Consider the following 246657-nt stretch of genomic DNA (forward strand, 5'->3'; position numbering starts at 1 on the left):
TGATTTTTCCCATTAGATTTCTGCAAGACAGTTGGAATGGCAACATCTTATGTTCTTATGCTTTAGTACATTTTTAGGAAGGGGAAAGGAGAAGCGAGGAGTGCTTTCCAGCTCCCCTTCTCACCACGAGACTCCGTGTGGCTGCTCTGCCCTCTGCCGGGGCTGCTCAGGAGGGAGACGCTCAGGAGAATGACGCTGGAGAAACCCCTGGAATCTGGGGACGACAGAAACCTCTGGAATTGTCAGTCGCGGTGCTTGGGCAGCGCGCTCGGCTGCCGGGGCTCCGCGGGATGAGCCCACCGCCCTTAGAGCCGCGTCCTGGGCGCCCACAGGGATGGCAGCCACGTCCTGCTAACGTCCACAAACAACTGCAGAACCACAGAATCGTCAGGGTGACCTCTGGAGATCAGCCTGTCCAACCCTCTGCCCAGGCAGGGTCACCTGGAGCAGGTGACACAGGAGCATGTCCAGGTGGGGTTGGAATGTGGAGAGGGATACTCCACAACTTCCCTGGGCAGCTGCTCCACGGCTCTGCCACCCTCCGTGTACAGAAGTTCTTCCTCATGCAGTGCTCCTTGTGTTTAGTTTATGGCCATTGCTCCTCGTCCTATCACTGGAAAGAGCCTGGCACCATCCTCTTGGCACCCTTTGAGATATTTACGTGCATTAATGAGATTCCCTCTCAGTCTTCTCTAGACTAAAGAGATACACACCGCTGAGGTCCGGCCATCCGTGAAAGCAGGCAGACAGGGCTTTGCGGGGCACCTTGTCCCCAAGGAGCACCCTCTCCTCACCAAAGGGCAGACGATCCCCCGAAACCCCCCTCAAGCCCCCCAAACCGCGGGTCCCTCGGTGTCCCCCGGTGTCTCTCCGACGCGCTCCCAACACGCATGCGCGGCAGCGCAGGACTACATTTCCCGGCATGCCCCCGCGGGGCGGTCCGTGCGCGTGGCAGGGCGCGGCGAGAGGGGAGCAGGACAGGAACAGGGACACGGACACGGACACGGACACGGCCATGGATGCGGGCGAGGGGCGGCCGCAGCCCCACCTGGCCGCTCTGGTGCTGGCGCGGGGCGGCAGCAAGGGGATCCCGCTGAAGAACATCAAGCTGCTGGCGGGGGTGCCGCTTATCGGCTGGGTGCTGCGCGCCGCCATCGACGCCGGCGTTTTCCACAGGTGCGCACGCGCTGCATCCCCCTCCGCCTCCCCTTCCTCTGGAGGGTCCTGGTTGGGGATGGGGGTGCCGGGGGGTTCTGGTTCGGGACGGAGGTGCCGAGGGACCCCGGCGTAGGGAGGGGCTGGGGGAAGCCGCCGCTTCGTCAAGAGGGTTTTAGAGGTGTCTGTCAGCGTCTGCAGGGAGGGCTCAGAGCAGGGACCAGGCTCTGCTCCGGGGAGCCCAACAGTGGGACAGGGGAAACGTCAGGAACGGGGCACGAACTGATGCCCGGGAAGTTCCACCTGGACATGAGGAAGAACTTCTTTACTGGAATAGGCTGCCCTGAGAGGGTGTGGAGTCTCCCTCGGTGGAGATACTCAAAAGCTGCCTGGATGGAATCCTGTGCAACCTGCTCCAGGTGACCCTGCTGGAGCAGGGAGGTGGGACCAGATGACCCGCTGTGGTCCCTTCCAGCCTGACCCATGCTGTGACTCTGCCAATGAGTGTTGGAGGAGATCCTCACTTAAGACAAAGGGGTGCAGTTAGTGTGGCACCAGGTTAAGGGTCAGGCAAGGCAAGCACCCTGTCAAGAGCTCAGCTGTCCCTTCCTGCTGAGGGTGAGCAGCAGAGGAATGAAGGAATCAAAGTCTTTTAACACAGTAGTTTGACATTAAAGTTGTTCTGATGCGTGGTTGGGTGGCCACTAGCTGGTGATGTTTACCAGCAAACATTGATGGTTTTACTTTATTAAGACATCTGCATTAAATGGAACTGCCAGGCTGGCGATGATCTGCTGAAGCACAGGATGACTTTGGTTCGTGGCCATCTTGCTGCTCAGGACTGTGTGCACTGGGTTTGGGATCTCTGAGGATGGAGACCCCACAGCCCTTCTGTTGCTTTTACTGTATTCACCCAGAAAAAGCTTCCTTGTTTTCTCTCTACCTGCCCAGCACGGAAGACAGCAGTGAAGTCGCCTCCTTGCTGAGATGTCTCTTTCAGCATCTCCTGGCATATGTCTGCTCCCAGGCCCAGTCATCGTGCTGGCTCCTGCTGGGCTTGCTGCCATTTTCCTATCTGGTATCAGGGAGCCCACAGCTGGACACAGCACATCAGAAGCATTCTCACTCAAATGTCAAGTGGAAGGAAATAATCTTGTGTGCTCATGTGACTCAGAAGAGAAGCTCAGTTTGTGGGCAAGTGCCTGAAACTTCTGTAGCAATAATTAGAGCTAGATAGAAGCAAGGGTGTTGTTGGTGTTGAGAATATGGGCATTACAGATTTTTCTGCAGGAGCAAGACTGAGGATTTTCTACACATTTGCTGATAGTTAAAACCATGGTTAGGATGTGCTTAGTGTGTAGCACACTTAGGGGCAGGTTCCCAGTGCAAACCTGCTGCATAATGCTCAGAGCAAGTCAAGTGGAAATGCAGCCCAGCTAGATGCAGAGCAGTCTGTATCTCATAGCTGCTGTATCGTTATCTAGCCTGGAAAACCTTTCTTGCTGTATCTGAAAAGTAGAGGATGCAGCATTCTGTTTTATTTTTAGTAAAGCAGCAGACAAGAACACTTCTGACTGAGGTCACTGGTAATTTCTTAATGATGGTGAATCTGTATTGCTTAATGGCCTGCTGTGGCTTCTGTTTGGCATCTGAATTTTCGCAACAGGAAGCCAGTCAGGGTTGTACAAGCTGACTTTGAGGCATGGCAGGTGCCTGGTCACCTTTGGAAAGGTGTGCAGGGTACCTGTTACACAACAAAACTCTGTTAGCTGAATGGGGAGTGTGTATTTAAGTTCACCATCCCAAAGCAGTTTATAGAAAACACCTCTTGTGTGTTTGTTCTCGTGGGTGTGACTTGACATTGCTGTCGCTGTCGCACATATTTTACTTCTGATGATCCCACGGTGTCTTTGGGGGAAGAAATGTAACTGCAGCACCATTTGCTGTGGACAGTGCATTGCTGAGAGAGGAAGGGTGACTTTTCATAGCTTTTGTTTTTACACCTTACATGCTTTTTTGTCACAACGATGCCAGCAGTGGCTTCACAGTTGCTCAGTGTTTGTCATCACATGATGCTCAGAATTAGCCCTTCCTTTTGTAAATGTTTGTTTTCCCTGAACGATCGCAATCTTGCTTTACCAGTACAGGAAGTTTTCTGTGCTAAACATAATGAACTTGAACAGCTCCTTCTCTGGGATTGTATGGAGCCCAATTAACACATTTTAACACACTTGCAGCATAAGCTAATCTTTAAACTTCGTGGCAGTTTTACTTGTTGTAAACTAAGCTCTTACATGATTCTGAATGCCACATCCAACCCATTCACTGTTCATTGACCTGTTAACGTGCCTGACAAATTCTGTGTGCTGACACTGGCTTTTTCTGAGAACACTTTCAAATTTTATGTTGCTTAAGCTTCCAGTATGGAATGCAATTTAAGATTCAGATTTTAGTGAATGTCCATGTTTTATCTCCATTGTTCCAAGCTGCTTGTTGGACTGACTGGGGTAGTTTTATTAACACAAATACAAGAACTAGTTGCTTTCATTGCAAGGTGTAATACATACATAAATAAGCTGGGGTTTTATTCAGGTTAAATTACAACAGGCAAGTCAACAATGATGGGATTTATTCTTTATATTAATTGCTGTCACTGTTTGCCAACAGCATATGGGTTTCCACAGACCATGATGAGATCGAGAAGGTTGCAAAGCAGTTTGGGGCTCAGGTCCATCGCAGGAGCCCTGAAGTCTCTCAAGACTCCTCAACTTCTCTAGAAGCCATCACAGAGTTTCTCAATCATCATCATGGTAAATCAGGGGTGAAGTATGCTGAGCTTTTATATTGTAGCCCCAGAGGGATGATGCTCTTAGTATTTAGAAAAATAAGTAAAGCATTGAGTAAATAAAAGCTAGAAAGATTCTCCTTTTTTGGGTTTTTTATTTTTTGGTGTGTGGTACCTACTCATACCACACTTTGCTGTTGTGTTACTGAAAATATGAATTGTTTCATAAATGTCTCTTGGTTTTTCTTTAGAGGTTGATATTGTAGGAAATATTCAAGCAACATCTCCCTGTTTACATCCCAGTGACCTTATAAAAGTGGCAGATCTGATCCAGAAGGAGGGGTTTGATTCTGTCTTCTCTGTTGTGAGGCGGCATCAATTCAGATGGAGTGAGGTAAAGAAAGGAGGTAATATTTAGGTGTTTCTGGTTACAGTTGTACTTAACTTTTTATTTTTTTCAAATGCTTGCTTTTCCTACCCTTGGTATTTGAGGAAGTGATGTCTGAGGCATGGACTGAGTTCTCTGAGAGGTGTGAGATGGCTTAGAAATTCCTGCCAAGCACAGCTGTCTTGATAATACCAAGCATTGCTCAGCCCTTCTGTAACTGTTTTGTAGAAATTAAAATATTTTAACTTGTCTAGGCTGAAAATACAGCTCCAAAAAACCTGACATTTTAACTTCTTTCTAATGGGTATTCATGCATATTCAGTCATGACACTGAGGTCCTAACTAGAAAATTGTTTGTTCTTGCTATGCAGTAGCTAACAAATGACCAACAATGTGGGGTAAAATCTTGGTGAGGATGGGATGACAACCTCTTGGCCTGGGGACTTAGGCTTTGTTTCGTCCTGATAATTTGGCTGCTGACTTATGTCACACTGCAGACTGCCTGTGAGTCATGAGGGCTGAACTCATGTTGGTTAGCTCATCCAGAAGAATATGATTGGTTTTTCCCAGAGAAAATACGCCTCTCAGCTACAGTGGCCAAGATGACCAGAGACCGTAATTTTACAAATAAAGATTCTACCTTGGTTTAGCTATAAAGCACCTTTTGTCCTTGTACAAAGAACTATTCCACACATTATGTATATTGGTTTTGTTTCTGTGGTTAAAGCAAAAATGTTTTCTTCTTTTTTTAAAAATTATTATTTCAGGTACTGTCACAGTGGGGTTTTGTTGGGTTTTTTTTTTAATGAAAGTTACTCAGACATTGCAGTAACTGCTTCAGATGAATTTTAGGTGAGTTTAGAAAGCATCATGCTGTAAAAGAGCACATGTAATAAATGAGGCTTGATCCGAGAGATAAGTTGGAATAAAAGTTAAGCCTTTGTTTGGAATAAACACTTGAACATTGTCGTTGTTCCTCATAAGAGGAGAAATAAATGACACTGTGCAGTATAAGAGGGATATCAAAAGCATGGGTGGCAATTTCAGGATTCTGTGGATTGCAGTTTAGGAAGCCACATGCACATCTTGAGATGCTGGAAGGGACAAACGTGAAAGAAAAAATCTCACGTGGATGTGTCATGTGGCTTCCTGAAGTTATTGGTGCCATAGGCAGATTGTTAAATAAGAAAGCCTTGAGGCCTACCTAAACGAGCAAGTAATTCTCCAGCATAAAACGACATCCAAAAGTTTTTAATGTGGTGAGAGATAAGGAATCATTCAGCTGCAAGGACTGAGGAGAACATTGTGCCAACATGAGCAGCTTAAGGATAAATGCAAATGGCCTTTCAGGAGTGTGGTGTTTCAGGGGAAATTCACAGCAGCATTGTACAATGGTTTTTCTTCTTTTTATTTTTCCATACAGCTTCAGAAAACTGATTAAATTAAAAGAATTTCATGGGGTTTTTTTTACTGTGTAGATCTGGTGCTCCTTCTGCATTAAGGTTTAATACTGATAGATCCTGAAAGAGAAAGGTCTCTCTCTGACTGGAAATGTTCACTTCAGTGAGCACAAAGCTTTAGTTGGTTATGAAACACAAGGTGTGTTTATATCTACCAAAGCCTCAGGACGTTTTGGGTATTTGAGAATGCCCTCTAACTTTCTTGTGGTTACTGGGTCATGAGACCTGGTGAATTTTGGCTGCTTTGTGCATCTGGATTGAAGGGGCTTAAGGACAAAAGCCTCTGGTCCCTGGTTTGGTTTCTGCTGCATGTACAACTGTCATTGGTAGTAATATGGGATCTTTTGGGATGGTATTTGTGCAGACAGCTCTTTGTTTATTTGTGGACACTGATTAAACCATATATGAAGAGTTAACATAATATCCTTAAATAGGATGTATTCTGGGGAAGTGCCAAGATGTTTTCACAGGCAAAAATTATTCACATATGCTCTTTTTTCACCTTGCAGATTTCAGGCCGGTCCTTTCAGGTATCAGAGTGCATTCAGGCATTCCTGTGTGCACTAGGAGATGGAGTACAGGAATAGTATTTCTTTCACATTGGCAAGGACAGTCTGCAAGAATGTCCCTCCTATTCCTTATAGTAACCAGTTTTAGAGCCAATAACCTCTTGGATTTTTGTTGTTGATTTTTTGGGGGGTTTTTTTTCCAAAGTTGCAATGAAAAATTCCCTTTTCCTCTGCTATACAGAGTAGTCCTGCAGTTTATCCACAGTTCCAAGAGAGAGAAGCAATTCAGTGATTCCCCAGAGAAGCTGTGGATTCTGCATCCCTGGAAGCGTTCCAGGCCAGATTGGATGGAGCTCTGACCAGCCTGGGATAGTGGAAGGTGTCCCTGCCTGTGGCAAGAGGTTGGAACTGGATCATCTTTAAGGTCCCTTCCAACCCAAACCAGTCTGGGGTTTTTTATAAAGTTGAGCAACAAGAGCAATAATGAGAGAAGTTGGTGACTGAATTACGCCCTTATTTTTTGAACAGAAATTATTTAGGAAGTTGAGTGACTCTGAGCAGGAATTCTGTAAAGCTTATTTTATCTTTTTTTTCCCTCTGTTAACAGAAAACAAGATGACAGAACCCCAAAACCTGAATCCAGCAAAGCGGTACCGGAGGCAAGACTGGCCTGGGGAGCTCTATGAAAATGGCTCATTTTATTTTGCCAAGAGACATCTGATTGAGAAAGGCTACTTGCAGGTTAGTACTTCTGGTTTTTCGTGCTCTTCAGAATAATACATCTTCTACTCTTGCTGTAGAAGGTTCTGAATTCAATATTCTATTTTGATTTCTACTACAGTCAGTGTGAAATAACAGCACTTTGACCTCAGAACAGTTTGCTAATTATTTGTAATTTAGCAGGGCTAGTTATAGCTAGAGCAGTTCCAGTAACATCATCCTCCATAGCAAATAAATTTATGCAAATAAATGTATTATATAGCTATAACCCTAAGCCAATACAATACTGAGTTGAGTTTTGCATTTCACTGGTGTATCTTAGAATTCACATTAATGCCACTAAGGGTGTGAAACTGAGCTTCATGCAGTGTCAGAGCCTTGTCATAATCTGTAAATTTGTATTTTCAGCCAGTTTAATTTTATGCCAATTTTGTACGGTAACTTTAAAAGTCTTTTTCCATTTCCTGATGTTTACATCCCAGTGTAGTGATGCAGAACAACACTGAGGTGTGGTGGATATTTTTCCATTGGTGATTAAGTAACAGTAAGCAAATAATAATCATAGCCTTCCTTAGCAAATGCTGAAGGTATTACTATTTTGCTGATTAGAAGATTTAGTGAAATTAGTGTGATGTAATTGCTATAACATCTTGCACACTTTCTCTAGTTGTAAAGTGGAAATAGTTATTAACCTGAAGGTTCCTTCAAATGGTTCTGTGTCACCGGCAAAAACATAATTGATGGTTCACTTTTATATAAGCCATGGTGGCCACTGTGTAACCAGACACCTGGCTTTCATTGCATGGTGCTAAATTGTAGAGTTTTGTGTTTGGGTTGACCCAAGCAGAAAATTTCAATGGTTTGTTTTCCTTCAGGGTGGTAAAATGGCCTACTATGAAATGCGTGCAGAGCACAGTGTGGATATTGATATAGACATTGATTGGCCTATTGCAGAGCAGAGAGTGTTGAGGTAAAAGTACTTTTTATTCCCTTATTTCTTTGATGTTGCTTGTTTCAAAGTGTGGTCATGTGAATTCATAATGTATGAAATGGAAGCAATGGAGATCAAAGATAATTGGGCAGCTTTATTTCTGCCCATCATTTTTTCCTATCTCTGTTGAAATCACCTGAATTACCTTTGTTATATGGCAGGGTTTTGGTAGTTTGGTGTTTTCTTTAAAGTTCAGCTTGGTGAAAAGTGTGAGCCCCACTATACCAGAGTAATGTGTTAGCATCATCTCTGGCTTTCCCAGCTGAGGTGCCCCAGATCACCGTGCTCCACACCACAGTAACTGATCCACAGGAATGGGAGTGTTTGTGTAGAGGGCCTGAGCTGATTCCATCTCAGCAGCTGCCTTTTCTTTGCAGCTACTCTAAGGAAATAATGGGTGGGAATGGAGTATAATTTCTGTGCCTTTGTCATCCTAGTTGTTAAATGGATAACATAACTGAGCTGTCCTTTGGATCGTTCTGTTTGTTTCTTTGAAGAGGGAAAATACAGTTGGAGAGTGATGGTGATGAGAAAAAACATTAGAAAAGAAGAATTTCAAAGCTGTTTCTTCTGTCTGAAGATTACAGCTGTATGGGAAATATTTGGGGTTTTGAAGTGTGCAAAAACTTCCATCCTAAAAAGATAATTTCTTTGTCTAGCTTTGGCTATTTTGGCAAAGAGCCACTAAAAGAGGTGAAGCTCTTGGTTTGCAGTATTGATGGATGCCTGACCAATGGTCGCATTTATGTGACAGAAGATCACAAGGAAATGGTCTCCTATGATTACAGAGATATTGTTGGCATTGATCTGCTGAAGAAAAGAGGAATCCAGGTAAGTGCTGTTCTGAAGTGTGAGCCTTCATGTCTCATGTAACCTGCACATTAAAAGATTCTAAAAAATTGTATTCTGGCAGCATAGAAGTTGAAGTTTCTTCGCAGTACTTGTGATCAAGCAGCATAATATATTGGTGGGGACAAATGTTATCCTCAGAACTCTTAGAGGAAGTTAAGAGTTTTGAGAAAGTTCTCAATCACAGTAGTTACAGCATCTTTCTCCATTTCACAGAACCATAGAATGGCCTGGGTTGGACCTTAAAAATCATCTTGTTCCAACCCCCTGCCAGAGCAGGGACACCTTCCACTATCCCAGCTTGCTCAGAGCCCCATCCAAACTGGCCTGGAATACTTCCAGGGATCCAGGGGCAGGCACAGCTTCTCTGGGCAACCTGTGCCAGGGCCCCACCACCCTCACAGGGAACAATTTCTTCCTGATATCCAGTCTAAACCTGCTCTCTGGCAGTGTGAAGCCATTCCCCCTTGTCCTGTCACTCCAGGCCCTTGTCTCTGTCTTTGCTGTGGGCTCCCTTCAGGCACTGAAAGGCTGCACTTGGGTCACCCCAGAGCCTACTCCTGTGAAATGGAGTAGATGGTTTTTCAGCAGTCCCTCAGCTTCATTTTCTGTGAAGCCCAAGGGGTGGGAAGCTTGTAGTCATTGTTTTGTTGCCTGTGGGAGCTCATTTCCATACCTTCTTTGACTTGGAATGTTTCATTAAAAACCCCTAGGTCTTTGTGCTGCACTTCATTCATTTCTAGTGTATGTTGCTGATACAGTCCTACCTTGTGCTCCACTTCTCTTCATTCTGTACTTAAAATCAGTGCCGAGCATTTGGTAGCATTTAAAAGCAATTAGGGAAGATAAGCTTGTCTACATCTTGGACAGAAAACCTGAAGAAGTTGCATCTGAGATTTCTAAAAACCCTGCTGCAATTATCTTCTGGTTTTAGCCTACCTTGTACATCATTCCTGAAACTTCAAATTTGGAATGAACTTCCAGAGATAAATGTGCTGTGCTGCTTCAGTCTGTTTAGTGTTGGTTTGGTGCTATGAAATGCTGCTGTAAATAAAATTATGTTATTAAGTAGAGGGGCCAAGTTAAAAACTTCATGTTCTATAAATACTACAGAAATCTTTCTTGGGAATTCTCTCATTCCATACCATGACTTAATTAGATGATACTGCACTAGATAGTCACCACACCACCATACTGTGATATTTAGTATTTTATTTGTATATGTTGTATTTAAAAAGACAAATGTTAATTTTGTTCTGAGCATCAGGGAGTGCTGCAGAACGGTATTTCACTTTCCTAAAGGAGCCTCAAGACTGTCTGTGGTTTTGGATGCTAATCACTTCTGCTCTGAGTTGTGAAAACCAATTATTCAATGCTTTTCTGATGCCTGGGAGAGCTTCTATTAGCAAAACTACTTTTTTTGCAATAGTAATGTTGTATTTCTTGGGATGTAGAACTTACTCTAATTTTATTTCAATAGGTTCGACTCATCTCTGACAGAGATTGTTCAAAAACACTGTCAGCTATGCAACTGGGATGTGTAGCAAAAGTTAATGCAACAAATAAACTACAGGTTCTGAAGGACTGGCAGGAAGACATGGGTTTGAGCTGGAAAGAGGTGGCTTACTTAGGTCAGTTCCTTTTCTTTTGGTATATTTTATATTGGTCTATCTTTTATTTTGGTAGATTTAAATAGTGTAGACAAAGAGAAATTTCATAGTGCTGCTGAGCTTCAAACAGCTTTTCTCTTTGAAAATACACTGAATTTAATGGGATTGCTGTGCAAATTGCAGCACACAATCACCAAAAGCAGGTACTTTAAGGTTTGATAGGGTACAATCTAAATGATGAATCAGTGTTTCATTTGGTAAGGGAAGTCTTCACTGTTTTTCCAGTGGGATATAGGAAAGCTTTTGCTTTTAGGAAACATTTTGATAACAAAATGTTGATAAGCATACACTTAGAGCTGACAATTTTGAACTGATTCTAGTTTGTTTCAGAGGGATATTGTATAGATTATGTTCTGAAATGGTAATCACAAATGGACAGAATCAGAACTGAAAGCCATGTGGTTCTGTGCTGAGCTGTATTTCAGTGTCAGGTTAAGTGTGGGGTCCTGCCAATGCTTATTCAGCTGCTCACATCATTTTACTGCTCTTAAAAGTACTCTTCTCTTGCCTGAAGATTGTGAAGTGTGATCACCATTTACATGGATCACCACGATTTTCCAACAACTGACTTGCATGTGCAAAGGGCTTTTGAGCTGCTGAGATGAAGATTGTGATAAAAACCCCCAAATTTCAAAAATCAGATTGATGCGTACATAGAAAAACACTGAGAAAAGTACTGATTCTTTCCCCTCTGTGATCTTTTGCCTTGTCTGTCATCTTCCTCCCTAGGAAATGAGGAGTCTGACGTGGAGTGCCTGAAGCAGGCAGGCATGAGTGGTGTGCCTGCTGATGCCTGTGCAGCTGCTCAGAAGGCTGCTGGGTACATCTGTAAGAGCAGAGGTGGCTGTGGAGCTGTGCGGGAGTTTACGGAACACATATTCCTGCTCTTAGAGAAAGTGAACTCTGCAAGGAAGCAACTGGAAGAAATCAGTTCAGCAGGGAAGGAAAGGGGCAGGAATGAGAACAGCAGGAAAGGAAATAAGGAGCTGATGGAAAAAGAGTAACGCCGTTGGTCAGTCCTGCTTTTCTTCCGCAGTAAATCCGTATCCCAAAGGAATGCTTACCTTTTAAATTTTACAGCACAGTGGAGTTTAAAAGGTGTCTCCCTCTAATTCCAGGTCCCACATTCATGATTATATGCTGAAAATAGGAACATATCCACGATGATTTTAAAAGCCATTTAAGTTCAATGGGAGGAATGCTACAAAAGAGCATGCCCTGTAAATCTACTCTTAATCATCACACCTGTCCTACAGGAATGGTGCACCTTTATTTCATAATCTGACTGTTTTCAGGGATCAATGATTTTGCATGACTTGAAGATTTGTAATTCAGGCTTAAAAAAACCAAACAAAACTTCTGTCAGTTTTGCTCATGTGGTTTGCATTTCTGTTACCAAATGCATGGTGTTGTGGTTGTGTGATTGCGTTTTACAGGCTTTGTCCTTAGCAAGGAAGTGTTTTAACATATGCTGAGGAGGTCAGGTGTAAAATCCTATTAATAAAACTTCTTCCTCTGTTTTTAAACTACAACATCATTACTGTAAAACAAGTTAATATTAGTTAAAGAAAGCACTTTAGCATGTGTTCAGTTTTAAGCTCATAAGTAATTAAATCGCATTTGGAGTTGTGCCTCTTGGAATCTGTTTATTTTGGGTTTTATTGAAGTGCTTAAATTAATATTTTGCCAATTTTGGAGTTAAATTTCCCATTGGCTTTGAGATCTCTGCAGAAACTCAGTTTCTTTGTATGAAGACTCTATTGCAACCACAAATGAGTTAAAGCCAAATAAAAGTCCTAAGTTTATTGTATAGAAAAGTAGCTGCTGTTTAAAAAAAACCCAACAAAATCCAAACCATAGTTAATGTGGGTTTATATAAAATATATATACAGACCACTTTAACATGTTAAAGCTGGTTTACATGCTTTATTTATGGAAAATAGGATTTGTATTGTACATTACAACTACCATAGTATTTATCAGAGTCAAGTTTTGTTTTGGATTATGCTAAAAAATAAAAATACCCGTGGTACACTGGCAATTACAAGTGAGGTGAATTTTAATGGCTTGTCATTTTATTTTCTCTGCTAAATAGACACTCCCAGAATAATATCATCTGATATATTGGCCTCTGATTGATTTTGTGTTTACTTCCTTTCACAAAGCAAAATGTTGAACTGAAGTTATTTACTGCCTATCTACAGTTAACAGATTAATTGTTTGCTGTACTAATCAGTTCTTAAATCACCTAAACTGAAATGTCTCCTTTCAGTCACATTTTAGGGTTCTGTGCTGGATAAATCCATGGACTTTGACAAGAGGAGAGCCACATTTTGGACGTCAGTGTTTTCACTTTGATGAATTCTTGTTTAGAAGAACGTGGTATAATCTTACATTGGGAGGAATATGAAAGATAAGAGAGCTGTAGAGACCGTTTACCAAAAAAAAATGGGATATGCATGATCTACTGCCTGAAAGGTTCAGATTTGGATTGCCCACACTGCTGTGGAAAGCCTAATTATAGAGTAGGATGAGGGATGTCTTAATTACTCCTCTTGATTTTATAGAAGAGCCTCAATCATATGAAGGATTTAGGGGTCAGAGAGGCAGAGACAATGAGGGTAACTTTGTCCCCTTAGAGGTGAAATCCCAAGTCCTGGGAAAGCTTCAAATGTGTAAATATTTTTCCAATGCCTGTTCCAGTACATGTGACACCATGACTGCCTTTGATTAGAGGGGTGTTACTCATTCAGACTGGTCATTTTAGTTATACTGGGCTTATTTTGAAATCATCTTTTGGTCACATGAGTACTTGTTTTTTACTTTAAAAGGCCTAGTGTATTCCAAAGAAGACCTTAGGTAATGTGGGCTGTTCTATCATGATTATGTGAAATGGAAAAAAAGGAAATTATGTAAATATTTGTTATAAGCTGTTATGAAAAAATAGCTGATTACGTCAAATTTTAAATAAACAGCTTTCTCTAGTCTTTTGAGTAGAGAATGGTTATGGGCTGGCTTGTGGTGAGTTTCTGTACTGCAAATCATACACTCCCAAGTTCATGTGCCACACGTGAATGGCTTATGATGGTGGAGGTGGACAGATTTAATACCCAAACTAATCACCTGCACACCTTCACCTACTTCTGACTCCGTTCATTTATTTTTATCTGCTCTTTCTTCTATTCAGTTTATCTTCCTCTCCAGTTCCTGTAAGGTAATGCAATGAGTTCTGACCTTAATTTTAATTCAAGTCAATATGAATCACATATATCTCAGCCTTTGAAGTCAGAGATATTTATTAATACTTGCTGATTTCAAGTTTTTAAGATTTTTAAACCTTGAGCACACATTAGTTACCTAGTTTTTCCAGAGTCCATGTGGGAAGGTTTTTGGTTTTAATTTTTTTTTTCTGGTAGTATGTTCTTAAAACACTATCTCCTTTTTCTAGAAATAGCTCTAAATTAATCTAGTTCCACCCAGCAGGAAAAATCCTCCTAATTGTCACCATTATAAGAGCAATAATGCTGTACAGAAGAAAATCACTATTATGTGTGAAACTGATGCATAAATGAGTTAGAAAAACTTACCAGTAATGCACGTGTCTGAAAAATCTTTGGATGGTGGGTTTGTTTCTCTCTCATGTTCTGGGACAGGTTGGTGTATCCCCATTTCTGATCCTAGATACATTTCTGGATGTGGCTCTGGTTTATTAGAGCATTCCCCGTGCTCTGGGGGAGGCATTAAAGAGAATGAGCAGTGAGCAATGTGAAGGCAATGATACCAAATTATTCAGGTTAGTAAAGAAGAGGGGCTGGTGAAACTGAGGAGTTATATATAAAATGAGCTTGATTGAGAAACAACCCTAATGTCATATGTATTAAAATATCCATTTTCACTGAGCAGTTATAATTCAGAAGAATATGTACTGGTCTGAAGTGTGTGGTAGCAGTTAAAAAACCAGGAATTATTAGAAAAAGAATATATAGCAAATAGGATAAAAAGAATTAATCCAGTGTATAATTCAGTGGTTTGTATCTTGAATACTGCTTGTTTTGTTTCTTTTGTGTTGAAAAGGCTGTAGCATTCCAAAGGTTTGTGGGAGGATAAAATGGATGATGGAAGAAAGGAATCAGGTTCAGTGGCAGCAGTAACCAAGTCAGAATTCTTCACTTTGGAAGAAGGATGACTGAAGGGAGTTGTGTTAAAATATCTGTAAAATTAAGGATGGGAAGCCATGGAAAGGCCACTGAAGAAGCTAGCAGTGGCCAAAATCAGGTGCCTGAGGAATATAAATTTATCATGTTCTATGGTGCTTTCCATTTTTTCTGTGGCCTCAGCACAATTGCAGCTTGGGGATTTCCAGAGTTGGGCATGGGTTACAGACATTTAATGAACCTCAGAACACTTAAAGAGGCTTTGGCCACATGTTTCAGGAGTCTGATACCTGATACAGTTCTGGTTCTGAACCTTGGATTCTTCCTCCTATTTCTTGTGTAGGAAATACGCAACTGCATTTTATTTTCATTTCACAATGTGTGTTAGTGGTTCATTCCATGTCAACATGTGGCTCTGACACGGTGAGAAGCAGGACATGGCATTACTATTATCAATAGGAGTAATCTAATCTTAAAAACGCATGGAAAATAGGGCAAAAATGCATGCAGAATTATGTAAGAGTACAGGGACTCTTACCTAATCAGTGGTCATTAATATCTGTAGTCAGAGATACTCACAGTAAATTGCTGGGAAAGTTCTTGGCCAAAATGTACTCAGAGATTGAGAGAATATTCTGGAAAATAGCACATGTTCTTCCTGATTTTTCACATGCTTTGCAGACAAGTTTCTGGCCTAAATTGAAGTATACCTGGACTAGTTAGGGCTACTCTTGTATTAAACATGGAGATAGTCCATGTATGTCCATCTCCTGGGATGTAGCTTTTAACTGAGGGTATAGTTGCACACCTGTTCATGGCTAGTACAGTCCATGTTGGATTTTGTTTTTACTGTCCCACCTTTTCTTTCCTGGTTACACTGTCCACAGCAGTTCAGGCTCAAGCTGGGGTCAGTCACCACTCACTGATCCTTCTGAGCAGTGAGGCCCAGCAGAAGCGTTTCTATTCATTAGATAAAGCTTGGTCTAAGAAGCTTGAAAATGGGATGAAGTATCACAGAATCACAGAATAAGCTGAGTTAGAAGGGACCCATTGGAATCAGGAGTCCAACTCCTGGCCTTGCACAGACACTCCAACAATCCCACCCTGTGCATCCCTGAGAGCATTGTCCAAAAGCTCCTGGAGCTCTGGCAGCCTTGGGGCTGTGCCCATTCCCTGGGGAGCCTGTTCAGTGCCCCAGCACCCTCTGGGGAAGAACCTTTTCCTGATATCCAACCTAAATCTCCCTGACACAGCTCCAGCTGTTCCCTGAGTCCCGTCCCTGGTCACCACAGAACAGAGATCAGTGCCTCCCCCTCCTCTTCCTCTTCGTGAGGAAGTTGTGGACTGCAGTGAGTCTCTCTCCTCCAGCTGAACAGACCCAAGTGCCCTCAGCCACTCCTCATTCACCTCATAGCCTTTTACCCAATTTAGACAAATATAAAACACTCCCATTCATTTCACTTAATGAACTTTAAGTTTTCCTGAATATATTTATCATGATCTACCTTTGAATTAATTCCGTTCTCTGAATGCTGCCTCTTAAAGGACCTGGAGCTACACTTGTCTGCTCCTGGAGTCTGAACAGATCTTATGGGCAGTAGTTCTGATAACTTGCAAACAAGCCCTAGTCCTGACTCGCCACATGAGTATATCAACTCTTGGAGCACTTTGTTCAAAGAAAGCACACATTTGATTTATAATGGAAGTCAAGAGGTTTCAGGGGATTTGGGGATAAAGCTGCAGGCAGTGCACGGCAATGTGGAGAACAAACTGGATCTGTGCCTTGCAGTGCCTCTGTACTGCTGCCCCTGCTGAGGAGCAAGGGAACTCAAGTTTGGGCTGCTTCAATTAGGCTGCTGTCATTGGTGTCAGAGCTTGGACAGCACAGAGACACATGGCCTAGCTCTGTTTCATTCACCTGCTGATTAAGTCCTGCTGTACCTTTTTTTTTTTAATTGTAATCTAGGTAAATCCTTAATTCAGCCAGTAGGCAATGCTGTAAACTGATTAATTCCTCATCTCCCCGAAGTAGCTAGGGAACTAACTGCTTTTTGAGCAACACACTGTTACCTCCCTGGCTGATGGGTAGGTTTAAATAATTTACCAAGCTTACCTTGATCCACAAGACAAGTCCTCATCCTGTCCCTTCACACACAGTTCCACGTTGTGAATATGATGTTGATGTAAATGGTGCTTTATGTGTGTGCATACAATGTGTGATGCAAAAGCTGCTTACAGCAGTCTTAGTGCAGCTATACTCCCTTGCAAACCTCATTTCCCCAAGGACCCTCTGGCTTTTTTTCCATACTCAAAGGGCCAGAAGACAATAAGTCTCTAAGTAAAATGTTCAAGCATTTTCATTAGCTGATCTCTTGGCACTTATTAATAGTGGAAGAATGACACCTGAAAGGAGGGCAGCAGTGGCATTCTGGGGGGAGAGTGAGTGATTTTAATGTCAGAAGAACAAAGTCACACATCAAATGGGTCATTTGCATAGACCAGGGCATCATCTCCCTCCAGCCGTGTTGAATTGGTAAATGACAAAGGACTGCACACAGGCTTTTCTCTCACTCTTCTCAGCACCATAACTTCTGTGTGGTTTGTGCAGGTGCAAAATCAGTACATGTTGATGCCAGCTTGCACAAACCAGGTATGAAATGAAAGGGCTGCCTGGCAAGTGTGAAGTGTGTGGCTGGAAAGAGATCAGTGTTGATGAAACAAGGCCCTACCTCAGCTATTCAGAAACAACCCACCCAGAGGAGGAGCATCCCTCACACACAGGAGTCAAAGCAGAGTCATGGTGCTTGTCTGCACGAGTTTCTTTTCAGTCAGCTTTTGTTATGATTGTTCTGCCTTGGAATGGTGTAGTTGGGTGGAACAGTCCCTGGGATGTGGACACAGACAGCTGATTCTTGGAAAATCTGTCTTACCAGGGCAGAGGGAATAAATAAGTGGTGTTCAGATTAAGCTGTCTCTGAGTCGTGGTTTGGTTCTGTTGCACAAGGAGTGGGAAGTAAAATAGGTCTCATCAAAACACTGGGAACAGACATTTTTCAGGAAGAAAATCAAATGGAAAGGAAACACATTTATGGTTGCCCAACATGTGGTGCTGAAATTTATTTGAATTTTTATCAGTTGCATTTAAAACACAAAGACTCTCTGGTACCTAACCCAGAAATAAGTTACATCAGAGAACTACATACTGTTAAAAAAAGAAAAGAAAACAAAAGAAACATTTTTGTAAACAGACTTCAGATCTTCAAATGCTGCAGTTTTCAACTTAATTATCAATCACAATGTCCAATAAGATAGGCACTTCCAAATCATGGTGTATCACAGAAGGAGCAAGTCTGGGGTCAAATTTTTGATAATTTTCTTATTATGTGTTTTTAGATTTCTTATATATTCAGTTTCTTAGAAGTTTGTTTTTTGCTCTTCTCTTCATATTATCTTGAGTAAAATTCCTAATTCAGGTCTACTGAGTCTGTTCATATCCCCTTGGAGCAAAAACAATAAATAAATGATGAAGTAGATTTGGTTGTCAAACAGCTGACTCTGTGAAACCATCTACAACTGCCCTTTGAGAACTGAGTTAGTTCTGCATTGTGTCAGAACTTTCCTGTTCTCAGAAACTCCATGTTTACAATCCTTCCTATTGGAAGCATTATAAAGTGAATGGAGCACCCATTCAGAGCTTCCCCCCAACTGGTCTGTGTATATTTGTTGATAACTTGATATGGTTCTTCACGTGGACTCAAAATTCATAGATGAAACTGTCTGCCATCTTGCTGAGTTTCATTTTCTCATTAAATATCTCCTGAAACCTAATATTCTGCTTTGGAGTGAAGTAGTTCTTCCAATCACCAACAGCACCTAGGAAAGCAGGAACAGAAGTGAACAATATGTGGAGCAGAAAGTGATTTAAAAACAGCCTGATTTTGTTAATGTTGCAGTTGGCACAGATATTAATATATTCTTAACCACAGTCACTGTGGTAGGTCAAGATCACAATTGTTCTGGTGAAACTCTGGTAGAAGGATCTGGATCATCATCCATACAGGCTGATAAACCCCCATCCTCAGAATTGATTAGTGCCAGCAACACAAGTGGTGGAAGAGCAGCAGCTTTCCAAGGTGGAATTAGAGCTCCTGGTCATCTGGGCAGAGGGACATCTTGCCATGCCTTAGTTGAATGTAGGTAAAGGTCTCTGCCTGGGTTTTTTCACAGCCAGTAGAGGAATTATAGAATTACAGAATGGTTTGGGTTGGAAAGGACCTCATGGATCACCCAGTTCCGTCCCCCTGCCATGGGCAGGGACACCTTCCACTATCCCAGCTTGCTCAGAGCCCCATCCAGCCTGGCCTTGGACACTGCCAGGGATGGGGCAGTCACAGCTTCTCTGGGCAACCTGTGCCAGGGCCTCACCACCCTCACAGGGAACCATTTCTGCCTCATATCCAATCTAAACCTGCTCTCTGTCAGTGTGAAGCCATTGCCCCTTGCCCTGTCACTCCAGGCTCTTGTCGAGAGTCTCTTTACTACATGGTCTTGTAAATAGTCTAAAAAATCATAGATTCATAAACCAGTTTGGGTTGGATGGGACCTTTACAGGTGATCGTAGTCACCATCTAAACTTATTAAATGAGTGGAAGCTGAAAAGCCACTGGCAAAAGAAGATTCCTAGAAAAGGAGCCCAGAATGGCCTGATGGATAAATCCCACCCTCACACCTGCTCCTAATCTCTAGGAATTTTTATGGATGAGATGTCCAGCTACTTAAGAGGGCAGTTAAGTACTTCTGGGTGGCCATGGACACTGGTGATCAGAAGAGTGTTTCAATGTTACCCAGTTCAAGCAAAAAGGAAATTGTTATTTAAACTGACACATTTTTATGAGACAATGCTTACAGTTTCCCCTCATGTGGATGCTCTAAACACCCTGCATCCCAAACCTGACTAAAATAGTCATCCCATTTTCTGACTAAAATAGCAATCAGACAGAAAGGACAGGAAAAGAGAGCCTGAAGCATAATATATTCATATAAATCTTCTGCAAAGTGGCTGAAACTAGCTAAATGTCTGGGATTTGCATAGGAACTACTTGTAAGTGAAACTGTTGGGATTTTTCAAAATTTTCATCATATCTTTGTCAAAGTTCACTGACTTAGAAAAATGCATCTCATTTTTTTGTTTCTTTTTTATTGGCAGACTGTATGCTGTCATTTGTTTCTGCCGACTGGTAAAACCATCGTGAATTAACAGAAGCTACCATTTCTCTGTTTATTAATTGAAACAACTCTTAGTTTTAAACTGCCAATTATTGTTCAAAAATTAACTAAATCAAGATAATCAAAATCCATGTGAAAACAAGGGGTTTGATTTGCTTGTTATCCAAAACTGTGGAAGCTTCTGAAATGCCAGAAGCAAGAAAACAGCTCCTGCGGGTATTTTAAAATCACATCTGAGCTAAGCACTGTGGAAGATTTTCCAGGGTCCGGAAGTTACCTATGACCATTCTTTTGTTGTTGTTGTCAGCATATTCCTTCCCCAGGAATATTTCAGTAAGATAAGGGGTGATAAGAGCAGTCTCATTCAGAAGGAATGTGTCTGGCTCTTTTTTATTCTAGTCAAGTAAGTGACCTTGGTGGGTGATATCAGAGAGACATGTTGTAAAACACTGAGGTGGTCAACTTTTAGATGAAAAAAAGACAGATAAAGAGTAATGCTGGGTGAACCTTTCGTTTTGGCTCAGCAGCTCCCACGGAGCAATATGAGTCAGGCTGTAGTTCAGACCCCTCTGTGCTTCTCTAGTACAAGTCTGAATTTGCAGCCAGTGAACTTAGGAAGTGATTTTTAAGAGGGCTTCAGATTGAAGAATCCTGTCATCGCTTCCCAGAGCTGACCCCAAGACTCCAGGAAAGACCTGCATTGCAGCCTCTGTCTGCATTCCCACTCCTTCTGCTGGGTTAGGCACACAGGAATTTACCTTTTCGGAAGATCAGCTTCCTGTTGGATGTCAGAGCACACACGGTGTGAGTGGGATCACTGTTCTCCTTTTCTGTGTCATTCTTCATCTCTGAGAATGAAGACTTCTTGCAGATGTCTTGGATGTCGCTGTCACTGACGTTTAAACTCAGGAACAAAGTGATTTTCTTTACAACCTTAGGGAGATCCTGAGGTGTAAGAAAAAGACAGTGTTTATGTTTCTGGGTGGATTATCAGACTTCTAGCTGATTTGAAAAGGATCCCTTTTATTACATAATGAGCTTGTCACACGTTTATTTGCTTTCAGGCAAAGCTAAATATGTCATTGGAGTGTGCAGATGACAGGTGCAGTAAACCTGCTTCCCCTCTTAGCTGTACTCACAGAAATTAATAAATACAGAATATGTCATATCACATACAGTCACATTGTCAATTTTACCTCCCAGTTCAGGTAAAATGTTCTCCTGTCTCTCAGAATTACTTCACTGGAAATAGAGGAATACTCGAAGCCCAGGTTCCTGTGTAAGTAGTTTATTTCACTGGAGGTTCTATATCTAGAGATCTCACAAGGGACTCAGCATCCAAAATGGCTTGGTTTTATTCCTAGTAGTGGAATTTTTTTCCCCCAAAAAATGAAAATACCTATTTTCATGGAGACACTAGAAAGTGTTTTCTATTCACCTAAAATTCATTCTCTGAAAGCTAAGGTATGTTGATATTTTACTTTTTCTTTTTTAAGAATAGCAAATTGTCTGCATGATATTTTTCTTCCATCAAAATTGCTTCCCTACCCCTCCAGCCTCTGATTTTCTTTTTTATTGGGAACACAAGACCCAAACATGAGTAGTTCAGTTGTCTTACATCACTTTTGGAAAATTTCACCTGAAATGTCAGGCATGGCAATTAATGTGTGGCCCTCAGTGGATGTCCTTGGTTGGTCTTTCCATAGGACAAAAAAAGAAGAACTTGAAGTTCTTCCTAAGCCTGAGGAAAATTGTGTGAGTCCCATTCCTGCATCTAAGAAATGCAACTCTCACAGGATTTAATATTTCTGTAAGTTGTGCCATCAGAATTATTTCACTAATATAGAATTCTATGCAAATATAAAATATGTCCAAAGATATATATTCTCTTTTTCCTTCTTTCTCCTTTTTCATTATAACTTCCTCTTTGATGTTTTAAGGATGCTAATTTACAAGTAATGCCTCCTGAGAGCATATTTACCTTCTTCATGTCTTCATAGAACAAAAAGAGGATGTTTTTTTCATCTTCATGTTCTTCCCAGCTTAGGAAATGATCAAACCAGGATCCACAGACAACTGAAAGGAAAACCCATGTAAAAGAGATTCAGATAAACTTCAGTCATAAGTAACTGTGATGGTATCTCACTCATTTGGTGAATGATCCTTTTGTAATATGTACCATGTATTCCTCTAAAACAGAGACAGTTCTTTGTGTCAAGTGACTCAAACTTATAAAAGTAACATCCAAAGAGGTTTCCATTCTTCTTGGAATTTGTTTTCATACCAGATACTATGCTGAGATATGATTCTGTAGTGGAAAGAGGCTCCAGATCTAAGGAAAGGCCAATAATGAAGGAAAATGCACTGGCCTAACAAGATCTGAACATCTCACAGATGACTGCATGTCTGAGACGTGTCCCAGAGATAGGATCACCTCAGCAGGAGGTGAAATGAGCAGTCTGGTAAACGGAGCACACTGTTGTTACCTCTCTTTCATCCCAGCAGAAGGCAATCTGTATAATTTTTAAATGCTGAAGAAGAATTACATAAAGAACTTATGCAAAAGCCTCATCCAGCCAGTGACACAGATAAAGGGGTTTGTAGCTGATCTGTTTTGTCTGAACGTACCATTTGCTGAACCATGGGAACACAGCTGGATTTCAGCTTTCTTTTAAAAACCAAAATTCTGACCTCTCCATCTCAAAGGCAAGATGAAAACCTCTTGCAGGGCAATGAGAAGAGGCCTGAGCAGAGCAAGCTCAGCCAGCATTCTCCAAAGCTGTGACTTTGCTTTATAACCACCACCACCAGCATATTACTATCTTGTAATGGGCATCATTTTGGTCACAAACTGTGAGTTATAATTAAGTATGAATTATAATTAATAGCTATAATTAAGCTGGATGCTCCAGTCTGTAGCCCTCTCCAGCACATAAAGCAGTTTCTAAGTGCAAGGCATGTGTAAGGCTCCACAGTGTGCAATTAAACCCTGCTCCCCTGGCCAGCTACTCTGGGGATGTGGCCAGTGGTAGGACAGTCCTGGTGACTTCAGGAAAGCCTTGGAGACTCCAGGGAATTCATTACAGTTGTCCCTGTGTGTCCTGGCCCTTGTTTTGGACTGATATTAACTCTGCAAGAGTACTGCAGGATTTGGATCAAGCAGCACAACCTTGAAATGTTTCTACCAGGAGTAAAATTTACCACCTTTCCCTCCACATCACCTCTTACCTACATTTCTGTTGTAACCTACATGGTTATCTATTCATGCCACACATAAGCACTTGGAAAATAGAAGGTGGCTAATAATTTACGGGTAAATAGGAGATGCTTTTAAAATTTAATCATTGAAACACAGAATGGTTCAGAGTGGAAGGGACCTTAAAGATCATTTAGTTCCAACAGAGCCCCATCCAACCTGGCCTTGAACAGAATCCTCTTTCCTTTTTTTCACTACTGTATGTTCAGAGTTGGTACAAAACAAGCCAAGATCCTGCAAATCACTGGAGCATGTGCCAGGGCTGCTCTGAACTCAGAACACCAGACGTGAGCCAAAGCTTGGAGGAAGCAGTAAACAAATCGACTTCTGGAGCTCTGCTGTGAGCCCATGATGACTGCAGTAGCACTTTTCTTTCGGTTTTCAAGCTGATCAGTCATTATTGCTGTTATCATCACTGTGGTGACACATGTCCTCAAAGGAGTAATAAAACACTAAAAATGGGAGTGCCCAACATGAACAAGGTCCTGTTGCCAGCTGCCATCCCACCACTCCTAAAAAATCTCCCTCTTGTCCTCGGTCTTTGGACCCCATTTCTGAGACAACACGTCAGGGAGAGTGTGGCTTCAGGAACGTGTCCAGGCTCCTTTGTTGGGCTGCCCAGGGCTGTCTCCCAGCCTGGAGAAGACACCAGACCTGCAGTCACAGCTGTCCCTGCAGCCTGGTGACAGTCACCTCACATGCCCTGTCACCAACCACCGCTCTGCTTGCCCAGGGCAGCAAAGAGCAGCAAAATCTGTGAAGAGCTGTTGTGCTGGAGTGATGCAGCTGCTTCTCAGAATGACTCCTTGCCGGGCTGAAGAGAGCATCCTGTTATTTGCTCTTGTTTAGCTTGGCATTAGAATTTATCCCCTCCAACCCCATATGGATAAAGAGTGCAATAAGGAGTTTTCACACAGTTCAAATTTCTTAACTCTTTCTGTGCACAATAAACTAACATGAACTGCAAGGAGAAAACATTTATCCTTACCATTGCCTTTTAAGAACAAGTCAAAGAAAGCAGGCCAGGTGTCTACAGTGGGAAGGTTTGGGTTATCTCTGTAGTAATGAAACATGGAAACTGCAGTGTCTTTTGGATTTCTGCTGATGTAGATCATCTGTAAACAGAGAAAATGTAGTTATTAATGATAATATCCTCCCTTTATTTTAGAGAAGCTCTGTGTGTAAATAGAGCATTGTCATAGGCAGTTTGCAGTGTCAAAACCTTTTCCTTTATGATTCCTCCTTCAGTGACCATGCCATTAAATTAGAAATGTTATTTATCTCTACTTAGTGAGGAGTCCATAGTGATTAGTAAACAATTCCATGTGGGCAGGTCTGTGTTTGACCCAGCTGGGTAATGTTTATGTTTTATGAAAGAGTCTGTGTTAACTTTAACCTTGAGTCAGTATATTATCTCATATATCTCACATATGAAAGCATTAAGTAATTAACATTCAAAGGACAGCTGTAAAACATAAATATTGGCCTTTCATTCAAATTAGCTTTGTCCCAAAAGTCTGGATCTGAGTGATCCTGAAATTTTTGACTTTTAATATAAAATCTGAGACCCAGAGCTTATTTTTTAAAGATCTCCCACATTAGCATGGGAGGAACTGGTCTAGTAAGTGTCCCTGCCCATGGCATGGGGGTTGGAATATGATGATCTTTATGGTCTCTTCCAATCTGGGTGATTCTGTGATTCTATGAACTCAAAACTGTGATCTGAATCTGCATCCCACATTTCATTTCTCCTCTGTTTGCCCAATACCTTTATGGGCTCTTCCCAAAGCTCCAGCAGGAGGGGCAGAGTACTTTTAATCCCAGAATAGCCTATATGTACCCAAGATTTTCTAAGACAGTAGGAAATGGGGTCATGAGGACACCCCCATTCCTAATGGGAGATTTCTGATTGAAAGATGTTGATGTTCTGTGTGGTGCCTGGTGTAGAAATCACCCATGGGAGCAGTGGGGCAGGAGAAGAACCCAGTCCCTAGTCCGTCTCTGTTCCTGCTGCCTTCAACAGCTGGTCAGCTGTGTCTCCAAAATTCACAGCAAAACACTTCTAAAAACTGCAAATCATTCAAAGATTACTAAGGATAAAGAGGACAAAATAGATTCCTAGTAGACTTTCTACGAATTTTACTGCTTTGAGATCATTTTTGCCTTACCTTGCATTTCTTATTCTTAAAATTTGGAGGCAACATGTTGTAGTCTAAGTGTGTTGGGATGATTCTCTTTGATGAGAGTTTATTCAGCTCCTCCAGTTGGGAAATGTCTCCAAATTCAATGGGAGATGTTATTGTAACTTGAGTATTGTAAAGTTTTGTTATAACTCCTGCAAGCCAGTGGGTCCCTACAGAAATGTAATTTTAAGAAAACCAAACAAACAACCAAACAAAAAAGGATTAATATTTATTACTGTGAAACATGCATTGCTCACATGGAAACATCTTGCTAGTGAACAAGGTATATTTCTAATCCTCCAGATTCAAGAAACTACGTGACTAAATAATCCCATCGGCTCCAAATATATACACATTTAAAAAAATTCGGGCTGTAGATGAATTACAGTGTAACTCTGAGAGAAGTGTTAATATTGGTACCAAAACCATCTCATTAGACAAACTGCTGTCAGCTGAGAGGTGGCTACATTGTTTTTATAATTTATTTTAGAATAACCTGTTTGTTTGGGGTTTTCTTTCCTTACAGTAACTTGAGTCTGTATATTTGGAAAGTACTGATTGAGCTCCCCCTTGCTGTGTGCTCCTCTGTGCAAGAGAGGTGGGTGGAGAGAGGATAAGAAACTAATAAATGTACAGCCAAGAGCCACACAAATATCTTCATACAATTCTTGACTAATTGAATGTAGAAAGTCCTTGAGAAAATCTTGCAAGTGCAGATTTTGCTTACAGGTAAGGAATATTTATTTGCTTTCCAACATGAAAACACCTGAGATTATTTTCAGTTACAGAATCAAAATGTAAATGACCCATCTCTCTTGTAATCTGAACACTTACTGACAGAATAATATATTCACACACTCAAACATCCTTTCCTATTTCTTTCACACAGACATTTCCCAAGTAGTTTAAGCAGAGAACATGAAACACACACATGAGACTTCATGCAATTAACATTTAAAACTAGAACTTACCAGATTTGGGATAGGAAACCAGAAGGACATCATCTTCTCTAGCATCAAAAGTATCCAAGGATTTTAAAAGTTCTGGAGAAGACCTGGTGGTAAAGGGAATCCCCTTAAATGTGTGCAGGAGCTCTGCCTCGCTGGAGTTGGACATGGTTGCTTAAGTCTTGGGTTCCTGCAAATCAGATAACAGGGATATGAGGGGGATTTAAGAGTCACTTCTCAGTCAGATGGTTCAAAGTGACAAATTGAGACTGAGCAGCACAAACCTCATGCTTATATACTTTGCTACACACCACGATGCCTTATCAGATATTGTTTTTTTTTTTCAGGTAGTTGATAAAGGCAACTGAAATATTAGAGCTAACTTAATAAATAACTGAAATGCTGAGTCATGAAAAATGCATCCCATTTGTCATTTATTGGCTCTCCAGATAAAGAAATGAGGTAATGGTCAGAATGTAATTTTAAAAAAAATAGCGAGCATGAACATTACATGGTGCCTTAAAGTACGCTTAATAAGATTATTCTGTAAATTATACTTTGTTGGAAACTATTCTTACCTTCCAGGGGAAAAGCTGCATCTTAAAATAATTTTGATTATTAGAAAAACAGTGTCTTATTTTATGCGAATTAATTTTTTTGTTTGTTTCATTTTATCAAATATACAACAGCTTGACAATTCAAAAGTGCAAATTGATTCCAAGTGCTTGAGTCTTGTGATGTTAAGGAACCAGTGTTTTGAAGATTTTCTGATTTCAGCCTGAGGAATCTTGAAAACAGAGGCACTTAGAAGCACAATCATTTTTTAAGATGTTATATGTCTCTATAAGAAGAGTATAGGCAAAAAAAAGTCACAAACTGAAAACAGATATTTAAATAGATGTACTATATAGATATTTAACATGGGCTTTAATCCTGCGTGTTTCATGACCAGAAGTGGTTGAAGACTTTGAAATCTTTCTACAGAATATGCAGATTTATCAAAATAAAAGTCATTTGCAGGAAAGAGGCAGTTCTCCATTAATAAGGTGGTTTCAAATGTATTTTTTGGAAAAAAAAATTGAATCTGTGGAAATTATCATTAATACTTTTCAGACAGAAAGCTCCACTTTTGTTTAATGTGACCTGAAGCAATGCGAATGTATCACAGTAAAATAAATAGTTATGAACCAAAACATTTTAGACTGTTTAGTATTTTCAATTTTCCTTTCAATGGCCACAAAGTAATTCACTCTTTTTTTACATTCTTTTCTTCAAAAATCCAGTAGCTTCACCCTTCCTGTTGAAAGACTCCCTCAATTTATTCAGCCAAGGCCCTTCAGTACCTTCAACTCAAGAACCTCCATGCAGATCTTGGTTTAAAATGAAGCAGTTCTTTGGGGATTTTCCAGCCTTACCAATGTTCTTTTTTTATCAAAAATAACAACTTGGGTTTGGTCAGAGGAGCTGATTCCCAGATGTACTCCCATGAGCCCTGGTGAGAAGTTAATAAATAGACATATCCTTCCAAGAAACACCTGAGCAGCCAGGATTGATCACAAGGAGTAAGGACACTTACCAGCTTCTAATCCAATCTCAAGGAAAGTCAGCAATGTAAAATTGATTTTTTTTTCCCCCTTTTCCTTTCTCAGCCTCGAAGAGAAGTGATCTTCTCACCTATAAAATTGCCCTTAAAGAGTTATTGCCTGCAGAATGTGCCCTGTGCCATCAGCAAACTCTGAATTCCACTCATGCAGGTCCAAGTGGCATTGAAAATCATGGAAAACATGCTCTGGAAGGATGTTTCCTGTCACTAAGGATGAGAGGTGATGGGGAATCTTTCCGGGGGGGGTACAAGAAACACTTGGATCCTGGTGCTCAGGTAGGAATTAGGGGATCTCTCAGAGGAGCTCAACATTTTCCTCTGCCTCCCAGGCTGAACACCTAAGCCACTGCTTCCTACCTTAAGGTGTAAATACTCAAAATCTATCCTCTGTCAGCAGATTTCACCATGGTTACTTCAGGTATACAAAGTATGTCCAAAGGCTTAAAAAACCCCTGTTCCTGTGTTACTCTGAATGTCTGTATTCATTTGAATACAGGGATTTCCACGGTTTATTTTGCAAGTCATAATTCCAGTTATATGCATGTAGCACAAGCTAGTAAAACTTTATTTCCTTGGCCTGGCAGAAGTAATCTCATTGTAAAATGTTTTGCATATTTACCATGCTTATTCTCTTTCGTTTCCTCCTGCATTCCTGTTATGTTTTGAATCAGCACATTTGCCTCATCTAATAACTTAGACCTGAATTAATCATTCACAACAGAAATTGCTAACGTGTAGAACAGAAGCAATACAGTAGCAGAAAAATCCCAGTTCTCTGAGCTCATTTCAGTTGCTTTTTTTTTAGTAGCTTGTCTTTTCAGTGTGCATAATGGCAATCCAGGGGAAATGAAGCTGAAATTTGTACTCCCCAAATGATGCCTATACTTGGAAAATAAGGCCTATCCCTGTGAGGGAACAGTATCCTGAATTGCAGTAACTTAAGGGACAAGAGAATATTCAGCAGCTTGCAGGAAAAAGCTGTTATTAAAACTATGCTAACTACATTGCCATAAAAAAGTACATTATTATAGCTACATTATACAAAGAGAGCACAGGTGTAAAGACTGTGCCAAACCCACCATCCAACTTTGATTTTCTTCTTTATCAATACGTATATGTCTATGTATATATGTGAACATGTATATACAGACACACCAGGACTGCAGTACCTATTGCCTGATCTCTGCACCAGGCTCTGAGGAGCTTTTCCCAGCATCAAGTTCTCCTTGTCCTGGTCCCTGCCATCCATACTGATGGAGTGCACAGGTTACCAGCAGGTTTCACAGGTATTTGCTTGCCAGGGAGCAGCACAAAACTTGGATTTTGGGGGTTCTTTATGATTTGAGCAAATACAGCTGGGCAGTTGGACACTGCTTCAGTCCAGCTCTGCCTGTCTCCATGTCTGACTTACCTTCTCCCATCTATATCCTTGTCGGGTGAGCAATTTCTTTCTTTTTTAATGGCTTTCAAATTTCAACTGTTCTGTTCTTGCCTCTGCCCTGCAAGCTTCAATTCACCCTCCTCTTCTCTGCTTGATAAAAGGCAGTACCATGTATATCTCCTTCAGCTGAAGATTTCCCAGCTGAGGCCAGTCTGTTCCCCTCCAAACCCCTCTCAAGGCAGCACATGCTAAAAAGATATTGTGATATTGTGGAAATACGCAGGCAAAGCCACGTGGGTTGGTTGCACAAATGAAAATTTGCGTGTACATCCACGGGGTTTGGAGTGGTTTTAGCTAGAACTTTCAAGCATCAGGTTCCTCAATTTTTAAATGTCCTAAAGTTGTGAAATATTTCAGTGTTGTCTTAATGAATGGAGTGGTAAAACTGACATGGCCAAGAACTGAAATGCCTCCACTTCATCATTGTTTCAGGTCTGATGAACCCACATGTCCCTAAATGACAAAGGATTTATCTTCACCTGATGCACCTGGGAGAAGAATTTCACTTGAAGGGCTTCAATGAAATCCCTATTTATTTTAATGTTACAATTGAAGTGTCTTGTCTAAGTTTATGGCCAATGGCTGTTTAGTAGAGACAGCCTGCAAAATATTGGATGTGAGTCGACGACGAGTGCTCGGACTGTTTGGGAAGTTAGGGCACCTCAGTGTCTGGACGCTGAGAATTTAGGAACCTAACCAGGGGCTTCTGTGTAGTTCTAAAGAAACTCAGTTGCAGGATGGGTGTAGGGCTGCCCAACACATCAAGACTCCTGTAACTCTCCCTCTGTGTACTCTGAGCTGGTCCCAGCTATCAGGGAGTGTGACTTAGCCAAGGCTGCTTTACTGGAACGGGCTGTACTGGATCCCTGCACACTTCCAACAGCAGTTCTCTTCCTGGCAGGGCTTCCCTGCAGTGTCAGAGTGCTTTCAGAGAAGCCTCCCTTCATTAACCTGTAGGTCAGCACTAATCAAGAGCCATGAGTTGACAACTCGGAGTTCAGAAGTCTCTGACTCCACAGGCACTGCTGTGTGAGGCAGCTCCGCCTGCGCTTAGGTAACGCTCCAAAGGAAGCCAGCCCTCTGTGCAGAGTCATGTTGCGTTTATGGCACGGCAGATTACGAAGTTCCCTGATCTTCCTCCATCCCTCTTAGCACAAGTCATTGCCCGAGGATGCTTTGTGCCACACGCACAGTTGATAGAGCTAATCAGAACAGTGCCACTGCTGCCAGCAGGGCACTGCCCTGGCACCGCAGGCAGGCAGTGCCACCGCTCAGGTCACCTCTATCTCTCCTGCCCTGCAGCTGCACATGACAACACCTCCGGGGCATAAACACACACGGAATGAGGACATGAAGGGATGGCAGGGGGACAAGTGGGCAGAAAAGAAAATCAAATGAGGATTTTAACTTCCACTGGTCCAAAAAAAGATGATGCTGTGTGCATGCAGGTGGGCTCAGCCAGGTAAGCCCTCTCCCTTTTTTGTCAGGGTGGAGTGGCCTAGGGGCATTCCTGGGAATCCAGGGAGAGAGGACAGGCCACAGAGGCCTGATTTATTTTCTGCTTAGCTTTATTGGCTTATTGGCGTAGGAATTAATTACAAAAACTAATGAGTCACCCTGTTATTGCTGGTGCACAAGCACTTCAAGTGGAGCTAGGAGCTTCATTGGTGGCTTGGAATGGTTTCAGATTGTTTTGATTTGTCAGCATAACTGGACAGTAATATTTTGAAGCACATATACAATAATATGCCAAAGTATTGCATGTGGAACCAGAAAAATTCCAGAAAAAAAGCCTTTTGATGTGTGTGTTTTTCAGAGACCTACACCATGTGGAGCATCACTGCACACAGCAAAAAGGTCTGATGGCAAATGCTATCCTGTTGGTCCACACACTGCCTTTAAATCCAGCATGTAGCTGGCCACAACTACGTCTTAAGATTATCCCTGATTTCAAGGTTCTTTGAGGTCTCTCAGTCCCAAGTTATTAGACATGAGCTGTAAAATGCTACAGGAAACTCAGGAGATGATAGAGAGGAGCTGGGAAGCACCGGGAAGAAAGCTGACTCCTTCCCAGCCAGCACCAGTAGAGCTCGATCTTGCCCAAAACTGTTAGTCACTCCTGGACATATAAATTAATTCCAGAGTCCAAAGGGAAGTTATTGGGCTGGTATTTGTAACAGCTTTCTGTGATTTGTGATGGGAACAGCAGTCAAAACACAGATCCAGACTGGATAAGTGAAACACGACTTTCGTGCCAGTTCTTTGCCTTTGTGTCATTCAGTGGCTGGGTAACATTCTGCAAAGTTTATATTTCTTCTCTCTTGGTATGAGTTGGGGTTTCTTTAATATGTTCTTGTGTTCCATGAGCTCTTTAAGCACAGATGTCTCATACAGGAAAGAGAATTCCTACTGCACACTTGTCCTCTCTGGCAGAGTCAGGATGTAGCTCAGAACAAGGGAAGAACAAATCAGAATTCTCTGCCACACAGCATTTTAGTCTTAATATTGGACATAGTTTAAAAAAACACAGATTTTTGTGGTTCTAAAGGAAGCTTTCAAAACAGATGTTTTACAGCTGCCCAGACCTTTTCCTGGGATGGAGCACAGCTCATAACTCTTCCCATTCTTGGAGATATCATTTTGGTTTAGACTAAAAGGTACAAATGGCTCCATAGCCCCTGTAGTCTCACCACAAGTCTAACACACCATGTAATTTTATCCACTTGCACCTGATCAGATGCCAACAGCCTGTTGCACACAGCTGTATTTTCCATCTAGTCATGTTGGAAGTCTTCATTCAAAAGGACAGGGAAGTCACTTCAGTCATGCCTCTCCTGGGAGATAATCATTGTCAGTTATATCCAGTGTCTCACTGCTAACGTAGGAAAGGGATTTTTCCAAGTGGCAACAACCATGAATCACCTCACCTTGGGGTTTTTTACACCTTTCTGGGAAGTGCTGAAATAAAAATGGCTTAAAATCCATCATTCATCTTACCTGGATTTTCCATGCACACCATCATCCTAAGAGAAAGTATTACAACCAAGATTTACAACATACAGTGCAGGAGACTCGATGGGTCCCAGTCTCTTTGGGATTTATTTCCACCATAACTCTTGAACCAAGCAGGGACAAAGGGGGAGGATGTCTGTGGGTTTGGGCAGCAGAATGCCATGAGGAGTGCTGGCTGCCCAGCTCCAGGGGCTAAACACCTGCTGCACTCAGAGACCCCAGGTGTGATCAGGATCCTGCTGGGCTAACAGAACACACAAACCAGGACTGGCACAGTCTGCCTGTGCACTGTCTGTGACAGAATTACCCTGGGAACTGCTGCCAGTGTGTCCAAAGAGGCTGGAACATGTCCAAAGAAGGACAATGAAGCTGGTGAAGAGCACAAATCCCACGAGGAGCAGGGAGTAGCCTTTTCTCTTTTAGCCTGGATAAAAGGAGGCTCAGGGGGGACCTTGGTGCTCTGTAAACCCCCCTGAAAGGAGGTTGTAGCCAGGTGGGGGTCAGTCTCTTCTCCCAGGTAAGAAGTGGCAGGACAAGAGGAAGTGGCCTCAAGTTGCAGCAGGGGTGATTTAGATTAGATAATAGGAAATTTTTTTCATGGCACAGCTTGTCAAGTACTAGAATAGGCTGCCCAAGGAGGTGGTGGAGTCAGCATCCCTGGAATGCTCAAAAAACACATGGATGTGACACTATAAGACATGGTTTAGTGACAAACATGGTGGTGGTGCTGGGTTGAAGGTTGGTGATGAATGGTCCTTTCCATGAACCTAGAAACCAGGCTGATTTTAGGCCAGGTCATCTCCTCTCTGAGCTGACGTGATCATGGTTGTAATCTGCAGGTTTAACAGCCCTTTTTCTCTATCAGATGCCTGAAATTGGGAAGGAGCATTAAGTTGAGTCAAACCAATAAACCCCTTCTCTCTGGTTATTAGATACTGCTCCCATTTATTAATCTATATTTATAGAATATATACATTCATGCAAACACCAATTCCAGTAGCTCTTTTGTGCATTCAAGTTACTGCAACTTTTTCCCTCAAAAGAGACATCCCAACAATCCCACCCTGTGTCTGAGAGCATTGCCCAAACATTCCTGGAGCTCTGGCAGCCTTGGGGCTGTGACAATTCCCTGGGGAGCCTGTTCAGTGCACAGCCCCAGCACCCTCTGGGGGAAGAAAACTTCCTAAAATCCAACCTAACCCCTCCCCTGGCACAGCTCCAGCCGTTCCCTCAGGTCCTGTCCCTGGTCACACAGAGCAGAGATCAGTGCCAACTTCAGTAAAATAAATGAAGTTAAAACATTGGTGGGGTAACTGCCACTGCCAGATCTTTCTGAGAGGGTGTTAAGTACAAAATTTCCACGTAAATAAGCAATTAAAGAACAGCCACCCCAAATCCAACCATGGTTCTACCTAGGTCAGTTTTTGTTTTCATTAGCAATTACTTTTTTTTCTGCAGAGTATACCAGCAAATCCCCAAAGTTCACTGATGCAGAGTGGAGGTGTCTTCCCCATCACCACTAATGAAAGATCCCTTTCAGCCCTAAAAGCCTTGGGTAAGGCCTCCAACACCTTTGTAACTTTTAGAATGTACTTAAGGAGTAATGTATTATATGCAACCACATCACAAAAACCACAACGTAACTTAGCTGAAATAATGATCCTTATTTACATGATTGAGAAATCAGGATCCAATCCAGATTAGCAAAGCTAAAAACCTTTAAAGACTGCTGGGCCAGCCAACATCCACATCAATCCTTAAATTCATGGATCCATATTAAGACCTCCTAGATGTCATCCAAGTCCAAGGATTAATATTTCACATTGTCTGTCTCTCTTTTTCTTATCTTGCCATAATAAATTATGTGATTAAGGTGTAATACGGGGTTATCTGTGAGTACTTATTTTTATTATTCTGCTTGTTAACTCACTGGCTTCCACACAGCCAGCCAGCTCCAGAAACTTCCATTCACAACAGAAACACCTCAATTACCTGCCTGAGTGCATAATATCTTCAGATGCACTTTAATCAACAGAATTTTTCGAAATTCTCTCCTTCTGTCATCTTAATAACAATGTCATGAGTTATTTTATTTTTCTCTGAAGAAAAGAAAATGCTTCTGAAGGCCAACAGGTTAAATGCAAAATTGAGCAAATTAATGCCACCATTTACAGATCTGGAATTCCAGCTGCTTTTCACAAAATTGCTCTCAGTTTCCTGCATTTTCAGATCATTATTTCTTATACTTGTACCATTCTGTTATCATTATTATACAAAGAGAAGAAAATGGAGCTGTCTGAGGAATAAAAAGAAAAGCTAATGGAAGAGAAAGGACATGCAGTTTATTTCTACATTTTGGATTGCAGTCAAATTCCTAAAATTATCCATAAAATAAATGAAATTAAATGAAGTGAAATTAAATTAAATTAAATTAAATACAGACAGTAAGTATAAATATCAAAATACAGCCTCATATATCTTCATGGTTTCAAGTGTATCCACCATTTTCCCTCAAACCCTTATACCTCATCAAAAAATATTTGTTCCTTTCTTGCATGAATGTAACTCTAGGTTAAGCCCTGTGTTTTGTCCTTAAAAAATCAGAAATAATATTGGCTTTGTTTGGAGCAGCATGTTTATGCATGGATGCCAGGATTTTTCATTACTAGGTCTGACTGATGGCAAAATAGGTGACTTTTAGGCTAGAAATAAAGATATTAAATGTTACCAGCTGCAATAATGTCACTTTGCAACAATTGTTGATGGCTGAATATAAAATGAAATAATTATGTGCAAGACTTCTTTAAATGTGTATGAAGAATTCACACACATATACGAAAGACGACTTTAGAATGTGGAAATGAATATATGAATATATTAAAAGCAATATATGTAAATATAATCTGGATTGTCTTTTATTCTTAAAATCAGAGAGATGGTCAGATAAATATTTATGATTTGTGCAAACATCTTACAGAGTTATTAGGTCTATTTCTTTTATTTAAGCTTGTAAAGTGATTTGTCTGGATGACAAGAAAGATTTGGCATCGCAGGTCTGCCCTCATTATCTGGCAGCGCAACAAGAAGTGGCTACATCACTCTCAGCTGATGAAGATGGCTTCAAATCTCCAAGCTACTTTTCCATTTCTTTGGTTGCTTTTTTGATGGAACGTGAAAGAGAAGTGCAGCAGAAAAATGGTGCAGCCAGCCAGTATCAGCACCTTAATGCAAAAAGAATGCTTACTGATTTTTGAGACATAAATCTAGAGGTGTACCTTTTGTGCTGGGCATTTTGCCACTGTTTGGCTTTAAGTGAGTAGATAACACTTTGATTGGTTTGAATTAATTTATAAATAGCCCCTAAGTTATATTTATAATATTTATAGTGAACAGAAACCGGTTCTATTATAAAGGCATATTTCTTCTGACCAGCAACAAATAGTATAATAGACATTCATTCTTTAATAAATGTATAAAATCAGCTGTGGCAAACATTAGGGCTTGAATGCAGTTCCTAATCTCTCCATTTCAAGCTCTGGAATGTGATAATCCTGGTTTTAGATAACAACAGAAATACCTAATCATATGAATAAGAAGGTCAATTTAAAATTCATAAACATGTGTTTGTCTTCTGAAGCTGAGGAAGTGAAGTTCTCCCTCTGACTGACTTCTTGCTGCTGTAGAGGCAGACCAGAGCCAGAGGGTTGTTAGAGGATGTAAAATCAGGCACTTTATAGCTGCTACATCTCTCCTGCTGTGTGCCTTCACTCATCACCTCTGAAAGTCCTTGTGCTCCTTCTCATGTGAGGGCGGGAAGGAGAGGTGCAAGACCCAGAGATGTACTAGACAATTATAACTTGTCTGGAGCTCTTGGAAAGGTGTCCAAGACCCCAGGGCTAAGTCCCTTTGTCTCTTTATGCATGAGCAGGTCCAGAGTCAGTGGAGGTCTCCCCAAACATCCACAGCACACGCAGGCTGTGGGTTTCTGCAGAGAGCAGCTCGTGTGCTGTGGGCAGTGAAAGTGGATCAGCCCATCCTTTTTCTAGCCAGGAGACCTCCAGATTCCTGATCAGCAGAGAAATGGAGAAGGTTGGTTAAGCTATGCCCCTACCTTGGAGAGATGCTTCCCCTGCCTTTCTTACACCTGAGACCCTCCCCACCAGCACACGCAGAATCTCCCTTTCAGATCCACCAGCAGCCTTCCCCTGTCACTCTCCTGTCCACACCAACCTCAGCCACACCTCTGCTCTTTTCCCCCTCTTTCTGGTTAGCTGCAGTCCTCATAATCCCCAGCTCTTCTCTTCCTGAATCATTTGCTAATAAAAGTACACCAGTACCAATTTTATTATTTAAAACATACTTCAAGATTTGCATAATTGAAGGTGTCTGAACCCGACAGCATTTATGACCCTCTCAAACAATACTGACAGAAGCAGCTTGTGGCTTCCTTTATCTGGTTTCTACCTATCACTTCAGTGTTACCCAAGTGCAATTTAGATTTGATAAAACAACATAGCCCTTTGGACTATTGAAATCATATGAAAAACAGCATTACTGAAACCACCCTAAAAAGTCTTCCTGCACATATGCACTGGGGGCATTTTGCACAGATGGATCCAGACAGCTTCAGTCTTTTTGTGTGTCACTGCCTTAATACTGCCCTAGATGTGTAGGGTTAGCTCTGCAGCAAATGAGAAAATTGTGTCTTACATTTGGGGATCATTATTAAAACTCTGGAGAATGAGTAACATTGACAAGTGCTTTGTTTCATTTTTCAACCAAGAAAAAACCCTAATTCAAATGACCCCATTTTTAGGCTTTACTCTACAAGACATTAATATGCAAGCAAACTTAAGAGAATGAAGGACTTCAAACACTTAGAATTGATCTTTAAATTGTCTCTTTATGATACACTGATAATATAAATGATGGTGCCCTGTAATACAGGGTCATAGGCAGGATGATTTTGTGCTTGAAAAGAACAAGATGCTTTTAGGACCTGTGTCTCATACAGAGCCTAAGTCCTGTATTATCTTCTGGAGGATGCTGCAGCTGCTAGCTAGAAGAACAATCACTTGACTTGCATTAGATTTGACAGCTATGAATGCATTTGGTATCCTTAAAAGTGAAACATCACACATCAGTGTAAGCTTAGGATAATTTCCTGAGCTGGAATTTACAGGGGACTAAGAGAAAAATGTTTTTCTTAGTATTGGGTAACTGGGTTTATCTGAAAAAGAAGGAAAAAAACAAAGTTAAATATTGAAAAGCAAAAATGCAAATATCTGACTTAATACTTCTCCCATAGTAGAGCAAAGGCACAACAGTGAGATCAGACTCAGCAATCCAGATTCCTTGCTCTAGAGGGCTGTTTTGCTATTAATTTTTGTTTGTTTGTTTGTTTTGTTTTCAGGGGGCTCCATTTGATTTCTTGCTTTTCTGAAATGCAATAAAAGCTTTTTTAAAAGCTGACTGATGAACTGTAGTAGGCAGATTTCCAAAGCAGAGGCATCTTCCAAAGCCTATTGAAATGAAACAAAGGCCCTCACGTGTTCATTTGATCCAACAGAAATATAGATCTGTTGCTCCTTTATTTGGAGACCATCCCCTATAAAGCACTGACTCAGGCTGACCAGTCCTTTAAGTGCTCAGTCCAAATGAGCTTAATTCTCTTCCCACATAACCTGAATAGTGGTCTCCCTTCATCCATCCAGGGCAGGCCTATCTCTGCCTCCAGAAAAAGGATAAATCTCCTTTTCATTGACATCAGGCACCAAGAGATGACCAGCCAGGCATCAGAGTAACTGTGACAGCTGTCTGACAGATCAGTGACAAAACATACATTTTAGTCATCAATTATCTTGAATTATTTCTACCTGAATGTCTAATTTCAGCCCTGTCTTGTGCAAAGCTTCCTTCTGAACTAACTTGCATTGGGCTGATGGCATTGATTGATGTCACTGATTAGCAAATGAGCCAAATGAGCACCAGGCCAGCTGAATTATTCAGTCTGGCATCCAAAGGCATAAACATGCATAAAACAGGCTGCTGACTGCCCAACACTCTGCATGGCATCATAGTTTCCCGAGGTACCTGTCTCTGAGAAGTGCTTCTCAGAACGCAGGAGCTCAGCTAAGGGGATTAGGTGTGACTGACAATCAGTTTTCCCCCACTTGAGCCCATCCGGAGAAATCCTGAAGGCTGAGCCTTTGCAAACACTTTGTTTGCCATGGTTACTCCCTACACTAAAGCTTATTGATTTTCTGAGATATCTGCTTTACCCCTTAGAAATATTCCCTGGCTGCCCACACAGCAGATTGTGCTTTGAGGCATGCAGTGAGTGTCAGAGAAGCTGAGGGAATTTCTATTTCACATCTGTCCTTCTCCTGCAGCGACAAACGTTTCAGCAGGAAAATGACTCAGCTTTTAAAGAATCAATTCAGATTCTCTCCTGTGTGAGCCTGAAGCATTTTGCAGGCTGTGGATTTTATACTGGACTCATGTTCAGGGCTCTCAGGTTCAGTCCTTGACTCAGCAGAAACTGAGTGCCTGTGGCCTTTCCCCTGTTTGCACAGCAGAGGTGACGTGGGGATATCGGCACAGAAGTTCTCTGTCAAAAGATCTAAAGTCAGAAGGATCAGGTGTTACTCACTTCAAAGCAGTTGCTCATGTCACCTTGTTATGTCTTTTCACAGACAAAGTGGAATTTGGGGAGTTAATTTGGGAGGATGTTTATTTCCATAATACCAAGGTGAGAGCTTTGCAGTCCTAGCTCTCTTCCCTTTCCCCTACTCCTACTTTTAGAAGGCTGTGCATATTTTAACTAGAGGCAGTACTGATCTGGTAAGACACAGAATAAAACCCAAACAAAATAATCAAGTGAAGAGAAGAAAAAGGAAAAGAGAAGTGGCCTGAAATTTTCCTGTAAGTGCTTGTAGTATTTCTAACACTTTACCGAGATCAGCCTTCAGTAACCCAAAGGATAATTTTGTCCTTTGCTCTCTTGCAAATTTTTTCAATGTGCAGGACAGGATGCATGTATTTGACATAAATCAGTTACCTAAATACAAATAATATCATTTAATACAAATAAATATAATTTTTAGCTACAGCCAGGCCAAGTTGAGAAGAAGCCAAAGCATTAATGAAAAGCAAACAAGGCAGTTTGCAAACACTTCTGAAAACAGGAACAAGCAGCCAGACACACTGAGGTTCATCTCGCCCAACTTTAGTGTCCACCAAGGGGACACTAAAGCTCCCTCTGAGATAACTGGGAGCAGCTTACAAGGTGTGTACAGAGGACATCCAGCGTGGTCACTCTCAGCTGACTTTGCCCAGGAAAGACAAAGGAATTTAAGGACGCAGCTCACTTAATTTAGAAATCGACAATAGACTGAGATAAATTGAGCCCTAGAAATGCTAATTTCTCTTTGCTGACCAGAATGGAAACTTGGGGAACAGTTCAGATAAGGACTAGGTTTAGATTAGATACTGGAAAGAAATTATTCCGTTTGAAGAGTGCTGAGGCCCTGGCACAGGTTGCCCAGAGAAGCTGTGGCTGCCTCATCCCTGGAAGTGTCCACGGCCAGGCTGGATGGGGTTCTGAGCATTCCCCAGTCCATCTGCTCCACATGTTTAGTAAAACAGGGCATATCTCTCATCCTAAAGACAGGTGAGTCCTGTACTCCATAGTCTCTCATTCCCCATCCGGCAACATATTTGTATACACAGATTTTCAGGACATCAGACTTGTTGCACATCCTTGTTCCCAGAAGGGATGGGACTACTTGTGTAGCCTAGGAGACAAATTATTTCAATCTATAGGTGTAAATACAAAGGGAAAGTCTGCAGTTTGTGCTGTCCAAGAGTCTCAGCTATTATTTGCTAAAAGCTCCAAGCCCTCCCCCTATGAGGTCACATAGGACGCTAGCTCTCCACCTCCTGCTCTTCTCCTGCAGAGGTGGGAGGGATAAATTCAAATCTGCATCTATATGAAATCATGGGAAACTCTGGAGTCTGGTTTTAGATGTTACAGAAGTTCCAGACAGGGTAGTCACCTCAGACTAGAAAGTTGCTCATTTTCCTCTGTGCTGAGAAATCTCTGGGAGCAGTTTCTCTGAAGAAGCGAGGTCAGCTTCCTGCTATCAGCAAAGGGGACCTTGACCACTCTGCATGAAAAAACCACATCACAACCCAGATAGGAAAGATAGCATATTTTCAATCAATTCCTTTCCTTCAGGAGGCCCTTTACTTTTTGTGCTGTACTCCTTGTACAAATAGAATGAAGTAAAACCCTGTGTCATAAATAGGAGTGGACTGCAGAGGCATTAAGTTTATTGAGAGACAGAACAAGGGATCACAAGTCAAGGGGGGCCATGCTGACCTGTGGGTGCTCTACAGTTACGAAAGCATGGTCCTTGTATCAACAGAGAAATAAACTGTGCTTTTACCAGTTGCAATCTCACACATACAGTTCAATCATAAATAACTAGCTGATGCACCCACTGGACTTTTTATTTTCAGGTCGGAGTTTCTTTCTGTGCTCCCAGGAAAAGCAACATCAGCATCATTTCCCAGGCTCATGGAGAAAGTGAATCGACCGTGTCCTGTAGCTGTTTTCCTGTATCTTTATTTCTTCATTTCATTAGGTGTGTGGCCCTCCTTGAAGTGTAAGAAAGTCTGAATTGCAATAGAAAGCACAGGAGTGACACCACTGAAGTCTGTAACATGAGCCTGGATATGTATAGCATATATTTCCCCTTGTGATGGCCTTCAGAGGTGAGCTAGCAGTGAATTTGTATGATCCTGTGCTCTGACTTTTCAGGATTCTTGGACACTGGCATATGCAGTCATTTCAAATTGGCTGGTGGGCTTAAAGCTCAGCTCATTAATAAAACTGCACTTGTTTTCATCATTTTGCACTAGCTGCTGTCTTGCTTTTTTGGGACTATGCCAGGCAACTCTAGTACTTGCTTTCCTTTGTGTTGTGTGGCTGAATCAAGGGAATTAGCACAACATGTGGCATTGCTTCAGTATCAGTCACTGAAGGAAAAAGCTTCATTTCTTCAACAGACTGTTTTCTGCAGATTTTAGGAGGAACATTTACAAACAGGGTTTGCCAAAGCCTTTCTGGTCTCACTCCACAGAATAATTTCATATACTATTTGTCTGCAAAGTTGGCTGGGGGACAATGTTATTAAAAAGTTCAAGCTAAAGCAGTAGAGAAAGGGAAAGAAGGCAGAAAGCAAGGGACTTCCCTTACCCTGACGCATGGAAAAACCTAAAAATAATTTGGTGAAGTCAGAGTGGAATGAACTGTCCAGGGAGATGGTGGAGTCACAGTCCCAGGAGGTGTTTAAAGAAAGACTGGGCATGGCACTTATTGCCATGGTCTGGTTGACAAGGTGGTGATCAGTCACAGGTTGGACTGGATGGTCTCAGAGGCCTTTTCCAACCTAAATGATTCTGTGATTCTGTGACTACTAAACCAGGGCTATCTCAAACATCTGGAATTACACCAGGAACCATAACTAGGACTCAGGACCCTGACTGGAATGATATACAAGTCATGATATACTAGTTAACATCATTGGTTAGTACAGAAAAACAGATGGTGTAGACTGTGGGCAGAAGCAGGTGGAGGGGGCACATGCTCATGGAGACTTAGAAGGAACTGTAGATCAGAATTTTCCTTCAACAGACCCAAGGTGGGACCCTAATTTACCTGGGCTGGAGATCATTTAACAAGGTACCAGAGATGGGTATTATTTGGTGTAGAGCATGCTACACTGAAAGCCTTGAACTGGTCAAAACTGTACAAGGTAAAGCAGGACAGGATTGCAACTTTCATTGAATGATTGAAGGTGACTGCCAGAAAATACACTAATCTGGACCCTGATAATCCAGAGGAGGCTGTACAGTTAACAACTATCTTTATAGGGCAGTCGGCCCAGATATTAGAAGGAAACTCCAAAAAATGGAAGGACTGGAGTGGCGTGACTCAGGAAAATTGTTAGATGAAGCTTGGACAGCATATCACAACAGGGATAGAGAAAAGGGAATGTGACAGGCTGGAAGGGAAAACAAGATACACGAGAACCTACTTGCAACTCTAGAGGGTGCTAAGGGACTGTCCAACAGGGGAGGGGAAAGAGGAAGGCAAGACAGAACAAGGAGAAGGGGAGACGGGAGGCTCCCATCGTTTCCCCGACAAAGATTAGAGGGAGACCAGAGCGCACTTGGTAAGGAAAAGGAGCATTGGAAGCGGGAAGACCTGCAGGCTGGGAAGCTGGACCCTACCTCACGGCTGTTATATGAGAAGATGAAGATTGAAGGGAAACGGGGGATTCTACCCCAGCTGAGCCCCTGAGGCTGGGGAAAGAAGTCGAAGTTTTGGTAAGCACAGGAGCAAATTACTCTGTATTGAATACGTGTAAAGGAAAGCTTAGTAAGGATGTGGTAACTGTAAATTGGTAAATTGTAAATTGTAAACTGTAGATTGTAAGTTGTTACATGTAAATTGGTACATGTGATAAATGTACACAATGTGGTAAATGTAACTGGGGCTACAGGGAAAAGTGAAACTCAGTCCTTTTTACAGCCCATGAAATTTAAATTAGGAAAGAACTGTGCTACCCATCAGTTTCTATATATGCCTGAATGTCCAAAGCCCTCGTTGGGGAGAGATTTATTGGGAAAATTGTATGCCCAGATAACTGGAGGGGAGCTGGGAGTCCTGATGTAGAAACTGGGAACCTGGAGGAGACCTGTGGGCTATTTCTCCAAAGTGCTGGATAATGTGAGCAGAGGATGGCCAGGATGCTTGCAAGCAATTGCTGCAGCTGTTCTACTGATCCAAGAGGCCAGGAAGGTCAGGACTGGACAGCACATCACTGGTTTTGTCCCTCACATGGTGACATCCATATTAGAGCAAAAGGAGGGGCATTGGCTGTCCCCCAGCAGGATGCTCAAATACCAAGTAGTGCTCTTGGAGCAGGTTGATGTGGAATTAAAGACGACAGCAGCCACGAATCCAGCTGTGTTCCTCCATCCAAAGGCAGTGGATGAGGGAGCCTTGTCACAGGATTGTCTCCAAACCATGGACCAGGTATTCCAGCAGAAATGATTTACAGGATGAACCAGTAGAGAATCCTGATTTAGAATTATTTTACAGATGGTAGCAGTTTCATGAAAGATGGAAATAGATGGCAAGATGTGCAGTGGTGACTGCCACTGAGGTATTAGAAGCTCAGCCTTTACCAATTAATACATCAGCCAAAAAAGCAGAGATAATAGCCCTAAAACAAGCATTGAACTTGGCAGTGGGCAAAAGAGTGAATGTTTGGACTGATCCTAGATATGCATTTGTTGTGATTCATGCCCATGGAGCCATACGGAAGGAAAGAGGACTGCTATCAACTCAAGGATCATCTAATCAACACAAAGAAGAAATTTTACAACTTTTGAAGTTAAAAAACCAAAGGAGGTGGCAGTGGTGCACTGCAAAGCACATCAATCTGGACAAACTAATGTTAGAGTGGGAAACCGACTGGCAGACAAAGCAGATCGAGGAGTAGCTGAAAAAGGCATCCCAGAGTTAGTGCCACCAAAAAAAAATTGACATATCTGAATTTAAGGCTAATTCTGACTGTGAGGATCAATATTTAGAAAATATATTAAAAGCCACTAAGAATCAAGAGGGATGAGGGGCAACAAACAGACAACAGGTTATAGTTCCACTTCCCGTAAGGAGGAAAGTAATGGGAAAAGAACACAACAAAACCCATGGGGGAATTGAGTCCCTGACACCTAGTCTCCAAAACTCTGTACTTAGTGTGGGAACAACTGAAATAGACAAAGCAGTAACAGTGAAATGTCCAATTTGTTTAAAAAACACACCCCTAAGCAGGAAAAGGCCACCTCCTGGAACAGCTGAAGACAAGCTTCCCAAGCCTTAAAGGAGGGAATGTTGCCAGATGAAGAATTGTTTGCACCTGGTCAGTTAACACAATGATCATTCTTGAAAAACCACTGGCCCATGGAACTGCACAATGCTTATTCTGTAGGAAGAAGAACTGGAGAGTAAGCAGCCCAGTTGTGCCAACTTTTACCAGTTCACCAGGCAGTCAGGTTTGACTTTGGGGTCACCAACCACCAGGGACCACCAAAGAGACCCCCAGGACAGAAAAACATATCTGCAGAGAGGAGGGAAAAATATGTTAATGATTTTGGGGAAATGATTATCAAATGTATATTCATTCCAGGAAAATCAAGGAATATATGTGTAAAAGAAAGCCTCTAAATAGGAGCTTTTACTGTACTCAGCATCTTTTTCTGTACTCAGCATGCACAGTATTTCAAAGGATATCCCCTCGTGCATCCAGCCAAATAAAGAATGCCTACTTCTTAATGCTACACTGGTGTTAAGGACTTTGTATTTTTACCTATTTTTGGTAACACTGGAAACACAGTGTTAATAGCAATGCCATAGAAATTGAAGAAAAGTAATCAATAAGTTTCAGTAAGAATTAATTACATTGTGCTTTTGGAGAGGTCACTGTTTCATGTCACACTGCTGCTTTTGCTTTAGGGAATTTTTTTTGTCACTTTATATGATATTTCTCCAGTTGGATCCTTGTAGAATTTGAGATTATCGTATGACTGAATTTCAGCTAAAATCAACTGATGATCTATTGAATTATCATGCTGATAATAAAAAGCCCCAAAAAACATTGGTAAATTTGTACTTCTTTTCCACATTTAATCCCACCAGTTTCAAAAGCCGTGTACACATATTTTACAGTTCTGCTGGGTCTTTCCTTCTAAGACTTCTATAATACACCATAGAATTTAGGAGAAGGAGACAAAAAGAATATTGGTCAATTCCTATGTAAATACAATGTCAGGTAGACCATGTTTCTTTCTTTCTTATTTGTCCATCAGGACTCAGAAACCTCCTTCCAGCAGACATGGATGGATGGATGGATGGATGGATGGATGGATGGATGGATGGATGGATGGATAAACTACTGCTAAGGCATGTTTATACTTCACCACTACTTTTATAATTAGAGAATGGCAAATGGGTTTTAGCCTGCCTTGGGAGAATACATTATGTTCATGAATCCATTGGTTCTGCTCTGCAACTCTAAAATGCACCACCAGGGCTAATGATTCACCAGTTTAATGTGAAGGGGCTGTGATTGCAACAAAGGGCAACAAGTCTCACCAGCTGCTATCCTGCCTTTAACAAACATTTATGCACCAGTCCCAGGTGGTTCCCAAACACAAATAGTTACACATTACTGCAGAGCAGTTTTTTCTGTCTCAGCTATTCAAAAGAGAAAGATTAGGAGAACACAATTACATGCCTGTAATAACACTTTGGACAGCCATGAGCACTAACAGAAATTTGAAGCAATTCTACAAGACAGAGAAAATTAATGGGTCGTTGCATGGCACCTGTGAATATAACCAGCTGTAGGACTAATAGTATGGAGAACAGGATAATCAACACAAATTCTCTCTGCTGCAAGGAATTTAGGGGGACTTGGCTGGCCACGCAGGAAGTTTGGGAGTGGGACCTGTGAGTGAACAGACTCTCAGCTGCAGGACTGACATAGCAGGACATGACCATGATGCCTTAAGAGGCCTCCTAGACACAGAGACTGGACAGGAGTAAGGGAATAAAAGTAGGAATTTATTTGAAAGGCCTTCAAAGGTACCCCCTGGAGGCCAGAGGCTACTGCCAAGACGGATCCCAAGGTGGATGACAGGTCACGAGTTCTTCGCACTTTTATAGGTTTGGTTCATTTGCATATCAGGGCTAATTCTCCAATTAAAGCTTCAGTTAATGATGTAATTCCCCTCAGCTTACTCCTCCTTTAGAAGCTCTTTGGTTCATACTTTTTGGCCTAGGATAGTATTGATGTCCTTGGAGAGCAGGCCTGGAGAGGCTTTGTTATGTCTACCTAGCACGAGAGAGCAGAAGTTAACAGGCTACAAGAAACTTCAGAGTTACACACTAAGCAGTACAGAATTTGAAAACCATAAAAGTTAAAACCTAAGGCATCAGCCAGGTAAGAGGGATAATGGCAGATCCTTAAAACAGGAGGTACAAGAGTTGCTGCATATGAGTATATATATATACACATATATATATATGCATACATATATGTTGCATATGTATACACGTTTATATCTACATACACACATATACCTGCACATATATACATATATATATATATATATATATATAAAATGCTGGATATAGTTATTATATGGCAAAAACTTTCACTTCTAAGTCAGTAGATTGGATTGTCAGAGGTAGGACAATGTGAGTGCAGGGGCAGAAAAGGTACTGGAGGATGGAGAGGAATCTGAACTCCATTTAAACAGGTCAGTAACATGACCTTCAACCCACTCCCCTCAGGGTAGAGGCGGGGAGAGAAATAATTGGGAATGAACAAACTCTGAGACCCTTTCTGCTCACAGAATGGAAGGGTCAGGCCTGCAGAGATCTCATGATGCCCTTCACTGAACTAGTTAAACATCTAAAGTAAGAACCTGTAGCCACTGCTGTTCTCCTGATCTGACTGGAAGGCTTTAGAAATCCCTTCAAAAGGGGAAGAGAACCAGGCCAATAGAATAACAAAAAGAGACAGGCAGAAACAATCAGGAATTGCCAGTGACAAAAAGGGGAAGAGGAAAAGCAAAAACCTGAAGGGCAGAAAGAGGTAGAGTAGGAGGAAGAGATTGGATTCAACATACAGCATAGAAGCTGCTCCTTCTCCTGGCCACTGGACTGGTGAGGATGAACTGAAAATAGAAAGGACAAGAAGACTCCGAGCAGCTTGAGACACCAAGAGGCCACAGAACCACCTAACAGGGATGCGTAACTCCGACATGCTCTGCTTTGTCGTAGGGAGTTTCTTATGGGTAAGTCATCTTTGACATTGCTCTTTATGGGTCTCTGCTCAGATTGGAGTTACCTTGGAAAGATGGAGGGCCATTAGCAATAATAATTTCCCTGATATTAGAAAGAACTGGCCACATAAGAGGCACACACGGACAAGATAATATTTGCCGGTATTCCAGGGATGGTAACTCAGACATCAGGGTACCCAAGGAAAAGGAATGACAAGGGTAGGAGTGCTGGAGGGACAGAGCAGTTTTCAAGCCAGAGAGGGTATAATGTAAAGCAGGGTATTTAAATATTCTTAATATTTGAGAGTGGAGAAGTATCTAAATGGCTTATGGTGGAGAAAGGGAAAGTTGTGGTGAGGATGAAGGTAAGAACAGTACTAAATAGGATTTTAGTGACTACAGGGAGTTAATATATGAAACAATGCTGTTGGTAGGCGAGTAACTTCAAATCTACAGCAGAACATATGATGAAAAAAATGGAAGATAGATAACAGCAAGTCTTTACCATAGGAGATCCAGACTCATAATATAAAAGATAAAAAAGATGCATATGACAAAGATTCAATTCACTCTAGCTGTGTGTTTTCTGGTTTTCCCCTTCTAGTTCCCCCAGGTGAGAGGTGAGGAAGGCTGCCTCAACCCTGAACTGTAAGTATTTGCCAGTCTTGTTCTTCTTTTGAGAGACAATGAACACCAAAGGCAATACTGGACATGGGTGTTATGACCTGATGGTTGACATTTTCCAGAAAAGCTTATTTAATTGTATTAGCAACACATGCAAAACCAGCATTACTTTGAATGTGAAGTGTATTAATTACTATTTTTATTGATCAACATACTGATCATGTGGTACTGTTCCTGCTGCCTATTTGCATTACTGCAATAGTTAAGAGCTTTCTGGTGTAATTTTAATTAATTGGTATTATGAATTTAGAAACAAAATTTCCTTGAATAAATGGTTTGAAATATACTGCTTTGGTGAATATTACTATCAGTGATGTAATTTGTAAGAATAACTGAAATGGTATACTGACAAAAAAGAAAAAAACAAACGTGAACACAGACCTCTAACATTTGCACTTGCAATTGGGCAAGAATAAATATCAGGAAAACAATAAAGAGATAAAGCCAACAGAAGGGAAATTCACCTAACAGGGATATTGATGAGGTTGGACAACTGTGTCCTCCACAAAGCACAACGAGTTTCTCGTCATTGTGCCGTTTGGAATCTGCACAATAAGTGAGGAGCATGAGGGGAGATGCAGGAGGGTACCACAGGGATCTTCCCATTTATTTGGTATTCTGTGGATAACTATTTCTTGTACCCTCTTCTCTTCAGCTGTTCAGGTACAGAATGGGACCGTTTGTGGTATATCTGGTAAGATAACATGTTTATTCTAAATATCTGCATCTCTAGACAATTCCAGTACCAAAGGGTGGGATTAAATGTGACTTGCTCAAGAGTGATGCCACCCCCTCCTTTTCCCTGGAATTCTGTAAAGCTCTACAAGAGCAAGGCAACCCCTCAGCTGTCTCATCAACAAAAGCTGACCTACCAGCCTCCTTTTTTATTCCACATGTTTAGTCATATGAACAATATTAATAAAGCATTCATGGTACAATATGCCTTTGAAAAGACTGATTTTTAGAGTAAGTTCTGTCTGATTTCTTAATCATTCCCACCAGGATGAGATCAAAATGGATGGTAGCTGTTGAACATCTAGAAGGCTGAATTAATAAGGGTATGCTAGAAGATTGTGAGATCCAATTTTTCCTCTCTGCTCATCACTCATGACAAGATGTCTGGAATACCTAGTTTTGGTCCCCTAGTACAAAATAGATGTTGAGGACCTGAAGCCAGTCCCCTGGAGAGCCAATAAAGATAACCAGGTTTCTTGAGACTGGAGGAAGCTAAGGGGACAAGGTAATTATAGTTTTCCACTACCTAAGGGGGATCTTGAGAGAGCATAAAGACAGAGACTTCTCAGAGGTGCTCAGTAGAAGCACATAAGGTGGGTGACCAAGCTGCAGACAGGAAAATTCTGATTAGACATGAGAAAAAATGCTTCCCCTGAGGATGGTGCAGCACTTGAACAGGTGCCTGGAGTGGACAAGGGATCTGCATCCCTGGAGACTGTCCAAACTCAGCTGGGCAAGGCCCCAGGTGACTTTGTTTAGTTTTGAGGTTAACCATGCTGTAAGCAGTCAGAGACATTAAGAGGTGTCCTACAAACAAAATCTTTCTGTCCTGTGTCCTCTCCCGCTCCAGGCTGGTGCTGGTGATCGGGGGGCTCCTGCTCCTGTGTGGCCTGGTCTCTGTCTGCGTGAGGTGCTGCTTCCACTGCCATCAGAGAGGGGATGAGTCGGGCCCCCAGCCCTACGAGGTCACCGTCATTGCATTTGACCACGACAGCACCCTCCAGAGCACCATCACTTGTGAGTTGGCCTTGCCAGATCCTGGGGACTTCAACAGCCTGTGAAGTGTGGGGGCTGCACTGTAAAGCCCAGCTGGTGACACCCCAAGGCTGACAGAGGGAAGTTCATGGCAGGATGGAGGGAAAGCGACCTCTGTACATGCTACAAACTAAGGTGCTCAGCTGTGAGACATGTTTGGGTGGAATAAGGGCAGCTACAGGTTTCAGTGGCATTTCAGGAGAGTGTAATTGTGGGATGTTGCTAGCAGGATTTCACATCCAGTCCTTTTAGGGAAGACTGAAGGGGCAGGAAAAGGAAATCATCCTGGCTGTGGGAAAAGAAAACCCTGTGGATATCCTCTAATCACATGATACTTTCAGGATGAGGCAAACAGCTTTGGTCTCCTCTCTTCCAGCTCTCCACTCGGTGTTTGGACCTGCTGCCAGGAGGATATTAGCAGTGGCACACTCCCACAACACTGCCCAGGGAACACCTCCCCTGTCCACATCAGACACCCCTCCAGTGTATGAAGAAGCTCTGCACATGAGCAGGTTCACAGTTGCCAAGGCAGGGCAGAAGGTGCCAGACCTGGATCCGGTGCCGGAGGAAAAGCCGCAGGCATCTGCCGAGGGCAAGGATGCCCAGCCAGCCCTGCCAGGACACTAATGTCTGGTTTTACTAACAGCAAACAGTACAGGATAGTTACAACCAGAGAGTAATTCAGCTGGGCAGGTTTTTAAGAATTTCAGATTAATTTCCTTAGTCAATTGAGAAAAGAGGGGGAAAAAAGTAACTGAAATTCCAAATATTTTCAGATCTAGCAGAGCCTAATGGCTCTGACATCTCCTTGAGATAATTTGCATTCTCCAAGCCTATTTATTACATTCACACAACACTAGAATCACACTTTGCAGAAATAAGCAGGCAGCAGGATCAAGGTGCTGAGCCATTTTGTAGGTTAGTGATCTACAGGGTGACTGCAGATGCAGTCTCATTCCTCTTGCCTTAAGCCTAAGTTTCCTCGGGATGGCAAAGAGATCTTCAAAACAGAAGAAAAAAAAAAAGAAAGACGTTTGCAAAGGTCTATTACGACCCAATAATAACACCAAACTTCTGGAAAGTGCCAACCATTTATAGTAAATTTAAAAAAAATAAAATAAAATAAAAGTAAATCATCTGCATGTAAACAAAAGACAGCATACATACAGACAGTCTGCCCTAAATGCCCTGCGGGATACAGAGAATGTATTTGGTTCTGAATAGGATATATAGCAATTCTGAAATAGTAGTCACAAGCTCTTATAGTTGAATTAAAAAATATTATATATGCACAGGTCAAACAAGGGAAGGAGCAAGAACACTACCTCTGAAATAAAGCTCAACCATATTTTCAATGCTTTCATATAGTATCATTTATTAATTCCTAATGTTGCTGTTAAAACCAGATCAATTGTAAGTAAGACCATTTAAAACATGCAAGCCATTTCTCAGATAGAATAATTTGTGAGTCCCTCCTGGTCAATACAAATATATTGAACCATCCAGAAATATTAATGAAACTGGATGAACATAGGTATGGCCCATCTGTAAAATCTTGGACTAGGCAATCAGGAGAAGGTGAGTGTTAAATTACATCAGTGTTGTCTCTACCTTGGGCTCAGCATCTGAAAACATTAGAGCAGAACAACGTTAAATATCACATGATGATTCATTCAGCCATGAATGAATGGCATGTATATGTTCATGTTGATATGAATGCACAGGTCACACCTTTTTGAAATGCCTGCATTGGCCCTTCCTGCTGAAGTACCCAAATTCCCACTTTAGTTAATATGCTGGTCTTCTTTCCTGTGAAATACAGAAAATACAGTTATTTTGTAGATAAGACCAAGGACAATGTTGGACAAGGTCCAACAAGGACAAGGTCCCAAACATGTTTAGGAACCTAACTGATGATGAGATTACAACCACAGAAAATTTTAGAGAAGATTGATAAGATAGCTTCAGGGATAGAATAAAACTAAATTGAACAACTGCGGAGGACGAGGGAAGATGCGGACAATCAATATGATTGTTAAGCAAGCTTCGGTTATTAGTGATTCTGCAATTACATTTATAGCCGGCTTTATTAGCTAATCATAGTTGTCCTTAGTTGATTGGATAATTCTTAAAAGTTACATTTTCTTAGCTCTGCCCAGCTGTGGTTAGGGCTGTAACTCACATCCTTGTCTAGCTTGACCACAAGATCCTATCTTTGTCTAGCAGGCAGGCTCACGATCATGTTGACCTTGCTCATTCTTGTGGTTAGCTGCTGAGCTTTAAGTTTTATGTCCTCTTTCTTGCAGCCATCCTTCCACAACCAACCATCATCTCTGATGATGCCCCAGGCCTTGCCCAGCCACAGGAATTTTGTATCTAAAGGAATTTAATGAGGGTCTTGATTTTGAGGCCACAAATATCTTCCTAAATTGTCTAGTCATTATTAACTGTATCATTAGCAAGTGATAAACTGGAATGCAATAAGTAAAGAAGTGACACACAAGTTTATGTCCCTTCTGCTATTACACCTTTCTTCAATCTTAGAATTGTAGAATGGTTTAGGTTGGAGAGGACCTTCAAGATCATTGAGTCCAAACCTCCCTGCCATGGGCAGGGACACCTTACACTAGACCAGGCTGCCCAGAGCCCCATCCAACCCGGCCTTGAAGAAATAATAATAATAATAACAACAACAACAACAACAACAACTGTTTATGGAACACCTGTTAGAGTGACCTGTTTTATCAGCTGCTCTCTGAAGTGCTGTTCAGGCCTGACTTCACCAAGCTGTAGAACATTTCCTGGAAGGCTCTTGTTCACTCCACAGTAAAAGCCTGAAGCAAGCAGAGACATTTGAGTCTGCTGAACATGTGTCAAGCACTGTCAAGCCCAGAAACTCCCTGGAAGTCTTCACAGTGGTTTCCAGGGAGAACATCCAGCTCCTCCTGCCTGCGAATCCTGAGCTGTGCTGGCATTTAACACGTGATGGTCACTCTGCTCCACAGGGCAGCAATTCTGCCTGGAAAGCTCAGTAGTCCCAGAGCAGGAGCAGTCATAAAAGCATCTTTCAATTCTGAAAGTCTTTCCTGCAGCCAGGCTCAGCTCCCTCTTAGAAAGGGGCTCAGGACTGGACAGACAGCCTCTTTTCCTTCCTGACCTGAACTCCTTTGTCCTTGTGAGACAGTAAATATCCTAAAGCAGAAGTCCATTTCCGAGGTAAAGCCTTCCCACATGACATTCCCCGAGCAGCCCCAGTGCTGAGCTGCACCAGTCCCTCAGCCTCAGGACAAACTTGCCCAGCTCGATGTGCCACAGGAGCCCGCAGCCACATGCTTGGCACTGGGGATGGAGCCTAGACTGCAGCCAGAGCAGCACCTTTTGAGTGGTTTCTCATCCCTTCTGTTCTAATGCTAACACCATCGGATCTCTAGGCACATGCATATATTCCTTCCACTAATCAGGATTACTCCTCAAAAGAAAAAATTATATCAGCATACGGCGGGTGTCTGTTCCATTCCTTCTACAAAACAGCGTTAATTGCAAAATGGTATTGTAATTTTCAGTCCCATTAACAGGCCACTTTTCACCACCATTAAGTTTATATATCAGCCACCAATGATCACAATACTCAACAAGTTGTTTTTGTGTCGGGGGTCACCCCTTCCAAACCCCTGACCTTTCCCAGTTCCTTAGGACACAACACAAAGGGGAACCCTTCAGGATCCCTTCTCCTGGGAGCTATGAAGATAGCCCCCCTCCTATATTTACCATCTTAGAAAAAAAACCTCTTAGCATTTTTAAAACCTTTTACAAGCTTTCTATAACCTCTTACAGTATTTTACAACTTTTTACAACCTTTCACAAAACCCAAGCCAGTGAACATTTAAAAAACCTCTGAGCCTCACACTGTAAGCTTTCTATTAGTGCATCTTATGTGCAGGGAAAATACCTTCAAATAAAGTACCTTGAGTAATATTGTATTCTTTTTCCCAGAAGGGGCAGAGTGCTCTGCTCACCAGACCAGAGAATGGGAAGATCTCCCTGAAAATACTTCAGTGTGCACTGGAGTGCTGACAATTCCTCTGGTCTGTGGAGTTGCCACCTCTTTGTCCCATCTAGGGTACCAGAAACTGCCACCAAAAGCTGGGAAATAAACTCTTTAACCAGCTGGTCAGGGTAGAAAGTTAGCATACTTCTATTCAGTGTTGGGGTACATGGGGATAGCTCCACAGAACACGTATGCCAGTTAGCAAAACCTTTAACTATTTATACATTTGAGCAAACAAAGGAATTAAGTGTTCATTGGCTTGTAAGTTACATAGTTCTCTTCATTAATTAGTATTCTATCATCTACTGTTATTTATTTATTGCTTCTAATGCTAATTACTCCACATTTTTAGTCTTTTTATTATCTTTTTCCCAGACAGAGAGAATCTCATTAATTGTCTTTGTTAGCTTCTCCTTCATCTTCAGTTTCTGTAAGTGTCTTTGTGGTTTATAAATTCTGCATTGTGTCCAGTTCTCAACAACAAATTTCTCTCTCAGGTCTAAGAGCACTGAAGCATATCAGTCCCTAAATTTGTAATTTGTTTTTCTAACACATGGTCATCACCTGGATCTTGCCTGTCATCCGTTATCCATTTCATGGATTAAAACTCCTTAAAGCAATTTCCCTCCCCGAATCGCTCTACAAGCTCCTTTTTAAAGAGATATTGTCTGGTAACAGTGCCACCCTTAGGTTTCCCTAAAACACGGAGTACTTGAGAAAAACCGGTTTTCAGAAACACCCCACTGGCCCCACTGTTGTTGTTGTTCCCTTGTTTTCACAGGAACAGTGATGCGTCTCCCCAACAGGCCACTCCCAGTCGTTGGCTGGAACAAAGGGATCTCAAACTCTACTTTTCAGGTCTGAGGGTTTGTCCTTTACTGCTGCTTTTGATCACGCAGCAAGGTGTGCTCCTTAATCTCCTCATGACATCATTTGTATGCATTTAAGGAACTTGAGCTGAGGCTGGGCCATACAAGAAGTACGGGAAGAAAGAGCAGCTTTTTTTTTTTTTTTTTTTTTTTTTTTTTTTTTTTTTGGTGAAAAAAAAAAAAGAAATTGTAGAAAATAGAGCAGCGAGACAGCAATCCAGCGCGGACAATACAGAGTCCTTTCCTAGAGGAAAGGAAAACATTTACACAATTAGACATTGTTTACTGGGAGTGACTAACCCTGTGCTCTCATCCAAGACCAATGTGCCCATACTGGCTCTGGAGGTACTACAGATCCAGCGCCAAGAGAAACTGGTGACCAGTCACGAGGGACATAGGAGAGACACCAGGCAAGGACTGTGCCATGGATGGCAGCAAGCAGATCAGGTATGCCATCTGTGGTTTAATCACCATTCAGACCACAAAGCACAGATTTTCTGACAAAAGAGACTTTGGTATGCAGAGTCCACACTAAAGATTTTAAAAATGAATAAAGTCTGTCTGTAGAGGCATAAATAAAGTACCCAAGGGGAGGTAATAATGCAAGAAATATCCAAGGGAGTCCAGAGCTATAAGTAGGAGGACTGGATAGTACAGCACAGGCTGCAAACCCTGCCCCCAGATTCTGTGCAAATATTTTTGTCTCCTGCTCCTATGGCTGCAGCATTGGCAACGCCTGGGAAATCCCTTTTAGAATGTACCCACATGACCTGCAGACAGCAGTACAGTACGTGCTCAGAGCTATTCTGGCACTCTGGGTTAAGAAAAAATACATTGTTTTGCCAGTCTGTGAAGGACCACTTTGTGCTGGCAGTCCTGGGTAGGAAAATTAGCTGACACCATTTCCAGTTCCTCCCTCTAGCAAACAAATCCAGAACATGGGGTTTGTCACATGCCCATGGGCTGACATTTTAACAACCCTAAGTCAGATGTTTAGGTGTTTGTCACTGCTTCTGCATGTATCATCTTCCTGCCTGTTTTGCCAGTGACGTTATTGGTATTATTGAAGCTCAAGGAGAGAGCTGGGAATTCAGTGCCTGATGAAGAAGTGGGGAAGCAGGAGGAGCGAGTCTTGGGGCTGCACATCCAGGGCTGCACCATCAGGGCAGGGAGAGTTCAGTCAGGGGATTTGTTGAGGAGAAGTCACCTAGCAATCTGCTCACAGGGCCATGGGTTTGCACCAGAACAGGAAAAACCCTGTCACCTCTCTCTGATTTGTCATGAGAAATTCAAACCAGGTGTTATCTTAGCTGCCTTGGGAGCAGTTCTGGGGATGAAAACAGCAATTCACAGGACAAAAGGAGTTTGAGATCAGTCTGTTAAAATTGCCAGAATATGTTGGTGGCTTGGGTGAAACAGGCTAGAAAAGTTCCTCTCTTTTGTCCTTGAGGAAGAGACACCCACATCACTACAGACCTTCAGTACACCTCAGCAACTGCTATGCTGCAGGCAGTTAGGAAGCAAGGATGCCAAACATAGGCTTTATTAAAAAGGTTTATTGCCATGAAACCAGAATTTTCCTTGAGTCTAAACACTGGGGTTCCTTCAATTCAGGCTGTTTGCTATGGGACTGCAAAAAATAATGCCTTCCTTCTGACTCACCCCTCTGAGCTCCTCTGACACTACCTGGCAACTATGGGAGAATGTTTATATGTCCTAGGACAGACAGAAACATGTTGATGTTGCTTCTGGGACACACTGGCTGGTGACATTCCCAATGTGGGCTGCTTTATCCATAGGAGATTTGGTCATGCACCTGCTGGAACTGACCATCAGCAGGAGGTCACACTACCCCACACTAAATAAAAGTATTTGCTATAAAAAAAGTACTAGTAATAAAAGCTTAGAAAGTAAAGGACCTGCCAGAGTTTTTGCAGACACACTTCGGCCATCCAAAAGTAGATGTCACGATTCAGGTGAGAAAATTCACACCCCAACACACCTTTTCCTACCCTTGTTCAAGACACAGGGTTGAATTAGGAAACCTGGGCCCTCTCACCTCTGCCTTTGGTGTGCCCATGGAGAATCACCTTATGCATCTGGGTGTTCCACTCATATTCTACTACAACTAAAACACCTGCACAGATAGAAGATCAGTCTTGGCAAAATTCTGCTTCCTCTGAGTAAAGTATGCAAAGAGAAAATAATTTAATCCAATCCAATTCATTGTCCCTAGGGTAGCAGCAATTGATTTTTGTGCTGATTTGAGCATGCTGAGCCGTTCATTAGTACCTGCTCGTCTGCTGATCAGTGAATAATTGCAAGTCAATCTACTCCTAGGGGGAAAAAAACTTAGATATTGTTTGTGTCAGTTGAGTAACTGGGCCAAAATTGGCTCGCTGTTTTGGCTTGTTTGCAGACAGTTACCTCGAACTGCCTGCTGTGTGCAACACGCAGCTTGTGTGACACATCACATGGCATGCTTTCTGCCACTGAGATGCTACAAACAAGGCAAAAATCCAGATCCAACAGCCACGGCGACGGTCCGAGAACAAACAATTTTGGTTTTGTTTTTTTTTTTGGGGGGGGGGGGTGGTTTTATTTTTGGTGTTACATCTGGCAGCCACTGAGAGCACAGGTCACATTCATAAACCCGCATTTGGACAAGGGGGGCGTTCAGGCCTCACCCGGGGAACCCCGAGCCGTGTCCCCACGCGGTGCTGGGCACGAAGGGTGCAGGAGCGCGGGTGTTTGGGGTGCCTCGATACAGCGGTGCCGTGTTTACAACCCCTGAGTCACGCTGCGGGGGGCGGGCGGCGTTTTGCTGCCTGTAAACTGAAAAAAAAGGGAATATTATTTTTACATATTCATTTATTTATTTATGTGCTTACGTATTGCCGGGCAATAAATCGGTGCACGAACAGAAGGCGCCGGGCGGGCAGGTGACACAGCCTTCCTTGTGCCCCCGCCCTGTGCCCATCCCGGGCAGCGCGGCGCCTCCCCCTGACGTCACTGCGCGGCTCGGGATGGGGGGGGCGCCTCCGCGTGACGTCACGGCTCGGCTCGGTGGCGGGGGGCGCCCCCGCGTGACGTCACAGCGCTCGCGGCCCGGCCCGGCGGTGGGGGCCTCTCCGCGTGACGTCACACCGCCGCGGTGTCGGGGCGGTGCCTCCCCGTGACGTCACGGCTCGGCTCGGTGTCGGGGCGGCTCCCGTGACGGGGGCGCGGCCGCAGCTCGGCGGGCGGCGGGGCCGGGCGGAGCTCTTTGCGCAGCGCCGGCCGGGGCGGAGGCGGCGGCGGGAGCAGCAGCAACCGGGGCAGCTGCGAGCGGAGTGACAGCTCGTCGCCATGAAGTTCCAGTACAAGGAAGACCACCCGTTCGAGTACAGGAAAAAAGAAGGGGAGAAGATCCGGAAGAAATACCCCGACAGAGTCCCCGTGAGTGCGCGCTGCCAGGGCGGCCATGGCTGCGTGCCCCTGCTCGGCCGCCTTTGTTTTCCGTGCCGGCCGTCGGCTGCTGCTCGCTTTATTTTGAAGGCGAATGAAATTAGTTTAGTACCGATGATCGTGGTCTCGCTGATCTGATTCAAATCCCAGGCTGCTTTTCTCCTTAATGCAAAGCTGAGACTATTTGTGATGCGGGAAGGGCTGCAGTGTGGGTGGGTGGGTGCGGGGTGGAATACACCTTTTTCCCTGGGATCTACAGTATCTCGACAGTGGGAACACTGCTGATCTTTTCCTGGCATGCGTGGGGATGAGTGGGGAAGGAGCTCACCCTTGTCTCTGTGAAAATGGAGATCAGTGAGTGGGTTAACCGGGTACTCTTCACAGAAAACATGGTCTGCATCCGGGTCATCTCAATACGTCCCTTTTATTTTTGTTTTACTTCAGCTTGGCTTGTCTTTTCGATAAAGCCTTGCTCTTTTCCTTTGCATCAGCAAAAAAAGGATACTTCTCGATCATTTTTCCCTCCTGTTTAATCATTCTGTGCATAAAATATCCCTTGGAATGCAAGGTCATCCAGCTAAATTTTGCTTCCTCATTCTTAGGCCCCTTTGGAGTGCCTATGGAAAAATTCTGGCTTCATAATTCCGAATAATTATTGGGGGGGAAGAAAAGATGACAAATCTAATCAAGCGTGGAGTGATTTTTCCTTTTTAATAAACATTTTTCAAGTATTCTTTCTGTCCATCCCCACTGGAGACATCTGCCCTAGATTTACTGCTCAAAGGTACTGCATGCAAAAAAAACCTTGGACTCCCCTGTAAAACTAATGACAGGGGCAGAACAGTTACACCCCATATTTTCCCTGCGGGCTAACACCATTTTTTGTCTTGGGAGTGACCCTCAAATGGACTTGAAAAAGTTTTTGGAAGTCAGAGCTTGGGTGCCTTTGTTCTCTCAGTTTTTGGGAGGGCTGGCATAGCATAGGTTGAGCATGCAGCAGGTCAGCTTGCAGTGTATGGGGTCGGGTATTTATGATGAGGGCTTGCAGGTCTGGAGTAAGACGAGGTGTAAATTGAGGATTAGCGTGGCAGATTGCACAGCAGGCTGTGACAAATGTGTGGGGAGCCCAGGATGAGGCCCAGTCTGGCAGGAGGTAAAGGAGGTCAAGATGGGGTGGGGGGGCATCAGCAGAACTTTGTAAAGAAAACCAGGACCAGAATAAGGTGTGCTGGAGTTAGGGATAAATGGAAGTGATGCACGGGAAAGCCCAGATGTGAATTATTAGGGATTGCCTCTTGTCAGAGCTGCATACAAAGAAGTGAATGCAGCACTCTGTTCTTTACATCACTTGTGTGTCTGCCCTTCCTGACAGCAGGATCCTTGAAGATGTCATCCGTTTGGCTGCCTACACTGCAGTGCTGTGATACATCTCAGCATTTTGATGAGATTTTACTGCCCTGCATTATCGCAGTCACCACTGAGCAACAAAGCAAGTGTAGATAGTCTGTGTTCTACCCTTAGGATTTTCCTGGTAGGTTTTTTAATGTATGTGAAGGGTTTAGTGCTTCAGAAGAGAAAACCTGCGTTGTCCAGCAAACTGACTACAGTTGCCAGTCAGATTAGCAGAGCACCTCCATTCCTTCCCTGCATCTTCAGGAGGGAGATCTCTCTTAAGATCTCTTAAATCAGTGGCGATCTGATTTAAGTCTTTCCTAAATCTTTACCAACACTCACCTCGTTCTCATCGGCATGACTTCTTCTCCTTTATAATCTAACGACCAATCTACACCCCCCCCCCCCCAGTCAGGGTAGTCACAGCAAGCAGTTTGGCTTGTCAGTAGTTTTTTTAATTGGAGGCAAGAACTAAAGGTTTCTCCCCACTGCAATTTGCTGTGTTAGGTCGTTGGCTGTGCTTGTGAAAAATGTGATTGTTGCTGTTCAGCCTGCACCTGTTCAGTGGGATTGTGGTACTGCCCTTCCCTCACAGCATTTACCAACTGCACCTCATACAGAAATGCATGTCCTGCCACAAACTGCCTCAAAGAGCTTGAGTGCCTTGTACTAACTTAGGTACTTGGAAATACTGAAGTAGCTGAGGCAACTGTGTTTCTATTTTAAAATCAAACCTGGGAAATTTCAGGGGGTTTGGCTGTGTTGGCCACATTCAAATGGAGCACAGGGAAGAGATGTCCTAGTTGATACCTCTCTGGTGAGAGATATTTTGCAGACACTCACTTGGCTCTAGAAGGATTCAGGTTAGCATGGCACCATGTCCAGGCTAAATACACCAAGCTCATGATAACATTTTGTTCTGGCACAGTGTCTCACTGATAGGGCAGCATCATTTTTCTTCCAAAGAAGGCTTAGTCCACAGTAGTTCAACCTTTTCTCTTACACAACAGCTGTATTTGCTGATTTGGGTTGCCAAAGAGCTATGGGAGCATGGAACCCTTAGAAATTAGTCCCACAGTGTCTCAGATGGAGTATTTACAATTATGGGGTCTAATGAAATTAAAAAGTTACGGAAGTTCAAAAAATCCAGCTTTGGATTTAGTTTAGATGGCCAAAATGGCTTCTGCAGAACAGCAAGCCACATAGATTGAAATGTGATATATCTTTTACCAGTTCAAAAATATATATCACCAAAAAAAGCCTGCAGTTCTCTTCTGAACAAACCCAGTAGTTCCAAAGGTTCCAGTGGAAAAGGAGATCAGGTCACTTTGGAATACTTCCTGTTTCTGAGGTAAACATTTTGCCTAGCTCTGCTAACAAAAATTATCTTTTAGCAGAAGATTTCTTGGTCTATTTGATCTTAAAGCTGCTGAGCTTCCTATTTTTCTATGTAAGGAAATCAGTATTTTGTGTCAGAGGTCTCTGTGGGTCCAGTTGCCCAGATGGTAGGCTGGTTTTAATTATTGTATATTTATATGATTAGGAAATGTCCATAGCTATATGAAATATGGATAATAAACTTTAAGGATATGAATTTCAGAGTAGAAAATAACTACTGAAAAACTGGAGGTCTAAAAAATAACCCCTAGTGAGGTGTAGTTTCTCTTTAATTCTGTGCTTCATTCTAGAGCACTTGGCAGTGGTGAAAGTAGAAATTAGGATGTGGGACTACTGGGAGTAGGGCTGATTTTGTGCAAGGCAGTTTGGAACTGTAACCTGGAAAGAGTTTAACTTACTTGTGTTCGTGTATTAGCCTCCTGACAGCTTCTTCACACAAAATTAACCTGAATTGGGAACATCAAGGTGTCCTAATTTTTAATTTTCTTTTTTCTCAGCCAAACCTATTTTTATGTCTGTTCTGGACCCTTTTTTTCACTCACCATGCTTACTGCTGCAACCCTGGGCTCCCAGCACAGCTATTGCGAGTGATTTTAAGTTGTCTGCTGTTCTTCTTTTAAGTCATCTCACCTATCTGTTCTTTAATGTTGTGTATTTGTTACAGATTAAATAGATACCTAAAGGCCTGCTAGCACCATCAGAGGGTAATATCCTTATGCACTGATGCTTTTTGGACCATTTTGGTTTATGATACTCATGATTTGTTTCTTGCTCTCTGTCTCTTTCCAGGTAATTGTGGAAAAAGCACCCAAAGCCAGAGTACCTGACTTAGACAAAAGAAAGTATCTCGTGCCTTCTGACCTCACAGGTAACAATGTCTACCTCCTTTATTCCTGATTTTCAATCAGATGGTCTCAGAAGTGCTTTTTACTCTGTGATCAGCACAAAGAAAATACCCAGACAGGTTCTACATCTCATTTATCTACTGTCCTTCTTGTGTTTATACCTTATAGCCTGGATTACAACATGCAGAATTCTCTGAGATCTTTTGAGGTATCTCACTGGCTTAGCTAGCATGTCACAGCTGAGCTCTAACCACAATGACAGTGACTAAATTGTGTATTATGGGCAGTGTCATCATCACCAGTCAGTGATGACCTAGCTGCAGAGTTGCCAGAGGCTGTACTCTTGTTGCAGGAAGAGACAAGTTCTTGCAATAGTCCCATTCTTTTCCACCCCTGTGGCTGGAGTCAGAGCTGCAAAGTTCCATTTCTGAATGGTCATGGTGATTTTGAGTGTGATTACATCTGTTTTTATTTAAGAACATGACTGAGTTAAAGGAACAGCATTTCTTTTTTTTGCGGTATTTAATAGACTGTGAAAAAATCTCTCGTGCAACACAGTTCAAGCAAATAGTAAGGGTTTTTTTCAGGAATGGTGCAACCATTTATACCAAGGCTAAATTCTCTAAGGTGTCTTTGATCTATAGGATTTAAAGGTTAAGCTAGTTAAAGGTCTTCCCACCAATCCCCTCAGTAGAGCATTTCGTACCATAGTAGGAGGAGTGTGGATTTAGAGAGTACATGTCACGAGGTACCTGAGGAACTGCCAGCTCTGAGTGGATTGGCTGCTCATATGGTTAGTCATGAAGTTACTGCTTTTTTATTGGTTTTTTCCCTGCATTGTTCATTTTTCCCTACTTTTTATATACAGCGTGTGACTTCCACCACCAAAAGAAAACAGCCATGGTTAGGGTTACAATACAAAACTAAACAGCAACAACAAAAAACACCCCTCCAACATTCCTTCTGCATCTAAGGCATTCTCTGTTCCTCTTCAGTTGGTCAATTCTACTTCTTAATCCGAAAGCGGATCCACCTGAGGCCGGAAGATGCCCTGTTCTTCTTTGTCAATAATACCATCCCTCCCACCAGTGCTACCATGGGCCAGCTGTATGAGGTAAGCCTGGCCCTTCCCTCTTGCCTTTTGTTGGCAAGAACAATGTCCAGGAGTGGCAGCAGGCCCAGCTTGGTGACAGATGCCTGAACACAGGACCCTCTTGCCCTGAGCTTAATGCCATCACCTGTTCGGGGGAGTTCCATCCCATAGTTAGGAGCCTGGGGAGCCTTAGCAATTCAACTAATTGTTTGTTAGTTGAAAGGGTTGTGGCAAATAGTTGCCCCAGCAGTCATATGTTGGTCCTACTACTTAACAAAATATTGAAATAAAGAACTTTATGTTTCAGAGGAAGGGTTGGGGCTGGGGCTGGAGAGGGCAGAGAACATAGGTTTTGCTATGTATACAAAAGAGATTTCCTTTTAGCCAGTAAAAGTAAGCAAAAAGCCAGTAAAAGGGACAGTATCACTGGGCATCCATCTGTCTATAAATACTTTCTTAGGGAACACTTATCCTTTGTCTAGAATTACTTTTCCATGGCTCGTACTGTATAAATGAGGATTAGGTAGGATGCTGTGAACATTGCTGCCCATTATTTCTACTCAGCAGTGTTAATTTGATCAACCTTAAAGGCATATTGGACACCCATATTTCTCAGTTCTATAGCCATGGGTGGTTTGCAGCCTGGATTGATTTCTCCTTGATTTCTCCTTCTGCTGGGTGTTTTAATAAAAGAGCTCTGGCGTGGTGCTGTAAGCCTTGTTTAGTCTGTCACTTTTTGACAATAACTGGACACTTACATCAGTGTGTGTACTGATGAAGATAATAAAAGACAACACAGGCAGGGTGCTTTCCAAATCTGAGCACATCGAAGGAAAAGTGTCTGACTGTCCAGAGCTGAGGTCAGGTCTCTGTTGTTGGCACTCTGCAGAATTTTTGTGTCAGTGTAATCATTTAGTATCTCAGCTCTACTGCCCTTATGTAAACAGGACTTAGAAATCCAGCCACTTGTCACAGTGTTCTGAAAAATTAAAAATACCTTCTAGAGGTGATTTTTGACTTGTTAAAGCCTTCCAAGTCTCTCCTCTCAATCTTAAGACCCTACCACTGCTGAGATACTGGTGAACAGTCACAGCTGTTTTTGTTTCATGCTTGCAGCACAGTCTGGCTGTGGCTCTTCAAGTAAATTCCCTGTGTACAGAAATGTGTCCTGCCTGTATTTAGAAGCAGAGCTGTGGCCAGAGTTCTCTTTGGTGTAAACAGTGAAAGGGAAGTTATCTGTTCATGTTACAGTCATCTCTGGGTTGGGCTTTCTCACGTGCAGTGAGATTCCAGCTTTGGCTCCTCACTTTGTCACTTTCTCCCCTGGCAGGATAACCACGAGGAGGACTATTTTCTCTATGTGGCCTACAGCGATGAGAGCGTCTATGGCAAGTGAGCAGCAGCCCCCCAGGCATGCAGGCTGGATGGACTGATGGAATGGATTGCCGGGGAGGGGGTTGCTGGAGAGGCAGGAGGAGGATGCATGAGAAGAGAAAAAAGAGAACTGGAAGTGAACCACATGCACAATGTCATCAGCTTCCACGCATTAATTATAATCATTATTTTCTAAATTGAGGGGAGTGGGGGTAGGGGGACGGGGTGAACTGAAAGACTACTGAGAGGTTCCACACTGGGGGATGGGGAAACTCCACTGTTCACAATTCTTCTCTTGCCACAGCTGGAAGTAGTTAGTGCTGGAGGCTGACAGACAAGCCAGTGTAGTGAAGCTCCAGGAGAGTGACTGGGCAGGATGGCCATTTTCATGTAATCGTTTCATTGGATGAAGAAGGCATGCCATGTATTGTACACTGACCTTGTCCTGTCTTGCCCATGGCTCCCATTCAGTGAGCTATGAAGTACTTCAGTCTGCCCACACAAGGCTGTCCTGTGCTGACAGTCCTCACTCCAGCTGCTACCTGCGAATTGTCCCAAGGGTATTGTGTTTCCCATCATTTCCATCAGTATTAGAAGGGCTGGTAGCTCTGTCCATCAGTATTAGAAGGGCTTACCCTGAGGGCTGGGAACTCCTCAGCTGTGACACATGAAGGTTGGGAAAAGGAAGGAAAGATTCTGCAATTTTTTTTCCTTTGTTGCTTTAATTGCAACTGCTGGACAGAAAAATCAGAGATTACCCTTTTGTTCTTTTCAGTGAAGTCAACTGATAAACTCATAAGCACAGGGCTAGAAAGGACCTCAAGAGCCCACACCAGCTCTGAGACAGGACTGAGTATCCCAAACATGTCCACCATGGCTGCTCATCAAACTTGTTCTTACTGAACTTCACTGAGGAAGATCCTGGAGGCTGCTGAGATTGTCTGTTCAGTTCCTAGTTAGCCTACAAGTGAGATTGCTTTTCCTGATACCTAACTTTAGTCACCCTTGCTGTGCATTAAGGCAACTAACTACTAGTGGTCTTGTTATTGGTGAACACAGAAAATTATCTATCAGTATTGTCCTTGTACCAGTCTTCTGCAGATTTGAGGATGGCAGAATTCCTGTGGGTTTAGCCTTCCCTTCCATGTCTCATCCCTGTACAGCCCTTGCACCACGTGCACAAGCGTAGGAAATCAGTCACTGCCACGTGTGTTTTGCTGGCTTTTTGTGATTGGGTAACAGTGCCTCTCTATGCCACAAGAGAGGTTCTTCTAGACTTGAAGGGAAAAGGGAATAGATTATCTGTAGATTTTTTTCTTAAATTATTTGATTTTAAACCAGTGTTGTTCTTAGAAGGGTGTCAGATGGGTGCTGTCTTGTGCAAGCCTTATGCTGTCATGCCAGAGCAGTTTCTTCCCAGTGGCACAAACAGCAGATTTTCCCATTATTGCCGTAACTATGACAAAGGAATGGGTCTTGGAGAGCAAGCTGACTTTCAGGAAAATTCTGGGGTCATACCTAAAAATCAGAGAACTAGGCCTGAATTACTGTAAACATTCCTACATTTAAGAGAGGGACCAAGAGGGAGGAAAAGACTGGAAGGATGGAGAACACAGGCGAATTCCAAACTAAGTTAAAAGTGTTTGCTCAATTCACTTATCTGTAGAGTTAGATCACCGTCTGCTGTGTTCCTCAGGAATGAGAAGTCAAGATGAGCGCTCCTCTGAGTGTGGGGAACAGGAAATCAGGTTTCAGCCTTCTCTGTTGTTACGTGGAGGTGCATGAGGCAGGAGAGCTCATGGGAGTGTCAAGTGGGAGTTACTGGCAAAACTGTGTGAAGGTCGGGGAAGGCAGTGTGGTGGGGCAGGAGGATTACTGCCTGTGTGGGGTGGGAAGTACCAGAAGAATGGGAGAGAAGAGAGGAACCACAAAGGATGCAGACGGAGTAGTCAGAACAGGCAGACAGAAAATGAGGGAGCAAAGGATGAAGTGGGTTGGCGTAATGTCCCCAGTATTACATCCTGAACTTCAGGTTTGCTGTTCCATCCTGGAATAAATGTGTTTGGATGAGGTGTACCTACTGCCAACTTAGACAACTTCAGTTTCTGCCTGCATTGCTCAGTCCTCTCTTTTAGACTCTCCTTCAACTACCAGGCTCTCTTCACATCCTTTGGGTGCAAATCTGCATCAATCTCTTGTTTTAGGAAGCTCTGAATGTTCTGAAGCAGAGAACAGACCCAGGAGGCTTTCTAGGATAAAAGAGAAGACACAGGCAGATGGTGTGCGTCTCTCTGCTGCTGTCCCACTTGTTCATGCCAAGCACGTGGTTAAGCATACTCAGGGGAGAAAGAGTTGGCATCTGGGGTGCTTGGTTTTGTCCTCAGTCCTCCCCTCCCGCTGCTGGGTTTATAAATGACATGTGGGACTAATCACAACTGTTTGTTAACATGTAGAGTTTACAGTTTAAATTTAGTTCTTTTACAGTTTTTTCAACCAAATTGTGGCATTTCTGTTTTTGTGCTAGTGTTGTACAAGGTAATGATGGTAATTTTTTTGTGTTGGTTAGCTGCAGGTTCTTGTAAAATAAAGTTCAGACTAGAGCTTAATCAACTTATCAATAAAGATGCATTTGAAAATCATAGGTTGGTCCAAAGTGGGTGAGTAGCATTTCTTCCCGATGTGGGCTTGTAAATAAAGGAACAGCTTTGCCAGAACTTTTGCTGCTACTTTTTCCCACAACCGCAGTTTTACTGTGTGCTGTCTACCAGGACAAGTCCCTTCTCTCCTATTTTGGGTGGTATTGTCACATACACACCTAGCTGTGTCTTGCCATGCCACCAATGGGAAATTCAGTTAGACCTGATGATGTGAGAAAGTCTTAAGATGAGTACACTGATGCATTTTCTGCCACTTTAAGGCCCTGAACAGTGATGGGGCCTCGGGGGCATCGCCAGCCCTGCCTGGCTGTGCCAGGCCCCTTGGGCCACCCATCCTGATGCCCGTGGCCCAGGACTGTTGGAATCTGTCCTGGCAGTGTCCCTGTCAGCCCCTCAGGACTGTGGGCGCCTGTGCTGGTGCTGCTGCAGCTTGGCTGGCCTGCAGCTGCCCACAGCCATGAGCCCGCTGAGGCCCTGCCCTCAGCCCTGCCTTCGCCAGGCCCTGGCCTGCCGGAGGGATTCCTGCCTCGTCACCTATGGATGGGGCTTGGCACCACCTCTGGCTGTGCCCCACTGCCTCTGGTGGGTGCAGTAGGACAGGTCCCATGTGCTGTGCCAGCCATATCCCTCACAGAGCCACTCATTCTTCCTGTGTCACCACAGCCCAGGCTGAGGTGGAAATCCCCATGGGAAGAAGTGGGAGAGGCCCAGGGGGTCCGCCATGCCACAAGGCCCTCTAAAGGTAGGAAGAGCAAAGATAAGGAAAGCTGGGATTCCTTGAAAAGGAAACCTGCAGTAGTGACAAATTAGGCTGCTTTTTCTTACGGATATTTGTGGATTGAGAGGGAAGGAGTCCTGCTGGGAGCTGGCAAAACCAGAGGGTGCTGTTTGTTCAGCACCATGATTCCAAGCCAGGCTCCGGCAGTGTGTGAAGAGGAAAGGGATGCATGCTGTCACCTGGAGAAGCAGTGACAGACATGCCACTTCCTCTCCATCTCTCCCTCCTTCCATGGCACCTGTGGTTTGTGTGGGTCCCTCTGGCTGAGGGGGCAGGAATGCTGCAGAGGGACCACTGGCTCCAGCCCGAACCCCTGAGCACTGAGCAAGAGAGTTGCTTGGAGTGAGAAAGTCAAGAATTACAGCACTGAGATTCACAGGAATAAAACTTGGTATGCTTAATAGGCCCTTTTCTTCCTGCTGCATACAGAGTGGAACCACTGTGAGAGCTTCTGTTGCTGCTACTGAGGGAGAAGCAGTAATTCATCCTACATTGGAGCCTGCCCGTAGCAGCAATTTCTATGCTCATATCCACTACTGTGACTGAAACAAGCTGCCCCTGTATGGCAGAAGGGTGCTGTGACTACAGCCAGGTGGACAGAGATGCAGCTAAAAACATACACTATTAGCTGAAATAATTGAATTTCAGTTTCAAATGCAATGAAGATTTTTCTGTGTGGGTTGTGGTATTGTCTGCTGGCTCAAGTAGAAAACCACTATTATCTAAGTAGTCTTATCTCTCACTCTCCATCTCACCCCTTTCCTAGGAAAAGGGTGCCACAGGGCTGTTTGTACCTGCCATGCTTGTTTGTGTCAGTGCATTTGCTGAGAGGCACTAACACAAGATGTGCAGGGCAGGACATTGCTGAATGTAATTCGCCTGGTCCAAATGTGAAACATCAGCTTGTGCTCCATGGCTGTTTTATTTATAACCTTGTTCTGTGGGTTATAGAAATTGTATTAAAGCAAGGCCTGGGGGAAATTATGAGCTCAGCTGGTTTAGAATGGTTAAATAATTAATACTCTGCCCTGGTCACTATCACTGCACCTGGGATCCTTTCTCCATCCTGATGCTTTCTTTTGAGGAAAATATTCCCCTGGAAAATATTCCCCTGAGAGTACCCAAGTTAAGAGATCACTTAACTTAGGGCCTTACAACATCACTGTGAAGGACATATATGGACTAACATAAGAAGTCCCAAATCATGCTAAACACTGATGTTTTCACTTCCTGAGATGAAAGAAACACTGATTAAAACAGAAATAAGATTTCCAGAGGGAGAAAGTCCAGCTCATTGTTGTCACTCAGTCTCAGATAAATGCTTCCCCCAGGGTGAGGCACAGAGAGTGACTGGAGAGCTCATTGCTCTTGCAGGACTGACTCAAGCAGAGCACAGCTGACCATGAACTACAGCTGCTCCAGCTTGTGTTGCCAAGCTTTAGGAGGTCTTTTTGTTCCTGGAAGCTTGCAGGTGTCCCAAAGCACAGCTCAGGCCTGGATATAGCTGCGTTATAGGAATTAGTTAATATTCTACTGAAAAAGCTGGATCTTGCAGCACCTTTCTGTAAAGGAAGGGTCTGAATTCTCCCTGATTTTGCACTCTGGCCAATGCCATCTGCATGTTGTATTGTTCTTTGGGAATTAAAAGATTGTTAATAAATGCTAAAAATAGTGATACATGGAAGCAGGAGGAGAATATAAAGGTCCTAACTTTCAAGTTACTGAAAGGGCAATTATTCAAGTTATTATTCAGGGGCATTGCTAGAACTTCATTAAGATTGAATGTACTGAATTATTATTAGCTGAAGGAAAAACTGATTAGATTCATCTCCTGTCCACTCTTCATTCCCCCCATATTTGGGAGGAGTCTTTGTCAGAGCTCAGGACCCTGTTTTGGCTTTTTGTCACAACCCTCTCTTATCACTTGAGCTGCCTCTTACGGTTTCCACACACCGTTCAGAAACCTAGAGAGCTTTCAGGAGCTAGCAGTCCTTGTGCCTTACCATCCTTGAGCCAACTGATATCACCTTTTCAGGTTGATAAAACCTTGGGTTTGCTAGCTTGCTACTTGACCCCTTTCCAGTTTTCCATGTAGCAGCAGGCCTTTAGGTCAGTGAATGTAAATCCCTACATTAATAAATCCTTATTGTTTGCAGAGGATGTAACTCTTTGCTGTTGACTGGGGCAAAAGCATTCCCATTCAGTGTTCCCAGCACATGTGGCAAGTCACACAGCTGCCACCAAATCCACAGACTGTTTCCTTGCTGCTGAAAATCCGGCTTTGCTCTCCCAGATACGATCCCTTCTGCTAGTGCTCAGCATTATGGATGCTGTTCCCAAGGGACTGATGGAGCACGGGGCGACAAGAGGGTGGGAACTGCCTGCAGAACTTGAGAGTGTTTCCTGATGTATCAGGGAGACCAGAAGTTCATGGTGTATTTACTTGTACAGAGTTCTCCTCCTTGGAGTAAACCCTTTATGTTTTCTTCGCCTCTTGCGTCCTGCAGTACCCTACTATTCCTCCAGTAGCACCTGCACTTTTCCCAGCAAGATTAGCATGAACAGAAAGCTTTCCTTACTCCTTGATGTCCAGCTGCGTTCTCTCTCAGAGATGACAGAAGGCTGAGATGTTTTCTCTTGCAGCAGCCATCCCCTATCTCCATGACCTGGGGTTCAAAGAGATTTTGCAGCCAGTGAGCAGGGCTGAAAATGCCTCCCATCTCACATAATTCCCACATCATTCCCACAATGAGTACACACCTGTGAGCACACCACCTTGGCCACACACCCAAAAGTGTGGTTACTTCCTGTACCTTATGCTGGAAACACCACACCATGCTCATCCCAAACACACCTGTAACACAAACATGTGCACCTTTTCTGCCACACGTCCCACCACAGAGTGGAAATCAATAGTGAAACACAGGATGGAAAAAATGCATGGAGTAATACACAGTCACAGGCTTCAGGTGATGACAGAAACACTTGCAATTGTAAAAGGAGGGGAAAAAGAACCTGAAGCCCTCAGAAAAGTCTACAGCCACTAAAGTGCCTCTCATCTATGGAGTGCAAAGGATGCCAAGAAAGCATCATGTCATAAGAAATCTTGGAAAAAAGGTAGCCTGCTACATACAGGCATTTTTCAGAGGTGAAGAACCCTGAAATGTCTCTCTTTCTCTACCCTTTCCACTGAAGGTGAAGATTAGAGTCTGAAAAAGAAAGATCCTCCTGGCTAGGACTGGATTGTCCTGGGATGAAAAAGAGGGAGGCAAAGCTGGTGTATTTTCAGTTTGTGGAGTGCAGATGGAGGTAGTAGCATGGTGGAACAAGATGTGGGAGGGGAGTAAGGACAGACAAGTGAGGAGACTGCAGAATATAGATGAACCTGGCAGAATTGCATGGGAGGCCCAGCACTGAAATAACACATTGGTTGCCAAGGTGATGCCTGAAATGGCCACCTAAAAAGAGGAGACTAGACAAGAATAAGGGAATAAAGGTAGGTATTTATTTGAAGGGCCTTCAAGGTACACCCCGGGCAGACCAAAGGCTACACCCAAGATGGACCCTGGGTCATGAGTTCTTCACACTTTTATAAGTTTGGTTCATTTGCATATCAGGGTTAATTCTCCAATTATAACTTCAGTTCTTGTTGTAATTACCCCAAGTTTGTCTCCCTCTCAGAGGCTTTTAGTTTACACATTTTGGGACCTGGTGTCCTTGAGGTGGAAACCTAGAGAGGCTTTGTTATGTCTAACCAGCATGAGAGAACAGAAGTTAACAGGCCACAGGAAACTTCAGAGTTACACACTAGGCAGTACAGAACTTGAAAAATACAGAAGTTAAAACCTGAGGCATCCAAGGCAGGACTGACAAGGACTTAAACTAATGCCAAAGGTATTGCAGAAAAAACTCCTCCAGATTAGGTGGGTGGTTGCTCCAACAGGCATTCAGGCTGCAGGTACAGGACATCCTAAATGCTTTTGCCTGGTATCACATAGGAAATTCGTGGCAGAGCAAGAAGGGAACAGTTCACACAGAGATAATCCTTCTTTTTCTTTAGAGAGATACTGAGCTCAAGAGCAAAATGAACATATAATTGAAGGAGTGGTATCACAATGCAGATATGCTGGCAATTGAATAAAGTATTTAGGAAAGAAAAAGTAGAAAACAATGGGCAAAACAAGACTTTTAGAATGAGAGCCGAGAAAGGCAGGAGTGAAGCTGCAATGTACTGTGCAAAAATGTATATAAAAATGATGGAGAAGGTGGTAATGCAGATTAGAATCTGAAATAAGTATTGTTCCACTTTCCAGTGGTTGTTCAGATGTAACATTGGAATATTTCAGATTTCACTTGGTGCATTTTTTCCAAGGGGCACACGGCAGGAAATGAGCAGTGACAGGTCTGATCATATTTCATTAGTTTGCATTTCATTACTTCACACTTATATAATAAGTTCTATATGCCAGTCTCAGTTCTTTCAGAAATGATTTGTTCATACTCACAGTGGCCCCATGGGGTAGCTCTTATTGTCTCCAGCCTGCTGCTGGGGAAATGGAGGTGCAGACATGTGGACTGGCTTGCCTCAAGGCCATTCAATGAAACAGTCAGAAAAAAAAAAAAAAAGCCTTGTCTCCCTGATCTCTAGAACTTCTAATAACAAGTTTCTGCTCTCTACACAGCACAATCTGAAATGTGGATTCTGTACATCCATTTATCTTTCATTAATGAAAGAACCCCCTCATTAGCTCTAGGAACACAGCGTTGTAACGTTTTGATGTTCTGCCATTTGTGGACTGGGAAAGCTCTGATTTCTTTGCCAGAAGCAGCAACAATAAGGTAGTTCCTCCTCTTGACATACTGCCAAGGAAACACTGCTGAATTGTCTTTGAGCAACAGCTCTCTTCAAAGCTCATTGATACATTTATCTGTGCCTTCTTTCTCTGGAACAAAATAGAAATCACAGTGCAGGCCTGGGAAAAAAAACCCCAACATTTTCTTGTCATTGGCATTTTGTTGGATTTTTGGCAACTTAAAAGTATTTAGTATCTGGTGTCCTATTTTAGTATGAACATGTTTCATAAAATTTGCAAATTTTGACTATTCCAGAAGGCAGAATGAAGTGGGTATTTGGACCAATTTCTGAGCTCTTGAAAAATCACAAAGCGCTAAGGCAGGTTCATATTTCAGCATATTCTTTTATTGTAATATTCTCATATTTTTCCAAAAAACAGAAAACACAAGTAGGACATCTCATTCATTGTAGAATGAGCTGTAATTTGATGTGGTGCACTCACACTTCTCTTGACTCAGCCATTACAGGTCAGTTGCTCCCACAGCTTGGACATTTTCTCCCCTTTGTGCAGTTGGTTTTGGGTTGTCCAAACTACAAAACTACAAAAATTTCATTTGCAAAGGATTTTTTGTCAGATCTTGCTCCCCAGGGAGGATCTGAACATGCCACCTGGTCTAGCAGCATATTCTTGAACAAGATAATAAAGAAACAATTCTAAAAGGAAAGTAAGCTGTGCAAAGGAAAGTAAGCTGGGCAATTCAGAGTAAGGTAGCAACAAGAAAAGAACACCACTCAGTGACTTAAAATCTAAGCTTTGCTTGCTAAGGGAGGTGGTATTAGTGGGTGGCTGGCAATTTCTAGCTGTGAAACACACACACATGCACAAATAATCCAACTGAAAACTCCATTTGTGTCTGTCAGTGGTACAAGAGGCAACAAGTCCATACTGAGCAGGGTTTCTGTAGCAAGACTGCCAGGCTGCCATGTGCTGGAGCAGCCAGGGAGCTGCCTCACAGCAACTTCCAGCTAACTTTGATATGGATGTGAACAGCCCAGGATGCTCCAGAAACCTCAGCCTGTCAAAGCCAGTCAGAAGACCCACGACAGAGAGCATGACACCCCTGCTGAAACAAATTTTAAAAAGAGCAACACCCACAAAAGGGAGATACATGAGGAGACACATGGAAGAATTCATTGCTGGGGACATGGTTGGAGATGCACCCTTGGAAGGAGAGGCCCCATGCCAGAACAAGGACACACCTGAGGAACTGTGGCTTGTGGAAAACCCATATCAGAGCAGAGGAAAATGAGCCAAATGCATGGATTGGCAGAGAGAAACTGCTGCATTCCAACCTCAGCCTCCTGCACTGCCCATCACATCCTTGAAGGGACTGGGAGAGACTGAGTGTAATGCATGGCAAAACCAAGGTAAGTTGGGACCCAGAAGGATGGGAGAGGTATTGGACTGACATTGATTTGGGAGGAAGAGGAAGAAAAAAGGTGTTTACCTAAATATTTGTTTAATTGTTTAGTTTTTCTTTTTTTTCTCAATAGACGAGTCAGTAATCAAAATTTTGCTCTATAGGCTGTTGATAAGTTAAATTAAATAAAATTCCCCAAGTCAAGATTGCTTTGGCCATGACAAGGGCCCTTACTCCACCTGGTAAAAGTATCCAAGAGCAGCCTGGTGGCACAGCTTGTTCATGTACCATTTCCAACTCAAGTTTAGTCTTCTGTGTGATGGGGGTCCTGCCCTCAGCAACAATTGTTTTGCTACCTAATGGAGATGGGCAGAAAGTCACCAATTTCTTCATTTTCAGGTCAGGCAAGGCTGCTTTAGCTTTCTCTAAATGTTAATTAATGGTCATTTCTGGTGTCACTAGTAGACTACAAGGATGTAAGGTTGTTATGAGTTCCTCTGTGTTTCTTTCTGATCTGTACCTGAATTATCTGGAGCAGCAAGGATGTAGTTCAGAGCCTTGGCTGAGTTTTCCCCCTAACAGCTGTTTGTGCTTTCCTTGTTTTCCCTAGGACTTACCAGATTCAGGTCTCATTTTGTCTGAGTGAGAGTTCTGGGCAAGTTGCATCACATGACAATCCTAACTTCCATTTTCAAAGAATCTCAAAGCAATCTACAGAGATTGATACTAAAATGATCATCCTGCTTATAGAAAGGCAGCCGTTCTTTGAGCTGCAGAAAACAATCATGGATCACCTACCTGCAGGGTAGAAAAAGCATTAAAACATCATGGCTCTGAAGCAGGAGAGGGGGAATACTCTCTGCTGGAACTGGATCAATATTTGCAGAAATACTGAAGATAATTCACTCATAAGCATAGTTTGAAAATTTTATTCTGTTTCCAAATGGCATGGTTTTGATTGGAAAAATGAAAGATGTAAGCCATGCCTAATGTGGGAGTTTTGAAAGCAGTAAAAATGAAAGACATATTTAGATAAGGAAAGAGCAGAGAAAAAATCTCTAGGATGGCTACAATTGGGGGATAGTGTGTTTTCTGTGGAGTTTTGCATTGCCTCTTAAAAAGTACAGAAACAGAGATGGGTTGAACTAGTCTAACCTAGTGTGAGACAGAAAACCCCCAGTTATTCTCGTTTTCCACTTTCAACAACTGCCATAAGCATTTTCTATTAAAAAACTCCTGTCTTAGTAAAAGGACTCAAATAACCACTGCTTACGTAAGATATTTATTTGTCTGCCTGATGAGGTGTGGGAGCTATGAATCTCTGAAGTGTGGAACAGAGATTATAAAGTCACCAGATGGGACAGATTCAATAATGTTAGTGCAAGACCCAAGACCACAACATGAAGTAGGATTCCCTGCTATGAAGTTTAACCAAAAACTTGACAATCCTGTGAAAGTATTTGCAGTGGCAATGAGAACAACCATATCCTTCCAGCTGTATAACAATGACAAAGTAACTCATACACTTCTCTGGACCAAGGAGTCTTTAAAGGTTAGGAAAGAGCATCAAAGGAACCTTAAGAATTTACGCTGGAAGAAAAATCTTAGCTGCTTGTTTCTGCTTTCACTGGCACTACAGAAAAGCTTCAGTTTGGCTTCTATCAGAGCGTACTCTGTTCTAAAATCTGAGACAAGGTTCTGCTCTAGGCTACATTCATGGCACTGAGATTGGTAGAGTTGCACAGTAACATCTTGCCTTGTCTGTAAGCACCAGCTTAAAATCTCTCTCCTTCTCTGGCATCAAAACAAGTAATTTTATAAAATCAGGTTTCCTTTAAGCAATTTTATTTCCTGGAGGATGTAACACTAATCAAATGCATTTCATCAAAATACTTGGGAATTTGGAAAAAAACCCCAAACAACAAACAGAACAACAAAATTAATTAGCAGGTCTGACTCACCCACATGCTTTATTTGATGACAACTGACAAGACTACAGTCAAGAAGTAATGAAAAATATTTTAAAGGAATTTAAATGTATTAAAAATATCAAAATGCAAGTCTGCAGAAATATTACATTTAATTGGAAGTTTATTTCAAACATATTACTTGCTGCTAGCTAATTACTGTTGCAAAGCATATTTTAAAGGTTCAAAGTGCTAAGAACTGCCAGATCTGGAAGCATCTGCTCCTGTAGGAAGTTGATAAGCCAGGTTTTTTTTACACACATGATATTTTCTTCTGCTTTCCAAACTAGCTGGTTAAAATAACATCTATTCTCAGAAGTTCTCATATGAAAATCAGTTGAAAGTTCCACCCCAAACCAGAATAGTGGAATTACTGAATATTTCACCCTTCTAATACCCAAAATGCTGGCAATACAAAAGAAGTCAGATCACAGTGAAAAATTCCCTTCTGCCTCTGTGATTAATATTATTAAACAAAATAGACTAGAGATACAAATTCTTTAAAAAATGCTGATTATCTAACTTGTTTTTTCCCCATTTTTTTTCCTGACACTGTGTACACAGCAGAACTGCCTTCAAATTGTATAAGATACCCTAAGAAAAAGCTTAGTCATTATCCCTGAAGGCACCATAGAACAGAAAGCTAACAGGGTTTTCACCAAGACAAAAAGCAAAGCAGATATATTTAATATTCTCCCTCTGTTTTTCTGGTGAGCACCTTAGCAATGTACAGTGCCTTTAAAAGAAAGCTGTGCTACATATATATATATATTTTTTTTTTTAATGTGTGAACACTGGTTTCACTCCATAGCCCAAATAATCTTCCACATCTCCAGTGTTGTCAGTATAGTTTATAAACCTAATAGTTGATTATGGAAATGTCACAAACTTGCAGAAGTAACACAATCCTATTTCTTTCGTGCCTCAGACTCTAAAGGGAGAACAGGACACAAATTTCATGTGCAGAGAAAAGACTTGTATATTCATGAGGAGCCATCACACATATTAAACAGGACAGTGCTCCTCAGAGGCTAAAACAACACCCCAGGTGAGAGAAATTTAAAAGCCAAGAATCCTGCCTGATTTGCTTTACATTCTGCTAGGAAGAAATACAGAAAACAACAGAATTTACTGAAGTATTTGGAGCACCTCTGCTGTTTTTCTCACATGCTGTGTTGGGTTTTGTAATTCGAAGTGAATAGCTCTTAAAGAAAACTAATGAACACAAACAAGTAACTTTGCAACGTTAATTAATTGCTTCTGAATGGGTTACAATTTTATAATAAACTAATGTATTATGAGAACTAAACATTCTTTAAGGTATCAATGAAGAATGCAGGAAAATAATAATCTATTACTCTTGCATAATTTTAATTAACCTTACATTTTTTTGAATACTAAAGGGGTTCTAAAGATGAGATTTTCAGAAATATTCTTTAGGCAACAACTGTTTTGTCATCTCAAACCTCCTGGGTGTTACGCTAGCATCTCAATTTTACTGGTAAAAAACAGCTTTATTGCTGTAACAAATATACTTCTCCCAGCTAATTCTAATAACTTATTATGTCACTGCTTAGGGCAATGAACCTAACAAAATAATCATTGGTATTTTAAGAAATACTGTCATAAAATAACACCAGTTTATCCCTAAAAAGTTATCACAGTCATCCTGTCAGGTAGTCAAGGTGTTGTTGCACAGCACAGGACTTTGTGTAACTGTGGCCTGCTTGTCACAAAAATGGGAACTATATTTATCTGTCCACTGAATCCCATGGGAAGAAGTGCTGGATGAAGGGTCTGGCAGGACTTCTTTCGGGAGAGAGCTGTTCTGGAAGAAACTCTGAGCAGGGGGCAAACAGACCATTTAGGGGTGGTGCAGGGCACTTGAACCATGGCCAAGGTGGGTCTTAGGACAAAGGGACTGGAAGACAAAGGGCTGCACTCATTTGGTTACAGAAAAAAGTAAATTTGTCAGTCTTGAATCCCTTGGGCAGAGCTGGGGTAGGAAACTTCAGTGGCTGTAGCTGAACTTCTGCTGCAGTGTTATTGCAAAGTATTTCACCCCCTGCTCTCCCGACTCTGTTCCTGGCAGCAGCTTCCTTTTGCCCATTTATTAACTACCTAATGCATTAAGCAATAATATTGGAGCGGAAAACAGAAAAAGTGACTACTGAAGAAATTGTTAGAAGCAATTCATGTTTATTTGCATCTCAGCAGGGTAGCAGGTTTACTCCTTCGCAGCTATTTACACAGCAATGAAACACTAGAAGCCTTGCTCCAGTTTTCTCCAGGTACAAACATAAACCACAGAAGAATTTAGGTTAGAATGGTCCTGTGGGTATCATCTGATCACTTGCAAAAACAGGCCAACTTCAAACTTCAGGCTAGCTTTCAGTTTTGGTGCACGTCACCATGGTTCACGAGAGAGAAATAAACTCAGAGCTTGTGTGAGCTCACAGATTACAAGCTCATGTCTCCCTAGGATTTCAAAACAGCAGTGACAATGCTCAAGTACCTCTGAAAATGACTGAGAGACTCAGAGAAATCTATCCTCCCCCTTCTCTACTACTTTGAAGACTCTGTCACTAGGTGAGGGCTATGAATGTGAACATCACCAGAGTGATCCTGAATGGAGCCAGGATCCAGCAGCACTCAGACCTCCTGTGGCAGCTGCATTCATTCCTTGCACTGTGGCATGTGGCACAGGAGCCAGGAGCTCTCAGGAGCTTTCTCTGAGCTCCTCTCACAGAAACTTCACAGGAATCAGGCCTTAGCACAGCTCTCCAAAGAATATCTCCTAAGGCAAGGTCCACAGAGGTGATTGAACAGATTTCTCACAGATCCATGGGGTAGGGACTTCACAGCTGGAAGCATGGATGGCACCACCCAGCAGAACAGCGCAGTTCTGCACACGGCTGTTGGACTTAACCCTGTGGGAGACAGAGCACACAAGCAGAGGCACATTAGAGAGGGATCTCCACTTTGGCAGACGGAAGAACATCTCACAGCTTTGGAGGGAAGAGATCTGCTGCAGTTAGACTTCATGAGCTGATGTCAGGGAGGATCCATCCTGGGACACGGGAGGTCTGGCAGTGGGACCTGTCTGGAGACTTGCAGATTGCCAGTCTTTCCAGTCTCTTACTGGGCTCTCCATTTCCCATCGCTAAAGAGCAAAATGTTCTGTTCCACAAGGGATTTTCTGCTGTTCTACTAAACACATTTGGGACAGAAAGTATAAAATATCCCAGTTAAAGTATCCCGTTAAAATCATCTTTATGGGTATGTGAAAGGTGGAAGCCTCTGCCTCATTAAGGTTATCCAACCAAGGACTCCTTCAGTGCAAAAGAGCATAATGAGGACAAAGTGATAAAACAGAAATCCGCAGACACAAACATTCAAGAAATAACAGACAAAACTGTTCGGGTCCCTCCCCCCTGCCATGGAGCCCTGGGAGAGGGGCCCTGAGGGGAGGCACGGGGTTTCCCTGCCCCTGGTCAGCCTCGTTCCCCATTGGTTGTTTTGTGTTCCCTGCGCGGGCAAGGACCCTCAGGTCCCGTGATTGAGCAGTTCCTCGGCAGATCCCGTCCATGCGGCTGGAGAAATAAACATCTCTGAAACATCTATCAAGAATCAGCCTATATATATTTCTTTTCCACGGGCTGCCTTGTTTGATACGCATGTTACAGTAATGCCCACTGTAACAAATGGTAGAGAATGCGGGCAAGACACCGATCCCTAAGGACAGAAAATTCGTGAGTAAAAGCCACTCTAGATCTCTCTCTTCTCATCTTGGTTTGGATATTCTCTCTGGACTATGGAAGAATCGTGGGAAATGTGGCTCTGAGTCACAGAAAGAAATGTATCTAGAAGTTGAAGGAATCCTTGAACAACAAAACAAGAAAGTACTTGTTCCGAGAGATCTAGAACATTTTTTTAACTGACTTTTCAAAAATTTTTTCTATATTTCTCGAGACTTACTTTTTGATATTAATCCTCCTGGAACTAGTCTTGAGTGTTTTTGGTACGAGATCTGGGATAAGATAAGGGATCAAACAAAACATGGACTAGCGACAGAACCTCTCCATGGATCAATTGCAATCAGTGAAGCTCTTCAGGAGCATTTGTATGGTCCCATTACCCCTAGAGCAGAGGATGGCCATAATCCCATGGCCGAGGCCGCGCGGCCGCCATCCCTGTGGCGCGTGACTGCAGCCGTGCTGGCGGAGGTGCCTGTGCTGGATGCGCCCGGCCCCCTCGGGAGCGCGCGCCTTATCGCGGACCCCATCCCTGTCTCGGGGTCCCCGGCCACGCGGCCGCGAGTGAGGGAGCGATGCCGCAGGCGCCGTGGGTGCCGTGGGCCACGAGCAGCCAGGAACCGGGCATCGGCGTGGCAGCCGGCTCTGAGCACACGGCTCGGAGAGCCCTGTGGAGGGAGAAGCGGCGGTTTCCACAGCGACACGAGAAGCCGCTCAGCGCCGAGCCAAAACGGGGCTGCTCTCAAAGCAGTGTGGAGCTGGTGGAGCAGAACCGCTCACAGGGCACAGAGCCGGCGGCGATGGCGACGTGGGGCCACGCAGAGCCCAGACACGCGCCGGAGCAGCAGTGCTCGGAGGGCGCGGAGCAGCCGCAATGCGGGGGCCCGGCCGAGACATCGGAGTCGGCGAGGCGGCGGCCACGCGGGACAAGCAGCCACGACGAACACGCAAGCACGTGATAGGAGGCGTTATAGCAACGAAAATCACAGGAACTGTGAAACAGTACAATGTAAAAAAACAACTATGGATTTATAACACGAGATGATACAGGGGAAGATCTATTCATCCATAGAACTGCCATTAAAAGGAATAACCCTAAAAATTACCTGCAAAGTGTAGGAGATGGGGAAGTTGTACAATTTGATATAGTGCAAGGAAAGAAGGGTTTACAAGCAGCAAATGTCACTGGGCCTGGAGGTATTCCAGTCAAAGGCAGCCATTATGCACAAAATTATAAACAATATCCATCCCAGCAACTTCCCTACCCACAGCCTACTTCCCCCTTTTATCCTATACCCAATATGAACCCCTTCCTAAATTTACCCCATCCCCGGTTTATTCCTAATCCGTTTTTCACCCCATGGCTTCCCTATACAATTCCATTTCCCTACAATTCCTCTCCAATGCCGAGGAGGGGATGAAACGGGGGAGGGAAGAAATTAAACCCTCTCCTGCCTCAGTTTCCCCACAAAGCATGCCCAGAGAGTCCTGTCTCCCTTCTGTCAGCCTTAAGATGTTCCAGAGAATCTGTCTGGACATTTAAAGGCTCAGGAGGGTGGCTTGTTTTGTTTTAAAACTGTTCTTGTTATGTTTATCCAGTTGTTTTCAATGTAAAGTTTTAAATCTCCTTTTATTAAAATAAACGGGTGAAATGTTGGGGCCCTTCCCCCTGCCATGTGGTCCTGGGAGAGGGGCCCTGGGGGGAGGCACGGGGTTTCCCTGCCCCTGGTCAGCCTCGTTCCCCATTGTTGTTTTGTGTTCCCCTGCACGGGCAAGGACCCTCGGGTCCCGTGATTGCCGCAGTTCCTTGGCAGATCCCAGCCATGAGGCTGGAGAAATAAACATCTCTGAAACATCTACCAAGAATCTGTCCATATATATTTCTTTTCCACAGGCCACCTTGTCTGATACGTGTGTTACAGTAATCCCCACTGTAACACAAAATTGCAAAGACTAAAAGTCTTCAGCTACTAATTGATGGGCAGTCAAAAACCTCCAGGCACAGCTTTGGACAGGGGCACCCTGGGCTTTGTAACTGACAAGAAAGGTGGGGTGAAAGCGGAGCAGGAGGATTTGACTACATTCAAGGTGGGCCTGTGTGCCTGTGCAAAACTTGTTGAGGAACTTTCAGAGGACAGGGAGCAAAGAGAGGGGATCGGGTAAAGCAAGGGATGGGTCTGAGCCTCTGGGAGCAGCTGATGATTGCAGGCAGCTGTGTCACAGTCCTTTGCTTCCATGTGTGCCTGTAACTGTGTTTATGTTTCTGGGACAGAAAACTGGTGGGACCTACAGACGGGAATGTAGCAGCTGTGTCCATTAGCCTGGGATAGAGACTCCCAGGTCTACATGCACCCAGCTGGGATCTGGCAGCTGGGCAGGAGGAAGCCCTTATCTGCTAGCGCCTATGGCTACTCTGAACATCCCTTAGCAGCTGTGTTCATTGCTGGCTGACTTCTGTCAAATACCGATGGGACTTTTCATGTAAGAGGGGGGAAGGATCTCAAACCTTTTATCTAAAAGTACAAAGGAAACACCATACTCACTTTTTGTCACTCAGTTTTGAGCCGTCTTCCCAGGCCCAGTCACCATCAGTGCTCCTCTGCAAACCAATCCAGTGGGATGTGGTGTGTTCTATCAGGAAGAAGTCCTAGGAGGGATGCAAAGGCAGAGAGATCAGTAGACTCGGAGAAACTGATCCTAAAACGGAGAAACCCAGCCAAGTCCTGGGTTCTGAAGGGCAAAGAAAGGAGTGCTGTGTGAGAGAGGAAGTTTTGGGGCCGTCTCTCAATGTGAACACCTACTGCCTTCCTTCCTACAGGGACCTGCTTTGTGAGACTCAGCATTTCAGAGAGCCAGGCAGCTTCCTCAGCTCTGGGTTCTGAGGGCTGAACTCATGACAAACGAAGCTCAGCTGCGGCAGGCAGAGAGAAGCAAGTCCCTCTTGCAAAGTGTCTAAGGGAAAGCCTTGTCTTGCCAATGCAGGAAGGTGGTGGGGGGGTCCCAGGAGCCTTTTACACTCTCCCTTCCTCCCAGAGGGGAGGAACTGGCCCTAACTGCCTGGGACTTGCTCCCACTTCATGCTGCCCTTGCCCCTGCAAAGGCACCCACCATTTCATTGGTATTGCTGATCACCAGGAGATGAGCCCCCTGTGCCCGGCAGGATTCCTGGCTGGAATTCCAGTCCTTCTTCTCCTTGGAGAAGGAGTAACACTTGTCTCTGTAGGTGACCCACTGCTCAGGGCAGCATGGACATGGACAGCCTGAAAAAGAATCATACATGTCTCTTCCCATTCATAGTCATAGCCTAGTTCCTTACAAACACTTTTCACAAATATGTTCTTTCGGAAGATTATTCTCCCCAGTTACAGTAAAGCCATCCCCAAAGCTCTTCTGAGACAGGCAAAGAATCAGTCTCTGAAGGAATCTGTGAATGGCATCCATTTTCCAGACGGAAATAAGTGAGAGAGCAAGTCTTCTTTTAAAAAGAAGAGGTTCATGTTCTTCTTGGACCAATGAGCAGATTTCAAGAACTCTACTGTGCTCCCTGACAAAGTTCTAAATTCAAATGAAGTATTTTCAGTGAAGGAGATTTATTTACCCTTGGTAATAAAACCCACTGTTGTTCCCAGCAATGCCAAGAAGAGGATCCCTAGAATCACTGCAATAATCCAGCAGGTAGTAGAGGAAACAGGAGAACCTAACAAGAAGAAAAAGAATATAAATGTGAGAAAGGTGAGGTTTTCTCAATGGGATCAGCTCTAAAGCTATAATTCATGTCAAACTGCAGTGTCAGTTTACCTCAGCCTGCACTCATGTCAGAGTCCAGCAATGTCTGACAGGGTTCTTTTCAATATTCCACACATTGGTAATTTAACATTTAATAACAAATTTGCTTATTTGAAGACATGTGATGTTTCATCAGATTCTGATTTAGCAGAATCAACCACAGCTATGTGTTGGAAGCACAAGTGCAAATTAGCAGAATGTAGCCATTTCAATACACAGATGAATCACAATACAAATGTGATTCTCAGTGGCAGAATTTATGATTTGCTCACCATTGCAACGCTGGCTGGCACCAGGAAGAAATATGTATTAGGCTGAGCAATATATACACTGCCCCCATGCTGGTCTGGCTAACTTAGACATTCACATTCTTTTGATTAACTCATGGACAAAAATTTACACAACGAGCTGATGTGATCAGCTGATCCACCCAACTGATACAAACGTTAATCAACAAAGTGGTATCTCTCTGGTCCCGTTTTTTTTCCTGCCAGCCATATTCAGTCACTGCATACTTCATGAGTACATTGCACTTTCCTCTGAGACTCCCTCCCTTGAGACTTACCCCACTGTAGGGGCTTATTGATCAGTCACAACTCAGGTTTACATCTGAAGGGAAGTCCAAATACAATGAGTGTTTTGATACAGCATCAACAGAAGTTCTTAGATCACTCTGTTGGAGCTGCAAGTCTCCAATTTTAACCTACCTTGAACTGCCCATCCTTCCCAATCTCAAACAGCAGGACAGAAAGGAAAACTTTTTAGTACACAAATGCAAATCTCTGATTCAGACATGAAATCTTCTAGACTGCTTATTTACTAACGTGTGTATCTTTTCCATTAATAACAGACTTTACCTTTGTTCTTGGTGTCCTCGTCCTTCTCTGTTCTTTGTCTCCTTTGTTTCTCAGCAGTTCTGCATTTCACATTCAGATAGATGTGCTCCTTTTTATTCCTGACACATGCTTTTAAGTGTTGCTTTTCTTTACTTTGCTTTACTTGGAATTCAGAAGTCCCATCCACCACAAAGCCTGGGCCTGGGTCACTAGAGCTTTCCTCACAGCACTTTGGAATCATATCTAATGACAGAGCGTATTATTAGCAGAAAAGTAATATACATAAGGAATAATGTCATACATCAGCTTTTTGGAATACAAAATGGTTTAAGCAATGACAATAGCTCACAAAGAAGTCAATCTTTCTTGATTAAACTGCTGCTCTCATGGATGCTCCATAAATCATTGTTAGACAGGGAAACTTGCTTTGACAGGGGAGTGAAGCCATCTAGCATTCTTCACATCATATAAATAAGCAATTTAGGCTTGACCAAGATGAAAAAGTTGAAGAATTCAATTTCCTCATGTAGCAAACAGGTAATTCTAGTGGGGTAATTAACAGATTGCATTTCTCTCTTTCACTGCAAGCCCCGTTAACGAAAGCAATGCAGGCTCATTTGATCTGTATCAACATCCTTAATTATACCAATTTATTTATATCAACAACACAGCAAAACACGAGAGCCTGAGAACTGGGACAGGAAAATTGAGGGAGGATTACCTTAACTCCACAGGAGGAAGCTGAAATGTAATAGCAGAACAGGTGGTGCCTCTGTGCTACTCTCCTTATGTGACTCTGTGGGATGACAAAGCAACCATTACCATCTGACTGAAAGAGGGCAGCTGAGAGATGAGAAATAAGTATTGTGGTGACCCACACAGAAAATTTGAATTCTTCCACTCCAGAGCTAAGCTCTACCATTTGAGACTTGCAGTGACAACCATGACAACCTGTTCCTGCCATAGTTGCACCAAATGCTGTTTGAGCTGTTTTTTAATACCATGTTCACGGAGCAAGAGAATATATTGAACAGGTTCTATCTGTAGAATCCATTACTAAAATCATATGCTTGGACTGCCAGTCTTTTTCCACAACAAAAATTTCAGTCTCTCTGACCCGTCCAACAGTATCAGCCTTTCCACTCAACTCTTTGATTTGTGTAGAAAAAAGTTGCTCACATTTGCTTAAGGATAAGTTGGGACTTCGCTTCACACGGAAAAGAGAAATTGGCTGGTTGGTTTCCAAGGATCGCTCTGAACTGAACATGGTCCATCCCAAAAAGCAGGATACAAAACAAAGGTGGCAGTGGGCCTGCATGGATGAGCAAGGGGCTCCTGACTAAACTCAAACACAAAAAACAAGTGTACAAGGTGTCAGCAAACCCAGAGATTTCCATAACTTGCACAAATGGGGTTAGGAAAGCCAAAGACTACCTGGATTTGAATCTGTGGGGGAATGTGAAGGGCAGCAAGAAAGATTTCTCCAGGTACATAAGAAAGACAAAAACTAGGGAGAAAATGTGGGCCTGCTGCTGAATATGCAGTGGTCACAATGGACATAGACTCAGCGCCTTCTTCATCTCAGGTACATGAAAACTGTAATAAAGTCAAGTGCAAGGTAGACTTACCCTTGGTGGAGGAGCATGTAAGTGAAATGTGCCTATACAAGTCCATGGGCCACCAGTTCCCACAGCCCACGAGTGGAGCTGATGTCATTGCAAGGGCACTCTCAATGGCCTTTGAAAGTTGATTGGGAGAGGTCCCTGAAGACTGGAAGACAGCAAATGTCTTCAAGAAGACAGGGAACAAGAGGACAGCCAGTCTGACATCAGGAACTGACATTTTAAAATAAATCTTTACAATAAACTTTTGGCTACTGAAGCAGACCCCTTGGGCTTGGACAGGTTGCTCGGTCTTGTGCTGTGTGGCCTAATAAGGTCTAAAGGAGATCTTTCACAGCCTCCACATCCAAAGATCTCCTCCTCCTCCCTCACTGCACTTTGTGTGGTGCGTGGTTCAAGGGGCTGGCAGGTCCATGCCATCTTCAGGGACAGTTCTGTAGGAGTGAGCTCCAGGATGCTATTAACCCATTTTCATAGACTAATTCTGTGGCTTTTGATATTTCAAACTCATCCAGACAGGGTAGTGATTCAGGGGGCAAAACAAGCTAGCACAGTTCCTCCTAGTAATTCTGCCATGCAGTATAACCTGCAAGATCAGAATCAGTTGTGCACACAGCAGAAATCACACAAAGGATGAACACTGACCGAAGAACTTTAGCCCTGTTTTACAAGTTTGTGGCTCCTTGTGGGCAGATTTTTGACATAAACATCAGACTTCTCCCACTTGCCAGCAAGCTGGATCTAAATACTGCTCCCATATTCCTAATTTCTTCACTGTGCTGCTGTCGTTGACTGTATATTGAAAAAATTAAATACAGAATGCAGGATTGAATTCAATTAAATCAATAAAATCAGTAATTCAGCATAAGAGATTAAGTAATTACACTTATTAAAACCTAACTCATCAAACTAAATGCTCCCCTCGAGCTCGGAGCTGGAGTATATTTGTTCTGAAAATACACATTCAAAAAAAAAACTTTGATCACAGACCATTCAACTTGTATCTGGTTCCTCTTTTTTTCTCACAAACAGTAAACCACAGTAAATCCACACTTTGAAAATGTAACACCAGCTCACAGGAAATGCTTCTTCTGAAGATGTTAGTTTAAACCAGGCAGGAAACATCAGCTTGTCTTGAAGACAGAATGAGGTCAAGAGCTGAGAGCTCCAGCTCAGCTGTGGATGTGCTATTGGTACAGTGAAGAAAGTAACAACTGACCACAGGCAGACTCAGGCACAAATAATTAATTGCTCTCACTCTTGTTGCAATGATTCAGGTGAAAAGTAAAGAAAGATGTCTTCAGTGGCAGCAGCTCTGCTATAGACTTTCCACATCAAAATATTCTCTTCTTACCCACCCAAGCCTCATCCTTCACCTCCATGTACTGACTTTTGAAGTACTAATCATAGGAAGCTGATCAAATAAACAAATAAAATGCTTCTTCAAGGCCATGTGGGAGCTGAGTACATCCACTTCATTACAGTCAAGGTCCATTTAAATGCACAAGAGCATAATAAGCCACAGAGACACAAACCTGGTACACATAAAATAACAGAGAGAGCATTTTCCACATAATATCAGAGGATGGATGTGAAATTCTGTGTTGTTTTATTTCTGAAGCTGTTGACCTTGTGTCATAGGTTAGCAAGCACAGTCCCGGAAGGGATGTCCTTGCTAAGGGGTGCTTACAGTTTCCTCTGGGAACTGATAGAACCTATCAGCTGGCCAGTTTGGATATGGACAATTCTCTAAGCCACTTAAAGTTGTGATCACCTCTGTGATACACATTTAAGAATAGACAAACTCCCCCTCCAAGCTCTCTCTCGTTTCCGGCGCTGGCACAGGTGGCTGCAGGGCCCGAGCAGGGCCCAGTGGGCCCGGCCAGGCCCTGCTTGGGCCAGGCCGGGCCGGGCCACGGCCATCCTGAAGCCATGGACCTGTTCCAGCTGTGGAACCCCCCCCACTGCCTTGCCGTGGGCAGCCGGAGCGGCTCGGCTCTCCCCCCTCTCCACTGCGATAAGAAACATTCAACATTCCAGCTGCAAAGCTGCAAGGCCGAGGTGAGATTAACCCTTTTTTATTGCTGTGAAGAGCTGAAAACCTGAGGGAAGAGAGAGAGGAGATGCTTAAAGCTGAAATTCTGTTGTGAAGCTATGATATATCAGAGTATCCCGTTGTAATTTCATGAAGATATGGGGGGTGGAGTGTTCAACTCGTGAGCAAAAGCACCTGCACTGAGATAGGCAGATGCTGACGCAGCTGTAATTTCATGAGAAGTTTGGACAGGGAGGGATGGACCAGATGAGGACTTTTGCTCCAAACGGGAAAGGAGAAAACCTCAGTCCCTAGAGATGCTCCCAGAGATAGTCCAAACGATGAAGATGAGGAAGACCCTTTGCTCCCAGGGAAGGAGAAGGGCCTCTGTTTTTGTTTCTGAACAGCTCAACCTTAAAATTGTACCCCAAAAACCTTCAAGGGTGGACCCTCGAAAGCAGTTGCGGGAAAAGCTGCAAGTCGGGGGAAAGGACTCACACGCAGGCAGAGAGACTCCTCTTCCTAAATGGACTGAACAATATTTGGAAGTGGGCGGCTGTCTCGTTGTGATAATGTTTTCATAGCACGAGCAAGAAGAGACTTCTCTTTCTAAATGGACTGAACAAGGTTATTATGGAAGTGGTAAACAGACTGAACATCTTAAGGGTTGTCTTTTTACATTGCCAGTGGGAGAAGGGAGGAAGGTGGGGGGAGGAGGAGAGTTCTGAAGGTGGTATAATTTTTTTTTTTCCTCTTTTTTTCCCTCTTTTAGGTCTGTTAATAAACTTCTTTATATTCTTTCAAGTTTGGTGCCTGCTTTGCATTTCTCCTAATTCTTATCTCACAGCAGATAAACAGTAATGAGCATTTTGGACCAAACCACTACACCTTGAAAAGATGAGCAAAATGAAATGAAAAATCAAGACAGGCAATTTGTCTTTAATGCCCTCATTATTTATCTTTGGTTTAAGATCAGCATGAAGAACAATTCCACTCAATGGTCCTTGTGGATCCCTTCCAACTCGGGGCGTTCTATGACTTCTACTTATGATTCTATGAAGTAAAATGCCTCTTGGGGAAGTGGGGGCTGTTTAAAAACAAGGCAAGAGGAAAACCCCAGGCCACCTCCTCCTTTTGTCATAGGTAGAAAGACCTGTTAAACCATACAAAAATATGAGACTAATGTGAAACCAATGTAAAAAAAAATTAGCCTTTTAATGTGCCTGGAAGATTTTTGGGGGGGGGGGGTGTGTGAAATTATTGCTATTTCTTGATGGTGCAGCACCTGCTATAAATAAAACCACAACCTGTAGGAGGTAGCATATAAACCAGTGCACTCACATCCCCATGACCAAACCACAGTCCTCACCAAAAATGCAATTCTGTGAACACAGAAAAGCAAGACTACTGCTTCTGTGTGACCGAATGGGAATCCTGTGAAACATACCCACTGTAGCACTAAAAAGATTTTGGAGTTCAAAGCCTCTTAAAAAGCTCATACTGCTCATATGTGGTTTCAGAAAATTCCAAGCATGGTGGAGCCCAAATCACACCAGGAATATTTAGTATCTGTGCCTCCTGTCTGTTGTCACTTTTTGGAAGATTTTTTTCACTCTCTGCCTGCTCTGGACAGGATTTCCTCATCCTTAGGAGATCTATTGGATCTAATTCAGTCTCTCACTGAAAAGTGATCAGACGGCTGAAGAAGACAGGTAGCAGAGATAAACCTTTATGTGCAATGAAAGACAAGTAACATTTGAGAAGAACAGAGAACAATCTACCAGAAAATAACTAAATTATGCAGATGGCCCTGTCATCTTTGAGAAAATTAAATATAATAATTAAAAGCCAATATTTTTCATGGGAACAAAATATTCCAGTTAAACAACTAAAACAAAGTCTCTCTCTGAAAATTGAAAAGCCATGATTCTCCATGAAACAACTGTGAATAATTTCCACAAAGCCCTCAGTGGGTTCACTAAGGAGGAGATTCATGGGTGAGTCTACACTGATCATAAAATGGAGACTGCTGTGTGGAAAAGACTTCTGTATAGCCTACTTTAAAAAGCAGGAAGAGTAGTTAAACCAGGGCAACTCCACATGTACAATTACACTTATGCCACTATAAAACTTATTTTAATTTAGATTCAGTCACTTCCAAACCAACATAAGTTAACCTGGGGAAGACAAATCAGAGTGCTTACATTCTTAGAATGAGTAAGGTCACTTTATTGAAGGGAAATTCAATTAGATCTTATCATATAGCAGGAAAAATGTCTTTCTGTGGGCAAATTCATAAACAGGGTCTTGGAGAAGATTTGCTTTCAGGGGAAACCAAACCAGATCTTTTGTTAGAGGTTGTGAGGTGCTCAGCATCCTGAATTCCCATGGATTTCCTTGATCAGAGTTTTCACAACAGAAATGAAATACAAGCATTTGTGTAAACTGGAGCATTGCTTTCTGTGCTCTAAGAACAGTGCTGCAATTGTTACCTTTAGCTCTCTGTTTAACAAGGTTTCCTGTGCATTATTTGTCAGGTCTGCAGCAGCACTGGGGATGCTTTCACAGCTCTTGGATTGTATTACCTGCCTGAAACACACCCATCTTTCACAGGCAAGACCTTTCTGAATATCCCATTCTTGAGCAGGACGTTTGAAGCAATCAAATACTTTTTAAATGAATAGTTTATTCACCAAAGATAACTGTGAATTTGACGTAATTTAGCAGGTAGCTTTGAAACTGTTTTCAAGTGAGGGAGAGAGAAGAGGGTGTTATTATTTTACCATGTGGAAAAGAAGATACCTCAATTCTCCAGGTCAGACTTACACCAACTGGTTTAGGAAGCTCCAGGTGGCAATTAGCCAACACCATGGGAAAAGTCAGAAAGCTGACCACTCCCTCTGGAATGGACTTTGCAATGTCCCAGTGTATAGTGGTCACACATGTGCTGTATGAACTCACATGACATTTATTTATGGAAGGAAACATCATTTCCTATAAAGCTTAAGTGACAAAAAAACCCAATTTCATTTCTGTCATTTTGCATTATAAAAAGGAAACTTCTCACCATTGTCTTTGGAAGAAGACCAACAAGTTTTGATGGAAACCAGAACAGAAAGAGCCATGCTAACTGGGGGGATGCTGAGTGAACACTGAATCCACTCTTCACACAGAATGGTAAAACTATTCCTTTAATGTGCATTTAGTCTTTTTTTCACAAGGATCTTTAATGCTCAAAGTGCCAAAATAATAAGAGGCAAAAAACCTTAAGGCACTCTCAAGTTTAGAAACCACAAACATAAGTGAGAAAATTTGTTTCAGAGAAGGATTCAACTTCTTTTTAAAAGAAAGCAGAATAGCCCCAACTTCCAGTGCCTCTAATTTTTTAGTCTGCATGTCCATTAAAATCAATGATCAAATAATTTCAGATGAGCTTTTGAGTACTCACCTGACCTGCACAGAAAGCACGCTCTCCATGAAGATGTGTGACATTTTATGTAACAGCTTCTGAATCCACAGACATGAAGGGTTTTGCTTTGTTTTCTTGTTGTTGTTGGGAAAGGAGGCATGGGGGTTGTTTGTCTGTGGGTTTGTTTGTTGGAATACAGTGCCCATTCTCCCACGGGAAACTACAGTATAAAGCACTGGAGAAATCCCAGACCTTTACTGACCACCCCAGCATATTCCCCAGGACATCTCCTCTTTAAAATACCCAACTGATGCATTTTCCTGGGACAGAAAGGATGGGGAAACATTTCCAGATACCTCATGGTGGGTTGACTCTGTCTAAATGGCAGGTGCCCATCCAATCACTCTGTAATTTCCTCTTCTGAACTGGGCAGAGGAGAGAAAATATAACAAAACACCCCCAGGTCAAGATAAGGACAGCGAGAGATCATTCACCAATTACTGCTACGGTCAAAACAGACTCAACTTGGGGAAAATTAATTTATTGATAACCAAATTAGGAAGTATAATGAGAAATAAAACCAAATCTTAAAACACCTTCCTCCACTCCTCCCTTCTTCCCAGGCTCAGCTTCACTCCCAATTTCTCTACCTCTTCTCATCCAGCAGGGAGAATGGGAATTGTGGTCAGTTCATCTCACATTGTCTCTGCTGCTCCTTCCTCCTCAGGCAGAGGACTCCTCACACTCTTCCCCTGCTCCAGTGTGGGATCCCTCCACAGGAGACTAGGTCCTTCAGGAATTTCTCTAACATGAGTTCTTCCCAAGGGTTGTTTTTCATGAAGTGCTCCAGCATGAGTCCCTTTCCATGGGATGCAGTCCTTCTCCAAAGAGGGCTCCTGTCTCCACAGATTCTGCCAGGACTCTGCTCCAGCACAGGCTTCCCTCCGAGTCACAGCCTCCTTCAGGCATCCCCCTGCTCTGGCGTGGGCTCCTCCAGGGGCTGCAGGTGGATCTCTGCACCCCCAGGCCCTCCAGAGGCTGCAGGGGCTCAGCTGCCTCTCCATGGGCTGCACCATGGAATCTCGGGGGAATCTCAGCTCCAGAGCCTGGAGCAGCTCCTTCTTCTGCTTCTGCCCTGCCCTGGGTGTCTGCAAACTGTTCCTCTCACATTCACACTCCTCTCTTCCACCTGCTGTTGTGCAGTACTTTTAACCCTTTCTTAAATACATAATCACAGAGGTGCTACCAGTGCTGCTGAAGGGCTCAGCCTTGGCCAGCAGCAGGTCCATCATGGAACTGGGGGAAGCTTCTGGCATCTTCTCACAGAAGTCACCCCTGTAGTTCACCCCTTGCCACACAAACCTAACACACTCCTTTAACTCAAGTTTCTCATTACATTTTCTACAGCTTCCTAAACACACTTTACTCCCAAATGACCACTGGCAGAATGATACCAACAGGTTGATTTAACAATAATGATAACAGTTTCTTGTGTCTGGCAGGGAGGAGAGATTTTATACATGTTTGAAGAACAAAGGGATCCCTTCCAACATGCACACCTCATTCTGAGCTTGCAAAATATTTAGAAATGGAAAATTCTGCGACTTCTTCTCCTTTACCAAAACATAAAAGGGCCCTTCAGAGAATTGTGTATTCCCTCACTAGGCTGTGCACATCAACACCAGCAACATCAGCATAGAGTTCAGGCACCACTGGCTCTGGCACCTGCAGCACTGTGTGCCCATTGCTGGTCTTCATAGCTGTTTTCAGAGAGCACAAGAGGTGTGTTGGAGAAGGCCGGTGAGCTGCACTCCACTGCCAGCAGGACTTCATGATGCAGTACCTGTAAGGTGGAGAAGAACGAGAAGCACCAACACAAAGTTTTGTTACAGTCAAACCATCTCGTATTTAAAATGCCTGGAAAAATCCTCCTTTTCTCCTTCATGTGAAGTTCTTTCAATGACCCTTTGAAATTTGCAGCCACATAATGATGTATGGGCATGAAGCTGTTTGCCAGGATGTCAGCTGAGAGTATGGGAAATCCACTTTTGAAACAGCATTATGGAACGAAAAAACTTCCAAATATTAAAAGAAACTATGTCTTCACACAAAGAAATGTACCTTAGATCTTCCCTGTGGATGCTTTGATCATTTCACAGAATATCCTACAACCTAGAGGAGAAAAATCATTCCACAGCAGTGATGCACCTTGCAAGGAAGCAGTGGAGCAGCAAAATGCAACGGCACTTAAGGAAACAGAAACAAGTGTAATTTTCAACAGAAGGAAACAGAAACAAGTGTCATTTTCAAAAGAAGGACAGAAGGGTTTTGGCCACAGAGGTTTTATGCAGCAGAACCCAGTAAGAAGATGTGGCAGACACAAATGTTCTCAGCTAACAGGTTACTCTTAGCATAGTCTAGACTTAGAAATCTTGTGTAAGATCTCGTTTTCTCTGTCTCACTTCCATTTAGCTCTGCCAATCTCATGTTCAATTGTTCATAAAGCAAGTGGCTTACATGGCTTGCTGGCAGCTCGAGGGCTGCTTCATAATGTTCTGTTTCTGCAGGTATGATAAGATGTCAGAAGTCGGCACCTCAGGATATGGTGGAGCACCTGGAAAGGCAGAAGGAGCAATGGTAGAAAACGCTATGGCAATGGTTGCAGATAGCAGCTTCTGTGCAAGACTGGCTTCCTGCCCTACCAAAATCTGTTTTTTTCCTACCACAGTTCACAATAACAGAAAGTTTAAAAGGAATCGGCAAGACTTTGCAAGCTGGAAAAAAAACCAGGGTGCTTATTTAAATGGCCCAACTTTACATTCTAAAGTTCGAGATTTTGGGTCTTGTTAATTTGCTGCTTCCTTACATATTTTTTTTTTTATTATCATTAAGTCTTCTTACCTAATGTAATCATTTCATACAGTAGAATTCCAAAAGACCATCTGCAAGAAAAGTAAACAAAGCAAAGTTGTTTGCTGGCTTAAATACATAAAAACAACTAGGCATGGCCTGCAGACAGGAGAAAGTATGAGCTGTAAAAGAGGAGTGTTATGCAGAAACTAGATCTGCCTTCCTGTGAACTTCAGGACATGAAATGATACACAAAGGAATGAAAGAGACAGATCTGACAGACAGGTGAACTTCTAGTCCCAAAATGAAGCCATACATGTCTGCCTTGATGGTAGGGGGTTTGCTCAGGAGCCTCTCTGGTGCCTGCCACTTGACTGGCACTTTCCGTGTGACTGAGCTGGCACCATGTGTATGACATTCGTAGGCCAGGCCCAAACCACAGAGCTTAGCAGTGAAGTTGTGATGAAGAAGGACATTCCTGGCAGCAATGTCACCATGGAACAACTTCTTTTCTTCAAGATAAGCCTGGGAAATTGGAAAAGAAAGAAAGAAATCCAGATGATTTTAAAAGGAAATTTAATTGATATAAATCTTCACTGAGTATGCTTGTCTTCCACACTGTGCAGTAGAGGCATGTGCTCACCAACACAATGGAAGCATATTTTAACAAAGCCTTCATTCCCAGTGCTTAGGCCACCGTGCAAACTTGTGTTGCAATCAAGCAAGAATGAAAAAATGCAGCCAATGTGAGCAGACTTACCAGAGCTGCTGCAACCTGCTGTCCAACCTCATACACCTGCCTCTCAGTGAAGTCATAGGGGACACCATCCATTGCCATTACATCCTAGAGACAAGACAGGAGACCTTGGTTCAAACAAATGCCAAAGCAGTAGGGTAGTGGGGAATGTTTCCTTCTAGTCTATCGAATCTTATGCTCCTCCTCCTCACAATTGATCATAAACAGACTGCAATGTAAGAGGACATGGATGGGTGATGTTGATGGTGTGTTGAGTAAGACAAGTACACCAGAGACAACTGGTGGGAAAATTGAAAGGTGGGGAAAAATTCATAGGTTAGACAGAAATTGTCAGAATGACAGTGAGGAGTGACACTCCACACAGGTGAATGACAGATATACTATAAATTAGAATGCTGAGTAGAAAAGCACATTTCTAATATATGAATGGCTACCTGAAATGAGACTAAGAGTCCATCTCTCATACTGCCCTGCCTGTAACAGTAACCCTAGCTGGATGCCCAGATGAGAAAAAGGTAGCACACAATGTTCTTCCTGGCATTTTACAGACCACAGATACCTTCTATTTAAAAACTTCCTGAGATGGTTATGGTTTCAGCATGTTCAGCAACCTCTGAAAGGCTACCTTCCATGACTGCATTCCGTCATGCCTTGACCTCATATGACGTTCCAGTATCCACAGCAGTCAGTGGCAAGACCTTCCATTAGTCAAACTCCTCACTTCATGGAGAACCAGCTCCATTTGTTTGTTTTGAACATGACATGTACTGGCTTTATTTGCTTCTGCTTGGACCTTCTGCTGAATAGGACAGGAAGCAATTCTACATTTAGAGTTTCAGATGTAAGAGTGATGGGTTTACACAGTAACACGGCAGAGTTTTGTCCCCACGTCTTTTGTAACAGGGAGTCATAAAATCACAGAATAAGCTGAGTTGGAAGGGACCCCCAAGGACCATCAAGTCCAACTCCTGGCCTTGCACAGGACATTTCAAAACTCCCACCCTGTCCCTGACAGCATTGTCTGAACACTCCTGGAGCTCAGCCAGCCTTGGAGCTGTGAGCATTCCCTGGGGAGCCTGGTCAGTGCCTGACCACCCTCTGGAGAAGAATATCTTCCTGCTATTCAATCTAAACCTCCCCTGATATTTGGGGTCTGTTTTAGCTTGAGTTAACATTTTCAATGGACTGAGTATTTTTATACTATCAGACCTCATCCCATCAGATTTTACTCCTCATCAGCAATGGGCAGACATGAAGCCATCATTCACATGTGAAATTTTAACCTGTGCATCATTTAATTTTTAACTATGCTGAATTTCATCTGTTCTTTTTATTGGCAAGTCTTTCAATCTTGGAAGATCCTTCTGCAATTCCTCTGGGTCAGCCCTTGCCTTTACTGGCTGGAACCATCAGCAAATATCATCATATCACTGTCACCCATTTTTAAGTTACTAATACATGCAGTGAACAGCACCATGTCCCAGATGGCTGACCTCCCTCCAGTGCAAGTACCAACCTTTCATCTTATATTCTATTTCCTGTCTCTTACCAATTTGTTATCCTCCCATGACCTTCCCCCTGTGTGGGAATTGCTCTGCTTTCTTAAAAGCATTTGGAGTGAGACGGGATTTAAAACTTTAGAAATTCGGGTGGCTGTATGAATTCACTTTAATTCCAGTGCCTGCTACGCCCTTCAGTGGTCTGCAAAGTAGGACCTTTGTGCAGAACTTCTTCGGGGTATGGAAATAGTTTTGAGTGATACAGAGGGATGCATGGAGAGATGAAAAGAATCATCTATGATTCATGGCTAGGTATGTACCTAAGGAATTTAAGAAGCTATTCTGTCATCACTTCTTTTGACTCACCTTCCGACATGTCCACAAAAATGTCAATAGGTCACCTAGAGACACATCTTCCATGATCATATAAAGTGGGAGCTGGTCTACACAACATCCAACCAATTCAACCAGGTTCTCATGATGGCCAAGATTTTGATGGAATTTAATCCTTCCCAAGAAATCCTTTATTTTCTGGGGACTAGCCAGGTCTGAAAGAACAAAAGAAAACAGATTAAAAACGAAACAACAAATGGAAGCAGCAAAGAACAGGTTGACAGCTAAAATCAACATGGTCAGCAATCTTTAATCCTACAAAGACATTCCTACAAGAACACCTCTGACCTACTACACTGAACATGTTCTTGCCAGTACTGATGGAAAAGCTCTACCCAGCATCATATCTGGGATACAGAGACTGTACCAAGGTGGATCCTGACCATGGGCCTTACCTTGCAAGGCTTTCAATACCACAGTCTTAGTCTTCCCAGAGCTCCCAGTTTCCAACTGTGCTCTGTAGATGCTCCCATAGGCACCATGTTTTATCAGCTGCAAGGTGCCTGGTGAGAGCTTCTCTCGTGGGATCTCTAATTCTTTTAGAGTCAAGGATGCAGAATTTAGAAGGCTCTCCACAGATGTCTCACTCAGCTGGATGTAGTGGTTCTCTGTTGAGCAGGGTTCCTGCTGGTTCTTTTTCTTCACTGATAAAAGCAAATACATATGACGCATAAAAACAGACAGATGAACTCTTGTAATAAGTGGCAATGCTCATCCTCCTATCCTCTTTAGTTTTTGCTCCACGGTGTTTTGGAAATCAGGGCAAAGTAAGGAACTGTTACTGTATCTTACTTATCCTGGTCCTTGAAAAGGAGAAAGAATTTATCTCCCCCTCTATTTGATAAAAAGACAGAACCAGTCTAGAAATTTCTCCCATGTTTAACTACATAACCTTTATAGGTAAGACACATTTGGACTTCATTCCCATGTGCTCAAGCAATGAACATTTTCTTTTATTACCAGTTCTCAATTATTTCTCTTAATATAGGCTCAAGAGGCTTTTTTCCCCTCTGCATACCCAAAATTAATTCAGAACTGTATTTTCATTTCCACACAGCCACATATGTATCAACAAACCTTCCCCTACCTCTTCACCAGTCCCTGTTCTACTTCATGTTGTCTCCATAGGAAGAGGGAGACAGCAGTTTGAAATTAAATTTCTTAAATGGCAGTATAGAAAATGGATTAACTAGGTATGATCTACATCAAAATTACTATCATTCATAACTACCCCAGTAAAACTCTCCTTGCAGCAGCCTCCAGGAAGCTGTTACATAAATACACTTTGCAGCTCTTGTGATGCTACCACAGCACATCAAACAGCCTACATTGTATGTTGCTTTCGATTTTCTCAGATCCATCTATACTACAGATTCCACTACTGTTGCTGCTAAGTGGAATAAATCAGGGTTCCCAATTTTTCTAATATTTACTGGATTGCTGAATACCACTCAGGATTCTCATAAATGGTTTTGCCTAACAGCTCAAGCAATGGGGAAATGGAATTGACTTCTAGCCAGCGAAACCACTACTCTTTCCTCTGGTTGAAAACCACTTTTTTTACCTTGTGTTCCAGCTGGTGCTGATTGCTCCTGCTTTGCTCGCAGGCCGCGGCAGTGGAGCCACAGGATTACAGTGAGCACAATGACAAAAAGTCCCACCAGGAGAACTGGGACAACGATCACTTCCGTTTGATATTCACGCACAACTAGCAGCAGAGAAAGAAAATGCAAAACCAAGGAATAAGCAGCACATTGGTTCTGTATAACCATGCAGCAACAATCCATTTCAGTAACTTTCAACACCAAAAGTGTGTGTTCCCTCCTCTGCTCCTTGGGATAGCAACTGGACACTGTTAGTGCTGCCACCCTATTTTTCAAAGGTGCTGAGTACCTAAACTGCATGAAATCACTGACTCCCACACCTAAGGTCACTCATTTAGATGCCTTAATATGGAGGCCAGAAATTGCAGCCATTTGAAGTACCATCCACCAGTGAAACAGAAATGGCACTGGCAGCAGGACAGCAGGGAGATGGGAAGGGCTGGATATTGCTATGTCATCACAAATACATGTGCAATTACAGCTCCTTCCAGTAAAATTACACGAAGCATTTTAAAGGAAACAGAGTGGTCACCTTTGGAATTTGACTGAAAGACATTGCAATTAGCAAGGTTTGTGAAGGCAACTATCTTTCTCATGTCCCCCAGATGTGGAGGTGGTCAAGACCATTTTTTCAGTTCCCAAAGATGGCAGAAAGTAGCGAAATCAAAATCTCACAAAACTGGTCCTTTGGAAAGCTGCAGGGAATCTTTAATGACTGCTGTACACCTAATTCAAAGTAGAAATTCTCTAAAATGGCTGAAATTATGTGAGATGAATCCTGCCACAAAGCCTGCATCCCCATAAACATTTCTCCCCTGAAACACAATGCAGGGAAAGTGCCATCAAGTCTTTCTGTGCGGACTGGGGTGCAGGTGGAGGAGAAGAAAGGGCTTGGTACACTTAGTGAGGCTGGCCTTCCTGCCCAGCATGTGAAAGCTTATTAAAGGAATGTGTGAATCTTACCACATAGCCTGTCATTGCTATTGCACTCCAGCAGCATCCGTGAGAGTCTTTTCATGTCCCCTGCCATGATCAATTAAAAACAAGCAGGTCTCCAATCCCCACCTCCTGCACAGACGTAAAGAATAGCAACAAAATTTATTGGGAGAAAGGATGATGATGAAACAACAAGTGAAGTGAATATGGAGCTTTCTGCCCCTTACAATCAGTCGTTGCATGAAGCAGCACTGGGATTTGGAGGTTTAGAGAATGGCACAGGACATCCACTATCACATCCTATGGATGATGCACTGCATGACTACAGAGCATTTAGGGATAAGCTTGTTCTACAGCACTTCATAAACAAATGAGGACCCCTAGGCCTAAATGGCATATGTACAAAAATCCATAGTTACAAACCTAATTACATTTAAAGAACAGCTAATACACTCCTAGCTAACACACTTTTTAGATGCCAGAATGGCTCAGCATTTTATCTTCTGGTCCATTACAAGTGAACAGATCAGCAGCATGCATAGAAAATATCATTCTTGACTACAGTCCTTGCCACAACTCCTACTGTTGCTGCACAAAGAGAAGGAGAAAAAAGAGTTGTCATTAGGGTTCTCTGGTACCAACTTCTGAGCACTGCCACATCTGTAGGTATTCTGAAGCACAACATCTGCAACTCTTTTGCATTTGCAGCTGAAAATCCAGATGCAAGCATGCACCTTGTTCAGTCACTGATTCTTACAAACATTGCTAAAATTTAAGACTTAACAGCTTCGCAAACAGTATCATCTAGAATATTTTATAGGAATTGTGACTTTTACCCTGTAAGTACCTATTTTGTTTTCAGCTGTAAGTTTAAGGCAATTAACCTCAGTGGCAAATATAGGGCATTGATTTTTATGGAATTTGGTGATTAAACATTTAACAGAGTTTGTTCTCATGCTTAAAATTAATGAGTGAAATTATTCTTTACCAGCTGCACAACAGAGGCAGTAGAGGAAAACAGAATATATCTGTGCTTTAAGGTATCACAAAAAGTCTGTTTCCTTTTTTTTTTAATTTCATTCTTAATATGCTAGCAAATTTACCTGGTTCCAAAGTGTGGCTACACCATGAATCCAGTCAAAGGAGTAATAACCCAGCAATAATATCAAGTTTTTCAGGTACACTCTGAAAGCACGCACACTAAAATAACCCACCTCACCTCTAACACACACACACACTTAGACACAAATACACAGGAGCAGTCCTGGCTTCCTTCATTCTCAGGTACACACAGACTTTAGGACCATTAGCCAGCAATCATATTGTATAATCTAAGTCATGAACAGTCCAAGCTCCATCTTAAAACTTGCTAATGGCTTTGTACAGGTGCTTACCAGAAATGCACGCTAGCATTTAAACACCCTGCATGCACAGGCACACAGAAGCACACACACTGCAGTTTGTGCTTACAGAGAGAGCAGCAAAGATCCATGTGAAAAAGCTCTGACACAGCAGCCATGTCTACACTGGTCCCTGTCTGTAAAAAGGATTCCTCCCTACTCCTTTATACACCTCCCAGCAGTGACGCCAGTGGGTGGCACCCATGTTTTCCAACCACACTCAGGGCAGAACTATGGGATCCAGGAATGAAAACACTGGCAGCCATTGGCACTTTATTTGCCCTGGCACTCCTACTGCTGCTTTTGCTTGTGGAGGTGTTATCACTGGAAAAACTTGACTAGAGAAGCCCATTTACACTATGTGTCTGTCCTCTTGCAAAACTCAGCAAGCAGAAAAAGAAGTTGTACTCAGTAAGATAATTCTGAAGTACCTTTCAGAGCTACTTTTCAGGTCAAGAGCAAATAAATTCCTGTACTAGGCTGTTTCTGCAACTTACGTTTTTAAGTCACGTTATTGCAGCTCTTACATTTCTATCCGCACAACGAGAATGGTAACTCAGAAATCCACAGAACTCACGTAATACATTGAATATTTTTTGCAATGGGAGACACATGAAAGTTATGCGGAACTAACACGTTCATGTGCATACTCAACACAGAGCAGGACTACTGACAGTGCTCAACTAGTTATTTTATTAGATGAAGACAGATTTCCAGCACCAAGCCAGCGGAGAGGGCAAAAATACCTTAAAAGGTTCAAAACCTGTACCTCACTGGCATTCTGATTTTCCTTGCCTGTGTGTTACACTGTACCAAAATCAGTGCTGTCTAGATCATGTGCACACATACACTGTGTTACTCCAATTTAGAATTTGCATTAGAGAATTTGTGCAATTTCAACTGAATGTCAGCTTATTTATTCCACTCGTTTTTTTAATACCCTCTTACCCAGACTGAATTCCACTCACTGGAATTCCTAGAACCATAGAATCATTAACGTTGGAAAAGACCATTAAAATCACCAAGTCCAAAAGTCAGCCCAGCACCACGTTCACTACTAAACCATGTCCTCATGTGCCCCATCCACAGGTTTCTTGTACATTTTCAGGGATGGTGACTCCACCAGCTTCACTGGGCAGCCTATCCCAATGCTGAATGACTCTCAGCAAAGAAATTTTTCCTGATCTAATATAAATATCTCCTGACACAATTTGAGGCTGTTTCCTCTCCTCCAGTCCCTTGTTCCATGGGAGCAGAGCCCAACCCCCCCGGCTGTCCCCTCCTGTCAGGGAGTTGTGCAGAGCCACAAGGTCCCCCCTGAGCCTCCTTTGCTCCAGGCTGAGCCCCTTTCCCAGCTCCCTCAGCCCCTCCTGCTGCTCCAGCCCCTTCCCCAGCTCCGTTCCCTTCTCTGGACACGCTCCAGCCCCTCAATGCCTTTCTTGTCCGGAGGGGCCCAGAGCTGCCCCAGGATCTGAGGTGTGGCCCCAGCAGTGCCCAGCACAGGGGACAGTCACTGCCCCGGCCCTGCTGCCACCCCATGGCTGGCACAGCCCAGGTGCCATTGGCCTCTTGGCCCCCTGGGCACACCTGGGCTCATGTCCAGCCGCTGTCCCCAGCAGCCCCAGGGCCTTTCCCAGCTTTCCAGCCCCTCTGCCCCAGCCTGGAGCTGCAGGGGGTTGGTGTGACCCAAGGCAGGACCCAGGACTTGGCCTTGTTGACCCTCAAATCACTGGCCTAGGCCCATGGATCCAGCCTGTCCAGATCCCTCTGCAGAGCCTTCTGACCTTCAACCTGAACCCAAAGCCTGATGTCCAAGCCAAATACACAACAAAGACCATGGTACCTAAAAATAGCAGAAGCAGCTGCTCTTAGACAATGGGAAGTACAAAGCAAAACCTTAGCAGAAGTTAAACTGCAGTCACCAGCATTTGCAAACTGCTCCCAGCAGACTCCTTGGTGCACTGCATGTGGCACAGCAGTGCCACAGCCCGGCAGCAGTGACAGGTTAATCAGCCCCCATACCTGCCCCACACCGACACTGCTCCTCTGCACACATTTGCCAACAGGATGAACACCTGGGGAAAGGTGGCATTTTGTTTCCACCCACGTTTGCTTGCCAAGCTGTTCTGCTGCCCTGGCAATTGAGACAAAGCACAGAGGGCAACAGAGGGACAGGAATAAGCAGCTAGAAGATGGCAGCTGTGAAGGCCGCTTAAACCAGTTCGGGAAGCCCAAATACTGAATGTGAATGTAGCTGAGCTGAATTAAGTGCTCACCAATACCAAAAGAAGGGATTATCTCTTCTCTCTGCTGTCTTCTCATTGCTTGTTTTGCTCTCAGTTGTGCAATTCATCACATGGTAAACTGATTCAAACCACTAACCCAGCAGGAAAAATTCACTGCTCTTTTGCCATGGTGATTTCCTGCCATTTTAGTGGTCAGTATTAGTCAGGGGTGAATGGCTAATTCATCTAAAGCTGCACTGTGAAACCACTCCCTGTGTCAGCACAGATCCACAGGCACTCTGTGCCAGCAGAAGCCTTACCATGATTTTTCCAGTCCTCTGTCATTCATTCTCACATGTATACTGTCTCCTTAGCAATAGCAGAAGCATTCACATGGCAGTGTGGTAAACTGAACCAGGAAGGTGATCTGCCCTAAAATAATTAATCCTCTCTCACATTTTATGGCCTTGAAGTTCCCATCAGGCTCAAATTATCCTATTTAAAGTGCCAGGACTAAGACTTAAGAAGCCTGAGTTACAAACATTGTGGTGAAGACTGAAAAGAAAAATATCAAGACTTATACGCCCATGGAATATATGGGAACAGACAGCTTGAATACTGCCCACACAGAAGCTGCCTGCTGTTTGCTCCTGCCATGTTCAGGAGAGTAAGTTGTCCATATTCACAGCAAATACACAGTTTTGCCACTGAAGATGTCTGACTTGCGGCTACCAGCAGTTCCCATCATCAGTGCAAACGTCTAAAGCCTTGTGTAATGATTAGCTAAAGGTCTAAAGAAACAGCTGATTAATTTTATATGACAAAAATATAGGCTAAGATTAATTTGAATCGTCATTAGACCCTTTAAAAAGTGCTATGAGCTGATATGGAATTAATGTAGTTATTTCTCCAGACATCCTGTCCCACATTAACTACACACCACTTTATTACAAAAATACTCTTACACGTGTTTTTCATGCACTAATTGTGAGGACCAGCTGTAACACAGCTACAGGCACATAAAGAGCAGCTGAGTAATTCAGTAACTTCAGTCCCACACTGCCTGACTGATAAAAGGCAAAATAAATCCTTAAACATGATGTCTTCTACTTAATTTCTTGCAGTGGCAGAACCTTGCTCTCCAGCTTTTCCAGTTACCATTTCACTGCTGCTTTTATTATTTCCCTCCTCTTTTATCTGACCTTTGAACATGGTCAACAGTCAAGGCTTTGGCAACTGCTCCGCACAAGCGTACTGTGCTGGCTGTGCAGTGGGAAGGGAGAGGAGCTACCAGGGAATTGCAGGAGCCAAAACAGCAGGAAACCACCAGGTGTGGCAGGTTGTGGACATTGAATGTGAGGGAAGAGGGAGAAGCAAAGCACCATTGTAAAGCAAACAGTGAAAAAGAGATTTTTTTTCCCCTGCCATGTCCACTGTTTACTAAAAGCAGCATTCAAACCAAATAAAAAACGAGACTGACAGGTTTCAGCCATGCATTTGTTAGACTACATATTCTGTCTCTTCTGCCTGCAGGAGACCTTAGTGACTATTTCCAGCAGCCTGGCAGACCACGACATCTTTGCAAGGTTTTCCTGGCCCCTGGAGTCATCTCACCTCTCACTGCAAGGCACATGTGGGTACCAAGCAGCATCTTCAACTGTGAGAATGGGAAATTCTGACCAGCCACACCAGAGTCACTTCTGTCCTTGTAAAGAAGGTCTCAGCTATAAAGACTTAGTAGTATAACTCACTTTTGAAACAGCTGGTAGCTGTAACACCCTGTAAGAAAACAAAGTGTTTCAAAAATCACATACAGAGACACAAGATTGGTCCAAAAATTTGAGTATCAAACCTATGCTAGCTGCTACAGAGGCATAATAAGGGAGTGAAAGAAAATTAGCCTGACCACTTTGGAAAAGCTAGACCATGGAGAAAACAGCAAATAATGAGGCCCATGCTGCTATTTGAGCAGGTGGTTACTTAGGGCAAACTTGGCTCCTTTTCAATATAGCAGAAAAAACAGGCAAAGTTAACAGTCACTACTGCACTGAGAAACGATTCAGGAGGACTCAGTGCTGCTGTGCTTTTATGCTAAAAATGTTAGTCCTAACTGGCACCATTTCATCTCAGTGGAGATATGCGGGTTCTTATGGTGCTAGGTTTTGCTTAAACTCAGATCATCTAAAAAAATTAATTTATTTGTGCTGCACGAGGAAATCTAAGTACAGAAGTGTGAAATAGTACAGAAGCTGAATGGAGATTAAGACAAAAATATTTCTTCTAATACAGACATGGCCTACTACAGTTTCTGGAAAATTAACATACATCTTGATCACTCCCACTGAGTTAAGGCCACCAAAAGTAATTCCTCACAGGTAATCTGCAGAATAAATCAAAATGATAAAAAACCCCTGAGGAATACATTAAGCTGAAGCCCTTAATGAGTGGGCTGTTAAAAGTCTAGAGGCCAAACTTTCAACAGCACACTCTCACCTATGGCTTCCTTTTAAGAAGTCAAAATCATACTCTACTTTTGAAAATGTCTCCCTGCTGACTGATCTCTGATTTAGCTGGTAGCTGCCTGGACTAAGCCTGTATCATACCCCAGCACAAATACAGAAATTCTGAAAAACTGTGACAGAACGTGAGAAGAATGAAGGACTTTTTTTTCCAAAGGACCATGCATACATATAGCTCTTATTGTGCAAAACCTACTGTGTGATAACAATATTGCATGACATCACATTGCTGCTTAATGGCTTAAGAAATCCAACAAAAATCTGCTTTCATAAATTCACAGCCACTTGAAGCTGTGTAAACAACTTTAGTTTCAGTCTCCCAAGTTCTGGATGTTTCTTGGTGGATTTAACACAGATTTTGTTTATAATTTAATCAGTAGCTCATGCACACACAGGTAAATACAGGAAAATCTAGATATCTGCACCACCTCAGGTTGGAGTTCACTGCCCTATAATCAAGCAACAGTGATGGGAGTAAAATGGTAATTAGTCTTGAATTCAGCCCTAGGCATGTATTACTTAACTAAAGACTGGACATATTTATACACAAATGCATAGCATCACCCTGTTTCAGTGAACTGAGACTAATTTTTACAAAACTTAATTACCTTGTTAACTTCTTCCTCTTTAAAAAATGCCTATGAGCTATTTCAATCAAATCAGCCAGCATGTACAGGACATCCCTCTTTTTTTTCTCAAAACCCCAATACCATTATGATCACAGAAATTACTATAAGCAGCTTCACTACAAGCAGTAAGCACAGGCACGTATGTACATGCACACATACACAGACACACAGACTTTACAGTACAGCTATCTTCTACTTCAGATCACATTTATGTTAATGAAAGTCTTTTAAAAAATAAATATTCATGGTTTGATCCTCCAGAAGTGCTTTCTCTCACTTACCTGAATGACACCACTTCCCTTGCCCTGCGGTTGTCTTCTCCTGCTGCGAGTTCCCAGTTTGTGAGGCCACTCCCAATAACGCTGATGATTACCTTGGAATGGCTGTAATTCTTATGACTAAGTTCCTCCTCACTGATTTTTCTACTCCAGTCCCGCCCAGCTTCAGTTCTTTGCTTCTCTAGGTCTTCTCAGCTGTCTCCCCAGGGATGTCCAACACACAGCTGACAGGAAGGCACACACTTGCAGAACGGGTCTGCCTGGCTTCCACACACCAGCTGCTCATGGGCTGACTACAGAGACAGGCACAGCAAGGAGCCCTCGGGCACACACCTGCAGTGGAATTTGAAAGGCAGACCAAAACAGACCAAGAAGGATAGGTTATGTAATAAACAGAATTCATACTCTTCTGGTTACAGGTTCATGTTGGAATAAATGGGCTCTTGGAACAGAAAATCTGTACAAAACCCCCAGGACTCCAGAGGCTGAAAAAGTCTTCCATTGGGAACACAGTGTGCAAATGAAGAAAGAGATACAAGACTAACAATTATCAAAACACACTACAGCAGAGAGCAGGAACACAGGGTTTTTTCACATTCTGCCTTGCCCCTTGGTGTCCCTCCTGCTCAGGCTGTCCATGCATTCTGCCAGCATTTTGGAAAATGGCTGGAGCCCTGTCATCAGCTTCCCCCTGCCCTTTCCTCACACCATCCTGAGCTCCCCAACCAGACTGGACAATATTCCTGAATTTTCCTGTGACCTTTTACTGGCCACGATGCCCTTGGGGTCTCCACTGTGCTCTGCTGGTATCCTCAGCAGCCAGAGGGTATAATCTTCATTGCATCTCAGCATTTTAGTTCTGGGGGCTTTCTTCCCAACTAACCCATGCATGCAAGTCCCAGCTGTTGGCCTGCCCTCCCCTATCACTGATAAATCTTGTGTTAAGAGTTTTCAATTCATGAGTCCTGGTTATATGAGTCTCCACAAGATTATTTGCTTACCTACTTCATAGGAGTTAGAGGCAGTTGCATTTCAAGAGTAAGCAACATTCTCATGTTGAGAGACAAACTTTATTTCACAGTCAGCAACTCGATGCACGTGGCTTTGGGAAGATGCAGCAGATGGTGTGATCTCTGCCAACTGTTTTAGCCAAACTCACCTACTCCTGTTAATATTTTGGTGCTGCATATAATCATGTTGTTGTGGGGAAAATTTTAGCTGTGGAACCATCAATAGTTTGGGTATCAAAAGACAATAGTTAATTTAAGAGAGACTTCTCCTTAGCATTGTTCTTCTGGCTGGCATTTACTACCCATGTGTGCAAAATGGTGAAAACCAGGAGTGATTTCTTCATTGCTTTGATCTCTCTACAGAGACTGGCAAGAGTGGGCAAAATAGCATCAGTGAAATAGTCCTGTGATATGGATTTTTATCCCCTGAGAAACCAGGAGAGACATCTTCTAGACTAAATATTTTCTCAGATTAGAAAGATCACTTCAGGTGCAGAGTGTAGGTTTAGACTCTGGCTTCAGCTTCCCTCCCATTCTGGTACTAACCTGCATTGACTCTGCAGTATTTCCTCCAAGAAGGAGCAGGGGATGTGTCTTACACCTCATTCTCCACTAAACAGTAGGCAAAATGCAAATAACAGTTCCTCATTCAAATGAGTTACACTCCACAGGCACCTTCCTCAAGGGCACCTGGGAAAACCTATTCAGATTCCTGTTTAAAAATATGACAACTGAAAATCTTCCCCTTCTTTCAGTTTCTACACCTCCCTGCTGTGGAAGAGAGTGTGAAAGGCAAAGGGTTAAATATTCGGGGTAAGCATATGCAAAAGCAGCAATGGCTGCTGCTTTTAATTTCCCCCACCAGTCCCTCAGTTGTGCTCCCAGTCTGACTGGTTGGATAAGGTACTTTAATGGTTCAGAGTTCAAGCTTCGGCCTATATAATCTTCCTCATTCATCAACAAGCCTTTCCCCCTGTTTAGTAAAGTGACAAAAGTCATTTATTGTCCTGTGAAAAACAGACTTTTCCTGCTTCGTCTTGTGTTGTATGTGCATCCACAAAGAAAACATTGCCTGTTTAACATCCTCTATCCTTCTCTGCTTTTTCCTTATGATTAAGCACACTGAAAGGCAGCAGACTGGCAGTCTTATTAACATAACCATCCCCTTTATCTCCAGGACAGCTACAGCACACCTACAAACCATCCTAACCACACACAGCTGCTGCACCATAACCTCAAGATGGGGTTCTGGGATTAAGCAGTGAAGTTCTTGACTTACTTTCACATTCTAATATAAGACTTAAAACTGTGGCTTATAGCTGATAGACTGTGAGTGATCTTTTGGTCAGCTTAAGCCCATAAGGGCAAAAACCCAGAAGATAAGGGGCTAATGTGTAAGTCACAAATAGCAACAGCCAGATGGCTGCAGAGCCGGCCAAGGATTGTGGCTAATACCAAGAATTGTTGGTAAGAACCCACTGTGAGAAAGAACAAAATGTGGCTGGGAAAGGGGCCATGGGGAGGAAGGGCAGGACTTTTCTGTGACAAACATCCTTGATGTAGTTTCTGCAGATAAGCAGAACATGGCACACTAAAGGAATAATCTGAAAAAAACCTCTTACCATTATCCCAAGTCTCTGTTCTGCCTCATGACCTTTGCCTCTCAAGGTAGCAGGTTTTCTTAATCATGAAAAATTACAAGCCTATTTTTTTTTTTAATGGCAATTCTATTGTGATTTTTCAGTTCATTCCTGCAGCATTTGTTACTTAAAATTTCCAAAGGTAGCACTATAGCAAAAGAAACAAAGTAGAAAACTGAAATGACCTAGTGATTAGGCATCAATCTTCATCAGCTAGCTGAAGGTCCAGTAATTCGCTAGCACTTCCTCTATTCACAGATTTTACTCAACTGCTTTTGAACTCCTGCAAAACTTTAGCAACACAATGCTCTATGATAAATTATACAGCATTCATGCGACTTGGGTGAATAAATACTTTTGTTTATTTTGAAGACGGATTCTTATCTTCAAACCAGCTACTCAGTTGGCAGTGAAATGAGTGGTGGTTGCTAAGTGATGAGCAAGTTTGCTGTATAATGAGAATACTAATATACCAAGTAATTTAAAAACAGGACTAAGTTTGTGTTTGTGTGGATGAAAAAGGAGAACAAGAGACAGCCCAAACCATTCAAGGTTTGGATATTGATCTGGAATGAGACATGACTTGGAGCATGGACAATTCAGAAATGGGACTTAATCCTCACTCTGCTATAAACCAGATAATTCCTAGTATCAGCAGACTCTTGACAAACTTTTGAGTCTCATTGCTTTTTCTCCAGAAGATTTCTAACCTGGTTTTGCCTAGTCCTGCAAACACCTTCTCCAGTATTTTTTTTTTTTCGTGGAAGCAAAGATCATAGAATCACAGAAGAATTTGAGAAGGGAATTTTAAAGACCATCCAGTTTCAACCCCCCTGCCGTGGGCAGAGACACTTTCCACTTGTCCATACAGCCTGACCCTGAACACTTCCAGGGATGGGCATCCACAACTTTCTCAAGGCAACCTGTTCCAGTGTCTCACCATCCTCACTGCCAAGTATTTTTTTCTTTCTATCTAATATAAACCTACTCTCTTCAGCTGTGAACACGCTGCTCCCTGTGCTGTTATTGCCGACCTTGCTCTGACATCTCCCTCTATCCTGAAGGCGGGGCGAGACTCCCTGAGAAAAGCAGCAGAAACACCACCCAGCTTTCAAACTTAGGGGTTAACATGTACCTTCGGCGTTACTTTCAGGAAAGTTCCTGAAACCACCACGGCCCATCGGGAGCGGCCGGTCCCGCCACGGCTTCAGCTCCTGCGGCTCGGGGGCGGTGCGGGGCCGGGGCCGGGGCCGGGGCCGGGGCCGGGGCCGGGCCGGGGCCGGGGCCGGGGCCGGGGCCGGTCCGTGCTGCAGGCGGGGCCGTGGGCAGGGAGGACTTTACCTTCTCTGCTGCGGCCGCTGGCGACGAGCGCCCGGCCGGGCAGGGGCCGAGGGGACGCGGCGATACCCGGCCCGGCCCCGGAGGCGCGGGAGACCGGCGTGGTCCTGTTTGACATTCTCTATCCGTCTCTGCCTTTTCCTTATGATTAAGCACACTGAAAGGCAGCTGACTGGCAGTTTTATTAACATAACCATCCCCTTTATCTCCAGGACAGCTATTACAGACGTAGAAACCACCCAAACCACACACACGGCTCGGTCCGTGATGCCGCACAGAGCCGGCCACGGCGGCGCTGGAAGCGAGGGGCAGGAGGGACGCGGAGCCGGCACACGGTGCCAGGACACAGGCACAGCCCGGCGCCGCGGGGCCGCCGAGCTCTCCCGAGCGCTTGTTTTCGTAAAACACAGAATCAACCGAGCCCGCGAGCTCGAGGGCGGAGCGGGCGGGAGGGACGGCACGGCCGGCGGGCGGGGTTTAGTGTCCCGTTACCGCCCGCTCTGTCCGTGAGGGCGGGCGGCGGCGCCGCCGCTGCTGCGGGGACGCGGCCCCGGCCACGGCCGAAGGGTGCCCGTGGTGGGGGACAGCAGCGGGGCGTGGGCTCTCCAAGGGCTCCGGGGAAGGGGCTGCCCGGTTAACCTTAGTTTTACCTCGTTGTATGAAGAGCACCCAGCGTCTGAGGTTTGGCACCGGTTTAAAATCCTGTCAAGCCATTACAAACCGCCCGTCGCATTCCTTCCGCACGCATCGGGAATAAAACCCGGAAAGCAGATGCCCACTGAGTCTGAGGAATCATAGGATAAAAACTACGCAGTGTGATGGATAAAGGCGCCACACTGAAGTTCTTCCATTTCCTTCTTCATAGTTCTGTCCCATCCATCGGTGGTTTTCAGAATAGGAAATTAAAGGCAATGCTTTGCGTCACATTTTCGGTGAACACTGAGGTTCTAAACTTTATTTTTGCCCCAAGCATTTTTACATCCTAGAATTTCACCCCTACAACTAAACAGAGGTTAGGGAATCATAATCACTTATCTGCCTGTATGGTGACAGAACTTAGTGTTTGCACTTAACCTGGCTGGAGCCTGCAATTGTGAAATAAATACTGGTTACAAATGGGGATTTTACAAATAACTTAGAAAATTAGGAGTTGCCCTGGGTCAGAGTATTTGGGAGAGAAGCTGGAAGACAACTGTAACAGGGTAATGAAATTTGCTACTGAAGGGTTTGACAAAATGATCTGTTATTACTGATACAAAAAATCTTTATTTGGCACAAGCACAGCATATTTGAGCTAATTCTTTCTACTTAAATTAATTTCAAAATAGATTGAAAATAATATGCAGCATACAGGTGATGACCAGTAGCCTTAAGGTCAGATTCTTGCTGAATTCACTTGTAAATCTAAAATGTATATGCTTATTTTTATTTTATTTTTTATTGCAATGTTACTTTGTCTCAACTGTGAAAATCAACTCATTTTAGAGTAAAATGAAGTAGGAAATTCCTGGTTTCCTTATAGATGGCTGAATCAGAATTTCAGCAAGGAAACAATGATGATGGAAAGACGAGGGAGAACTTTAAAAAGAGCACAGAGGAACTTCTGGAGAAAATGGAAAATCTAACAGGTGCAGGTCTTTATTAAGAATGACATAGATTTTTGTACTAAAGACACTGAAGATTTATTTTTTATATTTCTTCCGTAAACTTCTGTGTGATAGAAACGTAAATGAAGACAATCACCATCAACTAATGCCCTTGTTCTTAATTGTGAAAAAGTATGCAAGTAATTTAGATGGTTCAGATGGCTCAGAACGAAAAATCGATAGGTGATGGATGCTTAAGCAGTTCAGAGTGTTGGTTAAAAACAGAAACACTACTAAGGTGTTTTATGTACAATTATTAAAATACAGTATATAAAATGAGACTTAGTTCTCAAAAATTGATACATACGACCTCCCAGGTCAGTGCACTACAGTGAATTCTTGGTAAAATAAGAGGGAATGTATGTAAGTGTACATAAGTTTAGCACATAAGTGCTAAAACTATTTGCTCAGCTTTATCAGATACTCATTATTTCAAAATCAATTTCATTATTTAAGTTATTCATTATTTCAATTTCATTACTTAAGTTGTCCGTAAAATATTTCATCTCTATGTTGCAGTCTCCTTGATCTTACTCTTCCTCATCTAACCCAAGCTGTAACTGGTCTGGAGAGAGGGTTCCTTATATAATATTCATATATTTTACAACAGTCTCTTGACTCTTTCTATTTGATTATCTGTTTTGTTGTGATTTTTAGGTGAAGTGTCCATCCCCCTTTTGTAATTTACATCAGTATACTTCCATTATGGAGTATTTTGAGGTATTTATAAAGAAGTAATACTGAACAGTCTATTTAGTCTTGAGTATTACTGCAGGCAGTTTGCATTTTATCTTACAGTCTTCTCTGAGATCTGAACTGATAATAATTAATTTTGTGTATTGAATCAGCCATTGCTTTTTTTCTGGCCAGAATTCCTGGTTTAGTAATACCTGTTGTGTTTGCAGTGTGGGCAACCCAGATAGTCTATGACTGCACAGCCATCCGGACCAACCCAGCCCTGACCACCACCATGCAGCACTTGGAAGATGCCTTCCTGAGGTGCAAAGAGCACATGGAGAAGAAAAGGCAAGAGGTGCTGATGGAATCTAGAGGTGAAGGGCAAAAAAAGGAATAAACTGAATTTGGTCACACTGGCAGAACAACAACCCTTGGAAAATCCCTTAGGTCTTTTTTCCTTCCAGCTGTGGAGGTTTCCCAGCCACTGTGGGAAATGGATTGGCTTTCCTCTTGCTAAGAACTACTTATTTGTGTACATCTGTGGAAGTATTTTATCGAGATTACACATACAGCTTTGTATTGTTGAGGGTAAAAGGCAGCAATGTGTGTATTCCTATGATGCCCATCAGTAATCCCTGTAGTGTTTGCACTCACAATTTACACACCCTCTGTCCTTTTCCCTGGAAGATCATACTCACTCCATGGTCTGGAGTGAATTCTTTGAGGCCTGAACAAGCTGGGGGGATGGGGAGCAGGGGTGCTGTAGAGGACTATCACAGTGCCATTGCACCAGCCCATGCCTTTCAAAGAACACTGAAGAATTGCTTGTTTTTCCAAATGAAAAGCAGGTGAAGTTCTAGATTTGCAGATAGACTGTGTTGGTTTTATTTGGGATCATCTAGGTGTTCAATTACATAGCTTTATTATTTAGATAGATCATCTGCACGTGTTTCATTTTCTTCCATTAGATTTTTAACCATTTCTTTGAACTGGTTTCCCCAGAAAGATTGTTCTTCTCAAACCCTCAGAAGGTGGCATGACTTACTGAATTAAAAAATTTGTACCATTATAGACTGCAGTGTGTGTGGTGGCATTGCTGCAGAAACCAAACTAACCATGTTATAAAACGTGCTTCTCTCCATATGTTCTTACTGTGCAATATGAGAAAAGGACAAAAAAATTACTTTTTTAGTCAGGATGTGGATTAAGAGCACTACCTCATGGCTTGTGGTTATACATAAATGAGTAATTTATCTGAGATGGAAATCAGTGCAACAAGTTTTAAGGATCTTCCCTTTCATTAAAATCAGTCTCTTTTAACTAGAAAGTAAGTACCATGTAGCAAGTGAGAGCATCTCCATCTCCTCTGAAGAGGTATTTAATGATTTAAATCACATATAAATGATCTCTAAAAGTTTGACAATTTTTAGACTGTGTATTTCTTTGAGATTGGTGGAACTAAATTCAGACAGAATGTTTATCCACACTGAAGTAAAAAATATGGAAGCAATTTAACTTTGTTTCTTTTTTTAATGGCACCAAGTATTTACAGAGGTACAAATGGTAAAGAACAAACTTTGAACGCCACACTTGAATTTCCAGTGGGTAGGTCTTCACTTCTCCCCAAGATTTTCTTCCCAGTTATGTGATGATTACGAGAGGAAAGTTAGGGATAGGCAGCAGTGCTTATTCCTAGAAAAGCTATAGAGCAAGTTATTTATACTTCTACTTTGTTGGTTTTTTTAAATTTAAGGTTGAATTTCTTCATTTATTGGGTTATTATTCACCATCTACCCCATTTCAGCCCCCCTAGAGCCTGCAGCAGAGCCCAGATAGCCCACATTGCAGCACCTTTATTTCCTGTCACAGGGGTGTGCCCGTGAATTTTCAGAAAATTATGTGGAGCAACAGCCCCATCTAGTGCTCACGTAACTGTACCAGTAAACTGGATTGCTGCCATCTCTTAATTCCCCAGCCCCCGTTTTCTGTGATGAAAAGTGTCAGCAGTCGTGTGCTGTGTAACAGTGCAATGCTTTTACCATCCATGTCACAGCAGAATTTATTGATCTTAGTTATGCACCGCACCTGTGGCAAGTGATGCCCAAGAGCCATCAAATGGAGCCACACATACTCTCAATACTCTGTTTTGGAGTTTCCATTAAGTTTTTTACCAAGAAACATGAGACTTACACAGAGCTTCCTGTATAATTCTGATGGAAATTCTGATGGTTGAAACTCTGCCCTTCTCTCCAGTGTAAAACAACTGAAACGGGGCTGAAATGTGAACATTTCACACATCCACTCAGGCATCTTGACCTGGTCAGGACATGACCTACAGCTCTGTTTAGAATATTTATTTCATTTACTACTACTGCTCTCTAGTTCTTTATTATAGCCCCACTTCAGGTTATCTCAGAAAGGCTCAGGAGTCCATACGAGCTGTTTTACCTTTTAGCAGTTTCAAAATTTCAGTCCAGATTCTTGCAGCAATTTTTCCTGAAATTGAATCTGTAACACCTCTATTTACACATACTATTAAAATAATGTGGGGTTTTTCTGAACAAGAACTGTACATAGGCACTACTGGCATGAAAGTGGCAGTGTATAATTGATGAATTGTAAGGACCTTTGTGGTCCTACTAAAGTCACCATTTACAAGTCAAAACTTACATTATTCTTCAAAGTTCGGCTATATTTTGACATTAGTCAGGAAATATAATGAAGCCCTGAGTAATTTCTATGACATTTTAAAACCTTAAGATATTAATTATTCATCTCATCAGCTGGTGGTATTAAGTCATCAAGATCCATTTTCTGCTCAGTACATCATTGTCCTGCTCTAGGACTCAAATTTCAATCACAGCAGCCTTGCTCCACTATTGCAAACAGCTCAAAATAGAGAGTTCAAGCCACCAATTGTTTGACATAGCTTCCAAAATCTTCTCATCCCCTTTACACTGAGCAAGGATCCCACTGCCACTTGGCTCGTGCAGCTGCTTTTCCCTACAACTCCAGAGCAGGCACTTCCTCTCTACAGGATCACTGTGGTGCTGAAGGCTCATTGGTTCTCCAAAAAAGCCAATCCAGCAGAAAGCAGAATGATGTCTCAGACCATGGCTTTGAACTCGGGATCTGCAAAGAGACTCTCTAAAAAAGCTACAATGAATAACAGAGTCAGACATGCACAGCTGATTTCACAACCCTTACAGCAAGCTATGTAGCATGGGCTGTATTTCCAAAGTTTTTTCCAACTGCAACAGAAGATGTTTCACTTCCAAGGCATTTGTTGCACCTGTGTAGTCCTCCCATGGATACAGAAGCTTACAGGACGTGTATCCCTCCAGACTGTGAGTGCCTTGAACTGCAATTATGTTCAAATGAAACAGTGCACAAAGGCCTACAAAACTTTCTTCTTCCTTTCTTTATCCTCCTCAAAAGTCCACAAGCCACAGGGACTGTCTTTGCAGCACATTACCTGCTCTGCAAATTCAAAATCCATGGAGCTAAATGTCTTTTCAAGAAACCAAACCAACAAAACTTAAACTAAGCCCTCATCTGAAAATAACCCATAGCCTTATTTACAGGTATATAAGCACCAGCTGCCAAGAGAAATGACCCTCATTATTGAGCACCAACTTTATTTTTTTTTTTCCTGCCAAATTCAGCTAACAAGAGCACAAGTGGCCTAGTAAAGGAACAATTTAGAACTAGCCCAAGACATCTAAAAATGTAATTTTAGTAAGTGCTTTAAACTTTGCTAGAGTGAAGCTTGTATTTTCATAACCAGGGAATTGAGGGATCAAGTAGGTTATGTCAGTCACTAGCTTTTGTTTTATGCAAACGTTCTTAGTACAGAGGCAGGACAGAAGTAACAAAGAGAACTCAATGATAGGACACTCCTTGCACTTCTCCTTCAGTTTCTCCTTCCATTAAAAAAAAAAAAAAAAAAAAAAGCTAGTTAGGTACTTTTGTTAACTTGATCCAATCTGACCTACATTTTTGCAGAGATTAAGAAAATTCTCTTTAGCCTGTCAAATCGCTTTAAGAAAAAATACCTATTGAAGGCAGTTCAAGTAGTTTTTTATGACAAATTCTGCAGTAATGTTTCAGTATTGATGAATATCTTGCACCTGTTACGATGAAATTACCAACCTCTCCCCAATGTGCCTGAGCATTTAGTTCTGAACAAAATTTAAGCCTAGTAAGATCTATCCTGCTTAAGAATTTTTAAAAGGTGCCATGCCTTATGTTTTCCTCACCTTATTACATTTTATTTTGTGTCAAAACAGACGTATTTCTTCATCTTCCAAGTAAAAACTTCTTCCACAAGCAAGCCTCTGGCTTTCACTTCACAACTCATTAGAGGTTGCTAATCCCTTGCAATTCAATCAGCTGCAGGCAGTGCAACTCATGCACCACTAAGCCTCTTGTTACCCTCCCTCTCCCCAAGGCAACGGCAACAGGGTGTGAGGGTCCTTCCTCACCTTCCCAGAAGCTGGAAGCAAAGGGCTTTTGTGTGTAATTATGCCCTGTACTCTCTGCTTATTTCTTGAAGAGTAACAGGAATATTTGTTTGAGAAACAAACATACTTATCTAAGGTTTGGGAATAGCAACTGCAAGACAGGAATGTGAGAAACACTGGACTAGACAATGAAGGACAAAAGATATGCACCCATATTCAAGAGCTGGAAGTAGACTGGTAACACCTGGAAGACAGCCAAGTTTTAGGGAAGAATATTAGAAAACCACTGATGTTAGCAAGACAGCTCAGTACTTTGCTCATTAACACAAGGTGGCACAGGTACTGAGATTTTACTGGTTTGCACTAAGAGAGTGGAGAAGCCAGTCAAACATTACTCAGAACAGAAGCTTGCATAAAGTGGTAGTTATTAAAACAGTGTCCTTCTTGAGCAGAAGAGTCTCAAAACTTGGATTCTACTGTTTACAGAACACAAAAGCCTACCCAAACAGATGAGGGTAAAACCATTCCAGGAACTCACTCCACATCCCCCAAACTCCTGCGACAAGACAGTAACAAGAAAATCCAACCATTAAACATTATTAGAGCCAGAAGAGAAGAGAGGACAGAGTAAGTTATAGCTCTGTTTTGTGATTTCTTTGCAGAAGTTGTTTTGTATTGAAGTATATCCACCTAACCATGCTCACATATCATCCAGCAGGACACACTAAAGAGGCAGCTCTCTTCCCATATAAATGCCAAAGGAACAAGATTAAAATAATGAATTATTTTAAAAGCTAACATGAAAAAACACACTAAACCAGAGTTTTTTGGTAGTTGAAATCACTTTTATTTGTGAGGAACGTCACCCATGCTGCACAGTTTCAAATAGATCTTAACAAGGAACGCGGAAGTTTGTCCTCCCCATGTCCTGCAGTGAACAGGACTGGCACAGAAAAAAAAAAACTCACACTTGGGAGGTTTAGCACCAGCATCCAATAAAAAAAGCATTTTATTTCAATTTTAGTTCTTTGGTTGGTTTTTTTTCCCTTTTCAGTTTGATACCAAAAGAAAAATTGAAAAAATTCAATACTAGCAAAACAGTGAAATTCTAGGGAAAAAAAACCCAAAAAACAAAAAGCCCCACAGTTGCTGTTGAAACTAGGGAGGTTGTTCTTTCTGAATCTCGCTCTCTTTCTCTCTTCATGCATCTATCTTGTAGGCGTTCCCTGGATCTCAGCTGCTGGTAAATTTTGTTTTCTTTTACATTTTGGTATTTCAAATCTTTGCTTTCGTCATCACTGTTGATAATTTATTGCTTGTGTGTTTCTTTGGTGTTACTTTTGAGTTGTATTTTAGGACACCTGTTGAAGAGCCAAATTTAAAAAAAGCAATGCAGTTTAAGTTTCACTCTCTCATTAAACAGACAAGATGTCAAATGAAAAGATAGTTACAACAGTCAGGATAAGCATAACTGGCCTATCCTGCCCATAATCAGGATCTTTCAAAAATAAAATAACTCATCAGCAGATGCTATTACTATACAGATCAGAGAGCTTCCAAGAAAAAAAGAAATCAATTATAAAGCAAAACTTACTTTGTGACAAACACAGAGGCAGAGGAGAGAAAGAAGAGAAAAGCAGCATCTTGGTTTGCCTATAGAGCACTCTCAGAACTTATCACAAATACCAAGCCATACATAAGGGGATGTGGCCAGAACCCTAGGAGCATACACAACACTGCTTCCATTGGAAAACAGGAACTAGCCATACTCCTTACCTCAGCGATGGTAAAGGTGCCTGGGGAGCCGGACATTACTCAGCACCACTCTGCTCTGTCACTGGAGCAGGATTTTCAGCAGGTGTTTCAGTTACCTTTGTCTGAGACACAACAAACTCTTATTATAGGAAAAGGCTGACCTCCACACCCTTCCTCTATTCAGTGGTACAGCCAGCATAACCCAGGTCTTAAAACAAACACTAAACTTTAGTGTTTTCTGGAGATTCATTTTTCTTGAATTTCCTGTAATTGAGTATTACCCAGCAGATTCTGTCAAGGGAACACCTGAAGTAGACACTGGATGAAAAAATCTTTCCTCAATAAAGTAGAAGCTGTGTTTGCAAAAAAGTTTCCTGAAATCATCTGGTTCAAACAGTTCAAGAAATAGACCTAGAGCATTCAAATCCATCTCTCATGCTACATACAGAATTAAGGTTTAAGGAAGTGGGAAACACAACTGCTTCCACTTCAAAAAAAAAGTTGTCACAGTCTGACCCCCAATTAAGAACTATCCAGAAGCAATCCCTATCCCACTGGTGGTTTCTTTTAAGATACGGTGCTTATTCTCCAAGAAGGTCAGAAAAAGCAGACAAGGACATCAGCACATCAGATTTGGTCATCAGACTTACCCAGTACATGAATTCACTTATTAAAAACTCACACAGGGCAGAAGGTCTTGAGCATTCACCCCTTAAAACCTCAGTCTCTGCCACACAGAGTCATAAAATGGTTTGGGTTGGAAGGGGATCTTGAAGAGCACCTCATTCCAACCCCCTGCCATGGGCAGGGATACCTTGGTTGCTCAGAGCCCCATCCAGCCTGGCCTTGGACACTTCCAGGGATGGGGCAGCCACAGCTTCTCTGGGCAACCTGTGCCAGGGCCTCACCACCCTCACAGGGAAGAATTTTTTTCCTCATATCCAATCTACACCTACTCTTTCAATTTTAACTCATTCCCCCTTGTCCTGTCACTCCATGCCCTTGCAACAGTCTTTCCCCATCTCTCCCTTCAGGCACTGGGAGGCCACAATGAGGTCACACTGAAGCCTTCTCTTCTTCAGGCTGAACCATCCCAATTCTCCCAGCCTTTGCTCCCAGGAGAGGTGCTTGTGGCTCTGAGCAGCTTGGTGTCCCTACCTCTTTGCCCTCCTGTGCTGGAGCGCTGGCAGGGCGCGGCCGGCGGCGGTAGTTGTAGGGGCGCCGGTAGCCACGGCGCAGCGGCTGCTGGCTCATGGCATTGGCCTCGTGATGGTTTTCCTTGTTTTCAGCCTCTCCAGTCGCCGGGGCAGGGCGTGGGCGAGGGGGCCCTCTGACGGGGCAGAAAGAGGTGTTAAGTATGAAAGAGGCCCAAGAAAGGCTAAACTACAGTAATTATAACCCAGCAAAACCTTCCATAACCAAGTATCATCCTCAACAGTTTTGAGCACTGACAGACCATCCCTTTGGGGTTTGGCTGGCATATAGCTGGAAAGAAAAGACAAGGAAGGTGGTTGTCTCTTCCCTGCTGAAGCTCCATCACCATATTCTACTGTATCCTGCAACGAAGATGCTGTGAGACCTTTTGAATTGCTGGCTAGGAGAAGAAACAAGCCAGTAGTGGCCACACGGGCTGATTGTGCTAAGTTAGCCTTGGCATGGCAATATACCAGCCCAGTTCTATTCCTCATTTATGGTGCAGTTCCTGCAAGCCTCCTCACTTCTACCTGCAGACCATTCCTGGATCTTTCCTCTTTGCCTCATGTTGTCCCTCTTAACCATTTAGGAAAAGCGCCTATCACAGGTGAGCTGGACTTCATTAACAGTAAGCTACCAAGTCCATGTTCTTGATGCATACAGAGCATTTCACCTCATTTCCAGTATAAACAAAGTATGTTTATAAACTGTCCAAACACAGCTGAATTCCCATTAGCTAATCCACAGCTACCTAGTCCCAAAAGCCAATTTAGCTTTTCCAAAGGAACATAACAAAAGCACTAGTGTGATTGGATTTAGTGCCTGTAAACAAAAGCAATACTTTGTGAACTCAAACAGAAGCATTTCTCACTGATAGGACGTACCATTCCTCTCACAGGAAAAATGCATCAGGAACTCTCAAGTTTCCATTAGTCATGGACAAGTTACTCAGCCTGTGATTCAGCCACATGACGTGCAAAAGACTCACTGGACTTGCTATGGTGCTATCTCTGACTCCCCAAAACTAATGAAGACTTTCAGGAATTAAATTTATTCAGCTCAAATGCCAACAAGCAGCAAGCATCAGCGGTATCCCATTTCCCACAGTCCTAGATAAAAGAGCCAAATTGAACATGAATATTCATAAACAGAAAAGCTCAAAGTAGAGGTGGAAGGCTTGTGGTTTTAGACCCAGATTCCAAAATGATGGATCCATTGTGCATGGAACAGGCAAGTCATTACAATTAAGAACAACCTTATTATCCCTATCAAATTCAGCTTGTTGCTGCTCTTGCACTGTTATTTACCTCTTTGTTTTTGAACAGACATGCACATGAAAAATGAGGATTACATCATTTCTGTAGTTCATCTCTAAATCCAGTGCTGGAATTTGACTTCAGCCCAGGATGTGGGTGGCTTTCTGGGCTGCAATTCCACATTTACCAGCTCACACACAGTTTTCACCCATGAGCACCATCCCAGATCAAGGATTTGGGTTATTGCTTGTCCAGGAAAGAATGAGTGTTCAGCTGGGAGGACACGGACCCTGCAACTCACTTCAATACGCTGCTCAGTTGTGAAAAGTAATGGCATGCAAAGAATTCTTTGCCTTTTCTGGGCCATCATGATTCTGAACATACAAGCACATGAGACAAATTTCTCCTAGTAATCAAAATGCTTCTCACTGTCCCTACCATTTGTGTAGGTGTTCCCACACGTGGAAGCCTGTATAGAACACAAAAGCATCTGTGTAACTGAGCAGAGGAACTGTACAGACCTGCGATAGCGGGGACGGTAGGTAGGATTCCTGTGCACTTGCTGAAGTTGCCCTCCTTCTGTGACCCCATCCTTGATTTCTCCCTCACCTCCCTGCCACCAAAAGAAAACAAAAGTGTTATATTTGACAGGCAGTATAGTAACCATAACCCTAAATGCAAGCTCAAAAACAATATATCAGGACAGAAACCCCAGCATACTGAGTAAAAAGCAGCAGCAGATTCTCAAAAGGCTTTAATTTGGGCAAAGTTAGAATGAGGACAAAACAAGAGCCAACAGTCCTGCCCCTGCTCCTCACAGACTAAGAAGCTGTTCTTCTTAGAAACAGTTCTTTCTGATGCATATTTAGTGCATTTCAATAATGACAATGCACTGTAAGGGGTAAATGTGTTATGGAGAGGCAGCTATTGATCAGGACACTTCTGAATTTGGAAAGCTAACAAAGACATCACACAGAAACTTGACACAGGTCACTTCACATTCTACACAAAGCCCCATTCCACAGGGAACCCCCACAAAAACATCAAGAAAATTTAAGATAGAAAAATTGTATTACCTCACATCACTCTTTCTACACAGTCTTTTCAACCTTTCAGAGATACAGTGGTTATCTTTCCCCTTTAGTTGTTAATTGATAAAGCTGCATGTTGGTTTTTTTGGGTAGTGTTTTTTTTTTTGTGGTTTGTATTTCAAATGCCAGCCACCAGTAATGTCTGTTTCACAAAATGTTACATGACTTACAGTTCCCACTGTATTCCTCCCTTTAAAAGAAGGAATTTAACAAGAGATCTAGAAAAAGAAGTGCATCTTCTGCATCCGATCCAGTAGGAAGGAAAAGCTGTAGCCTCCTGACAGCCCTTGGTAGTCTACATTCAGTTTGACATGTATCCTTCCCATTCTGCACAGCCATTTTAACCACCACGACCATACTCAATTAAAAAACCCACAATCATCTGTGATGTTCTCTCATGTATAAAACTGATCAGGATAAATAAACATCCAAAGGAACTAGGATAGATAGTAGGAACAGGCAGCATTTGACAGCAGTCAAGGTGTAACTGAGAGATTCAGAACTCAAAAAAATTACACTTCTCAGTTTACAACAGCCTTATACTACTTATCCACTTTGCAACATCAATCTGTTCTGTTTTTGTCAAGATGCTTTGTACACCATAACTTGAAAGTTTATTAGACCTATGTTGCACAGTCAGAAGTGCCTCAGACAGTCAGATGAGAAACAGCCCTGCCTGCATTGTGTGTGGCGGCAGCAATGCAGGGAAATTGAACTCACACTCCGAGGTGGTCCCCGGCGTCGGCCAAAATAGCCCCGTCGATAGCGGCGCCGGTCTGCAGCGTAGCGGCTGCCTTCCACGGGGACTCCATCTGGGCCAGTGACATTAGCTGCTTCTGCACCCTAAAAGGACAAAAGAAAGGCAGCCAGGGGGGTGTAAGAAAAGAACAACCATCTACAGGGAGAAGTTGCAACAGGGAAGAGGCTTTTTTGCCTAAGTTCTAAGCTACAGTGATTCCTTTCTCCCACATAGTGCAAAAGCAGGTTTGTTATTCCCAACCCCTTAACCAAGAGGTATCATCATGAGTTAAGATACTGAAATCCTATCTAACAGGCTGAGTTCAGAGGAGGAAGCAAGAAGTAACTGATTACAGAGACAAAAAAAACCCCAAAACCTCATAACCCTCAAAAATGTTCAAGAAAGAAGCATAAGGAAATTGAAAGCTCTTACAGTTATTAAGCTACCACACTCCAAGACAAATTCTTCTGGGCCATATATGCCTCAGTTAGTAGTTACTGGGCAGGCTGTAGGCTTCAAATGTTCTATCAAGTAACAATTGCAGATTCTAGACACGATAGGATGCGGTTTACTTGTAGAGTTTTGATACGTACCTAGAAATATGTCTTAATGAAGTCTTTAAAAAAACAGATCTCCCCCAGAAAAGCTGTATGAATGCCATCTACCCAGGGATAAACACATCAGATGGAGACACTAGAGACACAGCTAAGGTTCTGTGTGATGTTAACTCTGTTGGACCACACCCTGAGGCTCCATTATCTCTCACCTTCTCTCCCTCGACCACATCAAATTCTACAGTCTCTCCATCACCAACACTGCGCAGGTACTTCCGTGGATTGTTTTTCTTTATGGCCGTCTTGAAAGGAAGAAGATACATAAAAATATATTATTTTATGTTACTTATCTTACACATTCATAGCCCCACAGGTGAGGGAAGGGCAGTATTTTTCTGCTACAATTCCAACTCTACACACGAGAGCAGTCACCACACCAAGATATTTCAAATACATAGACGTCTCTTATTTCACAGGCCCACCAATACCCAGTTCAAGGTCTCCTCTTTTCTCACTATTTATGAGTTTATAAATCAGCAGCTGCCCCAGGATCTGCTCTGTCCAGCATACTGAATATGGAAATTATTACAAATCTCCTGCATGAATAGAGCTCATACTGAGTGTTTGATCTCCTCCAAGCTGTACCAAGGCAGCTCTAGCAGCAAGTGTGACCCCTGCCTTCAGTCATTAGGAGACCTGTAGACCATCTAGAGAGAACTTAAGATCCAGAGCATTTTTGTAGAAGCATTAATTATATGGTATCATGGCAAGTCATGGTAACTAGGAAAGAATTACTCTAACTCTGGTGTAACATGAATTAGCATTTTATCTAAGTATCATAAAGGAGACCCCAGTATAACTCAGGTTATATGTTCCTACTATATAACACAACAATAGTACCAGAACAGACAAATGCAATTTTAGCCATCTCCTGGACAGAAGCCACAAAGCACCACAATAATAGCTATAAATAATACTATTATTGTTATATAAAAATAACAACATGGGTTTGGATCAAAGCCAGTTGTACACCTCCTCAGACCCACAGGAACACTCAAACCTCCAGGAGCAATTTTCAGTCTGTCAACTACAGATACCTTGTACTCTGTGGAGTATTTCTAGGATTCCACAACAGGCTGTTAGCAAGACAAGCCTACAATCTGTTCATTAGGCAAAGCTTCATGAACTGGAAGATGTCAGGGAGAAAAGACCAAGACATGCATTGTACAAGCTAATCCAGTAGCTATTTTCTTACTGAAAGATTATTAGCTTGCATTAGATTATTAAATAGCAATTCACATTAAGTTTCCTGGTCTGGGAATCTTTAGTTAGCAGGAAGAAGGGAGGTGCAGAGCCAGCAGAGAGAAACACACGTGGAAACATAGGGCATAAATCCGGCTTAAGAAATGGGACGTAGGGCAGAAACAGAAGAGCCAGTTGCCCTATCTGTCTGCAGTTCAAGAAAAACTGCAGCATGACCATCAATGGAGCTGTTACCTTCACATAGCAACAACATTCAGCCAACAACAGCCCAAAAATATTTCCACCTGAAAGAAAAATTTATTCAGTTTAAAGCCCATCTTGACTAGTCTAGGAAACCTATTTTCCTTGCTGCTGAATAGAGTCTCCTTTGTGTTTCAGGCGACAGACCAGCATGTCATTCATGCCATACCTTTCCCTGTATCCTGTAGCATCCCTGAACAGCCTAAGGATGGATGCAAGAGTGTACATACTATTATTAGCAAAAACATCCCAAGAGTTTTATTTTTTTTTAAATACAGAAACAGAATGAGCTGTTCAAGTCAATTCCTTTGGGAATTACTTTAGCAAGCAGAGACTCCACAATTAGCTCAGATAACTTTGCTTGCTTTCTGCTGACCTTTTAGTGTAACTGTCCCATTTCTAAAAAATCAGAAAGAGGTGTTTGCTTTTCCATAAATGTTATATACTAGTACTAAAACACTTAATCTGCAGCAAAATTAATGATTTAGTACTATTTGTACTGAAACAACTGACTAAAACTCGTAGAAGACTTGTGCTTTGCATACAACAGATGTCAATAAGCTGTATTTCAAACTCCTTCCCCTTCCTTGTAAGCACAGAAGAAGAAAGGACTAATAAATTTCTTTTCAGCAGAGAGTTTACTTAAGATTGATGAAGCTCCTCAGATATCCTTCAAATAGCATAATGGAAGATAAAAGCAACAGTATTCCACTTGTTCTGTTCCCAGCTTTATGGCCAGAAACTTCGAGATTCCAGATCTGCAATTGCCAACAGGAGATAGAGGCTGCAGTAGGCTGGAGCTTGTTTTATAAAGGCAATCAGGAAAATTTCATGTAAATCCTAGAAATCCAAGCAGAAAATATACAGCTTTACTACTTCAGCTGCAGATAAACACTGCTGAAATAAGCCTCTAACAAGCCTAAGCTCTAAGCTTGATGAAAAGACTTTTACTCTGTGTATCCAGAGGGGAGAGAGCACTATTCTCCCTGTTACTGTTTACCAGCATCCTGCAGGCTCCAGCTTCTCTAACTCAGAAGACAGATGTTTCATATTAACAGACAACACTCAACAACAAAGCCTTTCCTTTCCCATGGGGACACTGACTAACACGCAGCTACAAGAGCCTTCAGAGCTAGTTCAGGTTCTTGTTTGAAAGAGTTCTTTCCAGATGCTCATACCATCACATCATCAGCACATCCAGCATTGTCCCAGAAACAGCCAGAATTTGTTACTCCAATTACTGGTGCAGGTACTCCAGGCTGTGCACAATCAACTCATGCCAGTGAAGTCAAGAGAAAGAGAGATTAACAACTCCTCACTGCTCATTGATTTAAACTCTAATTAAATGGAACTTCCCTGGCTGCTGACACTTTTCCTGGTGTTAAATTGCAAGACACACTGCAGCCCGCGAGGCAGATGGATCCCTGTTGCTCACAGCACCTGTAGCTGACTGACACAGCGCCCTGGACAGCACCTTGCACCAACCAACCAGGCAAGGTGAAGAACTGCCCTTCCCAAAAACACTGCCTGGGGCCCCTGCAAGACAAAGGGTTAACTCAAAGCAAGCCATGCATGCCCTAAAAAGAAAAGCATTTTAATCTGTACTAGTTATAAATAGCATCCAATAGCCAGACACCAAGCACTAACCCCCATTCCAATCATGAGATCGCCGTTCCCTCCCCATGCGGATGCACGCAGGGGAGGCAGGGAGGAAGCTCTATCTATTCAACTAGGTCAGCCTTATTCTGAAGGGATTAGGAGTGTAATCCAGCTCCTCCCAGGCACGAGGGAGGGGCAGAGCAGGCACTATCAGTGCAGAGGGAGCTTGAAGCAGGATGTTTGCTCACAGCATGGATTTGCCTCCCTTGCGGACAGCCCCATCAGGAGCTCTGGCCAGAACATCCCAGGCTCTGGGAGCGAGCACATCCATGTACAGGATGAGGAACATTCGACTGCAGCCAAGCCAGAGCAGCACTAGAAGCATCTACTCTGCCATGCTCAGCCTGCCAGGAGGGTTAATCCAATGCAGGCCTGCACATGATGTGGTATTTCTGAAACAAAGCCAGTTTTGCTCACCCCAAAAGGACTTCAGCCACAGGAGGTGGGAAGTGCCCACCTCCACCCCCTCCACACACACCCACCAGTTTACATTTAGGGGAATAATCTTCTCTACAGGTAAAGGAGACAAAACAGCACAGATAACACTAGCTTTCTGTTTGGGTCTCAGCTGGCAGCCTTCCCAAGCAGAACAACACTAATCCATATTATCTGTCATCAGAACAACAGCCATTTTCCGGGACAGTGTCTCACAAGTATCAAGGAAACCTCATTTGTCTTTAAGGCAGTGCTGCCTATCCAGAACACATTTCTCTTCCAGAACTCTTCCCACCCTCCTCTGGACACAATCCCATCAGACCACAGATGTGTCAGCATGCCCACAGCACAGGCTGCTAAGGAAGGAAAATGACCATCGAAAATTGGTATATGCATTGAAAGCTCTTGCTCTCAAGTCCACCAGCCGAACCAGGAATGTGTACTGTGCACACTTACCGACATCATCTTTACTCGTAACAGGCATTAGACTTATCCCCTCCCAGCTTCAGCCAGGTTCAGCTAACAGGGGTACACCCTATGACCCAGAGAAACAGTTACCACTATTTAGTCATCAAAACACAGGAACTAAACTAACTCTCCGTGTTGATTCATCAGCTAAGGATATGTGTACATATCCCAATCCTCTGTGACCAGCTCTGAAACAAACTTCCTGGTTACATTTGATAGAAATAGTGTCACTTATGCCACAGAGAAAGTGCATGATTTCAAAGATCACATGAGCCTGCAGACATTTTATACAGGACAAACTCTAGGGGCAAGATTGCAGTTTCTGGTGAATGATGCAAAACCAGATCTAAGCCAACTAATCAGTTGACATCAGCATGGAGACAGCAGCCTCTGTCTTGCCATTATTTGCCTGCAACCTGAGAGTCACAGTATAAACTTAGAACAGCCTCCTGACAGCCCAAGGAAAGCTAACCAATAACAAGCCGCTGGGCAAGCTCTCTCTGCTTGGGCACACTTGGCACACAGCCTTCCTTCTCTTCTTCCTAAGAGCAGCTGCCTCGTGCAGAAACAGCTGATGGCAACCCAGGCTGGTCAAGAGCCAGACTAGATCACTTTCTCTCCAATACCAGGGAGGGCAGACAGAACAGACCTGCAAAAAGAGGGTAGGAAGAAACAAAGGACACAAGGAGCATGAGGAAATAGGGGAAGGACAGACACCAAGTAGAAAGATATTCAGACCAGTCACCTCACCAAGGGGAGACAACTAAACAAAAACCACACCAAAAAAACATCTTTAGTGTTCCAACTGGAGCAGACAAAAGGGGTTAAGAAGGATTAAAATACCTAGCCCTTCACAGAGAAGGAAAACAACCTAATATTTCTCCCTGAAAATTTCAACATGCACATCCACTCAAGTTATCTGCAGAAAATATTCTAAGGAGAAGCCAGGACAAGGTTGGGTAGCTGTTGAAGGAAGCTGCATTAGAAACCTATCATAGTACACATCTCTAAGCACAATCACTGCTGTCTTACCTGGTGAACAAACACATCTTCTTTTGTATCATTTCTGTGAAAAGAAAGTGAGAAGTCGTAAGAGTTTAGACTAAGGAGACTTAACTAGAAATTCCTCGCTTTTCAAGTGAAACCCTCCTTCTCTCAGCCTGTAGCACATGCCCTGAATTCCATACATTCTGTCTAAGCCTATGCTACCAAAACCCTGCTCTGAACTTCTGTGGTCATTTGCTTGAGAACAGAAAGGACTCCTGGGTCTTCAAAAGCGTGAGAGGACGGGGGAGGTTCTCCATAATCTTCTGGCAAACATTCAGTGTTTTCTTTTTATGCAGGGCAGAGTTAATGACTGGACTGCTTGTTTTTCACTACTCTAACTCCCCAAAAACACTTCCAGAGGGACTGCAACCTGAGCTGTTACCCCAGAGGTCAAACAAGACTGGCCACAGCTGTTAACAGATCTCCTTTCAGTGAAACTCAAGGCAACCAGGCACAAGAGGTGTTAGGAGAGTCCACAGGAGGAAAACCCAGACATGAATGTGAGGTTTTCTGGATTAGGCCAGACAGCTCAGGCTTCCACATGCAAAACACGAAGATAAGTCTGAGACCTTGAATCTGTGTTCCCACACAATAAGAAAGAGCCTAAGCCCTGCCATCTGTTCACTCAATTCCTTCTCTCTGAACAGAACAGGTGGGTCAAAGAGTTTGTGAAGATAATGCATAATCCCAAACTTGTTGTCCTGGATTGAAGCAACAGTAGATTTCATGTTAGGAAGAACACTAAGTTACTACACCATAACCAGCAGAAGGCTCTTACATCAACTGCTATTACAGACTTTAAGAGGACTTCTAATTAAAACTTTTCTTCCAATCTTGTGGAACCCTGGATAATAATCTCCAGAGACTGAGATTAATACCACAACTGGCTTCAGATCCATGCACATGGGGTCTTCTACCCCTTTCTGCACTGTCCAACTTACCCAAATCTACCTGATGTGTAACAGCTCAAGGACTTGTAGAGTGAAATAACTTGCCAGGTATGATTTTTGGAAGACAAGTGTTCAGCATGCAGGAGTTTCATTCCTCAAAAAAGCACATAAGACATTTAAGCCCCTCAACCCCAAAGATATTTCAGCCTTAAAACCCAGAGCTTCCTCCAGTAAATTGGAAGCATGGGTCTTCTGCACATAAGGTTGCAGTATGATCAGTCTCACATACAGCTGTTTGGACTCTCAATGTTATTCAGAGGTTTGTTTGTGCCCAGAGAAGAAGGAAAAAACCAAAAGATTCAAAGACAGAATTTCTATGAAACACAGCCCTAGCATATTTTCTGTGAGACACTATCAGAGAATCTCAATGAGTATCCACAAGAGGTATTCTGACCAACCATTTAACACTAAGTTTACCTGAAAGTATTTCCCCTCATCCTCCTACCTTTCTCAGGCCTTCAAAAAAAGCCAGGCAGTTACTAAAGAACATGCAACTTATTAAGAGTGTAGTGAAGTAAACATGAGAAACAGGTAACAGACCAAATCTGTACTGAGTTTGACCCTTTCTGTTTTCTCCCCATACACACAACCTTTGATTGAGGGCTGAGGTGTTTAAGAAAGAGTTTGCTGAGTGCCTGGCCTAAGCTATCAACTGCATGAACTTGTAGTCAGGTCCTCAGACCTCTGTTACAATTAGTAATACATGGCCTATCACATGTACCACGAGTCTTAGTACAGCATAAATACAATTATCAGAATTTAAACATACCTGTTGATAAAGCCATATCCATTTCTGACATTGAACCACTTGACTGTACCAAGAACTTTGGTGGCTGGAAAGAAAGTTAAAGAAGTTAATCTAAAACATAAAGCACAGTAACATTATAAAAATACTTCTATAATTACATATGAAGTTGCAACCAGACTTACTCTGTTCCCTTAACACTCAAAGTGTGCCTTCACCTCCCAGTTCAGTTTATTCTAATGCAGTAACAAGACACAGTGCTTTAACACACTGCTTTTCAGCCACAAGTTTACCACACAGCACAAAGCCTAGCTCTATTTTCAGAGCTGACCATCCAACCCTTTTTTTATTTCTTATCCCAGAAATGGGCAGCAAACCTGAAAATCCCACTGCCATTCTTCAGTTCTCTTTAGGTTAGTAGCTAGACATGAAACACAGCTGAAGGAAGCTGTTTAAAATTCCTCTCTTTCACTTAAACTTGCCCTTCTTTCTTCCTTGGAAACCAGAAAAGCCCAAAGAAGATGTAGGAAGTACTGTGCAACCCTCTCAAGTGGAAAGGCAGCACATCCTTACTCTGGAAAAGCTCTTTCTTGCATTGTCAGCATCATGCTAACCAAGTAAGACCCCACAAGACATTTTATTTTTTAGTACACCTGCTGCTAAGATAATCTGTGATTGCTTAGTTATAAAGTGACCAACTTCATGTTCCGTGGCTTTCAGGATCAAGGCAAGCTCCTGTCTCAACAGTAAAACAGCATCTACTTAAAAACCACACTGCAGTGTCTTATAGGATCTAGCAAAACCTGTTTCTCCAACTTACAGGAATGTGTAGAAGGAACTCGACACTGATGGAGGCAGTTCAACTCCTCCTTACCTCACAGCAACTGGGTGGACACCACAAACTTGTACTTTTCAAACCTCTAATAAAAGAGTTTTAGCCTCTGTAATTTAAGAGCTGTTACTACTTACCACAGCTTGATCACAACTACCTAAACCACCTGTGCAGTACTTACTTGAAAAGGGTTCAGTCACCTACAGATGGTTGCTTGCTAAAAACCTCACATACATGTTTTGGGGGTGGCAGGAACTCAAGAGGCAATTAAAAGGAAAACAGACTAGAGAATCTCCAGTTTACAAGTCCAAGCCACTCTGCTAGAGGCAAGAGCACACTGTAAATTGTTACCTTCATCTACTCTACACCTGTGTTCTTTCCTAAAGACTCACAAGGAGATGACAGAGCCAGCCAGACCTTTAGTCTCATGTAGTCTTGCCATTCTCATACACCCCTCAAGTAAGAACGTCTGGCAACAGCAGTGCACTGTAGCACTGCTGCTGTTACTACTTTCAGTAACAGGCCACTTCTCATTGCCCTTTTAGAAGTGAAGTTTTTGGCCTCCTTTAATACACTTTTTAGTAGGAAATGTTCTTATTTAGAAGCATGAAGTCTTAACATGACCGAGACATTACCTAGAAGAAAGGACTCTGCCTAGTACAACATACATTCCCAAGAATTCTTGTTTACAGGAACAGAAAAACATTGTTTCAGGGCCCAACAGTGATTCAGTAAACAGTGTTCAGCACCAGTATTTATAGCTGTGCTTTTAGGTTTAGTCTCACAGGGACATCACCACATACAGACACTTCCTGCTACCACAAAGGCATTGGCTACAAGAGCTCCCTGCACTCACACAAGTCAACAGGAGGGGTTCAGGGGGAACACAGAAACAGCACCAACAGTAACTGCACGTTTCAGCCTGCTTTGAGAAACAATGCCCATACCACTACTTCCCTCAACATCATCCTTTCCCTCCCCTGCAAAATAGCTTTGAAATCTGTTGGCCTACTTGAACCACATTACGAGGAAGCCCAGGAAGCATGACAAACACTCTCAGAGGGGTCAAGAGGCTGGGGAAGGAGAGGTAGTAAAAACTTACTCTGTGGCCAGCTGGCTGCTGCTAAGTGGATGAGTATGCACAGAGCTTAAAAACAACATTGTTCCAGGGGGGAAAGTTCAATACATTCCCCCTAAGACAGTGTGCTAGAGAAATACTATTTCCTGCAGACATTTACAGTCTCCTCTAAGTATCACTGTGGGCCAGAAGACCCTCAGACAACAGCATGACACGGAACATCCATGGCACAGTCACTGGCAAGCCTGAGCAGGGAAGGCTGGCAAGGAGTAGGACAAGCGCAGAGGAAAACACAATAACCAGTTACACTGGTGAGTCACAGGAGGCAGTTGATGGGCTGACGTACATCCCACCAGCAAGCGGAAGCCCGAATATTTCTACAAGATGCTGTACTCTGACGCTATCAGAGGAAACAATCATCAGCCACTCCTACCCATGACAAAATAGCCTTTTAACAAGGAGAGCCAAAGCTTCCTGTGACCAGGAGAAAAGAGAAAGTTGAGTAACCTTTACCCATATTCCTAGAAGTCAGACATTTGGATGGCCTGAGCAAGCATAAGACAGTGCTTCTAACGGGATCTTTGTAAAAAAAGGCTTAAGTGAACATAATTACACAGGTGACCATTAACAGGGACACGTGAGGTGGACTCCAACATAAGTCCATCTTCAATTAGCATTTACAATGATCATTTTCCTCATCATTCCTAATAAAAAACTTGCCTAGCAATAAGGCCATTGTGCAAAACCATCACCACGGTGGTTTTCGTTTTCCTGCTAGTTCAAGAACCGTACTTCTACCTTCACTTCCCCCACCCCTTCTCTCTAAGCAATAGAAATAGGTGAACCAGGTAAAAACATTACCAGGAACAAAACAAGCCACATTAAGGCAAGAAGCAGCCAGATATATCAGCAGGTATGAATGTGCCGATTCCTGTGTACTAATTACTGACAAATGAGATAAGGGGGGAAAAAAAAAGAATCACAAAAGCTGTGCCTCCAGTCTCTGTTTTGCTAGAATTCTTCCTAACTCCACTCCAGAGAAATCCTTCACCTGATTCCTCTCTCTGTTGCAGTAAGATTTCAGTCTTACCCTTTAGAAGAGAAGGTCCTGTTTATCCCTTAGGGAAGTTTGGGACTCCACACTATAAGTCAGCTTCAACTCTGCATTTACCAAACACTTGAAGCTACACACTTATAAATAGTAGACCCTATCGGCAGTAGCCTGCAGATTGAAGTCTTGTCCTTTTCAACAGGCTGATCCCATTTAATTACAGTGAAGAAGAGCCACACTTGCTACGCACCGGGCTTGAGCACAGAAATGGCAACATAGCATTTTGTTTACCTTTTTACTGATAGTAAAGTAGAAACTAAACCCCGCCCCCCCCACCCCCCCCAAAACCTCAAAACAAGCAAGCCCCGCTAAACCTGGAAGCATTACTCAAGCAGGATTCTTTACGGATAGAAAACTTGTGCCGGGACCTTAGTATTAAAGGGAGGCACAGAGGGTTTGGCAGCAGCCCTTCCCAGGGGAGATGCCGCCGGCAGGTGCCGGGAAGAGGCCGAGCCCGGCTGTGCCGCACTCGCTGTCCCGCACGCTCCGGGCCGATGAGGCACACCCGGGCTCCCGCCCAGCTCCCGAGCGCGTCACGGCCGGCGCCGCGCGGCTCCCCCGGCCCGCGAGGGAGGAGGCGGCGGCCCGGCCTGACTCACCGCGGGGGGGCGAGCGTGCCGGCCCGGGCTGCGGGCGGCGGCCGCGGGCGGACCCCCAGCCCCGCTGCAGGTGCGCCGCCAAGTTGGGAGAGGGAACCGGGACTCACCCAGCACTTTCTTCTCCGGCTCGGCCGCCGCGGTTGTGGGGGCGGCGGCGGCTCCGGGGGCCGCCTCAGCAACAGCCGCACCCGGCGCGGCGGCGCTGGCGGGGCTCTTGGGAGCGGCGTCCGGAGCGGCGGGCGCGGGCGGCGCGGCAGCCGCGGCCGGGACGGGCGGCGCGGCGGGCGCGGGGCTGGCGGCGCTGGTCTCCGGCGCCTCGCTCATGGTGCCGGGCAGAGGTGTTGAGAGCTCGGGCCGCGCTCGGTCTTACTGCCCCCAAAATGGCCCCGCCGAAGTTTTAACACAGTCAGCGGGGGCCGGCGCGGCACGCGCGCCGCCTCATTAGCATTTAAAGGGACCGCGCCGGCAGCCAGAGGGCGGTGCTGGGTGTGCGTCCCGTGGTGCGCGCGGGGCGGCACGGCACGGGGAGAGAGAGAGCGGCAGCCGGCAACTCCTCGTACGCCATCTACAACTTCTTCGTGAGGGGAAACGGAGGGCCGGGCACTGATCTCCGCTCTCTGATGGCCAGGGACAGGGCCTGAGGCGAGCGATGTCAGGGAGGGTTAGGTTGGGTATCAGGAAAAGCTCTTTCCCCCAGAGGGTGGTGGGGCACTGAACAGGCTCCCCAGGGAATGGGCACGGCCCCAAGGCTGCCAGAGCTCCAGGAGTGTTTGGACAACGCTTTCAGGAACAGGTGTGAGATTGTTGGGAACTATCCTGCGCAGGGCTGGGAATTGGACTCGATGATCCTTGTGGGTCCCTTCCAGCTTTGGGCACATTCCGTGGTTCGGGGACATGGAGTAGCACGGCGCGGGTGAGCGCTCTCCGGCCGCTGTCCGTGCCTGTCCGTGCGGACGCGCGTGGCCGCGTGTGCCCACAGGCGTGCCCGTGCCTCGGGCTGTGCGCGGCCCCGCTCGGGCGCTGGAGGGAGGTTGCGCGGGGGCGCGCAGGCGGGCGGGTCCCTCCGGGCTTTGGGGTGCGGGTGTTCCGCGGAGGTGGGAGCGCGGTGCCGAGGGGCTGCGGGTGCTGCTGAGGCGCTGTGGGGTGCCCGCATTGGCGCGGTCGCTCCTATTTCTTGCCACTTTTCTCAGGTCGGCACTTTCATTCCCGTGGTGTCCTACAGTTCGCACCCCCATGGTGTTTAGTTTTCACCCCTGCTGTCGCATTTCCCTGCCACTGCCCCTATAGCTCTGTTGGCTTCTTTTCTGTGTCTTCTTCCTTTTCCCTGTCCTCACAGTTTTTGTACAGCCTCTCCGAGGGTCGTTTTGGCGATGTTTCCGCTCTCTTTTGCAGTTTGCACACACCAGCACCCCATCCTTATTCCACATTCTCCCTATATCACTTTCTGCTTGTGTCCATCATTTTCTACCAGATGGATGCCTGAATTGAAGCCTCAGGAACATGGTCTTCAGCACTCTCTCCACAGGCAAGAAAAAAAAATGGGTTTCTACACTCACAAAGTTTTGCCTTACTTCTCTGTGTACCTGAACACTCAAGGGCATGGTCCTGGTTGTTTTTTCCTTTATCTGCCCTCCTGATCTCCACTTCTCAACAATTCCTTGATAGTTCTTACAGTTGAAGTGAAGGCTTTTGGAGAGCAACCCTTGCTGAACAGCCCTCAGACAGCAGTTCCAGCATCAGCTCCAAAGCAGTCTCAGACGAAGCAGTCACTGGGAAGACCTTAAACTGCACAAGTTTGAAGCTACTGAAACTGAAACCCTTCAGGAACCTTAAACCTGGATTTGTGAGTTGACAGAGCAAAAAGGAAAAAATGCTACAACGCTGTAAAACAGACCCTCCCACAAATGCAAATAGAAACTTGGCTACTGTGAAGACTGATGATGGACAGGAGAGCTGTTTTGAAATTCAACCTCCTTTCAGCACATTCAGAGGTATTTCCACCCAGACAGGCTTCACTACTCCCAATGCAATTACTTAAACCATTTGCAGTGTACCAGGTGGAAATTGCTGCTATTGCAGTTCTCACTGCATCCCACTGTACACATAAGAAACAAAAACTATTTTTTTATCCCATAGCTTTTAATCCTCAACTCTATGTTTATTACCTTACTCTAAGAATAAGTCACTCTGTTTCCTTTTTCATTTTTCAGGGTACATACCAATTTCTAAAAGGATGCTTATTGGAATTAATTTTGAGAGGAAGGTTTATTATGTTATGCCAAATGTATAATCAAGACACTGACGTGCACTTGATACATCAAATTTATTTTCAGTGAAGTTGTTAGTTAAGTTTTTCTTTCTCAAGTTAACTTTAGAGTTTATTCAAAAACCAACCCATTCAACAAAAAAACTACAGTATACAAGCTGTACTGTGATAGAAAACTGGCATTGTTCTCCCCTGGGTTTTTTCTTTTATTGTAATATGAAAAAGTAAGAATCATAGAGTAATCTCATGTTTCCTTTTCTTGCTGACAAATTACAATACATTTCCTCTGCTTCAGTATTCAAAGTCGTTTCAATAATTATATTGGAAGAAATCAATCCACCAACTCAGGTAATAAAGACCTTGACTGTTGCATGGGGAAAGTAATTTCTGCCTCTCTACATTCTTTGAATACTTCCCATCAACTTGTAAATTACTATTTTATAGAATTTAGAACAATACAGAATCACAGATTGGTTGAGATTGGCAGGGATCTGTGGAGGTGATCTAGTCCAATCTCCAAGGATGGAGACTCCACAGCCTCTCTCTTTTTACGGTGGGTCAGCCTCACTGTAAAAAAATTTCCCAAACAATTCCGATTTGTGGCCCCTGCCTCTGCTCCTCTCACTGGACAGCACAGAAAAAAATCCTGGCTCTGTCCTCTTTGCACCCTCCCTTCAGGTGATTCCCCTGAGCCTTCTCAGCAGTCCTGAGAGAGATGCCAGGGGCGAATCCCTGCTGGCTGCTCCTACCCACCTGCTTGTCCTTCATGTGTCTGGAAATCCTGGATTACCTTTCCCATGGATCTAGGTGAGGCTGACTGGCCCATAGTTCCCTTTGTCCTTCTTCTTGCCCATACTGAAGATGGGAGTGACTTTTGCTTTCCTTCAGGCCTTCAGGCACTTCTGCCAGTTGCCATGATCAAAGTGTATCGAGAGTTGCCTTGCAGTGACATCTCCCAGCTCCCTCGGCATTTATGGATACATCCCATCAAAGCCCATGGACTCATACGTGTCCAATTTGCCTGAGTATCCTTGACCAGATCCTCTTCCACCAAGGCTGCATCTCCTGTGTTACAGCCTTTCTGCTCTCAGGGACCTGGGATTCCTGAAGGCTGGTCTTCCTTGTAAAGGCTGAGGGAAAGGTGGCTTCAATACCTCAGTCTTTTCCATGTCCTGTGTCACCAAGTCCCCTGTCCCATTTGGTAGTGGGCTCCCAGCTTTCCTGACGTTCCTTTTGCCATTTACTTACAGAAGTGCTCCTTTTTGCCTTTGACACCCTTCACCAGATTCATTTCCTTTTGGCATTTCTTTTGGTTTTCCTAACATAATCCCTGAGTACCTGGACAGTGTCTTTGTATTTCCCCCAAATGACACATCCCTGCTTCCACCCTTCCTCTGCTTCATTTTCAAGTTTGAGTGAGCTTTCCTTTTTGTGGTCCAGGAGCCCCTAATTTATCCATGGATCCCCTAGTTTATCCACGCATTTTTGCCTAACTTCTTGCTTGTCAGGATGCACAACTCAAGCTTGAAGGAGGTGATAGCTGAATATTAGCCAGCTTTCTTGAGCCATCTTCCCCTCAGAGCCTTATCCCATGGGACTGTTCTGAGAAAATCCTTGAAGAGACCAAAGTGCAGTCTCTCTTCAGGGTGGTGAGCTCGCATTTTGTCCCTCTCCCTGCTCTCGGGGTCTCCACCATCTCATGGTCACTGCAGCAAGGGCCCAGGGAGCCCTTCCTTGTCCAGGAGGGTGGAGTCCAGTGGAGCCTCTGTTCTCACTGGCTTCTCTCTCACTTGGATCAGGAATTTGTCATTGGTGACCTCCAGGACTACAAAAGGAAAAATTAAGAAATTCTAGGAATTAAGTTACTTGTAAAGCTGGAAGCTCAGACCCCTTAAGTTTAGGGATAATAACATATTCCTTAATTAGATGATCACAAACTCCGCCTCTCACAGGATGCTGCCTTTTTTTTCAGCAAATGAGCTGGTTTTCAATAGTCCCTTTCATCCTCCTCACTTGATGTGCAATTATTCAACATATTACATAGCCCTCAGACTGGATGCAGGATTATTCATTCCCTTCTTTCTCCAGGATCCTATGGGGCTTTTACCATTATGTACCCTCAGATCACAAGCACTGAGGAATGAATACATTTTATCCATCATGCAACAGCTGGGATTATCATCTCCATTCTGGAGGCAAAAAGGGATTAATGCTACTGTTTTCTTGTATCTGCTGATTGTGGGTAGCTGCCTTGAACATACATGAGTTTCTTTTCCAGGGAACTCGCTGTTTTTACAAACACAGGTGGGACATGAGTCCTGCAGGGCTGTCTTTTACAATCCTTAGCCTCTGGAGTTCTGCTATGACCTGAAAATCTGTGCTTTCCTCCAGCTTTCTCCACGCTGGCTGCAGAAAAGATCTTGAAATGCACTGTTTGAGGCTTAAATACCAAAAGACTGATCAGAAAAGCTAAAATTCATCATTGTTCTAAAAATTTCATCATTTAAACCAACCCCAGTGAATTTGGAGTGCTGGCAACTGCCAAAAGTATCCCATAAGATTTTCGGATCCCATAGGTAGAGTCTATTTGATGATTTATGGATATGAATAACTTTTTCTATTTATAAGGTGTCTCTTCAGGGGCCTCAGGCTCTAGTGAGTAATCTGAAGGGAAAAACAGGATTCCTGAAGGTTTTACATGGTAGGTGTTATGCAAGGTGCCTGCATTCCCCTGTCTGGAGCAGCGCACACTGATCCCATAAGGTAATTCAAAGACAGATTGAACTACCAGATTTTGTAATTACAAAACACGGTGTTCATCAACACATAAACATTCTGCAGATACAAATTAATTCCTGTAATTGTATTTCTTGGGAAAAAAAAATAAAATAAAAAAAAGAGATAACACCTTTCAATAAAGAAGAAAGGTTCTGTTTCAACTATTGCAAAAGCTAACATTTCAACACAGCATTTCCAAATAATTTCATGTACTGAGATTATTTCACCTATAAAAATAATATAAAAATAATATAAATAATATAAAAATAATGCTGAATTTTTTTTTCTTTACAGTAAACAGTTTTCTTCTATGGATGTATTGTACAAAACATTCCTTTTTCTTACAATTTTTGCAAAGGAGAACATTTAAAGCTGCAGAATATCTTTAATATTGGAATGGAGGCAGTTCTACAAGATCTACTGAGATGTTTAAGGGTTGGGTTTTTTTTTGAAGACTTCCATTAAGGGGGGAAACCCCAAAACCTGACACTGACTTTAAGGGAAAGTATTGCTAATGTTGCAAATCCTTTAATCTGAGTCCAAATGGTTTCTAGATTAAATATCTGCAGGGTACAGCAGACAAATGCAAAATGCTGCTCCACCTCCCTGTCTTCAGAACGCTTCAGAGTAAGACATGAGGCAGGTAAAGGACTATTTCCCATTATAGCTGTGAAAGGTGATCTGGGAAAAGGTAACAAAGTTACTGCCAGAGGAAAGTCATTGTTCCTTGATTTTCATGTTGTTCTGCAAGCACCTCCCAGCCCACTCTGAGAAACATGAAGCTGAACCTGGGAAATAAAATTCCCACTGGACAATTTATGAGAGAATTCTGAAAACTGAGATCACATTGGTCAAGAATTTTAGGCAAAATAAAATTAACGAAGTACTTCAAAATTTGTCAGAGAACCTATTTGGATATGTTAAGTAGGTATAAGGTGGTCTACATACATCTGCTCCATTGTGGGAAATGAAGAACAATCCATCCCAAAATAACCCTGAGCTTGGCACTAACCTGGGAATTGCTGGATTGAATTCACTCTACCACACAGAGGATGTGTTTCAAACTTGAAGTGGCCAAGAATTACTGTTCATAAGCAATTTTGGATCCTTCCAGATGGAAGGATTTAAGGCACTGCCATCAGGATTTGTGTGTTGCAAGACACAGGAGAAACTTCTGAGCAAAAAATTAATGTTGAGTACCTGGCTGTCTGTGATACATGAAGAACCTAATTCCAGGCCAGAGCTGACAGACATGAAACTGGAAAAAAAAGGTGATGATGATGATTTCTTTGCTAAGAGATTAAGGACCTGACCAGCTGTCAGTGAAGGGAAAAATTCTGTTGCTGGATTGACATCTACAAAGTTTTTGATCAGATTCTGAATATGTCAAAAACTAGGAACTGACAAGGCTTAGAGATACTGTTGTACTGCCACGCAAACACGACTTTTAATGAAGAAACTGAGGAGGGAGTTGTACTTGTGCCTGTTAAAGCTGTTCTTGAGCTCAGTCAGTGGCCAGGTGGGCAGTCCCTGGCTGCAGCTTTATCCTGAGAAGTGGGGTTATTGCTGTCCACTCCTGTTCCCTGATGCTCCTTTGTGTCACTGCTCCTGCCAAGGCTCCTTGTGTCACCATAGGGCTAAAGGTGACACGAGGCAAATGCACAGTCGGTGGTGTTGTTCTAGCAGAGTGTAAAGTATAGCTGGAAGGACCTTATCAAGACAAGAATTAGCTCACCAGAGCACTGAATTGTGTGGTGAGAGCCACTCTGGCTTGCTCCCAGATCTTTATTTACCATTGGAAAAAGACTGGATGCCAGCCAGCTACTGGCCCTGGGAGGAGGCAAAGGAACTGTGTTTGCAAAGGGCTTTGCAAGTGGTAATTTATGGCATAGTCACAAACAAGCGTAGTCCAGGGTACCTAAATTTCAACTCAGCCTTCCTCAGCCGCACACTCCGACCACAAACCACATCTCTACAAATAACTCGTGTAACACAGAGACCACACACAAAACCGCCCTGAACATGCATTTGCCTGCACTACAGAACAAGAACTGAGATGGGCAGAACCTTCATCACCTCCCTGCTTGGTCAGGGACGACAAGGGTGACCTGTGAGCAGCCACCAGGGGCCCGTGGGGAATCTTGTTCTAAGGTGGGAGCTGCAGATCCAACCCCAGGCAGAGCCTTGGCGCGAGCAGCTCGGCTCAGAACTGCACGTGCTGCCCTCGCCCCTCCAGCATCTCTCTTGGAAATGCTCTTTCCCTTGAATTTCGTGGTTATTTCTAAAGCCATCGGCTGCCTTCGCAATCTTGTCTAAAGTGGCATTCTGTGCATCGCCGTGGCAAGAAGGATGAGGGGCAGAACGGCGGCCTGCGCCAGCTCGGCGTCGGGGCCGGCGGGGCTTCAGGCAGCCGAGGGGACACCTTCGCACTTGGCGCGGGCCTCAGGGGCACCGCACCAGACATGGCGGCTGACCGGAACTGGCTGCTGCCAGCACCCAAGATGGCACGAGGGGCGGAAGTCTCCTGGTGCCACACCAAAGATGGCGGCTCAACCGGAAGTAGCGTCGCTCAGCACCCAAGATGGCGGGGTTGCTGGGCGTCGCGTTGGTGCCACACTAAAGATGGCTATTCGGCACGAGGCTCGCCTCAGCCTTCCAAAGATGGCAGCATTTTGCGCATGCGCCTTGGGTAGCGAGAAAAACGGCGCCCAGAAGGACCCCGCGCCTCTCAAAGGCATCTATTCAATTGCCTGAACCCGACGCCGCTCTTTCAGCGCGATTTCCCGCGGCGTTTCCCGGTGTGGGAACGCGGGCGGCGGGGTCACGGGCGGGAGCCGCGCAGGCAGCGGCGGGGACGCCTTCGTCGCGGCCACGCCTCGCCGCTCCTGTGAGGACCCCACGTGGCGCCGGGTCTCGCTCCCGGCCCCGCTCCCGGCCCTCGCCGCCGCCTCCCCGCGCTCTCCCCGGCCCGGGGAAATGCAGGAGAACACAGAATCATCGAGAAAGAACAGCCACCAGAGCTGCCTGAGCCGTCCCCCTCCCCGCAGGTCGGCACCACTTCAGCGGACTCTCTGCAGTGAAACCGTGAAGGTGGGGACGAGTGCGCAACACCCTGGGAAGGGCTGTGGGTGTGCCTGGGTGGAGAGGAAATGGTCAGGGCTTTTCCTCTCCTGGCTTGAGGCCCAGTGTGGCAACACCACGACGTCCCAGTGCAGGATCGGTGCCCCAGGGAAGGGCTGTGCAGCTGTCCTGAGCCCCAGCCTCTGCCTCAGCATCGGTGGGCAGGCGGAACTCACCTATTTCCAGGTTCAGATCCCTTTGTCGCTCCTGCGCGTTGCTAGGCACTGAAAGCTCATTTCAGTGGAATGCTGGGCAGTGCCAGGCCCGCAGGAACATTCTGGAAGGGCTGTGCTGGCACCCCCAAATTCCAGCCAGGAATGCTGGGCACTGCCAGCTCTTCGGGCCACTGCCTGATCCAGAGAGTTTTCCCATTATTTTCTGTCGTGCTCAGCACCTGGCCTTCCATTAGAGTGTACCACTGATGAAAAAGGCTGAAAATCCCATGGGAGCAGCTGGAATCACCGCCGATCACACAGAAGGCCCGGTCCCAGAGCCGGCAGCAGCCCCGGTCCGGCCCAGGTGAGAGGGACGGGGCCGCGGGCGATGGTCCCGGCCCGGGCAGGGCGGTACCGGGGCGGTACCGGGGCGGGGCCTCAGGGGCGGGGCCGGGCCCGGCTCAGGTGCGCGGGGCCCCGGGGCCGAGGGGGTCTAAGCCCGGGAATCGCCTCCTTTGCAAACTGCCTGTGCCATGAGGTTTTCGACAGGAGAAATCAAGGAATTGCTCCTGGCAGGGTGGATATTAAGTTATCACAAAGGGAAGTAAAGGATAAATATTCCTGTAAGAGCCCTTGGCACCTGCTGGGCTGGATTGGGAAGGGGACATTCACTCCCTGCAGGGCAGACTCACGCCCAGTTCCAACACAAAGCACAGACTGTCAGGTAGGGTCTGACAGCAGCACTTTTGTCAAACCTCATTGTCATTCTCCTTTTCAGTGACTTTTGCCACCAAACTCTGAAGCTGACAAGCCCAAAAGCTCTGTCCAGCCTCTCAGGAGCAAAAGGATGCTCCCAGGGATGAGGCAAATTCCCAGCAAACACTCCCAGCACAGCCTGGAGGCAGCGCTGGAGCTCGGGTGTGGGGCTGGGAAGGGCTGCCAGGAGCACGCAGCCCCAGGTGGGGTGGCAGCGGCAGCAGCAAATTCCCACAGGCTGATGGCACAACAGAGAGACAAAGGCCAGCAGTGCCCACGGGAGGTGCAGGGTTAATTCTGCTCCCCGTGCTGCCACATCCCCGCAGGAAATCTCCAGGGGAGATAGAAACTCTCAGGGTGCCCAAAATGCAGCATCTGTCACCCTGATCCTTGCTTAAACTCAGTGTGTGGGGCCAAACCCCCACAGGTAAACACTGAGCTGACCTGGTCAGTCTCAAACACAGCCCCAGTTCTCACCTCCAGCCTGCTCCTGGGGCTGCTGCCACATTCCTGACAAGGAGCCCCTGTGGACAGGGCTCTCTCTGTGTCTCAGGTGCTGGGCACTGCAGGGACCAGGGCAGCCCCCTCTGGGGACAATTGGGGATTCATCCCACACCACAAGCAGGACCAGGGGCCCTCCAGTACAGGCTGGTGGGGCCAGAGCTCATTGGGTTTGGCTGCTCAAATACCAAAGCTTTTGGCAAAGATGGGACAAGTTAAGTGGGTTTTCCTGTCCTGAGAGAGAGAAGAAATTGTTGAAATTAAGCATGGAAATTAAGTCCACTGTGGAAGTCAAAGGCTCCTGGCTTTCCCACTCCTGTTCTGATTGCTCACTAGAGGGTTTTATCCATAAAAAAATGAGAGGTGGCACCAAATAAAAGAGCTCTTTTTCAACGTTTCTCCCCTACTTACTTTCATACCTAAAAAGGATGTCCATTTTTTCTTAGTGCATTCTTTGCCTAATTTTAACAGAACCGTTTTTCCTTCCAGGCCCCACTTGTGGGTTATTTGCTCCTTTGCCATTGGACTTTGGACAAAGGAAGAAAAGGATCTGTTCCACAGGGTGTCATCCAACAAGAACACCCCCTGTACCAGCCCCAGTTTGTGCCAAGCATGCTGCCTCACTTTCCCCATTTTGGAGTCTGGCTCCAGTCCAGTCTGAGCTTTCCCCTGTTTTCCATGTCTAAGGACAGGAACTTGTCCTGGTCAGGGTGTAAGATCTTAAACTGCACATTGGTATGGGGGGCTGTGACTGGGATTCCAGCAGGGAATTCATTTTTTTACAAATAGAAACTACTCCAGGGAGCAGCACTGAAACGTTGGGAGCTGCTGCTTCACCACACGGTGTCAGCAAAAGAGAGAAAACACAAGATGTGTATCCATACACAGGGATAAAATGATTCCTCCTGCTTTTAGTGGGACCAGGGCTAATTCTGGCCTGGAATGACAAAGAACTTCTCCCTTAGACCCCCAGAGAGCCCTCAAAAAGCCAAAGTGCAGCAGGGAGGGAAGGAAGGAAAGGCACCTCTGCCTCACCTGCTGGGGACAGCACAGGTGCAGCTGCTCCTGGGGACTGGGAATGAGTCCGGAGCCAAAAGCACCCTTCCCAGGCTGGAGGGGCTTGCCTAAAGCACCACCTCTGGGAAGCAAAGGGCTATGGAAGAAATGGAGTGGCAATTTACAATAATAATCATAATGGATCGGGAAAGAGCAACAACAGAAGCAACAATCATTCCAAGGGAGCAGGAGGGATGCTGAGCTTTAAACAAGGTTTGAGTGAGGCAGCAGCTCCTGGGAGTTCTAACCCACGGCTCCAGGTCTGCGCTTCCAGGAGCACTGCAAGCTCCTACTGCCCAGTCCCTGGCTTTGCCTCCTGCCAGTACTCGGCACCTCGGGCACGGTTGGGTGCGAGTGCTCCAGTGCTGCTGCCCAAGGGAGCAGGAAAATGGCCACTAAACCCCTTCCCACTGGGCTGGCTCCGAGCTCTGGCTGGGGAAAACATTTGGCACCCCTGGCCTTTCAATGAAATCAATTTCCATCACTTTGAAGATGCACTGAATAAACCCAGGGCACATAAGTAAACCTCTCCCCATAAGGACAGCCCCAGGGAATACACAATTATTCCTATGCCTGGCCAAACAAACCAGCAGCCAGGTTTTGGGGAGAGACTCCAGACTCTTATCTCCTTCCCTGGCTGTGAAACCCTTGCAGAAACTTTGGAGTTCATACAGGCTTGTCAGGATTTGGACACTTAACATTTGAGTTCCATTCACACCAAGGAATTGGAAGTGTCCTAAAGGCACTTCCTCTGATACTTTAGTTTTAAGCCCTCTACCACCCATGAATGTGGATGTCCTTTTGTTAGGAACACCCCACCTCTGCTTCTTGAGGCGTCTCCATATAGGAGAGAAAATAAATGTGGACAAATTTTAGAATGCAGCTTCCAAGTCAAGTTACCTGCTAGGAAATTACTCCAGCTCTCTGGTACCTTGGGCTGTTTTAAACACAGCCTGGCCCTTCATGGCTGAGGCTCTGAGCTACACAACTTGTGAGCTGGCAAGTAACAGCAGCTGAGGTCTCATCCCAGCTGTACACAAAAACAGGGAGGGGGGGCTGCACTTGGATACATGCAGGCAGGGTTGGGCCCCTTCTGAAAGCTTCAATCCCTGTTTTTCAGAGATTCCATCAGGGATAATGAGCTTTTCACTAACCTCTCTTAAGGCACATTAGAACTCCAGTAAGAAGATGGACTCAAACCCTTTGTTCCATTGGCCTCACACCCTCAATTCCAACGGGAATTGAGACAGACAAGTCCCTCTCCTTGGAAGGCAACAGCTCTTACCTGGGCCTGTGCCTTCCCCAGCCTTTGGTGGCCGCTGTCTCCATCCTCCCACACCTCCTCATCTTCCTCCTTGGTAGGGTTGGCTTCCTCATCCTGCAGAGCAAACACAGGGGGCAGTCCCCAACCTGCTCATCCCAAAGCTGGGCAGCAGGGATGGACAGGTGGGACCCTCTGGATGGTCACCCCTCTGCTGGCACCATCCCTGCTCCATGGTCCATTCCCATCACACAGATAATATCCCATTCCAGATGGATTATTGGAACTGATGCCTTAGGTTTTAACTTGTGTATTTTTCAAATCCTGCACTCCCTAGTGTGTAACTCCAACAGGTTACTTCTTGCAGCCTGGTAACGACTGTTCTCTCATGCTGGTTAGACATAACAAACCTCTCCAAGCTTGATCTCCAATGACACCCACACTGTCCTAGGCCCAAAATGTGTAAACTAACATCTTAAGAAGGGGGATAAACTTGAGGAAATTACATCATTAACTGAAGTTTTAATTGGAGAATTAACCCTGCTGTGCAAATGAACCAAACTTATAAAAGTGTGAAGAACTCATGACCTGCCCAGGGTGTACCTTTGAAGGCCCTTCACATAAATACCAACCTTTATTCCCTTATTTTTGTCTAGTCCCTGTTTTTAGGTGGCCACCCCAGGCATCAGAACAATCAGGTAGATTTAGTTGTGCTGGTCTGTAACACAGGAATCTGCAACACTAAGTTATTCTCAAATAGAACACTTGGTTGCAGGGACATATTCCCATTTTTCTTGCCCAGATTCCATGATTCAGACAGTATTGTCTTTCCCCAGAGCTATGACTTCAGCTGGTTCGGGAAAGCCATTTGGCCTTTGGCTCCATTGTTAAGACTGGTGGATCCAAACCCTTTATCTCCACCAAGAGGAGTGGCTTGAGGTGGACCTCCTCTTTTCCCCACTGTTTTTAAAACTGGCAATAGCAATAACTGTGCTCCCCTGCCATGGGGTTGAATAATCACATCATGTTCACGATTGTTCTCTGTGGAAAAGTGTAAAAGGAATGTAAACAAGTCTCTGACACAGCATCAATAATGCACTCAGAGAAGGGTGTTTGTTGCTGAGGGTGTCCTCTACTCATGAATGCTGTACAAAGTGAGTTTTATGTAAATACTATACCAGGATTAAGGATGCTGTGGGGTTAAGGATACTCTGACATCTCCCTATGGCACTGTTTTCTCCTCTTGCCTCCTGTGGTGATTAGAGACCACAGAGTTAAGAAGTTCCTTCTCTGCTTCTGAGTATGCCATCAGGTTTTTTTCTTTCTTGTCCTTGAGGAGTTTCATGGAGGAGGTGTGTGTCAAAGCAGACTTGGATACTGTGATTCAGTTCTTAAAGCTGAGGCCTGCCCTTCTGGAAAGAGCTTTCTCCTTTTCCTCTGAGCCTGTTCCCAGCCAGCTGGAATGTAGCACATTCTACAGGGAAAATGAGTGGGGAGATAACAGGACATAGTCAGTTCAAGGGTTTGCAGCAAGTCATTAAAGGTTTTAAAAGTTGGAAGTGACAAGTGAAGAGGGGAATTGTCTGAGCCAGTACAAAAGGGTTATAATTAGGAAGGGAAGTACTGGAATAAAAAAGATAATCCTGGCCCACATGGTCCCTACCCAGAGGGAGGTCCCAGCTCTGCTCCTGGTAGGAGGAGACCTGCTGACAGCTAAGTGGTTCCATACTTGGCTGTGTTGCAGCAACGTGGAAGGGGCTGGATTTGGAGCCTTCTCTCCTTTCCTGTTCTGAGAACAGGGGCACCAGTGTCTTCAGGTGGGTTTATCCAGAGGCTGTGTGTAAGAGGAGAGAAGAAGAAATTCATCAGGGCCCAAGCATAATAAAAACCCTTCTGATGTTCTCCCCCTTTATCAGCAGCAAAATCAAAGCATTGAGCTTTTCTGCATGATTTCTGCCTGACTCAGTGCCCATCTGATCATTTACAAGACACTGATAGTTATAACATTACCTGCAGTTTCCTGGAGCCATGAAACAGCCAATACCTGCAGGATGTTATTCCCTGACAGCACATTCAGACAGAGACAAACTACAGGATACTCTTGCCCAAGTGAACAGTTGCTTTCCTTCACCTGGGAGAGCTTTGAGGTGCTGCTTGGAGCCATTTTGCAAGTCCTGGCTGCAGGTAAGGCCACAAAAATGTAATTGACTCTCAAGATGCATTTTGGCCCCTTTTGTATAGACCTGTTTTAAATGAAACATTGGGAGGGTTCTGGGGGGTTGTTTTACAAACAAAAGCTTTTCTTCAAAATAAATAAACAAATCCAAAATTATTTGTTTTCAAAATGCTGAAATGCAATACTAAAGGGCTGACTTCTCAGTATTGTCTTCTCCTTTCTTTATCCATGATTTCTTCCCAGTTATGGCCTGAGCTTACCATTCCACAAGTGTTGTTTCTCAGTTAATTATGTTTTTCAGTTAATCCATCCCTAAAGCCCTCTCTGAGGGTCCCTTGTCAAAACTTGTAGCTCTTTATAAATGGAGTACACCAAAGATATTTACTCCAGGGCCAACGAAGAAGCCATTCAGTCAGAACCAGTAGATGGCAGTAAAAGATGGGGCATAAGGAAAAAAAAATTAAACCTGTAATTGGGAAACAGCAGATGAGTTCTCCTTTCACTGCAGAGACTTCCCCAAACTGGTGCCATGCCCTGTTTCCATGCACAAAGGAATGGTTTCTTGGAGTGCCGTTTTTGTCTTGTCCAATGCCTTTTTCCCTGGGTGCTTTGGGCACACAGGAAAGTCCAGTGTATCTGCTCAGTAAATTCACATTTTCATGATTCAACCCCACAAATAAGATTCCCTAAAGAGGAGTTGCAAGCACAGTACCCAATCCACAGGTAGGACCACGCAGGAACTGCTGAAAGTCAGCTCCTCCTCAGCAGTAACTGGTGGGGGTGATCCAGCAGCTGCACAGCAGCTGATGGAGAAAGGGAAGAGTGCAATATGCACAGCCAGCTCAGGAACTGAGAACCCACTGGTCCCCAGTAATGTCTGAGCAGCATTTGGATGAATAAATTGAATTTTACAGAGAAAAATACATCCTGAGACCTTGAGCCAGTGTGGTTGTCAAAGCCCAAACCATGCACTTTGATACAAAGCCAGAACTTGTGGAGCAGAACTCTCTGGTTTATTCTCCTCATATTTCACCTCATAAATACCCTCAGATTATCACATGTAGTATCATGATCCAGCTATGATAAATGTAACAGTTTTGTAAAGTGCAGTGAAAATGAACACCATTATTATTCTATATTAAATATAGAATCAATAGAGTTAGTGCAATTAAAATACATTAAAAATCTAAATATATCCTGTTGGTTCTTTTCCTCTCCTTTTCACAACCATCACCACTTTAGAGCCTCAGAAAAATTTACATGGGAAGGTCATCAAGTCCCACTCCCTGCTTAGAGCAGGGCTAACTTAAACTTGAATAAAATCACTCAGATTTTCTTTTAGGGCTGAGAAATCTGATAAAACCCTGTAAGTGGGACAACCAAAAAGCTCTTGAATGCAAGCAAAGTCTCAGTCATGGCAGCTCCTTAAGCCACTCACTGACAACCATCACTCACACAGTTCTGTGCCCATCACAGGCTCAGTAAAAGTCTTGTCTCTTGCCCACGTGATGTCTGAGCTGCATTTGCATTGTGCTTGTATAAAACGTGAATTGCAGTGTAGAAAGTAGGAATGCAATATTTAATACCAGCAGTGTCTTGTCTCCTGTCACCAGGTTCTCTTTGCTCTCTGCTGGGGAGGTGGCTTTGTTTGCCAGGTGCTTTCTGAAGTTTGGGGATCAGCAGGGCTCTTGGAGGAGTGTTAAAAGTGAATACCAGGCTAAGGTATGGGTTACAAGAGATCTTTCTGGGGTTGAGCTACAAGGTTTGCATTTGAATTGGATCTGCTGGGGTTAACTGACAGTGCTGGAACAAGGGCTGTGGCTGAATGGCAAATCCTACCCTTAAGGTTGTGTAAGTGCTGGACAGCTGCAGGGAAATATCAAAACCATTGGGTTTTGGTCTCCATTTATGTACATTTATGTTTGTGTCATGCACAAACAGAGCCACCCAAGCCTTCTCTGCAGGCAGGGATGGTTTTTGTGGTCTCACAATAAGGTGCAAGGGCTTTATTGACTTGTTCCTGACTTGGGAAGTGCAATGAGGAGGGCAAAGAGCAAAGATGGAATAGAAAGCTGGAAGAGAGAGCCCAGCAGGCCTGTGCTTCCTCATCTTACTGTCCCTGATGAGGATGGCATCTGCTTCCCATTGGCACAGTCCTCCAGGAAGTGGATCCCAAGCCCTCCCTCAAGTACAGAGCAGCAAACCTGCTCTTCCCATGCTGCAGGAGCAGCAGGGGCCTTGGCTATTGCTGCTCATGTGCACACAGGAAATGTCTTGTTAGCACCTGAATATCATAAATGCTTTGTTTTCTTATGTGCTTTAGTGAATAATAATAATAATAATAATAAAGCACTTTTTCTTATGGGCACTTTAGTGTTTGTCTGCTCTAAAGGATGTGGCTGGTGAGATGGAAAGGAAAAGAAAAAACTAAACCAAAACCAAACCCAGCTGGAACTAAAGCACTCACAGTCAGTGGAAACCGTTTTCAGAATTGTACCAGTGTGGTCTGGTCCTGTGACCAATTTTCCCACCTCATTTCAGAGTCCAAAAACCTCAGCTACAGTTAAAGCAGAGTTGTGCCTGATGCCAACAGCTTTGGAGCAGTGCCTGCTCTCAGGGTGGGTGGGTGGCAGTGCCACAGGGACACAGATCACTCTTAGCACCGTGCAGGACAGGACTATAACCTGAGATTACCCAGATGCAAATAACCCCTCCAGGCTTTTACTACTACATGCAGAAGATAAACAACCAAAAATAGTGAACTCTATCAAAAAGAGTACAAGCTTATCATTCAAGAATCAACACTATCACTAAGGCAAGGAATTCTTTAACATGTCACAGGAGAGAAGACAGCTGGTACTAAACCCAATTAGCAGAATAATTTCATTCAGCAATTTAGATACCACATAACCACTTAAGCTTGCAGTATATAACTAAAAATTTAACTTTATTAAAATTTTAAAATAATAAATAGACAATCCATATCACAAAATTGGATGGAATCTGTAACTGAGGCAAGAAAATCACAGATCTTCGAAGTGTCATTTGGGGAACTTCTAGTCAATTTAAATGCACATGGTATATTATGTTTACTTAGATGTGTCTTACCTTTAAAGATATTTAACAGGTCAAAAGAAGTATGCTCTGAAGTTGATGATGGGAGCTATATTGTCTATAACAAGGATAATGCAGAATTATTACAATTCATGGGTGAGCTGTGAGATCAAAGCTGCTGCTGTTTCTCACTCTCCTTCCTCTTTGTCTTTGCAGGTCAGCAAGGCTCCCCTTATCGAGTTCTCTGTGCCTGAGGTGCTTCTGTCCCGCTGACCCCCTGTGAGTGGCAGCACAACACGTGCTAATGTGGCTTTGTTGATACCAGCACTGAATTCCTGTGTGGCATCTGCTGTGACTACAAGGAGAGACAGATCTGCTGGAGTGACCCCAGGCACCACATCCACCTTCGAGAGTCTCGTGAGTTCAGGCTAGGGGAACTGGGGCACTCCATCCTCAGGCTTGCCACCCTCACCAGCTGTGGGTGGCACTTTCCAATTCTCTTGTGTTACCAATACAGAAAAAGCATCACAATGGCCTTACAGAGCTACCTGGTCTCTTAGACACAGTGCCAGTGACTTTCAGGAGCTAAATACCTTATGTAAAATATCTTGTCTGTGATAGGCCCTTTCCTTGATACACTTTTTAGCCCATTGCAAACACAAGTTTTGGGATCCCCTCCCCTCCACAGCCTGGGTTACCCAGTTCTCTAAATAATGAGTTCCAGATCTTTGCCCCCCCCAGCCTCAGCCCTGCACCACCTTCAGTGCCTGAAATGCAGCAGATTCCTCGTGGCCCCCAGCAGCTCAGAAGCCCCAGTTCTCAGCGGTCTCAGGGGAAGCTGCTGGGGATGGTGACACCCAGTCACTGCCAGTGCTGGCCACGGTGCCTGAGGCAGCCACAGAGGAGCACAGCCCCGAGCACTCGGCATGGCAACCCGCAGCTGTGCCCTGCCCTTGGAGCTCCTGGCTTATCCACAGGAGCCAGCACTAGTTATCCTGTAGGATTTAAAAGAGTTTTTTTAAAAAAAGAGAGAGAGGGGTACAATCTTGCTATTTAACTGGAACATGTAACGTGAGAAAAACAAGGTGCTGCCCCTGCAGCACGCTGAGACCCCAAAAATGCATCTCTGGGAATCCCAGGCAGGTAATACTACAGGAGGGCTGGCTCCTCTCTCCTCTGCTGGCCTTCTGCCTCAGGAAGTGGTACCTCTGTCCCAAGCTGGGATGTCAAAAAGCTGCTGCTGTTCAAAGCCCTGCTGTGCAGGCAGCCCAGGCAGCAAGAGGAGAATGAGCCCATGCAGGGCTCACAAATACACAGCACCTCTGCCCTAAGGCCACACTTCACAATTCAACTCTGTGGCTGTGCATGCTGCAGATTCCTGCTGCAGACTGCAAGCTCAGCTGATTGCCAGGAGATGAGCTCTGGACAAGATGGAGTAAAAGCATTTCTGTTTGGGTACTGGAAGGAGGTCCTGCAATCACAGAGCAGCCTCCAGGCTGGGGAAGACAGGTAATCTAGAGAATGGAGCTAACATGAAGGAAGGGATGATCTGGTTCATCTCCAGCAAGGAAAAGGCAGTACTTAAAATTCACTGGCTGCTCTGCACATTGAGTAAATAGAAAAAAGCCCAAACCAAACCCAACCAACTAAAACACAAAAAAACCCCAACTCATCCCAAGCAGCTTACCTTCAAGGGTGGCTGTGGATTAGGAGTGTTCTCTGGTGAGCAGTGCAGGTCCTTACTCAGACCCAGCAGCAGACCAGCACTGTGAGTGAGCATCGCTGACTCCCCTGGCCTGACAGTGTTTATGTCCTCAACTCTCAGCAGAGTTTCATCTTGACAAAATCGATGCAAAGGCCACAGATTCCTTCACCAGTACCACTGTCCACAGGCCACATGTGGACAGTGCTGGCATTTTTTTGTCATGAGAATGAACACCAATTTGTTCAAGAAATTTTGGAAATAGCCCCCATATGCTATTCTCCCCCTAATGGTGATTGCCCAGGTCCAGGGGAGAAGCAAACTGGTCTAAAGGAAGCCAACAGACTAAACCCTGAAAGGTGATGAATTTTTCCAGGGAATAGAGGTGGGTCTCATTCTTCAGCAAGTTTGTGATTTGAGTGGAGTGCAGAAAGAGGGAAGGCACAGTGAGAGAACAGCAGCAGTGGTGGGGAAGTGGCCCACGAGTGCTACTTTGCCAATTGTACCTCAGTGTGGCAGTATCACATCTTGCTGGTGCTTTCCAAGAATGTCCAGAACACATATTTGTATTCCCAGAGCAGAGAGAATCACTTAAAAATTGCTTCCATGCCAGCTGATCTGACAAATATATACGTGGAGGAACACTGTTACATGCGTATGCTCAGAAACAAATGCCTGGCAAGTGCAACGTGTCCTGCATTAGGAGCCCTCTAAGCACATGCAAATGAGAGCAAATCACAGCCAGAGTATGATGTTGGGGATTGCTGGTTTGCAAATCAAAAACCAAGGGCTCTTAATTCACACTAACCCAGAACACAGTTCCAATGTGATATGAAGAGAAGATGATTTCATGATGAGGACAAACAGATATTGGAGCAGTTTGCTCACAGCAGCTGTGGAAACTCTGTCCTGGGAGGTTTTCAGCAACACCCAGCAACCTGTTCCTAGTTCAGTGTTGAGCAGGAGATGGGACTGAAGACATTTGGAGGCCTTTCCTCCCTGACTGATCCTGTGCTAATCCCCCCTTTTCTGCACAGCCATTCTGAAATGGAGGCGTTCTTCCTGTATTATTTGGTGGATATACATTTTTTGGGCACAAGGACTACTCCATGAGCTGATGAAGCACAGGCAAAATAACTTTCTTCTACTCTCACCTATCCAACTGCCACAACAAGTCTTGGGCTCCTGGAGCTGGCCAGACAGCCCTGCCAGGGCATATGAATACAAAAGAGGAGAACAGTTTGGGATTATCTCTTGAGAACAGTCTGTTCTTTGGCTGACTTGATAACCAGAAACTGGCACTTGCATCTGCCTGGAGTTGTGTGGAATTACAGCTTCAGTGGACACCTACTTTCTCAAAGCTCCAAAACATTTGCTGCCATTCCCATCATTCAAAGCTTTTAGTTCTGTAAAATTCTATCAGTGCTGTTCTCCAGTTATTATCAAGCCTCCCTCCTTGTTTGCTTTCTCCTCATGGTGCTGCTGAGAAATGGTGGAATACAGGTACAGTCCCAGGTCATGCCAGCTACATCTTCACTGGTTTTCAGTGCCAAAAGGTCCCTTAGGTAAGTATAAATTCTGCTTGATGCCCTTTGGAAAGCTTGGTCACACTAAGCACAGTCTGTCTCTGCTCACAGCTATGTTGTCAATATGTAAATATGTTGCCTCCTGACAACTGCAGTTCAGCAAGTTTCAGGCTGGCTGGCCCTCTGCAAATGGTAACCTCAAAGGCATAACACAGTCACAGATGTATCACTGCAGCATAAATAATTCATACAGAAAAAGCCTTCACTAGAAGAGAAAGATCAAACATTCAAATGCTTCTCCCACCACACGCAAATGAAGTTTAGGATCTACATTAAAAACCAGTCGATGAAACCAGTTCAACATTTTTATTTAGTAGTAATGCAGTGTTTGTCCTGATACTATCGTGAAGCATAACCACTTCAAACAGGTGAGGTTTCGTGCAGCTTTCCACTCTTGGAAGTGTCTACATCCTAACACCATTGCCCAGTGCAGAGCCAAACACTTGCTACAGACTGGGATTTACAAGCAGCAACACTCAGCTGTGTGATGATGCTGTTTGCACAGCAATGCAGGGGACTTGCAAAGCTCCAGCTGCATGTAGCATCCCACTGCAAAACCCACCTGCATTTGCCACGTGATGATGTTTCATGTCTGCCAGGGCAGTCAGATTTCAGTGCTTTCTGCACAGGGATTCTAGAAGTGTCTGTCACCACAGTACTTGACAATTTATCTGGTTTTTTACTTTGCAGGCTTGGAGATTTCATGTGTCAAGATGATCTCGCAGATGTAACAAGTGACTTTGATATTCAAAATTCCTTGCTAATGTCCTTCATAAAAGCTGAAGTAAACTGCCATGAAATAAATGAACATTTAATCAGTTACTGACTACAGTAATAAGCAGTGGGAAGATACCAGTGTGTCCCCCAGAGGGATTCCTATTTGGACTTGTAGATTTATTAAAAGGTCAAGTAGAAAGGTGGCAGTTGATTATTTACTGATTATTTAATAAGTTACCTATGATCACAGTAGTGTAAAACAGCTGCAGAAGTACCTTGCAGAGTTCTGATTGGTCTCCTCAGGGCCAGCTCATTGTCCACCAGGACCCTCAGGCCCTTCTCCTCAGAGCTGCTCTCCAGCAGCTCACCCCCCAGCCTGTCTTGGTGCCCAGGGTTGTCCTTCCCCAGGTGCAGGACCCTGCATTTGTCTTTTCTGGATTTCAGACAGTTCCTCTGCCCATCTCTCCACCCTGCTGAGGTCCTTGGGAAGGGCTGTGCAGCCCCAGGGGAATCAGCTGCTCCTCCCAGCTCTGTCACCACCTACCCCCTCACCCAAGGCACTGATGAATAAATTAAACAATTAACCAATACTGGGGGACACCACTGGTGACAGGCCCCCCACCAGACCCTGTGCCACTGATTATGACCCTCTGGGATCTGCTGTCCAGCAGGTGTTGATGGGGGAGATGAGATAAAACTTTCAGCCAGCCTTCACAAATGGCACTGCATTAATCACTGCCAGCCAACAAGAAAACTCAAAGGCACAAAATACTCAGATACTATATTTAAAAAGAAATAAAAGCTTAGCTGCTCACCCACACTATCTGAGACTTGACAACACCACAGAAAGCAGCATCACAGTAGACTCTGCATACCCATAAAAGACAGTTTCCTCTTCTTCCATGAAGATTTTGCTGGAATGTTTTGCCAAGAATTCCTGTGCATGGCACCTCCCTTTTTTTGTTACTGGCACAATCCACCCATGTCACACTCCTGTTTGTGGCTCTTTTACACAATGCAGGTTTTGTCACCATGAATTGCAATGAAATGCACAGATTATTTGTTTCATAGGACTACTTTGACATACACTGAAACAGTAAAAAGTGTATTCTGTGTATTTAAGAGATTAATAGATTTTATTGTTTTCTAAAATATTTTACAATACAGAGACCCAAACCAGTAATTCCTGACAATTTTAGTAACTGTCCTGTGGATGAACAAATATGTGGGTAAGTTTTTGTTGACAGACATATACATACATCCACTTTCTAAGCTTGCACACTTGGATTCATTGAAAATGATGACTAAATACATCTATAAGCTCAAAGATAAAGTCCAAGATTACCAACAGTGTTTTATAGTTACCTGGAAAAAGATCTGTTAACTTCATTACAGTGTAGCTTCCTAACATGGCATATCTACTTACCTGATATTTAGTTTTAACACAAATCTGCTGTAATTTTACAACCCAGTTTTCAATGTCACAAATGCATATTTGACACAATTACAGCTGGCCGAGTTGTAACTGCAAACAAATGTACATTGTACAGTGTTCTGCTACAATAATCCATGTATGGACTAAATCTAGTTTCTATTTTGACTCATTAGTTGATCCACAAATACTGATTTAGAGTATATTAGTGTATTTACTGTACTTCTGAAAAATCTAATCACAGAATACTTTGTCTATGGTACAGTAATGAATATGGCAGGAAAGCAGATTTAAATATACCTAAAATTTAAACTCTTAAAATAGTCTAAATCTTATTGACACCAAAAGGCTTGATAACTAATAGCCATGCTCTTCATATTTTGGAATATCAAATTATATGTACATATACACAACATAGATAGGCTCTTAATAAAAGCATTTAGTCTATTTTACAGTCTTCTCTGTTCAAGATAATCAGCCTTCACAGATTTAACATTTCAAATCACCCAAAAATCATTAGCAGTTAAAAGGAGATTTTTTTTTTCCCCCCTGCAAACATGTGCTGGAAATAGCCACTCTTCTGGGGCTTATGCACAATTTATCTTTCTTTTGAATGCCACTTAAGATCTAGATGGAAAACTCTTAGTTCAAGTGTCAACCCACGTAAAGAACACTTGTAATAGAATCCCAGCCTATGACACCTGCAGATATCTCTGCTACAAATAACCTTCTGTAACAGATATTTATTAAATACAGTATTTTGTTTTACAACTCCATTTACAACTTCAAGCCATGCTGACAAGACAGAAAGATTACTACAACATGGGAAGAGATTTCATTCAGTCAAATGGTGTCTAAATCTATGTCATAATTTAAGTATTAATTGATAAATCAAAGCATACAAAAAGGTGCTTAACTACATAGCATTTAAATAAAAAAATACTGCATCTTTCAGACATTGATAAGAACAAATAAAAAATTAACTCTAATAATTTTTAAAATTCAAGTTGCAAGTTACTGAAGGTCACTTAAAATAACTGATTAAACAAAAGTGAGCGTAAGCCACATACCTGGGGTAGGATGAGGCATAAGCATAGAAAATGCAAAAAATGTTTAGGATCCACAATAACAGACCATGTGGGAAGAAAAAGCTTAAAAAGTGTTTTTCTTATCATACTATTTTTCAACCTAACTCCTTTCCTTTGCATTGTGTACAAGTTGTGGAAACAAAGTCAAGCTTTTGTCTTTAATTCAGCCTTATTTCGGTATCAAGCTCTCGCCTTTTCATTAAAATATTTACACTCTATACATCCATTCCATTTCCTCTCACTTTACCTAAATACACTGTACAGGACTACAGAGCTCTTGTGGCACTTCTGTGTTTATTTTGTCCTTTGTCACTGGATTGGTTCCACATAGTTTGCTGGGTATAAACCAACTTGTCCATTGTCCAGGCGTCCTTTGCACCAGCCCTGCTCATCCTCGTTCTCCATTTTGGTTAACTCATCCCCTGAAGAAAAGAAGGAATATTGTTAACAAGCTGAATCCTTTTCAGTAAAACAGGAAGTTATATGACAGTTACCTACATGTCCATTCTTCCTCCCCTGCCCAATCCAGGCCCAAGAAGAAATCCTCCCTTCTCTGCTCTTCATGCCATTGATACTAAGAGTATCTATCATTTACAGATTTGCAGATTGGATGAGAGGTCCCCAATTTCAAGAAAATAGGAAGAATCATTACTTAGAAACTAAAACATAGCTGTGGATCATACAACTACCTCTGAACCAGCAGAATAACCCTGCATTTGTAACTCCCAACCTATGTCAGCGCAAGTGAAGTATTTCATTAGGCTTATTGTCTTAAGGTTTTATGTGAAACATGGAAGAAAATGCTACAAAGATTGAGTAACTCAGAATTTGCTTCCTAACTTACTGACTATCCATTCAGACATTTATGAACTATAACATAAGTTCATTTTGACTACAGTGCACATCTGATACTCCACATCCTCAGTGAATACCTTGACAGTGGAGAGCCTGCAGACTCCAAGATGCTCCATAGGAGCAAGTGAAGCTCCACCTCAGCCAGGCAAAAAAGGCCACACTGAGTAACAATTATTTCCTCCTGTGCAACTTATTTGTGTCAAGTGATTTGCCTAGTTAAAACTGATTTGTGTTTTATCTCAGCAATAGGAAATAGATGATGATGATGTTAATCACTTATTACAGTCCCAAAAAGCAGAGAGTCTTGGTGTCATTTAGGAGAATATAAACTAGCCTCAGGACTATAAATTCTTTGGTAGAAATGGACAAGCTTTGTATTAAATCTTCTCAAGACATCTATATTTATAGCTTTTCTCTTAGATAAAAAGGTTAAAGCTTCATCTCCTCTAGTTTTTAAGTTTATCAGGAAACTCATAAAAAAACATTATGAACAAATGTTGGCACTTCAGACTCTACTTGGTTTACGGAGACATTTTACAATTTTTCCCACTTTTTCTAATGCTGCAGAATGAGAGTACAATTCCAAACCTTCCTGTTACTTCCATGAAGTGTGTGTTAATAAAGAGTGGAAACAAAGACTACCAAAAATTCACATTTCAGTGACAGTAAGCTCCAACAAATGCATTTGTATCAAAGCTTGGGCTTGGAAACCCAGTGATGCTGGAGATCTAAGAAAATATTAACACTTTTAAGTGTCATCTGCACAGCAGTTACAGTGAAACCACTGTGATGATAAAACCAGCACACACAGTAACATGTTCTGACAACATTGCAGGGACAACATTTACTGCTCCTATTTATTCTCAGCTGTGGAGGGCCACAGGAGGGTGAGATAGACATTGTAAATAGTTATGTTCCATCCTCTTACATGCTTATAAAACCTCTCACAAGATATGAATAAAGTCATTCTTCCTCTTTGGAAGCCTCCCACAGCTGTATGCCCAGACAAAAAACCCGAAAAACCACCAGATGTAAAAGTTCTCCACTAAAAAAAGTTAGTTTCATGTATTGAAGTACATTTAATGGACACTGTGCAGAGCATATATTCTGTAACGTATCTAGAAGCATTTTGTAGGCAAATTCTTTGAATACCCAAGGAAATCCCATCTGAGAATATCCATGTACATTTGAACAAATCCTTAAAATGCATTAAATCCTCTGCTGACAGCTGCTTAGGAGCCTGTGCCTATCTACAGAGGAACACAGGATGGAGTACATTTTAAATTGGCTCCCACCCAGCCTGGTGAGCTTTTTCCTTAGTTTTCTGTGTGTTCAGTGTAAAGCTAGTCACACTAACACTTCTGCCTAAAAGCTAAGTAGCCATCCTATAATTCAGCATCTGTAAGGGGATTAATGGTCTAGCACATCATCCCTTTCCAACAATTGCATCAATCCCATAATTTGGTGGTGTAACATTGTTTAATGCTCTTCCTTCAAAGTACTAAACTCTTTTTAAGTGAAGTCTACATACATCTCACAGTTCATACCTCCTCTACTTTATTTCTACAGACCTCACAGTGGCACACACAGCTGGTACTCCAGCACAGAATACCTAACTTTGTCTTTAACCATTACAAAATTGCAGTTTTGCCAAGGAAAGACTCGTTACTGTAAACCCTTGCTGCTTCACAGGTACCAGACATATATTTCAAGAGGATTAGCATGCTCCCATTCCCTGCTGAGAAAAAAGGAGCAGTTGAAGTCTACAGAATGAAAAGTAATTTTTGGCTTGTGTGCATTCCACAGAAAGTACCAGATGTTTTGTTACTACTGTACTTCTGTCAGGGCACAATTCAGCAAAGTTCATGGACAAATAACCCATTCCTCCACTCTGGAAGCCTACAATACTTGTCTACAAAGAAGAGAAGTCAGATATTCAGTGGTTTTACTAATAAAAAAGAAAGGAGGTGAGTTAAAGGCAGAGCAGCACCACCTGAGCTAGGGGGCTTTTTGGTTCAGAAAGCACAAACTGCATTTAGAATATGACCTGGGGACACTGTTCTGAGCACCACCCTTTCTCCATCAGCAGAGCAGATGTCCTGCAGTTCCCTGATTAGCTACAACATTGACTGATTTCCTAACTTTTACCCCTAACATCCACCTAAGAACCACAGCAGGTGGTATAGAAATAGCACACTTCTTACTAACTCCAGCTGAAAGGGAGGCAGAACCAAAAGCTATCTGGAGCTTGTTTTAAAACACTTGAATCCTGTTTTTCTATTACAATTAATTTAGTTATTACAGGAGATGGGAATAAATGACAAGCAAATGGGAAAAGAGAGAAGCTCAAAGAGTGTCTATCTCTCTCATTTGCACAAAGAGAAGGTCTGTTTGCTTCTGCTAAACTACTCCAGCAATCTTGTCCTGGAATTGTTAGTTGGAAAATGTCTCCTGAAATTCTGGACAAGACAATTGAACAATTGGCTTGAAAAGCATGAACAGGAGGTAGATTTCAGCTGGAGACAGCAGCACCTGTGGTGTGCAGCCATCACACCCTCATGTCACCTTCCTATGTGTGGAAACTGTGATGGGCCTCCCCCACCAGTTGCATCTATTCTGTTCTCCCAACTCCTGTAACAGAGGGGGAAAAAGGGTTTAGGGCTCAAGGGAGATACACCACCTTAAGAAGGAAGAGGTGTACTAAGTGTACCCTAATACAACACAATACTAAAAAAACCAGGTAAAGACAATTCCTTTGCTTAACATACACTGAAGAGGGGTGGAAAGAGACAGTTAAAGAAAGTATCTGTCCACGGCTAAATTTTCAACCCTAAACAGTTAGCACTGAAGAAAGTTGGATGCCAAAAATTGGATGCTTTCCATTTAAACAGAGAAGCTATCAGTTGATTAAATACAGTTTCATGATTAGCTGCTGTGGTATTTTCCTTTAAAAAAACAACTCTGTAGAGCTGGCATTTCCAGACAGCTAAAAGCAGCAGCTGTTACTGTCAGCAAGGAAGAAAAGGGAGAGGATTTTCAGGTCTGCAGGTCATTTTGTTTCACTTAAGATGGTAAGAAAGGAATATCTCAGAGGCAACCCAACACATTCCAAACAGCTTGGAAGTCAGTGCTGCCAAACAGGGGATACCAAGAAGCACTGTTAGGAGGGGTGATGGTTATACAGGATCCAGAGAAACAGGTGACTTCAGAAAATAAAACCTGAAGAGAAAAAAAATCCCCTGCCTTTCTCCTTTTTGATAAATATTTTAAAGTGAATGTTGCAAACTTACCAGCTTTAAAGCTGAGCTCATCTTGCTCCTGGCCCTCATAGTCATAGAGTGCACGTACTCTCACCTCCATGGCAGGAGGGGTATCTTCATCAAAGGGATTGGTGTCTCCATTTGCATCAGTGGAAGAGAAGGGGTTGTTCGATTCTTCATCAGACCAATCTGTAGGGTAGCTTTGGTTTTTCTCATAGCTGCTAACACTGAAAATCAATTTTGAAATTATTCTTTACTGCCTTTAAAATAGGAGACTAGAAATACCACTAAGATACCCCTGAACAAGCTTAAACTCCACTCTAAGACCCAGTTTGGAAACTAACTTTCTGGTATTTTCTCACCTATCTTTAACTGATAATGCCTCATTAAAATAAAAAAATTATTGCAATGCATTTACAAAGTTAGAAAAAGGCAAAACCAACACATATCAATCTCCCCACAAACTAGAAAAATTTCTCTATCAAGAAATCCACATAATCCATGGGATTACTTATTCTGGAATAGTAAAAGGGATGCAGTAGTTGAGGAGAGGGATTATCTGGTTTAGGATAAGGTATTTAAATTGCTTTGCAGAACCTTCCTCCCAAACCTCTATGAACCTCTACAATAGCTTTCAATGCTTTTTCTATATTGCAATCCATCAATAAAAAACTTCATTATACTGCAACAACTTGATTATTTAAAGGGAAGTTCACTGCTCAGCATGCACATGCCAGTGAAGAGAGTGGAATATCCCTAGAGTGTACACTGAACCAACAGGCAACAGGCAGCTGTTTGAGAAGGTCCTAAACAAAAAAGAAAGCAATCTTAAAAGCAGGTTTACTCAGTGAGAAGACACAGAGCAGTAAAGCTCCAGAAGCAGTTTCACTAGAAAAACACGTCAGTTTTAACGTTTTATAGGGCTGGTAAAGGAAGGAAAAAAAGCAACAGCAGTTCTGTTAGCAACTGCCAATAACCACAGTAGTTTAAAATCAAAGATCAAGCAACAAATATGGCATCTGTTAGGAAAGACAGGTTACAGTGTTGCTTACATAACTGCTTAAAAACACTTCATGCACTGACCAGCGTAGTGTTATAGAAACCGAAAATAGAAAACCCTGGATAGAGAAAGTGCAAATGTGAAAACAATTAAAAAACAACATTTCACCAACTTTTTGATCTTATTGTCCTCCTTTTCACTGACAGTACTCCCAGTATCTTCTTCATCTTCAAAGGGATTGTAACTTGATTGTACTGACTGCACTGTGTTACTCTGGACACTAAGACTGCTAATTTGGAAAAGAAAAAGCATTATGGTGACCCTATCTGTATAAGAGAACACTGTCACTGGTGTCCCACTAAGCAGTTTCTTAAAAGACCCCTCCTTCAGCCAAAAAAATTTAAATAAGCATCTAAACGAAAACCCAAACATCTATTGAGTGCAGCATAAGGCTCAAGAAAGCCTGGAAAGTCTCACATATGGAGCATTCCTCCACAATTAGAATATCCTTTGTGCACCACAATTTCTTTTCCCTACTGCCTGAAATAAAAGGCATTGCAATTTTTCTAGCCAGCTTCACTCCTTTTTAAAGCCGTTGATGTTAACAGTTTTGTATTAATCACATCCAGAATTCTGATGTGACTAAATGTGTTGCAAGTTAAGATCTCAAAGTATTGCTGTCATTTCTAGAGACGGGAAGGTAGCAAGAGACCATCAGATCAGCTACAGAAAGCTCAGTTTCTCATTGAGCTTGGTTTCCTTCAGCTCCCAATGGAAAGAGAGCTATAAAATGAAGAATAATTCCCAAATTAATTTGTGAAGTGCAGAGACATCACTAAAAATGCTTGCAGATAATTATCATTTGATTGAACGGTGACTTTTTGATCCTGTAGAGCTTAGTGTATTTGAAGGCAACAATCTTTTCCAATTAGTGTTTTTAGGCATAAAAAAACCTACCTGCTGTGTTTGTTAGGTTGTGAAACTTGGTCTCCCGTCTGGTTAATACCAGTCAGAGTCACTCCATCAGAAGCCTTCTTCTTTTCTCTTCTACTGAGAGTGCGATTCAGGTCTGCAGACCACTCCTACCAATGAATGCAAAACGTGATTGAGAAATTTAATTGAACATGTAATTATCACATTTAATTTTCAACCTGAGTTATGGAACGTATATCCATACATACAACACTGCCAATAATTACTTAAGATGAGAAATGCTAGATGTTTCATTTACAGTTCTCATCTAATTCCTGCTCCAGCACTGCAAACAGGTATCTGTGCTACTCACAAAATCCCAAGGTTACCTGTACTTCCCTGCTTGGTATTCTGAACCCCTTGAAAAGACTTAAAATACCAGACATCTGGTACACAACTGGAGAAATCAAAAGAGCTGGCCAGTGCGGATATTTAAAATATGTACTGTGAAGGCTCACAGTTTCAAATAACGCCAAGACATCTGGATTTAAAAGGTAACTCTTACATTTAATTAAAAAAGGTTTTGTAAGACAGGGTTCACTTCTCAAGAAGCACTCTCAGATGAATTACAAAGAAGTTAATTTTTAAACTCATTTTATATCGCTTCTCCTGTCCCTAAGATTTGAGCCCTTAAGGTACTTCACTCTAGATTTGGTGAAATTCATAGTCCTAAAAAGCCATCTATAAGAGTTAAGGCTCAAATCAACACAAGTATTGACAAGGGTCATGATGCCACTTGTAGACCCTCCTTGATGTTTTGAGCCATTCAGGAGCACATGGGACAGGCATGGTGAGATCTAAACACAACTCCTGCATCAAGTCAAAGTTAAGCTTTGATATACTGTTATACTATATATTATACTGATACAAAGCAGGAACCAACAGAAAACAAACTGGATGCAAGCAAATATCCTATGCTGAGACATGTTTCCTCTCAGAAGTCTTAAAGGTAAAAAAAGAGTCAGGAGAGAGTTTGCTACACAAAAGATGGCATTTAAGGTAAGTATTTTTATCAGAAAATGAAGTTTCGAGAGTTACTATTAGTCCTGGTTTATATATGTAGCACGGTCAGTCCAGTGCTTTCTGCAGTTCTTCAAATACCTCATTATTTTAACTTTGTAAAATACATATTGGATTTCTGAGTTACCATAGTTTAAAGACCACTGACCTATGCATATTTGCAGTTTATAATGCAATTTCATAGTCATTTGATCATGACTTTTTTACTTACGTCATCCTTGTAGCATGTAAATGAGAAAAAACTTGATTAGGAAAACAGCAACAGGAGTATTTCATTTGTTAATTACAATGCTTAAGAAAAAGGATGGTAATTTCCCCATGCAGAAGTAACTGCACTTCAGTGTTTCAGGCAAAGAAATTCTACTGTTCTGAATTTTCTTCCTCAAATGCTCTAATCTAAAGTTCCTCAATATTTTGAAAACAAGTGGTGTTTTCCATTATGGCTAATAAGGGAACAGTGAAACACTCCAGAGTTTATGCTGCCAATCCATTAATTTAATGTCTAGAACTTCTTTCAACTAAACCCATGATTCTGGTCCAACTCATTCCACTTCCAGCAATCATACACAAGTAGTATGATCTGCACTGACACGTTTTTGTACTTACTTCTTGTAGGCTATGTTAACAGAACACTACTTACAAAAACTCCTTTCTTTTGAAAATGGCATCCAGCAATAAAATGACCAACTGGGTCAAGGTGGATTTTTTTTTAATACAGCAGTATTGAATTTGAAATACCAATTTCCAAATTTTGAACTGTTTAATTCAGTTTCTCTCAGAGTCTTTGCAGTGTACAGTACAATTACCTGCTAACAGCAGGGAAATTCTAATTGAAGTCCAAAGTCTCCCACCAAAGGGGAGAAGTAAAACAAAGGATAACATGCAGGTGTTAGAGATGGCTGATGACTACAGTAATGACTTTAGCTTAAAAAAAGTCACTGTAGTTTTCTGGTTTACCCAATTTCTCTTTCAATAGGTGCTCAACATAATCACCTCCAAAAGTTGTGGGACGAGAAGAGCCCAATGAAAACTGAGAGAAGAAAACTACTATGACTTGTAAAATGAAAAAATGCAGTGTTGGAAGCCTGAAGTTGAGAATTACACCAGAAAGAAATACTACAAAAAGCAAAGAGGAAAAAATAGACAAAACAATTCTGGGGTTTAAGTACTGTGACCTTACCTCAAACTGAGGCCAATTCATTGACATCCCTGGACCTTGATTAGCTCTAAACCACCGCAAGTCTTCAACAGCATCTGCTGTTTTGATATTCTGCTCCAGTTCACGGTAGATATTTTTGTAACTGCAAAACAAATTTGTCTTCTAATTTAGAATCATGGCAAATTCCCTGGAGAGTTTATTTTTTTAATATTTCAAAGTTCACAATAGTATTGAAAAAACTTAGAGGAAGACAGACTTTTAAAAACTGACAGACCTGTTAACTGCCTGTAAAAAGGGAAGAGTAGTCCAACAAGTAAACTTGCTAAAAGTTCACCACACCATAAAATCCTTGTTTGCCAGATTTTAAAACTATGACTCTTGTGTAAAGAAATTTAATTGGCTGTCATTAAAAATATATATATATATGGGACTTTATTTAAACTACTGAATGCCAATCTTGAAGTTTCTTTAATTTCAAAGCTTATCTACAGGACAGTAGAAACTGTTTTTTTGCCAAGTCCATTGGACTCTGTGAAAACTCCTGTTTTAATCCAATAAGAATTGTAAGCAATTATAAAAATAAAAAATCCCAAACTTGAAGCAGAGGTAAATGGGTTACACATTTTCCTGTGCAGGTATAATATCTGCTAACTGCTTGTACTGACTGGTTTGGGTACTCTCTGATTTTACTAACAGTACTATTTATATCAAACATTATGAAAAAGAACCTCAGTACTTTTTCTTATCTCTTACTCTAGTTGTTTTTCATTAACAGAATAGAAGTCATGCTGCAGATACAACTCTGATCCCCTGATCCTACACCATGCACATGGTAATGTGCATGACAATACATTTACATCAAAGCCACCAATATGGTGCAATATGGAACTCAGAGTATAAAAAAATATCAACACAACAGTCACAAGGCTTAAAATAAGTGACACAGATCTGCTATTATATTGTTATATACACAGTTAAGCTGTTATTATACTCAAGATAGAGAATTTGTGAAAATCCTTCCAGACCAAATCACACAAAATTTAGAACTAGAATTCATTAGTGCTACATTGTCAAGGAGTCAAACTTTCTCAAAATACACTTCTACATTTCTCACTTTCTATATAATACTTGACTGCTTTAACATATGCACAGTATGAGGTTTAGTCTACATCAGCAGTCATTTCATTGCATTTAAGCAATAGAGAGACATGTATTTTGAGAAAGGGAATACATCCTTTTGAATGATTCACTAGCCATCAGTTAAATCAACAATAAACTTTAGGCCTACATCTGTAGAAAGCACAGCAGGCTGTTTTCTGGACTGTGCTCTTTAGCATCATTAAAGTTAAAAATCAAACTTTCTTTTCAAGACTAATTCTATATCTTTTATCTCTGTACTAAAAGAGGCAAAGGTAAGGAAATAGATAAACAGTTACAGCTGCTTTTTTCCTAGTTTCACCCAAATAGTTCTGTTCTTTGTTTGCACCTTATTATGACCACTCCTGGAATTTTAAGTATCTTAAAATGAAATCATTGCCTTTCCACTTGGTCATTTTCTGTGGTCTTCCCCCAGCCTTGTCCATTAAGTCAACTATTTCTCATTTATTTCTGTTTTGTAGTTTCCTTTAACCTGATGAAACCGAATCAAATGGGCAGCAATTCTACCATCTATCTACTCAGAGTAAAAAGAACCTGTCTCCCACAGCAGTTCCATACGAACTTTGAAGCAACCCAAAATGATAATGATGCCAAAATAAGTGGTTTTGACCATATCTATTGCCTGCTCTGTTTTCCTTCTTGCCTCTATGTCACCCTCTTCACTCATTCCAGCCTTAACATGTGTGTGACAGCATAGCAAGCCAGTTTGGGACACTGCTCAGGGTTAAAACCAAACTCAGTTTTTCCTTTTCTCCTTGCACTTGAAGTGCTAACCAGAGTGCATGTGATCTCTGCTATTAGAAGTGGGACGTAAAATTCCACTATTGTTACAGCACTCACTGCAAGTATTCCTGTGTCTGGAGTTCCCTAGCAAAAGTTTAGCTTTCTTGGAATACAGTGAGGGCTCATGCAGAAAGAGCAAAGTACAAGACACGCTTGATACATATGACAGTATAAAGAGCAGATTTTGAAATTAAGATGGACAAGAGTTCAGCAATGGTTAACTTATGGATCTTAAATTTATCCCCAGATTAAGGTAATTTCATTACTGAACTCTAATATTTTAACAATAAATGTATTGACTACAAATTTCATGCCGTCCTACACTAATAAATTCTAGTTTGTTCTCCAATAAACATGAAAGACACATAATACACCAAAACCCTCTTTTCTCAGTCTTTGATCCAGCATTTTTTGATTCTAAGCCCTGAATCCTTTCTAATTGGAACACATTTCATTATAAAATACCACAAGAATGAAGGTTTGCTGGTTCTGGCAAATGTTAGAGATAGGTGCTAATCTCAGACAAAACAAAGAATTAATCTTACACTTTCAAACTGAAGCAACACATTAGAAACAAATCAGAACTCTGAACTCTGACGTATTTGAAGCATTTGTTACTTTTCACAGAGAAGTATAGTAAACATTAATTTTGAAGTTGTTCAGCTTTACCTTGCAACGTTGGACAAGTCAAGGTGTTTCTGAACTTCCAGGAGCACCTCTCGGAAGAAACGCAACCGTTTTTCCTCAAACTGCTGGCACTGTTCAAATACCTGCTCCATGTTCTCCATATACTGAGGAGTAGCATTATCTAATTCTTTCAGTGATTTTTCATACTTTTCTTTTGTCTGGGGGCACAAAACCAAACTGTTAGCAATATGTTTTATTACTGCCCTACAATACAGACTTATCGATGCACTAATGGCCAAGGTTTAGGCCAGAAGTTGCCAAGCTGCAATCTCTGTCCATGACCACTGTACCACACTAGGGCACAACGAGAGTTCTCTAAGTAAACTGCAGAAACAGTTACAATAAACCTCCAAGCATCTTCTCTGGCTTTTTATCAGAAATCATGACAAATGTTAATGTAACACCAAAGATAAAAACCAAAGGAGCTACGGAGTAGATCAGAGCAGAAAGTCTTTCAAGTTATTGAAGGTATTTGGAGACCTTTTAAAGTGCTGCCTTTTCTCCTTTAGTAGTTTACATAGTGCACTGAGTTATGACCAAAACCCCAAACGTTGTGTACATCCTTGTGAACATAAATTGCATACACTGTGAGCTCAGCTAACAGATACAACCTCAGACTCTGCACTGATCTACAGAAGCAGTCCACAGACAGGAACTTAAAGATCCCAACTGATGGAACATAACATTCCAGATCCCAGAACAGCATTCTCAAAGGATAAGGACATCCTTGAGGAGTCACATGTTAAAAGCTTCTCAGTAGCAGCCCACTGAAGAGATAAAGCAAACTGTGCAACAGAACAGCATTGATCTAAAAGAATTATAGCAGCTTGATTAAAAAAAAAAAATGCACTCTGCAGTCAAGAATGATGATGTATTTAGATGTCATCAAGTTTTAGGCATCTGTCTCTCAGACTCTCAAGTGAAATAGCTCAGCCCTCACTAATAAACAAGTGGAACTCTGCCCTAGAAGTTTGCTGGCCTACTGTGCTTAGTTCCCTGCTGAAAGTACTTAAATGGAGGCCATACATTATTCATCTTCAGAGTAGAAAAATTTGGCAAGAACACATTCTTGGGAGAAAGCTGAACTTTGGTGCAGGACTGTAGCTGACAGAGAGCTATGTGAACTGGTGTTCACAGCACATTCAGGAGAAAAAAGAGCTTCAATAAGACCAAGCTATAGGTTAAAAAAAACATACAGTATACCTTTAGTACGTCTTGTTTGCTTTTTTCCACTTTGTCTTGTAATTTCTTGAGCTGTTCAGGATTCAGAGCTGGATCAGCTTTGCTGTTTGTTTCTCTGGATATAGCCAGCTTCTCCTCCTTGCAGGCTGCATGGTAAGCTTTCTTTGCAGCTTCCACCTACAAAGGAGATTTGAGTCTTTGCATCTGGGATAGTCTACAGCAATCATAAAATCTTTGCCATAAAATCATGTTGCAATGAAGAAACTGTCAGGTTTTGTTTCAGGATGTTTTTTCTTTTTTGGGGGCTGAAATTGTTTTCATTTAGGCCAAAGAATGAACAACATGTAAGAATCAACATCAGGAAATTACTGGAGCATTCTTTCACCATACAAGAAAGGTCACTCATACAGCTTAGAGAAGTGTTGAACAGACTCAATAAAAGGTTTACAGAAAGTCCCCGACTGAACACTTTTCCCTCATGCCCATGTTTACCTGCTCCCCTTCTTCTACCAACCTGTTACTTAAGAATAATGTTACATGAGAGGGGAAAAAACCCACAAACAATTATTCCTTCATTTATTTGAGCAATTTGTAATTTTCAATTGCATGAGATCAGATACTGTTAAAATGATAGCTTAAGTTCCACTTTTTCCAGATTTTCACTGAACTCACCAAGATTAGGAGAGACCAAGAGAAAAATATTTATTTTCAGAAGAGGACAGAAAGCAAGAGATCTTTAAGAGAAAGGAGGGTCCAGCAGAAAGAATAGGGAGTTTACTCCCTTATAGAGATTTGAAACATTAGTATATTATAACACAGGATATCTAATACATAATCTACTGCTGTACCTCTTTCAGCTTTTTTGCCCAGGGTTTCTGAGCTTTCCTAAATCCATCTTCTGCTTCTTTGGTTTCCTTAAATCCTCCCATCATTTGCTTATGAAACGCTTCCTTCTGCCAGTTCTTGATTTTTTCAAAATCTTCATTCATCAGTGAACCTTTTACTTCTAGATGTAGTTCACTCACTTTTTCAGCTTCTGACATAAAAGCACACCAAGCCCTTTCTACTGTTCCATACTGTGGGCCTAAACACAACAAAAAGTGTCATTCTCAGTAACCATCACCCACATGGAACTTATATTCCCAAGAAACTACCTGAAACTATTGACTTATATTCACTTGTAAACAGCAACGTTGATGCAAACCTAGAAAGGGAACAATTGCTTTTCATATAAATTTAGAGTATTATAAACTTTTAAGCCAGAAAAAATAATATTCATTTAGTCTGGAGTCCTTACCCCTGTACCACAATTCTCAGTGTTCCACATGTGAGCTCCTCTATTAACTGCCTTCAGTTTCTCAGTGTACTTTTTGAAGGGTGAATAACCATGAAAGGACAAACTATTGCAGAATATATTAAATGGGTGTCAGTTTAGCCTTCCTTAGAGCAATGTCTAGGTCTTTAATTACTAGTCTTTCCCCCACAATCACTGCCCCCTTGTTATTCAGAATCCCTTTACAAACTATACAGTTAATTATCCAGAAACAGACAGTTCTCTAGAACATAACTCAGCCCTGGAGGCAAGATTCATCTGCTTCAGCAAGAAACAAGCAAACTTGCAAAAGAGCAGGCCTTTGCTTGGTTGGGTTTTTATCAAAAAAAGCTTGGTCATTTGTCACATTACTGAGCCTCTTGCAAAGACTCCATTATAGGCTAAAACACACAATATTTCTACTTTGTACTTACCAAAACAAAGATATACAGAAACATTTTTTTCCATTTGAGAAAGTTGTCAGAGTTCAAACTCAGAAGGCATTACCTTTCTCCACAAGCTGCTTCCACCTTTTAGCCCATTCTGTGAGCTGCTGAGCATAGACCTTCTCTATCCGTGCCCGCTCATGAATACAATTCATAAGATCATTGCAAAGTCTGTGGCCATCATCAATTCGTTTTACTGTCCTCTTGTAATTTCCAACCTACCAAGAGACAAATACTTAATTTCTGCTTGAAAGCTCTGAAAACAAGATAAATCTCTAATTAACACAAATACTGTTAACTAAGAGTAAGATAATACAGCAGGAAATAATCCATTATGGAATTCGGTTCATTAATCTTAAATCAATTAATCATAAAACCTAACTGCAAGAATATAACAAAGGCTACAAGCTCCCCTGTAAAAAATAGTTGTTAATTTTAAAAGTGAAAGCTTTATTATATTTTATTAGGCCTGCAATGTAATTATGGGCAGTCACCACAATTGTTCTGCATTATTATTTCTTGGTAATGTTCTAGATAGTGGAGAAAATGAAGAGAAATAATAGAGTATTTCTTCCCCTCTTCATTGTTTATTATCAAGTACCTAATACCTTAATTTTATGCTGTGTTTAATCTTTCAGGATTAATAAAACTGCACAGACATGCAAAGGAGCATTGCAACATCTCTATCAACCATAATAATAGTTTTTAAGAATGCACTCACTGCTGACAAACCAGATAGCAATTATTTCCAAAGTATACTCTAGAATTTAATGTGGGAAGATACTGACAGCAATGACGTGGAGCTCCCATACTTAGAATTGTAAATACTAAAAACCCCACAGCTGCTCAATGTACAAGCTACAATAAAATGAGGACATGGAGCAAAATGCACACTATATAATGAACATCCACTATATAATTAACACTCCCTTTTCACACACCAACATGGAATAGGAAATCTAAACATCTGAAAGGAAAAAAAGCCTTACACACTGCTCCCAGAGTAACATTTCCACTGAATTCAAGGTCACTCAGCCTGGCTTTTGTAAACATTAAACAAGACCTAAGGACTCTGTTAAGAGAATTTGCACAGCCTATTAAATATCACAGCCAGTTTCTTATCTGCCCTAACCACCTGACTGAAAAATGAAGATTAGCAGCAAGGCAGTAGATTAAACATTCAAATACTCAAAGCACGCTAGTCATTCTTACATTTGAATCATACCTGCTTCCCATCTGACATACAGAAAAACATCCAACTTTTAGGTTCATTTACTCAGAACTTTGTCAGCTGATGTACATGCAAGCCATTTGCTTGAGAAAAATGGTATACAGGGGAATATTCTTAAAAGGGAAAATAATCCCTATATTAAATGCTGGAAGAATACATGACTACACTAATAAATACAGACAGATGTTAGGACTTCTCATTAAATCTGGGAAAAAAATAAAATCAAAACTATCAATAACAAAACCATTTCTCTTAGTGGCTTCAAAGAATTCATTTGAGCACGTTTTTTCATTTGGACTAGATCCACTTCAACAGATCAAAGGAATTTAGTTAGCATCTAAGTAATGCATTAGTTAGCAGTCACTGATTCATCTAAATCATGTAAACAAATGCATACACATACCCCCTGCACATTTAAACATAAGCCACAATAGAACTGAAGATAAGAAGCTACCAGAGAGAGTCAATGCATCCATGTCAACTGATTGCATCTATTACCAAGAAAGCATGAAAGATAACCTCCTGTTTTCAGGAGAAGTGCAGATCGAGGAGCAGGCAGTTATACCTACGTCATCAAAGTGTTAAGGAAATTAAATACCTCCAAGAATACTTTCTACAGTCTTTGTAATGAAAGACAAATCATTCATCTGCTCAAAATTACTCCATCTGTAGGTTCACAGACAAGCAGATTTTCAAAACAGGTTAGCTTGGCACAACTACTGAAGCCTTATATCAGCATCAATTTGTGTCTCCAGCTATGTGCCCAGGGATTTATGTCTGTAACATGAACATTTCCTTTCATAAATCTTCACTATTAAATTAGCATTTTAAATGCTAATATTGAATGAGAGCTGGCTGCCTTGTGGTACATTTAATTCTTTCATTTTGCATTGTCTGAGCAAACTCTAATCTCATGGTAACATCTAGCAGTTGCCAAATTTCAGGCAGGTATTCAGAGAACTGAACCGAGCTTACCTATGATGGTCCATTCACTGTTATCTCATTAGGCCACCTTTAAAGAGCTGCATGCACACCACGGATAATTCACTCCTCCTCCCAGGAGGACTGAAGGAACTCAGCATCACAGTTTAGAATCAGCATAAGGAGCAACTAGGCCTACAATACTAGAAAATAACCTAGTATTGCAAAGAAAGCCTTTTACACTGAAATTTGCCCTATGAAGAATGCTAGAATTTTGGAAATACAGCATTTCTTCTGTGTTTCATGACAGAGAACATAAGTTATATAACTTGGCATGTAACACTTTAAAAACCTAGTGGTTTCTTAAAAAAAATTGCATTTTAAGTTATGGACGCTGCAATGACAAATCTTTGAGAAGAGGAATGTGCAGCCTTGTCACTGTAGGAGATGAGGTTTGAGGCACAAGGTCCTTAGACCACAGAGCCAAGTAAAGGGAAAAGAATTCCAGCTTTTATGTCACCAAGGAACTACCAGATTAACTGTAGATAAGTTAAAACAATAAATGAAAAGCCCAGAAACACACTCAAGACATCCTGAACTCTGAAAAGCATTATGTTATACATTGTTTATTCAAGACTCCTTTTTCCAGTTTCTGAGGTTACTGGCAAACATTCTGCAAGACTTCCCCCTTCCCCTTCACAACAACTATTTGAGCAAATTAAAAATGAAAAATTCTTCTATTTGTAGCAACTGGCCAGGAACAACACAAACAAAAAAAAATCCTGTGCTTCTTTGTTTCAGGTTTCAGTCAGAGCCACATTTACATAATGCCCGGCAATTTTCAGATTTCTCAGTGAGCCCTGTACAGTACATGAACAGATGTGATTTTGCTAGTTAGAATAACTTTCTGATCATTCTGAGCATTGGGCTATTTCCTGTTAAACAGACAGCAGACAACTAAGACATGAATGAAATTATGACATGACGTTCTAAGTTTCCATGTCCTACAAATAAAATATTTGTTTCAGAAAAGTAAATTGTAAGATTACAAACTTTCTTACCATTTCAAGAAGAAAAATAGATATTTAAAAACTATACCCTACTTTCATTTTAGTATCAACATGACATCCATCTGAAAGAGATAGTTTATTATAGGATATCAAAATCAGTTGCTGTTTACCCTCATTTTTCAGAAACACTTCAAAAGGAAATAACCAAGAGTTTATTTCTTAAAAATACCACTATAATGGTCACTTTTTTGATGCAATCAGTTAATTCTGTGAAAATTGTGATTCATAGTTTTGTGTCACTCTCACTACCTGTTCTAATTTGAAGTAACCATCTGTTTTAACTCTTTTCCACTGCAAAAAATACTGAGCTTTGCTACTAATAAACCTCAGTTGATCCTATTTTGCCCATTTATCTCTCACAGGCATTATAGATGGCATCAGGTCTCCACTTAACTTAATCAAGAAAGCATTCCTTCTGATTTTATAATTTCCTCTCAGGCATGAGCACAGCAATGTCACCTCAAACCCTCTGCCAAATCTAAGATTTAGGGACTCAGTAATATCCAGAAAATAACACAGAGGCACCCTCTGATGAGGCATTGATCATCCTAGAGTTGGCAGTCCAGGCAGCTTTCTTTAGACCAAGGGAGCCAAGCACTGTCACTGACAGGATCTTTAGTGGGAATATCTAAGAGTTTACAACCTCATTATTCTACAATTTCAAAGCACTAAACACAAAGGAGTCTTAAATTATGTAGGCTCCTTTACCTCAACTGTTAGACTTTTATTTTAAGGCATATTCATAGAGCAGCATAAAAGCCTAGAGTGTTAAACATACTTTGCAGGTTTTTCTGGTACACAGAGAAAAAAGAAGAGTATTTTCATTTGTTAGCAGCCCAGAAGGTGGCAAACGTTCAGCTATTGCTAAACTCCTCTTAAGTAATTTCAGCATATCATGATAATCACTATAACCACAAATACTTCAGGAGTTTCAAATGCCTGAAGATAGAGTTGATGTCAACTCTTTTTCCAAGCTTGCAGAGCTTATTCATAACAAGTCAGCCCTTATGAACTGGAACCATTCAAAAGAAAGCCAACAAGGGTATTTTTAGGGGCAAATACTCCTAGGCACGAAACAGAATAATAAGCTCTAGAGGTTCACAGTGAAACCCACACATCAGTGGCCAGCATGGGGACACACACTATTTCCAGCATTCCATTGAACCATGAGCAAAATTTCTTTCCAGCTACGTCAAACAGGAAGTTTCCAAACATTTCAACCAGCACTAACATCTATAACCACTGTGTGGTTTTTATAAATAAAAATAATTATCTTGCTGCATAATTTGCACATACACAGTCCCAGTACCTATGAGTGCTAGCTCTGGGGAAGTTTATGCATATAAATTCACCACTGGTTACAAGAAAAATCCTGAGGAAGCTCTTAAACACACAAAATCTTAAGCCAAATACACCAGTAAAGCAAACACCTGGCACTATAAATGAAAAATATTCTGTTGCTCAAAGTTAGGAGGAGATTTAAAAAATGTCTATGTGACAGGAATCTACTATTGCAGAGTCCAAATATTTTTTATCCAGAGTGTTTCATTTGGGCCTTGCTTTGGTTGGTTTGGGGGGTTTTTTTGGGGTAGAATTTTTTTAGTGGTTTGTTTTGTTTTTTTTAATATGGTTAGAAGGGGGCAGGGGACAATGGCAATGCAAACAGTGGCCAAATTTGATTCACTCATCCTACACAGGGGATCAGCTTCCACTGTCTGAGGCTGGAAATCTTATATTGCTAGTGGATTCTCAGCAAATCCTTCAGAATGCAACAAAAGCCCTGTGTTCAGCACTTCGAAATGCACACCAGGTCCTGTCCTCCAAGGGAATCGCTCACAGCACTAAAATAATCCCAGCTGCAGGTTTAGCAGCTGTTCAGAGTGACTATTTCTGTTTGGGTAGTAGGTGTTTTAAACACCCCTGCAATAAATGGGCTCCATATTGCTGATGTTAGCAGAAAGTCAGGGAGATAAGGAAGCACACCTAGGGGATAAGGAGCACACAGTCTCTGGGGGACCTAGAGCTCATTAAAAGTAAGTGCCTCCACAGACAGGGTAGCTGCTCCTTTTGATGTCTTACCTTGCAAGATATGCATACACTTCCACTTTGATCTCTAGGAACACTCACTCATTGGCTTTCTTACCTTCACAGGTATGTAACTGAGCAAGAGCATTGGTCTCATCTTGCCCAAGGCACTTTTCTTTTAATATGCCCCTGATAGTGATTACCAAGCATAAGACTGGGGCTTAATAAGCAGAAGGCAAATTTTATGATGTATTTCGTTAATTATTAATATAACAAATTCTTTCACGGGCATTCCAAAACTACTTCAATAGGACAAGGCCAATAGGTTTGCCCACTTCTCGTGTTTCACTAAAGCAACACAATGCTGGAACTAACCAGTTTTGCCACGGTCTATTTTTGGATGCAGAAAGTGCCCTAAATAATTATGACAAACTAAGATGCATTTACAGCAGTCATGCAAAAGCTTAGACTCCATATAATAGATGAAAAAGAAATACAAAGGGTTTCAATTTGTACATTTTCTGCTTTCCCTTGGAAAACTTGCTGCCACCCTGCTTCAGGCTATCAGCAATAACCTTTGATTACCCAAAGCATATCCTTGTCAGCTAAGTAACACCGATGAAGGAATTTCTTCAACATCCTATCAACAATATGGCTCAGTCTTTAAGATTTCTGCAGCTAGAGAGAGTTATGAGCTTAACCAGACACATCAAGGTACCCTGAGGCTTGACAGAAAAATAAATTGAGAGAAACTTCCATTTCTTGAGTAATCTAAGACACTACTACAACTGAAACTTTGATGAAATCCTCCACTGTTATCATGGTAATTACCTTTCAGAAAGTATTTTCTTATTATTTTTCAATTCTTTGTTCTCCAAGCACCCTTTATTAAAATATGTACAAAATTCTCTCACTCCTACAGTAGTTTTGTTGACTAAACACCTGAAGAAATTAGAGGAAAAGGAAAGGATTTGTTCTTCTGAAAAGGATTTTATCATCCTGCTAGAAGACAAAAAGCTTTTAAGTAATATCTTGGGTTAAGCAAATAAGAAAAAAAGATTCAATTTAATTGTGAAAGCTGCTGCTATTTCTACTGCATGCTAAACAAACACATATAATTCTGAAAGCCTGTTTTATTCAGTCGTATCAGCTGTTCTGATGCAAGATACTACCTCTGCCTAAGCCTTGATCTACCCACATTTTTTGACTGCCAGATCTACAGCAAACCATCACCAAGAACACGAGTCCAAACAGCAACTTCTCCAATTCCCTTTCAACAAGGCAACAATTTCCCAACCACAAATCAGAACCTGATAACAATATCTGTGTTGCAATAAAAAATACTGACCTTTAGAGGAAACAAGTTACTATTCGTATTGTATTTCCAGCTTAACTCTCAGTGCTGGAACTGGAAGTTTCCATGAACAGTATTGAAATAGCAACTTAATAAAAAAAGCTTAACAGATGAAGTAACCTGCATTGAATTGCTCCATGGACAGTCTGAGCATATGCACCCAGACAAGGTTAGAGCAGTACATCTACTACCAGGCAACGACAGACTCTAGATTCATATTTTTCAGTAAGAAACCATAGCAAAGGCAGTGACAGTTCCAAAAGAAAACAAAGCCTTCTAAAGTCAGAAAACTGATAGAGAACAAAGTGTTTCATTTCCTAAACACAATGAAATTTCTGTCAATGCAATGGCAAAAGCTTTGAAGTTCACTTATCAAAGTTTTATTAAGTACAGTTCTCATCAGCTCAACAGAACAACAACTTTCAACAACTAAAAGTTGTTGTCTTAGTTTCAACAGATATATAGTGAGCAAAAAACAGCTTTCACAGTCAGTTTTTCAGCTAGGTCGCACAGCCAGCCACCCCACTCTATCCTAAATGCCTTTCAAGAAAAAGATGGGCCTTGTACCACAGTTCAAAGGTAAATAAATCAGCTATTTTGGAGTGCAAGGGAACAAACTCAAGAGCTTACCCTGCCATACTGTCACTTCTGTGCCACAGCCCAGTTTAAATACATTCACTGCTTTCAGCTGTGGCAGTAAAACATAGCAAAGTACCTTTTAACAAACTGCAAGCTGACTTCAAAAACAAAGAAAAAAATCTTACTGTGTCAAAAATCTTGAGAAACCTCTAACAAGAATGTAAATGAGAGAATCTGTAGTAACAAAACTTCCAAATTGATTTAAGAGTTCTTTACTTCTGTGACCTGAGGCATGAAGCACTTAGCTTGCATACCAAATGCACCACATCTTTTTTAATGGAATCAAACAGAACACATCGATCAAAGCTGTTTAACCCTATCGAGAAAGACTAAGACCAAAATTCAAAGTCACAATCTTCAGAAATAAAACAACCAATTTAGAACATATAAAAAAGGATGGGCTTTAGACTAAATATCAGTCAAATTTACTTTGGAAAGATGACTCCAAACCAGATGTATCATGGAATGGTTTGGGTTGGAAGGGATCTTAAAGATCATCTTGTTCCAACCTCCTGCCATGGGCAGGGACACCTTCCACTATCCCAGCTTGCTCAGAGCCCCATCCAACCTGGCCTTGGACACTGCCAGGGATGGGGCAGCCACAGCTTCTCTGGGCAACCTGTGCCAGGGCCTCCCCACCCTCACAGGGAAGAATGTCTTCCTCATATCCAATCTAAACCCACCCTCTGTCAGTGTGAAGCCATTCCCCCTTGTCCTGTCACTCCAGGCCCTTGCCAAGAGTCTCTCTCCATCTTTCCTGTGGGCTCCCTTCAGGCACTGCAAGGCTACAGAGAGGTCACCCCAAAGCCTTCCCTTCTCCAGGCTGAACAATCCCAGTTCCCTCAGCCTTTCCTCCCAGCAGAGCTGCTCCATCCCTCTGCTCCCCTTGGTGTCCCTGCTCTGGACTGGCTCCAGCAGCTCCCTGTCCTTCCTGTGCTGGGATCCCAGGGCTGGATGCAGCCCTGCAGGGGGGTCTCAGCAGAGCGGGGCAGAGGGACAGAATCCCCCCTCCCCTGCTGCCCACGCTGGGGGCTCAGCCCAGCACAGGGGGGTTCTGGGCTGGGGTATGTTGAGCTCTCACCCACAGCACCCCCAAGTCCTCCTGCCAGGGCTGCTCCATCTGCTCATCCCCACCTGGATTGAACCCAGGGGTTCCCCCGACCCAGGTGCAGCACCAGCACTTGCTCTTGTTAAACCTTATGAGATTCCCATGGGCTACTGCCCGAGCTTGTCCAGGTCCCTCTGGATTGTCACTGCACCCTCAGCCTGGTGTCATCTGCAGACCTGCTGAGGGTGCCCTCAATCCCAATATGCCATTAATGATGATATTAAGTAACACCGGTCCCAGTATGGTCACCTGAGAGACAGCACTTGTAACTGATCTCCATTGGGATTCTGAGCCACTGATTGCTTCCCTCTGGATACAACCACCCAAGTAATTCCTTTTCCATCCAGCAATCCACCCATGGAATCCATGTCTCTTCAATTTGGAGAGAAGGATGTTGTGGGAGTCAAAGGCTTTACAGCAATCCACATAAATGACACCTGTACCCCTTCTCTTGTCCAATGATGGAGCCACTCCACTGGAAAAGGCCACAAGGTTGGTCACACAAGATTTGCCCTTGGTTGTCTCAAATAACCTTCCTGTCGTCCCTGTGCCTTATCAGAGCTTCTGAGAGGGTCTGTCCCATGATCTTCCCAGGCACGCAGGTGAGTTTGACAGGTCCGTAGTTCCCAGGGTCCTTCCTCCCACCCCTTCTAAAGACAGGTACAACATTTCTTTCCTGTCATCTGGAATTTCACCTGATTGCCATGACTTTCCAAGTAGCACTTCAACAGCAAAGAACAACCTTTGTGGTTATAAATCAAAAAAGAGAAAGCATAGAAAACCCTATATGGAAACCAACTGATTGCTATACAGAAGTCTAACATTTCCTTATCCAAGGATAAAGAAAGGTATGCTCATGCATTATACATTAGCCTACTCACATTGCTTATGAAACAGACTGCAGTCCTGCCCTTTTGGAAAGAATACACAGAAAAGTCCAAAGAAACAGACTTAAGTAGTAGTGTTTACAAAATGATGTAAAATAAATCACCAAAAGCACAAACACAAATAAGCCACCTATAATAAGCATCAAATACATTTAAGCAAATCTTCGTGAAGGCCCTCATTTAAGGTAATTGTCATTTCTGATCATCCTTTATTGGATTTAATTCTTTGAGTTCAAATTTGTCCAAACATAATCATCCTAGTTTACAGAATTTTCATTCTTATTCACTCAGCTTTTATGCTTCCAGACATGATTACTTGATGGAAGACAACAGCTTGGTACGGAACAGCCAGCCAGAAATCACATTCTGCTGCCAAGTATAGGATGCCCAACACACATCAAAATATCCCCTTTGGTCCAGAATTCTTTTTTTCCTGACTTGCCTCATTTTATTTTGAAACACTCCTAGCAAGGAAGCCTGCTCAGGAAGTTGCCTCAGCATAAAACAAACCATACAGTAAAACTGAGGTTGGAAGGACCCTCTGGAGATCAGGTAATCCAATCCCCTGCTCAGAGCAGGTGTGATAGCTCAGATTGCTCAGGATCACAGCCAGCTCTGTGAGTAGAGGTCCCACAGCCTCTCTGCAGTCATCCTACAGAGTACCCCTACAACAAAAGGGGTCAAGGCTTAGAATACAGTGATTTTAAAAGAACTTCTTTATAAATAAGACAGATATATTTAACATAATAGTTAATATGTCTCCTCAAAAAACGGTACCTGTCTACTCAACAAGAACCTCATTGGCATTAGGTCCTTTAGAAAATATATTGAAAAACCATGGGAGATCTGCACCAAAATGTAATATGCTGCCATTACAAAGAGCACAGTTTAGTGGTCTAGAAAAGCTTACATTTAAAAGGAAATACAGTACCAGGTCACCAAAATCAAGCTGTCATACACAGGTCTCTGCTAACAGAAATATTCAGACAGGTTCCCCTGAGCTGTTTTCATGTTTGCTATAGTTCAAACTCCAGAGCTCCCTCTCAAATGGCAGAAGTTTGTCCTACTGAATACAGCTAATTTGAACAGTGTACTTACCTCCAATTGTGCCAGTGTTGACACTGTCAAACCTTTCTTTTTGCTCTAAGAAAAAGATCTGGTTTTGTAAAAGTATTTCTGCTTTCTGAAGTTTCCTTTCTTTAGACTTTAAATTAGCACAGCATCTGAAAGCCTCTGTCAGACTGGGGCAGCACAAATTACTGGTATTATGAAGTACTTTATATTGTCTTTCTGCATGTACCCTTTTACACTGAGATAAGCGTAACTTCTCTCAAAAAAGTTTACATTTATATCCAGATACAAACAGGAAACAGGCAGTACATTCACACGCTGTCTTACACATTTGTAACTTATGTACACTTACAGTAGCCTGGAACAGTTACTTTAGATTTAATACTGATCATTTTAAAAGCTACTCACACATGCCCTTCCTTGACAGTAAAAATTGACAAAGGTTCAATTCTGAATTCCATACCTTACCCACATGGATGATCCTCAAGTTTGTGCCCATTAAAGCCCTCAACAGAACTAGGTCAAAATCCAAAAGGTAATTTCTACCCCAAAGGCTATTTCTGCAGATCACAATAACCAATGTGTCTTGTATTGCAACTCTTTCCACAATTTACAGTGCACAAAAAACAGATTTTCTATAGTGAGAATAAAAAATAAAATCAAAATATTGAATAAAACATTTGGATTACCTCCCAGAAGCTATCACTAGAAACTTCTACGCCAACGGAATCATCATATGAGCCAGACATTGCTACGTATGATGAGCTTGTAAGTATTCAGAGCTTAAACACCTTCAGAATCTGTAAAAACAGGAAAAAAAAACCATTTATGAGCATTATTAATGCAGTGGAATTATGAAGTTATGAGAAAAAAATTATGTTAGGCAACGTCATTTAATATTCATATCTAGAGGTGCCAAATAAAAACACAGGGCATTTTGGAACAGAAAACTTCTACCATACAAAGTTTGTGGTTCTTATCATGATTTTGGTTGTCCAGAAAACACTCAATGCATCTGCTTATATCACATTTCACTACTCTTGAGTTTATTTAGTGATAAAATTTCCTATTACAACCAAAAGAAAAGATTGAGCAGTGAGATGCTTACTCATTAACTACTCCACTTTCAAAGCATTCCTATGAGACAATCAACTGACCTTTGCTTCTGCAACAACCACCTGCACTGACTCCTATTTCTTTTCCACTGGAATCTGTGTTATGAAACCCACCGGAAATATTTAAGGCCAAAATTTGTTGATTTAAAGAAAAATAAATGTCTTCTTGTCATTTTTCTATTTTAGCAAAACAAAAAAACAGAACTCCCATCAGCTCTGAATTCTGTGCTTTATTAGAAGTAAGTAATTACTTTAACAATTCAGGCATTTTCACTTTTATTGACACAGCTGCAAGGAAGAAAAATATAATCTATCCTCATCAAAGCAGATGACTTTATAAATCACCAGCTATGAAAAAGGTTAGGGTTACCCTATGCTAACATGTAAGATTAACATCAAAAACATAACTGAGACAAAAATCCAGGCACTTGCATCCACAAATGCAGTTTGTGGGCTGGAGACCAAGAGGTAGGAGAGAGAGGAAACAGCTGCCTCCCAAAACACATGCACAAATCCCTGTCTGATCTCTACAGATACTTCGCCAGGTTCTCCTGTTTGGATGTCTCCTGCCAAGTTTATCTCTAACTACTACTAGGGATACATACAGGTAAACAGATTTTACCACCCTTTGTGGGATAAATACTTTTATCAGTAGACTGTAAGTTGAAGCTCCCTCTCTTTTTTTGCCCTAGCAATCTTGCTTCCCTTAATGGACCATGGCCCCTCAAAAGGGGGCAGAAAATGTCTTCAAACCTGACCTTGCTGCCCCAGTGGTTATGACAAGCTGCTGAGAGAAATGGCATTGAAAGCCTCCCAGGCAAGGAGAATTCAACACTAAATTAGCATTTCTGGGATACACTGAAAATAATGGCACTTGTTTATAACAAAACCCAGCTACTGAAACAAAACAGTTCTTTGGACAGTTGCACCACAAACATAACAAAATTACTCTGGCTGGGAAGACAAGCTGTTTCTTCTTATCAGTTTTTCATCCAATTCATTTACATAATGCAGTTCCCAAAAAGCTTACATAACCTTAATGGTGAATATGAAACTAAAAACCACAACAGGAACACCAGTTGTTAGAATTTTATTTTTAAAAGACAGCCGAAATGTAAGAAGGGTTCTGCAAAATGGCAAACTAGAAAGGAAAATCATATAGAGACAAATTATTTTTACTTGTTAGTGTAACAATCTTCAAATTATTTAATTAGTAATTACCAAAAAACCAGCATTTCCACCTGTGCTTTTACTGAGCCAAGAGGGAAAAGCTTAACCACTATTCAATTGTCAGTTTCTCTAGAAGCACACCTTTACCTGGAATGTGTTCTTTCCAGATAAATTTTGTCCCTTGCAATTTTTACAATACATTAAGGTAAGCAAAGATCTCATTTGTAAGCGTTGATATTTTCTCATGCCCTTTTTTAGACAGCTATAAGCAGCATAAGGAAGAAATCAAAGTGCAGTAAGCTTGCAACTAGCTGGACAAATTCAAAAGAATAGTTTAAAATTAAACAGCCGGGCACACCACACGGAACAAGGGACGAATGAGGTTCTGAAGGTTGTCAGGAAGGGTTAGGGCAGCTTTTCTCCACTACGCCAAGACCTTTCAACCAAAGTGTTCACTGCCATTTGGAAGAGATCTCTGGAAGACAGCTGTAGAGTTCAGCATCTTGGTAAAAGAAACCCTGAAGTATAAACCTGAAGGGAAGTTTCAGCAAGTCATCCACCCCACTCTCCCAAACCACACAAGCAGTACTTTTCCCCTCCGATTACAGATAGAAAAGACAATGAAAGTGTTCTGAAGTAATAATACAGTGTCCACTTACCTTTAACAAAAGAGCTTAAACTGTATCATTCCTGCAAATTTACCCTGAAAAGTCAAATGGAAAAACTGAAAAAGCTCAAACACAGGAATATTTTCTTAAATGAGGGAACAGGTTGTGGTGACTAGGTTTTTAAAAAAACCCTTTTATTCCTCCTCAACTAGAACTACATAATACACAGAGTTATCCTTTTTTTCCATAGAAGCATGAAAATGATCAGCACTCAGGAAATACTGATGGAATTAAGGTTTTAATATGCCAAATACTATGCTGTGAGAAAGTATGAGCAAGCGTATTTAGGGAAATATTGTGAAGTCATAGCAACAACTGGTACAGAAAAACACTATTTTTTACAGCCCTACTTAAAAATAAACTGTATACTGAGATAGGAACATTAAGTGGTGTGAGTCATGCTACCCTCACAAAATAGAATTATTACAGCAGCCAGGCCTTTAGCACATTTTTCGTCAGGGTTTGGTCCTCCCATCCTCCAAGTGAATTTGCAGAGGTTTCACAAGTAAAGTTCATTGCACTCTTTTTTTGTTTTGCAGGGTCTTCCATTTCACTGTAAACATATGAACAACTACAGCTGTTATGTAAAATCTAGAAAATTTAGACAGATACAACAAGAAAGATGAGTTCTGCATAGATTCTCCACAAATGATCACCTGTGTCTCCCAGGGCCGGGGGTTCTTTGGTCAGCTGGATTGCAGCAGAACCTGTAACTCCATAGGAAAGCACAGTGCACACGCCCACTTCCTATATTCCCACAACAGTTTGGCTTCATCCACTCTTTTTCTTCTCATTCCACAACTCCAGGCCCATCTCTTTAGCACCTTTTTCTTGTCTCCCAACTGCTAAGCACAGTGCTGCGGCCACCAAAAAAAGCAGCACAGAGAAAGCCTTACCAGTTCAGAGCCCCTGCTGCCTTTTGTCACAAGCACACTTTAGCCACGAGAGCTTATATAGGCTAAAAATAAACCACAAAGTCCAACTGCAGAAAGTAACTCCATACTGAACAGTACATACTGTAATAGCTACGGAAATGATGCAAACAAACAAGGCTCCAGTTTCTTGGCCCTGGCCTTTAAGCAATTCTTGTAAATTAGGATACATTGATCTTTGACACAAGGAAACGGACCAATAAATAAATGTGGCTTTTTTTTTTAAAGCTTCCTCTTAGGGAACATTCTAGCCATGCTTTATACTAAAGACCTTGAATTTCTTCCTCACTGCTAGTGCCCTACTGTGTGAAAAGAAGTGCTATAAACATCCTGGAGGCTTAACACACAAGGATTTTAGGAAATATTAACTAATAATGAGCAAGCAGACCTTCAGATACTACACACAAAACCAGCTGAACACAATATGCTGCCTCTGCTCTCAAGAAGTTGGTTTTGATGTTGTTACTTTGAAAGCAATTTGCAAAGTTCCTTGCTTTGTTCATGTTGAAATACTTGATTTTTTTTTCAGTGCAACAAATGCAGACTATTAAGAAGCTAAAATATTCCAGTGAAATCCAAAATTTCTCTTAAGGCATTTTTCAACAGGAAGATGGGGAAAAGCTTTTAAAGAAATCCTTCAGTTAAACCCCTTCAAGCTTGTAATAACAATTAACTCCCATGAACTCTCACTGTGAAACAGGTGAGGTTGTTGAAAGTGAGATTTTAACATTCTGATCTCTTTAGGAAGGTTATGTTTATTTTGAAAATATTTTTCACTATACTCAAAAAGACAGCATTAAAAAAAAAAAAATCTAATTACAGTCCTGTGTACAATGGCCTTTAAAGCACAGCAATCACTAAACTGTGGCCCTAGGTGACAAACTGGTCCACAACAGAGAAACATCTCAATCAGAGAGTGACAGAACCTTCCAAGCATGATCAGCCCAGGTTGTTCAGGGCTTTTATACAGATGGATCTTGAAACCACCAGGGATGGAGATGGCACACCCTCTCTCTTCAGCCTATTCCAGTGTTTAACTGTCCTCAAGATGACATACAGAAGAAAGAAATTAATCCGTATTTAGAAAGCCAAATGGCATCGCCATGCATTGTCTCCACGGTCTCTACAGATGCAAGCTGAGACAGTCTAGCAGCCTCTAGAAGAGAAAAGCACCTGGTCACACTACCTTTTAAACTTATTTTTGGGATGACAGGATTTGTCACCATGGATCCAACCTGTCAGGATTCCAAGTTTCATGACTAAGGAGTGAACTACTTATGTATAAGAACATGACTCAACTTCAATTAGCAGCTCCTAAGAACTTTCAGCTATAGTATTTTGCCTCATTACTCACTGAAGTCTCGGGTTTTGTTCCACACGGAATAGGAAGGAAACAAGACTCCATTGTACAGAAACAAATACAATCTGTGCTTTAAGTGCAAACTACTGTGGTTTGCTACCAAGTGTACCCACCATGAATATGCTCAATCTCATATTCCCTGGTTAAATAAAGCAATTTAGATATTACTTTTTTTTCTATTTTGTCCAAAGAGCTTGCTCTATAAGAGTTTCCAGTTTCTTCAGGGTTCAATCTGTTTACTATTTACACAGAAGAAAGTGACATAACTTCTTTAGCAATATTGTGAAATCATGTAACAAAAGCTGTTAAGATTCACAGCTACTGACACTAAAAAGTCCATAAATTAATATGAAAAGTAAACATAGGAAAAAAGTATGCTTTGGTTTACACATCCAAGTGACACCAAAAAATTCCAGCCCCTGGGTGCAGGGAAGAAATGCATCAAACCATGATTAATCACTGCTACTCAGTGCTGTGAAGTCTTCTAATTGCGATCAGCAGACATGACTGCATTTTATTAACAGAAGTTAGGCTTTAGCTTTTTAAAGGTAGAGTCTCAAATCGATGACTTGGGCCTAGTTCTTCTTCAATCCATAAAAAAGGGAGAATAGTACCCTTTTCCACAGGGATTTAAGATAATCCCTTAGTCTCCATCAAGAAAACAACTACAGCAACAAACACCAGAGAAAAGTCCGTAAAAGGAAATTGAATCACTACTTCTTTGGGAATTCAGCCTCTGTGTTATAGTTGGCAGAGCCATGGACCAAATGATTTTCGGAAAGAAGTTGACAGCAACCTATTTGGTGAACCGTGAGCACGAAAGGAAGGAATCTAGGAAATGCACGCTGTTACAGACTGTGCAAGCTTATTTCCTACCAGGCACACTCCTCCGAGACTGGAAGCAATGTTTATTCCTAGATTTTCTAGTTTGGATACCTGAATTATTTGCCACCTAGACATTTTTCAGTTAGCAGATAACATAAAATGACATTAAATAACAAAAAGCTATCAGTTCATAGTAGTTATTCATAACCCTGACTAACAAGAGACTCTTTGCACTTCTGTCAATTAAGGAAACCCCTGAGTTGAAGGTTGCTTGGTCCACAACAACCTCCTTGGTATTGGATTATATTCACCCATGCCCAAGTTTGCTAAATGCTGTGTGTGAAACCACTGAAAGTAGCACTCATTCACTGCCCTAAATATACAAGTCATGAACACACACTTAAGCCATAGTTTCAGCACACATCAGATCGCTAAAGAGATTAAACTTCTGTGATAATTACCACATGTAAAAAAATCCCACACAACTCTAGTGAGGAGACAGTCTCTAAAATTAAACTCTTCAGGCACATTAACACTCTGTGATGCAATCCTACAGCATATAAATTTCACAATGCATAATAAAAGGAGTAAGAACAGCCATTTTAGTCATAACAGTCTGATTACTTTATTAAATAAATGGAACTTAAAATTACTGATCAAGCAATTTGAATAACACACAGCACAGAAGTGTTGCAGAAGTAACACACCTGCAACACGAGGCAATGACCCAACGTAGTCAAAAGGACTCTTAGCCTGCACATTTTGCACAATGTACAAATACTACCTCACTCTCACACTCTAAAGAAGACTGGCAGAGCCCTGGAGCTGGCAGCTCTTATCTCCTGTCCTCCTTCCCCATCATTAGTGGCCAGACATGCTGGTTAGACATGTTGCTGTTACACGTGCTGGTTTTTTGCACATTCACAACCTAACCATCCTGCCAGCACAGCCTTCCTCTGTGTTTTTCCAACTAACCAGGAGATAGATACCTTAAATAGCACAACACTGACTTTGGGGAAAAATTATTTTTTATTCTCAGCTTGACAAGCCAATGTGTGTAGGTGTAGTACTTTCATTCTGCAATTTTTGTTCTAACCAGGGAAGCTAGTAATTGCCTTCAGAGGCTTTGCAGAGGTTTCTATTTTAAGTTAAACAGACACTGACCACAGAAATTATTAACACTGCAAAATACATGCTTTAAATGGCATAGATCTACCAGCTAAGGATGCAAAGTTGACAGAGTGATGTGGGGAGCTTTAAAATACTTGCATATATCTAAAACAAACCTTAACATTTTCAGACTATACTTTTTTTTTATCTGGAGGTATGAGAGAAAAATCCACATTAACATTTTCTTCACTGCAGGAAAAAAAAAAAGGAAATAAAATTTGGCTTTGAGTAAATTTTGCCAGAAAACCAGCTGAAGAACTCGGGATTATTTGTCAGTTAAAATAACATCAAAAAATACTCTCTGATTTTTCAAATCAGAGGTTTTCCACTGTTTTGGATCAAGTGATCAAAATGATAAAGCGCAGGAAGAACTTTTTAATTACAAACGTTCACCCTTTTCTAACGTTCACCTTTGTAATGCCTGTGACATCACACACTAATTCATATGTCCTGTCAAAGTCTCCCAAAATTAAATTAACCATAATATCTTGGCATCCTTCCTAAATAAATAAAATTGAGATTAATATCCTTTTAGATTTGTTTCAAAAAAACCATGAAGGGGGCAAAAGACCACACGTCTTCAAATTGCAAATTACATTTTGTAAGCATTTAGTTAGCAAGAAATCTTTAAGTCTCCAGATACTTTAAAAATAAATAATTGACCCTTTACCTAGTGGAATTAGATGGCTTGTTATATACACTCATAATGAAAACTAATTTTTGTAAAATGTCATGGGAAATATCTAAAGCATACACACTTAATATTTAGTTCAAGTAGAATTTTACAACAGTGCACAAACAAGGACAGTGCAGAGGAGTGATACTGATGGATTCTCCAGGAAAGAAACCATGAAACAGCGTTTACAGCTGCACTGGCAAAGCAGTTGCAGAGACAAATGACATGTACACAACTGTTCTAAAATGGCATATAATGAAGAAGCAAAATAGAACATTACAAGAAGCACTGCCTCAGACATCAAAACTTACTTATGTGACCACCCAGCAAGAACACTGGTCTACTTCAAAACAGAAACCCCACAAAAGGACATAAATAAAAAGCAGTACAATAACCATTCTAGAAATGATGTGTGCTGTGGACAGCAGGCTGTATGAGCCCAGAACCGTCAGTTCAAACATGATAAATGCACTCTCTTACATTCAAACAAACATTGCAAAATATCACACTCAGCCAAAAATAGTTTTGTATCAGCTGTGACACAGTAGAGTACATTTTGGTAGGAAAAAGCAACTATGGCAGTTGTTTGGAAAGTCATTCCCCATTCTGTTTACAAGCTATTCACCTGAAAAGGCATGCCTTAATTCACTTGCATTTTTTCCAGCTCTGGAGCTGGGCAGCATAACTGCACAGATAACCACAGAACCTGCACAGCACTGCCTGATCTCCATTTCCACAAACACAGCTCTCTCATCAGCGTGTACTTTAGCACTTCCTGTGGGCTGATGAAAACCTTGTAGCTCAAGCAATGTCTTTTTTGCCCCCCTCCACACTGCAACACTCAAAATAACACAGGGTTTTCAGTCATAATATGGTTCTGTATAGCTGCAAAGCTGAGTATTTGGTGTACTATAACCTTTAGGAAAGACCATGGATAGCCCATTTTAAGGGAAGGTATTTTTATCATACAACTGGCTTCACTGGAGGAGAGTGTTTTTAAATATCTCAGTGAAACACGTAGGCACACTTTGCAGATGCGTCACTTAGGAAACAGATGTGTTGTTTCACTGTTTCACAGTCAAAAGCTGTATTTTTCCACCTCAGGAAATACAGGGCTGTAATAGTAATTAATGAAATACTGACATGCATTGAATGGAAGCAGATCTAAACCCTTAAATTAAGGTGAAACAGGGCAGTCCTCCTGAATCTGAAAGTTGCACTGAGGAGCTACTGTTCTTTACTTCAGAAGAGAACCAATTCAGATACCTTATTGGAACCAAATTCAGCCCTGTCTTTAACTCATACTTGTTTCCAAAGCCTAAATCACTGTTAGAAACTAAATCTGTGCATTAAGATGTCAGCATACCCCACCTTCTGCTTATCTTAGCGGGATACAGATGACTATACTTGGCAAAAACTAGGAAGGCTGACTGGGGCAGGGGAAGCTGCCTGGGCGAACCCAGGAAAAATCTGTGCACTCTTCACATATTAGTGAATTTTTCTGTCACTTTTTGGAAATACAAATAAAAGGAAAAGGGGAAGTGATGATTTCCTTACCATGGATAAAGAGAAAGCACAAAGAATAACAGACCTTCCTATAGAAGACCTTCCTGTCTCAGATGGACATTGCTGAAGGTGAAAGAGAAGATCCCCAGACCCAGTAAAACAACAGACCACAATGTGCTCATGTTATACTTGATATAAACAGCACAGAGACATCACATTTCCACACAAAACTCCTTGGAGCTGAATGGATTACTCTTTAGTAAGCAAACCCAGCAATTTTCTAGGATAGCTCCTCAACACAAGTACCCTATAACACCAGAAATTATTTGCTAGTATAGCTTTTGTGCAAGGGACAGCCAAAGCTAGCAAAGAACTGTACCCCAGGACTTGTACCCTATAGCAGAAATTAAATGACCCCTGCCATAATTTTTGGCTTAGATCAAAGCTGTGAAAAGGCTCTAAACAGTAGCTTCCGTAATTACCAATTCTTTCTGCAGTCATTATCCCCTCACTGTCATAGCCCTGCTGACAAAAAGTGGGTCAAATCATCATGCAACATTCCTCAACCCTCAAAATACATTAAAGGGTAGTTCAGTATTTGGGGAAAACACTATCAATGTAAAAACTGCTAAGGAAGATAGCCTTACAACTTAAAAGCAACATTTTCGGCTGTGATAGTCATCAGATTATGCCCCATTTCATTAGTTTCATTTCTGGAACTGATACAAAATGTACAGACCTCTGCAGAATACAATTCATAAATGCAGAAAGAAAACAACCAGAGGCATATTTAACTTCAACTATCTTTCTTTACAGTAAGTTAAATAAGTAATTATTCATTTAGAAACAATAAAAGGTCTGTTCAAGTGTTTCAAAATCAATGCTATACTGTAAAAGTACAAAAGAGCACGTGACTGTATTTCATATTTAAGATTAAATAAGATTAATTCAGATTTTAAAGCAAACTGAGTGCAGCTTCTGAAGAACTATTAGGAGAGTTTAAATTGTTTGCTTGTGTTAAAGTTGGAGAGAAGGTTACTCAATACTTAGTTGCATTAACACGGTCACTAAAAAAAGAAACTCTTGAATTCTATTTAAACAGATTTTCAGCTCAGTGAATCTGAGCTAAACTTTAGCCAGGAATTCTCATGTTTCTAGGCAATTTAATTTTCTGGTCCTGAAATGGTAATTACTGCAACAAGGTCAGAATACCTCTACTTACAATTTAGTAATCTAGACAACATGAGCTTCTAAGTTAGTAGAATTAAATATTCCCTAAAAACATGTAATTATTTTTTGTAATACATATAATGAACTGGCTCCTTACCATGTACTAAACTCATTGGTCTAAGCTACCTGGAAGGTCATTCTTAAATATTAGGATCAGAGATCATACTTTATGGCCTTCCCTGTATATGTAATTTGACGAGCAAAGGCAGAAGTGGGAGGGGTTGTTGGTTTTGATTTGTTTGGGGTTTTTTTAAGCATACACAGTACACTTAAACCTACTTTAATCCTAATGCAACTGAAAAACCTAGAGTTTTCAGTGTGCAAAACAAGGTGCTGCTTTAAAAGAGGCACATGGGATCCAGGTTAGGCAAGAGAGGAGGTGAAAGCTTTTCTTTGGTTTGCAAAGGTTTCACTAATCTTATTAAGGGTTTAGAAAAGAAAGCACAGCAGAGCAGCCAGTCTTCCTCATGATTTTCAGCGATCTGGATACATGTTACATGACCTTATACAGCTCTCAAACACACAAATCACTTAAATGTGGAATCCCTAAACGTAACAACGTGAAATGAATGCTTAAATTTGGCCAACTAACCTCAGAAAGAGTGGTCTTTTCTACCCTGCTCCTGCTTTTCAGGAAAAGGAAAGCTTTTTATGCCATTTTAAATTAATGCTTGACCAAAATACAAGTAGGTCAGCCATCTACTCTGCAACCTAAATTGGACTGAAGTTCAAGGAAAGTGGAACAAGAGGCCCCATTAACTGACAGTTCTTGCATCACCATCACCATTGTGCTTTTGCAGTTAATAAAGCTGTGCCACCACTGTGGAGCATTGAAACAGCAGCATGTAACCTGCACATGGGGAACAATCAGAAGACAGAAAAAAGAAAGGTAGATAATCCCAACCAAGCTCAATTTAGTGCTCTCTCAAGAGGAGAGTCTCAAAAACCCTACTGCTGAAAATTCAAGACTAATATCAAATAGGACCAAAGCTGATCACAGTACTGAAAGAAAGTCTTACTAAAAGCATCAATTACTCAACTGACTTTTTTCATCATATATACTGCTGAGTAACTTCAGCATTTTAAATGGTTACACCATTCTCAAACCCAGAAACAATTCCTGCTAAAGGTACAATAACTTACCTTTTTTCTTTTTGAATTTAACTTAATTCATATGTCAGTGACCTCTACACTCACCAAATAGCAGTATGATAGTTGTAACAGCTGAGAAAAGCAGGCACAAGTAGCTTCAGAATAAAGTGATCAAATTTCTTAAGCTATTTAGTTTACTGCAAATCATTCTACATATGATCATCAAACTGAAAAACTGCATTATGTTAAGACTCCAGAAAGCCTGGAGCCATTATATTCAATGCAACATCATCTTTTAAATGAAGATATAATTCAACAGAATTCATTTTTGCATGATGCATAATAACATGAAGTAATCTGAATAAAGTTAGTATCATGGAATAAAATCGTTCTGGAATTACAACATCGAACTTGCACACACTCAAAAGGAACAGCTTGAGCTGGATTTCTAACATGTACTTTGTGCATAAACCACATATATAATGGTCTATTTGCACACAAACATATAAACCCAGCCACTAGAGTTACAGCCTAGAGCAATGGTTAACACACTGAGATTTTCAGCCATTTTATAAAAAGCACTACCAGCACTACCACCTCCAAGGGATTTTACAACCTAGCAAGTGATCTTGTGCTTCTGAGTCCAGCTTGAATGTCTCACTAGATTCCATCCCACATTTGTCTCCCAAGGTTTCTGTCTGAGCTGACAGCTGGGATATCCCCACTCTCCTGTCCAAGGCCAGGGCAGGGTGACAACGAACACAGACAGAACTGTACCATGACACTGCAGGCAAGGCTGTGTCCCTGCTCTCAGGATCATCTCAGCCAGTGCTCTAGAATAGTTTGTGGTTACTGAAATGAGTCACCTGTCTACATATGACTGCCATTATAAAGCCGTATCTCCATATGGCTCACGAGTTAAGAGGCTGAGCAGCAAAGGAATCAAAAAAAGGATTAAATGGTTCAACAGCTGAAACAGCTGCATGATGAAAGCTTCAATTATGCAAAAATAACTTCAAAGTTTAACTGAAAATAAGATTTCTATTTCCCCAAGAATAAGAAAACCAAGTGATGTGCTTACTCAATGAATAATAAATTTCACATTTAACTGTCTTTATCATATGGTGGAATAAAATAGATATATAAGATTTTGAATAGATATATAGAAATAGATATATAAGAAATACTGCAGAAAAAACATTAGACAATGAAAAATACATGACAGAAATTGCACGTTAAAAGATATTATTTATAATATTTTACAAGCAACACACGATACTTCTCATAATCACACTCTTTAACATCACAGTTCAAGCCAAGAGCATTTCAGGAGAGAACACCTGTGAAACTTAAGTACAGACATTTTTCACTTCTGGTTCTGAAGGCTTAAAGCCTTAATATAAACACTATTGGAAAAATTAGGCCCACCTCTAGAAAGTCTCCTGAACCCACAAAGCTAATGTCAGCTCCAGTAATAAAGAGTACCCATGGTAACTCCTCAGTCATTTTAAGTTTTCTGGAGAAGGCCAGAAGTTTCTCTAACCCAGGAAGAGAATCCCTTCAGCAACTCCAGCCTCAAGCTCAGTAACACTTGCTCCTAATAAAGGCAGCTCAACAGCTGAAGAGTCAGGGTCACAAGGAACCTTCACACAATCACATCAGGTCTCAGACCACAGCTGTTTAAAAGTTGTTTTGTCCTTACTCCTGAAGCTTAAGGGTACAGAGCACATGAAAGAACAATTTTCAAAAATATTTTTTAAATATACTTTGGAGTATTTACTAAGGTTATCTCAGAACAAGCAAAGTCGTGTTTAAGACATATGTGCAATATAAAAGGAGAACACTAAAAGCACAAAGAGATGGTGAGTCCCGCTGTATGGATTTTCTTGTCATTACGTATTATTAACCTGTGGCACAAGTATCTGAAGGGTACACACACAAATACTCCTATAGCAGTTTCTTTCTTTCCTTTTGTGTTTAACTTGAAATTCAGTTTATATTGAAAAAACTTATGCAACTGTCTACATCTGAAAGATAAAATAGCTGCTTCACTGATGCAAAATATCTAGTTGATGCATCAGTCACCCAAAATTATGAAAACAGATAATACACTTAAAAAACAGTTCTAATTTACCACATCTAAAAAATAGCATTAGTAAAGAATGTGCTATATAGAGTATTCAAGAGCTGAATAACCTTGATTCATTAGACAACACACATTTATTCTCTACCTTGTTATTTATGAAACTGAAAATGCAATGTCCAACTCTTGGCACTTTATTATCTACTTTGTCATACTATCTTAAAAAGCCTGTAGCCGTAATTCCAGCTGAAAACACCAATTTTAAACCAAAGAAGGCTAATGTTTACTGATCCTGTCATGGACCAGTGACACTTTAGCTTTGGAAATTCTGCTCATTTGAGTCTGACAATTGATGATCTAGTTAACTGTGACAGAATTTGTTTTCATCAGGAAAAAAAAATGCATTACTTTTCGGTTCCACAGAAGATAAAAGTTAGATCTGTTTGTATTTTTTATGCCAGATTTTAACTGGGAAAAGATGAGGGTTATAGTGAGGGTCACAGGATCCTAAAAACAAGTCCTGGGAGCAGATGAGGCTGGATTACACAGTATCTCTTCAAAGAGTGATCAACAGCCACACTCTCCTACAGTAATCAGATCCCATAAGAAATACTTCAGCTGAGTATTTGTCGAGTTACAAGGATCACAGAACCATGCAACAGCCTGACCTCTCTAGTCCAGTCTTTGATGGCAAAGGGAGCCTTGCTGAGATTACCTAGCACCCTGTCCAGTCACAAAGTCTTCCGTGATGGGGACTCTACAATCAATTATCTACCAATTCACAAGACATCATGCAACTTCTGAAAGACAAAAACTACAGTGCCATTCTCATGGCCAGTTACATTTCATTGGCTTCTTTACCTTCTGCACACACACAATTGTAGTCCCCTTTTTTCCTTATGCTGAAGTACAAGGCTACGCAGTTGAATCTTGCAGCCAAAGCCATCCACTAATCCTTTAACTAAGAATTCTAATACCTGAAGAAAAATTTCATAGTATTGGTACAACACAAAGTTTACATTATACTTAATCCATGTAATGACACAGGTTTTTCGCTATGGTCCATTTTGCATGACATAAATTGCAGGTACTCAAGTAACTAAGCTTGAAAAAACATTCATTTGGTACACCCATGTTCAACAATTAGTCTTTGTCCTGGGCATGGTACCTCCTGGTATAATCTGTTCCTTATCATTTGAACATATTTTTATTGTAACATCCACTGGCATGAGATAAAGCTCTAAATCCAAACTACTTCAGACTTGCATTTCTACCACTGGTACCTAAAACTCCTTTCAAAGGAAGGCAGCTATTCTTTCAGAAATATTTGTTTGTCTAGTCTTATTGATACACAAACTGAAGAATTTTAATGACACCAAACCAGTCTAGCCAACATTTTGTTAGAACTAGCATCCACCTGCAGTTCAGTTTCAAGAACTTTTTGTAAAAGAAGATATAGTAGCTGCCACACAAATCTTCTGTTGGTCTTCCATCTGAGGCTCTCAATAATGATGCCTGGTACTAACTGGAACAATTTAGAACTGCAGCATGTTATGTAATATCAGAAGAATCCTAAGGTTTTTTTCAAAATTCTCCCTGGATGCTTGTATGAGAATATGTGAACTGTATCCCTGCAATGTTCACCAAAGAAGTTTCTAAAGATAGCCTTTTCAACCTAAAAACAGTGCAGCAATAAAGAAGGCCATTCGAACAGGTTTAGTACTGGCTCACAGCTGTGACTAAGTCCTAGCAAAATTAACATTGAAATTACTTTTACTAACTCCCCAGGGTTCCAATTGACAATCAAAATGCATCACCACTGTCCATTTCCTTGTGTTTGGAAAGGCGAAAGTCAATGGAAGGCAGCGCCAACATAGGTTGAAAAAAGGTCCTCCTAATGTCACTGATACAAAGTAATCGGGACACAATGATATAGAAAGGGCTCTTTTAGCTACACAAAAAGCTTCTGGCTCAAGGGATCCAATACATCCAAGTAAAAAGCCAGCACTTTTGCCTGTAAGTTAAAGGCACTGAAAGCTTATCCAAATTTAAAAAACATTTAAAGTCACATTTTACAGTCCTCTAGTTGGGACATTTCAACAGTAATATTCCAGAATATATTCAATGATTTCAGGATTTGGAGGCAAGTCACTACTGTAAGGCTTATTCAGCTTAACACGGATAACCAGTAATTCTGCATGAAGTTCTAAATTCTAGACAAAACCAGAAGAAATCAAGTAACAGATTGCTAAATGAATTTTCAAAAACCTAACTTCTTGCTTGAATATTTAAGTTTCAGCAGGCTAGCTTTAGACAAAACTTGAAGCTGTTGCATTTTCATTTTGACACATATATGCCAAATCCCTACTTGTACTTGTCTTTCACCTGAGATGATGATTTCTTTTTCCCCTTAGGACAGAAAAACAACTGTGAAAGAAGATATAAAAACATCTTTTAAAGCTTATGTAGTTGGACTTCCTGCAGCCCTTTCAGTATTCACAGCTACAGAAATTCTAACGTAAAAGCTTAGGTGCAATATGCTATTCTTTGCGCATTCCAATAATTCTCATGAGCCGCTTCAGCTGCATAACTGGAGAAAGTAGCTCAAATTTAATTCATTCTGGGAAGCAATGCAGAGATTCCTGGAGGATTGCAACAACAGTTGACACAGCAATTTAACAAGAGCTGTAAGTTCTACATTGCTCATTTCTCCCCATTTGCAGGGTTGAACACTGCACAAGTTAATTGCTATTGCATTACAAAGAGTGTTTCACAAGATTTTCATAGAAGCTTTTTTTTCTGAAATGAGATTACATAACTTCATTCTCTAACTATTCATTGCAATAAAAAAATGGAAGGGTTTGTGTGATACATTTTTCCTTGGCAAATTCAAAATATATTTTGAGAAGCATGTTTATAAAACCTTCAGCTTTAAAGATCTAATTTGTACAACAGATTTTGATGGTATTTCTCCTACCTAATAAATTGTGTTCCAGTGAGTATGCTAGCTAAATTAGATACTTTACATATCCCTGAAAACTGAAAAAACCAAACACACTATAAACTTCAAACCTGAAATACTAACATCATTCACAACTCAGACAAATCATATCAAAAGATACTATACTGGGACAGCAATATTCACTCAGAGAATGTAGTATTTGATCCATGTGTATGAAATAATCCATACGTGAAATAAATACCGCAAGTGCAAAAAATAAAACCCATAAAGGGTGCCCAATGAAAATACCTTCAGAGGTACTTGAAAACATCGAAACCTGTTCATCTCTTTCCTGCTGTGCAATAAGGTGGCATAAAAGCTGCTAAAATTATTACTGTAAAACTAGTAATTTTGTTCACAACACATTAATTACATGCTAAATTTAGCACTACTTTTCCTTAATTACACAAAATGTTTCTGCAATACCTAACAACAAGTAGACACAAAGGTGCTTCCTATCCAGCCTCTTTGGCAAGAAAGGGGAGGAGGGATAAAGGAGAGATCTCCAATCACAATTTTAGTTTCTGTACAGGACTAGTAAAAAACCCCAGCTGAGTGGATCTCTGTAGAAAGAGAAACAACATCATATTTTATCAGACTGATCAAAGTCTAAAGCAAAGAACCTATAGGTTATCTTGCAGAACCCCAAATAAATTCAGAATCACTGTATGATACTTGTTTTATCTGTGTTCTTCAGTTACGGAACTGCTTGGTACTGACCTGACAATGATTAACATTGCACAGCACAGATTTTACTCATGACACCCATACCACTCACAGGATTTACATTCTACCAGAAACTATGATAGTTTATGCTAAACCAAGTACTAAAAATACAGTAACTTGATACAGACTAAACCCACATGTTGCTCTCTGACACAGGGATACAACAAGCCAAAGCAAAAGCAGTTGCTTAATATGCTACTTTGGACAAAGGATTTCTTAGCCAAATTCAAACCAATTTTAAGATCAAATCTCATTTCAAATAAATTTTAAGGTTCACCAACAGATCCTTTAAAACTACATGGATTGTCCTTTAATCTCCTCAAATTTGTGCATATGAACATAAATAATAAATTTGGTCCTAGCTCAATGAACAGACAAGACATTCATGATATCCCAGGCACCTTTCCCAGTGCAGACAACAATTAAACAAAGAAAACCACAAAATGTTCTGCAATACTGTTCTAAGATGTTCTCTGGTAGCCAATCTAAGCACCTGCCAAAAAAAAAAAAATCTGCTGGAATAGTAGTTTACTGAGAATAGCCAATAAAGCAGATTGGACAGTATTGTAGTACAAAAGTAACAGGAATCCCACTAAATCTACTTCTCGAATTCTAATAATTCTTAAAAAAACACAAAACCAACCAACCAATCAACCGAAAAAAACCAAACCCAAACAAAAAAACCAAATGAACAAAAAAAGCTCACAAAACCAAGAAGAACAAAGAACAAACACCCAAAAAGCCAAACCCAAAGAGGTTTCAATAAGGTAGGCAAGCAGTTTTTCTACTTCAATCTAGGAAACTACATCAATGGAATGGGTTTTTTGTACACCTAGATTTTACCCTGGGAGAAAGAAAAAAAAAAAAAAAGGAAAGAAGATACTAACATTATAAAAACACACTTGATTCTTTCCACAAAATTGCATCAATTTTGGAAATTAAGTATTGAATTGAAATTTAAAGCTACTTCTTCAAAACTTGGATTAACAATAATGTTCTAACAGATTAATCTAAATCATCTGCTAGGAGTTTCAAAACAATTATTTAGCATTCACTTTTTTTTTCTACAAATACTGTATTTCATTACATAAGAATAAAATATCAGCTTTAAACCTTAGCAACACCTACATTATTTACAAGTGAATATTTTGAAGGTAAAAAGGCAAGGACTTTTGACTCCTTTCTACTTGGAACTTGTTTAACTTGAAAAAGTATTTCAATTGTCTTCTGGTACTTCCACTCCAAAATATTCAAGAAAAAAAAAAAAAAAAAAAAAAAAAAATCAAGAAAACACCAGCAAGTTGACCTTAAAATTTATTGATTTAATATCATTTAATACTTATTTTGTATTCATCCATGCATTTAAAATTGGTAAAAATCAAGAAAAGTTCATCTGCAATTCCCTTAACTGTGGACAGTGTAAGGGTAGAGTCTGAGTGAAGATATCACATCTTTCTGAGTTGTATTTCAGCAGCTCAGGTAGCACAGCTTCAGCTGCCAGGGCAAACAATGATGCTGCATTTATATCCATTCCAGTTTCCTTACTTTATTACACCTGACCATCTTTGGCATACATCTGATTATAAAAGCACTTATACAGAGACTTGTTTACATTCAACATTCACTTTACAGGTCAACTTTATAGAAATTATGCACTGTTCTACATCGCTTAGTACATAGTCTGATCGCTTTGTTATGGCATAAATTCATTCCACTGACAGTGGCTGATCTTGTTTGTGCCGCATCCCCAGTCATCCCTCCTGACCCATTCCTATGCCATCGATTCTGTTTGGGAAGTCAGGTGCCAAGCTTTATCCAGCTGAAAATGACTCTGCAAAAATAAAAGGTTTCTTGCTGAACCAGAGAACCAACCCCAGACACAGCACAGCCAGATAAACACGACCACCACGGAACACATAGCTGAACAAATAGCTGAGCACCACCAAAAAAACCCTGATTTCCTGTTTTAGTCACAACACAGACTATCACTTGTTTTGAAGTAACTTATCACTGGAGTAGAAGTAGCAACAAACTTTGGAGCCAGTTTAACAAGCACCAAGATGTTATGCTAACACAAAGAGTAGGCAAGTACAAAGACCACACACAAGATACCCTTCAGAAAAAGGCTGACACCCTGAAAGAAAGGCAAAAAGATCTTTTCATTGCTTATGTGTAAGCAGTAGGCATACAAGTAAGAGATTATATTATTGCCTTTGGGAACATAAATCAAGCCCATTTTATAACACTGGAACTTCACTGTACATGTCACACAACGGAAGCGTTTGTACGTGGTTACGTAGGGAGAGAGGATTGGTCAAGAAACGAGTGGTGACACTTCTGCAATAATATTCATTACTCACTTGAAATATTAGCAACTTTAAAGAACATTTAACCCTCCACAGACATTCTGCACCACATGAGCACTAAGTGGTATCTACCAGAGGCCACTAATGCACACTAAACAACACAGCACACACAGCTCCTTCTGCAACAAGCTGCTGTGAGAAGGAGAATGCCACATTATTGTGGGGCCCTTTGGTCCCATCCATGTATGTTCCATGTTTCACCTTCCCAACTCCAAAATTTGTATGGGATTCATAGGTGACAATGTCCTAACTCAAACAGCACACTGCATTCACCACAAAGGAACACCATGCATCCATACCTCAAAAGAGAATGGATGACAGAACTAGGAGTGACTACCTGTCCTGAGAAGCTCAGCTTTGGCGATCTGATAAAATATTACTTCAGTATTATTTTAATAGTAATATACCATCCAAGAATAACAGGGAATCACACAAGACTTTTTAATAGCTGACCCCAAAGCCACATTTGAAGAAAACCACATAACCTACAGAAATACCTCTAGGTGAAGTGGAAAAGAGGGGATGTGCACAGTAACAAATATAACAAAAGCTAGAAATGACAAAAGATAGCAGAATGAACACAGAAATAGTTGTATTGGTAGACTGCAATCATATTTAAAGCTCCTTTATTATCCTGACTGTAACAACCTTTGCAACAATGCTATTACTCACTTCAATGTAGAACAGAGGCAGAAGATCTATGAATACTGACAAATAATCTTATTTGAGTGATATGATTATTAGCCCTCAAACTAGAAATTAAAAGGACTTAGGAGCCCAAACCAGCTTTTGTTCAAGAATTTTAAAATATCATTTGGGATGCTCTAGCACACTCAGCACGCAGAAAAACCCTAACAATGCCCAGGCATCCCTCCTTCACGCTCCTGAAGGGAGCCTTTCCCCCATCCCTGGAAAATGACCTGAGGTGGTACAGAATAACCTCCAGGTCCTGGCCATGCCCCTCCTGCCAGTTAAATTTTACTGCAAAATTTAATCCTGTCCTGGCCAGAACCAGGACAAGTCAAAAATAGAAGAAGTAAGATTCCATCTGAGCATACCAAGTCGATAATTATTATTACATAGTAAAAAGAAAAATACAGTACAACCAAATTCTTAGCATCACCTTCTTTTTATGAGGACACCATCCTGAGTGATGGTGACTATGCTGAGGACTTAAGTCTCAACACAGCCCTGACCTTGCTTTCACAAGGTATTCTGATCAAGATGCAGAATAGCACAAGCTCAGTCTGATGTTATGTTTATTTTAAGCCCTGAAAAGACAGAGTCAAGAAATATTACAAAACTGGATGTGTTCACCAAGCTACTGCTAAGCTCTTTACCATTATTACTGGTGACCTGGGAACAGATCAGGAATCATGACTGATCTACTGCCCAGACAATCTTTACAAAAGCCTGAGGAAATAGTAAATAAGACCAAAACCAGTGCTAACAAACTTATCTGGACTGTTTGCTGAAATGAGCATAACCTAAAGATCCTAATTTGCAAATTGCATTGGACTGTACCAAGACAAAGTTTAATCTCCCTATCTCATAAATATGAATATTTTAAGCATCACGTTTGAGGAATTCTGAAATGGAGCAGAATGCTCAGTTGAACGTGCTCAATGAATCACAGGATATAAATAAAGTGCTGTTAGGTAGGCAGCTAGAAGTGTATATTGTCTGACTATACATCAGAGAGATTACCCTGTTAGAGACAGCAGGACTAATTAGCTAACTGGGCACCTAATAGGGTTGTGGTAGACTATACATCCTTTTTTTCTAAATAGGAAGTTTTCCTTGTGGTTGTATCAAATTCCAACAGGGATTCATTCACACAAGTCCTACGGATGGTCTTTTTCAGAAAAGATCACATGATTACAAATGGTTCTTTCCTGGATTAAAATCTATTAATCATCCTTTTGCATTTCTTCTGCATGCTATTAGCACCTGGATAATCAACCTACTTAAAGATTTTAAGAGCCGCAGCAATTAAAATCTCTTTAATCAAATGATAGTATCTTGAAATGTCTACAGAATGCTAATGCATGATCCACATACCAAAACTGCCTATTCATTAAAGCCATCTCCAACACATGCTCCTGAGGATACAGCCAAATTTGCACTCCATGGAGGATCCCGCAGTGCAGCCATTAAAGCCCAAGGGAGACTGTGACCCCATGGGAACCCCAGGCTGGAGCAGGCTCCTGGCAGGACCTGTGACCCCATGGAGAGAGGAGCTCAGGCTGAAACAGGTTTGCTGGCAGGACTTGTGATCCTGTGGGGGACCCACACTGGAGCAGGCTGTTCCTGAAGGACTAACCCCCTGGAAAGGACCCACACTGGAACAGTTTGTGAAGAACTGCAGCCTGAGAGAAGGACTCATGTTGGAGAAGTTTGTGGAGAGCCATCTCCTATGGAAAGCACCCCATGATGGAGCAGATAAAGAGGGTGAAGAGCAAAGAGCAGCTGAGATAAATGTGTGAGGAACTGACTGCAATCCCCATTCCCTGTCACCCAGTGCCACTCAGGCAGAAAAATCAGGAGTGAAGTTGAGCCTGTGAAAAAAGGAAGGATTGGTCAAAAGAGTTTTAAGATTTGGGTTTATTTCTCACTACCCTACTCTGATTTGATTGGCAGTAAGTTAAATTAATTTCCCTGAATTTAGTATGTTTTGCCCATGATCATAACCGGGGTGTGATCTCTCCCTGTCCTTATCTCAACTTGTGAGTCTTTTGTTACAGTTTCTCTGCCCTGTCCAGATGAGGAGAGTGACAGAGTTGCTTGGTGGGCACCTGGCATCCAACCACGGCCATCTCACCATAGGCCATCAATGACACAGTAACAAAATACAACTTTTTTTCACTTAACTTTCCATTTAGGACTCTGCTTAAGACAGCATGGAAGTGTGCTTTGGGAAGTGGCACTATGAATCAAACATTATTGGTTGATTATACTTTATCCATATGTGCTGGTTGTTACCACTTTCAGTTGCACAAGCTTTCAAAAATGACAAAAACATCAACTCTCAGAGCCCTAAAATAACAGACAGTGAGATGGCAATACTCCCAGGTGTGGGTGTAATAGTTTCCAAGAATTTAATTGGCCAAAAGAGGAAGAGCTAGCCACTCAATTTATTTCTCTCTGTATCTGAATGACACTACACCGACAGCATTCTTTATATGAAGCTCTCTAACACACAAAAACTAAAGAAAAGTTGTGTAAATGAAATGGTTACCCAGTTTCTCCTGTGTAAAACAGCATGTTCACATTTTGGAATGGAACCATAACCTCATTCAACACAGCAAGAATTTAAGAACAATGTCCTTCAGATGAATTCCCTCTAGAGCTTAAAGCAAGCTGTTCAGCAGCTCCTATAAGTTAAGCACAATTCTATGTTGACGAGATATCAGATGACTTTGAGTGGTTAGATTATTACAGGTAAATGAAAAAATTAGAGTTTTGAAGCTTTTATCTCTAACTACTAAGGGACAGAGAGAACCTGAAGACTTTGGAAGAAATGTTTTTAAGAATATTATTCAAAGACTGTGGAAGTAAGCATGCCTACAAGTTGATGATGTATGCACGTGGTTCCATTAAATACACAGAGTTCATTTAACAGATCTATACCTGTTTATTACCCATTTATCAGTTCTCCCAAAAAGAAAGCAGCATTGTTCTACTCAGCAGGGAGGTAGGTATCTGTCAAATTGCTAAGAAAGTCTCAATTAAGGGAGAGGATGAGAGACGTAGGGCAAACCAAAACCACGTCCCGTTTGTCCTGTGCTGTGACTCATGGCAGATTATTTATTGAAATCTGTACTTCACATTACCCCTTTAAAAAAGGGCACATTAAGCATATTCACCCTGCACTTTTTATTTAACCTATTAAGTCAGAAATTAGAAAAAAACTCAGCTCATTATATTCTTTGTCATATTATTTTTAAATTAATCAAGTGTGGCTGTGCATCTGCTATTGAGAACAACAACAAAAAAAATCTTATTTCAATATTCAGCTACTATTACTATGCCACGTAAGAAGTTCTGTGCAAGTTGGTTTTGTAACCCAAAACCATGGCTGTGAGATGCCAGGTACAAAAAACTCTGCTAGTCTTTTCAGAGCCCAGTCAACAACATTTTGTTGCTACAATCACTAGGTAGCAATACATTCACCTGGTATGTGGGAGAGATTAATGCACCATCATACATGAAAGTCAGATTTGAGCCCTATTTGTGCTACTCATGCACAAAGACACAACAAAATAAGGCAGAAAGAATATCACACTTCTGTAACAAGAGACTTCATAATGAACAGTAGAGTAACACCAAGGTCAGCCAGTTTTAGTAGTCACAAACAACTTATTACTTTATATCAAAAGCTAAGAGCTTGCAAGTACATCAGGATATTAATCACAACAGGCAGAAGAAGATACTTAGAACATACTTGTGAACTCCTCTGAGTTCACAGTGTCACTTAAAGTCTGAGTGGTGCCCATTTATGTTACAAGTTTATGTCAAAAGATTACATAAAATCCAGCCTTTTTGGTTTCAGTAAAACTCTTTCAAAGAAATACTTCATAATACCGTACAGAGTTCTCATTCTCACCATTTCTGCCGTTATACTGTAGTCTGGCTTGTTGTTCACTGCTCTAGGGTATGTGATAAAAGGCACAGAAGGTTGTTTAAAAATTTTGGTCTACAGATGCCTTGGAATTAGTTCTTAAAGAAGAGTCCTACACAAGCAAAAAGAGTTAACAATATGCACTAGCCCAAAGCCAAACAGTTCAATACACAGGTTTCCAATACTACCAAAATATTTACAATACCTTGTGTAAGCCAGAACAGTTTTAAAATATTTGCATATTCTAAGAATTTGAAGCAAACCACCTTACTTAAAACCCAAGAGACATTTTCTTTTTGCCTTGGAGCTGATTACTGTGCAGTGTTACAATAGCCATGTTAGTTCTACCCCTATTTACTAATTAGGGCTGGGAACTTCCTCAAATATTGACACATCCTGTCCACCAAGATCCACAGGACTCTAAGCAAGTGCACCAGCGGCTCAAGCAGAATCTCTCACACTCCAAGGAGCACTCATCAAGGCAGATTCTAGACCAACATTATTAGAGAAATTTGGATTATTCCCCTCCCCTAGGAAAAGCATCTTAAAGGATAACACATAAAGGAATAACATTCAAGTCTCGTGACAAGTTGGACTATGGAGACTGCAAACCAACCCCAGAATACAGCAGCTATTTTACTGTCAACTCCAGGTTATTCTTCTCAACCCCAGTGAGCCAACCAGCCAGGTAACATTCATACTAAATACAGCATTCTATTCAACCACAGAACACTTAGCTTGGTTTATCTCAGCACAGTTACATCACTGTTTTATTCCCTACTTCTTTCTTTTCATCTCCTGGGAAAAAGCCATCATTACATTGAGTCAAAAATCAGTAACTGAGTTTAGTTGAAAAGAACAGAGTCACCTCTTGAAGTTCTGGGGATTATTTCTGGGGGAGCTTGAATTAAATCCCATGTTACAAAGAAGTTGTTCATCTCACAGACTAGTCTTAAATTCAAGCATTAGATACTTCATTCCAGGTCCCAGGCAACAAGAAAGTCATTAAATCCTAGTATTTTTTTAAAAAAGCAGAGATTCCAAGAACCAAAAAAGGCACTCATATATTACTTTATATGGATGTTTAAAAATACATATTAAAAACCAAAACAACAACAAAAACAACAAGAAAAACCACCAACAACAAAAAACCCCACCTAAACAAAACCCATCTTCAATCTGCATCTACTGTTCTCCTGGTTTATTGTATGACAAGATGCACTTTTTCCAGGAGCTGCTACGCTAAGAAAACCAGGCACCAACTCAGAAACAGAAAGCTACCTTTTAGCTACTTTGTATTACGACACAGATTTGTACAAGCACAGGCAACTTTTGACTGGCAGCACTGCTAAGCGTTTCATCCAATTCCTGCAATAAGCACAGCATCTTCTTGGCCTGCATTTATAGGCATTCAACTCACAGTCACCTTCAAGCTCATTTTAACCACACACAGGGAAGCACAGAGCTGACATATGGACATCTTTAAGCACGTAGCTCACTCAGCTGTAGAGCTGGAAAAGGTGCCCATATGCTCCACAGACAGAGCAGGGGAACAAAACTTCTCATGCCTGACACTAAATCATCCAAACATGTCACCTGGTAAAAATAACAGATTCACTGATTTTCAGACCAACATTCAAGTGGCTCATCAAAAGGAAAGAAAGCAGACATCTACCCACTAGATAAATATATCATCTAGGCATCTTCTGAAGGCACTGTTTAAAAGCATTCATAGATCACAACGATCTAGACCACAGTCAAAAAGCCATTTTATTATGATGGTATTTCAAAGGCATAAAAAAGAAAAATTTGATCCAGATTTGTAAACTCCTTCCCAAAGGGAGTTTGGAGCACTTGAGCATAGAACAGCTATGGCAAGGTGGCACCTCCACACCTCTCCTGCTCACCACACTGAAGCTGTGGTGTATCAGAGATCAGGGATCTCTAAAATGATGTTGCACTGTGCTAAACAGACATGCTCCTTATGCTAATATGTGCTCCTGCTTCAGCTGATTCAGTCATAATTGGCAGAATATAACTACTATCTTTGAAGGCAAATTGCAAGTTTGAAAAAATATAATTTCAGGCAGGTACAGGTATAAAACAGCCAGCACATCAGCCCTTGGTAATAATAACTTTAATAGTAAAGAATGCAATTAACAAGTTTTGACCATCTGAAACACAGCTGGCAAACTCTTGTAGTTACTGCTCACCTTTAAGCAGAAATAAGAGTCATAATGTCATGTGTGCCCACCCTGCCCAAGAAAGCAACAAAGTGGTGCTTGTCTCATCGCAGATGAGAATGATCCTTTTGTTGCACTAAAATCAGAATGAAAACTCAGCTGCTTACATAACGTAGCCTTCACTATGGCTATTGTAATAATGCACTACTACTGTTTTAACTTTTAAAAGCAAGGGAAAGGTTTTTGGCTTTAAAGAAGAGCTGATCAGATGCTGGCATTAAATCCAAATTAGCAGAAGGTTATCCCTCACCCACTCCCCAATAGCAAGAGAAAACAGTCTCATGGCAGCCTTTTGAGCAGGAGGTCGTAGAGCACAACAGAAACGAAAGTGCATAGCATATCCAAGGCTCATTTCTTACCCAAATCTGGGTCAAATGATCAGACTTACACAAACAGGTACAGGAAACGTGAGCAGTGGTGTACTAGTTTTAAATTATCCTAGCTAATCTACGATTTTAATCAAGTAATCCAAGCGTTTAAAACTGAGAGACTGCATTTAGTTTTCAAACTGTTCAGTTTACAAAGGACAACGTACGCCACTTGTGTCTTTCTGGCTTCCTTTACTGCTCAGGCAAAAGGATGACGGCTCAGAAGACTGAATCTATCAGCTTCTGAGTCACTCCAAGCAGAGACAGCTGAGAAAGACATACAGCAAGCCAGGCAGACACTGTACACATCCTGCTCTTCCCTAACCAGGTAGCCTCAATGCACATAAAGAGATGTCTGTCTCTCACACAGAAGTTTCGGTCTAGGAGATGAGGAGATTCTTTCCACAGGCCAAAAAAGGGAAAGTCAAGACAGAAGGCAGCAACGGCAAGACCAAGAAGCTTGACTGAGCTGGGTCATAACCGGTACTCAGGAGGCCCTGAGCAGTTTAAACCCTCACTCGCCCCCGTAGAAACACCTCCTCCCACCAAACCAGCATCGTTACCTGCCATTATCCGGGGCGCCGGGATTTCAAAGCCGGGAGGAAAAACCCAGCTGCTCAAGTTTAGGAGTCCATCCTTGCCTTCTTTTCCTGCCCTCTCCAAACCAAAGCGGTCACCACCACCGACCGAGTGGGTCACTAAACTTCCCCGAGCAGGGAGCTCTCCCCTCCTACAGGAACCGAGCCAGTGTCGTCATCCCTCGCAAGCCCCAGCCCTGCCCTTCCCCTGGCGCCGTGCAAGGAGAGCTTCACCTTCCCCGCACCCGCCGCAGCGGCAGCCCCGGAGCGCCGGCGGGGTGGGCGGCCCGCATCCAGCGGGGTCCCTGGGGGTGTTCCCCCGGCCCGGCCCGGCCCCAGCACGGGCAGCGGCACCGGCCCGGTGCGGCAGCGGCACCAGCGGCTCCCCCCGCCCGGACCCACCGCCCGCCATTGCCCAACGGCTCCGACGGGGATCCCAACCCGGCCTCCAGCTCGAGCCTCTCCCGAAGGCAGGGCCCCGGAGCGCGGCGCAGCCCTCACCTGCGGCGCCGGGACCTGCCTGTCGCCCGTGCCCGGCGGGGGTGGGGGGTGACGAGACGGCGAGAGCGCGGCGGAACCGACCCGACCCCTGCGCTCCGCTCAGCGCCGCCACTGCGGCCACCGCCCCCGCCCGCCCCCTGGCGCCCGCCCAGCCGCCTGCCCATTGGCTGAGAGCGCGGGCAAGCTCCCGCCCCCACCGCCTATTGGCTCTCCGTGGCTGCCAATCAACGCCGCTTCCTAGTCGGGGGCGGTGAGGGGTGGTGCGCGCGCCCGCGGCCGGAGCGCGCTCCTCGGCGGCCGTCGGGGACAGCTGGAGCCGCGCGGCCCCGCCCCCCCGGCCCGGGGTCACCCCGGGAGCCCCGACCGCCCCCGGCTCGGGCTCAGCTCGGGGGGTTCCGACCACCCCGGCCTCGGCCCGAGCTCAGCCCGGGGGCTCCGGCCACCGCGTGGGCAGCGGCTGCCCGGCCGCAGCGTGAGCCAGGTATACTGGTGTAGGAAACCGTGACAGGAGCACTGCGGAACGTGGCAGGGCGCGGCGGGTCTAACACGGCGTCCGTGTCCCGTTTCCACTGCGGGGCACCGTGAATAAGCAGATGTTGTTTCCCCGAAGCGAAACCTGAGCAAGTTGACAGATCCCGGGAAGCGTCGGGGACTTTTCCGCGCCCCGCAGCGGTGCAGGCGCCGAAGCCGCTCCGCACAGCGCGGTGCGCTCCGCCGGCACCGGGAGCGCCCGCTCGGGCTGCGCTGGGCTGCGCTGGGCGCGCAGCTGCCCCGGGCACGGGCTCAAGGACAGGGCCACCTCTGACCCGGCACTGCTGGTTTGGCTACACCGCTGTCCGCGGAGCTACGCCGTTCTCGCCCAGTATCAGAACTGGTACTCCCGCCTTCGCCTATCTTTCGGATTTATTTGTTTTAGACAGAGGACCATTTCAAGTTCCAAGCAGCAGCCACGACGGTGACCTTCTTTCGTCCCCTCAGCGTTTGCTTTCTCTGCCACTAGTTTCTGCATTTCCCTCCCATCTGCCCTTCTCATCACTGCTGTGCTTCCAGCGCTGTCCCCTGGGACAGCCTGGTTTGAGGACAGCAAGAGCTCTGGATCACTGCGTAGGGCTGCAAAACAGTCCTAAGAGTACTTTCCTCTTGGCCATGTTTCTTATGCAAGTCCGCATACAATCAGATAGACGCCAAGTCTTCCTGTACTCCTTCACTCAGTCTGTGACTCATTAACTTAGATTCACTTAGATTAGTTCAGTAGGATTTTAAGACCATAGCACTGACATAAAATTTATCTTCTGAATGTCCTTGACAAACAGATTTGAACTAACTGCTATTAACAGTACTATGAAATTTGGTCAGGTTGGTAAACTTCCTGAGATTAAAAGTGATTTCTCCCTTCCCTACTCTCCTTTTCTTCACTCTCCTGTGTTGAAAGTTAACAGTACATGTTTGAGAGGAGAAATCTTGTAATTTGTTTCTTACACTTCTGACCACAGCTGCACTTTAGTTTTCTACACTCTCTCTCATTAAATGAGAGATCAAGCTTTCTTTATAGAACACTACAAGGGACATATAGAATCATAAATACAGCACTTTCTGTAAGGAATTAAGCTTCCGTTTTGCCTGGAGCATTGTTGAAGCTGGAAATTCTCCGTGCCAGAACACTTAAGACTTTTTTCAATCTAACATCAAAACAGTCATTCATCTCTTTGTTTGGTCAAATAATGCTCAAACTTGTTCAAAGATGGAAGAAACAGAACAGGAATTCAGCATAAATCATAGCACTCCCCAGTAGAACAGAGTTCATACTGCGATGAAAGGGAATTCCAGTTTAGCAGAGGACAGAACCTGCAGCCTGGGCTAGACTGACACACAAAATCCCCAACTATTTCACACAGAGTTCATTGAATACAACCACCTTGTGCCCCAAACCCAGTGCTGATTGCATCTATGCTACTGCCTGTGAAAATCAGGGCCCACATTCTTATTTTAGGCCAGTTTGGGGACAGTTAATGTAAAAGGAGCAAGAAATGTGTCTTCAAGTCCCGAGTCTGGTGGCACAAACTATCAGTCAGTCTTTTAACAATGAAGAAAATATTCCTCAAATCAGCTATTCCCATGCATTGACTTTGGTAGGCTGATATACTGCTTATACATTATATATATATATATTTATATATATAACATATAATTATATAAATTACATTATAATATGTGCATGGAAATGGTATACAATTTATTACTCTATTTACATATATTTTACTTTATTTCCATATATACACTTACTATACTTTTTATATATATAAAACCTATCATATACACACACAACATGCACATAGAGGTACAATAAATTTAGCCCTTGTGCCATAGTGTAAAGGCAGTGTGTTATTTTGGGAGTCATCTTCATATGGAATTTGAACTGGTTTCAGCTTCCAAGGGAATGGAGATTGATCAGAAACGAGGAATTTACACAACATTTTTGTACAAACAACTAAACTCAGATTTTAGTACAACTTGAGGAATAACAATTGTGTTTTTCAATGTTTCACTTAAACATCTTTATAATTCACCTAGCATCCTTATAACTGCTATGAAACATATTTATAAATGCTATGAAATGATAATTTTGAAGATAAAAAAAGTAGAGGCAGGACTATTAGTTGGAAAAAAGAAAGTGTACCGAAAGGCAATTTTTATGAATGTCTTAATTTAATATTTTGAGGTTTCTCAAGGTACCACTTTAGGGAATAGTATTTTCAAGCTGCTGAATATTCTTTTCTGCTTGCAAGATGTTTTCTATCCTTTTGACACTTAAGATGAAAAATGCCTGGACACCTTTGGAAGCCAGTAAGACAATAACAAGAGTTTTAAAAATACATTTTTAACTGTCACATTTTTACCCCATTCCAAGTGTAGCATTTGAAACTATTTGGAAGCAACATTATTAGAGTCACCTTAGTGTACTTTTGGAATCCAACACTATTGCTCTTCCCGTGAAGAAAGCAGAATTTGTCTGCACTGGGGTTAATACACATACAGGTATAGTAATTTGACTTCATTACTTCCAGTAACACAGTTTAATGTATGTATAAATATATACAGGGTTTGAGGCTACATGCACTGCATAAATACATACATATATGCACTCGAAAAACTGCTTGGGGAAATATACCTCAGTGGATAATAAAGTACTATTTCTTTCAATTTATAAAATGTAAATTAGCTTTATGTATATTCAAAGATTAAGTTCTTCTTGTAGTGAATTAAAAGAGATTAGTGGTCTAATTATAGCTATCATCAGTGATACAAGATCCCAGCATGATGGCACTATTATGATGGCATAAATAATTTACTTATGTAGAGAATCAAGCTTTACCATATTAATAATTTTGATTTTAGCATTTTGATTTTTTTTCCTAAAAAGCAGTTGTTCTCTGCACATTTTCAGTTATATTAAAAATGTGACATCCAGTGAAAGATTACCTTAATCTTTTTCCTTAGAAGAACAGCTGACAGTCTATCCAGCCCCACTGGTGAGTATTAGATTCAGACTGTTAAGAACAGGACAGGAAGTTTGTGGAGAAAAAAACAAAATCCTCTCATTTTAGATAAATATCCCACGGTTATTTTTACTTTTAACACAATCTATTTTTAAATATGCTTCTTGTTTCTTCTGCTGTCCTCAGAAATTCCATGTGTCCTTTTAGGCACTAGTACTTTCTCTGTAAAGAAATTCTGTCTCGTGTCTTCACTCAGAACAAATTTGTGTTTCTTGACTGCTGCCATAACATTTCAGCATTCTCTTCAAACTCCTTCTCTCTTGCTAAGAAACTCCATGTGTTATACATCTTTGTTTACACTTTAAATGTAGATTTAAATCCTGAACCATATTTTGATTGCAAGTGTAATGCTGTTAGTGACTATATATACCAACCAATGGCAAAGAATTTCAGATTATTAAATTTAATTCCACTCAAATCAATCAATTTCACTGTTTCACTGCCCAACTTTCACTGAGAAAGAACCTTTCAAATAAAAGCCATGTTCTTGTCTGAAATATTTTTTGTTGTCTCCTTGTTTTTCACATTACTGTTTTTAATTACAGTTTCATACTGTCCAAACTTTTCTATTTTACACCAATTGTCTATGACTACTACCTCAGATGTGAATGATTTGCTTTTAATAGGTATTAAATTGGAGAATAATGAAGGCACAGAAGAATTTCTGTCAATAATAAAGGTATCTATGTCATCATCATAACTGGGAAAGTTCAAGTATGGAGAGCTTGCCTAGGCTTTGATGGCAACTTAAAAAAGCTGGAAAAACATACAGTCGAGCACACACAACTTCCTACAATTCAGTATAAAACAACCAATTTTCCCAAGATACTAATTCATGTTCCTATTTCCTCTTAATAATCAAATTTTTAACAAAATCATGGCTAAAGTCAGCTTTTCCCAGCTATCCACGTTTGTTTTCTGCAGAGATGATAGGAATAAAGTTTGTTTGTTTGTTTGTTTGTTTGTTTAAGAAGCCCTAGAGGTCAGCATAAGTGGATACCTCTGCACCACAGGGCACAGAGCCCTTCCCACTGACCCAAAAGCAGGAGTGAACTCTTGTCATAAAGCAGGCATGGACTGTCAGCTCCCTTCTGTAATTTCCATCCAAGTCAACTGAACAGCAACTACTTGAGAAACAGCACCAGTTTATAGTGACACAGTAAAGCCCTTCCTTTACCACAGAGATAAATGAGCTCTGCCTGACATGTTCTGCTGATGAAATGCAGAGCTGTATATCTTCTGTGAAATGTCTATTGTTTTGTTGAGTTTATAGCAGGAAGTGAATCAGGAGACAGGGACATTTTAGGCAGAAGTCCTATTGTAAAGCCAACAGTAATGAAGTAGCTTTAGGAATAATACTGTTTCTTTTATACTAATGAAGTTCCTCAAGCCATGTACAGAAGCTATTCTCTGGGAATTGTATTAATTCCTTCCATGTCAAAGAATTATTAGGGAGAAAGGTTAGTGCCCAGGAAGCAAGCCCCACTATTCAACTCTAACAATAAACTCCTTCTACACTGATCCCATTATAACAATTCCTGTAGCTGTTTAGAGCTTGTCCATTTAATTCTTCATACAATACTGTCCTTATGCCAGGGAGCACTGGAGCATACGAAGAACAGTATTTTAGGATTGAGACACACATTTTTATCAGCTCTGCCTGGCAAGTTATTATACTAGCCAAAGTCAGAACTTTTGAGAACTGTTATTTCTGATTTATTTTGCTCCCCTGAAAGCCAAAACAATTTCTTTGTTAGATTTGGAGGATGATTGGCCCAAGGCCACAGTTACTCAGAACTAAGAGCTTGTCTGCTCGCAGTCACTCAGATTTAAGCTCTCTCAATCGGAGGTAAAACAGGCTTTAACCTTTTGGAGAATTAGACTCCAGCAAAAAGAGATACCTTACCTCTGAATGAGAGCATCCACATGAGGTTTGTCACCTTCTGTTACACGTCAGCATCGCTCCTGTAGTCAATTCCCCTTAGCTCCTGCGGCAGACACCTGCCTCAAGTGGGCTACACGTCTCCCTCATCACCTCCGTTCCAGCTGATAGCCTGGGCACCACTTGGTACCATTAGTTCTGTCCTACTACAGCAAGAGATTTAGTTAAAGATGCAGAAGTGAAAAGTTGAAGATTTTATCTCTGAGTAAGCAATTAAAGTTTCCCTTTCCAGTTTCTCTTCCTCCTAACTCAATTTTCACCTTTACCTTTCACAACCAGGTACAAACCAGCATCTCACTGCATGATATCCACATACCACCCTCTTCCTCCTCCCACAGAACTATTAGCTATGACTGCTTTAGTTTCCTTGGCACCCTCCAAGTCTGCAGAAAAGCTGCTTTATGCACACTCATTCCAGCTAACACAGACTCTCCTTACTCAAAATTCCTTCACATAATTTTTCAACGAGTCTTAAAAACAGACATTACGTAGCAACAGAGCTTCCTAATTTTGAGTTTCTCAAGAACATTTCACTGACATACACGAGGCCTCAAGTTCTGCATAGAAAAGGAAGAATTGCTGCTCATTACAGATTTTTTTCCTGAGGTTTGTGTTGTGGTTTTAAGCCCAGCTGGAAATGAAACACCACCCAGCCGCTCACTTAGCTCCCTCTCTTCCCCTCCCCACACTGGGTGGAACGGGGAGGAGAATTGAAGGAGAACTTCAATGTATGTTGAGATAAGAATAGTGTGATAATTAGAAGTAAAATAAAATGAAATAATAATGGTTGGTAATAATAATAATAATACTAACAACAGGGGAAAAATCACAAGTGATGCACAATACAACTGCTCACCACCTGCAGACTCCCCTTCCCAAACCTAAATCAGCCCTGCTGAGTAAATCCCCCAGTTTATCGACTGGCCATGACATTCCATGGTGTGGAATATCCTGGCCAGTTCAGGTCACCTGTCCCAGCTGTGCTCCTTCTCTGTTCCTTTTGTGCACCTCCTCACTGGCAGAGCATGACACAAGACAAAAAAATAGTCCTGGACTTAGGATAAACAGCGTGTTATCAACGCTATTCTCCTTCCAAATCCAAAACACAGCACTGCAACAGCTACTGAGAAGAAATTAACTCCATCCCAGGTGAAACCAGGACAGTTTAGTACTGATAATCAGAAAACCAATCTTAATATATTAGAATTCCATGTTACTTCAGTTTTGTTCCTTAAAACTCCCTTTACATATATAGTTTTTTCATATATTAGAAGTGAAAATATAATTAGGCCTTCAAACTTCAACCTCTGCAAAAAGCCTGTCAAGAAAAGGAAATGAGGAGAAAGCAGTCTGATGTATATAACCACTAGACTATTATTTTAAAAAGAAAATAGAATGAGATCAGGAAGAGAAGAGTCACTGCATTTGCAGTGTCTTTGAATTCTTGCTCTTTAAAGAGAATAATGCATGACTAAATTCATGTTTGGATCAGCAAGATAAATTACTAGTAATGCATTGGTTGGAGATATAACTGTAAAATGTGAGATCAACATTTGAAACCTTCATTCTAGCTCTGAGATTATGTACTACATAGTCCAAGATTCCTGTCAGGATTTTTTTCCCTTTTTTCCCTAGTTAATAATATTTTAATGCTTTTATTTTGAGGTAGTAATGATAATTTACTAGATATTTCACGAAAGTATTTCATCCTCAAGGGTTTGAAATATGCTTTCTCAATATTACACTGGGCCAGAGAGAAGGATTTGCATGTTTAGAATTGATAGGTCTGTCTGCTACAAAAACATTTTCCATATAAAATACTTCTTTACAAGTACTATATTTTATTTAATGTATCTGCTATACACTGGGACAGAAATCTTCGAAAGCAACAGCAAGATTTCCAGTCCTGACTTCTGAATTATTGAAAATTGAGGATGCAAATGAGCTGACCCTTTCCAAGCCAGTAGAACTCCCCCAAACAATTAAATAAGAATATTCAGTATTAGTAATATTACAGGTAGTGCCATTACTATTTTGTGTTGGTAATGTTTGTGCTCTGGAGGCCCTGATTCAACTCACTGCCTACCTGTAATAACATCAGAGCCAACAGAGAGTACCACCAACAAACTAGTCTGGAAAAAGAAGATTATTTAGATGCTGTTATCAGTATTGGGTCATTGTGAAATTACAGCTAAAAGTATCCCCTGGATTCAGTCTCCAAAGCCTTCCACAGCAATAAATCCTAATAACCCAGACCTGGTTTTGCTGTCATGTTAAGCCTTCCCAAAAAGCAGTGCTAGTGTTGCAATAGAAGAATACCACAACACCACATCCTCTGTCCCAGCCACTACAGAAATTAATGGCAAGCAGTGAGAGAAAGCTTCATTTTCCTTCTATCAGAGCATCCTTGTTATGCTACCTGTCTGGTAAACACATAATCATCTACAAAATACTATTTACTACAGGCCCACAGTCCCTAGGGCTGTTACTACTTCCCACTTTATCCCTAACAGGCAGTTGGGGGTAAAACCGGAAACATCTGCCCACTAAGCATCACGTAATTAAAACAACACTACTGATGATTAACACATCTGACTACACATCTACTTAACAGCAGCTTGACTGTCAAGGCTCAAATATACAAGCAAGACTCACAGTTAGGAACTGAGGAAAACCAAAACAAGCCACCACCACCATCAACAAACCCCATAGCAAAAAAGCCAAACAGAAAATCCCAACCCCAAAATATGAGACCTGGAATTTAGGTGAGCTTTACCATCCTGCAGTGATCATCTTGCCTTTGCCTTGTTTATTTCAAGAGTCAACTAGAATATGCTTTTGTAGAGGCCAGTGAGAAGACTCAAGTCTGATGAAGAGAGAATCAGATTTTATTTCAATGGAATATACAAGATTAATGACGATTAAGGAGAGACTCAGTCTACACATTTCATTCTGTACTGCAAGGATAAACCCCAGATTCTGTGTAAGGATATTGGTCAGCCCAGCCCACATCTGCCCTCCTCCCCAACACAAGCTGCTCTTGCCAGACTGTGTTCAACTGTCCCAAAGACCATGGTTTGCTGCCCTCTTCCAGGACGACATTCCAGAGCAGGCAAAGTGGTGCACTTGCAGGTGGTCTGGTTTAGGTGTTCAAGAAACTAAAAACTTTTGGGAGAGTTTAACTTCACTAAAAAAAAAAAAAAAAAAAAAAAAGAAAGAAGGGAGGGAAAAGGAGAATAAAAACAACCAATTTTACCATTTATAAATGACCACCCAATATCTGGTGGAAAGTCAAGTGGAAGCAACAGCCAATCACAGACCCCACTAGTTTATATGCTCTGCTGTTAGAAGACTGAAATTCCCATTTTTATGGCAGCTAATCATCACAACTGTTGTTATCATAGCTACCAAAAATACCCTGCCATGCGCAACAATATTTTTGTTAAATAAAATATACAAAAATATACAGATATTTGACTTATATATATGCAAATATACTGAGAGGTTCTGGTGCAAATAAAGATTTATCATCAGCTTCAAGCAATGAGATTTGTCACAGTATCTGGTTGCTCTGTCTGTTTTCCACAGACATGCACTATCTGAAAATAAAAATTAATGGCTAGTGAAATAGTCCATCAATACACCATTGAAACGCTCCCTCAGTCCATCAAACTTCCTACCTTTAAAGAGTTATAGCAGCTCAGAACACCTAAAGGAAATAAAAAACCCCAACCCTCAGCAGTTGAAGACTTGCTTTTCAATTTGTTAATACTGGTTATAAATCAATAGCTGCATTAACTGGCAAGAGCCTCAAGTACATGTATGCTAATTTTTTCTAGTTGCTCTTCTTTTATTACAAGAGTCTGAACCATCACTGTGAAAATATTAATACTTACCACCATGGCCCTTTTACAGCTCATTTATTATAGGCAGGAAGGGAGAGGCTACTAGAGGAAATAAATACTATCCAAAACAGCAAGGAGTTTTTTTCAGAATGCATATTTTAAGTTGTCATCTTTATAAAGAAAGTTCTTAATCATTACTGAGAACTAGTTTATACAAATTATATGAACATAAATGTATATATATACACCCTCTATATGTATTGTTGTAATAATAATAATCAGGTCAGTGTATGTCTAGTACAGTTCCTGGGTTTTGAGTGTTTGTTTCACTTTTCAAAGGCTGTATTGTCTTCTTTAGTATTTCCTACATGAAATGTAGCAAAACATAGGAATCTGTTCTAAAACTGCAAGTTATTCTTGAAGTGTTCCTACCAAGAGCACAGCTACTTTTTATGTCATCACTTCCAGGTGGTCAATACAGGCTTTCCTGAATCTCTTGCACGGCTTCCTTTGACCCCCGTGGACTGCCCAGGACGACTCCGCAGGTCACGATCAGTCCCATCACTCTGTGCCATCTCTTCATCGTATCTGGAGATAAGAAAACCCCTTCAGTGCCTTGTCCCGCTGCACAAACAGCAGTGGGTCCTGTATATTCTAGTTCTACATTCTAGTCTGCTTACTGTCTAGAACTGGAGTTTAATGCAAGCTGTTCTACGTACAGCTTTATGCAGGCATAACATGACAGCCATGATTCTACGCATCCCTAATTTTACAGTACAGATCATTTGAAATAGCTTCAACCCCTGTTTGAAAGAAACAAGTCACCTGGCAGCTTTAGTTACTCCTGAGTTTGTGAAATTTCGTGCTTGTGAAATTCCCCATGTACTTCTGCAGGTCTGTGGTTAAGCAGAACATCAGACTGCTGCCAGTTTAAGTAACTCCTGAGCTATTGCTTCAAAGGGAGGCTTGTTAGCTGCAGCATTAAAACTCCATCGTTGCATCACAGAGCAAGAAGGGAAAGAATGAGGTGAACTAAACAGCCATGGGATCAAACAAAATGCATTTGATGACACGTATTTGGTAACACTTAACCACAGTGAGGAGTATTCTGTAAATATCTAAATCCCTTACAGCCTCAGACAAACTCAGCACATACTGACCTTTCAGCTGCTATGCAAATTCCAAGCAGACTTTGGTTATAGATAGGTAATTGTAATTAACAAAAGATAATACTAAAATCTTTTGTAGAAAAATCATAATATACACTTAGTTATACTGCTTTATAGGTATTCACAGTTACTATGTAGATAACATTTATTAAAACTTAAATCCTAATTCAAGCCGCTTATATTTAACTGCTTTTACTAGTATGGAGTAAAAGTATTTAAGAGGAGTAGGAACTAGTGGATCAGCTATGTACATAAACTCATTCCTGACACACTGAGCAATTGCACCACTAGTGCTAGAGAACCTATCCAAACATTTTCTCAAAAAAGATGAGAAACTGTGTCAGCAATATGGTATTTAAATCAGTGTTCTTCTGCATAAGACCAATCAATCCTAGGATAAATTTTGCAGATATAAAAATCTCAGTTTCCTTCATTTCTCTCCTTATAATACAGATTGAGGAATTAAAAAAAATCTGGCAATTATTTATTTATTATTACATTTATGAATTACAGGGCTCAAGAGGCATTATTTCTACCAACTGAGCAAAAATTTGCATCCAATAACTTTTAAACCAGAACTCACTCTTTTAACTCTTTAAGTACCATCTATATATCACCCTCAATACAATTAAAGTTCTGCACATGTAGAAGACAAACATTCTCTTTGCTTCTGTCCCTCAATTCTAGCTGCTGGAAGCTCAGAAGGTGCAAGGAGGGGCTTATCAGACAACAGTGTCTCTGGACATGAGGCAAGGGAATTCTGCCTTAATGCACTCCCACCTCCAGTGCAGCTCCAAAGAAATGAAGTGGTACTTTGTGCCCATTTTTCACATCAGAATGAAGCTCACCTTATCTTTTTGGTCTACATTACACATCAAAAAAAGTGAGGTGACAGAAAAACACTGGGCTTTATCTGAAACATTGATAAAACTTACAAGACTTCATAATTGCCCAGAACCTCTTTTGGTGGAGATTTATTCCATTTGCAGTCGGGGATTTCCCCATTAGGCACAGCAATGTTAAGCGTGTCATTAATAAGATTATACTTCAAGATGCGATCATTAGCGGTGCTGGAAGTAAGAGAAGGGGAAGCATTAACCTACAAAAGGAAAAAACAGCATCAGTTTTTGGAGTGGTATATAGTTCTCCAAACAGCATGTCTGATGACTATGTGTGCCACATGGGAAATTGAGACTTGGTGGCTCAAAGCACATCTTTCAGTTCCTCAGACACTGGAACGAATTCCCCACTGGGCATTCCTCTTTTTACTTAGACAGGAAAGTACCACTCTGTTAAGTGTCTGCAGTGTCAGCCTGAAGATTTCTGTTGAGATGATTCACCAGGGTGAATCAGACAAGACAGAATTTTTGTTTCATTTTTTGTTTACATGGCTACAAACCCTATACATTAGAGTGTTCAAAATTTGCCCAGTTTACATGAACAGCTGTTACACACAGAAATCTGTGGCCCTCTTCTAGGTAAACAACTTTTCTCTAAGTTCTTATCTGAGTTCTCCCCTGTTATATTGTGAGCTGGAGAGTGCTCTCTATTCAAAGCACTACATTGTACCTTGTTGTAATTAAAACAGGGATTCATTTAACGTATCTTTGTTCCACATTTATTTTGGAGAAGTGGTATCAGAACAATAAAAAGATGATTTTTTAAAAATGAAGTTCACTTCGAATTAGATTGAGAAGGAAGAAGGATGGATAAAATTTATATTGAACATACAGATCTAAAGTTAATACACCAAAGAGAAATTTATGTAAAAAATAAAAAAGCTTTCCAAATATCCTATGTATGCCCCTTTTGTTTCCTCTCAACCTGTAACATTAAGGCAATGACAGCATTTAAAACTTAAATATGATGTTATGCTCCATCAAGTCAATGCCAATTTTCCAGGTACTGATCCAGTACTTAACAGGGCTGCTAACATTCAGACTGCCTCTGAAGTGCAGTTGTATGAATGCACTGGATTTAGAAGACAAAAGCAGAAAGACACAAACAAATAGAAACACCAAAAAAATAGGAAAGAAAAGCACATGCTAGCTTGGTCATCCCATAACCTATCTCACTTTGCAACATTTTTTTTAATCCACTTACCTGATAAACAAAAAAATATTTTTTAGAAAGAGGAAAGACTACACATTGAAATCTCCTTAAGTTTTTTTCTGTGAAATTAGAAGGAAGTTTTTTCCTGTATTTTATATAACTTTACCTCAATTAGCCAGGGTTTAAGCTTGTCATCAATGATAATGTCATATCCATAACACTCAAAGCAGTGTTTATCATTATTCATTACAGGCTGGGGAAAAAGAAAAGACAGTAATATGTATTAAAATCAACTTTTCAGTAAGTTACCCAAAACACTTTCTTTGCTAGAAATCACATATGATGACATTATGAATCTCCTACAACACTTTTCAGTGTTGTAACTCAAATATAAGCTTGCTAACTAGTAGGTTCAGGACTGCCTCTTTTTTGAAGCTGTATGTAAATATTTCAGTACTAATGACTGCACTGATGACAAGTATTAAGTTATGTTAATTTCCCATTACATTTCCTGTGTGAAAATAAGCGTTTTCATATTTTGCAGAAGTAATAACTATATTTAAAGCCTGCATGCATCAGGAGAAAACAGAAGGTTTGAAAATTTACAGCTCCACATAATTGTGAATTCTTCAAACTTTAGAAAAAAAAGACTTATTCAAAGACTTTTCTTTTATTCCGCTGTTGTAACTACACAAAAATTTTAGGTCAAACAATTACAAAATACATTTTAAAATTATAATTACTCAAGGTAACTATAACCCCAAAGTGAAGTGAGACCACCAATCAAGAGGTGCTTAGATGCACATCTAGAGAACCAGTTGCTTTCCAGCATCTGCTAAACATTTGCAGGATGCATGGTGTAATACTTTTCTTCCATGTGAATCTCATTAGATCTTTTAGAGAAAATTTGTGAAGGTTTGTGAGATGTTTTCCCCTAGACTAATAATAAAGCTTTTCATTTCTTCAGGGACTGAAAGCAGGAAGGAGGAACAAGCATCTCATTACATGTGCCATTGACAGGACAGAGGAACAACAAATTTCATGCTCCATAATTCTCACCACTTTTCCACTCCTAAGGTTCTGCTAACATTTGATTACATCCCTTTTCTTCTCCCAAGTTATCTACAGATATGATTGCACAACAGAGGTCAGGTTAAGCCATGCTTCCCCACCTCCCACTGATCCTAGCTGCATGACTTTGTCCCACTTTCTCATGCTGATTCTGGTGCTCATCTGGTCCTTCCATGACTCAGCTTATTCCCCTGGCAGAACACTAAGCCATCAATAAACCAAGGTAGTAATTGTCAGTTCACAAGTCAGCTGAGTCAGCTCTAAATGGTGCCAGAACCAACCCAAAAGAGATGACAAGACAATGTACTTGGGACCAGGAGAGTCCGTGGCAACACTGAGCTCCTCAGTTAGCCCAGCTGACCCGCAGGGTGATACCTGCCCTGGTATGTGATCACAGAATATTACCCAAACACTAGAAAGTCACTCAAGCAGAGAACTGGCTGCTACTTCTTTTTTAAGTAAGAGTTTGTGATAACTCCATGGCTTGTGTATAAAAGAGGTGAAAGTACGTTATGTAACTCTGCTGAACCAATAGCCTTAGGTTTCCTTTGATAAATCGTCCTCCAGAGATTTTTTTTCTTTAACACATTTGTTATTGCTGGAATGACATCACACATTTTGGCAGAACTTAATACTATTCACAAGGGCAGTATCAAGTCATATTAAATAGTTCACAGAGCCCTCAAGGAAAGAGATTTATTCACTCCTTCAAATACCCACAGACAGCTCAACCCACTCACCCACCCAAGATTCAGTTCCCTCATCTCAGAGAAATCAAGAGACAAGAGAACTGCAGAAATCAGCATCAACACCATCACTCAAAGAACAGAAAATAGATAGAGGGGTTTTAGTGGCAAGCTCACTTCCATGGTTATGGGAAGCCTGCAGCTGGAATGCTATCACTGGCAGCATTCCAGGAACAGCACTCACCGCAACAGCCTTCAGGGACTGCACAATTATCCAGTGGATTTCATCAAATAATTTGTTGGTGACTTCCTTTCCACGGGTGCTCTCCAGATACAGGCGCAAGTTACTCACTGTCCATTTGCCTCCATGGATATGGTTGTAATCATCCTGAAGAGTTAAGGAGTTCACTCAGTCTAAGATTTTGAAGCTGTTCGGTAGTTTTTTTTCATTCCCACAAAAAGCCCCCTTATACTCACAAGTATTGCTCTAAAAGCTGGCTAATTGTTCTTGCAGCTTCATGAAGACTTCAGCTTTGAACTGCTGAAAATCAACTGCTTTTAGTATAGCTCTAATATGCTTGTATCACACATTGCAAATCAAGTAATAAATCTTAGGGGAAAAAAAACAATGGGTACTTTGACAGTTTTGTAGTAAAGTATGAGTTATGATTTGGAAATAGAAGTTTTAAAATGTGAAAGGAAAGAATGGAATGTTTTCCTCCTCTGGGGATAAGGAAAAACAATTAATGACTAATAGCAGAATTTCACTGAAGGTAGCTGTTGTAAAATGCAGCACTTTAAATAAATAAACACAGACAAACACTTTCAAGTACAACTTGTCCGTTCCCTGATATCTTCTTAATGGTGCTACTGATAACAGTTACACTCAAGAATATAGTGAAATGCTAACTGAATTGCTTGTAAAAGTTAAATTTTTCAAGTAATTCAGTACAAAAACCCATTAAGTGTTACTGAAACTGAAGAGGAAAACAGGAGGTTACCTTATGTTCTCTTTTCAGAGGCCATCAAGGCTCTGCTTTATTTCTCTTTAAATGGAAAGACAAGAGCAAAGCGAGGGTCGTTCATACTGATGGAAAGGCACATGTTCAGCCCTCAAGGAACTCTCAGAACAGAAGTGTTGTCCCTTTATAAAGGTTCTCCTCAGAGCATTTCTGAGAATTAATGACTGCATGCCTGCTAAATTATAAAACACAGAATGCACAGAGCAGAAAAAAGCTCTCAGAAGAACAAATGCTGTCGTCCTTTAGGACAAGGTCAAAGAAGCATCTGTCTTATTATTAGGCTTTCTCCTACAGCTCCCCCATTAGTAAATTTGGAAAACTGGACTGTACAAATAAAGACCTGAAACATGGTTCTCAGGATTTGCTCCATGAAAAAAAATGTCTTGAGACCAGATTCCAGCAAGGGAACAGAGATCAAAGTTCCAGCCCTCTTTGCCCTTTAGAACAAGTACTCAAATCAAAATACGTTGCAACTGGGTAGAGCTTTACACAGTCACAGTTGTTTAATTGAAGATATTAAGCAAAGTGAAAATAATTATGCATAAGAATTATTGTTGTTTTGTTTGTATTACACATGCATTTTCCAGCATCTCATCATAATTTTTATAAATTACTGACAGCTCAAATTAGGTACAGTTTTAGAAGACTAAAACTGTACAGTCTAAATGCCTCCAAAGTTACAGGCACATTTAAAAGAGAAGAACAAATAGGATGGGTAGCACTTTATGCTAAACTTCTCTTATGCCTTTCTGCCAAACTGAACAGATATCAGTTGTTTACAATTTATAAAAAGCTTTTCAAATATTCTAGTAACGTTTCCACATTTTTAGGCTGCTACTTCTATACTCATTTCTGTTGTCCTTTATTCTAAGTGACCTCACCACCACATTCACTTCTTTTATTTGGGAAACTTGAAGGCCATTCTTTACTGGTAGAGAAGATGGAAGGGTGCATAATAAGACAGGCAGTGTACCACGTGCCTCACATCTTCACTGCTACTGGCAACAGCACCAGGATTTATTCTCTAAGTTGTATGGAACCTGCTTTCACTGTAAGTAATTGCCAGTGTGCCCTGTTAAACCAAAATGTGTTTGAAGCACTTCACAAATCAGCACCTGAGCAATAAAACGTTTGTAGTACTGAAAAATGCCATATTTGACCACTTACCCTGGTTTAGAACTACCAGCATTATCATTCACATCGTTGTTGCAGCAATATCCAGACAAGAACAGTTCTGCTATGCTGCACATCTTATGGAACAGTAGCAGAGAAGGCACTTTGAGCAAGAGTGCAGTTTAAGATATATTACATATATCTTGTGTGTGAGTGCAGGTGTATACCCGTATGAACATAAACAGGAGCACGTGTGTGTGTGTATGTCCATACATATTTATTTTCCATACCATTAAAACAAAACTTAGGGCATTAGGAAGTGCAACAATAGAGTTTTAATTACTGTACCAGAGGCATGGTTTGTAAATCACAGACATCCGCTAAAAACACCAAAGGGACAATCATTATCAAGTCATTCCCTGAAGGAACAAGGTTTGGGAAGTGACACTTTATGCCCATCTGTGTCACCCCCACCCCACTAACCTTCCCTCCCCACTGCTGAATTTCAGCCTACTTTGACATAAGGAAGTGCTGTCAAAGCTCTCATGTTTCCATATGAATATCAGCGGTAAATTACAGGACAGAACTGTTCTGCAGGCAGAGCTCCAGCTTTGTCCATTCAAGAGGAAGCCACCCAATCAAGTTTGCAACTGCACAGTCCCTTTGTTTCCCACACAAGGAAGGCAGGGGCAGGAGGTTGAGGGAACACTGGGAGAAGCTGGAAAGTTCTGTGATAAGTAAGTGCTGGAAATAAGAAATTGAATTAACTGCATGCAAGAGAGAGAGAGGGAAGGGGAGATGAGGAAGGAGATATTAAGCCAGTATTATAAAATACATACCCACATGATTCAAGCTCATTAATTTCATTGTTCAATTCAGTAAGTGAGCATATTGGCTTTTAAATGAAAGGAGATGTGAAGAACAACCCTGCTCTCAACTACTGTGAGTCAATACTGAAAATATCACCCTCTATTACAGAGCTGCAACTCATTATCTTGACTTTTGAGCTGTGGTTTTCTAAAATTTCTAAATTCTAAAATGCAATTATTTCTAAGTGCAAGCTGAAGTATTTTAACTGCAAGATGATGAAGAGTATGACAAAGCCTTTTGATTCCAAGTTTTTGGGACAATTTAAGAAAATCAGTCTTGCTACACAGAAGCATGAAAGAACTCAGCACACTCACCCCATGTTTCTGAATGGCAACATTTGTAAGATGTACAAACATGTTATCCAGCTCACTTGTACTTGGTGTGTATTTCACTGTGCAAAAGCGGCAAAATCCAAGTTTATACCTTAAATGCAAAAAGGCATTAAAATGTGTTAAACCCCTGTAAGAAACAAGGAAGTGAGCATCCTAGGGTACCATTTACAGGTTAAACTTCTTTGTGTAACACGCACATTATTTTCGACTACATTGGACATTATCTCTAAACAAAATACAAATACATGCAACCTTACATGTAACATCTCAGTGGCCGATAGGTGGACACCAAAACATAGAGACGAAGATCGAATTTCTTTCCACCAATTAGCAAGGGATTGTTGATGTAGAGTGAAATCACATAGGCTTCCTTGGAAGACTGAGATACAAACCTGAAAAACACAAATCATGTCTCACAATATATATTTGCATCAATATAATCCCTGAAGTCTTTTACTTCTTTAGAAGTGTTCTGTAAATTTTGAGTTGACCGAAATCTTACATCTTTTGCCAAGACAATGTATAAAGTTGTGGTGGTTAATAATAAACACTTGGCATCAGGCACTATATACCAAAAAAAAGCTGAAAATACTGTACAGATGACCAAGATCAATTACCCATTTAAACTCACACAGTAGCTGACCAAGCCATTCAGAATGCAGCTTCACAGGCCACTCTTTTTCCCTTAAAGAGAATTTAGAGCTTGGCAAGCTCCCAACGAGCAAAAAGGATGTAGTGCATCACCTTCATTATTCAAGGTCTTGTACTACTGGAATATTTCATTGTGCTTGGTGTGCAATTGCAAACCACTGTGAAAAGTTAATACAACTTTCAGATTGTGACATTCTTCAGATTCCAAATCAAACGTGGGGAAAGATACTCAAGGGATATTCAGCCAGTCCCTTGATCACAGGAAAAAGCTTAACATTAGTTGTGTGAGCAAAACTTCTAGTCAGAGAAAAATGTAAGATTGCTAACCTCCATTTGGAAGGAGACTATCAACATGATGTGTATTATTTTGTGCTCCAAAAGGAAAATGCATTTATTTCACACAAATTCAAAAAGTAATTTAATATATATTAAACAATTATTGAAATTGCTGAGGGGAAGATTTTTCTCTTGCTTCCTGTTATTTAATACTGTGAAGCAGAACAATTTATTTCTATGCAATTTTCTCCCCCACAACAATGAAAGCATTTTTATAAAGAATATTAATTGAGCAGTTCTGTGTGCCTCCTCATACCAAAACAACTCGTATTATAACCTGTTGAAGGAGGAAGTGAGATAACAACTGAGGTTAAATGCAAACTGAACTACAAAATGACAAAGCAATAATAATAATAATAATAATAATAATAATAATAATAATGGAATACTTCTCCCATGCATCAGACAATCAGCATATTGATGTAGTTCACCTAGTTACAGAAAGTACAATAAAGGACTTCAAGAACTTACGAAGATGTTTTGCTGTCTCGAGACCATTTTTTAATTTGGGAGAGTTTATTGATTAGAAATATTCCTTTTCCTTGAGCTTTGCCACAAGGTTTCATAATCCACGTGCTGGAGGGATTCTTTCTGAATTCTTCAACAAAGAGATTATAATCGGCAGGAAGCATAAAAGTCACAGGAACAAAATCTGAGTAAAGGGGGAAAAAGAAGGTGCACAATTAAAGACACTGTATCTGACAAGGCTATTGACATATATATACTGAAAAAGAAAAGTTCGGTATTTTCAGTTTTCCAGTCTGGCATGATCCTCCTTCATTAAGACTCACGTTGCTTTTTATCTCATTTACATTCTAGTTTTTAACTTAAATAATTGCAAAATGTTGCACTTTGTAGTATTAGATTCTAATTCACGTGAACAGATTTTCTTCTTTCATTTATATGCTGTGCAATTACAGTATTACATACCATTCCAACTAAACAATCAGAATTTCTCAATTTCCTATACCAACTTTCACCATTCCTTATCATGCTCTGTGCAGGCAAAATTCCCCTTTGCCTGTGTAATTCTTATTTTCATGTAACTCCCATTATTCTTATTTATTATATCTTATTCTGAACTCCTATTATTCTTCTCTGCTCCCATGCTCATATGATACCTAAAACCTAAAGAAAAACATTTTTCATTTTTTGCTATTAGATTATCTTCACTTCTGTCCTTACAGAACTGTTTTCTTACACGGATGAAGTGTTCTCATTTCACTTTTCCAAGATGTAATTCAACTCCCCATATCCCCATTCTGTTTCACTTCAATGCTTTCTGACCTCCAAACCAACTCTACTTTCCTCATTCCTGATCTATTCTTGGTTTAGTTTTGGGGTTTGGGTTTCTTGGGTATTTTTTTTTGTCTGGTTTGCTTTTTATTTTATTTTCTAGCAGTCATTATTAGTTCCCCAACTTCTCCCAAATTTCTCCTCTGACGCATTTATTCATCAGTTTTGTCCTTTCTGCAAAAAGTTTATTTCAGTTTTTGCTCCAGTGTAAGATTTTCAGGTAACAGTTTTTCACTTTTGAATTAAAGAAACCGCAACCCTCTCTCATATGAAGTAGCAAAGCCTTTTGGTTTCACCACTAATCTAATTGTAAACTACCTTAAACCCACAATTTTCCCTCTCCAAAATAATTTTTAAGAAACCCCAAATGAATCAAACCCAAGAGTGGAACAGAGCACTTCAAGGTAGCCACTTTAATGTCATAACACTCCAGAGGTTCAGTGCTTCATGCACAAAAAAGCTGGTTCGATTCCAGTTATTGACTACCTAGAAAAAAGCTGAATGCTGATAATAAGAACAACATACCCAAATAAATATATTTCCCATTTTCATCTTTTTCTGCAAGAGGACTTCCTTCTTTCTCAAGTTCTTTTCTGTATCTCTTGATATTCTTTACCATCAAATCTTTTCTGGTCAGTTCGTAGTGGTTTGGGAAATGATTGACAATTTGGTCATCGGAGAGGCGGTAACCGGCTTCCACACTGAACACATTTCTGATTGTTTGGACACTCATCCTGAAACCAAAGACAGACACCAAATGATTTCTCTCAAGAAACACACTTCAGGAGGAAAAATTAGAGATCTTCTCACTCTAATTTCTTCATCTTTTCTCTCTCTCATTTCTCTTCCTATTTAATATTTTGCTGCAGTGACAATCCAACATACCCTGAAGTTCTACTTAACAAAGCAAGGGTTTAATCAGTCCCTCTACTACTACTGAAATTGGTGCAGGAAGTGAGGCCAGGAAGATGACAAATGGGTCCTACTTGACTCTGGCTTGCTGATAATCAGGTCAATCCCCAGCAGGGCCGAAAAATGACTGAAGTGCACCCAAATGCTAGAGAATCCTCTTTCTAAATCTGTTACTTCACACTCCTGAAACTCACCCCTTCCTCTTCAAAAAAGCCACAAACCCAACCTCCTACTGACTGCCTTGCTACTTGGATTACAAAGAATTCAGACTTATGACTCGAAAACTGGTTAAGAGATCTTGCTAAGAACACCTATGATGTTTAGTTATACACCAGATGAAAGTGCTGCAGTGACAGAGTCATCAAATCAGTTTTCAACTACATTTTTCACAGAAGAGCAGGGACATAGATGCAAAGAATTTTCCATACTAGATGTCTCAATGTGAAAATTTAAGAATATTTCCTCAATGCCACCAATCTGCTATATTATCATTTCAGGAAGAAAAAAAGAAAACTAACCCAAAACAATACAACCAGTCACACAACAATTTCCATGAGTGTTTCCCCATTCTCCCAACTGCATTCCAAAAGCATGAGCAGATTACTAGATTCTTGCCCATTTAAGTAAGTGGTTCACAAAGGGTACATCTGGCAGCACAAACTGCCATTCTGATGTATTTGACAGGAACAGCATAAATTGTTTGGTTTATTTAAAGAGTACTGTTTCTGCCAGTTAATAGATTACTGCATTCTAGGACAGCATTTCATGGTCTTATATTAGACAAACACTAAATGAGAAGATTATTTACTCTCCTCCTTTTACCACAATCTTGATCTAATTTCACATCTACTCTCAGTATTGAAAAGTAGAATAATTAGCCTGAATAGAAACCATTATCATGAAGAGAAGCACAGTTTATTACAGAAGTCTGGACTCTGGTAAAAGAGCAAGCCTCCGTAACATTGATAAAAGAAATTGGCAATTGCAGTGTACTTACCAATAAAAATTCCAGTCTTCATTTTCTGCCACCTGAATCCATCCTCTTTTTTCAAAGTTGTTTATTAGAACAGATTTTTCTATGTCAGTTACCCATTTTACTTTTCCTGCCATTATATTAAAGCAGAATAACCTGTTTGTGAGAAAATTTAAAGTTGAAAACAGGGGAGGATACAGGAAAGTCAAGGCAGAAGAAAAGTGGCACCTACAAAACACTTTCATGTAAGCATATTAGTTTAAAAACCAAGGAAAATATCATCTAGGCTCAGACTGAAACCCTTCACTTTTCAGCTGGACAACTGCACACAAGGACACTTGGTTAGAGACTTTTCACACTCCCCACCTTTTATAAATAGGCACACAACATCTGTCTTCCCTTAAATATACTACTGACAGAACCTTCTATTCTACACTGTGTAATGTTTAAAGAACCAAGAGTGGAGCACAGACATTGTATTGTTCCTAACTTATGAACATACATTTCTGCTTTGTTTTGAAGCAGGAAAGTTCATCTGGATCACGTGGTGACTTTAGAATAAAACCCCATGATTCCAAAAGAAATCCTTTACATGCTCTATCAACAATCAAGATTTGCAGTACCCCAAGGGAGGGACCTACAGCAAAGTTACTGACCTTGCAACTGATCCCATTAAAGCCTTACAGGATTTCCCTGAACCTCAGGTTGTTAGAAGAGTGCTTACAAACCGCATTTCAGCTCCTGACACCAGATGTCACTTTCTACATTAAATCTCTCGCTTGCCCAGGTCAGCTTTTTGTTAGGATCACTCGACCATTTTGGCAGGAAGGGACCTCAGCAAGTCCCTTGGTCCAGTCTCCTGCTCTGTGCAGCGTTAGCTATGAGATCTAGTTGATGCCTTGGGTTTTAACTTGTATCTTTTTCAAATCCTGCACTGCCTAGTGTGTAACTTTAACAGGTTACTTGTAGCTTGTTAACGACTGTTCCCTCATGCTGGTTAGACATAACAAGCCACTCCAAGCTTGATCTCCAATGACACCCACACTGTCCTAGGCCCAAAATGTGTAAACATCTTAAGAAGGAGGGTAAACTTCGGGTAATTACATCATTAACTGAAGTTTTAATTGGAGAATTAACCCTGATATGCAAATAAATCAAACTTTTTAGAAAAGTGTGAAGAACTCGTGACTTGGGGTCCATCTTGGAAGTAGCTTCTTGATTCCCCGGGGTGTACCTTGAAGGCCCTTCAAATAAATACCAACCATTATTCTCTTATTCTTGTCTAGTCTCTGTTTTTAGGTGGCCACCCCAGGCATCATGGTCAGTTTGCTCAGAGCTTTACCCATCCATGTTTTGAAAAGCCCCAAAGACAGAGATAGCACAGCCTCTCTCTCTTGGCATCCCATTTCAAAACCTGACTGACCTAATGGGGAGGGAAGGGTGTGGTTCTCCCTATAATTCATTGTTTTCCCTATATTTGCTATTTTTACTTGCATTACTCTACCAAGAGCAAAACTCACCATGCAAAGGAGCGGGAGACAGCTGGGTTATTACACATCCACATGTAACACCATCCACTGCCCCTTCTACATATTCTTTTCCATTGAAAAGTAAATTAAAACATAAAATCACCTTTACTAAATGTAGTGTTGCAATTAATGAATGTAGTTAATGCAATTTCTGTAGGTAACGTGTTGGACTGGTATTCAAGGGGTCTTCATTTTCCAGGACTAGATATGGAGATGTACATTTGCCACCAAGCTCAGGCCCCTATTGTTTCTCTCTGGGAGGTATAACCCATATAATCCCACAGAGACTATTTATCCTGTCAAACAAATCTTACAAGGCGGAAATGTTTACTAATCAACTTCAATTTTAGAAACTTTAAGACCCACGTATTTTTATTCATGTTGGTAAACCAAGCTGAAATCCAAGCTTAAATAGAAAAGAGTACATGAAGGCTCAGGGTCTGTCTTCTTGTGTGTGATTTATACAACACCTAATTTTACAAGGTCATGATCTCTCTCCGGGCCTCCCAGATATCACCAGAACAAAAGTAAATGAAACAATTAATGTATTTGTATTGAAGCTTGTATGACTCACCATCGGTGACTCACTAATACCACACACCACCTTGTTGTGGTTTTAAAAGTTCAGGGATTAGTCTGCTTGCAATACAATTGTCCCTTCAAAAGGAAATGCATTAAAGGCTACAATGGTACTAACCAACCACAATGTAAGCTTTTCAAAAGGCTTTAAAACACCTTCTTCACATCTCCAAGCTATCTCATGAGGTTCCCCATTTCTCTGGCTCCTCGATCGATTCACACACAGGCAGGCGAGTTAAACCTAAATGAAAGCTAAACACTGAAGATAGCTTCTACCAGAAATAAAAGAAAAATTACAGAGAGTGTAATTCTTTTCTTGTTTTGGGAACTTGAGGCCTTACAGATCCCTTCTGCTACAGGAGGATTGAAATGACAGCAATACAACAGCAGACTGAAAATTCCTCCTTGGTTTCTGCAGACAGTTTGATCATCTCAGATGATGTTTAAGTAAATTATTACTGTAATTTTGTAAGCAAAATCTTCCAATTTTGTATAAACTGATTACCGAAACCCAAAAACAAGGACACACAAAAAATAACATTTAAGTTGTACCAAAAACCTTCTCATTTTCGATAATATGATTTTAATACAATATCGTTTTCTACAGGAATCCTCTAATCTGCAAACAGGTATTCTAGATAATCCGATGAGATTGCACAAGATAGCTACACATTCAAACTTCTGGTCAGCTGAGATCCTTAGCTTCACAAAACATCAAAGAAGAACTGCATAACACAGCCCTAGCCTGCGTATTTATTGTAAGTCAAATCCTTCGCAGAATACCAGAGCTCCTACTCAAGGTATGTGACAGAGGCACAGCAGGACTGCCGCTTCTCCAAAGCGCTGCTCCCACGAGCAGCAAGGAAGCTGGGCAGCAGCCTAACCCCAAGGTGAGACCTCTTGCCCTGGCACAAATTCACGAACTGAGATCCAAAGGCAGCCTGGTCGGCATCACCGCCACTACAGGAAGCCAGTGGTGCTGGTGGCAGACTCTTCACACAGCAAAACAGGGGTGAAGCCACGCCTGACCCAGCAAGCCCTACTTCCTTCTAACAGTACAAAATGTAACTGTGCTTCATTATCAAGTTTACTACTGGAAAATCCAGTCTGGCTGTGCCATCACAGGAGGCCACGGGGGCCTGCTGCGAGATTCCCAAAGTGTCAGGGAGGAGAAGGAGCCCAAGACTAGAACAGACACACGGCTGCGTGTGCTTGGGGGTGGCGGTGTTTGCGGTGACGGAGGAGTGTGTGTGGGGGGTGTGTACGTCTGTGGGTGGTGTGTGTGTGTGTGTGTGCATGTGTGGGGTGTGTATGCGTGGGGATGTGGGGGGGGTTGTGTATGTATGTGGGGTGTGTGTGAAGGGGTGCATGCAGGACACGTATGGGGCTGTGCAGGAAGGGGATGGGACTGGGGATGTGTGTAGACGGCCTGTGGGTGTGTAGAAGGGATGCCGCGGGGGGGGGGGTACGGACACCCATGACCTGCCCCGCGCCCCCCGCTCACCTGCCGCCGGCAGCGCGGCCGCCGCTCCCCTCAGGCCCGGCCGTCCCCGCCGGATGCCGCCATCGCCCCGCCCGTTCCGGCCCCGCCGCCGGGGGGCGGGGCGGCGCGCGCGGGAGCCGCGGGGGGCGGGGCCGGGGAGGCGCGCGCGGGAGCCGCGGGGGGGCGGGGCCGGGGAGGCGCGCGCGGGAGCCGCGGGGGGCGGGGGCGGAGCGCGCGGGAGCCTCGGGGGGCGGGGCCGGGACGGCGCGCGCGGGAGCCGCGGGGGGCGGGGCCGGGCGGCCATGTTGTGCATGTGGGGCAGTGCGGGGGTCATGGCGAGGCTCGGCCGGCGCTTCCCGTAGGGACAGGAACGTTCTGCAGTCCTGGCGGGAAAGCCCCGAAACCCGGTCAGCCACCTCAGCCTTGTTCCTGCTGTCTGGGGACGTTTTGGTCTCAAGCTTCTGCGGCCTGCCCCATCGTCAGGAAACAAGTCCCTAACAAACATTAGTTCATGAGTAAATGGGGGTTTGTGAAAGGCCATCGCGTGACCAAACCTTCCTGGATGTTACCAGGATATAGAACCCCCAGAGACACGCACCCAAAGCTCAAGTCCGTGTTTGAGCCCATCAAGTGCTAAAATGTTCACCACCATACAGCTGCAGGAATAGCTGCTTTTGTATGGATACTGTTCAGAGGAAGCATGCACATTCTCACCCAAAAATTTCATCACAGAACCCCAAACTGGTTTGGGTTGAAGGGGACCCTAAAGCCCATCCAGTTCCACCCCGTGCCATGGGCAGGGACACCTTCCACTATCCCAGGTGTCTCAGAGCCCCATCCAGCCTGGCCTTGGACACTGCCAGGGATGGGGCAGCCACAGCTTCTCTGGGCAACCTGTGCCGATGACAACAACAACGTGATCAACAACTATAATTCACAGTGAAAGCGGGGTGAGAAAAATAGTACGTATGAAGTTATGGTTTTAGTTCTTGTGCAGAGAAGCACAAGGAAGGAATGCAAAGGAATGCAGAATTCCTTACAAAAGAGATGATGTTAAGACACCTGACATATTAAGGTCACCGACGTTCTGTGATAGGCTTGATACAAAACCATGAGATACTACATAGAGGACTCCAGAGATCTGAAGAGTCTTTGAGGGAGACTCTGTAAGACAAATTACATAGAATACTTAATTAGTCTCTGTAAGACAAATTACTCATTAAAAAATAGATACATTAAGACAGTAGCTGAAATAAGCAGTTTACAGTATGCTGGAGTAGAGCAAATTCATAAGAGCCTTAATGTCCCAAATAACCTGAATAGAACAAATATACATCATGATTTGCCAGGTCATGCTAATAGGCTGTTTCAAGGATGCAACTACAAGGAAAGAGTTAATTTAACAATTCATATAACTGGAGCTATTAAATATTCCCCAGTTTAGCTATGAAAGCAGCTGCAAAATGCAGTGTCACGTGCATGGCCACGTGCAGTGGAAATTTCCTAGCACAACAATACCTCTGGCAGCAGAAGAGAGCAGCCTTCACAGCCTTCTTTCGATCGAGAAGGTATGTCTGCCGTGGCAGCTGACAGCAAGAAAAGTGAGCCTGAATCTTCTCCTTGCTTGTCAATCCTTTTGTGTTCCTGCATCCATCATACCTCTGAGGAAAGCTGAAAGGAAATGCACTTTTTAAATTTATTAAGTATTTCATTAAGGACAGAAGCCGTTGGTTTGTTGTTTTTTTCTTTTTTTTTTTTAAATATGAGTCTTTTAGCTTAATTCAGCAGTTTGTAATTGATGTTACAGTTCCATAGTATAAAAAGCTGTTGTTTTGCTGTCTATCTGAAATTTACATTGACAGTATTACATCACAGATAGTAATAGATGCTGTAGTTTTCCATATAAAGGCATCTCCACTTTTTAATATTATTGTTAAGAAAAGGGAAGTGGGGGGTAATTTGAGAGCAGCTCGGTGACGCTTACTATTATTGTATCAGGAAATGCTGTGGCAGCCCTGATGTGCTATCTTTGTGACAGAAATTACTCTTATGATGACATTTGGGTATTTTATTTTAAGCTTGAGGCAACTCACAAGGTTACCTGCATGTGCAAAATTCAGCCTGGTTTCAGGAGAGGAACTATTATTGATTTGACGCAAGATCAATACAAAAATTGAAATACCAGAACTGGTGAATAGAAGATAGTCATGGCAAGCAGTGATAGTACAGAGGTTAATTTACCTTTTATTATATTGTACCTTTGAGGCAATTTTCATCCAGCATGTGCAAATGTAAACACAGCACAGTCCTGGGCATGAGTTGGAAGATAAGCTTTGACATGTTCATTTTACAGATGAGTAAACCTCTTGTACGGAGCTTAAAGATGAGACAAGGGAGGTTGCACTGCACAGTGCTGAAAGACGTGGTTTGCATACATGCACGCATGCACGCAAACACTTGGATACATTTAAAAACTTAGCCATGAAAGTCTTAAGGACATCCCAGCTCCAGGTGGAGTGCTGTATCTATGCTGCTGTTCTGCTTCTCCTGGTGTTTACCTTCACTCAGAGAGATGAAATCATAGTATAAATAGAGGGCAAAGTCCACTCTCAAAACATTAAGTGGTAAAGTCTCCTGTTTGACATGACAATAAAGTGTGGAGCAATAGGGGGGTTTGGTTCTTTAAAGCTCTTTTCAGTACACTGTGCTCTCTAGTGATGGGTGATACTGACTGAATCACAACACTGCTATCAGCAGCACAAAAGAAAAACACCGAAAGTCCCATGACCTCACTAAACCTTTTGGGCAAGGTGTCAGTAGCGTTTCAGCAGATCTCTCTTTAACCTTTCAGTAACTCTGCATTGGCTGTGCTGCCAGGGCTTTTCCTGTTCTCTGCCCCACACCCTTTTTCCTCAGGTACCCTCGAGACAGCTGAGGATGCAGATTTATCTTAGTTGCTAAGCTGAACTAAGAGGATAGCCTGCTCCTCCCTGTTTAAAAGTGACCACCACCACCACATTTCCAAACCAAAGCCCAGCGCAGGCTCCAGCACGCTCAGCGTGCTGAAAAAACACGTGGGCCCACTTAGAGACAAGGGCAGCCATTTGGAACAGGGCTCCTTCTGCAAAAGGCGTCCGCAGGGCCTGCTCACGACACTTGGCATCTCCATCGGTGCGAGCGCAAAGCTCCTGTACGCCGTGTTGGCCCAGGGGGCCGTGGTGGCCACGCAGGGCTCCATCCCCCGCGGCCGCTGTCCCACCGAGGGGTGGCCATGCCCGGGCCATCCCGCCTCAGCGCCTCCTCCCGCGGCGCTTCCCGCGGCGCCGGCAGCGGGCGGGGCGGGGCTGGCGGTGCCCCCCAGGGCCGGGCTGGCGGTGTCCCCCCGGCGGGGCGGGGCGGGGCGGGGCGGCCGGCCCGGCCGGGGCTGGCGGTGTCCCCGGCGGGGCGGGGCGGCCAGGCGGACAAAAGGGGCAGTCGGGCAGTATCGCCGCCGTGAGTGGCCGGCGCGGGGAGCTCTTCTCTGCTGATGCCTGCTGTGTGCCCGCGGCGCGGCGGGGACTCCGGGCCGAGGTGAGTGGCGGGCTCCCGGCGGGACACGGGCGGCGCCTTTCCGGGGGGGCAGCGGGGGGACCCCGGCCGGGCTCTCCGGGCGGACCCGGGCTGCGCTCCCGGGGCGCTGTGGAGTGCCGAGGGCTGTCGGCGGTGCCGGGACCCGCCGCCTCACCTGCGCGCCCGGCTCCGCGGCGTGTCCCGGGATGTTTCACGGGCAGCACCTCCGCCGGCGCTGGCGCCGCAGCATCTTCGGCTTTGGGAGGCGGGATCGGTGTCCTGTAACAAACGCGGCGGGCGGCGGTGGACGCCGTGCCCGCGGGCGGGGGAGCGTCCGGCCCCGGCTGCGCGGCCCCGGCAGGGACCTGTGCCCTTCCGAAGGATGCTGCGAGCACCCGTGCGCTTTGTACTCAACTACGGTGTTCTAAGCAAATGAGGAGCGCAGTGCGTGTACTTTCACTCTTAGCGAAGCAGGAAATAAGCCCTCAAAATAAGTCCAAGAAATGTAGCAAAATATGCCAGAGTTAAACATAAAAAAAATTCCTGAATGTCTCGTTTACTATATCTGTGTACGTTTAAAACGGTGATGTTGATAACAGGAATGATTTGCGACAGCGGAGATGGATACAGAAATCTGTACAGCAGTGTATACTCAGTAATGTTTAAGTCATTTCACAAGGAGTGATTTCAGCGGTGTGGCGAGTTCTGTGATTAAACAGATTTTGAGGTGTTTAAGTGGAAAGTATTAGCTTGAGATTGCTTCTCAAGGCCATAGCAGAAAGGCAGACACGTGTATAACAAGAAGACAGAATAGACCTCTTTGTCATTTTTTGTCACAGGTACATGGACAAAGTTATTTTGAATTAAAGTATTGTGGGCACTTCTTTTTTTTTTTTCATTTCATGCATGTCAGTTGAATGAGAGTTAGCACTGAGTATAATAAAGAAGAAAATCAGTGTTTATGCAAGGTGTTTGATATCTTCTGATGTCAAAATGTCACCCCTGTAGAGACACTATGTCTCTGAAAGAAGAAATTTAACAAAATTGCCTGCTTTAGTTGTTTGGTAGGTGTCTGTGGTAGCTCTTTTTAATGATTTCTGTATCGTTAGGCCATTGACCGTAAGACCATTTAGAGCAGACTAAAAAAAATTGAATGCACTCAGCTTCTGCAGGGTAACAGCCTGCTGGGCAAAGCAAGAGCTGGGGGAGTAGAATAGGAACTGTGAGCTTGACCCAATACAGGAAATCTAAGTAAAACTGCAAACAGCATGGCATTTTAATTCTCTATACTGATGTGCAAGACAAGGACAGCATAAATAGTGAGGTAAATTTGAGTTCTTAGACTTACAGTCACACTGTTCTTGCATACCAACAGTTTCTCTTTACCTTCCCAATGTGGCAGCAGTAACTGGGATTCCAGAGGCACCTGTAGAAAATGACCACCAAAGGTCATAGAAGATGATGAGTTTTCTGACCACAAGTCCAATAAAGTGTCCCTAAATGGGACAGGCTGGAGGTGCAAGGTGACAGTGCGGGTGTTGTGCTGCACAGTGCTGAGAGGACCAAGTGAGAGAAAACGCAGCCCCCACAGCTCTCCCAAGCGTGCCAGCTTTTTAATAACATGAGTTATCAGGTTTAAATGAAAAATGTTATTTGGTCTATTGAAGCTCAGCATCTGCCTCAGTATTTTTACAGGTTATGACCTTGGTGACAAGCATTCTTGAATTCTACATTTAATATCAAGGCATGAGTCTCATAATCTGCCTGCTGAGGATGCCAGCCGGTTCACTGCAGGTACTTCATGCTCCAAGTGGATGGGGTGGTTGAACAAGGTCTCTTAAGTACATCAGATTTTAATTTTTTTTCAATTTGATTGAACACATCTTAAAATGAAAGATTCAAATTTTACTATGTAGCTGTATTAATAATTATGAGCATTGCACAAACTTTTCTGAACACCAGTAACAACTTTGCATCATTTATTTTAGGAGCTTTCAAAAAAAAAAAAAAAACCTAAGACAAAGTTTTAGAATAAATGTGAACAAAAACATTCTTTCATTCATAGATTGTTGAACTCTGTATATATGTGACAATAGATAATATTGTCACGCTTACCTCCTACAACTTGGCCATGCAATTCAATAACCAATTTTAAGCAAATTCTTATTTATCGTATAAGAATCTTGACCTTTTGGTGAGGCAGAGAAGTACAAATGGCAGAAAATGTTTTGAAAAGGAAATGTAAATGTTAGAGCAGAATCTTTCTGACTCAATCTAAACCTTAACTCTTTATAAAGAAGTAAAACAAAAGTGATATCCCTGAGGTGGGTGGTGCTGTCACAAAAAAAACCCCCAAAACAGAGCCTGGCAGAATGTATGTGTGGTTTTGGGTTTTTTTAAATAGAAATAGTTTCACTGTGGTATCAATATATTCTTCTCTTCAATGTTTTTAGTTCTTCCCATGAAACCTCTTGGGAACTGAATGTGTTCATTTTGATAAAAGCAGACACCCCTTGTTTCTTGTTTCAGTTTAGAAGCCATTGAAATAGGTTTGTGAGCACTGAAGGAATCAGTAGACACTTTAAGGAAAATGATACTTTATAAGCTTATCAAATGATGGCTTTATAATGCAGATATAACTGTGCTAACTACTTTCTGTTGTTGTCTACAGTCACAGTCTCTGTCACAGTAAGAACTGGTGTTCTCTGAGTGCTCTAACAGACAACATGGAAACGTTGATGATACATAGAAAACTTGAAATTCTTGAAGTCTTGACTCAATCAGAACCCCTTAAAGATTTTCAGCAGAGACTGAAATACAAAATATCTGTGTGTTCTTCACTTTAAAAGGTTTCCTCCATTTAAAGTCTGCTGTATGCATTTCTTTTGCTACCCAAGTTACAGAACTTGCTTAAGGAACACATTTTTTATGTTTAAATATGATCAAATGCTTAATTCCTATCCTATTTTGAGGTAAGAGAACCTCTGTTAAATTCCCAGTGAAGGCATGTTATCATATGAACTTACTGAGCATAAAAACATAAATGAAATAAAATGTAAGAAGCAGAGGGTGTATTTTTCGGATTTATAAAGTGTCCTTTAATAGCTGTTTGAGGCAATATTAAGAATTGTTTTGTGTAAACAGTCTCCAAGGTCACTGATGTTAAGCTGACTGAGAACACCATATGAGACAAAGAATTAATTTATCTTTGGTCCTTGACCTGATACTGATTTAAGAGTTCACCTCGCACCCTGGCTTGACTAACCTGCACAAAATGAGTAACGATGACTCAACCTCTCATCTTTCTAAGAAAAACTCAGGTTGCTGATGGTTACCTTGAACCATTCTGCTATGATATGTGGTGGTTCCAGAGGCAGGTGTTCCTGTGGGGGAAGGGGCAGGAATCTCCTGGTGCCCGTGGGCTGTGGGCTGCCCATGGCTCGCAGCGTATGACCTGCAAGGGAAGAGGGCCAGAAGTGGAGGGCAACTGCTGCTCATTGACGGAGGTCATAGGAGAGCCTAAAGAAAACCAAACAAAAAAATGCCCAAGATTTTAAAGAGTGTATCCTTCCTACGTGCCCAATATTCCTCTGAACCAGCTCTTAGTCTTTGGTCACTATGTCAAAGACTCATCCTTGTGAAATAGCACAGAGATTTGTGCTCGCAGCACTGAGGGTGATGTCATGTTTTGAAAGAGGTGGCTATGGATTGGAGATATATATGCAAACAACCAAGCCTCTATTTGTTTTTCATTTAAATTTAGTTTGCATGGGCAGCTGGTAGAATCTGAAACAGTTTGAGATAGGCTTTGATACTGTGGGGGTAAAGGATGAGGGTCCTGTCTGTCAATCCGTATTTATGTAGGCAGGTGCTGGGAATTTTGAGCCTGAACACTGGAGTTAGATCATGAATAGTGATTTTCTGTTTTCATATTCAGTTTTAAAACATAATAAATCATATATTGTTATTATTTATAGCTTTGCTGTGTCACATCTGCATAAAATATGTAAGATTGTAGGCATAAGACATAAAGTGGACGTAAACTGCATCGATAAGTTGTAAAATACATAAGAATAATACATAAACTATAATTAATGCATTTGGTGCATTATACTGAAGTATCATTGTGCCTGTCTTAAAATCTGTTAACACAGCAAATCTAATTGGACTGACTACAAGTAAATTTCATATCCTTTTGTTTTCCCCAACTCACCTGCTAGCTTGCCTGGTTTAGTAACGTTCCTTTTTCAAGAAGATTTTCTGTTCTCTTTTGCTGGGTTAAGAAACACCCTCACAAATAAAAACAACCTGACTATGCAAAGTAAAGACAGTGTCAACATAGTCTTTCAACTAAAGATGCTTCATTATTCAGTCATAATTGTGTTCATAAATTGCCATAGTTTCCATCATATAATTAGGCATTTGGAGAGCTGTTTTTTAAAATTTGGATCTAGGCCCCTTTTCATCAGAACATTAAGTATGTATTTGACTTGAAATACATTATTTATTCTGCTGAAGGCATTTCACCATTGAAACTAAGCTTTAAGCATGCTCAGTCAAAGCTTTACAGGGAAGCTTGAGCTTTTTTGATCTGATTGCTTGTTTGGAAACGATCTCTATTGCTGACATGGGGTCCTGCCAGCGCCTCCTCAGAGGTGTTGTGAGGTGATCACTTACTCTCTGAATCACAAGCAATTACTCACAAACACATACAACCTTTTTGGTTTCTGTAAACCAAAATCAACTTGCCTTTTCTTCCTGTATAAATGAGAGAAAGAAGGGAAGAGTGAGATGGGTGGTAGAAGATTAACACATCCTGCTGTGGAGAACCAGAAGGGCCTGTGGAGTGTGATATATGCTCCTCTTGAGCAGCTCTGCACAGATCCAAACCTGAGGAACAGAACAGGTCCATATTAATGTAGCTTTTGTGTGCATTTCTATATGACACCTATACACCCAGATTTTTAAACTGATGACAGAAATCAGTAAATGGCCTCAATACAGGTAATTCTCAAGAAGATAATTGCTAAGCTTTGGTTTGAAACTAAATTAGACTCATCCTGTACACCTTCAAGACAGTGGCCCTCCCAGACTGCCTTTGCCTCAATACTGCCCATCCTGTAAAACACATTTTAACACCCCTCCTTGCTGGATATGCCTTGCATTGAGACAGCTTGGTGGGCAAAGCCAACACACGAGGCTGCAGCTGAGCTGGGGGAGAGCATGACCAAACAACTCTCTTTTAGCCTGTGGGAGGAAGGCATTATCATGGTAACAGGTGTGAGGTAGCATATGTTGCACTTTGGGCTTTTGTTATGGTGTTGTATAGTTTGTTTACATGTCTGAGTCCTGTACTGCCTTGACTTATTATAGGTCTTTTTCAGGACACAGTTTTCATCTCACACAGATATAGACATTTCCGTTGTATGGCCCTGTGAATGTGAAACCAGCATCGACTCTAGAAATGAAGAAGAAAAGAAGAAAAAAAGAAAATACCTTTTTTTTAGTATTTTTTTCCCTCACTATGTCGTCGTGAAAGCTAAAATTAGTAATACATGTGCAGGAGACAGCTGACCTTTTATGCGTGGTCTTACTGCATTTTATCCACTATAGTACTTGTTTTACTAGATAACTTTTAACAACTTTCTAAGCTGTGAAGAAACACAATTAATACATTTCCATTGGTACCCACAGGCTACAGGAGTACACCACTACATCCCTAGAGCTTTACTTTGTACAGGTGAGCCAGACAGTTGGGTTGTTAAACCTCCAAAAATCCAGCACTGCGTGCTTTGACTGTTTCTCTATGCAGCCTACTGAGATTAACTGCATCCAGAGAACTGACACCTTAAATGTCCAAGGGAGTACTTCAGCATCCCTGGGATCCTCCAAACCTTGCTCTGCCATTCCCAGTTTCTCATTCATGGATCTACAGCACGCCTTGGAGCTCATGTCCGAGCTCTGGTGGAGTTCTCAAACCAGGAGCTGCCCTGGGTCACCCAGTCCAGACTGCAGTAGTGTCACACTGGACTTTACACCAAAAAGGGACAGGGGTGCACTTGTTGGAATGTGATCAGCCCTTGGCCACCCACTGGTCTAGATGTTGCCCTGGGAAATGGAAGATCCATTCAAGTATCTGCTCCTGTGAACATGGATTGATTTAATGTGATACAGCTTCACTCCGGTGTGTGTATGAAGCCTTGGCACCTGATTCAGAGCTACAAAGTCCTTGGGGTGACTGGGTATCTGGAAATCAGGTATGGTGCTGGAATGCACAAAGTTCCTCTATGGACATCACCCTTTTTTTTCCCTGATTTTTTTTTTTGGATGGAAGAGAGACACACACAGGAATACATAAAGGAAGAATTTAAAACAGGACAGGGCATCTTCTGAAGCAAATATAGCACCTAAAACTACTGTCTCTTTTTAAAAAGAAAATTATCTGAATTAAAAGAGCCTTTTAACTCACCTGTAAAATATGTTCAGATAAGTGCTCCTGTGGAAGGAAGGCTGCAGTCTTTCCCCTTGGAAAGAGGGTTGGGTCACACAACTCCCCTTACAGTTGGTGCAATAAAATTCAGAAGACCTGATTCCAGCTTCTTTTTGTCACTGCTAAACTACACAGCTCTTCAGAATTCTGGATGTGTTTAAAATACTAGACTCTAAACATCTTTGTAAGTGAATCAGAAATGCTACAAATAGAAGGACAAAAGCCAGAAGATAAAACTACAAACTGTGTAACACATATCTGCCAGCTGACACGAGTCTGTAACGTGCTTTTCCTCAACCACATTAAACACCACTAAGAGGATTCTACACTTCTGTAAACCAAGTATATTTTCATTTATTTAGTGTCACATTTTTGTGAGTTTGCTTATGCAGTAATGTATACACATTAGTTATGAATAATTTTGATTTGCAGAGTAAACTTCATCTAAATATTGAAAGTAGATCACAAAGGCCTGAACCTCATCCCAAGTGTAAAATTTAAAGTTGTTACAAGACCGCAGCAATGTGGCAAACCAAATTCGTACCAAGCAGCATTATGACATTACCTTTTGCTTGGTTTAGTTTAATTTCTGAGAATATTTTATTTTAGTTTTTTTCATTTGACCTGCTCAGAGTGTGTTTAAAATGAGAAAGAAATCCAGCCACCAGAACTCCCCTTTGTTGCTGTCCAGGATCACTCCATCAAGAAAAGGGATCAGTTTTTAATGATGGAGTCAGGAAGCAAAGAAACCACAAAAAAGCTGGCCAAAACCAATGTAAAACCAGAGCATCTCCAGAAGGTTGTAATGAAGTTCCTCATCAAGCAGAGCCTTCCACCGCAGCAAATGTCCAAGGGCGTGTGTAGTTTGGAATAATCCCCGTCCACAGCTCTGATGTTGTTTCCCTTGATAAACCAAATAAAACAATCCTAATGACTACAAAAACATCAGCTCTGCTTTCCAAACACTGCTCTCTGTGTTTTCCAAATGCTTGCAATATTAGACACAAGCCTCGTGTGCTGAAACCGGTTAAATTTTGCCATTGAT

At 42.1% G+C, this 246657-nt stretch overlaps 10 protein-coding genes and 1 long non-coding RNA gene across 22 annotated transcripts; 5 read left to right on the top strand and 6 right to left on the bottom strand.

Annotated features, from left to right (window-relative positions):
- The first annotated feature begins 954 nt into the window (after positions 1–954).
- Positions 955–13534, top strand: CMAS (cytidine monophosphate N-acetylneuraminic acid synthetase). 3 transcript variants are annotated; one of them, XM_010410283.3, is made up of 9 exons: positions 955–1176; positions 3823–3965; positions 4192–4347; positions 6905–7038; positions 7893–7987; positions 8668–8839; positions 10338–10488; positions 11257–11539; positions 11646–13534. In XM_010410283.3, the coding sequence occupies exons 1-8, from the start codon at positions 1016–1018 to the stop codon at positions 11529–11531; spliced, it is 1287 nt and encodes a 428-aa protein (XP_010408585.1). In that variant the 5' UTR covers positions 955–1015; the 3' UTR covers positions 11532–11539; positions 11646–13534. The 3 variants fall into 3 exon arrangements, with proteins under 3 accessions (XP_010408585.1, XP_010408586.1, XP_010408584.1); XM_010410284.3 differs by having other exon boundaries at positions 12800–13534; XM_010410282.3 differs by having other exon boundaries at positions 11257–13534.
- Positions 13535–18310: 4776 nt separating this feature from the next.
- On the bottom strand, positions 18311–26473 carry LOC104696477 (sulfotransferase 6B1-like). The gene is made up of 6 exons (XM_010410857.3): positions 26318–26473; positions 25332–25516; positions 24152–24278; positions 21889–21983; positions 20666–20852; positions 18311–18554 (listed from the first exon to the last, which is right to left on the bottom strand). The coding sequence occupies exons 1-6, from the start codon at positions 26460–26462 to the stop codon at positions 18436–18438; spliced, it is 858 nt and encodes a 285-aa protein (XP_010409159.1). The 5' UTR covers positions 26463–26473; the 3' UTR covers positions 18311–18435.
- Positions 26474–47238: 20765 nt separating this feature from the next.
- TMEM52B (transmembrane protein 52B) lies at positions 47239–50355 on the top strand. The gene is made up of 5 exons (XM_010410281.3): positions 47239–47286; positions 47879–47922; positions 48614–48652; positions 49544–49710; positions 50105–50355. The coding sequence occupies exons 1-5, from the start codon at positions 47239–47241 to the stop codon at positions 50353–50355; spliced, it is 549 nt and encodes a 182-aa protein (XP_010408583.1).
- A 7536-nt stretch (positions 50356–57891) lies between these two features.
- Positions 57892–66835, top strand: GABARAPL1 (GABA type A receptor associated protein like 1). The gene is made up of 4 exons (XM_039571196.1): positions 57892–58083; positions 61672–61750; positions 62723–62841; positions 64151–66835. The coding sequence occupies exons 1-4, from the start codon at positions 57994–57996 to the stop codon at positions 64214–64216; spliced, it is 354 nt and encodes a 117-aa protein (XP_039427130.1). The 5' UTR covers positions 57892–57993; the 3' UTR covers positions 64217–66835.
- Positions 66836–78023: 11188 nt separating this feature from the next.
- Positions 78024–84993, bottom strand: LOC109146091 (killer cell lectin-like receptor subfamily G member 1). Its single transcript, XM_019292393.3, has 6 exons — positions 84911–84993; positions 84211–84432; positions 83166–83264; positions 82676–82827; positions 82111–82214; positions 78024–78742 (listed from the first exon to the last, which is right to left on the bottom strand). Exons 2-6 carry the CDS (start codon positions 84428–84430, stop codon positions 78610–78612), a joined length of 708 nt encoding a protein of 235 aa, XP_019147938.2. The 5' UTR covers positions 84431–84432; positions 84911–84993; the 3' UTR covers positions 78024–78609.
- Positions 84994–92325: 7332 nt separating this feature from the next.
- On the bottom strand, positions 92326–110448 carry STYK1 (serine/threonine/tyrosine kinase 1). 4 transcript variants are annotated; one of them, XM_020585161.2, is made up of 12 exons: positions 110131–110241; positions 106349–106678; positions 104534–104698; positions 99322–99426; positions 98319–98462; positions 97150–97398; positions 96728–96909; positions 94866–94949; positions 94422–94630; positions 94157–94197; positions 93773–93869; positions 92326–93098 (listed from the first exon to the last, which is right to left on the bottom strand). In XM_020585161.2, exons 4-12 carry the CDS (start codon positions 99386–99388, stop codon positions 92894–92896), a joined length of 1278 nt encoding a protein of 425 aa, XP_020440750.2. In that variant the 5' UTR covers positions 99389–99426; positions 104534–104698; positions 106349–106678; positions 110131–110241; the 3' UTR covers positions 92326–92893. The 4 variants fall into 4 exon arrangements, with proteins under 4 accessions (XP_020440750.2, XP_020440751.2, XP_010408580.4 ...); XM_020585162.2 differs by lacking the exons at positions 104534–104698; positions 110131–110241 and adding an exon at positions 110337–110448; XM_010410278.4 differs by lacking the exon at positions 104534–104698.
- A 1407-nt stretch (positions 110449–111855) lies between these two features.
- SYCE3 (synaptonemal complex central element protein 3) lies at positions 111856–113679 on the top strand. The gene is made up of 2 exons (XM_010410277.3): positions 111856–111961; positions 112885–113679. The coding sequence occupies exons 1-2, from the start codon at positions 111856–111858 to the stop codon at positions 113052–113054; spliced, it is 276 nt and encodes a 91-aa protein (XP_010408579.1). The 3' UTR covers positions 113055–113679.
- Positions 113680–117943: 4264 nt separating this feature from the next.
- YBX3 (Y-box binding protein 3) lies at positions 117944–134519 on the bottom strand. The gene is made up of 9 exons (XM_039571493.1): positions 134244–134519; positions 130541–130604; positions 128807–128840; positions 123922–124011; positions 123137–123259; positions 121847–121938; positions 120034–120205; positions 118897–118997; positions 117944–118481 (listed from the first exon to the last, which is right to left on the bottom strand). Exons 1-8 carry the CDS (start codon positions 134458–134460, stop codon positions 118932–118934), a joined length of 858 nt encoding a protein of 285 aa, XP_039427427.1. The 5' UTR covers positions 134461–134519; the 3' UTR covers positions 117944–118481; positions 118897–118931.
- Positions 134520–134888: 369 nt separating this feature from the next.
- Positions 134889–156878, top strand: LOC109146119. The gene is made up of 5 exons (XR_005604553.1): positions 134889–134929; positions 135608–136127; positions 139475–142819; positions 148046–148213; positions 151476–156878. It is a non-coding gene; the product is annotated as an uncharacterized LOC109146119 (long non-coding RNA).
- PACSIN2 (protein kinase C and casein kinase substrate in neurons 2) lies at positions 156373–210283 on the bottom strand. 7 transcript variants are annotated; one of them, XM_039571489.1, is made up of 12 exons: positions 210156–210283; positions 182614–182724; positions 171680–171836; positions 170709–170944; positions 169882–170037; positions 168661–168836; positions 166072–166192; positions 165103–165108; positions 163857–163981; positions 163072–163185; positions 161930–162126; positions 156373–158206 (listed from the first exon to the last, which is right to left on the bottom strand). In XM_039571489.1, exons 2-12 carry the CDS (start codon positions 182671–182673, stop codon positions 158094–158096), a joined length of 1461 nt encoding a protein of 486 aa, XP_039427423.1. In that variant the 5' UTR covers positions 182674–182724; positions 210156–210283; the 3' UTR covers positions 156373–158093. The 7 variants fall into 7 exon arrangements, with proteins under 7 accessions (XP_039427423.1, XP_039427422.1, XP_010408574.1 ...); XM_039571488.1 differs by having other exon boundaries at positions 163072–163188; XM_010410272.4 differs by lacking the exon at positions 210156–210283 and adding an exon at positions 209640–209773 and having other exon boundaries at positions 163072–163188.
- Positions 210284–218519: 8236 nt separating this feature from the next.
- Positions 218520–235667, bottom strand: TTLL1 (tubulin tyrosine ligase like 1). Its single transcript, XM_039571043.1, has 11 exons — positions 235595–235667; positions 232007–232138; positions 230623–230831; positions 229273–229453; positions 228072–228206; positions 227797–227905; positions 224722–224865; positions 222887–222973; positions 221604–221767; positions 219932–220087; positions 218520–218841 (listed from the first exon to the last, which is right to left on the bottom strand). The coding sequence occupies exons 2-10, from the start codon at positions 232117–232119 to the stop codon at positions 219958–219960; spliced, it is 1272 nt and encodes a 423-aa protein (XP_039426977.1). The 5' UTR covers positions 232120–232138; positions 235595–235667; the 3' UTR covers positions 218520–218841; positions 219932–219957.
- Between the last annotated feature and the right edge of the window lie 10990 nt (positions 235668–246657).

The sequence above is a fragment of the Corvus cornix genome, chromosome 1A (genome assembly GCF_000738735.6).
Source record: "Corvus cornix cornix isolate S_Up_H32 chromosome 1A, ASM73873v5, whole genome shotgun sequence".
Classification (NCBI taxonomy): Eukaryota; Metazoa; Chordata; class Aves; order Passeriformes; family Corvidae; genus Corvus; species Corvus cornix.

Coding starts and splice junctions, on each gene's coding strand:
- PACSIN2 (XM_039571488.1), bottom strand. CDS start 182,673: ATGTCTGGCTCATATGATGATTCCGTTGGCGTAGAAGTTTCTAGTGAT. Junction 171,837..182,613: donor CTAGTGATAGCTTCTGGGAG/GTAATCCAAATG, acceptor GTCTCTTGGTAG/GTTGGAAATTACAAGAGGAC. Junction 162,127..163,071: donor GAGGACAATAAGATCAAAAA/GTTGGTGAAATG, acceptor ATTGATTTTCAG/TGTTAGCAGCTATGAGAAAA.
- TTLL1 (XM_039571043.1), bottom strand. CDS start 232,119: ATGGCAGGAAAAGTAAAATGGGTAACTGACATAGAAAAATCTGTTCTA. Junction 221,768..222,886: donor TTAAACCCTGGCTAATTGAG/GTAAAGTTATAT, acceptor TTCCTTTTGTAG/GTTAATGCTTCCCCTTCTCT. Junction 220,088..221,603: donor CTGGGCAATTATGAAGTCTT/GTAAGTTTTATC, acceptor TCTTATCTCCAG/ATACGATGAAGAGATGGCAC.
- GABARAPL1 (XM_039571196.1), top strand. CDS start 57,994: ATGAAGTTCCAGTACAAGGAAGACCACCCGTTCGAGTACAGGAAAAAA. Junction 58,084..61,671: donor AATACCCCGACAGAGTCCCC/GTGAGTGCGCGC, acceptor GTCTCTTTCCAG/GTAATTGTGGAAAAAGCACC. Junction 61,751..62,722: donor CGTGCCTTCTGACCTCACAG/GTAACAATGTCT, acceptor GTTCCTCTTCAG/TTGGTCAATTCTACTTCTTA.
- STYK1 (XM_020585162.2), bottom strand. CDS start 99,388: ATGGCAGGGGACATGAAAAGACTCTCACGGATGCTGCTGGAGTGCAAT. Junction 98,463..99,321: donor TAGCAATGACAGGCTATGTG/GTAAGATTCACA, acceptor CTCTGCTGCTAG/TTGTGCGTGAATATCAAACG. Junction 96,910..97,149: donor GGTATTGAAAGCCTTGCAAG/GTAAGGCCCATG, acceptor TTGTTCTTTCAG/ACCTGGCTAGTCCCCAGAAA.
- LOC109146091 (XM_019292393.3), bottom strand. CDS start 84,430: ATGATTCCAAAGTGCTGTGAGGAAAGCTCTAGTGACCCAGGCCCAGGC. Junction 83,265..84,210: donor CGAGGACACCAAGAACAAAG/GTAAAGTCTGTT, acceptor TCTTCTTGTTAG/GTTCTCCTGTTTCCTCTACT. Junction 82,828..83,165: donor AGTGGGTTTTATTACCAAGG/GTAAATAAATCT, acceptor ATTCTTTTTCAG/GCTGTCCATGTCCATGCTGC.
- LOC104696477 (XM_010410857.3), bottom strand. CDS start 26,462: ATGTCCAACTCCAGCGAGGCAGAGCTCCTGCACACATTTAAGGGGATT. Junction 21,984..24,151: donor CTTGTTCTTAAAAGGCAATG/GTAAGGATAAAT, acceptor TTTTCCTTTCAG/TTGTCTGTGGATCCTGGTTT. Junction 20,853..21,888: donor TCTATGAAGACATGAAGAAG/GTAAATATGCTC, acceptor CTTACACCTCAG/GATCTCCCTAAGGTTGTAAA.
- CMAS (XM_010410282.3), top strand. CDS start 1,016: ATGGATGCGGGCGAGGGGCGGCCGCAGCCCCACCTGGCCGCTCTGGTG. Junction 1,177..3,822: donor GACGCCGGCGTTTTCCACAG/GTGCGCACGCGC, acceptor GTTTGCCAACAG/CATATGGGTTTCCACAGACC. Junction 8,840..10,337: donor TGAAGAAAAGAGGAATCCAG/GTAAGTGCTGTT, acceptor TTATTTCAATAG/GTTCGACTCATCTCTGACAG.
- YBX3 (XM_039571493.1), bottom strand. CDS start 134,460: ATGAGCGAGGCGCCGGAGACCAGCGCCGCCAGCCCCGCGCCCGCCGCG. Junction 130,605..134,243: donor GCCGGAGAAGAAAGTGCTGG/GTGAGTCCCGGT, acceptor CTTTCTTTCCAG/CCACCAAAGTTCTTGGTACA. Junction 123,260..123,921: donor ATGTGGTCGAGGGAGAGAAG/GTGAGAGATAAT, acceptor TTGTCCTTTTAG/GGTGCAGAAGCAGCTAATGT.
- TMEM52B (XM_010410281.3), top strand. CDS start 47,239: ATGCGTAACTCCGACATGCTCTGCTTTGTCGTAGGGAGTTTCTTATGG. Junction 47,287..47,878: donor TCGTAGGGAGTTTCTTATGG/GTAAGTCATCTT, acceptor TTCCCCTTCTAG/TTCCCCCAGGTGAGAGGTGA. Junction 48,653..49,543: donor GACCGTTTGTGGTATATCTG/GTAAGATAACAT, acceptor CTCCCGCTCCAG/GCTGGTGCTGGTGATCGGGG.
- SYCE3 (XM_010410277.3), top strand. CDS start 111,856: ATGGCTGAATCAGAATTTCAGCAAGGAAACAATGATGATGGAAAGACG. Junction 111,962..112,884: donor GAAAATGGAAAATCTAACAG/GTGCAGGTCTTT, acceptor TTGTGTTTGCAG/TGTGGGCAACCCAGATAGTC.